Source organism: Labrus bergylta, chromosome 1, assembly GCF_963930695.1.
Source record: "Labrus bergylta chromosome 1, fLabBer1.1, whole genome shotgun sequence".
In the NCBI taxonomy this organism is placed as follows: Eukaryota; Metazoa; Chordata; class Actinopteri; order Labriformes; family Labridae; genus Labrus; species Labrus bergylta.
The window spans coordinates 11597549-11845048 of record NC_089195.1 but is presented as its reverse complement, the minus strand read 5'-3'; the positions used below and the strand labels follow the sequence as shown (position 1 = coordinate 11845048).

The 247500-nt window shown below is 45.5% G+C and overlaps 13 protein-coding genes across 21 annotated transcripts; 6 read left to right on the top strand and 7 right to left on the bottom strand.

Moving 5' to 3' along the window:
• Positions 1-65: 65 nt before the first annotated feature.
• Positions 66-15608, top strand: cxcl12b (chemokine (C-X-C motif) ligand 12b (stromal cell-derived factor 1)). Its single transcript, XM_020641381.3, has 4 exons — positions 66-224; positions 6215-6332; positions 8980-9063; positions 12101-15608. Exons 1-4 carry the CDS (start codon positions 158-160, stop codon positions 12138-12140), a joined length of 309 nt encoding a protein of 102 aa, XP_020497037.1. The 5' UTR covers positions 66-157; the 3' UTR covers positions 12141-15608.
• Positions 15609-54556: 38948 nt separating this feature from the next.
• On the top strand, positions 54557-56613 carry LOC136179222 (scavenger receptor cysteine-rich type 1 protein M130-like). The gene is made up of 6 exons (XM_065954999.1): positions 54557-54602; positions 54705-55001; positions 55083-55145; positions 56105-56152; positions 56330-56403; positions 56476-56613. Exons 1-6 carry the CDS (start codon positions 54557-54559, stop codon positions 56545-56547), a joined length of 600 nt encoding a protein of 199 aa, XP_065811071.1. The 3' UTR covers positions 56548-56613.
• Positions 56614-57116: 503 nt separating this feature from the next.
• On the bottom strand, positions 57117-58985 carry tmem186 (transmembrane protein 186). Its single transcript, XM_020641399.3, has 2 exons — positions 58852-58985; positions 57117-58033 (listed from the first exon to the last, which is right to left on the bottom strand). The coding sequence occupies exons 1-2, from the start codon at positions 58852-58854 to the stop codon at positions 57365-57367; spliced, it is 672 nt and encodes a 223-aa protein (XP_020497055.2). The 5' UTR covers positions 58855-58985; the 3' UTR covers positions 57117-57364.
• A 793-nt stretch (positions 58986-59778) lies between these two features.
• On the top strand, positions 59779-63257 carry gde1 (glycerophosphodiester phosphodiesterase 1). Of its 2 annotated transcripts, XR_002278196.3 has the most exons (7): positions 59779-60336; positions 60674-60849; positions 61089-61194; positions 61584-61676; positions 61843-62054; positions 62731-62936; positions 63116-63257. XR_002278196.3 is itself a non-coding variant. In XM_020641379.3 (6 exons), the coding sequence occupies exons 1-6, from the start codon at positions 60067-60069 to the stop codon at positions 62876-62878; spliced, it is 1005 nt and encodes a 334-aa protein (XP_020497035.2). In that variant the 5' UTR covers positions 59779-60066; the 3' UTR covers positions 62879-63257. The 2 variants fall into 2 exon arrangements, 1 of the variants encoding a protein (XP_020497035.2); XM_020641379.3 differs by having other exon boundaries at positions 62731-63257.
• Positions 63258-65943: 2686 nt separating this feature from the next.
• On the top strand, positions 65944-71056 carry mcrip2 (MAPK regulated corepressor interacting protein 2). Its single transcript, XM_020641380.3, has 5 exons — positions 65944-66552; positions 66717-66786; positions 68088-68221; positions 69758-69865; positions 70650-71056. The coding sequence occupies exons 1-5, from the start codon at positions 66498-66500 to the stop codon at positions 70718-70720; spliced, it is 438 nt and encodes a 145-aa protein (XP_020497036.1). The 5' UTR covers positions 65944-66497; the 3' UTR covers positions 70721-71056.
• A 1168-nt stretch (positions 71057-72224) lies between these two features.
• slx4 (SLX4 structure-specific endonuclease subunit homolog (S. cerevisiae)) lies at positions 72225-86538 on the bottom strand. Of its 4 annotated transcripts, none has more exons than XM_065954056.1 (14): positions 84931-86538; positions 84628-84780; positions 84242-84425; positions 83609-83824; positions 83004-83233; positions 82284-82579; positions 80603-80858; positions 79751-79911; positions 79509-79655; positions 78463-78632; positions 76106-78306; positions 75439-75541; positions 74522-74839; positions 72225-72756 (listed from the first exon to the last, which is right to left on the bottom strand). In XM_065954056.1, the coding sequence occupies exons 1-14, from the start codon at positions 85520-85522 to the stop codon at positions 72390-72392; spliced, it is 5394 nt and encodes a 1797-aa protein (XP_065810128.1). In that variant the 5' UTR covers positions 85523-86538; the 3' UTR covers positions 72225-72389. The 4 variants fall into 4 exon arrangements, with proteins under 4 accessions (XP_065810128.1, XP_065810130.1, XP_065810138.1 ...); XM_065954058.1 differs by having other exon boundaries at positions 79760-79911; XM_065954066.1 differs by having other exon boundaries at positions 84958-86538.
• Positions 86539-86689: 151 nt separating this feature from the next.
• crebbpa (CREB binding protein a) lies at positions 86690-128460 on the bottom strand. 4 transcript variants are annotated; one of them, XM_020641324.3, is made up of 31 exons: positions 127567-128460; positions 118183-118847; positions 114314-114478; positions 112387-112651; positions 108821-108934; positions 107644-107904; positions 107030-107129; positions 106778-106912; positions 105849-105966; positions 105576-105747; positions 104012-104074; positions 103657-103778; positions 102670-102882; positions 102060-102374; positions 101646-101798; positions 100916-101087; positions 100161-100279; positions 99748-99987; positions 98339-98427; positions 96699-96779; positions 96338-96394; positions 95646-95723; positions 95489-95556; positions 94774-94924; positions 94236-94382; positions 93504-93617; positions 93253-93418; positions 92273-92440; positions 91971-92132; positions 90919-91200; positions 86690-90277 (listed from the first exon to the last, which is right to left on the bottom strand). In XM_020641324.3, the coding sequence occupies exons 1-31, from the start codon at positions 127652-127654 to the stop codon at positions 87998-88000; spliced, it is 7323 nt and encodes a 2440-aa protein (XP_020496980.2). In that variant the 5' UTR covers positions 127655-128460; the 3' UTR covers positions 86690-87997. The 4 variants fall into 4 exon arrangements, with proteins under 4 accessions (XP_020496980.2, XP_065810117.1, XP_065810118.1 ...); XM_065954045.1 differs by having other exon boundaries at positions 102060-102371; XM_065954046.1 differs by having other exon boundaries at positions 112387-112648.
• A 1773-nt stretch (positions 128461-130233) lies between these two features.
• adcy9 (adenylate cyclase 9) lies at positions 130234-165269 on the bottom strand. The gene is made up of 11 exons (XM_020641370.3): positions 161228-165269; positions 143922-144109; positions 143639-143746; positions 142850-143124; positions 141779-141881; positions 141050-141267; positions 139995-140154; positions 138017-138159; positions 137337-137366; positions 136191-136476; positions 130234-135312 (listed from the first exon to the last, which is right to left on the bottom strand). The coding sequence occupies exons 1-11, from the start codon at positions 163125-163127 to the stop codon at positions 134362-134364; spliced, it is 4362 nt and encodes a 1453-aa protein (XP_020497026.1). The 5' UTR covers positions 163128-165269; the 3' UTR covers positions 130234-134361.
• Positions 165270-169097: 3828 nt separating this feature from the next.
• On the bottom strand, positions 169098-187077 carry LOC109989551 (sarcalumenin). The gene is made up of 8 exons (XM_020641341.3): positions 186967-187077; positions 178949-180118; positions 174777-174878; positions 174087-174182; positions 173163-173279; positions 172395-172628; positions 171504-171853; positions 169098-170738 (listed from the first exon to the last, which is right to left on the bottom strand). Exons 1-8 carry the CDS (start codon positions 187022-187024, stop codon positions 170238-170240), a joined length of 2628 nt encoding a protein of 875 aa, XP_020496997.2. The 5' UTR covers positions 187025-187077; the 3' UTR covers positions 169098-170237.
• Positions 187078-188513: 1436 nt separating this feature from the next.
• On the bottom strand, positions 188514-197220 carry LOC109989583 (transcription factor AP-4). The gene is made up of 7 exons (XM_065954037.1): positions 196857-197220; positions 194826-194991; positions 194642-194740; positions 193190-193360; positions 192171-192317; positions 191502-191666; positions 188514-191424 (listed from the first exon to the last, which is right to left on the bottom strand). The coding sequence occupies exons 1-7, from the start codon at positions 196943-196945 to the stop codon at positions 191269-191271; spliced, it is 993 nt and encodes a 330-aa protein (XP_065810109.1). The 5' UTR covers positions 196946-197220; the 3' UTR covers positions 188514-191268.
• A 3483-nt stretch (positions 197221-200703) lies between these two features.
• On the bottom strand, positions 200704-207927 carry mvb12a (multivesicular body subunit 12A). Of its 2 annotated transcripts, none has more exons than XM_065954032.1 (10): positions 207661-207927; positions 206493-206582; positions 204948-205031; positions 203993-204092; positions 203616-203745; positions 203125-203265; positions 202713-202822; positions 202578-202636; positions 202418-202483; positions 200704-202136 (listed from the first exon to the last, which is right to left on the bottom strand). In XM_065954032.1, the coding sequence occupies exons 1-10, from the start codon at positions 207910-207912 to the stop codon at positions 202056-202058; spliced, it is 1113 nt and encodes a 370-aa protein (XP_065810104.1). In that variant the 5' UTR covers positions 207913-207927; the 3' UTR covers positions 200704-202055. The 2 variants fall into 2 exon arrangements, with proteins under 2 accessions (XP_065810104.1, XP_020497042.2); XM_020641386.3 differs by having other exon boundaries at positions 207775-207918.
• Positions 207928-216117: 8190 nt separating this feature from the next.
• On the top strand, positions 216118-225453 carry LOC109989589 (pre-B-cell leukemia transcription factor 1). Its single transcript, XM_020641404.3, has 9 exons — positions 216118-216421; positions 216749-217086; positions 219877-219950; positions 222730-222974; positions 223057-223247; positions 223334-223469; positions 223560-223707; positions 224161-224239; positions 224477-225453. Exons 2-8 carry the CDS (start codon positions 216902-216904, stop codon positions 224202-224204), a joined length of 1023 nt encoding a protein of 340 aa, XP_020497060.1. The 5' UTR covers positions 216118-216421; positions 216749-216901; the 3' UTR covers positions 224205-224239; positions 224477-225453.
• Positions 225454-227136: 1683 nt separating this feature from the next.
• Positions 227137-232416, top strand: LOC109989580 (basement membrane-specific heparan sulfate proteoglycan core protein). Its single transcript, XM_020641395.3, has 8 exons — positions 227137-227271; positions 227788-227934; positions 228023-228157; positions 229609-229781; positions 229879-230065; positions 230141-230320; positions 230401-230667; positions 230755-232416. Exons 1-8 carry the CDS (start codon positions 227184-227186, stop codon positions 230757-230759), a joined length of 1182 nt encoding a protein of 393 aa, XP_020497051.2. The 5' UTR covers positions 227137-227183; the 3' UTR covers positions 230760-232416.
• Positions 232417-247500: the final 15084 nt, after the last annotated feature.

Sequence of the window (247500 nt, the reverse complement as noted above, 5' to 3'; positions counted from 1 at the left end):
CCTCCTCCTCCTTCCTCACTCTCCCTCGCTCACTCTCTCTCTCTCCTATCTGAAGATTTAACACAATGCTGAGCAGAGCTGGCGGTCTCACTTGTGCCCTGGATTGTAACGGAGACACACAGAGAGAGAGAGAGAGAGAGAGAGAGAGACCTCCACCATGGATGTCAAACTGCTGGCCCTGACTGCTCTGCTGGCCGTGGCCACACATGTACCAACTTCTGACGGTGAGTTCGAGATCAGGACGGGGACGGGGTGCAGAGTTTAGAGGAAAACTTGGATTTGGAAGAAGGGGTCTGAGGAGACAAGGGGTTTGAGTGGTCTGAGGGGTTTGAGGGGTCTGAACGGTTTGCCGGGTCTGAGGGGTCTGAGGGGTCTGAGGGGTCTGAGGGGTCTGAGGGGTCTGAAACAGTCTGAGGGGTCTTAGGGGTTGGAGGGGTTTGTTGCACAAAGTCTGGATGTTGAGACTTTTAGATTTCTTCTGTTTTAAAACCTTTGTTCATATTTTGCAGACTTTTAGCTTTTTTTAAATTCTGGTTTTATTCTCTGCTCGTTTAAATTTCGATGAGATGAGTTCAGAACTTTTGTGACAGACTCTCGGTCCACTTTGAGAAGCTGGCAGGACTCTGCGTGTATATTTAAAGAGCTCCATTCAAACAGGAAGCTCCTCAGAGATTCATAAACTCATAAATCTGCTGAATGGTTTTAACATGATGAGACTCGGAGGAGAAGTGATTCTAAAAAGTCTTCAGATGTTGTCTGAAATGTTTGAATTCTGTCGTTGTTCTCTGAGTTCTGACCTTCTGTAAGACAAACAACGAAATGTTCAAACCAATCAGAAGAGGAGAGAGTTTCAGGGAACGAGGTCGGAAACAAAAATAATTTAAATGAATGAAAGACAGTATGAAATGATTCAGCAGGCTAGTGAAAGAGAAGATCTGGTTTGTTCTGGAACGTCGGCTCCTGGAAGTGAAAATACAGCCAGAGGGTTTTTTATTTATTATTTTGTTTATTTGTTTATATATTTGTTTATTTATTTGCTTATTTGAGGTGGCAGATGAACTGCAGACTCTTGTCTTTATTTGAGTTTCTTCAGACTTCTGTATTGACTCTTTTGAATTATTATAATTATTCATGTGAACATCGTTGTTTATTTTTATCTTGTTGTTTTCTTCACTGCTTTTGATCTGTTCATGCCAATAAAGAAAATAATAATTATTATTATTAATTAGAGCAGGAGTTTACTTCTTAAAACTTCTTTAAAAGACTTCTCTAAATGTTAGTCCTGTCTTCATCTCTGCGTGTTCTCTGTCCTCCTTAAGCTCTTTGTGTCCTCATGATTTTATTTAAAGAACACTTTTTAAAACCAGGAGACAAAGAGCTCGACAAGGACAGAGAACACGCAGACATTTAGAGACTCAAATCAGGAGTTTAATTTATTTTGAATTAAGAAGAGATTTAAAATTGATGACGGACTCTGTGTGTTATTTTGTCCTGCTAGTTTAAAACATCTTTTATTTCAACCCTGATCCGCACGCGGCTCATATCTGGGCCTTGATCAGCCGGCTCAGTGGACCTCCTCTCAGGAATTAAATGCACATTGGATCAGTGGTGTTAGCGTTAGCCTCCGGGCTTGTGCAGAAGTTCTTGTTGAGGTGAAATGTCCGAACCTGCTTTTCTTCTTGTTCTTTCTTTTCCTGCATCCTGACTCTGAGACGGTCCTGGAGCGGCTTTACGACCCGCTCACGTCGGTGAGATATCTAAATAAAAGCCTCTCATCATTTTAAGAAGGGGGGGGGGGGTTACTTCAATCATCAAAAGTGTTTCTGTTGCTTTAAGAGGGAACTCTGATGATTTTGGTGTCAAATGAAATGAGCTCATTGCTGCTTAAAATCAGGACCGACCACGTCTTCTTTGCTGACTCCCCCCCCCCATTTATGACTGGCCTTGATTGCACACAGATTTTTTCCCGTTATTTAACTGCACACTTCCTGTTTCTTCTGGGGTTATTATTGCACATTGTGTTTCGCTTCCACACAGATGAGGAATATAAAGAGTTGTCTTCTTTATTCTGCAGGTTTGAGTAAAGATGTAAAGACGTGAGTGAAATGTCTGCTTCAGTTAACAGCAGCAGGCTCAGTCTGTAAAGTGACCCGGCGTTCATTTAGGTTGGGCGCCAACATGAGACGGGACTTTATAAATATTTTCAAACCAAACTCGAGCGCACCGATGACAAGACAGAAACTCAGAAACAGAAAAAATAAAATGAAGTTTGTGTTCGAGAGGCTCGTCTTCACTTCTTTAAATTTAAATATTAATAACATTTATTTTATTTATCTAAACGTGCAGCGAGACGGCCCATGAAAGTGGGCGGGACTTAAAATATGATGAGCTTACTTTAGAAGTTTTACGGTTTATAACGAGCTCATACATCTCATTAAAGCGCCGTTCTCCAGCAGACATTTTGACTGATTTATATTTTGATATCTTGAAGGAAGAAGTTGATCTGGACCCGTGCAGGGAAAGCGTTTTATAAAAAGTGTAACAACATATTTCAGGCTGAATTTTAGACGCCACGATGTGAGCCACAGGAGAACGCGAGGTTCTCACGCTGACCCCACACGCTCACCTTTGAGGGAGACACGGCGGCGTGCAGAGGCGCCTGGCCTGCCTTATGCTGAGCGTGTTGTTTCGGCCCCTGGGAGACCCCCTGGGAGACCCCTGCTTGCATATTAAAGAGTGTGTATTTGTCCTCTCTGTGCTTTCCTTTAATGACTTTCTAATGAGGGATCAACAAAGCGCTGCTGATAGCGCTGCATGCTCACTTTGGCCCCGGCGTGGCGTGCTGCATAATGATCCCGTCATTTGCATGACAAAAAGGTGTTGGATGGCTGTGAGTCATTAGGCGGATATTACTGAAGGCCGAGCCTTTTGGTGCGGCGGCGTTATCAGCATGAATATCAAAAGGAGAATGTGGAGCAGAGGAAACAAAGCTGGTGATCTCTGGTTGGTTCAGTCGAGTTGATCAACAGGAAGATGCCGCTCCAGAGGAAAAGAGCGATCCTCCAAATGTCTCTAAAGATCCGCCTGCTCGCCGTCTGACGGTCAACAAGCCGTTGACAGCGCTATGAGAGGAGCATGTTGTGATGTCATCAAGTGTTAAACCGCTGCAGCTGAAAGTTATTGTCGTCTTAACATTTTTAACTTCTTACCTGCCGAGCAGGACGCGTTTTTTATTTGACTGTTTCTGTGTCTGAATCTCAATAATGAGACAAAACTCTTCTTTAGATTTAAGTTTCTGCAGCCTGAGTGACAAGTGTGTGTGTGTGTGTGTGTGTGTGTGTGTGTGTGTGTGTGTGTGTGTGTGTGTGTGTGTGTGTGTCTGTGTGTGTGCCGGTGTGTGTCTGTGTGTGTGTGTCTGCGTGTGTGTATGTGTGTCTGTGTATGTTTGTCTGCATGTGTGTGTGTGTGTGTGTGTGCGTGTGTGTGTGTGTGTGTGTGTATGTGTGTCTGCGTGTGTCTGTGTCTGCGTGTGTATCTGTGTATGTGTGTCTGCGTGTGTGTGTGCGTGTGTGTGTGTATGTGTGTCTGCATGTGTGTGTGTGTCTGTGTGTGTGTGTCTGTGTGTGTGTCTGCGTGTGTGTGTACTGGTGTGTACTGGGAGGTACTGGAGCCCCTCTGGGTGCTGTGGGCCCTGGGTGACGGCGGCGATTTGTAATCATTTGAAGAATGTCCTCGAGGTGATTTCCTCGGAGATGCAGAGAGCGCTCCGATAAAAGAGGCAAACATTGGAACGTGAATGTAGAGGACCCTTCTCCTTTAGGGCGGCTGAGTGTGTGTGTGTGTGTGTGTGTGTGTGTGTGTGTGTGTGTGTGTGTGTGTGTGTGTGTGTGTGTGTGTGTGTGTGTGTGGGTGTGTGGGTGTGTGTGTGAGGGAGAGAGAGAGATAATCTCTTTTTAATGAACATGTTGTTCGTAGTGAAAGCAGGTAAACTCGAACGTTCTCAGACTTTGTGAAAACTCGTTACAGTCGGTATAACGTGTTTTTATTCCGCTCACTGAGGGAAGTGAAGTGAAGACCTCCCGGTGTATCATGATGAAATGCTTTGAATGGTTAAAGGCACATTTTATGCACTCTGATGTTTTTTTACATATCATAACTTTTATAAAAGATATACTCTCCCCCTTCTCCAGCTTTTCAAACAGTCCCCTGTGGTCTAAATCAGTGGTTCTCAAACTATGGTACGCGGGCTCCGTAACTATGGTACATGGCAAAGAAATCTCCTTAAAAACATTCAGCATAAAACGCCAATTTTTTTTTTTGCCGTACTCTTATCTTATCGGTCTTGTATCTATTGGGTTGTATGAATATCAAATGTGTTTTCCCCTCTAAATTAATCTAATTTTTGCAATAAACAACTTTAATCTTCTCAATTTATGCTCGCGCGCACAGACATGAACACCATGGAGTACGCGTTTTGAAAAGTTCCACTCGATATTCCGTTACAGTTCAGTCCTGAAACAACAGCAAGCAGCTGTAGGCCTACATTAACAGATCTCTTTTGCTGTCTTAACTATGCGCAGGAGTCGAGAAGGATTTTTTTAAAAGGGAGTTTTGCTATGTTGAACGCAGAGCCTTATAATACAGAGGCTCTGGTTGCACGGAGCCTGCACTCTCTCACGCGCTGTCTCTTTCTCTCTCTCTCTCTCTCTTTCTCTCGCGCACGCAGCAATTTAATGAATAGATGAAAAATTAAATAAGGACAGGTCGGAAATATACTTGGGCCCAGGTATCATCTTTGGAGACACTGGAGACTAAATATTCTCAAACAGGTTGTTGGTATAAAGTTTTTCATTTTTATTGTGCTGCACTTTTTTTGATTTGGGCAAATGTCAGAGTTGTGTTAGTTTAAGTGCCAGTTCTAGCGCTAGCCCTTAGTAGTACTATAGTGTGGCTGCCAACAGTCAATAATAAATAATATTCTTTTTATGAATGTATTTTATATGTACTTGCGTAAAATGTGTGTAGAAAATAGCCCTACTGTGTATTTTAACGTCTACCATAATGGTGGTACTTGGAGAGCCAAATATTTTCGGAGGTGGTACGCAGTCTAAAACGTTTGAGAACCACTGGTAGAACAAGCTTTATCCACAAATTAGCCCCCTCTTACAATCGCCAAGTATTACATACTTGATAGTATGTAGCCAATGAGATCGAGGAGACTTAGAAACGTCACCAAGAGGAAGTTGTGTACTCTGATAATCCGTCTTCTCAGTCAGGATCTCATCCGTATTGTTTTTCTCTTTTTCTTTACCTCTCAACAGCTTGAGACTTTTAATTTCTTAGGAGTTAAAGAGGACATATTATCCCCCTTTTCCACCTTTTCAAACAGTCCCCTGTGGTCTTAATGAAACATCTGTGCTGTGCTTTGGTCAAAATAAAACATGAATCAAGCACCAGAGGAGGTTTGTGACCCTGTATAAACCAGCTCTCTCAGAACGCTCCGTTTTGGTGTGTGTGTCTCTTTAAATGCAATGAGCCCCCCTTGAGTTTTCCCCGTAGACATCACTCATCTGTAGCAAGAATAAAAATGGCCGACCAGCTCAAAAGTTTCTTTCTTGGCTGGGGGTGTAGTCCATGGGTGGAGATACCAGGGGAGGGGAGGGGATTTGTTTTACCAGAATCCCACTGTGACATCAAAAGGAGAGCGCATTTGAAACAGAGCATTTTTCTCTGTGTTGTAAGACTTATGCAGACTACAAACAAAGGACTGGATGGATTTATTTCACATTTTGTGGGTCAGTAGACACTCAGGTTGCCCAAATATATGTTCAAAAACACTGTAGAAGAGGATTTTTCACAACATTTAGTGTGTGTGTGTGTGTGTGTGTGTGTGTGTGTGTGTGTGTGTGTGTGTGTGTGTGTGTGTGTGTGTGTGTGTGTGTGTGTGTGATGCTGCGTTCAGGTACTCCTCTGACAGTCCCAGTTTCCGAGTTACAAAGTCTTCAGCTGTGATTGAATGTGATAAATGTTCTGTGTTTCAGTTTTTGAACGAGCAGCAGATTGAACACTTTTCTTTTCACAGCGTTGATGATTGTCAGCTGATCGTCAGCTGATCGTGTCTGTTGGAGCAGCATCTGCACCCCGGTTATCTACAGCTGTCTTCTTCACTGACGGTGATACTAATGAATCAAATGTCGTCTCTGTGTGTTTGCAGCGAAGCCCATCAGCCTGGTGGAACGCTGCTGGTGTCGCTCCACCCTCAACACGGTCCCTCAGCGCTCCATCAGAGAGCTCAAGTTCCTCCACACGCCCAACTGCCCCTTCCAAGTCATGTGAGTGTCCCACATACCGCACTCACTCACCTGAACACAAGCATTTCCTGTTGATGATACCTCAAACTTCAAAATAAAAGCACATCTCACTTTAAGTCTCGCTTACTAACCCGGTGTTTCCTGTTGATGATACCTCAAACTTCAAAATAAAAGCACATCTCATTTTAAGTCTCTACCTCCATGTTTAAATGTTGGAAAAGGAGAATATTTCAACATGTAGATATTCCTCCTGGTGTTCATTAACAGTTTTAAAGTCTGTCCCGTCTTTGCTGTGCACGAGTTCTGTGTGAAGGTAATCACAGACGTGTCTCGTATTCACGTCCCTCACTAAAGTCGATTGTGTCATAGACTGACGTTTATATGTTGGTATTTAGACGACTTCTTCCTGGCGTCGGTGTTCTGAAGTGAGAAAGAGTGTTGCAAAACGAGTTTACCTGCAGCTTGCCTCGGATCACCTGGTACATCATAGTCAGGGTCAAAGTAACACACGACAACTTAGCCCTCCGTTAGCAACTTTCAAATCTCCCTCTGGAAACCTGCGGCCCAACGCCGTCGCTCAGAGAGAGGGACATCGCGACAGCCGGAGCCCGAGGGGATGTTTCTGTTGAAGGGAAGCAGTGATTAAGGGTCAAAGTGATTACCTTTGTATTTCCTTTAACCACTCTTCCTTCTTTGTTTTTTTACTTCCCGCCTTAAACTGCCCGGCAACACGGCACATAATGTCGCCGGTCTGGAACATATTAACTAAGAAGCCTCATTCATTAGTTTGCAATAGAAAACAGGATCCTCGCAGCCAAGAGGCTCAATGACGGCTTCAGACAAATAAAGGAGGGGGTGGGGGGTGGGGGGGGTGTTGGAAGACGGGGTGAGTGAATGGCAAAAGGTCAGAGAGGACACACGGACACCAACTCCCTCTAACCTCCTTCCAGAAATCTGCCAGAGGAGTCAAGAAGTCATTCAGGCGAGCTGCTCCGATATCTCTATCAGGCGGATGAAAGGGAGACAGAAACCTCACACCCCCTACCCCCCTCCACCACCCCCCCTCCACCCCCACTATTAACAGGCTGTTGGTATTAACTCGCTGTGAAGTAATTACTACCTGCTGCTCGAGGAACTCCGGCCCTCCAAATTCCAGCCAAGTCAATTAGGATTTGAGGCTCTCGGTGGGTCATCCAGACAAGCAGACAGATAAACAGGATGAAGTGAGACACATGAAAACAACACACAGCGCCCGAGCCCATGAGCCGGCCACCCCCGATCAAATAAGGGAAGGAAGAAGGGGGACATCCCGGGAGGAAAAGCAAATACAGATCCAGTTACCGAGCTGTTAGCCTCCTGACTCACATGTTAGTTTGAAGGATTTAAGGATTGATGCTCCTAAACGCCTCTTCTGCGTGCGGGGGCCATTTGCTCGTGTGCATGTGTGTGCATGTAACAGGAGTGAGGAAAAGGGGAGGAGGAGTATTAAAAGGGTAAGAGGAGAGGAGAGGAGAGGGGAGAAGAGGAGAGGAGAGGAGAGGAGAGGAGAGGAGAGGAGAGGGGAGAGGAGAGGAGGAGAGGGGAGAGGAGAGGAGGAGAGGAGAGGAGAGGAGAGGAGAGGAGAGGAGAGGAGAAGAGAGGAGAGGAGAGGAGAGGAGAGGAGAGGATAGCATTTCATTTGTGAGAAAGAGGAGCAGCATGGCGAGACACCTCTGAGGTTGTTAAGTCTCATAGGCGACCTTTTGCCACCGAGGTGTGAGCTCCACATGTTGGGAGGGCGGAGAAACCCCTGTCAGACTCTCTCCCACCCCCAGCCTCCTTCAGCAGATGTGAGCAGCAGCAGTGTCTGATAACAGAACAAATCCTCTCCTAAATATTTGGATCAGCTCTCCATCAACAGGCCAGATAACGCTCACAGAAACACACGGAGCTGCTCGTCACCGATCCCTGCAGCTACTTCTTTAACTCTACACTGTAAAACATAACTTTAACTTTACACTATAAAACATAACTTTAACATTACACTGTAAAACATAAGGTGAATTAAACCAGCAGCTAACGTTTGAGTCCTCGACGGTCATCAGCACGGTGCGCTGCGCGTCTTCAGAGAAAAATGGAGACATGTTTACAAAGTCAGAGATTCTTTCTGTGGGAACTTTAAACGCTCTCTGCGACTGAATGCTTTAAACGTTAAAGGAGCGCTCACAGCCCTCAGCAGCGTTTAATCTGGATAATGGGGGGGGGGGCAGTGATTAAACCTAAACACACAAACCACTGGTCTGGCCTGTTAAACCTAAACATGCCATAAGGAAGGTTTATCACTCCCTGCAGGGCGATGAAGGCCTCCAGAACTTGCCTGAGAACGTACCTGAAGTTTAGTTTCTTTAAGAATCTTTAAAAGATCAAAAATCTTTGAGGCATTAAGAGGAGGAACGCTCAGATCACTAAAGAAACCCAGAGGCCAAAAGACTGTCCAAAACGTCCTTTGACATCGTCTTTGACGAATATGTGTCGCCCCTCTTTGTTTCTGCTGCCTCCTGCAGGTCAGAGGTCGTGAGAACACTTTTAAATTACTGCGTTAAAGACGAGTACCTTCATGTCTTCTGCATGTGAGAAAGTAGCTCGAATGATTCTGTCTTCTAACCTCTCTCTCTTTTTTCCTCCACAGCGCCAAACTGAAGAACAACCGAGAAGTCTGCATCAACCCGGAGACCAAGTGGCTGCAGCAGTACTTAAAGAACGCCATCAACAAGTAAGAGCAATGCAGCCTCTCACTGCTGACAAACACACCAACCAATCACAGCTCTTCTCTGGGCTGAGTTCAGAGGTCACAGAGAAGCAGACATGTCCTCTCTCAGCTCTCCGACGTGGTGGATGTAAGGAGCTGAGTTATCATCTGTGAAATAATTAGAGGAGGGATAAATCTCTCGCTGCTTCCTTCGTTCTCATAAACTGGAAACCTTCAGCTGCTCAACACTTTCCACCATCTCTCCCCTCGCAGTGGGATGTGTGTGTGTTTATTTGATTTCTAGCTTTACTCTAAGAAACATTTTGCATGTGCATGGCGGAGTAGTCGAGGTCAGGGATCAGCGTTGTGTTTTTAATGAGCGCTGCATTCCTCATAAAGAAACAGAAATGTTCCCAACACGCCTGCTGGTGATTATCGTGGTGGGCTGCTTCTTGAAACGCCGTAAACACTTAGAGAACGATGAGAAAACAAACAGTCCAATGATTGTCTGAGGATTTAGGAGCCGTTGTTTATTGTGCTGCATGACTTTAGACTCACCTGGCGTGCAGCAGCGTCAGCGTCCCAGCACGCAGAGACGCGTCGCTGGAAGAACCATTATCATCCTGTGGGTCAGTTCACCTGCCGGGCGCTCTTTTCTGCTTCTGCACGACACATCTTTAGCCGTTTTTGGATGTGCATGAAAGTTTGAGTCTCAGCGTTTGTCAGTGTAACTTTTGGCAGCCAATCAAATCAAGTCTGCTTTTTATGACATGTTCCCCTCCTCGCCTCGTAGCAAAGAAACTTTTGCTCGGATGTATTTATTCCAAATTATTTGAATTGGTCGCACACGCAGCCGGGCTCCCAGCTCTTCTTCCTCCAGAAGTTCCCAGGCGGGTTTGGAGTGGCCGGAGCTATGGTGACGCGTCTCTGTGTGACCAGGCCCTTACTGCTGATAGTTGCCGCTGCTGGCACATTGGTGACAGGCCGCGGCGTGCGATGTGCAAACAGGGGCAGAATGGGAGTGAACGGCGCTGTAGTGAATGGCGCTATAGTGAGCGGTGTGCAGAGTATGTGGAAATTTGCAGTATAGCATAAAGTGTGAGAGATGAGTTGGCAGCGCTATGACGCCTGGTTAATTTTCTGAGATGAATGTGAAGGACAAATTAGGAGGGATTGAAAGTTTCAACAGATTCAGCGTGGAAACAAAGATGAGAGTGCATGGGCGGTTCTAGGCAGGGGCCAACAGGGGCCAGTACCCCTGGTACACTGAGCTTGTTCCCCCCTGTGGCCATCCCTCCAAAAGGAAGCGCCCCCCACATACAGTATATGACCCAACAACCGGAATCACAATCTAGTATTAAATACTGCTAACAAATATAACTCATGGTATTTATGTTGTGGTATTCAATTATGTGTGCTATTATTTGGCATTTTATATATACATTTTTTAAAGCGATCATCTTTGTCTATTTTTCACCTGGGTTTAATGTTCCCCTCTGACAAAACAACTGGCCCCAGTTTGGCCCCCTCAGTAAAAGTGGTCTAGAACTGCCACTGAGAGTGTGATTTATTTTACAGCGGCTAAAGAGAGGAATCATGAATTCATCGTGTGAGAGTAACAGACTCCACCTGCTAGATATCAACAGAATCACAAGCAGCACGGACTGTATAGAAGCATGTGTGTGTGTGTGTTATATGTGTGTGTGTTATACGTGTGTGTGTGTGTGCGTGTTTGTTATATGTGCGTGTGTGTTATATGTGTGTATTATGTGTGTGTGTGTGTGTGTGTGTGTGTGTGTGTGTGTGTGTGTGTGTGTGTTATATATGTGTGTGTTATATGTGTGTATTATGTGTGTATGTGTGTGTGTGTGCGTGTGTGTTATATATGTGTGTGTTATATGTGTGTTTTATGTGTGTGTGTGTGCTTCCTGTCTTCACATTAAAAGAAAATCACAACTTGGGTTTTTCTCATTTGAACGTTTTTCCAGCACAGCTGCTCTCTGTCAGCATCACCGTCTCTCATGTTCCGCTACAGTTTAACATAAACTACACACATGTGCTACATGTTCACCTATCAGAGCCGTTCGCCCACACCTGAGGCCCTTCACATGTCACATGTCCACGCCTGCTCCAATAAGAACGGCGCTCGTCAACAGTGTGCTGCTGCATGTTTGTATCCAACGATTCCATGCATCTCATTTACGATTTAAAGGAATTATTTTTGATACTTGTATTTTATTTCCCTGCATGGTCTCTTACAGTAGACATTTTTTTTATAAACTACAAAGAAGTCAAAGGGCTGTGGGAGAATTTCTTTGATCCAGAAGGTTGGCCCTTTGAAATCTGATTGGCTGCTCGTGGTGCCGCCCTCAAAATCCTAATCTATGATTGGCTTATACCCTCGTCTGAAGCCGTGGCTGCTGGTGCATCATTTCTCAGTGATAGCCCAGGAATTACATCTTGGTTCGTTAGCTCTATGTTAACACATAATACAAGTACCATTAACAGGCTAACAAAATTAGCATTGTGATTGCTGTCAAATTTGAACTCGTACTTTCAGGCAAATGTTTCCTAAACTTCACTGAGGCAAACCTAAAAAACTGCTTAGTCATGCTACTCTGGTCCGCTGCTCTGATCCAGCGGCCATACACGGTAAATAATAATGGACGAAGCCTGAGTGATGCCACCGTCTGTTCCTGCAGGGGGCGCTGGAGGCTCATCGATGGGAGGCAACCCCTGCAGGATGAGACTTTTGTCTAAAAAAAAAACCCACTACCTACACATGTACAGAGAAATGTCACCGCTTTGGCCACAGTAATCGAGCTCCTGTTTTTCTTTTGCTTCTGAACTCAACGGTGACGTGAGGGTTCGTGTGGACGCCATGTCGCTCATGTATGATAAAAAAAAAAGTAGCAGTACGACCGTACAGTCGGGCTTTGTGAGGCCGATGTTTAGTTTGTAATAAACGACGAGCGTTGTGGAAACCCCAGACGTGTTTGTGCACTTTTGGTGAACTGTTGCTATGACGACCTGTAACAAATGTCTCTGCTTCTCTCCTCAGGGTGAAGAAATCCAGACGACGCAACAACAAGAAGAACTGAACGCGAGGAAAGACGTGTTAGTGGTCGGACCTGGAGACCCCCGGGTCGAGTCTGTATACCTCCCAGTCACTGCTATGGATGTTTGTAAACACGCTGTATGTACCTGTTCACCGCTCTGGAGCGCCTGCAGCACCAGCACTTCACCGTCCACAGCACCGCCAACACCAACGCCACCAACCCCTCTGGACCTCCAGGTCTCCATGTTAGCCTTCGGATGACAGAACACATGTTAACATCATTGAAACGTGTGTGGCTGTAGATGTTCTTTTCAGACTTCACCGGGCGTTACAGAGAATTCTGAGCTTGGTGGTCGACGCTGCCTTCAATGTCTGTCAAATTATCTTTAAATATGAGCTGTTGAGGACGTTAGTGCCAGATTCTTTAAATCTCCTTCATGTGGTTTTTGCAAACTAAAGAAGCGAGGCAGTAATGACCCGTTTAAATTATTTAACATGACACCAATTCGAGTATTTCCACTTAATCCGTTTTTTAAAGAGTGAATTCTTCTTCTTCTGTTGTTCCTAATCCTTTAAAACTACTTCAGAGATATTTCACATTAAATTATCCTCATGGTTATTTAGCATTCCTCCAGCACTGAGGCGACACTTCAAACTCACTAACTGGGTCACAAGCAGGGACCAATCAGGTCAGGCGATGCTGCAAACAAACACACACACACACACACACACACACACACACACACACGCACACACACACACACACACACACACACACGCACACACACACACACGGTGCTGTATATTTAAACAGAGGGTCAGAGACATGAACATAACTTTATTTCACTGTTTATTTGTTTTAAAGATTAAAGATGGCATTTTATGAGCTCGACATCTGAACTGAAACACTTTGAAGTTTTTATAAATCACAATATATTTAAAGCGCTGTATTAAAAGCTGATGTGATGCTCAGACAAGTGGGCGTTTTAAGATGGGGTGGGGAGATTCGATTGCTCGCTCCTGGTGCAACCCCAAAATCCTCAAAAATAATTAGCTAATTGCTTGTTGCCGTTTTGGACGCCCCTCGGTTTGCCAGATATGAGAGCAGTTATCAGGTCAAACCAACAGGTGTTGCAGTGATGGAAGCGGGCAAGAGAACTGGTTCAGATAGAAGTGATTGTACCCAACCTAAAAAGCCTCTGCATGTTTCTAATAAGCTCCACGAGCAGAAACGTGCTCAAACTAGGATCAATATTGGAGATGCTTTTGAAAAATGGAGAGAGGTTAGAACACAGGAAGGTTTACAGACAGATGCAGAGCTGGCTAAACAATGAAGCTTCAGTGTCCACCACATGGCAACCTGTGTGAGCATTGACTCTAGAGAGGAGGGGGCGGGGGGGAAACAGCTGTCTACAATGTTTAGAATTTAGACTGCAGTACCCATTTTAAACACTAGCGGTCAGAGCGAGATGGGATGGGCGGAACTAAATCAGCACTGTGTGTGTGCGTGTATGTGGAGCTCCTGCTTACACCGATACAGAAACAAAATTAACGTACAAAGACGTATAGAAAACGGAGCTTCATTAAAGAGTGGATTAGCAGACACCAACGTGCCCCCCTCCCTTCCCCCCCCCCCCCCCCCGCATGAGTCTGTGCATCTTTCCATCCCTCTTTCAGGAAAGTCTGGACACACCCCTATTCTCATGCCTCAGCGGTTCAAAAAGTAAAAAAACAGACAAAAAATGTATACCCTGAAACGTTGAACCTCAGAGAACATCAACTTTTCATTCACTGTTAGAAGAATGTAGACGAGCATCTGAAATCACTCTGCAGCGTTTTCATCCCGACAGCATCCTCGGTAAGAGCGAACAGCTAATAAACCGCCACGTGAAAACAGCAGAACGATAAAATGTTACAAAGGGAAAAGTTCACAAGCATCTTTTTTTATATATTTGAGCCACTTTATATTCAGATGTGTTTGTTTTATTTTTATATCGTGTATAATCTTACTAAAAGCTTTTTAATGCAGCCGACTGCAGAGGCGACTAAATGAAGGCTTTGCTGCCCGCTTCCACATCGTCCGTGCACGCCACGGTACATCAGCACCGTTCACTCCCACTCTAGTCAATGCTTCTGTTCCCACAGCGAGCGCCGCAGTCCGTCTCCGGAACGTGCCAGTAGCACCACTATGCTCTGCTCCATTTTAAATACACACTGAGTCTTTTTTTCAACAGAGCTCGCTGTAGACACGCGTCACCCTGGACAGAATAGATCGACCCAGACAGACGTAGTGGAGCAGGGCGCTTGCCGTCTGACGGAGCAAAAAACGCAGCGTGCACAGACGATGTGGAAACTGGCAGTTTTAGTCCGTAACATGCAAAAAACAGTCTTACATTTCTTTCCGAAGGTTTAATGAGCTGTGTATGTTAAACACATTTTGTATAATGTGGATAAAATGTTTTGTCTCCTAACAACCATTCTGTGATGTAACAAACGTGGCGTGAATAAAACCCAGCACGCAGAACAAACACTGCTGTGGTCGTGTTCCTCAGGTCGTCGCTTTAAACTCTTGATTCGGTTTTTGGACACTTTTCCTGCGGCTGATGAACGATGTGTCAGAAGGAGCTCTGAGCCAAAGCAGAAGAAAAAGCCTCAGAGCGGCCGACATGTGCTTTCAATCAGAGACAATCCCAGCCGCTCGCCAAGGGGCTCGCCAGTCACTTTCACTCCACCGCGGCCACTAGTCCTTTTGTTGTCTGTTTCCGTTGGATCGCTCTCGTGTAAACTTGGCCTATTGTCATAATTTTACTAAATTCATGAGAGCAAAAAAACATCCAGTGAGTCTTTAACTACGGAAGCCCAAAGTGGACAAACATCCTTACATCTCTGTTTCCTGTAATAACGAGTAGAATTTGATTTATTTATCTAATTTTTTAAAGGGTAACGACGCTGGTTTTCCCTGTGATGGCGACTTCGATTCAGACGTTTTCTTCAGCTCTTAATAAATTATTTTGTCATTAAGATAAAACCAGCATTTGTAATCTCGAGATAACGACGGAAACGAGTCAAAAACCTCGATAGATAAACTGAAATTACTCCACATCGCAGAAAACCTGGGTTTGTCGACTAAGGGCTTCCGTCTTTTAACTTCACATGAATAAAAAAAACAGTTTATTAAAAGTACTAAACCACCTGGCTAACCGCTCATGTTTAAGTGTTAGCTAAAGGGGATTTTGTCAGAGTCATGTGATAACGTTTAACCTGACTGAACTGAGTCAGATTCAAACTCTTACACCATCGTGTAAAGTTTCTCTTTGTGTGATTTGGACCAAATAGAAGAAAGGGGTCAGTGTGTTTTTTAACCCGGGAGAATGTGAACGATGTCCGGAGGCGGCTCCTGACGTGGGTCCTTCATGTCTTACTTTCTGTATCGTCTCTGATTGTAAACCAGATGGCAGTATTTTTTAAGGCTATGATAGATTTTTAAAATAAAGTCTTATAAACATAAAAACACGTCTCTGTGTCATCACTTAACACGTCCAGTTCACTTTAATATGTCGTTGTTACATACGAATGTTTCAGTTTATACAGACTATCAGCTGATCCAGTTGATATGAAGAACAAATGATGTTCCTGTAAAGGGGACATATTCTGAAAAATCCTCTTCTACAGTGTTTTTGAACATATATTTGGGTAACCTGAGTGTCTACTGACCCACAAAATGTGAAATAAATCCATCCAGTCCTTAGTTTGTGGTCTGCATAAGTCTTACAACACAGAGAAAAATTCTCCGTTTCAAATGTGCTCTCCTTGTGATGTCACAGTGGGATTCTGGTAAAAAAAAATCCCCTCCCCTCCCCTGGTATCTCCACCCATGGACTCCACCCCCAGCCTAGAGCAAAACTTTTGAGCAGGTCTGCCATTTTTATTCTCGCTACAGAGGAATGATGTCTACCAGGAAAATTCAGGGGGGGAGGCTCATTGCACTTAAAGAGACACACACACCAAAACGGAGCGTTCTGAGAGAGCTGGTTTATACAGGGTCACAAACCTCCTCTGGTGCTTGAGTCATGTTATATTTTGACCAAAGCACAGCACAGATGTTTCATTTAGACCACAGGGGACTGTTTGAAAAGATGGAAAAGGGGGATAATATGTCCTCTTTAACTCCTAAGAAATTAAAAGTCTCAAGCTGTTGAGAGGTAAAGAAAAAGAGAAAAACAATACGGATGAGATCCTGACTGAGAAGACGGATTATCAGAGTACACAACTTCCTCTTGGTGACGCTTCTAAGTCTCCTCGATCTCATTGGCTACATACTATCAAGTATGTAATACTTGGCGATTTTAAGAGGGGGCTAATTTGTGGATAAAGCTCGTTCTAAAACGAGGGTGAACGAGGTGGATGTGGAGTTGGTCTGCTTCCTGTTGGACAGGCAGGTGACAAACACCAGCGGTTAGCTTGTGCTAGCGTGCATTAGCTTGCAGTGTAGCTACAAGCAGTAAACAGACACACTACGTCCTGCAGGGGGCGGGGCTTCTAGTGTTGATGAGCCCAGGAGGAGGGTCCATGTTTGAATGTTTACAAACATTTCTACTGACTGCTCCTTTAAATATTAAAAATCAGGTAAATGGTGTAAAAATGTACAAAAGAAACACATCGACTCTTGATGGTTTACACGGCGTCAGCAGTTTCACAGGAAATCATTTGGTTTGCTAATATTTTAAATACTTTGAAAGCTAAGTGTTGAGAAAACGCTTTCAAAGACCTGTCACGAGGAGTTACTTCCTCCGTTTGATGGTAATATAAAGTGTCTGCATCATGGCTAACACAGGTGGGATAAGTCGGACCGCAGACCCCACAACCCGCCATTTCCACGTTGAGGAACGACTCACAGGAGAGCAGACTTCCTGCTGCAGGTTCCCTCAAATGATCCGCCACCACAGACGAGCAACGGCTTCACCGCTCCATGAATAATTCAGGAGGACTATCGCTTCACATTTTCCATCTTAACACAGAATCCTTGACAGTTAATGTTTCTCCAGCGCGGGAATAAAGCGCTAAGAAACACGTAAAGCACATTACCGTCGCGGCCGGATATTTTACCACCGCAGCGTTCAGAGGTATGTGTTTAAGCAGGATGAATACTCGTCCGCAGCACCAGGGCGCTCTCCTACTTCATGAAGCTGTCAGTTCTAATAAAGTGGAACCATGCAGCGTGGATTCATTTCATGCTACAGGTTTGACCTCTGACCTGCGTGTGGATACGTAAGAGGAACACGAGACGTGCTTTTGGACGTGGACCAGGAGGTTTGGAGGTCGAGAGTTGCATGTTCAGGCCTTTTGGGCACATTCAGAAACGATTATGGGATTTCAGTGCGTTGCTTACTCAGCTGAGGCCGCAGGTCGTGATGGAGGTGGCTGACACATGTACAGAAAGTTTCTTCACATGTATTTTCTCTGATCCAGGTCAGCGAGGGAGCTGTAGAGGTTCTAACAACAAGAGCGAGGCGGCGGCGGGGTCGGCGTGTGAAACATTCTTAATAAAACCAGATAAAACTACAAGTCTGCTGTGACTAATAAAAGGAGTCCAGAGGGCTCATTAGAGTCGAGTTAGGCGAACAGCGTCCAAGAACAATAAGAGCACAGATTGATAACGAGGCCGATCGACAGACGAGGCAGCAGAGTCGATGTCGATTCAACGGACCGCACATACAGTTCAGAACAACACACAAGGAGATTTGAAATGACTGTTTTAATATTAGAAACATGCTGATGTTCAGCTCTTTAATATGTGAACCATCTTAATATAACGTGCTAGCTAGGGATGTAAAGATGAATCCTGAGGCAGTTAAAAATTGATTCAAAGGTGTCAAGGTTCACAAAGATCAAGCCCTGAGTGTGGTAGATAAAGTAAAATATCTGGGACATATTATCAGGAATGACTTGAGTGATGATGATGACGTGCAGCGTCAGTGCTGCAAACTGTATGCTCAAGCTAATATGCGGGCGCGTAAATGTTCTCAGACAATGTTAAAACTGAGCTGTTCAGAGCTTACTGTACTCCGTTGTATACTGCCCACTTGTGGTGCAATTATAGTAATGCTAACATGAAAAAGCTGCAGGTGGCATATAATGATACATTCAGAATATGGACGAGTGCAAGCCAGATGTTTGTTTTTAATAATGTGACCACATTTCATGCTCTGCTGAGAAATGTTCTGTTCAAATTTATGTGTCAATTAAATAACAGAAAATGTCATTATAATGTCACTGACCCAGACCAGACTTAGTGACACAAGGTATTCCTCGTGTTTCTGGAAACACTGGTGTAAATGTCTCTTTGTATTTTAATCACATGTTGTGATGGTATCCCTTTGTTAATGTCCTGTATTTATATATCTGTGCTTTTTATAACGATATGTACCTATGGGTCTGAAATAAAGTATAAAGTAAAGTACATTGGTACTCTGGAAAATGAATCGCAGTGATATGTTGAGCGTCAGCAGCTGTAGAGGCAGTTGGTTGTAACAAGCAGGTGTTACCATGGCAGCTGCGGAGGCCAAACCATACTAACAAGCGGGTTAGCAGCCTCGCTCACCCAAACGAGTGCAAGAGCCAAAGAGATTACGAGGTACATTGGTGTTTTCATGAAACAATTAAAGGAATCTTTTCCATTCATCTCATATTTTGTCTTCAGTCTCATTCTGTAATTAAATCGTATCGTGAGTTGAGTGAATCGTTACAGCCCTAGTGCTAGCATGCTAATATTTGCTAGTTAGCGCTTGAAAGGGGTGTGTCCATACTTTTTAGACTGGGGCGGCCCAAACAGGATTCTGACTAAAGCAGGGGTGGCCTGGAGTGTGTGAACAAATAAAAATCAATGACTTACACTTTCTAACCTCACCCAGAGTCAGAATTTAATGCAAACTCCTGCACATTGTCGAACTTCATTGCAAGTAACCCAGAACGTCCAGATACGTGTGCATTGTGTCCGCTCCGTTACGGCTCCGTGCTCTCTCGTCTGTCAATGCCCACAGGCTCGCAGCATCGCCGCACAGCTGGAGTCGTGAGACTCGAGTTCCCACAGTGATTTCAGAATGACTCGCAACAGCATGAGATAACATGATGTATGTGGTATAAAACTTATAAACACATCAACAGAGTCTTTTATTCTGAAAATAAATCAGATGTTTTCATGTTGTTTTGGTGTCTTCCTGTCCCGCTCAATCTGCTCTGTGGTAAATAGAGAACAAAACATATGATGTATTTTTGTAGGCCAACCCGGAAGTAGCATCGCCATGGGGTCTAACGAGAATTCGCCTGTGGGATTTTTGTATTGGATTTTGGATCTTTGCAGAAAATAAGCTCTGTGGCAAACACACGTTTCTGAAGCCTCTGCATTTTGTTCAGCAGGATAATCTTCACAGATGAACACCATTTTTATGATGTTTGAAGCGTTAATGCGGCCGACTGAAGTAAAAAGCTAACGTTATGCTACAAGCTAACGACACCGCGGTCGGGGGATTTCCTGAGGTAAGATGTGACGTAAAAAAAACAACACGGAAGTAGCGGCCGAAGCAACAGAGTCCGCTACACAATGTTATAATGAGAATATTTGCCTTTATATCAATGCTATGTGTAATCCAGTGGAATGACAACATCCACAAAAGAGCGGAGAACAACATACTGACGAACAGAAAACATAATGCAGCCGTTTAATTACGTGCACAGAGATCGTAGTGGTTGTGGGCAGACACTTTATGCACCATGCAGCAGTCACTGTATATAAACGTCACTCAGGTCCCATTGGCTTGAGGTGAAATCTCCGGATAAAATACTAGGGGTCTGGCCGCCGAAACTCTGGGTAAAGTCTGCACGAAAAATGCGGCTGTTTGCGTTCACATATACCCTAAAGACCCTCCGGGTAGCCTAATCTCCAGAGTTTTTGAGGAGATTCCTGTTTGTGTGAAAAGGGTTTATGTTTGCAGGTATTTGCTCATAACTGAAAGGAGAAGATGATTTGAAGTTCTCACCTGATGATGGCGCTGAGTGGAAACAAAGTTTTTACTACTTTCATGTCTATCAGTCCCAAAAGTTTAACCCACACAAACAAATGTTCCCATGGCCCAAGAAGCTCAAAGTCCGAGGACGAGAATCCTCCTCAGACGTTTCCTTTCCATCTGTTTGTGAGTCAGACATGACGGTCAACGAAACGCCCAGAATGCAACAGCATATTTTCTGCTATGAAATCAAGAAGTAGTTGCATGAAGCGGACGCTGCTCCACCCAGCACACAGCAGCCTTCAACTCAAATCAGCCGAGACAGAGAACATAACCAGGCCGGACAACAAATCGGCCGGCTGATTGAGTCCTGGAGGTTGGCGGTAATCCGCGGTGATTTCAGGCGCTCGGCCCCGAAACATCTTTGAACGACTGAGTACTCGGGCAGCTCAATGAGAGGTAATGGGAAACATGCTGTCAAAGCACCCAGAGCCAGTGCGTGTGCTGTGTGTGTGTGTGCTGTGTGTGTGTGCTGTGTGTGTGTTTGTTTCCTGGGTCTGAAAGAATACATACAGCGCACACACACACACACACACACACACACACACACACACACACACACACACACACAGCACACACACACACACACACACACACACACACAAACACAGAGACATACACGCACACACACACAAACACAGAGACATATACACACACACACACACACACACACACACACACACGCACACACACAGACACACACACACACACACACACACACACAGACACACACAGCACACACACACACACACACACAAGCACAGAGACATACACACACACACACACACACACACACACACACACACACACACATACAGCATACACACACACACACACACACACAAACACCCACACTAACAAACACAGATAAAGACCTCCCGATTAAAAAAAATTCAGGAATGTGCTACCAGCTGATCGGTTTAGAAGCTGATTTTGAGCCGTAGTTTTACAAAATGCAGAAAGAGCTAAGATCAACAAAAATGATTGTGCCAATTTGCGGGCGCTAATCCTATCCACAAAGCAGGCACCAAGGGTGAAAAGGTAAACTGCCCTGCCAAGCAGACGGCGTCCTGCGTGCGCCTCACTCATTTGCATGCAACGATTTAAATTTGTAATTATTCAAACATTCTGTGCAAATCAGCCATATCATCCAAAAAGACCAGCGCTAAGTGGTGCTATTTAACCCCCTCGAGACCCGTGCATTAAATGGGTGCAGTTTGGCGTGCAGCAGCGTGGGGGAATGAGGAGGCGGGACAAACATGCTTCTGCACGGTACGAAGTAACAGGGCCGAGTGTGAGTTCTTAGACTGAGATAATATTATGAGACATTTTTAAATAACAGCAGCCTTTATGTACTTTACACTGAAACAAAGCAAATCCAAAACACACTAATGTTCAAAACATTCTGAAGTGTTCCAGCTGAGCTGCATGTGTCGACGCAAACAGACGATTTTTCACTCCAACTTTATCCAAAATATTTCCTTCTGGCCGCCCCTCTCCTGCATGATGTGAGACAAAGCAGGAAATATTAAGAAACAATTACAGCCTAAGAATTTTGTTGCTTCATCCACCATTTTTGCATCATTCATGCCCGACCTGTATTCCTCGTTCCAGCGGCTGTGGGTTCGAGTCCAACCTCAGCCTTTGCTAGATGTCACGAACCCCCCGTGCTCGGGTCTACCATCCCTCTGATTGGATGTTGACTCGACCACATGTATGATGGCCCTTAGTTACCCCCCACAAACGTTCAACCCCGGGGCCTTAAAACACACAATCAACATCAACAAACACACAAGACAGACGAGGGGAGCCTTCAGTGATCACTCTTTCTTTTTAAAGGACGAAGAACAAAGGGCGAGCTGTTTCAGAGGCGGAGAGAAGAGTTCACAGTCCTAACTGTGACAGAAACCACATATCCCACAAGACATTTCTTCTCTATCAAAGCGACAGGCGATAGCACAAACAGGGTTTTGGTATGTCGTCTGATCCATCATGGCTGAGCGCTCGCTGTTTCCCTAACCCTACAGCAGAGAGAGGGGTCATGGCTAATGATCACAGCTTCCACACAGACGCTCTCCTTGTGTTTGAACGAGAGAGAGAGAGGGATGAATATGATCGTCATTTACCAGCAATGAGGCCCGATTGTTCCCCGGCAGAGAGACGGCTGTGATACATCTTTGTTTGTTAGTTTGTAAGAGAGACGGGAGCAGGATTACGGTCCCGGTTTAATGAGTCGTTCCTCTGTGATGCAGCAGCGAGCGGCCTGCGTCTTTGTTGCTGGGTTATCAGACTGCTCTGCTGGCATTTCACAGACAAGCATCATTAACTTAGTTTGGAGACTTGACTTCTCAGCTATTTCCTTTTGTAGGACCAGCGTGCCCTGCAGGCAGCGCCTACTGAACCCTCTGATTCCACTGTAAAAGGTGCAGCCCACTTCCACTGCTCAGTCGCTCTTTGAACCAGTTGTAGTCCTGTATATGAAAATATCATTAAACACAGCTGTTGAACATGTTGGAAAGTGCTGCATATAAATAAAAAGATAATTTTGTACAGTCACACATTGTAGCCTCTACGCATTTTTGGACCAAACAGGTCTGGGAACTTTTTGAAGAGGAACATTCCACTCAGGAGTTCCCTGAGAACTTCACACCATAGGGACTTTTTTTTTTTTTTCAGATTTATTTTTGGGCTTTTTGTGCCTTTAACTGAGAGAGAGGGGAATGACATGCGGGAAAGGAGCCACAGGCAGGATTTGAACCTGGGCCGCCCGCTTGGAAGACTACAGCCTCCACACATAAGGCACTCACACCGCCATGCTGCGAGGAGAGTCACTCTGAAGCAGGAGCTGAAAAGGTTCCTCTGCACGGGGTTCTAGGAACTAAAAAAGTTAAAGGTTCCTGCGGAGCGAAATTAACAAAAAAAGGTGGGAGGGTTCCAACTGCGGTCCAAAAAGCGTTTAATGAGACGGATTGTTCTGGAACCATTTAAATGACAAATCATCAGAACCAACATCTTAAGCCTCTGCAGGAGTATCGTCCAATGTTTCACTTAGACCAACAAAGAAGGCAGCACGGTACTTCCCCTTAACCACTAAAATAATTGCTGATATCGTGCGATATGTTTTGTTCTGAAGCGAGACTGATGTGGACACCATTTCTTTAAAGGAAACGATTTGGGGAGGCGTAATGGGGGGTACGAAGTGACCCCCCCCCACTCTGTCCCGTCCTCAGAGGCGTTACAGAGGAGAGGCGCGATCAGCTGAGCCAGCAGGGGAGAACAGCGCTGTGTGTGTGTGTGTGTGTGTGTGTGTGTGTGTGTGTGTGTGTGTGTGTGTGTGTGTGTGTGTGTGTGTGTGTGTGTGTGTGTGTGTCTGACTGTGTGTGTATGTGGAGCTCCCCCTGTCACGTGCTTCTGCAAACTCAATGTGACCTCACAGACTGGGACGCCACTATCACGCCAAAAAGTCATCCTCATCTTTTACAGTGTATCTCCTTCCAATGCGACTTTTCTATGAAGTCTGACGAACCAGAGAGAGCACAGTTCGTCCCAATCTGCTAACATTTCTCTGAAGCACGTCGTAACTCGCTGCACACGTCTGAAACAACGAGTGACAGCAGCTGCTTCAATTTCAGCTTCCTCTCAGCGTGATCTAACACCCTGTATCTGTGGAGGCTTTTTCTTTTTTCACACTCTCTGCTGATGGAGGAGACGGCGTGGATTATCTCCATCACAGAGGCGCCATGCAAGATGAAGTGTTACGAAGTCCATCCTATCCAAGCATTTCATCTTTATTTTTTTCATTTTTATAGACAGGACCGACAGTGGATAGAGACAGAAATCAAGGAGAGAGAGAGAGAGAGGAATGGCGTGCAGGACAGGAGCCACAGGTCGGATTTAAACACAGGAAGTCACATACAGACCCATTCTAAAAAGTCTGTTTTTACAGCAGAGATTAACATGTTACAGCCTGGTTCAAAAAAACAAATAGGTGTGATTAGCTCATGTCTCGATCGACACACACTGTATGGGGGGGTGAATGTTTTGATGACTCATCAGTTTTGATTTGATGAAGGATAAGAGTTATTCACAATAAGGCGTGTAGCTGACCTGATTGACAGGTGTGTGCGGTGTAACAGTTTGTCAGGAGGTTTAAAACCCGCCTCAGCTCCAGCTCTCAGCCTGTTTCTAGAACAAGCACACGTAAGGTAGAGACAGAACCAAGGTTCAAGTCCCGGTGCAGACAAGTCTGGAAATTGGTCTGGAAGCTGGAGAGGTGCCAGGTCACTTCCTGAGCACTGCAGAGGTTCCCTTAAACAACGCACCGTATAGACACACACATGTCATTAAGTATATCTTATTTCCAATATGTCGACCACCATTGATGGGCTTCAAAAGTCTGCTTCAGAAACCACTGACACTACATCCATATTTCTACAGTCTATGGTTTGGATGCATGGCTTCCGTCTTCCATATTTCTTTTAAAGAGGGTAAATCCTTTAGCAGTTTGATCTCATGTCAGATTTGGTTCAATGCCAAGACAAATGAATGCATCTGTGACCAACATGTCATTTCCGATAAAATCAGCAATTTGAGCGAGCTAACGACAAGCTGTCCCTCCTGCACACCATCTTAGACCTAGAGTGGAACACAAACATGGTCCCAACATTTTCTGTCCAGTGTGGTTGTTGGAGTAAGACTTCAGATTTTATTGGAGCGGACTTTCCTGGCTGACCCTGCAGAGGTTACGTTTTTCTCATACCCAGCTCGGAGTCCACGCGGTGAACTTGTTTTACTTGGGAAAAGGGCAAAGTGAAAGCCTCACATGTGTTTCATAAGTTTGTGTCTCACATGGCCTCATTTTGGAGGTGTGATGTTAAATACAGTGTAAGGACACAAACAGTAAAGGAAGTGACCAAATGTAAACACATTGAACTTTAACTCCCACTGGAGAAACATTTCAGACAGCTGAGATACAACAGTTCTTTAATCACGTCCAATCAGTGGTCAGCACATGTCGCGCAGCGCAGAGAACAACGCTTAAGTCTGAGGTTACGCCAAGTCGCTCTCTCTCGCTTATGTTCAGACACTCACAGGAATCCTCACGGCGCACACAGGAGGCGGGGTCACTCCCAGTATTTGCCAGGAATCCAAACGTATCCATACCCCTTTATTCCTCTGTGATCTTATTATGCACTCAAACTGTTGGATGGATTCCTCTCCTTGTACGGGGTCAGCGTACGGCTCTGTTCTTTGTTAATCTAAACGCTGCAGCCGTATCATCGATGTAGAGACGCAGGCTGTTAGCTCTCAGGTCACAAGTATAATTTCCCAGACTGGATAAGAGAGACACTCGTCTAGTCCCTCATCAATAATAGTCTAAAGCCCAATCTGCCTCAGCAGAGCCGGTCAGTGGGGTGTGACGTAAAGAGCAGCCTCCAGGGCTTCAGGTTCAACAATCACTGAATGCATCAAACTGAAACTTCCCCTGGTGAGTTTACGTCTGTGTGAAGGCCGCCGAGCAGGAATTGTTAGTTTTATAGTTGGAAAAAATATTGACTGCATAGAATCATTTAAACGGTGAGTATTCAGTCTTTTTCAGCTACTGGCGTCAAAGGAAGAATGTTTGACTTTTTGATCCAGTAGATGTCGCCCTTCAGCACCAGCATGAAACCAAAACGAACTTCCTGTTTGGCCACACCTCCTCCATACTGAAGCCTCCGCTCTCCTCCAGAGATACATCTCCAACCCTCTGCCGCTCACATTCACATGAAGGAGGTCAATTAGAATGCACCATACTTAAGCACCAGCTGCAATCACCTGTGTCCTGCATTGTTTTGTTAGCATGCTAATGTTAGCGTTCTTTAGTTAGCTCGTAGTTTCACATTGCATGTAATTTGACTCAGAATGATCATGATCTAAAAACTCTTACTAACATCCAAATAATCAGTGAGTATGTTCTTCTCTCTAGTCCTTGACTAAAACAGCTTTTATACACAAGGGGATGAGCCGGCCGTCCCGTCTATGTAAACACGGTTCTGACAACAACACAGCCAGCGGGACTCGACTGTAGCCTAGTGGCCCAGGCGGACAGTCCATGTACGGATGCTAAAGTCCTCCAGGTGGGCAGTCCTGGTTTGATTCATTGATAAATGTGCTAGTTGTTTGACGGTCCTATTTTTAACTCTAATAAAACCTGTTCTGTCTCTCATTTTCGATTGTCTGTGCACTTTCTCATCAATCAAGAAGCTTTGAAATGAAAACAGCTGCTGAGATTTCTGACAGTAACACGAGTTAAACCTGGAGCAGAACAATGAGATACAGCTCAGACTTCACAACAATCCAGCCCTGAGTATAGATTCTACATCTTTATATCTCACAGAGGTTAACATGCAAGAGATTCAGTCACTCAGTCTTTGTGCAGTGCAAGTGGCTGATTCTTTGCACAAAGCATGCTGGGATATCAGACACTACACAGCATGCTACCACCTGCAGACCCATGTTGCAAACGTGTCACCTTTCAGCGAAATTCTCAGTTTTGGATCCCAAATAGGTCATTTGTGTGATTCATTTAGATCTGTAATAAAAACATTTGGGGGGGGGGGGGGGGGGGGGGGGGTACATCTAATTTACATACCGTTATTTTTCCTTGAAAACACTGTGGAAAGATCGAAGTCTGGCTAGCAAGCCAGCCTTTCTGTTAAACATCCTGTCTGATCTTATTTACTGTTTGTTAGCTATAGGTAAAGATGTTGAGAGGAATGTGTGCTAGCTAAAGGTAACTTCATACAGATTTCTGGTTCATTATTATCTCAGGCAACATTAAAGTGACAGCTGATCAACATGTGTAATAAGAGAGGGAATATAAACTTAATGAAAATCAGCAGGAGCAAAACATCAGGTTAATATATTGATAATGTTACATATTTAATGATAGAAGATATTTGACAATATTTTCATCCTTGATGACTGTATTATGTTCTGTCAGACTCTGACCTGAGAGCTACTTGCATAGTGACTGCCCTTCACATCACCTGTTAGTAGAACATGGTAAGCCCTGTTCTGCAAATTCATCCCATTTATAAAAAGGGACTGAAGGTTGGGAGAATGGGTTTTTCATGTTTCACTGAAGCTTTATTAAAAAGATAGAACAGAACATATATATAGACAAGCAATTGTGTTTTTCTTCTTGTTTGCACTGCTTCTTTAGTCGGTCTGATTGCTAAAATCGTCTGTAAATTAATATTTTAAAGCTGATATTTAAAAGAAATCTTCCCGGGGGAGCATGCCCCCAGACCACCCTAGGAGGTTTGGATCCATGTCACCTTTTTCATCCCTGATGAGTTTGCACCCCTGGACCCAGACGTGCAAACACAGAGGCGCTGCTCGTCAGCAGGCAGCTGCTTGGGGCCCCAGGCCAGTAGGGGGCCCCTTGAAGGCTGACAGATTGTGCAAAGTTTGCAATGACAGTAGGAAACCTTCCTCAGGGGGCCCCATCTGACAGCACTCACTCTCGTTGTGCTGCTAAGCGTTGTGCTAAGCATGAATTCTTCCTTTGTCGATGAAAGAATGAACAAGAGGAGGAGTGATCCCCGAGTGGAGCAGATACTGACGCTTGATTAGTTTCAGATTATTTGTAACATAATGATGAACGCTGGGTGGAGGGGCCCCTGTTAATTTTTTTCAGAGGGCCCCGACCGACTCGAGAATCGTTTCTGTGTACACAAAACAACAGCTATGAAGACAAAGAGACAACTGACTGGCTGGCCATGCACAACAACAAATACCAACAAATAAAGCAAAACAAATCAACAGATCTCAGCTTCATTTGAACAGTTCTTTTCTTTTTCTATCGATTAACCCGTCTCTCTCACTTCAGCATTAAGCCAAATGACGAGTGAAACTTTCTCCAAACAGACTCTGACAATAAAGTTGTTTTGGCTTCATCACAGCAATGCAGACGGACCTCCTTACATGGCACTCCACTAATTCTAGCTATAAATAAGACTTCCATTTTCCCCCTGCATCAATCATGAGAACATTTCTCATGGCCAACATGGAGGACAGTTTTATATTACAGAAATAAAACTGACAATAAGTCAAATACATCAAGCGTCGGCCATGTTGGCTTCACATGATTGATGGAACTAAAGACCGCTGTCATCAGAAACATTTGTTCACCACATGATTCAGAAATGCACTCAGACACGTAGAGGGTCCCAGAAAGAAGGATATTTAGGAGTTTATTAATTAGCATGTGGTGTACAAACAAGTCAAAGTGCTCTCTGTCTCTCCCTCTCTCTCCTTCTCTCCCTCTATTTCTCTCCCTCTCTCTCTCTTTCTCTCTCCCTCTCTCTCTCTCCCCCTCTCTCGCTCTCTCTCCCCCGCCCCCCCTCTCTCTCTCGCTCTTTGGGTGGGAAAGAACGATGAAACGCTCCAGTGAAAAAGAGGCGAGCCGTGACTCCCTCCTGTGGCGAGACAGGTCGAGTCACTTAACAGCCGGAGAGGGATGTCACACAGGTCAGAGGTTGTGGAGCGACCTTGGGTGGCATAGTTTAGATTTCCCCTCAGGGAGTCACGAGGAGACTCAGAATAGATGTGGACCTGGAAACACGCCCGCTGATCCCTCAGTACCCCCCTCTGCGAGTCCGCTCACCGCTCCCCTGAGAAACATCAGGGAGCAAGCTGGTGAGAGATGCTCATGATGAGCGCACAGATTTAGAGGAATACACGGACGGTGGCCCAGAGGGGTTTTTATACGAACATGTGTTCATGGGAGACTGTTAATGTCCATACTGATCAAACTCTCCAGACTCAAATCAGGTCAGAGTTCGGGTTCTGATCAGACGACGATCACTACCACCTGACCAGGATGGAAACATCAGAGTGGAAGAAAGAAGCATGCCTTTCTAAATCATCCATCAAATATGTTAGGGAGAATCACAACAGTAAAGTGTTCATAGTGGAGGACAGTTACTCAGAGTTCTGTACTTATGTAACATTTAAACTAAGCCCCTCCTCCTGGGCTCATCGCCCCCAGAAGCTCACGCCCACTGCAGGATGTAGTGTGTACATTTACTGTTTGTAACTACACTGCAAGCTAACGCACGCTAGAACAAACTAACCACCGGTGTTTGTCACCTGGCTGTCCAACAGGAAGCAGACCAACTCCACGTCCATGGGTAAAAGACAACACAAGGTTCACCCTCGTTTTAGAACGAGCTTTATGACCTGTTCTCTTTATTCCTGCGTGATCTTGTGGTTCTCCTGGGATGTCATAGTTCGCCTCTGATCTTGTAGTTATCTTGTGATCTTGTAGTTCTCATGCGATCTTGTAGTTCTCCTGTGATCTTGTAGTTCTCTCCTGTGATCTTGAAGTTCTCCTGTGATCTTGTAGTTCTCTCCTGTGATCTTGAAGTTCTCTTGTGATCTTGTAGTTCTCCCGTGATCTTGTAGTTCTCCTCTGATCTTGTAGTTCTCCTGTGATCTTGTAGTTCTCCTGTGATCTTAAAGTTCTCCTGTGATCTTGTAGTTCTCCTCTGATCTTGTAGTTCTCCTGTGATCTTGTAGTTCTCTCCTGTGATCTTAAAGTTCTCCTGTGATCTTGTAGTTCTCTCCTGTGATCTTGTAGTTCTCCTCTGATCTTGTAGTTCTCCTGTGATCTTGTAGTTCTCTCCTGTGATCTTGTAGTTCTCTCCTGTGATCTTGTAGTTCTCTTGTCATCTTGTAGTTCTCCTGTCATCTTGTAGTTCTCCTGTGATCTTGTAGTTCTCTTCTGATCTTGTAGTTCTCCTGTGATCTTGTAGTTCTCCTGTGATCTTGTAGTTCTCCCGTGATCTTGTAGTTCTCCTGTCATCTTGTGGTTCTCATGTGATCCTGTAGTTCTCTTGTGATCTAGTAGTTCTTGTGATGTTGTAGTTCTCCTGTGATGTCATAGTTCGCCTCTGATCTTGTAGTTCTCCTGTGATCTTAAAGTTCTCCTTTGATCTTGTAGTTCTCTCCTGTGATCTTGTAGTTCTCTTGTCATCTTGTAGTTCTCCTGTCATCTTGTAGTTCTCTTCTGATCTTGTAGTTCTCCTGAGATCTCGTAGTTCTCCTGTGATCTTGTAGTTCTCCCGTGATCTTGTAGTTCTCCTGTCATCTTGTAGTTCTCCTGTGATCTTGTAGTTCTCTTCTGATCTTGTAGTTCTCCTGTGATCTCGTAGTTCTCCTCTGATCTTGTAGTTTTCCTGTGATCTCGTAGTTCTCCTCTGATCTTGTAGTTCTCCTGTGATCTCGTAGTTCTCCTCTGATCTTGTAGTTTTCCTGTGATCTTGTAGTTCTCCTGAGATCTTGTGAACCTGTGAGTCCGGCTGCTCATGGTTCAGGGTGATCTTTTTGGTTATGGCTGTCCGTCTTTCTTTCTGTTTATTCATTCACCTAATCACAGCCAATCCAAATCATCTATTTTGCATTGTACATTTATTTACTCTAATGTGCATTACCAACAAAATCAACTGCTCATATTAAGCTACAAATCGAAATCTGCATGTGTATTCATCTCATAGTCGTTTCAGTGTGTACATCTTTTTTGTGAACGTGTACATGCATGTGTGTAGATGTGAGGTCTTTCAACAACGCTGGTTTACAACAAAGTCCTTTTGGAGATGTAAACAGAACAACTCTGAGACAATCAGATGATTGCAGGCGGGGTGAGGTGGTTCTAAAGGGGATTTCAGGAGGCCACAGGGGGGCAATAAAGTCAAATAAAGACTGCTGGTACTTTCCCCAACCTTTCAGTCCTTGTTGGACCTGGTCTGGATGCTCTGATAGCCACAGAGTAGATCAGAACAGAGACGGCATAAACACGGACCAGGTTAGGTCTGAGGGTGTAAATCTGGGACTAGGCTGCAGTGTAGGGGTTAGTCAGCATTCCTTGGTGGAGATGTTCCAACTGTTCAAACTGCAGTTCCTCGAGGTTCCGCTTGAGGCTGGCTGCAGAAGCGCTGGAAGTGCCATAAGCCCACAGCCAAAAAAGCCTGTTTTTACCACAGGAATTAACATGTTTACAGCCTGGTTCAAAAAATGAAATACCTCTGATAAGTTGATGGTCTCATGTGCTCCCACCGTGGGGGGGGGGGGCATCTGTCTGTCAGTTCAGGAGCAGGTCAGGAGGCTAACAGCTTGGTCCGTCTGATTTCTCGCCTTCTTTACTTCGTTTGGAGAGTTTGTTTAACACATATCTGACAACATGGCTTGCAGTGCGGTTAACAGACCATCCAAGAAGTTGATGCTTCAGTTTTTTACGGTAAGTGATATAGTAGTTATATTTACTGCATACTCGTGTGGGTATTTTTATTTACGGATCTAGCTTGTTTAGCCTTAGCTTGTAAACCAGTCGGCTAACTGTACTCAGTGTAGCCCATTATTTACGGACAATGGTTTAGCCGATCAAGACTCCCATTCATGCCAAAGAAGCTAATGGCAACTTAGCTAGCCAGGACTATTTAACTGGGGGAAAATTTTATTCTGAAGTTAGTTCTTCATCGTTACAGATGCTCTTACACAGAATATAGCAGTAGAAATATAAAATATATAAATAACATATGGAATGGAAATAAGATATAAAGCAATAAGTACAAAAAATAGTTTTAGGAATACAGCCAGGTACCGAGCTCATGTTTAAAGAAAAATTAGCTACTGTATGTTGGGTACTGAAGCACAGAGAGTTGGAACCTGTTAAGGGATAGGGTTAGGGTTAGATGAAGTACTATCCACAATAAACTGCTCAATTTTTCCTCCAAAATCTGAGACAATTTGATGTGGAATATCATTGTGCAAGTGATTGAGAGAGCTTTAAATAGCATGATTACAATAAGGTTTATCTTCTTAACTTTGAATAGATGTTGATTACCTGAATACTGTACCTTTGTTGTCTGGGTAGTACACTGCTGAATTTATAAATGCACTCTTACACACAGATGAATACAGAAAATGCACAAAAAGTGATTTAATGGATAACTGCTATTTTCTCTCTTTCTTTGCCACCCTGAAGACCCCGCACTAAAAGTCCATGTTCTCCTGGATCCATGTCATATGCTCGAGCTTCTTCAGAATGACTTTTCAACAGTAGAAGTTCTGGTGAGAGAAGATGGCCAGCAGATAAGACGGCAGTACATGAAGGAGCTCCATAAGTTTCAGGAGGAGGAGGAGGGTTTGCACCTTGGAAGAATGTATTCATGCTTCAGCTGTTCAAATAAAAATAGATCTCCTCCTTTGTCCAGTTTAGATGGGAGAAGTTGATATTATTTGATATAGATCAGGGAACACTACATTTTTAAATCATTTTTAAGTTATTGATCTTATTTACTCTCAATGTATCTTGATTTAAGAATGGGGCTGTGTTTAAGGGCATATTTTTGCAATGAATCTGTTCCATCCCACTTTCAGAAATGAACTACATTAGTATTTGGTAAAAAAAAAAAAAATGTCAATAGAATAAAAAGTTGTGTAAAAGTAGACTTCCTTCCCTAAGCTATTGAGTTGAGCATTAATGCAAATTTTAGTCTTGTCATTTCAAATCTAAAATGTCTACTCATAAGTAGACATAAAGGAGTGCATTTATAAAGAAATATTTATTATCTGTAAAAACACATTCCAAAAGCCTGTTTTTACAGCAGAGATGAACATGTTTACAGACTGGTACAAAAAAACAAATAGGTCTGATTAGCTCATGTCTCTATCAACACACACTGTACGGGGGGTGAATGTTTTGATGACTCATCAGTTTTGATTTGATGAAGGATAAGAGTTATTCACAATAAGGCGTGTCGCTGACCTGATCGACAGGTGGGCGCGGTGTAACGGTTTGTCAGGAGGCTTCAAACCCGCCTCAGCTCCAGCTCTCAGCCTGTCATTAGGCTGACTGAAAGTAAGGGTGAGACAGCATTTCAAACATGGAGACCGCCATGGATGCAGGAACATGTGGGTGTCATCACTCAGGCCATCTGGGGTTGACCTCTCTCGCAGCGAGTTATTGAAGAAGGGAAGCAACTGAAGTCAACCCCAGAAGAACCAACAAATGAAGATGTTATTGAGGCTCAGGTTTCTTCCTCTGTCTCTGCAGCTCTCTGGGCACCTCGACGGACAAGTCACCAATAATCCACACTGTGTCTATAGGAGAAATACAAAGGTGTTCAATTAATGCCTCAGACAAGACAAAATGTACAGTTAACTACATGTGACAGGGTGTTTTTTTGTTATTAGCCACATCTGCAGGAATAATATTGAACAAGGTAGCTGCAACTCATAATAATAGATGCCAGTCTTAAACACTATTTTTTCTAATACTTACAGTTTTTGGTGTGAAGCTGACACTGTCCACAGACTCCATGACTTCACAGGATTCTATAGAAAACAAATATCTTATGACAAATACAAAATATTTATTTATCAATTTTCATGTTCACCCACATCGCTGTTGACATCAGTAAATATAAGACACAGACATTCCTCTTTTTGTCAGAACAGTAACACCATGAACTGTATGCTTTGTAATGTTGATTTCTTCTGGATGTCTCACAGATTTATTTACAGTCTCTGGTCTAACAGTAGTTTTATCAACAACAACGAAAAGAAAAAAGCTCCAAAGCTCACGTCTTTTATTGTTTTAAAACAGACACATAATGTTATGATAAAACTTTGCTAATGTATTGCTCTGCTAACCCGGACAAAGTCTAGTAACTGTTCTGACAAATAACTAATAATCATAGATGTATATTTTAAAAAGTGTAGTTTTAAGACTTTAATTAAATATTTGGGTTGAATATAATTTGTTTTAACTGTGTTGTAGAAAAGTTAAATGTTAACTTACTGTTTTATAGAGATAACTCCGGGCGAGCAGGAAAGCCGTAGGGGATGATAGCAGCCTAGCCGTTGGCTTTGATGTGAAATGGAACGTCGAGCTGAATGGGCGGAGTTAAGTCCCGCCTTAATGTTGTTGCTAGGTTGATCCAAAGTTAGGTTGAGACCCCACTGAGACTGCAATTCCAATATGGATGCGCCCGTTGATTAGACTCATTTGATGCCTCCGTAACAGACGGGTGACGTCACTCAGGGTTCGTCCAGTAATATTTACAGTCTATGGTTTTTACGTTAGCAGGAAACATTGTGTATGTTGAGCAAACACAGAGATGTGCAGCATGTGTGTGTTCCAAGAGCAGACTGGTCCAGGCCCTCTGATACTCTTCATGATTAATCGATTGCTAACACGGAAATATTCATGATTTACTGCTCTGCACATTCTTTGTAGATGACTGAAGGAGTCTGTTGCCATCAAAGTGAACAATCAGTTTGAATCTGGAGAACGTCAGCTCTCTCCAGTGTTTTGAGTTTAGACTGTAGTGCCCATGTTAACCACTAGGTGTCAGAGTTGCATACTGCTCCTTTAATGTTTACATAAAATCCGCTCCAAAGAAGTTTTCCCTTACAGGATTAATAAAGCTGTTAAATAAAATAAGCTGCTCTGACCTGACGTGCTGTAGTTCCGCCTTCTCTCGTCAGAGTTTTTCAGCTGTGTGAAGTTTAGTCCTGTGAAGCTTCTCAGCCTGATGACATGGTGATTCATGTCTCCTGGAGTCTTTAGACGGGGGGGTCAGTGAAGTTTCGTCTGTATTCCTGTATCTTCTTCTATTAGGACATCAGTGTAGCCAAACAGGGCCTTTTCCGGCTGTCTGCTGAGGCTTTAGCATTTCCGTCGACAGCTCTGTTGACAAAGCACGACCGTTCACACCGCATTTTATCTGCAGACCTCTGTGTTTGTCGTGAGTTTAATCATCCTAACCTCTGATTGGCTAATGACGGGACATGTGATGAGCAACAAGGAAGTGTTGTTGTTGTGTAGCAGAACAATGTGGATGACAGTAAAGTGCTGCTGAGAAAGTTATCCGTCTCCATCCTTCTGTTTCTCTTCACGAGAGTGATCCATCCACCACACATTGGACCCTCATGTTACACAATCATCTAAATGAAATGTGTGTAAAAGCTGTTCATCCACATGTGTGAATAACTTGGGGATGTTTACGGACTTAAAGTGAGTCTAAAATATCCAAGCCTGCCTCAAAGTTTCCTCCCAGTGACCTGAAAACATTCAGTCTGCCTTCACTCCGTCCTCGGGGAGCGCTGCACACAGAGGCTCAGACCCAGAGACCGCTTCACGTTCAGGTCTCAGGACTGAACAGGGTCCGGCTGTAACAAATTAAATTACAACACAATTTCCTCCGACTTTAAGAGGAAGTGGGGCTGATGGCGTGACCGCTGATGTATATTTGTCTTCATCCGTAATGAGCGGACACAGAAGTGATCCATCATCTTACAGTCCTGTCAGTGTGTTTGTGATTCCTCCTGATTAAATGGAGAATATAAGACGTGTAAGAAGTCCTGTTCACTGTCCAAAGAGAGAGAGAGACCATGGGCGGTTCTAGGCAGGGGCCAACAGGCGCCAGTGCCCCTGTAACACTGAGCTTGGTCCCCCCTATGGTCAACCGTCCAAAATGAAGCGCCCCCCTAATAACACATACACAGTATTTGACTCAACAACTGGACTCACATTCTAGTATTAAATACTGTTACTGAAACAAATATAAATCATGGTATTTATGTTGTGGTATTTAACTATGTGCTCTATTATTTGGCATAATTTTTTTTTTTTTAAAGCGATCATCTTTGTCTATTTTTCACCTGGGTTTAATGTTCCCCTCTGACAAAACAACTGGCCCCAGTTTGGCCCCCTCAGTAAAAGTGGTCTAGAACTGCCACTGAGAGAGACAGCAGAGTAAAACATGGACGACACACGGCCTCAGCTGCTCCCCAACAACGCAGACAGTTTGGTTTAAGGAGCGGTGAAGTCAGTTTGTTGGTGATTTGAGCAGAGAATAGTTCTGTACTGAACAACCATCTGATGGGTCGGCTCAAAGTCTAGTCCAGACTTTAATGGTTCCCCTTGAGGAGACCTCATCAGCCCCACAGCCAGTAAAACATCAAAGTAATGTGAATGCTGAACTGTTCTTTATGCGTTACATTAACGTCCACTGGACTTTAAAAATGTATCTTCCTTACATGCACTCTGTGAGTAGTTAAACACACTAGGATTTTTTTTTCTCATAGTCCACTGCACAGCTCCTACATTGCACTGTGTACATTTTGTGTTTTTTATGTATATTTTTTTTATTTTACATTTTTAAATTCTATTTGATATATTTTAATAGCTTATTATACTGTATTATTTAAGTTGTTGCTAGCTCTGCTTTATTTCCTTGTTAATTGTTTAGCACCAATACACCAAGTCAAATTCCTTGTATGTGTAAATGATGATTCTGATTCTGATTCTGATTCTGATTCTGATTCTGATTCTGACCTGGTGAGAAGAGCGAGCTGCAGCGGCTGAACGAATGAAACCGCTGCTTGATCTTAATTTCAGACACTGCTTCATTTTGTCCGTCAGCTTGTTGTTCTCGGCTCTTTGGTTAATAATTAATCAAAGAGGAGAGAGAGAGAGTGGGGAACGACAAGCGTGAAAAGAGCCACAGGGGGGACTCGAACCGGGGCCGCCCACTTGGAAGACCACAGCCTCCATACATGTCCTCCATCTTTATCCTTTACATCTTCTCCAATGCAAACAGAACGTATGAATGTCCTTTATCTTCCTCCACTCTCCGCCCGGGTTCCTCCTGCGGCGTTGTTTTCTCAGCTGGCGGCAGGAACCTGCAGCCTGAGCTCCGTAGACCTTCATGAGTCCCCGCTGGCTTCAGATCTAATCCTGATAGACATCTGAACAGCTCTTTTCAAGCTCTACCTGTGTGCCTTTCATGTTTTCTTTTCTCACATTAGGCACATTTCCCGCTCTCTAATAGGGATATTTGGATTCAGCGTGTCCAGATAAACAGTCGGGTCAGATGTCTTCAGGGGAAACCGTCCTCAATGTGGTGAATAAGACTACAATAATCACTGTAGGGCATGTCTTTCCTGTTTTTAATAAACTACCATTACTCAGGGTTTTAAAGGCATCTGTGTTACGTTGTCATTGGCTGCAGGTTGCTTAGCAACACTCGGCCTCTGCTTTGACTGTTAAGCCCCATTTTCCATCTGAGATTGGATTCTTCACTAATGGCTGATAGCATCTGGTCCTGATGAGGAGAGGAAACACTCGGTGGGCTTTAAGTAGAGGTGTGTTATTCCACCATTCAGGGGGGCACGACTTTGTCCAAACAGAGGCCGAGTGTTGGTGATGGATCCCAGGGACGATAAGGACGTTTGTTTTCACTCCGACATCAGCGCTCTCATGTTGATCCCTGAGCAGCGATATGTCATCTTTATGAAGGTCGCCAGGTTACAGAGGACGAGATGAACGTAGAACTCTTCATCAAATACACATCAAGACTTTAAATCCTCGTTGGTGAAATATCAACAGCTTTTTTTTGAGGAATGGCGAAACAGTCCGATGGTGGTGGCGGTCGTCAGGGACGTCGGGTGTTAGTAAGGTCACATCGCTGAAGGTTGGGGGAGCTCAGTCTACTCAAGAGCCCGGCTTCTACTGCTGAGACTAGACCTCCTTCTGATACCCAGACGGTAACATCAAAAATAATGGAGGGGGGGGGGGGGGGGGGGGGTCAGTGCTCCAGGTGGGAAAAAAAATCAATATGCAGTAAAGAGATGAATGTTCTCCCATAACCAGTCTTATTTAGTACAATAAATCAGCTGTTCACTCACACCTTCTGCCTCTTGGCCCCGCCCACACCCGTCCATTGCGGCTGCAGAGATGTGACAGCCGGAGTTCAGTCTGAGATTGAATTGAGGTGATGACCACACATATAAAATCCACCGTGTGCGGTAGAACACTTTGACCGCAGCTCTGATGTGCTGACAGCATGATAAAGAGCAGAGATTCTTTCTGCATTAATGATCGTAATAACGGGTCCTCAACACTGAATTAGCACTTAGCGTATGGATTTCTTTCACAACAATACCTCTTGACCCATCACACTACCGCCCTCCATTTATTTTTGGAGCAGTTGATAGAATCGGGCGCACGATGCCAGAACAAACTACATTTTAATTTGACGTTTAAATTGCACCAATTACGTCTCTCTGTGAGGTGAGGAGACTGAGCAAACAATCGGAGGCATGCAGAGCAGCCAAGCCTCAGCAGCTCAGTGAAATCTGTATTTACTGAAAAGAGCTGGAATGTCACCAAAAACAATCCATCACATAAATACATGATGATGAAACCAGAGAGTATTCCTGAGCAGCATCTATGCACACGAGAAAGAAATGTGCATGTAGAGCCATCGAGCACCAGGCGTTACCATGACAACCAAGAACCAACAAGAAAACTTATGATTGAATATGAAAAAAAAAAGATAATTTTTGCCTTTATTTCGTGGCTTGTGAAGATCAGACACGAGCATGTTGGCGAACAGAAAATATAATGGCCGCTTCCCAAAGCGCAGACTTTCCTACTATCCCAAACCAAACGAGGGACGTCAAATAAACTGCAGTGCATTGTGGGTTAAACTTGGCTGTCTGTAATCGATGACATGTAGGTTTGCCAACGTCAAAGGCAAACTGTGCTGAACTTTCCAGACGTTTCCAGGAGGCATGAAAGCGGTTTGAGTTTCTTTTTCTGAACAAAACTTGAAACAAGCCAATGAGTAAAAATCTCAGCTGTATGATCATAAAGAAAAACTTTTCTCAGTTTTTTGTTGAAGACTTCGGCAGGCCTGCACAGAGTTGCAATCTTTACAAGTTTGGCGTGAACTGGAACACAGGCGGGAGGCCAAACCTTCGCCTTCGCCTTCCTAACCTCTCTGTGGCTCAGCTTCAGCTTCAGGTTCGGCCAGCTGCTAAGATCTGATGGAAAACAATCCAGGAAACTTGCACCAACAGATTTCTTCCCAAAGTTTGAGAACACAGTGAGAAAGTTCTGAGTGGCTGAGCTGCTGCATGCTTATTTTCATGTCTGTAACATCATTTGTCATAAGAGGTGGATGATATCGAGAATAAAGATCGACTGAACTCAATAACTCGGCTATCTGAAGATGTTAACAAATACAAGAGACTCTATTTTAACACTAACAAACAGAATGATAAAGACAAGTGTTCCTACTGAGAGAGTGCCAGACTGTCTGTCTGTGTGTTCACCTGCACTGTGCAAACATGGAATCCCCCGCTCAGCAACAAAAGGTGGACGTGTGTGCGTGTGTGTGTGTGTGCGTGCGTGCGTGTGTGTGAGTGATATGTTTAGGTGTGTCCAGCCTGGAGCCTCCTGCTTCTCTCCCAGCTCCCCTCCCTGAGCCGGGCAGAGAGTTCTGGAGAGAGCGAGAAAGAAGGAGCGAGTGAGTGAGGGAGTAGCCCTGACCTCCGGCGCTCTATGCGGAAACAATGGCGACGTTCCTCAGGGTGACAGCGGGAGACAGGAACAGGCACAAACACAGGAACTGTCCGCTCTGCCACTGAGACAGACCTGCAGAGGCCTGAGAATCTGAAGGAGGACTTCTCTCTCTCTCTCTCTTGCTCCACCGCTTGCTCTGCCTTTTTCGATATGCCCTAATATGACAAAAAGGTGATACCAGTGTTGATTGTTTGCTGTTATTAGTCACGGGTCCCACAGGGAGAGGTTCAGAGCGCCACTGAGTCTTAGGGAATGAGACAGAGGTATTTTAGGATACAATGATGGTCTCTCTTTAGCTCACAAGAATTCAGAAGCTCCGTTCCAAAATAAATCCAAGAAAATCAGCACTGAGACAAACTGATGTTCAAGGTTTTGTCTGCTGGCAAGATATCTCAAAGTGATGTGGAGGTTCTTTATGCAGCAGACCGTTACAGAAACAGATCGTTCTCTCAGAGCTGTGTGTGTTACCTTCATGTGTGTGTGTTACCTTCATGTGTGTGTGTTACCTTCATGTGTGTGTGTTAGCTTTGTGTGTGTGTTACCTTCATGTGTGTGTGTTAGCTTTGTGTGTGTGTTACCTTCATGTGTGTGTGTGCCATCCGTACCGTGCCCAAGCACGCTTCAACGCTAAAGTCCAGTTCGTTTGACCAGTGTGACCGCTCCATATCGTGCTCAGGCACGGTACACTTCCTTGGCTTTGGCACACTTCGGAGAGGTGTGCTTCAGCACGGTACACTTCATGCACAAGCATGCGGGTACACAACACTGACAGCCTTCATTCTGGAGAAATCCAGAGTTTCATGTCTGTATCTGACTAAAATGACTCAATATAAGCCACAAAGTAGCTGTCATGCTCTCTGTTGTTCTCCGATGTGCGGGCGTCCGCGCGGACTCACGCACGGACTCGCGCGCAGACTCGGCCACACGTCTATTTTATTTTTTTATTTATTTATTGCTGTGTCTGATTAAAATGGCTTAAAATAAGCTGTAAAGTCAGTAAAGTAGCTGTCATGTTCTGTGTTTTTCTCTGATGTGCAGACGCAGACTCGACTGCACGTCTCTCTTTTTCTCTCTCTCTCTCTCGTCCACCTGTTTGCAAACTGAGCACGCTTCATAATAACATAAAGCGTACATGTGTTGTATTAAGACGTTATGTACAAGAGGTAATCGTGCTTAGGCACGGATAGTCCTGTGTAGTGTGACCGCGGGCCGGCCAGCGTGGGAATGGCGCAGCGTGGGGGCAATCGTGCTTGGGTACAGCACGGTACAGACGACCAGTGTGACCACGTCCTTAGCTTCATGTGTGTGTGTAAACTTCATGTGTGTGTGTAAGCTTCATGTGTGTGTGTTAGCTTCATGTGCGTGTGTAAACTTCATGTGTGTGTGTGTTAGCTTCATGTGTGTGTGTAAACTTCATGTGTGTGTGTTAGCTTCATGTGTGTGTGTTAGCTTCATGTGCGTGTAAACTTCATGTGTGTGTTAACTTCATGTGTGTGTGTGTGTGTGTGTTAGGTATATGTGTGTGTTAACTTAATGTGTGTTAGCTTCATGTGTGTGTGTTAGCTTCATGTGTGTTGGAGTGGATGGAGAAACCAGCCTCACCCTGCAGTCAGTTCACAGCAGAAGTAATGAGCAACAGGCTCCAGCTGATTGTTTAAGAGGGTGGAGTCTGAGCTGCACTAATGGACCTTGAGTTTGGACTGAAATACAACGATTGTATCTGATTCCTTGAAAGCACGTCAGTTTGTGGAAACTGGCTTTGTTTTTTGGTTTCATGGAAAAAAGGAAATGTACAAACACAGTGAACAGTGCTTTGCTTTGCTTTTAGTGTTAATAATATAAATGATTGAATGTGTTTTAAAACCTGCATTAAAAATTTGTTCTTAAGCAGATAAAGCGTCTGTGTAGTCACTTTTGTGGGGTCATCCCTTTGTTCCTCCTCTCGTCTATGAAATGAGGGAATGTTCCCTCAAGGATTTTTCCCCAAATTAGGCCCCATGTTCCCTCAGCATCACAGCTGGTCCTTCTATAATGCAAATAACATATTGTTGCATGCTGGGCTGAGGGAACATGTGGCTGAGGAAACACTGTGCTGAGGGAACATGGGGCTGAGGAAACACTGTGCTGAGGGAACATAGGGCTGAGGAAACACTGTGCTGAGGGTACATTGGGCTGAGGGAACATAGGGCTGAGGGAACACTGTGCTGAGGGTACACAGGGCTGAGGGAACATAGGGCTGATGATACATAGGGCTGAGGGAACATAGGGCTGAAGAAACACTGTGCTGAGGGTACATAGGACTGAGGGAACATAGGGCTGAGGGAACATAGGGCTGAAGAAACACTGTGCTGAGGGTACACAGGGCTGAGGGTACACAGGGCTGAGGATACACAGGGCTGAGGGAACATAGGGTTGAGGGTACATAGGGCTGAGGGAACATAGGGCTGAGGATACATAGGGCTGAGGGAACATAGGGTTGAGGGTACATAGGGCTGAGGGTACATAGGGCTGAGGGAACACAGGGCTGAGGGAACACTGTGCTGAGGGTACACAGGGCTGAGGGAACATAGGGTTGAGGGTACACAGGGCTGAGGGAACATAGGGCTGAGGGAACATAGGGCTGAGGGAACATAGGGCTGAAGAAACACTGTGCTGAGGGTACACAGGGCTGAGGGTACACAGGGCTGAGGATACACAGGGCTGAGGGAACATAGGGCTGAGGGAACATAGGGCTGAGGGAACATAGGGCTGATGATACATAGGGCTGAGGGAACATAGGGCTGAAGAAACACTGTGCTGAGGGTACATAGGACTGAGGGAACATAGGGCTGAGGGAACATAGGGCTGAAGAAACATTGTGCTGAGGGTACACAGGGCTGAGGGAACATAGGGCTGAGGGAACATAGGGCTGAAGAAACATTGTGCTGAGGGTACATAGGGCTGAGGGTACACAGGGCTCAGGTAGTTGCATGTTTGGGTACTTTCCGGATTATTCTCTCGTTTAAAAACATCTGAAATTATTTAAACAAGCTGCAGACGATGTTTGTTTGATTGATCACGGCTTTATTAAGATAAATTACAGACAAACAATACTCACCACTGTGTAGTGTCTCTGTTACCTTCATATTCTTTATGCTAATTAAGGGGAGATTATGTTGAAAAATTAACGTACACTCGACTCGTTTGTCAACAGCTTTCTCTCAGTTTAACATTCTGTGCTTTATATAAAACAAAGAGGTATTCATTTACACAAGAAGCATTCCATTTTTCAGCCTCGCTGCCTCATTAGCGAGGAGTTCTGGGAAAGCCGACATGCTCTTTGAGGACTTACTTCCTGTCAGAGATGAATATTCCCCCTCTGAAGACGCCAGATCTCTAATAGTAAGCAGAGTGCAAAATAAGTGAACTCAGGATAACCGAAGGAGGGCTTCACAGATGTTGCAGTAAAATGCTTCGATAATCGAGGGCTGTCGGCTTTAACTAGTTAATCACATTAATATCGTGTTATTTTGTCCCTTCCGGCTCATCGTAGATAGTAGTCTCAGTGATGTAAAAGAAGGACACTGCTGCATCTTTGAATGTCTCATTTCACTTTAACAAACTCTCAGACAGCTCAGCTGACGAGTCCAAAGTCATATCCACCTTATGACATCACACATTGACCTTATGACATCACACATTGACCTTTCTTACCGTTCCTTTGAGCTGTTTGACCTCAGTTTGGGATCCCTAACCACTTCCTGTTTCTGTGCGTAACTTTATGTCCTGACCTTCACTCTACCAGAAGGGCCTTACTTTATTTCAAAATAAAATCACACAGGAAGTAAAGTACTCTCAGTTTAAAGACAGGGAAAACATTTCAAAATAAAAGCACAACTAGTTTTGTTTTTAAATGTGAAATAATAGAAATTAAACGTGCAATTAACTATTGAATTTAAAAATACCCTTGCTAAGAGCGTAAAAATAAAACAGATTTGAACAGATTTCCACATGAAAAGATGCACCTGAACCCTCAGAAACGGCTCAAGGATGTGAAGCATTTATGCAAAAACTATTATCACAGGTGTTCTTGCAAACACTGCAGGTATTAGAAGCTTTCATAGGATTATATTTTATTGATTCCGAGTGGGGGAAATTGAGGAAATGTCACACACAGCAACATTTTGTCGCCTGCATACTGTAAGTATGCTAAATGTAAAGTTGTGCTGATAATTGAATTAGCTCATGCACTGCATGAATGTTACATGTTCACTTGGAGTGCCTGCAGCCTCGTGCTGACCGTGTCTGCTGCCATGGTTCTGCGTGCGTTTTTTGTGTTCTGGCTGTAATTGATTGACGTTACGGTCTATTCTCACTGAGTTATACTCTACACATTCTGTATACTGCAGCTCATAACCTGTACACAATGGAGCTGCTGCTAGCGGAACGATTGAGCCATAAACCTGCCAGCCGCTGATATACAGCAGAACGCCGACTTCCTGTCTCGCTGCATTTAAGGTAAGTACTTGCAGCCTCGAGGGGCAGCTCTACAATAATGTATCAGATTCCATCAGGCAGCACCCAGAGGGCACACCTCTCCCCGCCTTCACAGCCTCCTGCTACCTCACTCCCTTATCAGTAATGTGGCATTGTTCAGTATTGATGAGATTGACCTTGAGGAAATCCCCCCACTGTGGAGACTGATGAGAGCCGCCAAGGTAAACACGGTTAATCAGCCAATCGGTCTCCTCGGTGTTTGACACCTGTCTGATGAGGAAGCAGGCTGTTCTCACCTCAATCAGGAACGTAAAAGTGAGGACATAATGCTGAGAGAAAATAACTCTTCCTCCCTCCATCCTTAAGAGTCTCTGAAGCCGCTCTCCTCTTTTCAGCAGGAACCCCCCGCTGGGTGAGACATCGCTTTCAAAGGATTCAAATGTGCAGCGCGGCCCACAAGGCTCCTCTCTGTAGGTCGGCTGTGAGAACGGGACCTGCATGCTGGCTGCAGCGTGGGTGTTTTTAACGAGTGAAACTTGTGCTGCTCAGATCAGGAACACAACGGACTGAAGTGCCAAATGGGTGCAAACGTTGAACATATTAACCCCTGAACTCTGCTGGGCTCCCTGTGACGGTGTTAATGTGATGTGTTCAGAGCAGGCTGGGTTCATGTACCCTGTAAGGACAGAAGGAGTGTAAATGGAAAGCTCAGTCATTTGGGAAGTTTCAAATCAAAGACTGGAAGACTCAGTTTGTTGTGCACCGTTTTCCCCAGAAGAATCTATTTCTTAAAGTTCCCCGTGGTGCTGTTTTAAACCCAGATATAAAAATACAACTTTCTTCTTTTTTCCCTGGTGAAAGAATTCTGTGCTGTTGAGGAAAAAAAAAGGAATTTGGGTCGGGTTGAAAGGAGGGAATATTTGGGCTCCACGAAACCAAACTAGGAGACATTACAGCCAAGAACACAATGGATGTTGTGATGCAGATTATCCATTGTCCATTGTCCCATTCCCTCAGCTTCACCCCAAGTTACCCCACAACACATCCCCTGCACTATTACTGGAAGAAACACCGGGTGAACCAGTGGATCCCGAACTCTATTTGTTTTCTAAAACATCCCTAAAGATCTTTGTGTGGCGTCGGCCTGCGTTGCCGTGACGATGGGACTCGCCTCTTCATAATAAGGAGTGCTGAAACAGCGTGTCCATGAAGAGGGCGGCAGAAACTTTTTCATCTCCTTTTGAACATAAACATCTCAAAGTTCTCTGCAGACTGTTTGGTTTATTTTTATTTTTATTTCAAAGCTGTAAAAATTACATTTATTTAACACGACCTGGTGCAATGCTCGTGCTCGTGATAAAGCTGACACGGGGGGGTAACTCATGGTTATTGTTTATCTTTAATATTTATTTACATGCATTCACATTCACCAAACAGATGGAAATATGCAACATAAAGATTAGCCAAAGGCCACAAAATAGATCAGTATCAGAACAAGTTATGAGAGCAAAATCTGTTTAGAACAACATACAGCCATAAATTCATTGAAGCCAACAAACATCATCAGTTCAATATATGAAGTCCTTAATGGGGCACTGCATCAAGGTTTACTGGTTCTGAACGAGTAAAGATACTTCAGGATGTGTGAGGATTTGGAGAGAGTTGTGTAGAGTCAGTTATCTTTATGTTATAGGGATATCATTTTTCACAGATATAGGCAAAATTTATCTCGTTTTCCCCCCATGGATCTTCAATATCAGAATCCGGGTTCCAGCCGTAGAGTTGGGAATCACCCATCGGCCCCGGCGACTAGCGGCCACAGCAGTCAAAACACAAGACTGGCCTGTCGGCAGCAGCCGTCTCACCGCTATATTTATATTTTTTCGCCATCATCAGCTTTCTCCATAGAGCCTGTTAGCATAGCTTCCAAGCAATATGGCAGACGTTAAGTTTCGATTCTGGGAGTGAGTTCCCACCCACTGATCTGTGATAGGTCTGTAGCTTCAGTGGAAAGACTTGATTTATGATATATTTAAGTGTGTAAAATCACATATTCTTCCTTTAAGGTTTGACTGAGAACAAATGAAGGAAGCTTATCTTGCTCTTTCTGTTCTGCACCCTGAAGTGTTGGTCCAAATCCAAATATGTTTTATATCCAAATAACTTTAAGATGTGTTACCTGTAGTCATACTTCTTCAGGTTGAACTTCTGAACGCAGGGCATTCATATATTTTCACTCAATGAGGGTATAATAGTACCACTGATGTTTTCAAAGGCATATTAAAGAAATGTTGATAGAGCAGCTTGTTTAAAATCCAAGTTACAGCTCATAAATGTATTATCAGCTTTGAGGGTGTTTGGTCAAAAATAATAATAATAATAAAAAAACTCTAAACCAACATTTCTTTTGAGTTCTTCTCTGATTTGTTGCTGAAAAAACTCCAGGCCAAGCGTTGCTGAGTAAACACTAAGTGCTTTACGTAAAAAAAAAAAAAAAAACATGAATGTGCACTCCTCAGCATGAAGAAGTTTTAGACTGAGCTGCAGCACAGACACACGCTGAGATGAAGTGAAACAAAAGAGCAGAAAATGAGTTTTCAATTTGACAGAAGCGGTTGTCATGTTGTTGAGCGGCAGACCTCCAAGCAGTTTTCTGCTGCATCAGGTCACACCAGCATCTGTATCGTGCTTCAGATACAGATGGCCAGTGTGACCGTGCCCTCAGACACATTTCTAGAAGGTAAGTTTCCATTTACATTTAGTTTGCATGTTTTATTTGTATTTCCTTTTATTTAGTATTTACCTGTTTAGTAGCGTTCTTGTTCATCTTTGTCTCTCAATTCGACCATCAAGAGAACAATTGTTTTATAAAGTCCTAAGAGCGCGCTCACACGAGGCCCAGTCGCCTTGCCGCCGTGCCCCTCCTCCCCCCGCTGGCCTGCACTCACAGACCAAACCGGGCCGGTTCCTCTGTACGCAGGTCATCATACGTGTAGTTCTGCTGCAGCGCTCCGGGACTTTTTCTTCCAAGTGATGACATAAAATATTTGCAGTTTATCCTTTATGAAGAACATTTACAAACGAGCAGACAGGACGAGATCCAGGTGAAGTCTGGAGTGAAAAACAAGCAGCTCAGCCTGAACATTTTCAGGTCTTTTTTTGTACGTTTGAAAACACCATTAGTGTCTTTAAGAGCATGACAAAGTATACCTCCAGATCAGGTGTTCTATCTTTAAGCAGCAGCTTCATGTGTGTAAGTCAAGCTGTAGATTTGTGTCTGTGTCTCGTCAGACTTCAATGATCTTTAATGTGAACATACTGTAACATTTGTCCGTTGTTTCCTCTGTCTCATTACGATGTCTCGTAGGTTCTCTGCCTCCTGCCCTCCTATGATCCACCTGCACATTCTAACGAGGTGATGGCAGCGCTCAAATCCCCGACAGTGATCACATCGCATGCCTGCCCCATGTGTACACTTTCCTCTCTTTGTTAGCCCACGGCCTCGCACTCACATGGAGGCCCGGGCTGTTTCCTGCAGCGGAGCGAGCGGGGAGTCGTGTTTCTAATTATAAAAGCTGAGGCAGGGGTTAAGCACTCTCTCTGCAGGCCACCACAACCACAAGGATTTATGGTACCTAGGTCCACGCTCCGGCCCCACAAACCCACCAGAGACGCAAATCTGTTCACTTTCTGCAGCTGTAAATCAGAGAAGTGTTGCCGGTAGCTGCCAGCCTGCGGCTAACCAAAGCGTTGTTTCCTGCAGGAGGTCAGAAAACAAATGTTCTTCATGCGCTCTCGGGAGATAAATTTGTCTCTTTATTGCCTTTATGACTTCTGGCTTTTCGAGTATTGGACTTTATTTTAGTGATCCATCTCACATAATGTTACTTTCAGATGTTCCTGTCCATGAAACGACAAAGTCAAGTGCAGACCGAGAGAGAAAAAAGAGCCCCTCCATCAGCAGGTGCACAGAGAGTCCAACGATCTCCCTCTGGATCTTCATGAGAAGTGCGATACGTCCGTTAAATAAGAAGATAGAGCTAGGAGGGTTAGCTTAGCTTAGCATGAAGCTAGAAGCCTCAGAAAACACCTAAAATAGTCTAAAATACAGATATATGTGAACTTCCTATTTGTGAAATATCAGTCAATATTTTCTTGCATGTTACTTTGATGTACATACAGTACTGTCCACATGTGTTGAAATAATCGACATGGTTTGACAATAACCGCCCTTTAAGTGTAAGAAATCAAAGATGGTTTTAGAACCTTTTTAGGGGCTTCAGCACCTCTACATTCAATCACAGGGGCATGAACACACCAGAACTTTTAAAGGAAACATTTTGAAAATACCGTAAAACTTCTATTAATAGCTCAGGCTTTTAATCACTTCAGTATATAAAATGACCCGGCCTTTACTCCGGGTCACAGGCGTCGATACGAGACGAGACTTGAATTATTTTCAAGCTAAACTCGTGCACAGCAGAGACGGGAAAGGCTCCAGAATGAATATTTTACTGAGCACAAAGTTAGCATTTGGATAAACAACTTAAAGAAAAAAAGACTGATTTGATCTACCAACCAGCATCCTCTCTAAACCCTGAATGCACAGACGCCTCTGACTGACAGCTGCACTGATTGGTTCAAATGTGCAGCATCACCAGACTAGTTCAGTCGAACTGGAGCCTTACAGCCTACCTGAGAACTGATCAGGAACTCTACATGTCACCTTTTCTCCAGGGGCTGAGCTCCATAAACGTCTGATCCTAAAGTCGCCCCCTGTAAGAGATGATATACTTTTACAATATGTGAAGGTCAAACAGCAGAAAAGGTCACCGTCTCCTCTGTTTGCTATAAGAAATGGTCAAACACGGACACACACGTGGGTCCAGAATGAATGCAGGCGTGCAGATTTGTTTTAGCCTGCTCCTTTTGATTATTGAAAACAAGAGGAAATCCTTCACAGACAGGAAGGTTTCCCTTTTGTGTAATAAAGTTCTGAAATATGGTGCCAAAAACAATCAGGAATGTTGTAAACAATGTGAGGGAACAAAGTACCCGCATGACCAATGTGTGATCACAACGACCTGGCATGGCTGGACACTGGATCACAGCACTGTCATGCAAACCCAGGGGACGCCGCGGCCTCCGTTCAGCCCTGGCTGGGGGGGCTGCAGTGTGATCAATCCCTCTGGGGGAAACAGAAGCGGCCAGGCATACTTCAGAGTATTACACATGTGTTTTTTAAAGATCACCTTCCTATATATTGTTAATGAGTCATGATTCACGATAAACACAGGAAGTGGCGTTGAATATAAACGCAGGATCACTCCGGCGGCGATGGAGTCGAGGTCAATGCAATATTGTTGATGATAGGAAGCTCGTCTCAGTTATTAACAATGACCAAAAGAAACAGAGGTGTGTCCGCGTAGCTGGACGCTCTGTAGCAGGACGCTCTGTAGCAGGACAGCAACAAGTACAAGCGGGGTTTCCCTACAGCCGAGCAGGGGCTCTCCAGGGCCCTTCAGTACATGAAAGAAACCCTCTGAGCTGCCAGGATCTCTTTCAATACACGGAGGTTTTCAGAGGGAAAATATCCAATCTGGGACCTTTGTTCCTTTGTTCCTGTTCTCAAGTGTTCTTTCTTTTGGGGGGTGAAGAAGGTGAACTGTTCTTAACGGAGGGTGTGACCTTACACAATCCAGAATAATCCTGATTCGCTCCTCGTTTCAGCTCCGAACAGATACGCAGAGAAACGACAGAGGAGGACATCGCCGTGTGAGCGCCACACTTCCTGTGTATGGTCATATCATGCAGCAGCAGCAGGATGCATGCTTGTGTATTAGCTTGTGTGGTGTCACATCGTTGCTCACTCTTCGTGACCTCGACCGTCTTAACTGTCCAGTTCTCTCGCCAGAATTCGGCCCGTTGTTCCCACAGCTCAGACGGCGATCACGATGATCGTTATAGTAACGCTCTTTTGACCCGACTCAGCAAAAACATCCCTAACATGTTTCCAATCTCGCACAACCTGCTGCAGCCAGACGGTTAAATGCCGGCCACTGCCTGACCAGAGCGAAAATCATTATGTAGGACGGCTCACAGCCCGGACTCACCGGCTCCACCTGTTGACCTCTGGCGGGTGCTACAGGTCAATCACACACACCGTGCATCATCCCTCCTCTCAGACTTCTTCTTCTGCAATAATCAACAGAGCAGTTTAAATCCCCACTGTGTCATATTTATATTTACCTGTTTTAATTTAACACTTTCTACCTCAGCAAACATCTAATTTTCTCTTTAAACCTGTTTAATATTTACATTTCTAACTGGACAACATATATTTAATAATCATGATCATATTAACTTGTAGAGCACTTTGTAAGACGGTTGCTCAAAGTGCTTCACAGAATCAATTACAAAAAGACGAGGACAATTACAGAAACAGAAACAGCACAAAATTCAGTTCAAACTACAAATGAAAGTAAAAACATGAAAACAGGAGAGCTCGCTCTGCACGCCGGCGCTCTCATCAGATGAGCCGTCAGCTAAGTCAGAGTCAGCTGACCGGATAGAAAGTGTTGCAGGGCCGAAGTGTCATAACTGAAAAAGCCTGATCGCCCTTTGACCTCGACCTTGACTCAGGCATGGTGAGCAGGCCTAAGGCAGCCCGTCTCAGAGGTCTGCCTGGGCAGTAAGGGGTTAAAAACCCATTTAAATAATCGGGTGAAAGAGCATGCAGGGCGTTATGAGTATGTCAAATTTTAGAATCTATTCTGAGAGATTGGTGACCAGTGAAGCTAACACAGGCCCTGACACACCATCTCATCAATAAGGTCCTTTGTATTGACTTGAATCTGTGGAGTCTAGTGACACCTTGTGGTCTAAACAGTGAATTACACCACAGAGTGGAGATAACTGGAAGAATGAAGCACCGTGCTGTTTTTAGTGAATTCAATAAAAACTCTGTCTGCAGTAAAGTTAGACTTTAAGAGACGCAACATGTCAGGTGATATTTAGGAGAGGATTAAACTATAACAGGGGTGAAGGGCAGATTGTTTTAAAGGTCCAATCAGTGAGATGTGTAGTGAGTGAAATGATAAAGTGACCTTACTATATGATCAGGCATTAAGGAAACATGCTATGTTGAAGTGCTGGCTTCTCTGGCAACAATGCAGCAGCCAGTATGTCCTCCTTCTAACTTTACATTCTGGTCCTGAATGCTCTGGATTTGTTTGGACCAGAGAAGGTAGGCGGTTTTAAGGCACCCCCACACGGCCGTTTTGGACACCCCTCGGTATGTCAGATATGAGAGCAGTTATCAGGTCAAACCAACAGGTGTTGCAGGGACGTACAGCAGGATTTTACACTTCAGCATCAGCTTCATTTTCCAACACCGCAGCTTGTTTCAAACACGCCCAACAGGTGGATTATTACTGTGTTCTCGTAGACCAATCACATGGCTGGTTTCAAATGAGTTACTCTGCACTAACTGCCAATCAGAAACATTTTGAAAAGGGATGAAGTAACGAAACTGACTCTCTATGTAGCCTGCTGGTGGTTTTGGTGTATCCACTTATCTCGAGTCGATCTTCTGCATGACCTTTAAAGCTGTGTAAGATAACAGTGAGTCATAAAACATATGAAATTCAGTAGAACTGTTTCTCAGCCAATCACCGCTCTGCTGCAGGATTTCATCAAACCAGTAACGGTTTAGAAACCAAGGACTCTAAACTGGCTTTTAAAAGTGGTTCATCTTCATATTTTTAAAGCAGAAGAGTTTATTAGTCATGTTGGTCGTAAATGAGCCGCCTCTTTAAAGGTCACATATTCTCTAAAATCCACTTCTCCATGTTCCTCTAACACTAATATGTGTCTCTAGTCTGTCTACAAACCCCCCAATGATGAGAAAAGTCCATCTTCTGCCTGCTCCACTTTTCAGAAAATGTGTGCTCAAACAGGCTGTTTAGAGATTTCCCCTTCATGACATCACAAAGAGCAGTAACTCCTCCCCCAGGTGGGTGACACTCCCACAGCTAGGTGTTTGTTCTCCCCTCTGAGTCTGCCTTCTCACAGTAAACAATAGGTCATGGAGCAAGAAAGACAGAGTACACCCAAGCCCTTCCAGAGAGGGGGCGTGGTCAGACACAGCTCATTTACATTAAAAGGTACAGACACAGAAACAGCCTGTTCTGAGCAGGGCTGAAATAGAGGGGTTTATAGGCATGATCAAATACAGGATCAGAGTGGATTTAGAACAAGAAACTTCATACACATTGGGGCGCGCTGTTGGTGCAATGGTTAGGGCGCGCGTCCCATGTACTGAGACTCTCGTATCAAGCGGCAGGCCCGGGTTCGCTTCGACGTGGCCTCTTTCCGCGTGTCATTCCCCGCTCTCTCTCCCTGGTTTCCAACTCTATCCACTGTCCTCCCTCTGCATTAAAGGCACAAAAAGCCCAAAATAAATCTTTAAAAAAAAAAAAGAAACTTCACACACATGTTTTGAGGAGCTCTGAGACTTATTTACACTGAAGAAGAGGAGGAGGATATGTGACCTTTAGAGGTCACAAGAGTCGGCTTTGATTACCGACCTTTTCAAATGATCCAGATCACTAAAAGGACCTGGAATTCCCACCACTAAGCTAAGATGGGGTGCAGATTGCCGAGCGGTTAGGTCACGCCTAATGTACAGAGGCTATAGTCCTCCAAGCGGGCAACCCGAGTTCAAGTCCAAACTGTGGCTACTTTCCTGCACATCATCCCCCGCTCTCTCTCCAACTCTATCCACTTTCCTGTCTCTAAATGATGAAAATAAGCCCAAATAATAAATATTTGGAAAAAACAGAAACGTTAAAGGAGGAGTCAGTAGAAATGTTTGTAAACATTCAAACTGGGCTCCTCCTCCTCCCAGAAGCCCCGCCCCCTGCAGGACATAGTGTGTATGTTTACTGCTTGTAGCTACACTGCAAGCTAACGCACACTAGCACAAGCTAACCGCTGGTGTTTTATCACCTGCCTGTCCAACAGGAAGCAGACCAACTCCACGTCCACGGGTAAAAACCAACACAAGGTTCACCCTTGTTTTAGAACGAGCTTTATCCGCTTGGTGTTTCTCCTCACTGATTATATTTTCTCTTCTTTGATGCTACGTCCACGTCCGTCATATTCACCAGTTTGAATGGCGTCCAATCACTGAGTTGTATCCTCTCCTAAACGCACCTGCTGCGCTGTCATTGGCTGGAGGAAACACACCAGCTCCGCCCAGAAACGTCCCGAGTCAACCAGAACAAAGCAGAACAGTAAAAACCAGTCAGAGGACAGAGTCTAAGCAGCAGAGGACTCAAACATTCAGATGCACGGAGGGGCGGCAGAGAGGACAAGACGACAAACTCCCAGAACATGATGAACATCCTGACAGTAGTGGTCGTGTTGGCGTGGAGCTCTGGTAGGACCGCCTTAACAAGTAGACTTCAGAGTTACAGGGCCAGAGTCAGACTACTAGAAGAAGGAGTTCAGTTATCTGAGTGTGTTTGTGTGTGTGTCTGTGTCAGTGTGTGTGTGAGAGTGTGAGAGTTTGTGTGTGTGTCAGTGTGTGTGTGTGAGTGTGTCTGTGTCAGTGTGTGTGTGTGTGTGTGTGTGTGTGTGTGTGTGTGTGTGTGTGCGTGTGTCTGTCAGCTTGTGTGTGAGTGTGCGTGTGTCTGTGTGTGTGTGTGTGTGCGTGTCTGTCAGCTTGTGTGTGAGTGTGCGTGTGTCTGTGTGTGTGTGTGTGTGCGTGTGTCTGTCAGCTTGTGTGTGTGTGTGTGTGTGAGTGTGTCTGTGTGTGTGTCTGTGTGTGAGTGTGTCTGTGTCTTTCTGTGTGTCTGTGTGTGTGTGTGTGTGTGTGTGTGTGTGTGTGTGTGTGTGTGTGTGTGTGTGCGTGTGCGTGTGCGTGTGCGTGTGTCTGTCAGCTTGAGTGTGTGTGAGTGTGCGTGTGTCTGTGTGTGTGTGTGAGTGTGTGAGTGAGTGAGTGAGTGTGTGTGTGTGTGTGTGAGTGTGTCTGTGTCAGCTTGTCTGAGTGTGTGTGTGTGTGTGTGAGTGAGTTTGAAAGGACCAATCAGTAAGCACTGTAGTGTAACACTATCAAACATGGAGTGTTATTGAAGTGAAGTTTCTTTTCCTCAGGAGAACTCCAAGCTGAAGAGAATCGCTCGACAGGTAACACAGGCGGACTAAGATAAACCCTGTCTCTGATTTGATGTTCTGTGTAGTAAAGTTGACATGTTTCCCCTCAGATTCTTGTAATATCCGGCTGATGGGAGGAGCCAGTCCTCCTGTGCTGGAGGACTGGAAATAAAACTCATCAATGATTGGACACCAGTGGGCGACCATCATTTTGACTGGAACTTGAGAACAGCGGTGGCGGTGTGCCAAAACCTGGACTGTGGATCTGCTTTGTCAACAAGAATTCAACACAGTCCCTCAGCAAGACCTGTGTGGAAGATAACGCCTCCCAGTGGACCAATGAGGGTCCAGAATTCCACGTCCAGCTTGGAGATCATCTGCTCAGGTACTATCACTGACGAAACCCTGATACAGTAAAATAAGAACCGCACAATGGTTAATAGGACAGAATGGACTTGACACAGCTAGCTCTCTTCTCCATCTGCAGAGTCTGTCAGGCTGGTGAGCGGGAGCTCGATGTGCTCAGGCAGACTGGAGGTGAGATCCAATCAGTCCTGGTCCTCAGTCTGTAAAGGTGGTTTTGACTGGCAGGATGCAGAGGTGGTCTGCAGAGAGATCAGCTGTGGGGATCTGCTGAAATTCCTGTGGGAGCCCTATGAAAGTAAAAACCCTCCAAAAGGAAGAAAAGAGTTCAAGTGCAGAGGAAACGAGACGACTCTGCTGGACTGTGACACTGATGAGTCAAAGGGGGAAACCTGCTCATTTGTCAAACTTGACTGCTCAAGTAAAAAAAAACTAGAGATGTAGCTTAGATTGGCTCTGTGGTCATGACAGTAACTACACACTTTGTCTCATCTCTTTTCAGTGCCTGTTAATGTCAGTTTAACGATGAAACGCGGCCACTCCAGCCTGAAGATCACCTGCTCAGGTAAGAGTAGACACAGTAAGACACAGCAACAGCCAATCACAGGAAAGCACACCCTGTTTTATCCTCACAAAATAATAAACATCAAACTAGAGCCCTTTGTTACCAATTTTTAAATTGAAATAACACATTAAAAAGAAGCAGCAGTGTCCTTCTTTTACATCACTGAGACTACAGGGAGACACTGAAGACGACCACCTACGGTAAGCCTGAAGGTACAAAACAGCATGGGATTAATCAGTGTAAATAAGTCTCAGAGCTCCTCAAAACATGTGTGAAGTTTCTTGTTCTAAATCCACTGTGATCCTGTATTTGATCATGCCTATAAACCCCTCTATTTCAGCCCTGATCAGAACAGGCTGTTTCTGTACCTTTAAATATGTAAATGAGCTGTGTCTGACCACTCCCCCTCTCTGGAAGGACTTGGGTGTCTCGGGCTTTCTCGCTCCATGTCCTGTTGTTTACGGTGAGAAGGCAGACTCAGAGGGCAGAACAAACACCTAGCTGTGGGAGTGTCACCCACCTGGGGGAGGGGCTACTGCCCTTTGTGATGTCATAAAGGGAACATCTCCAAACGGCCTGGTTGAGCACACATTTTCTGAAAAGTGGAGCAGGCAAAAGATGGAGAGGATGGACTTTTCTCATCATTGGGGGGTTTGTAGACGGACTAGAGACACATGTTAGAGTTAGAGGAACATGGAGAAGTGGATTTTATAGAATGTGGGACCTTTAATGCATTCATTTCAGACCTTAATGGAGATTACCTCGTTGATGCTGACAGATATAATGTCTGTTTTTTCTACACTAAATGTCACAATACGGAACTAAATTACCCATCAGCACCAAGGAGGCTCTTACCAGCTCACTACACGATTTAATTCAGAAAACAGTTGACCACATTGCACACTTTCTGTTTGGTGTTTATCCAATAACCTATGTTCTCCCTTGTTAAAATTCCTCAGAGAATGACGATGTTTCTGTCCCTGATGACATGGCGCTGTATCAGACAGGTGTGTGTAGCATTAACTTTACTAACATGAAAGTTTTATATTAAAGAGATTTTTTTTTTTTTTTAAAACATGAGATTATCTGTTTCCTGGACATCACTGATTCTTTCATCTTTCATAAAGCTTCTTAAATCTTTTATTCTCTGACTTCATGTGATGAATCTGTTTCATCTCCAAAAGTCTTCCTGGTGAGGCTCGTTGGCGTGCTGCTGACTGTAGCATCGCTTCTGACGGCTATCTGTTACAGCAGAAAGGTCAGTGCACGTGTTGGAGAGGATCTGTACTCGATGTAGCACTGTGACTTGAATGATGTCATGTCTCTCCAGGCCACCAGGGGGCAGCAGCCAGCCGTCCAGGAGAACATCGAGCTTGACTATTACAACCTGGCTGCCTCCTAAGCTGCAGGTGGACATGCAGAGGCCGGTTCTCAGGGAGCAGATCTCTAAAGAGCTCCAGGAGAATCCTTTTACGACGCTCTGGACTCGTACCAAAGTATTTATCTGATCTCCTCACTCCTTTCATGCCCAGCCATAACCCAAGTCCCTCAGCCAGAAGCTCCGCTCCCCATTCCTCAACCGAGGCTGAGGACCGAAAGTGACCAGGTCCTTCTCTATTAGGACCCCCCCCCCCCCCCCGACCTCCCTGAGGAGATCAGACCGGCCAGCTCTTTATGCTCTTTTAGTACAAGTCTACAAATTTGACTTTAAAGTTTCAGATTTTCCAGTTTTTGTCAGAGAAAGTAGTTTGTCAGTTTCAATTATTCAAAATTATAATTATAATAATTATTCAAATCTTCTTTTGTATCAAACATCTCGTCGTCACCTCTTGAAGGATCAGAGAGTGAAGGTCGGCACCGAACAGTGTGACGACCTTTCTCTCTTTTCATTTTTTGTCCTGCAGCTGTTTGCATTCTGCTCGGATGTGCACTCTAGTTTTCTCAGTTTGAAATAAATAAAGAGTATATATGTCCGATTCATTCACACAGCGTCACTTGTACCAAGTTCACTTTGTTCACTTTTATTTTCTTCTTCACACATAACGTCTCAGAGTGTCTGAACAGAAGAAATGAGAGTCCTCTTTAGATATTTGATATTTCCTTCTGAAAGCGTCCTTTAGAGAGAAAATAATAATGAGTCATCATTTGTGGTGAAACACGACGGGCAGTGGACTGTACGTCATAAACAACACTCTAAATACTCAGTTTTTCACTAAAGATTATTTTAAAGTCCCAAACACCTTCTCAAATCCCTGTTTGTCCACCACACGTCCATAATGAGTGGAGAAATAGAACGTCTGTGGATCGCTGTATCTCTTCAGCTTCAATATGACCTCGTTGCGTGAGTCCCCTGTATCGGCGATGGTCATAACATCCGACACAGGCACGATGATGTCACTGCGCCTGCCCCAGAAAGTGAGGTGGCTGACTTTTAGAGTGGTCTGGGACGGGTCCAGGTACATCATCCCAACAACCCTCCTGAAAAGGTGACTGGCGGTGTAGAGCATGACACCTGCGAACAGTGCTATCCCGGTGGTGTAGCTTAAAAGAAAGAGGGGGGCGTCTCCGTGGAGGTAGAGGGCGAACACGGGGGGCAAAATGAGCGCGGTGAACGCCGTTTGAAGCAGTTTGAGTCTGGACACGGCTCGGAGGAGTTTGATGTGTGGCAGGGTGTAAATCATAGTGTACTTCTGTGTGGATAAGTCCGAATACCTTTGCAGGCCTAGGGTTTGAGGTGTGGTAGGGGGTCCATGAAGGACCTGCAGGACGGGAGTGTGACTCGGTGAATGGGGGTGCACCCCGGAAGATATCCGACCTGGGACCAGACATGATCCTCCGGTACAGCACAGGATGTGGGAGGTTAGCCTGCGCAGCGCTGCTGATCTGATCTGTAGTAAAACATGAATTAGACGTCAGCACACTCACAGTCCGGTAACGTCTTCTGGGTCGAGCAGCAGCCAGGCTTTCCTATTCTGGGGACCAGAATGGGGTCGCAAGACGTTTTCCAGTTTAGTATGGACTACTGTGGGCCGTAGCTTATGCTAATAACTAACAGCCTGGCTGTATGACAGTCTGTCTCTGATCCAGGTCTCATGGTCCAGCACTAACTTCCACCCGTGGTCATACATCGTACACAGAGAAAAACTAAATCCTCCCTTTGGGCACAGATCTCACCCCGGCCTTTCTGCCCCAGCCACAATAATATACCTGAAACAGCCTACACAAGATAAATGTTTACTATCACATGACTGGACTTTTAATATTTTTAACAGTAAGCTGTTTGTGTTTTGGATGTCTGGGGTCCCCAGAGTAAAAAGTCAAACTGGGGTCACAAGCCAAAACCGGTTGGGGACCGCTGTGTGCCATAGACTATAATTAATAATATCATAAACAGTCTATTTGACAGATCAACAACAAACATGTTCCAGGGTTTTCATACAGGAAGTAAAATGTATTTTAATAAAAAAGTAATTTTTTTACACACAAAAAAGGCTGCTCAGTTAAAAAGCAAAAACAGACCCCGCTTTATTAGGAAGCGAGGCATTAATTAATATAATTATATCTATATTTCTGGTGGTCTAAAGGTTTTAATTTAAATATAGCAGCTGTCATTCATCAGGACAGCCAGCGGTCAGACTGTCGGTAAATAAACTTTAATCATTATTTTGATCTCTTGTAGGACAGTTAGAGCATGAAACACACTCACCATGTCAAGAGACGAAGTTCATATAAAGCAAACAAAGAGGAACTGCTTCCCAAAGATAGGTAGGTGAGGGCTAACCGGTGCTAACTGCTAGCATAATCTTCTTCTTCTGTAGTTTAATGGCAGTTATCAACCAACGTGTAAAGGTACACAACGCCACCTACTGTAACGGAGAGTGCAACTGCAGGGCTTCATGTATTTCCGGTTACATTCTAGAAAGAAATTAATTGATTATTAATAATAATAATAATAATTATAATAAACCCAATCCCACTCCAAAGAAATTATTTAAATAAATTACAATTAAATTAAATACAATTAAATTAAATTAAATCAAATTAAATTAAATAAAAATAAAAATAAAAATAAAAATAAAAATAAAAATAAAAATAAAAATATGAATACCAAAAAAAAGAAATCATAAAACAATATAGAAATATCATAACATACAAGTTTATTACAATCTAAACCTGACTGGTAGATGATTCCAAAGGAGATGGGCCTGATAACTGAAGGCTCTACCTCCCATAGTACATTTAAAGACTGTACCACGAGCAGGCCTGATAACTGAAGGCTCTACCTCCCATAGTACATTTAAAGACTGTACAACGAGCAGGCCTGATAACTGAAGGCTGAGGAGTGGGCTGGCTCTGACAGGAAAACACCCTGATGGAAAATGTGTGTGCGGCAGCGTTTAAACTGTACAACAGAAGAATGACGCTCTCCAAAGAAGGAAACTGCTCTGGGATGAGCAGGAGAAACCGTCTTAACTGTGCACACTTTGTTTAATCTGGAATAAGATGAAGAAACTGTTGGAACATCTGCACAGCACAGGACTGTATCAGAACATTTAAAAATCTGACAAAAATTTGAACAGTGGACAGCAGAGGGCAGCAACACACCAGTGATGCGTTTAGTCTGCTTCACCAAAGAAGAAGAAGAAAGAGACCTGAAAGCAGACGTCACGTGATTCTCCTGAGCAGACCTGAAGCAGGTTGTCCTGGGCCTGTGGGTTTACTTATCTAATGTTCTCACATTAGGTGGAGTATGATCATATCCGGGATATGATATCCCGCAGACCTTCAGGGTGTTTCAGGGTAGTTCACGTAGCCGGAGGGGGAGCTAACGGGAGCTAACTGAGGAAGAGTCTCATTTGTCTCCAGGTGTTCTGGACTGGTTCTCTGACACACCTCACCTGAGGTACACCGGGGGACCACGATGCTGCAGCTCGGGGATGAAGTCACCCTGTACTCGGTGGTCTTCGTCCTGGTCCTGCTGGGGACCCGGAGCCCGCTGTGGACGACCGCACTCACCGCCTCCCTCTACCTCTTTGTGGCCATGTTCCGGTTCCCGCAGGTACCGCAAAGCCGAGCCCGGCAGGTTCTGCACCCCGCAAGTGGCTCGACGGGCTCCGGCCAGGTGTCGGTGGTCGCTCACCGGGGCGGTGGGCACGACGCTCCGGAGAACACGATAGCATCTATCCGGGAGGTAAGAGGGGCGAGGGGGTGGAGGGTATCCCTCATTTTCATCCCTGATAAAACTGAAGAGTGTTGTTACATCTGAAAGATGACAGAGAGTTAATTTAATTTATAATAAAGTTGAATCTACAACCTTTGTCCACTGGTACGGTGGCCCTGAAGGTCAAATCTTCATTTCACTATATGCTAAAACATTTAAAAGTTCTGGTGTTTCCTTTTACCCATCGGTTTTTAAAGACAGTCCAGGTGGAGGTCCCTAACGAAGTCCAAAGAAGGGTTCAAACGTTTGAATTAACGAGATCCTCCTGAGACACAAACAACCTCCTGCTTCGTCTGTCGTTCTGTAGGCCAGTAAGAACGGGGCCACAGGCGTGGAGCTGGACCTGGAGTTCTCAGCTGATGGCGTCCCGATACTGATGCACGATGACACCGTCGACCGGACCACCAACGGGTCAGGACCACTCAGCCAGATGATGCTGTCCGAGTTGGGAAAACTGGACGCCGCTGCTAAACACCGACTGAGGTAAGAGAGAGAGAGAAGGTGCAGAAACAAACTGATGGAGCACATTGCACGCACGTCCAAACCAGACGTGATGCAGGGATTGAAAAATGTATTTATAATGCACATTTTAAAAAAAAAGGTGCTGCACGGTCAATGAAACACAGAGCGCTGTGAAAGCAGCGTTCCCCACACACAGAGCTCACACGTCTGAAGGACACGCTGAAACACGGACAGAGCTCTAACATTTCCTTCTTCACCAGAGAAACGTTTGCTGGAGAGAAGATCCCGACTCTGGACGAGGCTGTGCAGGAATGCATCAGGTTGCAGCTCACCGTCTACTTTGATGTCAAAGGTCATCCAGACGAGGTAACGACCAGAACAACAACACCTGTTTCTGTGCCACACACACACATTCTCCTGCTGCTATCACTCTGGGGACGCTGCCACACACACACACACTTTGTTTGCTCGGTGGTAATAAGTTGCATCATCACTGCTAAATGTTTGAGGCAGAGACGACAGTATGTGTAGCATACACGTCTTTTTAGTTGAACATTTTTAAGTTATGAGTGTTCTTCAAACTGCTGGATGAGTGGATCCTGACTCAGCACATTGTTCCAGCAGAGCTGCAGCCGGGGTTGTTTTTTCAGGCAGGAACACACACACACACACACAGAGACACACACACAGAGACACACACACTCTGAACACTTGACTGTCCCACAGTAATGATGTGTGTTATGCTCCTCCCGCAGGCGGCCGCAGCCCTCAAAGCGTTGTATAAAAAACATCCAGTCCTCTACAACAGCAGCATCGTGTGCTCCTTTGAGCCCAAAGTCATCTACAGGGTGAGCGAGTGTTTCAGCGTGTTTGTCCAGTTTTTTTGACACACGTGCACTTCTGAACATTTCTAGAAAATGTCTTAGAGCAGTCTGCACCCCAAAATCTAGTTTATAGATGCACCTCACAGTGGGGGGTGGGACTGTAACCATGCCCGTCTCTGCTCCACTCCAGATGAGACAGAGCGACCCTGAAGTGGTCACGGCGCTGACCCACCGGCCCTGGAGCCTGAGCCGGTTGGGAGATGGTGCTCCGCGTTTCTCGTCGCCGTGGAAACACCACTGGATGACCCTGATGGACATGGCGTTGGACTGGGCGCACCATCACATCCTGTGGAAGCTGTGTGGCATCTCTGCCTTCCTCGTACAGAAGAACTTTGTGTCACTGTGAGTCACTAGCTCCTTGTTTCAGCCTCTTCAGCCCCGTTTCCACCAGGCGGTCCCGCTGGTCTGGTCTGGTCCGGTCCGGTCCGGTTCACTTCAGTATGGTACACATTTATTAGTGTTTCCACAGTCAAAAGTTGAAATGGTAACAAAATGACCGATCTGTACCGTCCCACTTTTTTGGCGCACTTCTGTCGGACCAATCGACCCACTGCAGTCCGTCGATTGGTCAAAAGAATCTTCACTTCCTGTAGTAAAGGACAAACACAAAATGCACGATGTTTAAATATCCTGTGGACTTGGAGAGAATAAGTTCAAGGCTGTTTTTCTTTTCTTTTCAGCCCGTAGCACCACTCCATGGACGACCTCCGTGATGAAACATTGATCTTAGTTCACTGTGTCGCGTTCTTCTTCTTTGTTGAATTTACTGGCGGTCTACACTACGTTGTGATTTAGTGATGTTTTAGGGTGCGGTTGGCTGTGGGAATGTAAGCCAGATCAGGGTTTACTGTACCGTACCGTACTGTACTGAACCAAACCTGATTGGTTGGTTGAAACGGGGTTTGAATGCCTCCGACAGCCTTCACGTTACCTGCAGCCACACTGAGTGACGCTCACTTCCTGAAGCAGAGCTGCTTTAGCAGAGAATAAGTGTGACGGTGTGCTTTGTGCTCTGCAGGGACTACATCCAGTACTGGTCCCAGAGGGGGGTGGAGGTGGTGGCCTGGACGGTCAACACTCAGGTGGAGAAGGAGTATTACCAGGAGCTGCTGAAAGTAAACTACATCACAGACAGCCTGCTGGAAGACTGTGAACCTCATTACTGAGACGCGCTGTGTCTTTAAGAAGATAAATATATGAACATTTCAGAACATCACTCATGATGTAAGAGGTGATATCTGTATGTGCACATTCTCTGTTTAACACTGACGTCTGATTCTGAGGATTTATCTGGGGGGGGGGGGGGGGGGGGGCTGTGATATTTACGCCCCTGTAACGTTTCTCTGAATGTCCTTGAGGCGTAATGGAGGGGATGAAGTGACCCCCCTCTGTCCTGTCTTCAGAAGTCTTATCCGAGGTGAGACGGGGTCAGCTGAGTCAGCGCGGGAGAACAGCGCTGAGCGTAAATATTCTGTTCTGCTTGTTTTAAATGTGATTGTAACCTGGACGTCCTTTGGAGAATGAATAAAGGTTGGATTGATTGATTGACATGTCTTAGCGTCACATCCATGAACCGCCTCCAAGTGGTCCTAAATGCTGCTGACTCATCATCCAGACGCTGTGATGTCACAGCCATCCTGCCCTCTTCACATCGACTCCCCCTCACTTTGAGAGAACAGTTTATCATTCATGTTACTGTGTTGAGAACAAGCAGCAACCTCCGATGTTGAAAAATGAAACGGATGTGTGAAGTGTGAAATCCTGCAGTTCCTCGAGTGTCCACTAGAGGCTGGCTGCAGAAGCACAGGAAGTCACATACACACCCATTCTAAAAAGCCTGTTTTCACAGCAGAGTAACATGTTTACAGCCTGGTTCAAAAAAACAAATAGGTCTGATTAGCTCATGTCTCGATCGACACACACTGTACGGAGGCTGAATGTTTTGATGACTCTCGTTAAGACGTCTCTCTGAGGACACAAAGTCTGTGTGCTGACTTGTTTTTCTTTCAAACCAAACTACGAGGTTACTGAGTGAGAAGTCAAGGAGTGAACATGTTGAGTGTTTTCTATCAGCTGATCATAAAAACTGACTTCAAACACACGAGGCGGCAGCAGCAGAGGCTCCCAGACAATGGCGAGGTGTGACCCCCAACACGTCACATGCGGTAGAGATGGTTCACACTGCAGACGTGTAGCTGCAGGAAGAGCTCAGGTGAAGGAGAAGGTGTGAAAACAGCTGATGTGTCTTTGAAGTGAAGCACCAGGTTCTTCACTTCAAAGACACATCAGCTGTTTTCACACCTCCTGGCCTGTTTTCACACCTCCTCCTTCGAAGCATCATTAAGCTGAAAAACCTCAACATGTGGTCGACTGTGAGAGAAGGTGGATGAGCATAACGCACAGGAAGCTACTCTGATTCTGTAAAAAAGATTCACTGTAATAAGCTTTTTAGAATGGGTGTGTATGTGACTTCCTGTGCTTCTGCGGCCAGCCTCTAGTGGACACTCGAGGAACTGCAGGATTTTACACTTCATGTTTCAACATTTGTAAAGTTAAGATTGATAAACAGCACACTAACCTCATTCTGCATAATATAAATATGATTTGTACCGATATCCTCGTGGTTAGTGTGCGTGCCCCTTGTACAGAGGCTGCACCTTGGGCCCCTTACTGTCCTGGGGCCCCCGAGCAGCGCCTCTGTTTATTTATTCAAAGATAAGACTCGTTACTAATGTTTACAACATGTGAATAACTACTGCTCAGTTTGTAAATCATGAAAGAAGACAATAAATAGTTGTTAAAAGGTTTGAAAAGTTGGTCCATGATCTTTTAAATGAAAGAGGGAAGTGTTGTAATGAAACCATAGACTGTAAATATTAATGAATGAAACCCTAAAGGATGCAATGCATGCTGGGAGATACTACGGAGCCCCTGAAGTCCCAAAAATTAAACAACAAAAAATCTGCGCACAACATAATAACTATGTTTTAGTGTGTGGAACTGAAGTCTGTGAAGTCGGTGATGATTGGTCTCTTCAGGTGATCAATCAGGTGAAGGTTCAGAAAGGGGGGGGGGGGGGTGTAGGGTGGGATATCAGCGCGGGTAAGCCTGTCTGATCTGCGTCTTGTCCCGGCTGATCCCCGGTGACCGAACACCTGCTGTCGGTTCCCGGTGCAGAGACGGTCAGGTGATCTGCACCTGTGACGTGTCTGCATGGTGTTGAATAAGCTGCAGGTCTTTACACTTATTGATTATTTGTTTATTTATATGCTACACATCAGATCTGTGAGCAGCTCTACGTCATCAGTACTGCTTCATTACTGTAAACACCGCGCGTGCTTTAATAGGTGAAAGGTGATCGCTCCTCCCCCTCCTCCTCAGTCCCGTCTGAGGGGCGTGTTGTGACGTCACGGAGGGGGGTTGCCCCGCTCCGTAAAGCAGTCCGAGCAGAGGTAAACACAAACAACGAGACCGGAAATCAGGAAGCCCTTACTTCAAAGTAAAAGTTAAAGAAAGTAGAGCAACATGAACAATCAGAATCCTGGCGTCTGAAATTATTTATTGAGTCACACGTAAGAAAAACATGATTGTGAGGTTTTGACCTTTGACCTAATCACACATGCAGCGAGCCGTTATACTTTAGAAAATGGAAATCTAAAAACTTTCTCTGACTGTTCAGAGTTCATCAGGGTGACAGCCAGGGGGAAGAACCTGCTCTTCAGTCGGGTTGTTTCGGCGTGCAGTGGTCTGTAATGCCTACATTAAGGGAGAGGGTTTAAACAGTTTGTATCCAGGTGTGAGGGGTCTGCCCTGGACCAGTATAAGTCCTGGATGGAGGGCAGGTCAGCACCAATTATTTTTTTTTACGCTCCTGAATTAAAGAGAACCAAACAGTTGGGGTTTCAGCGACTTAATTAAGGACCCCTCAGAAGTACTCAGGAAGTGAACTGGCACCTCTCCAGCTTCCAGACCACTTAGGACTTGACCCAGCAACCCTCTGGTTCTCAACCCAAGTCCTTACAGGCTGAGCTACTGCCGCCTAAGAGGAAATCATAATAAGCTGGAGTGATCAGGTTAAGGAAACAGATGGAGTGGACTAATCACATGTTGATAACATCATTTAATTTAGAGAGTTCTGAAGGAACCCCCCATTGCAATAAAGTAGACAAACGAAAAGGGGTTCTTTTATTTTGAAGGTGATGACCGGAAGTTCTCGTCTTCATTCTGTGTACCTTGACACATGCCCAGCAGGGTAGCTTTCCGTCCTGATGAAAATATCAAAGTGTGCAGTGTCCTTGTGGAGGTGTTGCATTCGGTCCCAGAGCATCAGCGGAACACAGAGGACACAGTGTCCGGCCTGGAGTGTCATTGTCCCCGGACGTCAGGTACCGCAGTGCCCCCCCTCTGACTGACCGATCCCCGGCATGTGGAGCCGCTGTCTCCTTGGATGACCTACACGCAACCACTCACAGGAGCAGCGGACGTCGCTTCATTAGACCTGAACACCTGGCAGGTCAAGAGGAGCAGCGGAGCACGTCGTTAACAAACACCGGGCAACAAGTCGACGAGTCACAGCGAGTCTCCTGCAGGAGTCAGGCCGACTCTGGAGCACCTGACCCGGGCAAGAAAAACACGACGCTGCTGCTGCTGGTTTAGTTTCTCCAACGTGGCTGCGTCAGGAGGAGCGGACAGAGGAGTGGAAGTGGCAGAGAGCACAGTCTCTACACCTGCTCATTAATTAGACACACAGACTCCAGATCAGTTCTTGAGGTTGCTGTTGTTCACATGATGTACACAATCACCAGAGGTCCCAGCAAACTCGTTACACAGCGGAGGACAGGTCAGTGAACGCGTCTCATGTGTCTGAAGCATGATGCAATGTAACATCACGCTGAGCATGTCTCTGTGACAGGAGACACGCTTTGTTTGTATCACAGTGTAAACACGCACACCTGATTAAAGGTGAGCGTATGGAACTATTTAACCCCGATTCTTGTCTTAAAGGTCCCACACAACAAGTCGAGAGCAAATTTAGCGACCTGAAGCTCAAGCCGACGTCTTGGCTCTCTGCAAAGTGAGTACAATGCTTTAAACGTGATGTTTTTGATGTAAAATAATGTTCCCTATCTGTTTGAGCAGCGTGGGTTTAAAGTACTCTGCACGTGCGCCGTGGGTGCTCTCATATATCGTCGGTGTGACTTGGGGTGACGGTTCCATTATCGGACGCATTTTTTCCTCGTCCATGTGACCTTGTGATAACCTGGAGCTCCTCTCCTGACGGGGCTGTTGTTTTCTGTTAACGGTTAGTGGAGACACTGTGACCCCACCTGCCCTGCGGGGAAACTGTTAGCCCGTGCTGCCTTCAGGAGCTGCTCGGAAATACCACTGTTAAAGAAAAGTGCTTAGTTGGCATTATTTTCCAAGATGAACCAGAACAGTTAAACAGATCTGAGTCTTTTTAAAGTCAGTGTTCATATTTATAAAGAGGAACAAACAACATGAAAGATCGAAGACGGAGATAAGAACACAAAGTGTGTTTGTGTGTTTAAGACGTCGATGTCTGATAGAGTCCAAGAAGAAAGCGTCCTCGCCCTGTGCAAGTCGCTCCTCCCACTTCTAATTAAAATTTCACCTTAAAGACGCAATATGTCGAATAATTAAACTCCAGTATCTCATTTAATTAAAAGTAGCAGAGAGAATCACTCCTTTAAGTCCTTGGTTCTTAACTGGTGGGTGGGGACCCAAACGGGGTCGTGAAGTGGTTTTTAGTGGGTGGTTGACTTGTGCCAAGGGAAAAAAAAAATTGTAGCAAAAAGTCTTCGCTTTTATTTGAAGGAACATGTGGTAGAGTTTATTCATACTCAGTAGGTGCCAGTAGGTGGCGACATTGCACCATAACGCTGGTTATCTGCCGTTAAACAACAAGAAAAGAAGTATAAAGTTTGTTTTTATGATGCCAGTTAGCGAGGAGAAACATGACAGTGAAACTTGGGTTGTCCTTCATTGAGGAGAAAAAAAACGTCAGCGTGTTGTGGTCAGTGAAGATCTGAACATGAAGGTGTGATGTCATCAATCTGTTGACGACCTTTAGAGACGACCGTTATGACGGTGTGATGGTTTGTTTCTCGCCAAACTGAAGAATCTTCTTTAAAGCAGAAATATGAACAGGAGGATGTAAGGTGGCATGATGGCTCTTGGTGGACAGCGTCTCAGAGATGATGTAATGTGGGTCGAGCGTTAAAAGTGGCGGGGAGCGAGAGTAGCGAGGAGTGATGTGAGTGAACGTCCTCATCACTGAGAGACTTAACTGATTGGTGCTGGCGGTCTCATTACCTGAGCTGACCCTCTTCATGAACTCTGTCTGATCCCTCGCAGCTCGCCGCCTCCAAAGATCGTCTTCAACCGTCTGAATGGAAAGCGTTACCACGGTGCAGCCACACAGAAGCCTGCGGACGCCGCAGAGGGCTTCACTCCTGCACACGAAGAGAACGTCAGATTTGTGTTTGAAGGTGAGACTGCATGCTCGGTACACCAACGCAAAACTTTTTTACATTTCATCTGTTTAATCCTTTAATGACCCGCTGAGGTTGTTTTTCTTAGAGTGTTTGTATTTTTTCCTGCTCAGTTTCTGCTGTTAAAATGTCACAAAAATAAATAATTCAAACATTAAACCTTCTGATGTGGACCGAAATATAAAACTGAACACAATCCCAGAGAGAATATTTCAACACAAAGACACAAAGCAGCAACCTCCAGTGAAGAAGTGTAAAGTCCTGCAGTTCCTCGAGTGTCCACTAGAGGCTGGCTGCAAAAGCACAGGAAGTCACATACACACCCATTCTAAAAAGCCTGTTTTTACAGCAGAGATTAACATGTTTACAGCCTGGTTCAAAAAACCAAACAGGTCTAATTAGCTCATGTCTCGATCGACACACACTGTACGGGGGGGTGAATGTTTTAATGACTCATCAGTTTTGATTTGATGAAGGATAAGAGTTATTCACAATAAGGTGTGTAGCTGACCTGATTGACAAGTGGGTGTGATGTAACGGTTTGTCAGGAGGCTTCAAACCCACCTCAGCTCCAGCTCTCAGCCTGTCGTTAGGTTGACTGAAAGTTAGGCTGAGACAGCATTTCCAGCATGGAGACCGCCATCGATGGGACTCCAGCGCCCCCTGCAGGAACAGGGGGCGCTGGGCATCACTCAGGCTTCGTATATAAACACAGATTCTACTCTGGGTCAGTTTGAACTACATGAAGAGTGTTAAGTCCAATCTCTCGACCTGAAAGAGTCGGACAAGCTGGTTCCCTGCATCCTCATTGGTCCATAACAAAATGTTCTAAACCTTCTAGTACTTATTATCTACTCTCTGATCTCTGTTACTTTATTGAGCTAATCATTCATTTCAAGTTATCCTCTAAGCTTTCCACAAACTCTGAGAGCCGAGATGAGCTGCACATTTTTATAGGAGGACCGCTCGCTCCAGGTGAATTCTCCTGATTATTTCCTGCTGCGTTCTCACATCAGCTCGCTCTGACTTTCTGCAAAATAAATACGAGGAGGCTGGAGGAGAAACTCCGGGTGGAGAGAGAAACATTCAGCTGTTTGTGTTCACACACGCCGCTCAGACTGAACACTTCAGGAGTGTTTGTGTCCCCTGTTCCGACTGAGGATCGATAACATATTTCTGATTCTGACTGAAACAGGTTTGATTTAGTCGGTCTTTCTTCTGGTGTCATGACGACGTTAACCCCACGTGTTGTTCTTATTGGGCGTCCAAACACTGAAGTCCCACTACAGGCTCTGTCAGTGTGTGGCTGAAAGTCTGCGTTCAAGGCGAGCCGAAACCTTGAGGCTTATCACGGAAGCTGTAAAACTTTCACCCCCAGCAGATAAACAGCCGCAGCAGTCAGGCCCCTCCCTACCCCCCCCTTGTCAGGACGCCGCCATGTGTGAAAATGATTTATCACGCGTTAAAGAAGCGATGAGCATGTTGGCACTGAAGCTCATGCAGCGTGCATGATGTGTGTTTGTTTTGTTGCAGCGTGGCAGGAGGTGGAGCAGCAGCTGGGGGACGGAGACGGTGTGGGGTCAACTGAGAGCCAGGGGCCGGTTCAGTACTCTGAGAAGACTCCCAGTGCTGCGATGAAGAGTAAGTATACCTACACATGTAACTCTGACACCTAGTGGTTAAAATGGGTACTGCAGTTAAAATTCAAAACATCGGAGAGAGCTGTGTAGTGAGTGAAATGATAAAGTGACCTTACCATATGATCAGACATTAAGGAAACATGCTATGTTGAAGTGCTTAGATTAGTGATTAGAATTTAGACTGCAGTACCCACTTTAAACACTAGGTGTCAGAGCTACAGACTGCTCCTTTAATGTATAATGATATTGTAAGGTCTCACTGATTGGTCCTTTAAAGTTAAACTTCTTATCTCAGGCTTTTTATGGCATCAGATAAACCTCTTTGATCCTTTGATCAATCAAAGGTCACAGCACCTTGTTTTTATTATTCAACATTACTTAGAGTACAAGAGGAAAGCTGAATGTCTGCTCTCTGTGGGAATCACAAACCTGCTGTTGTAATAGTTAGCTTTTAACTCTTCTGGAGTCGACGTGAACCGGTCTGTTCCAGATCAACCGGCCCGGACTGATCCCTGCAACGCGCACACGCATCTGCAGAGTTTTCAGAATCAGACGATAAAGATTCTCCGGTGATTTAAATGTCTTTGTTTCAGTTATTTCACTTTTTGAATCATTAGATTTATGTCCACACGGCGTTTTGTTCAATACGGGAGTTATAACAACGTTATTAAACGCCATCTTTGAGTCTCCTCCTACATGGTTTTGGTTGTCCAGATGTTTTTGACCTGATGTTCATGTTTCTAATCTATGATTTATTAGCAGAATTCTTCTTTGTTTCCTCGCAGACTTTGTGCCCATCGACCTGGAGGAGTGGTGGGCTCAGCGCTTCCTCGCTAACATCGCCAACCTGTCATGACTGTGTGAGGCTCTGAGCGGGGACAGGAAGTCCCTCGTCGATGCTCGGTCAGTGAAAGCATCACGAGGCGAGTGCATCTTCACGGACTGTGGAGCCAAATGTTGAATGTCCTGAGCGTCACGCCGCTGTAGAGAAACAGAAGACGGCGCCCTGACTGTGAACTGTGACAGCGCTGACGTGAAGGAGCCGTCGCTCTACGTGAACGGTCCAATCAGATTGAAGCTGTGAGATTTTTTTCCGCCTCCTTTCTGAAGTGTGCTGCAGCTGAATGTTCGTCACAGCTGATCTTTTATTATAAATCTGAAAAGCAACAAAAAGTAAAAATGTTTTTCAAAACGCTCGAGTCATCAATCTCTGAACACACAAACACATACATGATGTCAGTTAGTAAGACTTTAAACATGGAGCCAGCAGCTGTCTCCTTCAAAATAAAATAGAGCAGCTGTCTCCTTCAACATAAAATACAGACTTCTCCTAAAGTGAAGCTGCTCCATCGTCCGTTCTGGGCCACCATACATGTGTGGTGGTGACTGTGGCCCTTTCCGAATAGCCACAGTTCAGTTGGCAGTACGTACTATTCAGTAGGTAGTTTCAGTATACTGAACTTTCGTGGTCATTCAGTATGCATTTTTTGGGTCCACCTCAGTATACTGAACATTTCAGTATGGATACTAACTTCCGGGTTTCATGCAGTATGGATCAGATGCGTGCTTTCAGGAAATGAATTGTATTTTACCACCCACAATGCTGTGCGAAATTAAACGTAAATCGTCACTTCACTTTATTTTACCTGACTGTATGCGCATTACTCCTCTTGAATAAAGCTAAACAAAAAAAAAAAACGGGTGGATGCGGCCGGTTCGGGTAACGTAAATGACGCCACTTCCATACTGAACGAATCAGATGAAGTAGGAACAAATATCTGCCTTCTGTGCGCGCCTATTGAATAGTAGGTACTAACAGTATGCAGCACGGACAGATTGAGTAGGTACTTGGTAATTCGGATACAGCCTCTGTCCTCTGATTGGATTTTACTGTTCTGCTTTGTTCTGGTTGACTCGGGATGTTTCTGGGCGGAGCTGGTGTGTTTGCTCCAGCCAATGACAGCGCAGCAGGTGAGTTTAGGAGAGGATACAATTCAGCGATTGGACGAGATTCAAACCAGTGAATATGACGGACGTGGACGTATATATTCAGAGAAAATATAATCAGTGAGGAGAAACACCAAGCGGATAAAGCTCGTTCTAAAACGAGGGTGAACCTTGTGTTGTCTTTTACCTGTGGAGGTGGAGTTGGTCTGCTTCCTGTTGGACAGGCAGGTGACAAACACCAGCGGTTAGCTTGTGCTAGCGTGCATTAGCTTGCAGTGTAGCTACAAGCAGTAAACATACACACTACGTCCTGCAGGGGGCGGGGCTTCAGGGGGAGATGAGCCCAGGAGGAGGGGCCACATTTGAATGTTTACAAACATTTCTACTGACTCCACCTTTATAAAACGTAACTCTTAAAACATTAACCATTTTTTATTTTCACAGCGTCTTCATTTAAAAATACTAAATAACTTAAATTTTTTTAAGAAACACGTTGACGTCATTTTTAATTCTGGCACCCAAAGTCTTTAAAGTCATGATGATGTCACTACACTCCTACATGGAGTTCTCCTGCAGATTTAAAGTGCAGCTGTCACCACTTTCTTCCTGCCTGCTCCACCACCACGCGCCGCCTTCTTGCCCCTCCTGCGGTTCGGGGCCGAGTGGCCAGGCTTGGCGGTGGTAAAGGTGATGCACTGAGAGTCCAGGTAGTCCACCAGCTTAGCGGCACCCAGGCGGATCCCGGCTGCCTTGAGCCGCTCCTGGAGCTGAGACAGGACCACGGGTTGGTACTGGAGGATCTGAGTGTACAGTGCAGAGTCAGACAGGATGAAGGAGCGCACCGCCTGGAGGCGATCCTGAAGGCGGGACGCCACCTGGGAGGCAGAGATGCCGCCGTCGCTGTCTGAGTCGCCCTCTGAGGAGACGCACAGCTCTGGGTTTGACCTGAGAGAGAGAGAGGAAGGGGTTAAAGCAACAAGTCCTGATCTTTAGACGACATTACACTTTAGAACATAAATTCAGTGGAGAAAACAAACAGATTAAAGAGGCAGGGTTACACCCTGGACTGTTCACCAGCCAATCACAGAGCTGACAACCAGCCACACTCACATTCACACCGACGGGTAATTTAGAGTCAGCAGTTAGTTAAGTGGGAGGAAGCCGGAGTACCCGGAGAGAACCCACACATGCACGGGGAGAACATGCAGACTCCTGACAGACAGGGATTCAAACCAGGAACCTCCTCGCTGTGAGGAGACAGAGCTAACCACTGGACCACCATGTCGCCCTGTTTAATCATGAAGTGATAAATATATTTATGTGGGTAGAGTCGAGATCAGGAGTGGATAAATGTCATGCAGGAAAGGAGCCACAGGTCGGATTTGAACCCATGCTGCCTGCTTGGAGGACTACAGGCACTGTACAAAGGAAGTGCAAACAAAACCACTCGACACTGCCGCCCCAAAGGGGATACATTTTTTTCGCACGCACGCACGCACGCACGCACGCACGCACGCACCTTTAAGGTTTAAGGTTTAAAGGATTCAATCTGTAACCTGAGCTCTTCTAGTCTGTAAGTTCTCGAGTACAGTCCAAACTAAACTGTCCACTGACACTGGTTATTCTGTAACTCCAGTTATGTCACTGTTTGGTTACCATGGAGACGTAAGGTACATCTTAACCAGTAGAGCGTAACGTCCAAACTCACCAAACTATATAGTCAGAAATGAGGTTTGATCTGAATGTGACCAATCAGAGAGCAGTGTTTCCTCTCCCTGTAGTGTTTCCTCTCGGGTCAGATCCTCTCTGAATGTGACCAATCAGCAGTGTTAATCTTCACACCATTTTCTGATTTAGTCATAGTCTCCTGACGAAAATCTCCTTTTATATTTAGTCAGATATTAGTCATTTGTTATTGATTTAATTTAGTCAATTAGTCACTGACTAAAATCATTTTAGTTGACGAAAATAGAAGATATTTTAGTCAACAAAATCAGACGCAAGCTTTTATTTTGATTATCAGAAGCTCACTGCTGCATTCAGGTGCTGCTTGGATGGTCCATGATTCCGAGTTGGGAAGTAGTTTTTCCGACTTCAGTGTGTTCACATGATTTAAGTTCAGAAAGTTGGAATGTCGTAACAACAGCACAACTGATTCTGACATCAAGTTGGGAAGTCGGGCATCTTACTCTTTTCAGAGTTTCCGAGTTGTTGGTCTGACATGAGCAGGTGTTCATGTGCATTTTACAACTCAAAAGTTTCCGACACCACATGAATGCAGCAGAAGCTCCAGGGGGCGGGGCTTCACAGACCTGCAGGCTCCAGGCTGCACATTGTTGCACTCATCACACACGCACATCTTTGATGAAGTGTGCTATGGTTTACAATGATTTTAGAACAGCTGAGGCGGTTTAACACTTATTTATCAAGGACGTGATAATCCTCACTTGTAATGTAGTTTTCGTTTCATCACATTTTCGTCAATTAGATGATGAAGTAAAATTATTTATCAAAACGTCACACAGCGGCCCGTCATAGTTGACTAATTTAAAAAGACCTTTGTAAACGAATATTTTCATCATTTATTTTGTTGATGAGATTAACACTGCCAATCAGAGAGCAACGTTTCCTCTGGGGTCTGATCTGACTCCTCCAGCTTTCATCTTCAGCTGGTGACTATAAATTATAAGTTAAATGTAACACACGGTACCTCTCGGACTCTTCTGCAGTCGATGATGTGTTGGAGCCCTGCGAGGCAGACAGAAGCTCCGCCTCCCCTCCGCCGTGTTTCAGAGGGGAGGTGTCGGCGAACGCTCTGGGCTCTTTAAACCTGACCGTCTGCGCGCAGGACGCCGGTCTGCTGCTGCCAGCGGCGGACGAGCGGCTGGGCGGGGGCTTCACCTGAGCAACCCCGCCCACAGAGGGGGCCTCGCCATCAGAGTCGGAGTGGACCAGCTGGTGGGTGTACTGGTGGATCTCCTTCAGTTTGAGGATCATCTGGCGCTTCGGTAAAGGTCGAACGCCAAACCTGCATGGAGGAAAAGGAGAAAAACTAAAAGATGGAAGAGAGGAAAAGAACAAGAGACGGCCCGGTGTCCACATGGTGTTTTATTGGAGGCAGAAAAAGCGCTAGCTGCGCCCGGGAGCAGAATAAAAGTGCTGCACGCGGTGTCTCTTATTAACACCTGCTGTATGACCCACACTGCTCGCTCAGTTTTTACTGTATGTAACATTAAAGTCCTCGTACTTTGTGTGGACATGAAGCGAGGACGATGTTGGTACAGGACACAATTCGTACGACGCAAAAATATGGGGAATATCATATTAATGAAAAGAGCGCCGGTGACGTCAACGAGCACCTTTCTGAAAGGATGAAGGACCGCGGCCTGCGGCGCTCGGGAAAAAGACGCTTAGAACTGAACTTGCTTTCTAGATGGCGGCCGCCTGCTGCTCCAAACGCATTCAACTCATTGGTAACAATAAAAAGACGCCGGCTCTCCGAAAAAAGAACGCCATGTAGACACGGGAGAGAGTAGATCGAGTTGGCTCTGAAAACAGGACGGGTCATTGGATGGGCTTCTCCGGCCTTTCTCTCTTCTCAGGGTGGTCGACGGAGGACCCGCTCACCTGTTGAGTTTGGTCTTCAGGTCCGGAGTGTCCATGTCAGAGTAGTGCGGCATCGGGGTGATGGGGACCAAGGTGCGGCGCCTTTTATTGTGCGATGCTGCGGCTGAGACACAAACAGAGAGACGCTGTTTAAAACCAGGAAAGAATGAAACAGCAGCAGTGACATCATGTGTTCAGGGTTACAAACTTTAAATGTTAACTGTTTAGAATTTAAAATGATTTTTAACCTATTTTAAACACTAGGTGTCAGAGTTACATATTACTCCTTTAACCCTCAGGCATCAGTTTAATTTATTACCCTCTTAAGTCACTAAAGACAAAAATGTCCACTTACAAAAAACTGCTATAAAAATAGAACAGATTCATATTTTTTTCTACTTTTTTCTGCATACATCTCTTAAACAACTCCAGCCTTGCTCAAAAATATCCAATATTTATCAGGATTTTAACCCTAAATGCCAGAATCATGTAATCAAACTGGCATTTAAAGGGTTAAATTCCTTTCTCACAAAAATGTGTGCCATATCCACTAACACAGACAAAATGATGACCAGATGAAGAGGAAACATTGGACCAAATGGACAAAAATGTCCATAATGATGCATGAGGGTTAAAGAACAAATGTAAATATTTCTAACTCTCTTGGTAAGAGGCCGGTTTGAGGTACCTGGTGTTTTGAGCTGAGCAGAGGGGAGGAGCCTCTGAGAGAGAGGAAGAGCCTCCTCTTGGTCCTCCTGCCAGCTGTCCCATATCTTAGAGTCCAGGAGGCTGTTGGTCTCTGGTGTGGGCTGGTCACATGGTTGTGCGCTGTGAGCTTTGGATGAAGGAAAGTTACTCACGCTGCCACGACTCTGTGGCGAGCGGGCACCGAGAGCAGCCGGTGAAGGTTGACAGTCAGTAGATGAAGATGACCCGGGTGTTTTTCCTGGTCCTGTGCTCTGGTCCTGCAGGCTGGATCCTCCGCTGTCTTCCAGCCTCAGACTGAAGCACCCCGGGGGGTTTGCCTCCGCGCAGGCGTCGAGGCCCCACGAGTCGTTGAAAGCGATGGGAGGCTCGTCCATGACCATGAAATCGGCCTCGTTAGCATCCATTTTAGCTTCTTCCTGCTCTCGATCATCACTCTCTCTCTCCACTTCTTCTTCCTCATGTCTTCTTCCTGGACTCGTCAGCTCAGGCTCTGAGGCGCTGTGTGACCTCTGGTGACTTCTACAGGAAGGTGAGTCTGACGGCTCAGACAGATGAAAGCTCCCTAGCTCTGTCTTCTCGGGGCTCTCTATTGGCTCCGCCTGCCTTTCTTCACTTGTTGACCTGTGTTTGTTCTCGCTGCTGTGGAGCGGAGACTCGGCTGGATAAGCAGGGGGGAGGTTGAGCTGTGTGTGCAGAGGAGTGCTGCTGCTGTAGGGCTGCAGGTGAGGGTGAACAGGTGTGTCCTGCTTTGAGGAAGTAGAGACTGAAAGGTGTGATGTTTTAGTGTGTCTGTTGGGGAATGTAAAAACATCTCTACCTGTATTCAGATCACAACCACTGGTTCTTTCTGAATTCAGTTTGAGGTCAGAACCAGAGCTGCAGGACTCCGCCTCCTGTTTTACGCGGGGAACGCCGCCCTCTGCTGGGCCAACAAGGGCAGACACTCTGGTTAGACTTTTCTTAAAGGGTAAGGCAGGAGAAGAGAAAACAGATGATGATGATGAAGAGTCTTGTTTAGGGAACAGCTGAGTCCTGCACATGCTGCTTCTGGTCTGAGTGGAGCTGCTCGTGGTGCTCCGCTGGAGCGGTGTGGACGGGATCAGCCACGAGACTTCAGGAGAACCTGAATAACTTTGACCTGGAGCTGCAGACGCTTGATCAGGACTAAAGTCTGAACTCATGGAGCTTTTCTTCTCCAGGCTGGGTTCATCATTTTGAAGAACCTGCTGAGGTTTAAACTGGGTGTGGGAGCTCTGCAGGTCGTACTCTGCACCAGGAGACCGCTGCGATGGACTACGGGAACAAAAAACTTCTTCATCCATTTCCTCGCTCGAGTCGGACAAAACTATGAGCTCAGGCTCCTCCTTCTTCTGATGCACAAGAGGAAGGGAAAGAGGGGCACAGATACTTTGAGGACCTTGGCTTTCTCCCTTCAAGGGAACAGATTCTGCTGGACTCGGTCTTCCTAAGTCAAACAGTAAACCAGGGGACTGACCCGGGACAGGCAGGTTGGAGGAACTGGATATAGGGCTGAGAGAATTCTCTTCGACTACACTCCCTGAAGACTGGAGCAGAGTTCTGCCAAACAGGTCGGATGTGGGTTTAAGAGGGGACTGGTGGTGTTGGGATTGAGGGACGTGTGTCCTGGCAGAACTGGAGGGCACAGCGGAGGACTCGTAGACGCCCCAGGAGTCTGAGAAGAGGCGGCTGTAGCTGCGGTCCAGGCTCAGGTCTGGTTTAAGCTGAGAGTTCTGCTTCAGGTTTTTCACACTTCTTCTTGGTTCTGTCAGTTTTGTGAACACTTCCTCTTCCTCCTCATCAGCCCTCTCCTCTTCCTCCTCCACGCCTTCTTGCTCGCCCTCTCTCTTCCTCTGCGTGGCGGCAAACTCATAGATCTCCTCTAGCTCCTCCTCGTTCACTTTCTCCTCATGGATCTCTGCGTCAGCTGCAGCAAGGTCGTCACTTTGATGATCCTCTTCCAACGCTTCCTTTCCCTCCCCTTCTCTGTCCGTGTCTGTACCCTCTTCTTCTTCTTCTGCATCCTCCTCGTTCCACATGGAGCGGAGCAGCTCCACCAGAGCCTGCTCTGTTTGGTTGTTGATGTCCTCCTCATCGTCTCCTTCAGCTGCTGCATCCTCTCTGTGGAGCTCACAAAGCTGCTGCAGCTCCTGAAGGTCAAACCTGCTCACACACAAAAAACAGAAGAGGGGTGAGTGTCCTCTAAAAGACATAAAGATGCTTCACATCAGAAGCTCCACCACCTTTGAAAAGAGGATAGAGCCTCCTGAAGTCCTCACACTGCTGATCTTAAGCTTGATAAACTCTCAGGGGACTCACCTGGATGCCAGCTCTCGGACATGAGGCCTCAGAGGAGCTGGGACGCAGCAGTGGGCTGAGTAGACGTAGCGTAGCAAAGCTAACACAGCCTGTCCCGGGACGTCACTGATCAGCACCCTCTGAGCTGCAGGCACGCCTTCCTCCTGCACCCCAAACCCGCTTTCATGTACCTGTGAAAGGAGCAGAGGGAAAATGATGACCAGGAGAGAGCACCGTTAGAACGCTTCATTCTGTCTTTACTTTTGTAGCGCTGATTAAAAACAATATCTGCAGACACAAAAAGAGCAGAGCATCATTCCTTTAAGACATTTAATAGCTTTACATTGAAAAGTGTGGCTCTACATCCTGTTCTCACATCAGGTGGTCACATTTCACAACAGTCCTCCTAAACTCCGACAGCAGGACAGTGTCGGCAGCACGCAGCTGCAGTAAATTTTGAAACAACGGAATAATACGTTTCAGTTTTAACGAGAGACGATGAACCTCAGTCACTGCGTCTATGGGACAAAACAGAAATCTTGAGTTTGTTTTTATACAGAAATATTTAGTTATCTTTTTTGTCCCTAAGAGCTTTCACACTGTTGAACACGTCACACACACGCCGTTCATTTATAGGGTGTGTGTGTCTGCAGTAGGCAGGACCTACCTACTATGGGCACACACAGTAGGCAGATATGTGTTCCTACTTCGTCTGATTCATTCGGTAAGGAAGTGGCGTCATTTGGAAGTGTTTTATGAATGCATGAATGAATACATTTGTTATATTTTCTGTTGTTAATTAAAAGTAGTGATTTCAGTCAGGACTTTAACTGTAAATTAAAAATGTATTCAATTAATCCACGCTCGTTTGTTTTGAGGCGCACGTGAAGTGACGATTCACATTTAATTTCGCACAGCATTGTGGGTGGTAAAATACAATTCATTTCCTGAAAGCACGCATCCGATCCATACTGCATGAAACCCGGAAGTTAGTATCCATACTGAAATACACACACACACACACACACACACACACACACACACACACACACACACACACACATTACCATTTGTGCCAGCAGGGGGCAGCGAGCGTACACCATGAAGGAATGCGCAAAGAAGACGTCTCCACTGTCCACCTGAAGCTGCACATCGCTGAGCTGAGGATTGTTCACCATGCTGCTCAGGTCTGACGCCAATTTGGAGAACTGAACCTGCAGGAGGAACGGACTCGGGTTCAGCACTCAGGACGCCATGAGGACAAACAGCTGACTCAGCAGAGAAGACAAACTGACATGTAGAGACTAACAGTTCTCACTGATCGCTCTTTATCTGATCCTGGCTCATCGCTCTTCCTCCTCCAGCGCTGGCCTGTGTGTGTTCCCGCTGTAAGGAGGTCGCCGTGCTCCTCCGACTCGTCCAGGACGAAGCCGCTCAGACGGAGGTTTGTGATCCGAGCGGCACTTTTACCTGGTGGAGAGAAGACGATCAGGAGCAGAGGACTCAAATCAAATCCATTTTATTCAAAGTGCTGCACAATAAGATAACGCACGGTTTCTTTATCTGAGCCACAGTGGATAAAGAAACGTAAACATCCGACCGCTACGACCACAGGAAGATAAGGGGAGGAGTCTTAGGGACATGGGAGAAAAGTGAGTCTTCAGTCTGGTCTTAAAAAAAGCCTAAAAAGGGGGACAAGTCAAACTAAGAGGAACCAGATCAGATCGGATGTCTGAAGACGACACACGTTGTTTAAGGAGGTCGTCATGGCGACCACTGGAGTGAGCATTGTTTACGGTTTCATATTCACTCTGACGTGCATCGAGGAGGAGAATGGATGCAGAGCGAGGAGCGAGACTGACTGGGTCTGGTGTATTCTGACCCGGATGTTCAGACTGATCTGGGTCTGTTTCCTGTGGTGTCTTTATTCCTCACTTTTCGTTAAAAATTCAGATAATTGAAGAAACAACAAATAAATCTGGATCTTCTCATTTAAAACTGATTGTACTTCCTGTTTTAGTCTCCCTGAGTGTTTAAATTTGTTCAGTGCAGATTAAATATTCAGACCCGTGATCTACCAGTTTGAAATATTTGTACTGTTTTACTACTGTTTTTACTACTACTTTCACCACTTTGTGCACTTTGAGTGTTTGTTTCTGACCGTCAGAGCCTGAAGCCGTGTAGCCACACTGGGTCAGGGTCATGCCGTCCTCAGCCAGCTCCATTAGGTCCCGGAGCGCCTGGCTGCCCACCGGGAGCGCTCCTGTCCCCGGGGTGGAGGGAGTCAGGGAGTCGGACGCCGTCTGGGAGGAGGACGGCAGGACGGAGGCCCGGGTTCCTGTGAGAGGAGTTCCTTCAGCCGCAGCTCGCACCGAGGACTCGGGCTTAGTGATGGTGCTGCAGGAGGCGGAGTCAGTCTGCAGGTGGAGGAGAAGAGAATCACCTTTACTCCACTGTGATTGGATGTTCAAATGCTTGGTAGTTTATTTGATGCATGTACAGTGTGTTTATATACTGTAAGAGCGAGAGAGACAGGGGGAGAGAGAGAGAGAGAGAGAGAGGTAAAGATACCTTTAGTTTAGATACATTTAATCATTAATATCCAAAAGAGAGCCATGACATCACAGCCATCACAAAGCCCTTCAGTGCCAAGAGTTGAACCCAGATAAGATCAGCTGTCCCCTCTGCCAGCTGATCCTGAAGCTCCGCCCTCAAATACCAGCGCTATAGGACTCACCCCCAACAATCTGGCCCAACCAAATTATCTCAAAACAAAAAGACAATTATATCAAATATTGGAAGGAAAGCACCAAATCACAAAGTAAATAAGAATTCTATTTGAGCCTAAACAGAGAGTACAAGCTGGCAGAGTACCTGAGCACAGTGAGGGATGTGAAACTACGGAAAACCATGGAGATGTACAGACTGAGTGGACACAGTCTGACCATAGAAACAGGCCGTCACAGACAGAACTGGTTACCCAGAGAGGCCAGGCTGTGTTCACTCTGCCATCAAGGACAAGTAGAGACAGAATCACTTCCTCCTACACTGTGACATGTACAAAGATTTAAGAGACACTCTCTTTAATTACATTTATAATAAATATCCTGACTTTCTCCATCTCCCTGATCCTCAGAAGCTGCTCTATGTGGAGAGAAAAGTCTGTGTGCAGTGCGAGCTGCTAAATTTGTTCATGATTGTCACAAACTGAGACAAAATACACAAAATACACACAATGTTTCATAGAAATACACCCTAAAAATGATTCATGTTATTGTTAATGTTTTTTTATTTATATTTGTTTGATGTATATATTGTAATCATTTGTTGTTCAAAATGTTTTCTGTACTGCTTTGGCAACATAGATTGTTGATCTGTCATGCCAATAAAGCTCATTTGAATTGAATTGAATTGAGAGAGAGAGAGAGAGGGAGAGAGGAACGACCTGCAGGAACGGAGCCACATGTCGGACTTGAACAGACTATAGCCTCCATTATGGGGCACCAGCTAACAGCTAGGCCATCAGCGCCCCTTTAATAACAATTTCATTCATTCTTGCTGCTCTTCTCGAGCAATATTTTGTAAAGCTGACTCACATATTCCGATGTACCTGTCGTGTTCTGTACCTGAGCAAAGAGCAGCTAACTCTGTTCAATTCGACTTCTCTCCTGCAGGAGGTAAATGCTAAATGTCTGAACATAGCAGGAGGAGATTAAAAAGGTTGAATCAAACATGTCTGAATCATTTTCTATAACTGTGCCTTTACCATGCATGAACATTTAAAGATTATCTATAAATTCATGTTTTTAATTAGGGGAAAGATCTGCTCTCTGCTCTCTCACCGCTGCTGATTCCGTAGGCGTGATGAACTCTCTGAGCTCTGGCGTGTAGAAATCAGACAGACAAGTGGAGCCTCCATCCTGCAGCGTGCTCTTCTGCCAGAGGGGGGCAGCACCGCTCCAGCCGGGCAGACTACTGGGGCAGTGGGTCGGGGTGGGTGGAGAGGGGGACCGACCCTGCAGCAGGAGAGCAGAAACACGGTCCTGCAGCCTTGTCAGAGCAGTGTTTGCATCCTGAACGAGGAGGAGCAGAGGAGGGCGGGGGGCTGCGCCCTTTTTCCTCTTTCCACGCCCCTTACCTACAAAGAGGAGAGACGAGGGAGGGTAGGAGAGGAGAGGAGAGGAGAGGAGAGGAGAGGAGAGGAGAGGAGAGGAGGGGAGGGGAGGGGAGGAGGAGAGGAGAGGAGAGGAGAGAGGAGGAGAGGAGGGGAGGAGGAAAGGAGAGGAGAGGAGGGGGAGAGGAGAGGGGAGAGGAGGGGGAGGGGAGAGGAGAGGAGGGGGAGGGGAGAGGAGAGGAGGGGAGAGGGGAGAGGAGGGGGAGGGGAGAGGAGAGGAGGGGAGGGGAGGGGAGAGGAGGAGGAGAGGAGAGGAGAGGAGAGGTCTGTTAACAGATCACAAAGAAACAAGACAAACTTCTCCTACAGTGAGACAGCGTACTGCAGCACAGTGCTATACTGAGATATAAGGCAGAGACTCAGGACTCATGAGGGGATGTTCCAGTACCTGTGTCTGACCTCCACTTCAGCCCTGAAGTCACAGAGGTGCGCTCGGGAGCGGCCTCTGCTCTCTCTCTCTCTCCTCGATGCTCCCTCTCCAGCTCCAGCAGGGAGGACGACAGAGCCAAGGCCACCATGGTGTCCTCGTCCTGGGGATCAGTCTTCTTCCTGGGCTTCTTCCTCGCTGGGAGACCCGGCTTGGACGAACCTTTTCTTTTGGTTCCTCCAGTTTGTGTGCTGAGGTGAAAAACGAAGCAGACGTCATAATGGTCTTCATGACAGCTTGGTCGTTGTGTGGATGTTAACAGTCATCATCAACAGCCAAATATAGGAGTCTGAATCACTGACACAGGTATGCAAAGATGCTCGCAAAGGTGCTTAATGTGGCTCCTACTTTAACTTTAAATCAATTAATGAATCAAGTTATGTTGATGTTATATCGCCCCGCCCTACTGTGATCTCAGACTCTTTGTTCGCCATCTTTTAAACATCAAGGGAAAGGCTTCCTCTTTCAGGTGCATATGTGAACAGACAACTCAGGAAGATTTCAGGGGCAGACTGTCCTGAAGTTTTCTGGAGTGTACGTATGAAAAAGGCTTGAGGCGGACTCACAGTGTGTGTGCAGTCGGGACGTTCTGGTTCTCCTCAGCTTGTCTCTGCACAGCCTGCAGCAGCACAGCTGGAGGGACGCCTAAATCTGCAGAGCAGCGCTTCAGGTGGGCTGAGCGACTCTTCTGGGACTTGAACTTCTTGCCACAGATCGGACATTCAGGGACACCAGGAGGAGGAGCAAGTGCCTGGGCGCCTTGTTCATTCTCATCCAAACACCTGCAAAGACGCATCATGTTCAAATTCACAAGATTTAAGATTTACTTTTATTGATCCCTGCAAGGAGAAATTCTGTTTTTACACTCTGTAAGTCATTGAACACACACATAGACTGAAATATACACACATGCACAAACAGGATTCTATGGACAGATGGCAGAGTGAGGGAGCAGCCCAACGCAGGCGCTCCTGGGCTGATGGTGGGGGAGGGGGGGTTCAGTGCCTTGCTCAAGGGCACCTCGGCAGTGCTCAGGAAGTGATCTGGCACCTCTCCAGCTACCAAACCAACTTCCAGATTTGGTCCGCACCCTCCGGTTCCCAACCCAAGTCCCTACAGACTGAGTTACTGCCGCCTCCTGCCACAAACAGCTAGTTATAACAGTAAAATGCCAACAATACAAAGTTTAAGACCCAGACCTGTTGAGGTGCTGCATGCGCCCCTCTGGGGTCATGTGAGACAGGTCTCTGTGGCAGATCTGACAGAAGAAGAGTCCTCCCTCCTCCAGGTCCACAGTCCGAGACTCTGCTGCCTCCCTGTCCAGCTCCTGCTGCAGGCGCAGGGCCAGAGCTTCGTCACTGTCCAGGGGCTCAGAGGAGAGGCCTGAAGTGAAGGAAAATACATGAAGCTGGTTATCACATACTTGAGGCCACTGAGCCACTCTTTGGGAAGTTAAATTGATACATGGCCCATCCCTCATGGCATGAGTTGCATTTAGGATTAATCACACATAAAGTTTCTAATCAGATAAAAAAGGAGAAGAGATAAAGCCAACATCTCTGACAGGAGAATCAGCTGATCTCACCTCCTCTTGGAGGATCACAGTCGCTCTCACGCTTCCCTGTTTGACTCTTATGCACCATCCTTTGAGGATCTGCTCTCTTGAACTGTTGCATCCTGAGGAGGACTTTGTCTTTTGCCAACAATCCTCTCTCGTCTCTTCGGTCTGCTGCTGCACCTTTAGACACAGGCTGATCTCCTCCTTCATCTTTAGACACAGGCTGATCTCCTCCTTCATCTTTAGACACAGGCTGATCTCCTCCTTCATCTTTAGACACAGTCTGATCTCCTCCTTCATCTTTAGACACAGGCTGATCTCCTCCTGCACCTTTAGACACAGCCTGATCTCCTGCACCTTTAGACACAGGCTGATCTCCTGCACCTTTAGACACAGTCTGATCTCCTCCTTCCTCTTTAGACACAGTCTGATCTCCTCCTTCATCTTTAGACACAGGCTGATCTCCTCCTGCACCTTTAGACACAGTCTGATCTCCTCCTGCACCTTTAGACACAGTCTGATCTCCTCCTGCACCCTTAGACACAGGCTGATCTCCTCCTGCACCTTTAGACACAGGCTGATCTCCTCCTGCACCCTTAGACACAGGCTGATCTCCTCCTTCATCTTTAGACACAGTCTGATCTCCTCCTGCACCCTTAGACACAGGCTGATCTCCTCCTGCACCCTTAGACACAGGCTGATCTCCTCCTTCATCTTTAGACACAGGCTGCGTTTCTGCACTCCTGGACCCGGTTTCTCCGTGTCTCCTGTTATTCCTCCTGGTCTTGTCCCCACTCACTGCCTGACTGGAGGGCTGCAGCTGCTCTTCTCTCCGCGCCTGTCTTGACTCACCTGGTCTCTTGCGGACTCTTTTCAGCAGCTTTGAGCAGAGATCTGCAAAGTCCTGGTCCGAGTCATCCATGATGGCGTCCTTCTTCTGTTTCACACATTAAAAGTCCTTGGATGCATGTCTCCCTGCTCGGACTGTCTGCCTGCTAACAGAGCTGGTTCATGATGAACTGATGTTGTTTTCGGGAAACTAAAAAAGACCCACGGTGACGGAGGAACACTTTAATTTATTCCTAACACATTTAAAGGAAACCAGCCATGTCATCTCTCAAAGTCTACACATCATTTCCCAGTGAAAATATCAGTTAGCTAGCCAGCTAGTGATGCTAACACTTGCTCTTCCCTGTTCTGATAAATAAACTCTGTTTCCCGCTTCTTCGTGTTTTTATTCACCGACATGTCGCTTTATCTTCTCCATAAACTGTGAGCTGTAAATCAAGTTATATGAGCCGCCAAAAGAAGAAAAGAAGCTGGCTAAAAAAGGTTTGTTTTCATTTTCAAAGTGCCCACACTCCACCGCTTCTATTAGAACTTCCGCTCAAGTGACGACAAACGAACGGAAGTGCAAAGAGTTTCAAATTAAAACGACAAATTCAGCCTAAAAACTAAAAATATGTTAAAAATGCAGATCCAAATTTTGTTCTTAATATAAACTAAACTTATCTTAGTCTTGTTGGGTTGTTTTCGTCGTCTCTGATTTTCTTTTAAATGTATTTTAAAGATGTGTTTATCATCAAAACGTAAAACATTTTCTATTTATTTTTTGATTGAAAATATTTTATTAATAACTGACGGTGAATTCTAGTTTTACTCCATTACTTTGAAACACAAGAGGCTTCTCACAGTCCTGAAACACCAACACATAAACAGGATCCTGTGCACTTTCACTTCCGCAGAGATGTCAGAGTGAGGGCGGGGGGGATGCACATGAAGGAGGACCCGAGCTGGTGGGGGTTGTGTCTTGCTCAAGGGCACATCTGCACTACTCAGGAAGTGACTTGACACCTCTCCAGCAAACAGACCATGTCGCTTCATTAGAAACACGTTAGATTTGTGACAGCCCCCCCGCCAAAAAGGCCTACTATTATGTTTGTGTCCCCACAGGTTGCTTGTGGGCGGAGTTCCTCCACACCTGGGCGCACACACACACACACGTTTCCCTTGTTTTTGCTCAGGCCTTAAGAGTTTTATTAACTTCCTGATAAAAAGCTGAAACACAAACAAGCGGCATGATGCAGAGTCATCATTTAGACAACAGAGTTCTGCTCTTCTGTTGCACACAGTTTATTTAACAATATGGTATACAAGTAAGAAATGAGTCTGTTATCAGTTTATACAGTGATTTCATTCTCTCTGCCGTATATTTAGATTCTGCTTCATTACTTGATGTACAATAGGAGAAAAAGTTGAAACCCCCAAATTCAAGTTTTGTGAGAGAGGAACGAGGGTGGATAACGTTTAAGTTTTCCTCAGACGTGCCCCTCATCCCATGATCGCACACAGTTTAGTGTAAAACTTCCAGGATTGGCGGGGGCGGGGATTACGTGGCGATCATTCCACCTCAGTTTAGGGGGCTGCGCTCTTTCTCACACTCTCTTTACACTTTACAACATTTGTATGACAAAAAAAGTATGACAAATTCTTTTTTTTTTTTTTAGATGTCAAAGCAACAGTTTTCTACACCAGCGAGACGGATGTTTGATTGGTTGTTGGATTTAAGGTCACGGAGACGTAGCTGCAGTCCTCGGTGTGTGTGTGTGTGTGTGTGTGTGTGTGTGTGTGTGTGTGTGTGTGTGTGTTCGTGTGTGCGTGTGTGTGTGTGTGTGTGTGTTCATGTGCGCCTGCATACATGCCCGCAGTCCATTTCCTATTTTAATACAACTGAGTGCTCTTCATACACAAAGAGGAAAGGGGTTGTCCCTGAACGCCACGTCTCGGAGTAATGGTACAACACTAGATTACATCAGCCAGCAATGACAGCGTGAGAACCGGGCGCACTTCTTCCCAGACAAATTATTTTACAGTTTCAACACAAATATGTTTTTTGAAGTTTCTTTTCCAAAAGGTACAAAATAAAAAGATATGAATAATATAATGCAATTGTACATTTTCTTTAAAAAAAAAAGAAGAAAAGAAACGAGAAGAGGCGTGACACCATACCAAAAAACAAACCAAAAATAATCTGAGTATCGAACACATTTGGTCTCAAACAAAAAATATATTCTTTGTGATTTTAATTTCATTGAAGAAGAAACTTTTCAATCCCTCAAACATCTTCAGGAAGAAAACACCCATCAGTTGGGTTCAGGTTACCATGACGACAATCCCCCGAAAAGCATTTTTCTGTTTCTGAAACCAAATTTTCTTTTTTCTTTTTACAACAGTTGAAACTTTTTACACGTCGGTACAAAAGAACGTTTTCAACCTTAGAAAGAACAAACAAAGCCCTCTGACGGGGGGGGTTGGGGGGGGTCTTGAGTCTGAGGGGGGGCGCAGAGGACTGGGACCCTGGGAGCAAGACTGTGATCTTCAGTTCCCAGCAAAAATGCTACAATCCCTCCACAAACTTCTCCAAAGTGTCCCCTGTAGCATCTCCCACCATCACCAAATCACTGTTCAGTCCCCCTCTGTTGGGCGTGTTAAGCTGCGGTAGCATGGCGCTCTGTTCTGGTGTCCCCAAGTGTCCCTGCTCCATAGACGCCGAGAGTGGACCCCCAAGTCCTGGATGCGGAGAAGCCGAGTGTGGCGGATGAGGGTGTTGTGGTGAGGGCTGCGGCTGGTTCTGGACCTGCGGTGAGGGGCTGGAATGTGGCCGCTGCTGAGGCTGGGAGGGCGGACAGGGGGACTGGACCGGTGCAGGGGAGCGGACTTGGTTGTTGAGGGCGTTGGCTAGCGTGGGTTGGCCTGGAAGGTGGGCTCCACCCTGGGGCTGGCCAGCCAGCAGGTGGGTCTGGGGACTCATGGGGCCGGGCTGGGCAGGAGAGCCCATCTGCTGCTTGAGGACGGCCTGCTGCTGTGGGGGAAGCTGCTGCTGCTGCTGGAGCAGCCGCTGATGCAGCAAGTTCTGGGTGGAGTCCATCCCCATCCCAGGCTGCGCCATCTGAGCCATGGGTGGTAGATGCCCCATTGGACCCCCAGATGCTCCTGTGCCCGCCTGCATGGCAATCTGCTGCTGCTGCATGCGGAGCTGGGAGTATGTAGCTGCTGTGCCCTGAGCCTGGGCGGGGAATTGGCCCGGATGGCCCTGAGGCATCACTCCCTGCTGCTGCTGCTGCTGCTGCTGCTGCTGCTGCTGCTGCTGCTGCTGCCGTAACAGCTGCCGGCGGTACAGCTCCTGGATCTGAGGGTTGGTGTTGTGTGCTGGGTTCATCAGCTGCCCTTGGGCCCCTAATGCAGCCATGCCCTGTGCAGGAGGCTGTTGGGGTTGCTGAGGGGGCATGCCCGGCCTCTGCACCGCCCCTCCTGGCATGGCCATGGCCTGCATCGGCATACCGGGCTGCTGTTGCTGAGCAGCTTGCTGCTGCTGCTGGGGCTGGTTGGCGTGGTACTTTGCTGTTCGCTGTTTGATGAAAGCAGCCATTAGCTGAGGGTTGGACTTGAGGATGTTGAGGACTTGCTGCTGCTGCTGTGGTGAGCTGGGGGACTTGAGGGTGCGGAGCAGATCCTGCAGGGCATTTGGGGCAATGGCGCCCGGTCTCTGAGGCGTCTGAGGCCGAGCACCTGGCTGCTGTGGAATCATCATCCTTACACCTGTCTGAGGCTGCGGTCCGGGAGCCATCATGGCTCGCTGCATGGGCATGGGCTGTTGGGGGGTCTGACCTGGGACAAGGCCAGGTTGTTGGTTCTGGGCTGCCTGCATGGGCCCTGCAGAGACAGGCCACTGCCCTGGAGCCATGCCTGGTTGCATGACCTGTGGTCCTCTGGGACCCGGCACCATCTGCATGGGTGGCTGCATCGGTCCAGTCATGCGCGGCTGTGGCTGCTGCGGGTTCATGGGCAAGCCGTTCATGTTGACCCGGTAGTTCTGCTGGTTTTGCTGGGCCTGTGCCATCATCTCGATGTGCCGCGCCATCTTGACCGCAGCAGGGGGGGGCTGCTGCTGAAGATGCTGGGGGGGCTGGGGCTGCTGGGGGAGGGGGGACTGCTGCTGGTGCAGAGGGGAGGCCTGGGGCCCAGCCTTGCCCTGAGACACCGGAGCTTGGGGTTGGCCGTTGCGGGGGGCGCTGGGGAAAGACGGGGACATTACACCGGCTGAGTTGGGGGTCTGTGGCTGGTTGGAGAGGGGCTGCTGGGGAGTCTGGGGAGTGTTGGGCTGAGGGTGGGATGTGGGAGTGTTGGGGGCAGCTGAGGCTGGCGGGGACGGGAGCGGCATAGTTCTGCCTTGCATGGTGGCCATTCTTCTCCTCATCAGCTGGGCCTGCTGGAGGCGGTGCTGAAGCTGCTGCTGGCGGAGCTTGTGCTTTATGTTCAGGCAGAACGGGACGGGACACTTGTTCTCCTGACAGTGCTTTGCGTGGTAACAGCACAGAGCGATGAGCTGCTTGCACACAGGGCAGCCGCCGTTGGTTTTGCGCTTGCAGCTCTTGGTGTGCTGCACCACTCGCTTCATCTTCTGGCAGGACGGCAGAGAGCAGTTTGCGTTGCGGCACTGACAAGCGTGCACCAGCGACTGGATGCAGCGCTGAATACTCAAGCGCCTGCTCTCCTGCGGGCTCTTGGAGGCCTCTCCACTCTGACTGTTGTTGTCGTCGTCCAGGCCAAGGCCCCACTTGACCATCTGGTGCTCGTGCCCCTTGGTGTTGTAACAACCAATGCACAGGTCAAAGTCCTGCAGTAAAGGGAAGACGGGGAAAAGTAATGAACACGAGTCCAAGCAGGTATTATTCCTGAATAAATCCTGTCTCCTGTCATGACCTGCTTCATTATTATCATCATTACTAACAGTATATTATTATTTATCATCAATATATATACTGTATATTCTTATTATATATATTTTATTATATTAGTCTATATTATATTACATTTCATTATATTACACTTTATTGTTTATATTGCACTATATTATTTTATACTACATTATAACTGCACTCTGCATTACTGTGGTACAACACTGCCTCTCTTCTCTGATTTACATTACTTGCTGGTATTGATCATACCACTTTAATCATCACTTGTCACTTTATCCTGCCATTCCCTGCACATACCGTCTCAAATCCCTGCAGTTGACCTCATCATTCATTCATTTTGTACTTGTATATACCCCCTATTTTTATTTATCTTATCTAATCTATTCTTTTTAATGTGTATTTTGTATGACCCTACTTGTCTGTGCTGCTGCAACGCCCAGATTTTCCCTCTGGGGACCAATAAAGTATTATCCTATTCTGTCTCTCCGGACAGAAAACCCACTAAAGTCATTTATTCATACTGACACAGAGCTGCATATTAATATCTGCTTCATCTCACCTCGCACACCGTGCAGTGCCAGCGTGTCTCCACATGGTGCTTGCACTCGTTACAGGTGTAGACGAAGCGGTCCTGTCCCTGGTTGTGCAGCTCCACCAGCATGCACATGGAGCTCCACTTGCACCTCCTGAGGGAGCTGAACTCCCAGTGCTTGTCCCTGGCCAGCGTCAGGAAGGCGTCACGGCCGTCCATCAGGTCACAGGAGAGCAAGGGGTCCGGGTCAACAATGGGCGGCAGGGTGTTGGCCATGGGAGCAGAGTGAAGGTGGATCACAAAGAACACCTTCAGCAGAGAGGACACAGCGGAATGAGAAACGGAGAAGCTGATAGAGTTTCTTCAAGGGATACTTCACACATTTGCATTAAGCTTTGTATCATCAGAAACCTGGTAGTATTTTTGAATGGTCGTGCATCCCGCCCTCATGTTCCCGAGATGGGAAATCTTTGTATTTTGAAGTCTGAAAAGGAGCGTCCAGTGACGCAAAATGACTATTTTTTTACAACGCTAGTTCCTCATATTTTCGACCACTGAAGCTACAGACCAATCACAGATCAGTGGGTGGAAACTCACTCCCAGAATCTAAACTTAACGTCTGCCATATTGCTTGGAAGCTTTGCTAACAGGCTCTATGGAGAAAGCTGATAATGGCGAAAAAATATAAACATAGTGGCGAGACAGTTGCTGCCGACAGGCCGGTCTTGTGTTTTGGTGGCTGCGGCCAACGGGCGCTAGCCGCCACTGGCTTCAAAAACCGTCGTGTCCTCGCAGCGCAGCCCGTTTCCACCCCTGAGCTGCATGCTGGATGAGGAAGTAGGAAGAGGGTCGTTGCTGGTGTCTCAGAAACAACATAAACAGTTAGCAGGATGGACCCAGTCTGCGAGTGGTTGCCATGGTTACTTCATTCTGCCAATGCGCACACTGCCCCCTACAGAATGATGTTACTAATGAACGCAGACCAGCCGGGGAGGAATCGTACTCTGTCACGTTACCGAACAATCGTGCTTAATGTGAAAACGCCATAATTGACGGGACAAAAACCAAACGGGTCGGACCTCTTTGTGCTTCTCCAACGTGGCGTAGAGTTTCTGGGACAGATCGTTGGCTACATTCGGCATCCCAGGCTTCTTCTTATTGGCTCGGCTCACGCTGCTCTTGTTTTTGTTGGTCTTCTTGTTGTTCTTCTTCTTGGCGTTCTTGCTGTCACTTGGCGTGCCCTGTGAGGGGAAAAACAAAGACGTGTTATTAACGTCTCGCCACTGCAAGGTTGTCTTCAACGGCGCTTCAGATCTTCAGTCACACTTTGTTCTAACGTCTGACTGGAATCAAAAGATATTTATTTGAACAAAGAGCAGACCTCAGGAGTTTCAGAGGCCGCCGTGTTCTCCTCCTTCTTCCTCTCCTCCTCCTCCTGCTCCAGCTCTTTGATGCTCTCCTCTAGAACGTTGGGCCAGAAGTCTCCTTCAAAGTACGGCATCTCGTTAGCGCTGGTGATACGGTCTTCTGTCGCCTGTTTGAAAATGTCCTAAACACAACAAGAGAGAGAGAGAGAGAGATGGATCAGATGAGCTTTTAAAGAATCTCGTCTTTGATAAATCTAAACGTACACTTCAACAAACGACCTCCAGTGTTAAACAATGAAAACAATGAGGAAGTGGAAAAAATGCCCTTTTGATCATATTGAGGGGCGAGGAGCTCGGCATGACTTTGACTGACAGGTGTAACCCGCTGTATGAAAGTACACTGCGTCTTATACACCGCTGCCACAAATATACCTGGATAAAATGCTGACACATGTCATCATAACTGCGAGTTCAGCGAAACAATCACCCAATGCACGCCCCCTCATAAAATTTACCTGCATTCATTGTGTATTGCACGCTGTGCTGGGAAACACAGCGACGCTGACCAGGCTGGTTGTGTGACTTTTTCCACCTTTTCTATGTCGTGAGGTCGTAATGATGCTTCAGTAAATGAAGCATTTTGCTTGCTCTTTGGATTGACGGACTCCTCAGTTAAGGACAACCAGCACAGGTGTGCAGCGTACTGTAGCTAGCAGGAGCGCAAACGCCCTTTGATGAACCGAAATCGTCACATAGCAGACACTTTTGGGTTGGGTGGGTGGACATAGTTGGGTAGATATAGCCTTATACGGGGTCAGCCATCGTTTGGCTTTAAAACGCCTTTTCAGACACCAATGGTTGATGTCTCAGAGACTATCTGAGACTACGTCCATGTTTCATTCAGTCTAATATTTCACGTTACCAGTTAATAACCCCTACAGTAGCATGAGTACAACTCTGTTCTCAGATCTGAAAAGAGAGTCCTCCTCTTCACCTTGTAGTCGTGCAGGATCCTCTCTGCGTAGGCCTTGTCCAGCATCTTCTTGTACCACTCCTGCAGCCTCTTGGGCTTGGGGATCTTCTGGTCAAGGGGGTGGCAGTGGAAGATGTAGTCATCTCCTTCACTGGGAGGGCACGCCCAGATGTGACCTTGGGAATACCTGGGAAATAAAGAGGCTGATACGTTAACAAATCTCCAGAGACTCTCACTCCCATGATGCGTCTTCAAAGCAGTGTGAGGCTTACCCGAGCTTCTTGACGTATTCCAGATAGCCGATCAGGATCTCGTGGTACACGGCTGTTCTCAGAAGCCGCGGTCTGAAGAAGTGAATACTGTCCAGGTACGATATGTAGACCCGTCTGTAGAGGCAGAGAGAGGGAGCATGGTTACTAACCAGCACCTGATGCTTTCAGCACCGCCTACATTAACCTCCTGTCAGTGTTGATCTCGTCAACAAAATAAATGACGAAAATATTTGGTATTTTTAAATTAGTCAACTATGACAATGACGAGACGAAACTCGGCTATTTGACGATTTGATAAATAATATTACTTCATCTAATTGACGAAAATTTGATGAAACGAAAACTACATTACAAGTGACTTATTTATCATGTCCTTGATAAATAAGTGTTAAACCACCTCAGCTGTTCTAAAATCATTGTAAACCATAGCAGACTTCATCAAAGATGTGTGTGTGTGGCGAGTGCAACAATGTGCAGCCTGGAGCCTGCAGGTCTGTGAAGCCCCGCCCCCTGGAGCTTCTGATAACAAAATAAGACGCACGCTTTTATTTTGAGTGACTAAAATATCTTCGTCAACTAAAATTATGTGCAATTTTAGTCAGTGACTAATTGACTAAATTAAATCAATAACAAATGACTAATATCTGACTAAATATAAAAGGAGATTTTCATCAGGAGACTATGACTAAATTAGAAAATGGTGTGAAGATTAACACTGTCTTTTGTACATACCTGGTGTTGGGGAATGCACACTCAGAGCCGTACTCCTGCACGTGCATGCCGAAGAAGCACACATCCACGCCGTCAATCTCCTCAAAGGCGAAAAGTGCTTTGGTTCTGTATGGAAAGGTTTCGGGCATTTCACCTGTGTCCACAAACCTGACATGAGACAGAAAAATTAATGTAAGAAAAGCTGTTTCACCACGCAAGCTTCACTACACGTTTCAGCTGCTCCTCTCAGGCAGTCGTTTTAGAGTACCACTCAGGAAAAAGAAAACTTACAGAAACTCCTTTATTCCCACTGCAATATGCATTTTAAACAAGGCTAAATAAGCAATGTTTTTTAAATGCTGTGCATATGTGTTTTGACCTATTTAGGGTACTTTTAACTATTTATGACCTAATGTGAGTGTGAATGTTTGTATGTTTTCATGTTGAGCCTCAACAAAAGGTAATTTATAGACAATAAAGTTTTTTGAATCTTGAATCTTGAATCTTTGAATCTGTTTGCACATATGACCCTCTGCCGTCCCGCCTGTGATGCTCTCACCTCGTTTTCATTCCTTGTTTGACTTCCACCGTTTTGTCCGAACTCGCCACCACTCGCACAAACACCTCTCCGGCCTCCGGGTGGTTCTGTCTCTTCAAGTACTTATTCACACGGTCCTCTATGTACATTCCCAATCGGGTGGACTGCAGTCCTGCACAGAACACATACGAGAAACCTTTCAACTTTAGGGTCAAAAGACAAGCTCAGGCCTGAGAGAGATCAGGACAGAAAGCTCAGGACTGAGAACACGAGATGCTATGAAGGCCACATGTTATAGAAGGGTACAAAGCAGGAAGAGAATACCAGTGAGACCACAAGGCCAACATAAAAAATAAGGGAGCCAATGAGAGCGAGGCATGTGCAGCCCGTGTGCAGGTGGACGTGGTCGACGTCGTAAAACCGAACAGTAATCATGACGAGAGGGGGAGAGAAAGATTGAGAGAGAGAAACAGAGACAGAGAGAGAGAGAGAGAGAGCGAGAGAGAGAGAGAGAGGGAGACAAAGAGAGAGACAGAGAGACAGAGAGAGAGAGAGAGAGAGAGAGAGAGGGAGAGAGAGAGAGGGAGACAAAGAGAGAGACAGAGAGAGAGACAGAGAGAGAGACAGAGAGAGACAGAGAGAGAGACAGAGAGAGAGAGAGAGAGACAGAGAGGGAGAGAGACAGAGAGAGAGAGAGAGGGAGATAGAGGGAGAGAGTGTGAGAATCTGAACTCACGTTTTGCAGAGAACTTGTTGTCCTTGCGTGTTTTCCCGCTCTTCTTTAGACAGTTGTCACAGATGAATCTGAAGAGAGAGAGAGACGAGAGTTAAGGCATTGTGACAATAAACCAACGCCGTGTGCAGAAATCGTTACGTAGAGACTGAAAACCTACCCAGACGGCCAAATGACATCGTAGTGTAGGACACATATCTGGTGCATCTTCCGTCCACAATCTTTACATTCAACAAACCTGAAGGGAAGCAAGAGGAAACGTATTCACAGCAGCTTTCAAAGATCAGTTAGCCGCTACAACAAGGCGATCCGTACGGCGCCTGAGCACCGTTTGGAAGAGGAGCAAAAGCACAGGATCCACAAGCGAGAGAGAGAAAGAGCGATGGAGAGAGAGAAAGAGAACAAGCGAGAGAGGCAGAGAGAGAGAGCGAGCGAGCGAGAGGGAGAGCGAGTCCAGTTTGTTCGACTGAGCGCCCCTTACTGTTCCTCGACCCCAGACGTTTGGAAGAGGAGCAAAAGCACAGGATCCACAAGGTGGAGAGAGAGAGAGCAAGTGAGAGAGCGAAAGAGAGGGAGAGAGCGATGGAGAGGGAGAGCGAGCAAGCAAGAGAGAGAGAGAGCGAGGCAGAGAGAGAGAGAGAGAGAGAGAGCGAGCGAGTGAGAGAGAGAGAGACTCCCGGCCTGAACACAAACAAAGCCAGATGTGGGGGTAGAAAACAAGCGAGCAGGAAACGCAGCCAATGATGATTAAACACACATGAGACAAACTTCAGAGAAGAAGAAGAAGACACTTAAACGCCGACAGAGTCAGCCTCGCACACTGACGGAGGGGAAAGGTCGCCTTCTACTTACGGTTCAGGGTCAAGGACGTCGTTCTTCTTCCGCTCAAACTGGTCTTTAGAGATCATCCTGGGGAGAATAAAACAAAGAGGAGATCAAGTCAAAATACTCTTTAGTCCGACCACGCTGCCGAGGATCGTTTCAAAAAGTCGACAAACGCTGAGACGTCATTAAAGAAAGAATCCGACCACATGTCTGAAGATAAAGAAGCTAAAGATGACGTCTAAGCCCGGCGGTTTGGATCCACTAACGACAGCTGGGAAACGTCTCACTTTAACTGTTTCCATTTTATTTGTCTTCAAAATAAAACATGAACGTCATCAACGAGCTCGTTTCTAAAAGCATGGTGTTGGGTTTCATCTGGTTCACTTACGTCTGCGGCTGTGCGGGATCGTCTCCTAACGTCACCTTCTCGCCCTGGATCTCGTTAAAACACTTCTCGCAGAAATGATACCTGAAAAAAAAAAAGAAGAAAACATTTATCAATCAGCACATTCAACTCTCCAGATGTAGCGTGACCTCCGGTAGCGGTGAAGCGTTCACGTGGAGCAGTGTGAGTGCAGGCCGACAGGGGAATGGGGGAAATCGTGATTCAGCACGGTACGGTACAGCGGGGCCGCCATTACCACGAGTGCAAGCCGCCACCATCAAACACAGTACGCCACCTGATGCAATTAAAAATTAACTCCAACTTATCGTGGATTGTAAACAGAGCTGGGACGAGATAGCGAGGCTGGAAGCGTGACTTCACGATATTTTCTCCGTCGTGAGGTCAGGCGGTGGTTTACTGCTCAGTAAATAAAGCGTGTGGCGTGCTGTTTTCTTTTGTGATCAACTTTTTATTGAAATTTTTGAAGATGCTTCTACACATGAGCTTCAATGACAGAAACCTAAGACAGCATCATCAAACATACAAACTATTTACAGATCGCCGTTGCCTTGATGAGGAAAAATATACATAAAATTTGAAACAAAGACAAAATTACTGAATGAAATTATGATATGCATGTACAGTGGCGTGCTGTTGTGATTGAAAGACTCCTCAGTTTAAGTCAACGAGTGACCAGCAGAGGCAAGCAGAACGACTCGCAGGCTGTCAAACGCCACAAAGTAAAAAACAGACGGGACTTAAAGAGCGACACAGAAACTGAACGCTGCAGACTTTGAAGAATAAAAATCATCAGGTGGTCAGATAGATGACCTGCTGCTCTTTATGTAACTGAAGTATTTTACGCCATGTGGCAGCTTCATCATGCACAAAGTGAAACTTGTCTTTTGTGTTTGATAACAGAGAGAGTGGATTCCCTGCGCTACTATCCAGAGTGTAAATGGTCGGCGCTGCAGGAGCCTCACGCTGCACTCTCTAACTGCCTGGTTTAAGGGCTGCAGTTACACAGTTTGTGCAGCAGGAGGTGCAAGGTGACATGGTGTAAGCAGCCATCAGCTGGTTTTCAACTGAGAGGAAAAGGCTGTTTGTGGCCTTAACCAGAGTGTTAAAATATCATCAAGTGTGTGTGTGTGTGTGTGTGTGTGTGTGTGTGTGTGTGTGTGTGTGTGGGGGGGGGGGGAGATTCACACTTTCCCTCCAGTGATGCTGAGCTGGGTTTCTCCCACTGTCTGATGCTCTAGAAAGTTGTGTGGACATTAGGAGAACCAATCAGTAAGATGTGTAGTGAGTGAAATGATAAAGTGAGCTTACTATATGATCAGACATTAAGGAAACATGCTATGTTGAAGTGTTGGCTTCTCTGACAACAATGCAGCAGCCAGTATGTCCTCCTTCTAACTTTAGATTCTGGTCCTGAATGCTCTGGATTTGTTTGGACCAGAGAAGGTAGGCGGTTTTAAGACACCCCCCACACGGCCGTTTTAGACGCCCCTCGGTTTGCCAGATATGAGAGCAGTTATCAGGTCAAACCAACAGGTGTTGCAGTGATGGAAGCGGGCAAGAGAACTGGTTCAGATAGAAGTGATTGTACCCAACCTAAAAAGTCCACACACACACACAGTTACCTGTTCTGGTAGCTGTAGTAGGTCCCTCCAGTGGGTATGGTGCAGAGCTGCTTGCCATAGCAACAGAGGGTTTGTGGGGAGAACTCGTACTGCAGACATGAATGACATGACACAGATGGTCAGAAAAAACCTGAGTCGTCCTCTCCATCAGCATCTTTGAAGAGTAGCTCTTAGTCTGAACTTTAGTATTTCATTAGGACCCTCTTTAACGTCCCCACCGCCCACCCTCAGGGATTAAAGCAGAAAAAAACATTTTGACTGTTTTCTATCTAAGGAATAAAACTGACACATTTTTCCTTTTTGAAGCTCAAGATCTAGGCAGACAGATATGAGCTTGCTTCTTTTTAACAAATTTGACCTACAGCCAGGATGTTTTGATGCTAAATAAGAAGCCTACTCTGTCCTTAACCTTATGCAGCCTAAAGTAGCAACAACACAGACATACCCTCAAACACTGAAGAGTAAAAAACGTATCAGACTTTAGTCTAGAGTAACAAATGAATAATAGTTACTTTGCAAAAATTTACCTTCTACAGAATATTATTTATATATTTTTTTCATGCATTAATGTGTTCCTCATTTTGTTGTCATTGCTACAGTTGGAGCTAATCCTACTTCGATACCTGTAGCTGGATACCTTGTGAATTCCCAGGGCATATAATAAAGATGTTTTCAACAAATAGTATATTCATCCTTTTTTGCATTATAAATCTGAATCTGAGAAGTAACTAGCAAACAAACTTAAGATTTTCTATAAATTCAGTGGAGTAAGAAGTATATTTTATTTTAAGGCTTTTTTTTTTTACATTGGACAGAACTTATGCAGTATTGTATTTTATAACTTTCACCCACTCAGTCGTTAAAAGTAAACTAGTGCTAGCTTGTTAAGCTAATATGACATGTAAGAATTGTGTTGTATCACCTGTTGACTTGACACACGTTTCTAACAGAGTGTGTCCGGTAGCGGAGCACTCGGCGACTGTCTGCTCTGCCTGCACGTAATAAAACTTTAACGGTAAACTCTGTCATGTTACGGATTGTTATTTCCCTGGTATTTCTTTGGTCTGGTAAATAAATTGCACATCGGAGACTTAAAAAAAAGTCTAGACATGACGGGCAGTGCACGCTGATGTTCGCTACCACAATAAAAGGCTCCTACACAGAGCGGACTTCACGTAGCAGATTAAAGTACATTGAAATGCCACCCAGACGCAAAACTACACTTGTGTTACAGGATTCAGATAAATGCCTGACATTAGAAACAGCAGTTTGCAAGTTTGTCATTAACCCAAATTCTGCTCGACTTTTTTTGTCTTATTGATACTGACAAAATGTATTACCATTTTGAAATTGACGGAAATCCGTCGTAGCAACGGAGAACTTTAATCCCTGCGCCCTCCTGATCTCACCTTCCTGCCACAGCAGTACCCCAGACCCTGCATGACGGGGTCGATCTCGGACTCGAACACCTCGGCCAGTTTGGAGCAGAACTTGTAGACACGCGACGTCTTGCGGTTGTAGAGCCAGGCGTTGTTGAACATCATCCAGACGTCGTCCACGTACTGCCACGGTTCCTGGTACTGACCTGTGTCCAGCTTACGCTTTATTGTGGACAGGTCTATTGGATTCTTAACGATGTCGAAGTAGTCCTGGAGACGGAACCAAACATTTCAGTGTCCTCACAGTTCCAGATTTTTAAACTTCAACAACATCGAGACATGTTTAGAAAAACACCAAATATCTTTTAATTCATAAAAAATGCAAACAGGACTTTGAAAGTGCAGCTAAACTGAAACTCATCATAAGAAAATGTTAAACTTACCGGGATACCCAGAAGAATGGGGTCTACCGGCTGTCTGAAGGGTAAGGACTCGGGGTCCTGCCTGTACAGAGACTCCAGAGTCGGCATCAGAGCCTGGCGTAACTCCTCCGGCTTAAAGACTAAAAAGAAAGATCCAGAGATAAGAAGAATGTTTAACAGACTTTAATCCCATGTGGGAAACCGGTGACGACATCTTTCAGACTAGCTTTACAAAAAGACTCCTCAGTACCCTGATGATGAGGAAAGACCCGACTGCACTTTTCAAAACAAAGCTTATTGACGCTGCTATCTGGTCTCAAAGTCGAGTAACGTCTTTTAAATCCGATCATGCTGCACAAACTTACATCAGGCGTCTAATCACGTTTTTGAACATTGAATCGGCATCAAACAAATAAATTAAACCGATGTGCAGGTCCGACTGTCTTTGGGTCATTAAACTTCCTGAACTCCAGCCTGTCGAGACTTTAAGAGCGAAATCAGACAGTAGTCTGGACTTTGAATGAAACTCTGAATAAATCACGGGGCGCTGGTGGCGCAGTGGTTAGTTTGTGTGCCCATGCATGGAGGCTACAGTCTTCTAAGCAGGTGGCCCGGGTTCGAATCCAGCATGCGGCATGTCATTCCCCTCTCTCTCTACCTCCCTCTCTGCCTCACTGTTGGCTCAGAGTGGGTGCATAAACATGGCATTGCAGAAAACCCTTGACGCTTGCAGAGACCGTACAAAGGTTTCATTCCACGCTTGACGTTGGACTCACTTTTCCTCCGTGACTGAGAGGGCGAGGAGGAGGTGGTGCTGTTGGCGCTGCCCTCTTCTTCTTCTTTGGGTTCAGTCTTTATTTCCGGCTTTTTCTCCTCCACCTCCATTGGCTCCGGCTTCTCCTCTGGCTCCTCCTTCTTCACCGTCGTTGAGGAAGTGTCGTCCTCAGTCTGGAGACAAGAAAGATAAATTATGAATCTGTCTCTACTCTGCGGTGCACACGGCGCTGCAGGAGCGGCGTTTATCAACAGAGCTGTCAATCATGACGTAACATACAATCACTATCAGATAAATGATCTGCATCTGCGTCGTCTGCATTGCTGAAGGAGCATCAGTGAGTATCATCAGACGACAACACAATCCGCTTGCATTATTCATTATTTATTGTTAATTATCTATTTATAAACACAAAAGACAAATACAAAACAACACAACTGCTGCTCCTTTTTTTTATTGCTGCTGCTATTTCATTATAAATCTGTACCGGTATATTTTATTTAGACATGTCTATTGCTGCTACTGTATACAGTATATTATTTGTATATACACTTGTGTTTTTATCTGTGTGCTGTTCTATCCTTTGGTGTTACCTGCTGCTGGAATCTGAATTTCCTGAGGGAACCTTCCCAAGGGATTAATAAAGTTTCTATCTATCTATCTATCTATCTATCTATCAGCGCAGCTTCCTTATCTACTAGAGGAAAGTGAACCACAAAGCTTCAGCTCACCTCCATCTTGGGCTCAGTTTTGCCGCCAGCGGCCTCAAACTCTTGTTGGTCGTGGTGCGTCTCTGTTTTGACCTCCTGGGTGGGCAGGTCGGCACTGGCGGCTGAGGCCGGCGTGGGCACCCGGTTATCGAGACTGGCTCCTTGTTGAGAAAGCTGCAACACAGAGGAGGGAGAGTAGAGACAGACATGAGCTTCTGATTCAAGTTTCTCTGTTCTGTTTGCATGCAGGGCTGAAGCCGCGACACAGACCAACACGTCTGCTATCGATCTCTTGAAAGATGGAGCATTCCCAGTGAAGGATGCTGAAAGGTGGATGTGAATGGGGGCGGAATGGTACATGGCAGTCAAAAGGATGGGAGCTTGCAGGGGAAGGGGGGTTCAGAGTGGAGGGCATGCGAAGGTTCTCTGTCTCACCGGTGTGGTAGGGGGCTGAGGCGGGGGCTGCGTCTGTGCTGCTGCGGGGAGCTCCATCTGGGGTTGGGGCTGGGTGGGGCGGGGTGGGGTGGCACCTGGGGCTGGGGCAGGGCCAGGGAGGGTGGGGGTGGAGCTGCGACTGGAGGGCTGGGGGTGCGGCAGGTTAGTGGCCCCCCCAGCCGTGGAGGCCGAGGAGGCGGCGGCAGGTGGAGGCGTGGAGTGCAAGGGGGTTTGGGAGGAGGCTAGCTGAGGGCCCAGCGAGGGGCCAAGTGCATTCATGGGGAGGTTAGCGCTCGGCTGCTGCTGCTGCTGCTGCTGGAGAGAAGGACACACACAAACACACACACACACACACACACACACACACACAGAAAGGAAAGGCAGGCAAACACACAGAAAAAGCAGACAAACACAAAGTCAAACACAACACCGCACACAATTAGAAGTTTAGAGAACACAGAGTGATCGCTATGAGAACACTTTAAGATTAATTAGAGCCTCTCATGATCGCTGAAAAGTTTGAGTTCCCCTGCAGCAAGTTGGAACACAACTTTGCAGCCGCTCTGTTTACAAACCGCTCCTCACCCCTTAGTCGCTGTTTGTGTCTCACCTGGGTGACGGCAGCCTGTGCTTGCGGCTGTCCCATTCCTGGCCCCACGGTGACATTCATGGTGCCTGTCGCAGCGACCGCAGCAGATCCTGGAGGAAACTGCGTCTGAGCCAGAAACTGCCCCTGGCTGGCCGTCTGGCCCACCATGTTAGCACCACCGTGTCCGGCCATCATGCCCTGAGCCTGGGGCATCCTGGAGGGAGACATCCCCATCTACAAGGCAGGAAGATATGAGTAGAGTCAGGGGTGATTCACAATAACAACCTGAAATAATCACCACAGATTGACTGGTGCAGGGCAGCAGAGCTTCTAGTCGTCCAGACTTAGATTTGATAAATAATATTACTTCATCTAATCCACAAAAATGTGACAAAACGAAAACTACATTACAAGTGAGGATTATCACGTACCCCCTCAGCTGTTCTAAAATCATTGTAAACCATAGCAGACTTCATCAAAAGGTGTGCACATGAACACCTGCTCAAGTCAGACCAACAACTCGGAAAAGAATAAGGTGCCTGACTTCACGACTTGATGTCAGAATCGTCATCAAATGGGGGGCAAAATATTTTTTTGTTAATGTTAACATACTTTTTATTAATTCACGTATTGCACATCAACTTTTTTATCAAATATAACTTTTGACAGTTACATTTCACTGATCTTCTTTGTAGCATCAACGCTTGTTTGTGCTGTTGTTACAACATTCCGACTTTCTGAACTTAAATCATGTGAACACACTGAAGTCGGAAGAACGACTTCCAAACTCGGAAACATGGACCATCCGAGTAGCACCTGACTTTGTATCCTAATGACCCCTTCCTTGTATTTACTGTGGTCTTGTTCTCTGACACACAAGTTTAATTTGCACTAAGGGTTCAAAAGGCTGTATCCCCTCCTGAGTCCGGGAAACAGACTCAGACTCCCACTAACCCTAGCTTCCTTTACGTGTGTGTGTGTGTGTATGTGTGTGTCCTTCCTCCTCACCGCTGGGACTGTGCTCATGTTCATCTGCTGCGGGTGGTTCATGGGGGAGGCAGCTCGGACTCCCATCGGTGCCTGGGATATCTGTGCGTTTGGCAGAGCCATGTGGTTGAACTGGTTGATTCCTGAACAGAAAGTGGAAAACGATTCTCAGTCAACAGGAAGTGCAGGAGCAGCACACGATGCCACCATCACTATGTGGCATAGATCATTTTGTTACTTTACGCCTAAAAATAAGTTTTCAGTTAAAGTTAAACACATGTCGATTTACAAGCAGCTTAAGTTTCTGAGATCGAACGAGCAGTTCCACGTCAGTGCTGTATGAGGCGATATGCAACATTTGATATGGTAGTTGTACCTTGTGAAACCTGCATGCGATTCATGATCTGGTTTGGTATGTTGGGCAGAGGAACGGGTCCGTCTGTGAAGAAAGAGAGAACAAACATCGTCTCAAAACCTGTGAGCACGCACACATTCACCGCCTGATCACACCGAGCAGGACGGACTACAACGTACAACGAGAACATCTGCAGTGTTCACCCATCACAACAAGCTAAGCTAGCGTAGCTGCCTGCATGGCTAAGGGTTCAAATACGTAAACAACCACCAGCAGCCTCAGGGTCGACGTCATTAGATTTCACTTCTAGACATCGATCCTCCTCACTCGAGAGGAGGGGGCTAGCCTTTAAAAGACCGATCTCGTCAATCTACAGACTATGTCGGGAAGCAGAGCCTGTTGAAGGCGGCGATTAGACGACGTCTTTCTTCACCTTCAAATTAACCAGCATGCAGAATATGAAGAATATGGAAAGCTTTGGGAGCGAGCAGACGACCTGCTCGCTCAACCTTCTGCAGTCGTTCAGCGAGAAGAGAAACAGACGGCAACAAATAACAAATGCTGTCAACGATTACATCACAGAGGAGGTGTTGCTGATTCAAGCGGTCGAGAGAGATGTTTTCAAACTACCGTAAAATCCGGTGTATAAGAAGCACTTTTAATACCTATTTTTTCATCTTGGCTGTGTCTTATACAGCGGTGCGACCAATATACCAGTATAAAATACTGAAACACGCGCCGTCATTACAGCGGGTGCAGCAGCCCCTATCACTGCGACCTGACGTGATTAAAAACCCATCCCCATTCATTGTGTATTGAAAGCTGAGTACACGCTGTGCTGGGAAAGACGGCGACACAGACCAGGCTGGCTACGTGACTTTTTCCAGATCTTTTCTTCCTCACGAGGTCATTATCATGCATTTACAGAAAACAGTGGTATACTGTTCCGTAAATAAACCTTGTGGAGTGCTCTTTTGATTGAAAGAGTCCTATATTAAAGTTAAAGAGTGACCAGTGGAGTCGGGCAGTGAGACTCGCAAGCTAGGAGTCTGTGCTTCACAACTTTCCCTGCAGGCTGAGAGCTCGACTACCGTACTGTAGCTAGTAGGAGAGAAAACTCCACAAAGTGAAAGCAAACAGAACTAAAAGAGCGACACAGCTGTACAGAAACTGCACATTGTAGACATCGCTGAACACAATATAAAATGTCACGCAGTAAGACAGTTTAAACTTTTTTTTCTCTATATAAGAAATATTCAAAACAGACATCTTATATACCGGATTTTACAGTACTCGTCACTACTCTGGGCCCGAGATACACCCCACCACACCTCGTTTGAAACTGCTTTTGTTGGTCTGTGTGACCAAACATAACCTGAATCTCTACAGACTGACAGATCCTCATATCGTAATGTAATCAGCATCAGTGATCTCCTGAGGGTCGACGTGTCAGCAAAGCAGAGTCCTCTTTCCTAACCTCCATGAACACATGTAAACTTGGCACTTAGATTTCTCCACGAGTATGCAGATTAGTCCGAGTTTTACAGAAACTAATCATCAGAGATGGTATCCGCGCTGTACTCACTCTGAGGCCTCGGGCTGAAGGCGTTGGTCTGGGGTAGCCCAGGCTGCTGGGTCCCCTGGGCCGCCAGAGGTGCCTGGTTGATGATTTGTTTTTGTAGCCTCGAGCGTCTCTTCTCCTCCAGCTCCTTTTGGATTTTATAGATCTTCTCAGCCAGGAAGTGATAGTACTCATCCTGGGGGGGGGGGAGATTCAGAAGAAGATGGAACATAAGAATTATACTAATTAATGCTTTCCGGTAAGCTTGATGTTCGGCCGTGATGAGTTAAGACCTACCCGGCTGTTAGCCGACTCGTACATGTCCCCCTCCACCTTCCTGGCGTATGCCACCAGGTTCTCCATCCTTCTGTCCTTCAACGCTGCAGGGTCAGGGGTCGGGAATATGGCTTGTACTCTGCCACAGAAGAACAGGATTCGAACATTTATAACACACACACATATATATATGTATGGCAACTTCTACGTCTAAACTTTAAGAACTCCTGAGAGTTTAGTCAACAGAGAGCTGAAGCTGTTTTCACACAAACACTCCAATCTGTCTTTATATCATTGCTTTGTGTAGTTCAACAGAATCGGCTAAAGTATCCTCTCTGGGGGACGCTATTGAGCAAAAATCATATTTTTCACCAGGCCTGATGCACATGCTGAACTGGAAGAGTTTTAAAGCATCTACAAGTCCCCAAAAATGCAATTTGTTGCAGAGTGGAGAAGAACATACTGGAGAACAGGAAAACTAATGCAGCAGGTTCATTAGAGCACAGAGATGGTAGAGGTGGCGTGCAGACAGTCTATAGTCGTGCAGCGATCGCAGGAAATAAACGTCACCACCCCCTCCCACTCGCTCCAGGTGAATTCTCCTGATTATATCCTGCTGCGTTCTCACATCAGCTCACTCTGACTTTCTGCAGAACAAATACGAGGAGGCTGGAGGAGAAACTCCGGATAAAGAGAGAAACATTCAGCTCTCAGATTTGTGCAGGTGTGAAAGCAGCTCTAAGATGACTGTGATCATCTAGAATAGTCTGTGATCGCCTGTGATCGTCTATCATAGTCTGTGGTCGTCTATAATAGTCTCTGATCGTCTGTAATCGTCTATAATAGTCCGTGATTGTCTATAATAGTCTGTGATCATCTGTGATCGTCTATAATAGTCTGTGATCATGCACTCTAAAACAAACACGTCTCCAGCAGCAGAATGAGCTTACAGTTTGTGCACGAGGTGATTTCGCAGGTCCTGAGTGACATGCTCATGCCACGCTTTCCGGGTGCCCGTGGCAGAGATGGGTGCTGCTGTCGGGAGGTTTCCCATCGAGCCCACAGAACCGTCTGACAGCAGCTGACTGCAGGTGGAAGAAGCATAAGGTCAAAGGTTAGATGAGCATTAAGTCGAGTAAACCTGTACAGGTAGTCGTCATGTTATTCAGCGTATAAAGATGCACAGTTGTTCAAGGACTCACTTGTTAGTGTTGAGTGTGTTGGAAAGCGAGTCTGTGTGCAGGTTCGTCTGATCTGAAGCGGCCACACCCATCGCCGCTCCTCCGAGAGCCATCTGGTTACCTGTAAATACAAAACGCTGTGAGCAAACAGCCTTGAAGTGATGATTATCACCAGGCTCAGTCATAGAGAGGTTTTAAAAAAGGCCGCCACGACTCCACCTGGAGAGCAGTCGACACAACAAACACACTCTAAGGGCGCACTCACACTAGCCAATCAGTTTTGACCGTATAGGTCATAAACCCCGCCTCCTCCATGTTAGCAGGAGGGACATGAGGCAAACTTTTTTAAAGCGTGGTTGTTATCACCCCGCTGATTTGTTCAAGTCCTCTTATTTGATAGTTTTAAATCAGTTTTTTTGATGCTCTAAAGAGGTTTAAATGATGTCCATGATTGACAGCTTTGTTGACCAATGAGACTCCTGTGTTGCTGTGTGCACCAGTAGCAAAGTAGAGGAGGAAGTGGGGACACGTCCTCCATCTGTTTATACAGTTAAAGGTTCATGTGTGAAAAAAATCTTCTTTAAAGTTTCTTTAACTGCTCATAAAATACAGGAGAACAATCGTCCTGGACTTACCAAGTGCATTGATGGGTCTGAGCTGCTGTTGCTGGGCCTGTGCATTCTGGGCGCCTGCGGTCTGTCCTGGGCCTGCAGCCTGCTGAGCTTGGGTCTGCCCCGCGGCCTGGCTGCTGTAGGGCAGCCCAAGTGCTGCGTAGGCTCTCTGCATGGAGCTGGGGTCTATGGGGGTTGAGGTATTGATGGTGGGAGCACTGGGCTGGCCCACACCAACTGAGGCCATGGGGTTCTGGAGGCCTGTGTTGGGGGAGCTCAGCATGGCTGTGGAGAGAGACGGAGCAGTCAGCTAGCACCAGCTACAGTACCTAAACACATACACATGTTTCTACTGTGTGCCAAAACCTGGAGTAGAGCAGGTTGAATCAAATACACATGCGTTCACAATTTGACCTGGGGCAGGATGAAGTCATAAGACAGCAGCATACGGTGAGTATGCTAAAAGGCTGAACGCTTCAAACAGCAGCGGACTGAATATATGTATGAACGCCTGCAGGGGAAACAGCATCAGCATATTTATCCAGGTTCAGACTTTGATTGTGGTTAAAAGATTGTAGTTTGTAGAAAGACACATATCAGACGAGTCAGAACAAAGAAGGAAGGCATCCAGTATCTTTAACTGGATGCCTTCTTTAACATGTGAGCCACATAGGGACGGCCCAACACTGCAGCGCTGTTAGTGATAGAAACTTTAGAGCGCAGAGGAGTCAAGGGTGAGCAAAGTTATACAGAGAAGGATGAACAGGAAGGTAGGGCAGAGAAGAGCCGTGAGCCTGTGACGATGTTTGCATGGACGGAGCGAGAGAAACCGTTTTAATGCCTGGGCGTCAAACTCCGCCCAGTTGTAACTGGGAGTAACAGCCGGCAGCTCAGCACTCTCATCCCTCTTTTAAGCCCTCCTGTGTGTCAGATCACAAACCCAGCAGGACTCTTACTCACACAGTGCTTTTTACACATCGCTCAGGAGCACAAAGCTAGAAAATAAATTGGCTGACCATCCTGAGCGTCAAAACATAACACACACACTCTACACACAAACTCCCCCGGCTGAGGAGAGATTCAAGCACATCTGACCACGATAAAGACGAAGGACTTTGTGAGACAAACCAGAAGCTTGACATGTCTGGATGCAATTCTGATTCAGCTGAGACGATGTTCAGAGGCGGCTGCTTGTACTCACGCTGCTGGGTGCGCTTGTCGCTGGCGTTCTTGAGCGGCAGGCAGACGGGACAGTCGTGCCGCGTGCAGTTTTTCCAGTGGGAGATGATCTGTCTGGACGATGCACAGTGAGCCACTGCAGGGGGAAAGGAGACAAAAAAAGGGTTCATAAAGCAGAATCAATATCAGATTTATTGTCCAGGTATGCTTACACACACAAGGAATTTAACTTCGGTGAACTGTGCTCTCTTATGTACAGGTACAACATTAAATATCAACAATAAACATAATAAGAAAAGACTAATATTTACATGACTAAACATGAAACAGTGCAGTGGTGAATAGTGCAAAAGATGCTGAAGTAACATGATAATAAGAAAAATGCAGTTACGTCACAGATGGGTCAATTAAGATGTAAATTACAGTGTTTACATAAATATAAGTGCGTATATTGATCATTTAAATTAAATAATATATATATACACGTGTATATTCACAGTGACGGTTGGTTCATGATGCTGACATCCAACACAAAGGGGCATGCAAATTCACAAGCTCATGGCGTGCGGTTTATGTGCAGCGGTCTTCTCTTTCTGAACGTTTTGATGGACAGACCTACGTCTCTCGTGTTGTCCTGCCACCTCCACTGGTCACTCGTTGTCTTTCAATCGGTCCAGCACAACACGGTTTATTTACTGACCAGTATACCCCCGTTTGATTCAAATTAACCACGATAGGGGCGCATATATGGAGGCTGTGGTCCTCCAGGCGGGCGGATCGGGTTCGAATCCCACCTGTGTCTCCTTTCCCGCATGTCATTCCCCACTCTCTCTCCCTGATTTCCAACTCTATCCACTTGCCCATCTCTCCATTAAAGGAACAAAAAGCCCCAAAAATAAATCTTTAAAAAAAAAAAAAAAAAAAAAAGGATGTTAAAAAATGGTGCTTCCAGCCTTGTCTGCGTTTCTTTGTTTCCCAGTACATCTTCAAAACACAATGAACTGGAGGGGATGTTCAATTGCGTCATGTGGCGTGCAGTGTGTGGTGGCGAGGGCTGCACTCACGGTAACGACGGCGCGTGCCTCAGTATTTTATACCGGTATAAAGGATGCAGCCGACTTCATAGATTAATAGATGGGTATCAGAAGTGCGTCCTGTACAGCAGATTCTAAAGTATATAAAATAGATGAAACATCGATCTTCATTCAAACTTGCTGAGTGAACACGATGACAGCGTGGGACTAGAGGTCTGGTGAGAACCAGGAACAGTCTAGGAAAGGATATCGGTTCTGAACAGGAAGTGAGACATATGGTCGGCCAGCTAAAGAGAGAAACTAAAGAACTGAAACCTCACAGATCCCAGGTTCAGCTAACGGCACACATTTACACCTTCTGAGGGGCCTTTGATCGGCTCGGTGTGACAGGACGCCACACCTTATTCCCATGTGCGTTCCTGCAGGAAGTGAGGCGCTGCAGTTCATGCTACGCTAATGTGCTAAATTAAGCCTCTCTCGCTCTTTAAATAATTACTACTTGGCTTCGAGGGCTTTGCACAAGTAAACACAATTTAACTTTATTATCTCTGTGAGAACGCCAACGCTGCTGGCGAGCAGTCAGAGATAGCAGGGCGTTGATGACGGTGGCTGTCTGTAGATTCAGTCTGTGGTGAAGAACAAAGAGAAGGCCTCAGAGCGAGGAGCGAAGCCAATCCAAGCACCAGTCACACCGCTAACTGCAGGGTGCCTTGGGTGAAAATCAACCGAGCCAACAGACATCAGATAAATCTGAAACCGCAACGATAACTCGAGTTCAGGAACAAAATCTCTCTGCACGGTTGTTTCAGTGGCAGCATGAAGCCGAGAGGAAATGAGCTGGCAGGCGGGGGAGCAGAACCATGGACTCCTTCACACTGAACACACCTCGGCCTCTGAAACGTAACTTAAGCATTCCAGTTCCAAGGCCAGAGAGCAGACATGGAGCAACATTTCAATGAGGGAAGCTCGAGGGGAATTTTTCATCACAGAAACGCTGGACAGGAAGGAGAGGAGCAGGGACTCCTTGGGTTCAAGAGGAGGAGAACCAGCGGAGGGAGGGAGGGAGGGAGAGCGGACTGAGACGGTCAAGTAGACACACGTGGTCACAAGGCCTGGGAGTCTTTGGGTGTCTCACGATTTGATTCAGATTCGATTTTCGATTCAAAACGATTGATCAATGGATTCAAAGTCTATTTTTTTAATTAGTTCATACTTCAGGATCTTCTCCAGTCATCTGTGAGACTGGCTGAATTTCTTGTAGCTCTATTTTTGATCCTACAGAGTTAAAGAGCTAGCATTAGCACTTAGCAGGGAGTGATCGATTAGTCAAAAAAAGAGTTATGAATTGATTTAAAATCTTAGAAGAGAAGAATCTAAATTTTTACATAAATCGATTTTTTTCCCCAACCTCTAATGGTCACATATTCTGTAAATGTTTCTCCATGTTCCTCTAACTCTAATGTTTCTCTAGTCTGTCTACAAACCCCCCAATGATGAGAAAAGTCCATCCTCTTCCCTGCTCCACTTCACAGAAAATGTGTGCTCAAACAGGCGGTTTGGACATTTTCCCTTCATGACATCACAAAGGGCAGTAACCCCTCCCCCAGGTGGGTGTTTGGACCCCAGTCTGAGGTCTAAAAGTAGGTGGATGCACGGGCGTGTTGCCGTCATTGAGATCAGATAAAGATTTTAAACTGGATCCAGAAACATAAGTTTTTTTTAAACTTTGCGCAATATAAGACAAAAAACTGCTAAAAACAGAGTCTTCACTTCGCGTAAAACCCGCTGTAGAGGACGCACTTTCCATTTATAAAGTCAGCTGTGACCAGTATACCAGTATAAAATACTGACAAATGCACACACTGCACGCCACCTGATGTGATTGAAAATTCCTCCCCGTTCATTGTCTATTGCAAGCTGTGCTGGGAAACATAGCGACGCAGACTAGTCAGGCAGCGCCACTTTTTACCATCTTCTCTCCGTCATGAGGTCATCATGCAGCATTTAAATCAATCGGTGGTTTACTGGTCAGTAAATAAAGCTTGTGGAGAGCTGGACTGACTGATAGATTCAGCGGAGGTGGGTAGCATGACTTTCGAGCTGTCGGTACTTCAGAACTTTCCCTGCAGGCTGAGAGCTTGATTATCGTTCTGTAGCTAGTAGGAGAGCAAACTTCACAAAGTGAGCAACACAGCTGCACATAAACAGACCGTAGTAGACTTCACTGAGCGCAGGAAGACAGTTTGAACCTTTATTTTCAGATTTTTTTTTTTTTTTGGGGGGGGGGGGGGCACAGGACAGTGGATGGAGTTGGAAATCAGGGAGAGGGAGAATGACATGTGGGAAAGGAGCCACTGGCTGGATTTGAACCTGGGCCACCCGCTTGGAGGAATAGCCTCCATACATGGGGCGCACACACTAACCACTAGGCCACCAGCGCCCCAAACCTTTATTTTTACGAGATCTCCAAACATCAGTGAGAAGTGTATATATATATATATATATATATATATATATATATATATATATAAAAACATGTATAGTTGTGACTCACCCTGGCAGGACTTGCCGGCCTGGCAGTGGGTCATGTGGTTGAGGACGTTCTTCATGGTGCGGCAGTGAGGCAGGGCACAGGCCCTCACCTCGCCGTTGGCCTGCTCTCGTCGCTGGCACTTGTGCGCATGAAGCAACAGGACCAGCTGCTGCTGGATCAGCTTGCGCTTCTCGGGGTCTGCAGTAGGACCAGCAGAAGGCACGGCCACGCCTCCGCCTGCAGCCAGGGGGAGCATCGCCTGCTGCTGTGGCTGCTGCTGGAGCTGCTGCACGGGGAAACAAAGCAAATGTTGTTATGAGTTAAACACACCATTGTGGGATTTTAGTGGTTAAAATAACTCCAACTAGTTCATAAAGCATTACGTTATCATAGATTGAAGATCTGTTTCTGTGGACAGGTGTTGAGAACTTGCTAAAACACTTAAACAATGCATCTGGTTCGTCCAATGTACCTGTGATGTCCATGCCAAATAAAGTCTACTATTAATATAAAATGTCAGAGCTTTTTCTTTTCTCCATTTTTAAATAATAATTGCACCCGGTAGAATTTTCCTTTGGTCTTTTTTAAAGTTGAAGTCCCAGTGCAGACCAAAGTATGGTCTCATGGCGGGAGAGATGCCAGGACTGCTCGGGCACTCAGAAGCAGCATCACTACAACTCCATCTTTACAGGCTGATCTTTGGAGCTTTTTAGGCCTTTAGTCAGAAATCAGGGAGAGAGAAGGGGGGGGGGGGGGGGGGATGAAGCCAGAGGTCATACTTGAACCCAGAACGCCACTTTGAGGACTCACTAACCACAAGGATACCAGCGCCTCCACTCTGACATCTCTCCTTTAATTCATGTCTACAGGTCCTGACTTGTTGCCAAGCAACCCAAACATCCTCCTGCACTCTCTCTACTTTTGTCTCCATGGCGACCGCAGACCAGCTCCTTGGTCTGATGAACATTTATTTTCAAGATTTAATTTATCATGCAGCCAGTTTAATAAAAGGGTCTGTAGGTCGAGATTAATCCAAACACTCAGAATCATCTGGCATGATGCACACATGAGGCACTCCTGGAATGCCTCTCGTCCAATCAGACTCCTGCGTCAGGACCAACTGTTGTATTATGTTTTCAAAGTTAACTATTCCAACAGCAGCGTGTTGAGCTCATGTTTGATTGACAGCTCTGGCAGCCTGAGCTGCAGCAGAAAGACGACAAAGTAAACAAACCTGTAGCCTGCATGAAGAGACACGTGTTCATGTTTGTAAGTTACCTGAAAGGTGGAGTCAGCAGCAGTTCTTAAAAACAACATTCAAACTGGGCCCCTACTCCTGGGCTCATCCCCCCCCAGAAGCCCTGCCCCCTGCAGGACGTAGTGTGTACGTTTACTAACGCATGCTAACGCACGCTAGCACAAGCTAACCGCCAGTGTTTGACAGGGTCTCTGCAGACACAGTCACCACCACACATGTATGGAGGCCCAGAAGGGACGATGGAGCAGCTTCACTTTCGGAGAAGTCTGAGTTTTATTTTGAAGGAGGAAGCTGCTCTATTTTATTTTGAAGGAGGAAGCTGCTCTATTTCATTTTGAAGGAGGAAGCTGCTGACTCCATCAGTAAATAATAAAAACTGACATCTGTAGAATAGTTTATACACGTTGTTAAAAGTCTGTGATCGTTGTGTTTTGTATCAGGCTGGTGTCCGCCTCTGATAGGTTGCTATGGTTACTGCGTGACACTTGAATTGGTGAAGAAATAAAATATTTCTCAAATCTTCTCCTGAGCCCAAAAATTAGGGTCAGTCTGCAACAGTGGGTCAGCGTTATCGTTAACAGCACCTGATGACTAATAAGCCTCACGAGTGGTTCTGACCTGCTGAGAGAAGTTTTACCTCTTCAGCGTGCATCACATCTAACATCTTCATAAAGAGTAACAGGCACTCACCATGTTTGGCACGCTGGTCACAGCGGCCCCTTTGAGCTCATTGGGGAATGGCGGCAGGCTGTTGGCGAGGGCAGCCTTGTTCTGGAGCTGCTGCTGGCCGGGTCCTGTGGCACCCTGACCGTAGGGCTGGGCCCCAAACGGACCACCGTTACTGCCCAGGCCCATCTGAGAGAGCGAAAGAGAGACGGATGATGGAAAAGTTAAAGAGATACTTCACCTGTTGAAACATGAATCTGTATTGACATTGGGTCATATATGTAGTAGAAATGTGAAATACATTTTGAAGTTGGTGCCTTCTTGGCCGAGAAAAGGCAGAAAGTGTCTTTTTGGCTCATGTGGATGAAAGACACCAAATCCCAGAATGCACAGCACCGCAGGCCACTCCCACTAAGGTCAGGTTTACTTCAACACCAGTGGCGGCGACCTGAGCACGCTGGTCTAAGGTCTGTCCTGGTCTTAGTTAGTGTGGTCTTGACTAAAACACTACCAGGAGGTCTGTGTGTGTCTGGCTCTTCTTTTTAACGGTATTCAGATTACTGTAAAAACCCATCTCTACTACACATACAGTAATTCAGGGGTGCAAACTCATCAGGGATGACAAAAGTGACATGGATCCAAACCTCCTAGGGGGGTCTGGGGGCATGCTCCCCCAGGAAGATTTTTTAAAAATATCAGCTTTAAAATGTGAATTTATAGACGATTTTAGAATTCAGACTAAAGAAGCAAACAATAAGAAAAACACAATTGCTTGTCTATATTTATGTTCTGTTTTAACTTTTTGATAAAGCTTCAGTGAAACATGAAAAACCTGTGCTCCCAACCTTGAGTGAGGATTGAGAGTGAATTTGCAAAACAGGGCTTACCATGTTCCACTAAGGGGTGATGTGAAGGATGTCACTATGCAGGTAGCTCTCAGAGCAGAGTCTGAGAGAGCATCATAATACAGTCATCAAGTATGGCAATATTGTATCTTCTATCATTAAATATGTAACATTATCAATATATTAACCTGATGTTTTGCTCCTGCTGATTTTCGTTAAGTTTATATTCCCTCTCTTATTACACATGTTGATCAGCTGTCACTTTAATGTTGCCTAAGATAATAATGAACCAGAAAACTGTATGAAGTTACCTTCAGCTAGCACACATTCCTCTCATCATCTTTACCTATAGCTAACAAACAGTAAATAAGATCAGACAGGATGTTTAACAGAAATCTTTCCACAGTGTTTTCACGGAGAAGTAACGTTGTGTAAATTAGCCATGTGCTGCACATTGAGACTCATTGAATCAGGTTTCATGCTTCTGGCCGGCGCGACGATATTGCGCAATTGCGAGAGGAGGGTCTGCGGACCCAGCTGTGTACCTCCAAGATTTTGTAACAACGCGGACGGGTTCGTGCCGACAGCGTTGTAATGATTGCAATGGCGTGTTGAGTGCTCGCGCTCTGACTGCAGTCACAGTAACACCCCCCACCCCCTTCCTCCAAATGTTTTTATTGCAGATCTAAATGAATCACACAAATGACCTATTTGGGATCCAAAACGGCGAATTTCGCCGAAAGGTGACAAGTTTGCACCCCTGGTAACTACTAGCTCCAGAGCCCAACATGGTTACAGACAAACACCAAACTCTAGGCTTCAAACATTCAGTCGAGGAATCTTTAAGTGACATCACGGTGTGTCCAAGTCCATTTTCTTTAAAGAGTCTATGTGTAGCGTTAAGATTAACGTTCTCTATAAACAACACGGTCAGCATTTTTCCCCAACAACAGACACGTTTCATTTGATCTGTACGGGTCTGACATTATGATGATTTATTTTAGGGTCATTATTCACCTTTAATTATAAAAACAGCCCTAATGTGCCAACAGCAGCTCCACCGACACGTTACCATCAATTTGTCACTACAAGACCCCCTCTGCCAAAGCGGGCCCTCACGGTGCCAGGATGACTGTGCTGAGTGTACTCCAAACCCAAAACCAATGCTTTGGCACCGTGTCAGCTCAGCACGGGACCAGCTATTGGCAGGATGGATTTGTCATCGTACCCTCTTCTTGAAGGATGTGCGTCTGCGTCTGACGATCCTAAGACCCAATCAAACGGAGACACTTCGCTCCAGGCACAGCAGCTCCAAAAACGCGTCCTTGAGTCTCTCATGAGGGGGCGTATTTTTACATACAAAATTAATCCATTAAAGGAGGATGTTGCAGCGCACGTCACTTCCTCTCTCTGATCACCTGCAGAGACAGAACATCCGACGCTGCTCCAAACATGGAAGAGAAGGAAAGACTGAAGGAAATCGTCTTTTAGTTTAGCGATCTCAGATGGAGATCTCATTCGGATTTATTTATTTTATTTTTATTTATTTTTTTAAATGGAAGAATGGTCGACAAATATAGTTGGGCATGCCCCCCCAGGTGAAGTCTATGTGTGGTAAACAAATGGTTAACTTAAGTCTGTGCATGGGGACTGTTCAGATAAATCCAGAAGATTTGGCAATCATCATGTTAGCACCCATACAAAGTGAAAAACAAACAAATAACAAAAAATCGATCCCACCTATCCCACCAGTGTTATTTTACAATTTTGTTACTATACTGTCCCCATGTTTTTCTTTGTCCTGTTTGCTCATTTACTTACTTTGTCCCTCTAATTCATTCATTTTATTTACTGACCCTTTTCCTTTTGTTTTGTTTGTTTTTGTCTAAATCTGCTGGCAAAACTGTATCGTACCACAGTTCCCCTCTTGTTTGTATGTCTTTTTTTTATTTTATTTTTTATTGTGCGAGTGTGTGTATGCACGTTTTGGTGAATAAAAGTAAAAAAAAAAAAAAAAAAACAAATCCAGAAGAATCACATCATTTCTGCTCCATAAAAAAATGCCCACATGAAATTAAACTATGAGATTAACGATGTTTCCCCGATTGTCCAGACTCAACAGGAACCATGACAGCATTCATTGAGATGTAAGGCACCCGGGGGAATCTAACCCTCTTTAGGGCCATGTGTTACACACTGATCATCCACTGAGCTGCTGCTGGGAGACCAGACTCTGCCAGGCCAGGCCGTGTCCCCTCAGGCTGCTGACACCGCTCCAACAGACCAGATAAAAAAGACCCAGCTGAGACGACCAGACTATGGCAGCCTTTCAACACAGCTGAGCAGACACACACACAAACACACACAGGCACACCCCCTCCTCTTCAGTCCACCGCTCTCTGACACACTCCACACATTGGCAGGCGGGACGGTTGCCAACTATCATCTCAGCGCTCTGCAGCTAGGCCAGACTATTCAGCTGAGCTGCCCTTCCCTCCTTCACCCTCGCCGCGCCCGCCCTCCGTCATGCTAACTGATTAAGTGGTTTACAATACCTGTCCTCCTCTGCGTGACTGACGGGGAGAGCAGCCAGAGAAACGCAATGACAATCACAAAAGAGCAGAGGGCCGGGAGGAGGGACCCTCTAACCCTCTTAACACACACATCACCAGAGAAAGATTTACGACCAGCGACGCGCGCGCGCGGTATCTGGCAATAGTAAACTGGAAAGTTGAGGGAAAATAAGTGTTTTGAATTGTTCCATTAGATAAGTTTGTTATTCTGGTTTTTCTGGTTATTCTGGTACTGAAGACAGGAAGAAAACATCGTAATCATCAAGTCTGTTACTCGTCCTTAAAGATCAAATTCATGAGTGATCATTGTTTGAAAGCTTTCCCTCCACACTTTGAATTAATTACATTTATTTCTTACTCTGCTCAAAATAATAAACATTAGAGCCACCGGCCAGTTAAATGTCTGCCTCAACAACGTCAGGCCTTTGATACTGCATGCAGTATAATATTTGTGCAGTGGGGTTGTGTGACTCACCTTGTTCATGTTGCCTGCCTGCTGGGCCGCACTAAGGGAGGCGTGAGCCCCCATCTGCTGCCCTCCCTGGGTGAGTGTCTCTGCCAACGCACTCCCTGCTCCTCCAGGTCCTGGTGCAGTTCCTGGCATTGTCTGCCCCTGGTACTGCATGCCTGCCACCCCTGCTCCTCGTCCTCTTCCAGTCTCGGGTCCAAGACCCCCATTCATCACCTGGCCAGGTTGAGGCTGCCCCCCCTGAGTCAGCAGCGCAGCATGGCCCTGGTTATAGCCTGTTTGGTTCAGGCCCATTGTTGCAGTGTTATTGTTGTTGTTCTGTCCTGCTACTCCGGTCGGGGTTCCTGCTTTTTGGGCATTGGGGGACGGGTGGTTGTTGGGGGAGCCCTGGCCAAGGGGGCTCTTACCCAGCTGAGGACCCATCCCACCTTGCTGGGGACTCGCCGAGTTCATCCCGGTGATGCTGGAGGTGCTACCTGCTCGAAGAAGCTCTGAGAGCTGCTTGTGCTTGGCGGCCGCATCGGGGACTACAGGGCCGCCTGGACCGCCAGCTCCAGGTGCTGCTCCACCATTAGAAGGCATCCCTCCCATCAGGCCGAGATCTCCACCGTTAGGGATCAACTCATCTGGAAGGTCGTTCTCCAAATCGGCCCAGGATAGCGAGCCCAGATCTACAGAAAGAAGGAGAAAGAAGAAATGGCTCAGTACTTACAAACACTCTCCAAAGACACATTGCCTCAAATATAAACTTGCTACACAAAGCTTTATACTCTTACTCTTTGCCTGAACCTCTTCCTTGGTCCAAATGTTCACAATTATTCTAAATTATTGCATTTTAATGAGCCAACAAACTAACTGGTGCAGCGCAGTGGCGTCTTCCCTGCAGCATTACACAGACAACAAGATGCAGCACGATAATAAGAGCATCGCTACTGGCTGACAAACGCAGTGTGACAAGAGAGAGAGAATCCAGCAGCACTTTCAGATCCTGCTGGGCGGCCGAGGGAATATTTATGCTCACACCTCTGGATGGTGTGACAACGCTGAGAGCCGAGCGAGGCCGTGATTTGTTTGAGACGAAGCGACTCAAGACAGCCAGAGAAGACGGGAGGGGTGTGAGAGAGAGAGAGAGAGAGAGAAAGTGTGTGTGTGTGTGTGTGACTGTGTCACAGGGGGTGTTAGAGAGACAGAGAGAAAGAAAGACAGAGAGAGAGAGAGTGTGTGTGTATGTATGTCTGTGTGTGTGTGACTGTGTGCAGGGTTTTTCCTGCATAGAGAATTCTTTGGCGCCCCCCAAAGAGGTTTTAACCAGCGGCAAAGGAAAGTCACGAGCGCCAAAATAAAAAAAAGACGATTCAAATTGCAAATCAAATCCTGAATGTATGTTAAAAATATCAATACATCAAACGAAGCAGAACATAAACTTAAATACGACTTCTCTGACTTCTCCCCTCTCATTCATTTACACATGTGGCTCGCGCTGGATAGCCAGCTGATTGACTGTTCTTTTCTTTTGACTGGTTCCGGACACTCCGCTAACACCCACTAAATGCCGGGTGATTTTCCGTTTGGCGAGTTAATTTCAAAGAGCAATCAACTATACTAAACCGCGAATGATGTAGGCTAGCTGCGGCTAACTTGTCCCTGCTCCTCTGCTGTCTGCTTTTATCAACAGTCAATAACTTAACGACCGTAACGTCAGCCAGCTGTATGTGAACTTCTCCACACTGACTGTCAAACAGCGCTGCGTTATAGCCAGCAAATATATTTTAATAATTCCTCAATTTCCTGATCTGATCAAATGATCCAAATGATCTGTGACTTAAATCTTTGATTATTTGACATATGTACCTTAACTCAAATAAATGTACTTAAACAAATGTGTATGTAAAACAAAAACACAATTTAAAAGGAAAAGAACAGCCATCATAGGAAGAGGGTGCAATGCACTGGCAGGATGTGACCTCCCCTCTCCCAATCTCATTACACCCCTCTCCCTCAAAATCCTTCTCCTCCCTTGATTCACTGTTGCAATAAAAAACATTAACCAGATTTAATTGGGGTTTCAGTAACTTAAGCATAATGATAATATTATTTATAAAAATGGTCAGAAATAAAAGGAAATGCACAGATTTCTGTCAAATAAGGTAATACAGACTCACAGACTATACTGTAATATGCGGGTTGAGCGTTTACTACAGCGCGTATAGTCACCCCCCAAAGGCCCATTCTGAGCCAGGAAAAACCACGTGTGTGTGTGTGTGTGCTTGTGTGTCTTTAGAGCTGCTACTTTTCGATTAAAACCCAATACTTTTTTTTATTTTCCATCCCTTTGTTCAAGCGACAGGTTGTTACTTGAGCGCCAAACAGCACAAAAGGAGCACACTCAAACAGAAATGAAACTCCAGATGCACACAAAACACTACACTACAAGAAAACAGAAATGTCCGCACACTCAGCTTCAGCGCAAAGCCTTCATCGGCGCTGAAACATAACTCACTGCTTGTTAAGACTCGTTGTTGCCTCTCTGTTTCTCGTACAACACACTCGCTCCTCCTGCTCGCGCCTGCAGCACACATACATCTCTCCCCTCACCTGCGGGGAGACACATCATGGATTTTTTATGTCCGACAGCTCGCCCCCAGCGTTTTAATTCCGTCTCCGGTGTCTCGCCTCATCACCAAAAGGAGGGAGGGTCATACAGACAGTGGACCTCTCTCTCGATCTCGCTCCGTCTCCCATGAATACAGGTCAGAAATAAACTTGGGCGGCCATAAATGAACCTGGGCAGTATCATCTATTTGTGGGAAACGCTGGAATGGGAGTTAAACGTTTTTCATCTGGAAGGGAAAAAAAAGCAGCAGGCCTGCTGACACTGGTCACTATCGGGGCCGATTAACCGGCTGTTTGATCTGACCAAGTTTTAAAAATGTCCAAATTAATCACTGAAATGATCCAACAGTTTGAGAGAAGACGGATCATGGCCACCTCCCTCTCCCATCTGCTGCCCCTGGATGTCTTCATTGAGATTCAGTCAGAATCCCGTCTTTAATGAGGGCACTTGGCCTGCGCTCGTCCCTAAGTAAACACAGCCTCCACGATGAGCCGCGCCGGCCCGCTGTCTGTCCCTGGCATGCAGCGAGCAGGTGCTCTGTGTGGAGAGAGCATCCGTCTTCCCCTCACTCGCTCCACCTCTCAAAACCGCAGACACATGGACAAAAATGCAAAGCAATGTTTTGGTTAGGTAGTGCCACATGCAGCCAAGGGAGTCCCAGCTCCGGAAAGGAGAGGGGAGACTCAGACTTGTTTCCTTCTTCTGCACTTTCACCAAATTATTCTCCTCCTTTGACTGAAAGCCTTGCTGCCCTCTCTGTTTTTTAAATGCATCTCCCCATGACTACAGCCTCGGAGTTGGTGGTCGTTTTGGGGATGTTTGTCATGTTGACTAAAAGGGTTAGGGGTCTGAACTGACGGTTGGTTCAATTTGATCTTGGAAGTCGGGAATTATGAGTTGCCAGTCTGATTCAGAGATGGAGAGAGAGAGAGAGAGAGAGAGAGAGAGAGAGAGAGAGAGAGAGAGAGAGAGAGAATAAAAGTAACATAGTAACATAACAGCGGGATTTGTGAAAACAAACAAGGTAAATTGAATCCCTCGATGTACTGAAACGGTTAGGCTTGGTGTAACGTTAGCGAGTGCAGCTCAGATTAGCATTAGCCGTTGGGGGGGCGGGCCGCCCCCCTAATATAATGGTAGGGGAAACACTGGAAGCTCTTTCCTCAATGACAGTCATAAAACATATTTTGTCTTTCTCAAACGTTGAGTAAACTTGTGGCGTTCCCGTTTTATTCAGAGTTTTTGCACAAACACAGAAGATGATGAATTTTCTGGATTCTCTACAAACATGAATAATCAGTCTGTGGAGAGTATGTTTCATCAGAAGGTTAAATCCAGACAAAGACTGTAAATTAACCCGTGCAGCAGAACACGCCCGCCATGTGAAAAAAGAGATGATGCTGTCATTAGCACTCTAAATGGAAAAGGTCGATGGAGGGTGAAACACCGCCGTCCAGCTCCCCTTGTCCGCTCTGCTGGACGTTAACGTAACAAACATTCTGTTTTTAAATTGAAGACTTTAAAACATCAGACGCCATCCACAAAGCATGGATCACTGAGTTCAGATCCAATGAACTGTGGATATCAGTTCCAGGTTAGTGAGTGAGCGCTGCAGCGGTAACCACTGCTTAATATTACCCCGCTAGTATTAGCTGCGGTTAGCTTTCATGTCTTTTTTTGCAGAGCTGTTCCCAACAAAGAGATAGAAATCTGCAGCGTACAGATACCTGTGTGCAGAGCGTTCATGGAGTTTGTTTAGCGTTTATATTTGGACGCTCTGGTGGGCATTAACGCTGAAATATCTCAGCCCGTTCTGTACAGCACGCTGCTGATGGCTATGCTCAAGGCGACCAATCATACAATAGATGAGGTCTGACTCCTCGTTGCCAAGGTAACAAAGTAAACAGACACTGTCAGGTGATCACAGAAGAAGTGGATTTGTGGAACAGATGGTCTGGAAGTTGTAGCTGACTGAGTGATAGTAAGACAAGCAGATGATCAAAGACTGACGGACGTGTGAGGTCATCATTTTGGTAATATTACTCGTGATATTCTTCTTTCTCTCCTGTTGTTTGATTTGTCTTTGATTTTTCGAATCACAGAATAAACAAATAAATAACATTTATGTTGCATCGCAAAACAAATCCTATCAGCACAGCGTATTGTTCAGCCAAAATTTACATAATTTGTAAATGAGACAAAGGACAACGTAAAAAGAACAGCGAGGAAGTGATGGACGAAGCAACAGAGTAGTCTATACTATGGGGTTCTCAACTGGGGGGTCGAGACCCAAAGGTGGGTCGGGGAGCCATTTTCAGTGGGTCGCGAACATGTGACTGGAAACAAAAGTGTAAAAGGTCTACGAAGCGCTTTTCAAACATGTTGGTTTTGAGGTCCAAACTGCACTATTTTTCATTCAGTAAATAGGATTGGTTGAAAAAATCTCAGACATTTGGGTCACAATTTTCATGAAGGAGTTAGTGGTGAGTCCTTAGACTAGACCAGAACCACGGGTCTATACGACGCTATAATGAGAATATTTGTCTTTGTATCAATGCTACGAGTAGTTGAACAGAATCTCAATGTGAGTGGAGAAGAACATACTGGAGAACAGGAAACAAAATGCAGCAGGTTCATTAGAGCACGGAGATGGTAGAGGTGGCGTGCAGACAGTCTATAGTCGTGCAGTGATCACAGGGAATAAACGTCACCACCCACTCGCTCCAGGTGAATTCTCCTGATTATATCCTGCTGCGTTCTCACATCAGCTCACTCTGACTTTCTGCAGAATAAATACGAGGAGGCTGGAGGAGAAACTCCGGGTGAAGAGAGAAACATTCAGATGTTTGAGTTCACACTTGACGCTCAGCATGAACACTTCAGGAGTAAATTAAAACGTGTACCATGGCGACAGATGTTTTGGAGGACAGAGGGGCAAGAAGGGGCCAGGGACCCTGCAGGGTGACACATGGTCCAACTAGAAAGACAGGGCGTGTGTTTGCTCTGTGTCCCCTCCCAGAAAACACACAAAACCTGATATCATGAAAACAACGCTGCAGGCGTCCGTGCTTTACACAAAACCCTCCCCGTGGGTTACATTACACGCAGAAATGGGACGCTCATTTCAAAGGCCAAATGTCAGCACGGAGACGTGCAGCTCACAAAGCTTCAGGCATGACAGTCATCGAAGAGGGAGACGCTGGCTCTTTATGTGCAGTAATTTACAGCTGATGGACAAGTCGCCCAGAGACGTCTCACAGGGTCCGTTAGGTGTAAACTCTTAAGAGGAGGCGTGTTAGGTTTGATGATTGATGGCTGCAGACATGTGGGGCCTCTGCCATGTGTGATGTGATTCATTGATGTTGTGACAGCTGCTTTGTTGAAGGGTTGTCCAGCCTGGCTTTTTTTTATTCAGACTATCAAATGGCACGTGTTCGTCATCAAGTTTTATTTTACCGAGACAGCATGCTCAAGAAAAAAAACCTTCGGCTGAGTAACTACCTTTAAAGGCGTTATATGCGATTTTTTGATCCAGCAGATGTTGCCCTTGAGCATTAGCATGAAACCAAAACAACTTGCGGTGCATTGTTGTGTTAGCATGCTAATGCTAGCGATCTTTATTATGCTCATATCTTCACACTAGGGGTGCAGAAATGCAAAATGTTCTCTCATCGATTACTCTTCCCATTGTTAAAGCAAGTACTCAAGTAATCGTTATTTTTTTTGCTGTGATTCTTTTTCCCCACGGGAGGCCCCGCCCCTAAGTATGACGCGATGCCGACTGTATCTATTCATTAATTTGAATCTTTGGGATTTTAATAATTGTTAGTAATAGGCCTTTGTATTAACGTTCAAATTAGGACATTTCTTACTTCAACAGACAGCAAACCTCAAATAAATTCACACAGACGTATCTTATGACCGTTTTAACACTTTATTATAATTAGAGTAGTGAGTGTGGCGAACGGACGTGCAGACATCAATGCGCACTCATCACACGAAGCTGTTTTGACAGCAACATTCTGTTAATAAAGACTACAGTCTGCAGTGTAGAGCACACTTTACTCTGGTAAATTAAGTTACAATAGAACAGGTGAACGATTTAAGTGTCTGTTTCATCTTTCTCCTCTGTGCGTAATGACACACTCACCCAATCTCGCTTGTCCGTCTGCTATGAGCTATTTCTCCCTATAGGGTTGTTCCTTTTTGTAGTTATTAAGAGATTTTAAAATAATCATCTAAAATTCTGAATTCGGGTCCTAGAGTACTCATTTGCACCCCCATTTCACACTGCATGTAAATTTACCCAAAATGACCGTGATCTAGAAACGCAGTTAAGCAGTGTACAGTATGTTATTCTTCTTTTCTCTAGTCCCTTAATTAAACAACTTTTATACAAGAGGGGACGAGCCGGCCAACCGGGCGATGTAAACAAACTGAAGATAGGACTCCGAAAACTCGGAAAGCATCAGCATCAGCACAGTGGGACTCGGATGTTCCCCCCCTTGTAGACAGTCATGACTCACAGAGTTATTTTCAGAGGATATACTTGATTTCTATTACATTTAAGTGTGAAAAATCACAAAGCCTTTAAAATCCCTACAAATTATCAGATAAATCCCAAACATTCTGCACTGACCAAATATTAGTGTACTTTAGTGGGGGGGTGCAGATCATAGCTTAAGGTGTTTAGCACGGACCAGGTAGCATGACGTGCCTCAGGTCACATGACTGCATTGTGTCTCAGCTCTGTTACGGTCCGTGATCCCTCATCTGTCAACACCCACAGGCTGCGTTCTCAGAATAAGCGGCAGAGGGCTCTAGACTGAACATGAGTCTGGTTCTGTTTCAGGTTTCTGCCTGTCCAACATGAGTCTGGTTCTGCTCCAGGTTTCTGTCTGTTCATCGTGAGTCTGGTTCTGATACAGGTTTCTGTCTGTTCATCGTGAGTCTTGTTCTGAGCCAGGTTTCTGCCTGTTCAACATGAGTTTGGTTCTGCTCCAGGTTTCTGCCTGTTCAACATGAGTCTGGTTCTGTTCCAGGTTTCTGTCTGTTCAACATGAGTGTGGTTCTGCTCCAGGTTTCTGCCTGTTCAACGTGAGTGTGGTTGTACTCCAGGTTTCTGCCTGTTCAACGTGAGTCTGGTTCTGATCCAGGTTTCTGCCTGTCCAACATGAGTTTGGTTCTGCTCCAGGTTTCTGCCTGTTCAACATGAGTGTGGTTGTGCTCCAGGTTTCTGCCTGTTCAACATGAGTCTGGTTCTGTTCCAGGTTTCTGCCTGTTCAACATGAGTCTGGTTGTGATCCAGGTTTCTGCCTGTTCATGAGTCTGGTTCTGCTCCAGGTTTCTGCCTGTTCAACATGAGTCTGGTTCTGTTCCAGGTTTCTGCCTGTTCAACATGAGTCTGGTACTGTTCCAGGTTTCTGCCTGTTCATCATGATTCCGGTTCTGATCCAGGTTTCTGCCTGTTCAACATGAGTCTGGTTGTGATCCAGGTTTCTGCCTGTTCATGAGTCTGGTTCTGCTCCAGGTTTCTGCCTGTTCAACATGAGTCTGGTTCTGTTCCAGGTTTCTGCCTGTTCAACATGATTCTGGTTCTGCTCCAGGTTTCTGTCTGTTCAACATGAGTGTGGTTGTGCTCCAGGTTTCTGCCTGTTCAACATGAGTCTGGTTCTGTTCCAGGTTTCTGCCTGTTCAACATGAGTCTGGTTGTGATCCAGGTTTCTGCCTGTTCATGAGTCTGGTTCTGCTCCAGGTTTCTGCCTGTTCAACATGAGTCTGGTTCTGTTCCAGGTTTCTGCCTGTTCAACATGAGTCTGGTACTGTTCCAGGTTTCTGCCTGTTCATCATGAGTCCGGTTCTGATCCAGGTTTCTGCCTGTGCAACATGAGTCTGGTTCTGCTCCAAGTTTCGGCCTGTCCAACATGAGTCTGGTTCTGCTCCAGGTGTCTGCCTGTGCAACATGAGGCTGGTTCTGTTCCAGGTTTCTGTATGTTCAACATGAGTCTGGTTGTTCTCCAGGTTTCTGTCTGTTCATCATGAGTCTCGTTCTGCTCCAGGTTTCTTCCTGTTGATCATGAGTCTGGTTCTGCTCCAGGTTTCTTCCTGTTCTATATGAGGCCCCTGATAGTTATCTGGAGCTTCATTAGACTGTATCAACGTGATGTGAAGGATGGTCGTTACACCTGGACCTCCATCAAACAGGTAAAACGTGCACAGAGTGAGAAATAATCCTACCTCTATATGTCACTTTTTAAGTTCATTGCGATAAATTTGCAATGTGGTCATTGTGAAAGCTCATCCTGGGATAACGATGCAATAATTTATAGTGTTGCCTTCATGGTGAGAGATGCGTTAACCTCCTCATGCAGTCTTTTGGGGAAATTGTGCATCATGTAGCAGTTTCAGAGACATATTATTTAATATACTTTCTGGCTTGTGCTCTGTTTGTTGCAAAACCTCATACTTGGATGTATGTGCAGCCCTGAGAGGTAAGACTTAATGCTGGACTTCATATTGCACACAGAAAGGAGAGGGTTCCTAATAAATTGGTCGTCGCAAATTACATGCTCACCACAACACTGCAGAGAAACCACAGTCACAGTTTCCTGCTACACACATACACACAGCTCTGCACACCTGGATTCACCTGCTAACTTTAACCTGTGCTGCATGCGCGGCTGATTCATTTTAAGGAACATCATTGCACCGTTGTGTTTACGTAAAGTCTGAATGAATGTGGTGTTCACATATGCAGACAGTGTTAAGGCCTTTACCTGGTCCGTCGGACGCTGACAGGGCAGGTGAGTTCAGCTTCGGCCGCTTGGAGATGGGAGGTCCGACGTCCAGCAGGTGTTCCGCCATGGTTGCTATCGTGTCCAGTCGGTTGTTCACGTTGATAACAACGGTTACCTTAAAGGGGGGGGGGGGTTTCTCTATCAACCCGAACCTCCCCGGTTAGCACATTAGCAAGCTTGCAGCCTGCTAACGTATGCTAACTGGCTAATAGCGAGCTAATTGGTTAGCTCCTCCGTGCTGTGAAAGTCTTTCAAAAGAGATGCAACAGCGCCCCGCTTCGCCACCGCCATTCACCCCATGATAATCCAACACCCAACACCCACATTATTATCGTTAAATCACCCCCAAATTAAATATCCCCCATGTAAAAAAATAATCCAACTTCTTGGTGCGGATCCCGTTAGAGGCTGTGCTGCATTCCGGGGGACAGGTCCAAACATCTACATGTTCCGAGAACCCATTTTGCGTGACGTAAAATTTCTTCATGCAAAAATCGCGCGAAGCTCCACAAAAAAAATGCACAATTGCATAAAAATGCCGTATTATTGCAAATCACTTCGAAAGTCCCGACCTGGTCTCGGCTTGCTCCCGGTAAAGACTGGTCCGGGAGCGGCTGAAGGGGGCTGGATCTCCGCACTCTGAAGGGGGAAATCAGAAATACGGAGCGTTTTCGCCCGACGACCACCGATCCAATTCCCGTTTTTTCGCACAAAATGTCTCCGAGGCGATGTTAAGAGGTCGTTTTCGGAGGAAGGGGGCTGTCATACCGCGGAAAGGAGGCTCGATTTCTACGTTTAAGCCACTGTTGGACCGAAATCCTAATTCCGAGCCACGACAAGATGGCGGCTGTTGATTCCTTCGATACAAAAAAGTTTTTTTTTTCTTTTCCAGCTCGGCTGTGGAGGGGGAGGGGCCGCGCAATCACGCCCTACGTCAAAACACTGGTCCCTGTGACCGCTGGGGGCGCCAAAGCACCGCGAGAGACACATCAGGAACAGCTTTATATGTAAATTATACACAAAATATTACACAAGCAGATCAATATTTAACTAACAGATTAAAAATAACATCATTCAAACATTATTTTTAAGCGTATTTTCCATTTTAATGAGTTAAAGTATTTACCTTGTTATGAATTGTGACATCATTTAGAATTAAATTAAATAGTTTTGAAATAAGTGGTGGCTAAAAAAGAAAGATTAAGTGAAATTTAAGTTGATAATTAAAAATATGAGACTAAATATCCGTCAGTCTGAGGTTAATATGTCACAGGACTGTTCAATATTATTAAATTATATAATAATTTAGATTAGACAACATTTAATGGCTGTTCTTTAGATTTAGGGTTAGTATCTATGTGTTATGTGAATCACTTGTGTTTTTTTATTTGTAGGGTTTTTGCTCTGGTGTCAGTACAGGTGTAAACAAAGATGTTGCACACACACAGGTAGCCTACTCATTAACCTCATATTCACATTTTCTGCTTTTGTTTTGTTGTTAATGTACATCAATTATTAAATATTATTTTCTGTAAGTTGATTATGTGTTTTTTAATTTGGTGATATTTTAACTTGTTTTAGAGGAATCTTCAAACTCTCATGAGTTTTCTGCCTCTTCCTGTTCTGTATTTTGGTTATTTGTGTCAAAGTTTTTTTTATTGTGCAAATTACATTAAATTAAAGGAAGAATGTGCGACTTTTTGATCCAGTAGATGTCGTCCTTGAGCTCCAGCATGAAACCAAAACAAACTTCTGTTTAGCCACGCCTCCTCCACACTGAAGCCTCCGCTCTCCTCCAGAGACACACCTCCAACCCCTCTGCACTCGAGTTTACACATGGGGCAGTCGAGAGCAAGCAGCGGACAAAATCGTCCTCTACTCGAGCTGCAATCACCTGTGTCCTGAATTGTTGTATTAGCATGCTAATGTTAGCGCTCTTTAGTTAGCTCGTAGCTTCACATTGCATGTAAACTTACACAGAATGAGCGTGATCTAAAAACTCTTACTAACATCCAAATAATCAGTGAGTGTGTTCTTAAGTGTCAAACATCGCACTTTCTTCCTTTAAAAACAAAGTTAACGTTTGTACGTGTCTGTCTTCCAGTAAATTACAATCGTCCGACCTTTGGCGGCCTTAAAGGTGGCTGTTTTCCTTTCAGTTCTTTTCATGTTGCCAACTCAAGGCGCAATATTTATGCCCCTCTTTCAATATGGATGCCATGGAGGCGTCATGGTGGCACAGAGCGCTTACATGAAAGGATGGACTACAAAGTTCTGCCCCCCTTAACGCTTCTGTTTTAACCCTGATGGTGGAATAGAAGGTGGGCTGACTTGGTCGCACCATAACGCCTCCGTGCCGGCCATGTTGGAAGTGTGATGTTACAGGGCCAATATGGCCGCCATGGAGGCACAGAGGTGGGACGACCTGGTCCCACCATCAGAGTTAGAACAGAAGCGTTACAGGAGGCTCTATTAGAGTTTAAAAAAAAACGTTATCGCACAAGAAACTGACCAGGAATAAGCGTATGGCGAGGTAGAAGACGCTGCTCACACCTCAGCGTTTGAGATCGTCAGACATGAACTCGTGCTTACTGTTTAGTAAAGGTCAGGCTCAGGGGTACGTATACAGGTAACAGGGCACTCAGCTGTTTTGGGATGGAGATTTATTTCTCTCACACGGTGTAATAAAATCATAAACACTCACACGTCCTCAAACAGACACTCATTGAATCGTCCAATAAGAACCCGTGTCTCTTCGTCGTCTGGCAAACATCGGACACATGCACTTGTATAAAAAAAAATCATATGTGACATGAAGTAACTGCATATGTACAAACAGCGAGTGCTTTGTGCAAAGTGTACAGATTAGGATCATGTGTTGATAAATGAAACATGTGCACAAAAAGAAACATCAAACATCTCGTTCATGAACATCAAACCAAAACATGTTTGAATTAGAAGGTGTCGGCCTCATGTTTGTCCCCGACTGATTGGAAACACAGACGGCTTTATACTGACTGTAGCACTGAATGTAAGCGTGCTGCTGCTGCTGCCGCCGCCACCACCGCTGCTGCAGCTGCTACGACAGGATTGTTCCTTGTTCCATCATTTTGATGTGAGTGCTGTACTTGTTGGAAAACTCATCAATTAAATGAACACAACATGAAGGGAGAGAGGGAGGGAGAGAAAGAGAGGGAGAGAGGGGGGGAAAGAGAGAGAGAGAGAAAGAGAGAGAGGGAGAGAGAGCGAAAGAGAGGGAGAGAGAAAGACAGACAGACACACAGACAGAGAAAGAGAGAGAGAGAGAGAGAGGGAGGGAAAGAGAGAGAGACAGACAGACAGAGAGAGAGAGAAGCCCCTTTTCGACCGAAGGTCTCCAGAATTAAAAGTTACAGGCAATTCTTCTCAAGGAACTACAAGGTTCCTGTGGCCCAAAGGGTCTTTTTTAGGAGTAGATCTTTTACCCCAGAACTATATTTAGAGCGTGGTTCCTCAAAAGGTTCCTCGTTCTGGGGGAAAGCGGGCTTTAGAGAGAGAGAGCGTTCCCTTAAATCAGCAGTGCTGCAGAATCCTGAGTGTGAGTGAAACATGAGGTGAAGACAAACGTCTTCAATCTAATAAGAATGATGATGATATTTAATCTCTTCTAATGAAGCTTTGTGATCATCAAACACGACCACACACGTCTCGCTGAAGCTCACAGAGCCAGCGGTGTTCCTCACGGGAGCGTTGAGTGTCCTGCAGCTCAGTCTGAGTCTTGAGATGCTTTTGGGGGGATTTCAGAATAGTTTTGCTGAAAGTGCAGAGTGATGATGTCATTATGATGATCGAAGCTCGCCACGTCCAGATTTAAAGTGTTTATAGTTCACAAAGGCACGAGGTGTGAGGGTCAGGAGTGCATCACCACAGAAAACAATCCTCCTCAGCACGCTGTATGTGAGGGGGTTAAAGGATGTCACGATACCATACGAGTAGAAATCAACGATATAAACGCCTGATTGTTACCACGGCAACAGATAGAGACCTAGGCAACCAGTGTTTGGTCATAACTCGACTCCTGCACGTGGTCTCAATCTAACATTCAGACTGTTTTTTTTTTTTAGTTCTGTACTTTAAATACTGTTAGACATCAAAATAGGAGAGTTTGTGTTGTTTAAGAAACGAGGACAAAAAGTGTCGGAGATTTGCACGACCTTTATGGACGTCAAGGTTGAATCTTCAGCCAAAGTCTATTCTTCAAAGTCTTAGGATTAATTTTACAGATTTCATATCAATTTTAAAGTCTGCTGATTTCCTCTACAGACACATAAAGCATCATCACCATCATCACCACCATCATCATCTTCATCACCAGCAGCAGCGGCAGCGTCATGTGGGATGGAGAGCTGGCCATGTAGACGATCAGGATCTGATCATGTTAAAGGGATCTGGTCCGTGTTTCTGGAGTCTAAGGGGGACCGAGCTGCAGGGTTTGAGGACGGAGACATCGTCGCCTGCTTAACGACGCGATGACGACAGAATTCAAATGAAGTGAAATCGATGGAATCTGTTCAAATCAATCACAGAAAAAAATAAAAACCTTCACAACGAGCACGATTTTGTGAAACAGTCGTTGTGAAAAACAGCACAATAAAAAAAAAACACTCTGAAATCTAACAGAGTAAAAACACAGTCATACTTCGAGGCACCACAAGAACAATCAGCTGAGGACCCCCGTCTGTTTGAAGGCTGCGACAGGCCCCTCCCCCTTCAGCTAAACGCAGACGATACTTTAGTGTTACATGGAACCACAACATCAGCGTGATGGACTTTGATCAGAGGAGTGAAACACGCTACATTCTAGAGATCTGTGCTTTGATGTGGTGCTTCCTGTCGCTTACAAAGAGCACAATGATCGTCCCTCAGTCCCACTTCAAGTGATACGACAACAGAACGCCATGGAGCTCAGTGTGTGATTCAAAACTCAGAAGCGACAGTTACTAACAGGTACGGAAGCCCTTAGAGGACATTATTCAAAAACTCAAATCTGAACTTGTTGTCTGGTGATAGCGGCACGCTGGTCACTGTGAGACCGCCACACGCCATGCTAACCTGCTCCCCGTGTTGTCGACATGTGTCTGTCGTCTTCTAAGATAACAAAAGATGCTAAATGTTCCCGAGGGAACAGAAGAAATAAAAATTGATCTGGAGTGGGATCAGACCTGCAGCTTCAGTCTGAGGCTGCCAGGGAGGAGGAGTGTTTCAGACTCTACAGACTAACCTCAGGTGTAGCTCCTGTGATGATCTGAGTTTTTATCCCCCCCGCGTGATCGCATGTTGTGCTTTTGATTGTCCTCATGGGGACAGACAGGAGCTCTGTTTCCTCTAGAGCTAATTCATCGTAAGAACGACCGAACTCACAACCGGTCGGCCAAACACTGTGCAAGAGCTGTGCTTCAAATGTGCATTTATCTGCAGCACAAACTGAACTCGATGCTCTGTTCCCTGCAAAAACTCAAATCAGAGCAGGTCTGTTTGTCGAATGAGCCACAATTAGCTGACCCGTCCAGATGCACGCCTGGAAGAAATCTGCCAATGCAGCGAGCGAAGTGAACTTGTTATGTTGGTCTCATTTCAAGACACTCAAAAGGTCAATGTTGCTCAATGGGCGGATATTTTTACTTATCACAGGCGATGCAGGCCTTCTTCGTTTGCTATTTAAATCTTCAACTAGCAGGTTTCTCTTTGGTTTCCAGGAGACGCTGGATCATCTTAAAGGTCACATACTCTCCAAAATCCACTTCACCATGTGTCTCTAGTCTGTCTACAAACCCTCCAATGATGAGAAAAGTCCATCCTCTCCGTCTTTCCCCTGCTCCACTTTTCAGAAAATGTGTGCTCAAACAGGCCGTTTGGAGATTTTCCCTTCATGACATCACAAAGGGCAGTAGCCCCTCCCCCTGACACAGCTCATTTTCATATTAAAGGTACAGACACAGAAACAGCCTGTTCTGAGCAGGGCTGAAATAGAGGGGTTTATAGGCAAGATCAAATACAGGATCAGAGTGGATTTAGAACAAGAAACTTCACACACATGTTTTGAGGAGCTCTGAGACTTATTTACACTGGTTGAAGAGGAGGAGGACATGTAACCTTTAAGTGACCTTTAAGTGTTTTGAAGACAAACACAGCGACTTCGATCAGAGTTTTTGCAGTGAGCTCTTCCCTTTTCTCTGAGCCTGCAGCCCAGATGAATACTTTATTAAGCCCTTATGTTAAAGCAGAATACTCATTAACACTGCTTCATGTGATTCCCTCATTCTTCCCATAGTTCCCTGCTCAGCTCATCTTTCTGCACTGGCACTTAGAATAGAATTCAAAATAATTTCCCTTAAGTAAAGTCAAACATTTGATCAACAACAAACAATACGCCACAAAAATAATGATTCTTTCAAAAGAAATACTTGCATTGAAATCAAAGCATGGAGTAAGAAACCACAGCGTGTTGTGTAGTCAAGGATTTGATCAAACTTTGTTAACTTTTTGTTCGTTCACTTTTCTCGTCTTGAAGGCACTTAATAAAAAAAAGCACATGGAGGACAGAAACAACAACACTTCTGTCAGACATTTCCTCCACACAGGCCCCGCCCTCCTCAGCACCTCACCATGGTTTTTCTGTCAAAGACTTTTAAAGCCACACTTGGTTGTTACGGAGTGATAAAACTCCCTCTTCTTCCTGCCCACACCTGCAGCCAATCGTGTGGGGCAGAAAACCAGACGAGAGGAAAGGAGGGATCAGAGACGAGCATAAAACTCCTCATTGAATTTGGTCAGCTCGTCGGCCTCCTCTTCATCATCCCCCTCCTGAAGTGCGAGAGGAGCCGGCTGCACCTGGGAGGGCAGGTGTGCAGCTCGGGGCTCTGGGCCGAGTTCAGAGTGGGGAGCGTCCCTGTACCCTTCCTCCCTTATCTCTGTGGCCTGAGGTCCAGGTCCTGCCCCTGAAGGCCTCACAGCACTTTGAGGATGAGGAGGAGGAGGAGCCTGTGCAACAGACCCTGAAGTCTTATTGGTTGTTGAAGCCACGGGTGAGGATCCAACGCTGATGCCCTGGACCGCTCCGTCTGGACTTAATCTCCCCCCACATTTGGGGTAAAGAAAAGTCCTCATCTGACCTTTGCCCTTTACATTCACTGTCCCTCTATAGTCGAACTCTAAGCCCATGCTGCTCAGCACAGCGTGGCTCTCCTCGCTCACCTGCACCCGACACTCCACGCCGGTGGAGTCCATGCGGCTGGCAATATTCACCGTGTCTCCCCAGATGTCGTAGAGCAGCTTTGTGGTGCCAATCACCCCTGCTGTCAGCGGCCCGTGGTTATATCCGATACGAAGTTTGAACCCAAATCCCAGCATGTTCTTGTTGAAGTCATCCAGCACGCCCATCATCTCCAGGGCGAAGTTGAACAGCGCCCTCAGGTGGCCATGCGGAGAGTCGTCCTCGTTCTCAGCCATCTGTCGGACGTTCAGCCCGGACGCCGCCATGTATGTGGCGCCGATTGTCTTGATTTTTTCCACACTTTTGAACTCAGGTTTGCGCAGGAGCTCGTCAAAGTCTCCGATCAGCTCATTGAGGACGCGGTAGCACTCCTTCCCCCCCTCGTAGCTCTCCTCGTAGAACTCACTGAAGTTGACGATGCTAGCAAAGATCACGCCCACGCTGTCATGGTTCTTGGAGTAGCTCTGCGTCACCTTAGGAAGCGAACAGACAAAAAAGATGGTCGTATTACAAGAGGCCGTTACAAAGAGAGGAATGAGAAACTGACACAGCTAAGTATCCTGATGTTTGTTTTCAAGATCGTATCGGGACCCATGTATTATGAGACACACCACATACACACCACATTATGACCTATGAGATACACACCACATACACATCACATACACACCACATACACACCACATATACACCACACTATGACCTATGAGATACACACCACATACACATCACATACACACCACATATACACCACATTATGACCTATGAGATACACACCACATACACACCACATATACACCACATTATGACCTATGAGATACACATCACATACACACCACATACACACCACATTATGACCTATGAGATACACACCACATACACATCACATACACACCACATACACACCACATATACACCACACTATGACCTATGAGATACACACCACATACACATCACATACACACCACATATACACCACATTATGACCTATGAGATACACATCACATACACACCACATACACACCACATTATGACCTATGAGATACACACCACATATACACCACATTATGACCTATGAGATACACACCACATACACATCACATACACACCACATTATGACCTATGAGATACACACCACATATACACCACATTATGACCTATGAGATACACACCACATATACACCACATTATGACCTATGAGATACACACCACATTATGACCCATGGGTCGTGGGGGTCTTACTAATACCAAGGTCTATTGATTAATTCTAAACATTATCTCCTTCATTCAAGATTTCTTTTGTAACCTCAAATATTTCGATTGGATAGTTTTCTTTAAAAACTACAAAAACCTTGAGCTGGTCAGCGACGTGGATGGGGATGATGTTGCCTAGTAACCACTCAGCCTGGTCTCTCATAGTCTGGATCTTGGACCGGTGTTTGTCAGCCTCCACGTTGCCATGGTAATGGAGACGGTAGCTGACCTCGAACTCCCGGTTGAGGAACCAGACCAGGAGAAGGAGCAGGAAGAAGGCCAGGACGGCCTCTGGGACCAGAAGGTCGAGAGGTCGCGGCAGAGGGTTATGTTCAGGAACCAGCGACGTCAAACCTCCATCGCCCAGTGTGGAGGTGTTCAGTCTGAGCGGGAAAACAGAACGGGAGAAAGGGGAGAGTGGTTGGAGCTCAAACGGAAAGCAGACAACGGCGCAGCAGAGAAGAAGAAGAAGAGGGTGAAGATAGATAGATACTTTATTGATCCCGAGGGAAATTCAAAGCATCCAGTAGCAGGTTACAAAGACGTACATGACATGAAACATTTGTTACAAATTAACCACAAAACCGACGCCCCCCCTCCCATACATATATATTAACCTGAAAAAAAGATTTAAAGAATACCCCTAGATGAATCAAACTTAAACTGTGCAATTAAAAATAGACTTATACAAGAAAAGTAAATAACCCATGCAGGGTTAAAAATATATGTGAAATTTAAACAAGAACCTATAAGGAGATTCATAAGGAGGATGAACAGGGTTAAGAAGAGAGAAAAACCTCTGAGACATTTTTAAAGCATTGTGTTTAAGCTTCCAGCTCACTAATAAAACTGTTTCCTTCTTTAAATGTATCAGACGTCAATCAGCGACTGTCTCTGAGATTTATGTCATCAGCTGGTGTTTAGTTTTGTTTGTTAAAATGCTCAAAAGAACGTCTGCTTTCTGAACACTGGCTCTTAATGTCTTCACAGCGCCCTCTCGTCCTCAGGAGTGAGCGCTGTGAAGCAGAATTCAAAGCAGCAGGAGCTGCATGACTCATTTCCCCCACTCGTGACATTTAGCAGCCATGACCACCGCTGCTCAGAAGAAACTGAGCACAGGATAAATAGCACAAAACTGCGAGAACGAGTAAAAGCAACAGAGAGCTGTAGTTATTAAAAAACAAGCAGAGCCCCCAAATGTCACTCCTCCATCAAACCCAGCCGTAACCATGGAGATACTCACCCGTGAAGTGGCGAGCTGTTGGTGCTGGAGCTGAAAAAGGTGAGAAAGGTTTCAGTGGCGAGTAAGGAAGGGTCACACATGATGCACACCGGCGTAAACATATAAAACAGGTCAGATTAACCGTCTTCACAGACTGAAGAACGCGTCGATGACTGTACTTAAAGATTTGCACACAGGGGAGGAGCTTCTCCTTTGTGCACTTTAATTTGAGACACTGCAGGATGATCAGGGCGTGAATACCTCACCTGCATGAACAACACGTCGTATTAAGTTGTGGGCGGAGCCAAGAAGTTGTGAATATTCATATACCTGCAATCTTTGTCATAGAGGACGCCCTTTGAAGGCGGTTGATGATGGTCGCCATGTTGGAAATGCTATTTCCACATAATCATTCAGCAACCTCTCAACAGGTAAAGAGGAGGATTTAAGGTATGCTTCCTGGCAAGCAGCTACTGCGGCACCACCTGCCAGTCAACATACACCGCCCCTCATTATGCAAATGCATGCTTTACTCTCATCCGTCTGTCTGAAGCATCAGTCTAGACACAATTCCTTTTTTTTGTAGCAGACCGTAAACATGTTCATCCTGCTGTGATATGGCACCTCATGGGGATTAGCCTCAAGTGGACACTCAAGGAACTGCACCTTTTGCAGTGTGTGAGAACAGGTGCTTCCTGTACCTGTGCAGCGGGCGGTACAGCAGCAGCAGCAGGGCGACCCCTGTAGCCGTGGCCAGGACTGAACGCATCCAGAAGCTGAGCTGGCAGAAGTTGCAGTACTGGATGATGGCCAGGATGGTGGCACAGCACAGGAACATGGTCACCTGGAAATAAAGGACAGGCTTTAAAGAGGAGCGTCTTCACTACAGCCTACAGAAGTTTCCCCTCTGTTGGAAAGGGAAGGGGGGTCTGCGTCAGGAGGCGGGATATGCTGGAGTCTGACGCTCTGATTATATCAAAGCTACATGTGATCGAATGTATCAACAGTTTTAACAAATGAGTGCTAAAAACCTTCTGGTGAGGAGACGAGAGTACGAGGCGGCTTCACGTGCACAAAGACTTTAACGTGACCTGCCAGACGTCTTTTCTCGTTTACTGAAGGTCCTAACAGACGCCCTGACGGTGCCCTGACACACCAATCAGACGGCAAAGAACTGGTGGCGACGAAGGCCGCCTGTGGCATCAGCCAAAAAGTTTCACTTTCAAAGTTTCACCGCAAAGACTACAGCCGACGGCCAACCACCACGTACGCTCTGAGCATGCGCGAGAGGCAATACCTCACCGTGCCAGCAGAGGGTGGTAGTCTGTAATCGTCATTCCAAAAAGGGGAAACCGGAAGAGGACGAGGAACAACGCGGATAAATAAACCGTTGTTGTGATACGAGAAGACCATTTTCACACCGCTGTCGCTCAACACTCGTAATATAGGAACTTCTAATGGAGAATAATGTCTGATAGAGAGTTGAAAATGGCGCTGGCGTTGTCAGCTCTTTTATTAAACAGGAAGAGAAGAGGCGCTTCCGTATTTCTTCTCATGCACTGGCTCTCCTGTTTCGCTGAGCTGAACAGCCAATAAGAGAGATTCCTACCCCCAACCGCACGGGGAACGGCCCGATTCCACATGTGGCCAAAAAAAAAGCCAACTGGGGCTGACGGGTATCGACGGCGCTGGACACACCACAAAGACTAGGGCGACGACCGATGGTCCAGACACACTGACCGTGTTTAAAGGCCTTAAGATATGTAGGCCGTTTTGGACGCCCCTCGGTTTGCCAGATATGAGAGCAGTTATCAGGTCAAACCAACAGGTGTTGCAGCGATGGAAGCGGGCAAGAGAACTGGTTCAGATAGAAGTGATTGTACCCGACCTAAAAATATTGGAGATGCTTTTGAAAAATGGAGAGAGGTTAGAACGCATAAAGGTTTACAGTCCAATGCAGAGCTGGCTAAACACTGAAGCTACAGCGTCCACCACATGGCAACCTGCATGAGCATGAACCTTTTAAAAAAATACTACAGGTAAAACTGATCTGCGTATCTTGTACTGAAACAGGCATGTATGTTTTGGAGTAAACCCAGGGAGGGACTTCCAGGACATTCACAGGTTGTTAGTGATTATATTGAGAGGATAACATGTTCCCTCTCATCCCTACACGTTTGCCCCCCCTCCCCCCAGCACTGTTATTAGGTTTTATATCTTCAAAGGCATTAAAGTCCAGAAAACCGCATGTCTAATTAACAACCCTGCCTGAGACTAGCTTTGATCTGCAAGCCCTGAAGAGATCGAGCGAGTGGAGGGAAGGAGCAGGATGGAGGGGAGACGGGATGGAGGGGAGAGGGGATGGAGGGGAGAGGGGATGGAGGGGAGACGGGATGGAGGGGAGAGGGGATGGAGGGGAGACGGAATGGAGGGGAGACGGGGATGGAGGGGAGACGGGGATGGAGGGGAGACGAGGATGGAGGGGAGACGGGATGGAGGGGAGACGGAATGGAGGGGAGACGGGGATGGAGGGGAGACGGAATGGAGGGGAGACGGGGATGGAGGGGAGACAGAATGGAGGGGAGACGGGGATGGAGGAGAGACGGGATGGAGGGGAGACGGGGATTCTTTGGGTGTTCACATACAGCACATTATTATGAACCATTATGACATGTTTACCTGGAGGGGCAGGTGGACGCTGCACATGAGGTGGGACAACACAGAGATGGCAGGGAGGGAGACTAACACAGCCCCAATCACATGACGTGGGACCCATCCAGAGACCACCAGGAGCAGCGAGCGGGTACAGTTCATCACCTCCTCCAGGTAGAAGGCCATACTGCAGGAGAGGAGAGGAGAGGAGAGGAGAAGAGAGGAGGAGAGGAGGAGAGGAGATGATACGAGAGGACAGGAGACAAGATGAGTGGAGAGGAGAGAAGAGAAGAGAAGAGAAGAGAAGAGAAGAGAAGAGAAGAGAAGAGGAGAGGAGAGGAGAGGAGAGGAGAGGAGAGGAGAGGAGAGGAGAGGAGAGGAGAGGAGAGGAGATGAGACGAGACGAGACGAGACGAGACTAGACGAGAGGAGACGAGACGAGAGGAGGAGAGGAGAAGTCTAACATTGAAGATCACTGACTTTTCTTAAAAAGAGCAAAAACAGGATCAACAAGTAAACCAAACCATCACAGAATCTCAGTCAGTTCAGGAGCAGTAGAATGCTGACGAGTAACACATGTTCAGTAATGATGAACAAAGAGAGACCACGCTGGTTACTTCCTGATGTTAGGTCGGTTGTTCGGTCCACACTAAAGGTTTGATTGACAGCTTTCACTCAAGTACAAACCAACCACACTAACCTGGAAAACAGACTAGAGTTCATTTAAACTGAACCAGTTTAATAAAAGTTTATTCTGTCTCCACTCAGAGAATTCTCATCTCACTGACACAAAGTTTAAGACTCGTTAACACGACTGACCTCTTAGAGGCGGAGCTTGAAGATTTATCGCCCGCCTCCTCATTGCAATAAGAGGAAATTAATTTGTGTTCCTCTGAGATGTTCTGACAGCCATAAAAACACATTTAGATATACAAACTCTTCTCCTGCTAACAGGTCCATGCTTCAGTCTCTGCTGGATCTCAAACTGAACCTGGAATCTGAGCGCTCTCGGGGTTCATTGGTCCTCTATGTGGACCCTGACTAAACCTGCACATAAACACCATCAGCCTGAGCCTCCTCACCGTATGGACAGCACCAGGGACGCCAGCTCAAACAGACCCGCCAGCGGAGCCAGGACGACAGCAGCGAGGGCGGTGGGACCCGCGGTAGCCGGGCTCACCAGAGGTGGGAGGAAGCAGGCCAGCGTCAGGGCGAGGAAGACGAAGCAGCTGAGGAGGACGTCCAGGAAGGAGCTGAAGGTGGAGCTGGCAAACGTCTGCACCTGAACCTCGTTCTTCACCTGGAGCGGGAGACGGAGGTGATAGTGAGGAGGAGCGATGGCATTGATTTAACATACAGTATGTACCATAAAACCTCTAATAGAAGCTCATTCTGTCTCTTTTAAGGCCCAGTCTCTTTTACAGGCCAGATGTTTCTACACATTCAGCTCTCAGTCAGAGGCCATGATGCTTTCAGTGATCTTTAGTTTGTGGATTCAAAATCAGGAAAAAAGTAGAAAAACACAAAAACATAAAGAACATGTGTCCAAGAAACACAGAATAATGTTGGTACGTGTGCAGGCTGAGACGCAGGTTCTTTATTAACACATTTAAAGTCTTATTACCCTTCCTGTCTTTACTGAACACCAGTTCTGTTTCAGTTACACTGACATACCAGCAGGGGGCGACAGGTCTGTGAGGTCAATGCAGGTGTGTGTCTGTGTGTGTCTGTGTGTGTGTGTGTGTCTGTGTGTCTGTGTGTCTGTGTGTCTGTGTGTGTGTGTGTGTGTGTGTGTGTGTGTGTGTGTGTACCTCCTCCTTGTAGCTGCTGCGGTACGCCTTCTCCAGCGGTCTCTCCAGGAAGTTGAGGCTGATCTTGTTGATTGGCGGCTTGAAGAAGTAGTCCTTCATCAGACTGTCAAAGAAAACATAACATGTTTTTTTTTCCTTTTAAATCGATTTTCACTGAACATTTTTCTTTCTCGTCATTCTCAGGACGCTATGAAATCTCTGGAATGGGCGGTGGGGGGGAGGGGTGGCGCCGCGCTGAGGGACAGATGAGGTACGACTGAAGCTGACTACACGATTTTCAAATCTTAACCAATGTTTAAAAGGAGGAGAGTCTGCACACACACAGAATCTCACATGATTTCAGAATAAAAACAAACATGGAGGACGATGAGCGTGGTCAGCTGACTGTCCTGCTGTGTGTTCTGTTCAAGATGAATGAGATCCTGGACAAGAAGACGGATTATGTGGGGCTCTACACTCTCTGCAGCTCGACGGAGGGTGAGATGTCAGAGGAAGCAACATCTGGTTGGTGACGCTTCCTGTACTGCTCGCTCTGATTGGCTGCTTCGGTTTCTACGTAAGAAGGCAGGACGACCTTGAATCATAAATATCAAACACTCCAGATGGGGGGGATTCCGACTCGACAGGAGCAGCAAAATAATCGTAGTGACACACACTGGAGGATTATTTGGACAAATCAAGCCACGCCCGCGACCGTTAAAGGGCGCACATCAGGCCACGCCCCCGACCGTTAAAGGGTGCATATCAGGCCACGCCCCCCAATAGTCAAAGGTTGCACATCAGGCCTAACATTGTGTGTGCAGCATGAAGAAAGGTTTCATTCTGGTCGGAGAGACTGGTGCTTAATGTGCGACTCATTAAAGCTTAAAGCAGGGAGATGAACGATCTCTCTGGGTTTATGTGACGCTCTTTGTTTTGGTCATTCTTCTGCATCAGAAAAAACTGAAGAGGGAGAGTAAGCTCTTAAGGCCCAATCTCACCGAGACGTGCTGATAGAACATTCAGTTAAAAGATTCAATTCCTTCTCCAGCATCATCGGTCTGTAAACTCTACCTCTAACCCTCTCCTCACCTGTCCTCTCTGATGACCTCCACAAAGTGGACGTCGCTCTTTTCTTTGAAGTTCTTGGCACGCAGTTGGATCAGGGCGGAGTGATCCATTCCTGTGCCTGCTGCCCCGGTACCTCCAGCCATGCCGAGGCTGGTGCCGGTCCCTGTACTGGTGCTGGTTTTCTTCTCTTTCTCCTGCAGCATGTCGCACAGAGAGCTCTGGCTGGCCCGCACGGGGTCATCCAGCGGGGGGCTCAGGAGACCGTTGGCTGCTCTGGGGCTGTGACCTGGGAGGAACTGGACGAGGGGAAAGAATATGAAAAACAGAATGAACGAAAGAGGGACGAAAATCTGACAATATTACAGGTCCAGTCAGTGAGATGTGTTGAGAGTGAAATGATAAAGTGAGCTTACTATATGATCAGACATTAAGGAAACATGCTATGTTGAAGTGCTGGCTTCTCTGACAACAATGCAGCAGCCAGTATGTCCTCCTTCTAACTTTAGATTCTCATTCAGACATTCAGAAACGTGCTCAAACTAGGATCAATATTGGAGATGCTTTTGAAAAATGGAGAGAGGTTAGAACGCAGAAAGGTTTACAGACTGATGCAGAGCTGGCTAAACACTGAAGCTTCAGTGTCCACCACATGGCAACCTGCGTGAGCATCCACTCTAGAGAGGAGGGGGAGGGGGAGAGACAGCTCTCCTCAATGTTTAGAATTTAGACTGCAGTACCCATTTTAAACACTAGGTCTCTCTCTCTGCAGGAAGTCAAATTCAAGTGTGTGTGTCATAGTGTGTGTCATACCTTCGCACTGCTGGACTTGTGCTCCTCTTGGCAGCCATTCAGCACGGCCACATCCTCCCCGTGCTCTGTCCTCGGAGATAAGACCAACGAGCGGGCCACACAGGGAGGCTGGAGAGAAGACAAGGAGCAGTTTGAGATGTGACACCCTCAGTAGATAACATGTTTGCTGCCTGCACCTCCTCACAGAGACACTCTGACAGTCATTATAAACCTTTACTAAAGGACCCAAACACTTGGCACCATGACGAGACTAAACATTCTCTGTTACTCCTCCAGGACTTACCCCAGTCCGGTCTGGCTGCTGGCGGGGCAGCAGAGCTTCAGCAGCGCCCGCTCCACCAGGGATGAGGTCTGGCGTGCAAGGCTTGGGGCAGGACGACAGGACGACCCCGGCTGATAGTCCCACCTGAGAGCAGCCGCACTGCACATCATGTTCCAACTTCCTGCCTGAGATCAGGAAGGTCTTCAGCCCTGAGGAGAGGAACAGAGATGCTGTTTACCATCTCATAGTTTGACTGTTAGCTTCACCTGCAGGATACAGTGAGGGTGATTTTGGCGCCCCCTGTCGCCCAGGCAGGATGATTTAACTCTTGCTAATCTCGTCCTGTAAACGGGTAAACAGTGTTCCCTCCCTTGTTATGTTTGACATGTACATATGAACATGAGGCTGTTTCTGCAGCTTTCTGTTAATCGTTTGACACACCGTCGTTTAAATTATCTATAGAACGGATCAGGCCTCCTTTTGATTGGCTGGTTTTGCTGGTCAGTTCGAGGCAGCAGAATTTGATTCATTAGCAGTTTGTAAAATCCTCCCAGGAGATCTATTCTGCTGGATGTCCGTATTAAAACCTCGGCAAAGGCAAAGTCCCTGGACGTGGTTTCCTGCTGCTCTAAACGAGATTTTACGAGAATTTGGAAGAGCCTAGCCAGAAGCTGACGTCACGTTCTGCCGACGAATCAGAGTAAAGCATGGAGCAGAGTGGTAGGACACGCCCACCCCAACAGCTCTTTCAAGGACACGCCCACCAAAAAACACACTCATATTTCCCTGCGACTGCAAACAGAGCTGGCCAATCAGAGAAGAGTGGGCACATGGGGAGGCGGGCCTTAAAGAGACAGTAGCTCAAATGAAGTGTTTCAGGCAGAGGTGGAAATTTGTGATTTTACTGACGCCAGTATCAGATACATAAGAAGGTTTTGAGCTGCACATCTCATAACACTACTCATCAGATGATATAATGAATGGTGACAGTGAGGATAATAGATCTGCTTTAAGTGAAAATTCACATTAAATACGTAGTGATCTGTAAACGTCTGGGCTGACGGGGGTTGTGAGAAGACCCCTCTTCGTCCAGTCTGTGACGATGCACTCACGCTGACGAGTGGTAATGTGATCCTGGCTGTTTCACCAGCCATGTTTGCACATCAGCCCTGAGCTGTGGCTGTGTTCATGCTGGTGTTGAGCCAAAAAGAAAATATACAAACAGTGGATTAGAGCGGCGGCTCAGAGCCAGCTGCTATCAGGCTGTCCAAACACAGTCACCTGGCTGCTGGGCCTCTTTGTTCAAACAGCTAAAAGTGCTAACCACGTTAGCATGCTGATGCCTGGCGGGGCCTGGCCTACAGAAGTCTCTCTGATGTAGACTCACTGCTGATGTCATATTTTATTGATATGTGTGAGAGCATTCAGCATCCTCCTCCATGAGGTGCACACAAAGGGTTAACAACACACAACAATCTTCGACTCATCTTCTGTGTTTTTGTGGAAACTCTGCGGTTCATTCCAGCGTCAGTCAGACGTTAAAGTGTTTAAAGAGGTCATATTCTGCCCTTTTTGGGGTTCGTATATTTAATCTATGTACCTACTAAAGTATGTTCACAATAGCTAAAGTTCGAAAAAAGTGTCTGTTTTCTTGTACTGCCGCTCCATGCACCGGCTCGCTTCTGACTCTCTAGGCTCTGAAGTGCCCACGTTCAGAGTCCCCACGTGTGCCAAGTCTGATCTGATTGGTCGGCCTGTTGACTCTGTCGTAATTGGTCAGTCGCTCAGCACGGTTCTCAGAAATGTCACGCTCCTTTTACCATATTGGGAATGCAGCCACTTTGGCTCTGAGGAGAGCAAAAACATTAGCATCTTAGCACTACTGTGCTCAAGTGTCCACTAGAGGCTGGCTGCAGAAGCACAGGAAGTCACATACACACCCATTCTAAAAAGCCTGTTTTTACAGCAGATTAACATGTTTACAGCCTGGTACAAAAAAACAAATAGGAAGCACACACACTGACTAAAGTAAAAACCTGTCAGCTCTGCTAAAGTGATAGAGCGGAGACGGACCGAACACATATCTGATGGAATTTAGGCGTTATGTCACTGTGCTCCCAGCGCTCTCAGGTGACAGAAGTTTGTTGATGTCACTCGTTCCTCAGACCGACATGAGCGGGACAGCGTGTTCCTCCCTCGCTGACTAATCAAAATCAAGAAATGGCAGGACTCCAGTATCAACCTCGTCAGAAACATCGGTGGAGGAGAAACTAAAGCCAGGTGCATCCAGACTCATCTTTCCAAGGGCACAATGTCCAGATCTAGAGCTGCTGCTGATGAAGGACTCGACTTCTCCCCATCGTTTTTTATTTACATTGTTTAAAATCAAACATTTAGCATGCAGAGTCCGCAGAAGAGCTATGAGAGAACTTCTGTAACCATAGTAACAGTAAGCGCCGGTGAGAAGGCGTCAGAGGTAAAGTGGTAGGCGCTGCCAGGATCCAAAGGTCCTTAAAGTCTGGTTCTATGACTCGGTGTAGGACGAAGGGTTAAAGTGCAGATATAAGAAGAGACCTCAGAGGTTCAGTTGGCCACCCTAGAAGCTCCGGGTATGACGGGCTTCTCCCACAGCGTTCAGTCCTGCTCTCCTGTCTGCATTATTCTAATTAGTTATGGATGTGTAACAGACAATGAATTTATCAGAGGAGTCCAGAGGCACTGCATGTCTTGTTCTGGTCCTGGGACACTGTAGACCTGGCACAGGTCCTCGACCTCCAATCACAGACCCAACTTAGAGGTTTGAGTCATTAGCCAAACAGGCGACAAAGGCCGTTTATGAGACCTCAACACACACGCGCGCACACACGCAGACGCGCACACGCGCAGATACGCGCGCACGCGCACGCACGCACGCACGCACGCACGCACGCACGCACGCACGCACGCACGCCATGTGGTGGACACTGAAGCTTCAGTGTTTAGCCAGCTCTGCATCGGTCTGTAAACCTTTCTGTGTTCTAACCTCTCTCCATTTTTCAAAAGCATCTCCAAAATTGATCCTAGTTTGAGCACGTTTCTGCTCGTGGAGCTTATTAGAAACATGCAGAGGCTTTTTAGGTCGGGTACAATCACTTCTATCTGAACCAGTTCTCTTGCTGCTTCCATCACTGCAACACCTGTTGGTTTGACCTGATAACTGCTCTCATATCTGGCAAACCAAGGGGCGTCCAAAACGGCCGTGGGGGGTCACCTTAAAACCGCCTACCTTCTCTGGTCCAAACAAATCCAGAGCATTCAGGACCAGAATCTAAAGTTAGAAGGAGGACATACTGGCTGCTGCATTGTTGTCAGAGAAGCCAGCACTTCAACATAGCATGTTTCCTTAATGTCTGATCATATAGTAAGCTCACTTTATCATTTCAGTCACTACACTTCTCATTGACTGGATGTTTCCTGGTGTTTCCTTGCAGCTCCAGCATCATGAGACTAAATGTGGTCAAGTCAGGGAGAAAGTTTAAGTTAATAAAGGCAGATTGGCAAACCGCGAAGAGATGGCGAGGGGGAGGAAGAAGAGACGCAGAGTGCTTTGAAGGTCACCGAGTTGAGCATGCCTCACATAACCCGCATTCCTCTTCGACTTCCATTTCAGCTTCCTCACTTTATCCACAGCCTGCTCTAAACTCTTCAGCAGGCCTTGAAATGGGGGGACTTTCATTGGCTGCACATTATAGACGGCGACGTCCGACCGTGAAGTGCACAGTAGGCTGATATGTGTGTGTGTGTGTGTCAGATACTTTTAGAATAACTGTAAAGTGCCACATGCACTGTATCATCCATGTTTATCAGAGCTCTAAGTCATAACAAAGCTGATCCTTTACTAACTCTGTGCAGCCAGAGTCAATGAAATGTGTGTGTGTGTGTGTGTGTGTGTGTGTGTGTGTGTGTGTGGATGTTCTCCAGGCTCTGTAAATGCAGCACTCAGGAAAAGAAAGTGACACCAGCACTCTAAAGTCTCGATGCAGCTCGATGGTTTTTATTGATTTATTCCGACCAGTTGGCTGCAGCACAGAGGGTTCAGCTGAGGACAGATACGACCATGACCACGACCATGACACACACACACACAAACACGCACATGCAAACAAACACACACGCATGCCTTAACTGCTGAGAAATGCTTACACATAAAGATGAACCCAGTGAATGTTCTTTGACTGATTGTTTGTAGTTTTATACACCTTCTACCTGAGCATGCACCAACATTTCTCTCTTCTTACCTGTGCATTGTACTTTTATATAGTTTGACTTGTGGCGGGCTACTTTTTACTGTGTGATATACATCATCTGCTGTAGACATTGATACACATTGTCTGTCCATTCATTAGCTATACCGCTATTCCCGTTCAGGGTCGCGGGGTGCTGAAGCTGATCCCTGCTGTCATTGGGCGAGACACTTAAACTCTTAATTACTCCCACTGCTTTGTCACAGCGTATGAATGGATTAGTTACTAGGTCACTACAAAGAAAACTCTACCATCAGTGTGCCAATGTGAAGGTGTGACCTACAGTGAAAAAGCGCTTTGAGTAGTCAGAAGACTAGAAAAGCAATGAACCTAACGAGCATGTCTTTGGACTGTGGGAGGAAGCCGGAGTACCTGGAGAGAACCCACACATGCATGGGGAGAACATGCAGACTCCTCACAGAGAGGCTCCTGACAGACGGAGATTCAAACCAGGAACCTCCACACAGAGAGGCTCCTGTCAGACGGGGATTCAAACCAGGAACCTCCACACTGTGAGGCTCCTGTCAGACGGGGATTCAAACCAGGAACCTCCTCACTGTGAGGGGACAGAGCTAACCACTGAACCAGCGTGCAGCCCTATACATTGTCTGTCTGCTCTAAATTGAATGCAAGTTGTTCGATGGATGTTTGTCAGTATTGGGACTGTCGCGTTGCTAAGTAACGTCAGCACAGGAGCATCCTAGGAGAAAGAACAGCAACAATGTCGGAGTCTGCTGCTCTTCACACATAAACATGAACACCCTGAACATGGAGGTTCATTGTATTCTGCCTCGAGCCAGCTGTGCACTACGATATCTGCCAGGGACAGTGGGGGGGGGTCCCCAGATCCTGGCATCCTTATTTTGGAAACCCTGATCTCGTAAGTTGATTTCACTTCTGACTGTGCAAAGCAGTATGTCTGTATGTAACACAGTCAGAAAATCTAACTTAGATAAATGTTTATTTACATCGAGGATAATGTTCTGGTTCCGGTCCGTTGTTCCGGGTTTTGTGAAGGTCTGCAGAGCGACCACACAAACCAAACCCAAGAGAGGTCACGACCCCTTACACAGCAGACACCCTTTCCAGGAAATACGCTGTCTCTGCCTGCCTGAGACTTACTGGAGAGGTGATAACTCTGAACACACACACACACACACACACACACACACACACACACACACACACACACACACACACACACACACACACACACACACACACACACACACACACACACACACACACACACACACACACACACACACACACACACACACACACACACACACACACACACACACACACACACACACACACACACACACACACACACACACACACACACACACACACGATCGCAAGCCCAAAAAGTAGTCATTTCCTGTTGGTGTGACTCATCCATGGTGAGCTCTGTAGAGGATCGTTTTGACTCTCCTTGGGTGTCAAAAAAACAACTTAAGTGCAAAGGTTTAAAAGTACGCACTGTTAGTTGTGTCACATGACCTGATGCAGCGGGGGGAAACAGACGAATGAACGGAGAGGAAATGAAGCCGAGTCGTAACATTCCACATGTACACCTGAAGCACACACACACAAAAAAAACTGTCTGACATTCAAAGTCGTTTCAAAGACATGAAGGACTTTAAGTATCTCAGGTCTCATTCACAGCGAGGGTAAGATATACGGTGAGATTGACAGACGGACTGGCTCGGCGTCGACCGAAATGTGAGCATTGAACCAAACTGTCATGGTGAAGAGTGAGCTGAGCCTGAAGGCAAAGCTCTCAATTCACCGCTCGATCGCTTTGGGTAGTGACCGAAAGAATAAGATCAGGAATACAAGTGGCTGAAATGAGTTTCCTCTGGAGGCTGTCTAGGCTCAGCCTGAGAGAGAGGGGGAGGAGCTTAGACATTCAGGAGGAGCCTGGAGTAGAGCCGCTACTCCTCTGCATCAAACATAGTCAGTTGAGATGTTTGGGACATCTGATCAGGATCCTCCTGGACGCCTCCCTTTGGCTTTTCTGGGCACGCCCAACTGGAAGGAGACCCCAGGGTAGACCCAAAGTTCACTGGAGGGATTATATATCCCGCCAGTCCTGAGAATGCCTCAGAATCCCCCAGGAGGATCTGGAAAACGTTGCTCGGGAGAGGAAAGTCTGGGTTGACTTCCTGCGCTTGCTGCCACCGCGACCCGACCTCGGATAAGCAAGAGAAAATGGATGATGGATGGTTGAGAGCAAAGATGAAAATTACACTGGCAAAAGCAAATCATCCACCACAAAGGGCTAACAGCGTAAAGATATTATGTTAGCCCGTTAACGGAAATCTGTCAGCACCAGCCCTGTAACCAAACACACACGCTAACAAACACACACGCTAACAAACACACACGCTAACAAACACACACGCTAACAAACACACACGCTAACAAACGCACACGCTAACTTACATGCTAACAAACACACGCTAACAAACACACATGCTAACCCACAAGCTAACAAACACACGCTAACAAACGCACATGTTAACTCACATGCTAACAAACACACGCTAACAAAAACACATGCTGACAAACAAACACGCTCACACACATATTCCAACAAACGCACATGCTAACTCACATGCTAACAAATAAAGGCTAACTGATACATGTTAACAAACGCACACGCTAACACAAATGCTAACAAATGTATACGCTAACTCACATGCTAACAAACACACACGTGGTAACAAACACGCATACTAACAAACACATGCTAACAAACACACTCCAATAAACACACGCTAACAAACACTCCAAACTAGACACGGTCCTCTAAAAGGCCCATATGTGTTACACACACACACACACACACACACCCCCAGGTCATCCTCCTTTGAGTGTCCCGATGAAGGTTTAGGACTAAAGATGATTGTTCAGATGATCCCACCTGTGGACTTGCCAAATCTGGACTCTGCACTTCCTGAAGGACAACCTTTGACCCAACGGTGGCTTTTGACCACATGATCAAAACAATCCCCAGTGTCCCAAAGATCACCGGCTCCCCTCTGGTCCCACACACGGGGAAGTGGAGGGGTCTGTGTGTGAATGTTAAAGATAGAAGGACTCAAATAATCCTGTCAGTTAAGCACCAGAGGAGCTCAATGAAGCAAAATGAAGAGTTTCCTTTTCTGTCTCTCGTTCTTCATGTTTGTCTCTCAGACTGAAAAAAAACACCTCCAGCTCTAAAAATAGATTTTAACTTGTTTCCTTTATCACGAACTTCACCTTCAAACTGTCCACATTGTACTCACATATCTCTCTAACCTCCTCCTTCACCCGCTCCTCTTTAGTTTGAGCCAAATCTCACAGCACATCCAGAAGAGTTACGTTCTTGTGTTGTTGAAATGTCAGTGATTGAGAGATGATTAAACTCTGGATGATCAAAACCCTGATAATTAGTTTTTATAAGATGGGTGTCACATGAAGTGTCTGTAAGTGTTACTGCAGCATACTTAAAGGAGCAGTATGTAACTCTGCCACCTAGTGGTTAAAATGTGTACTGCAGTCTAAATTCTAAACATTGTAGAGAGCTGTCTCTCCCCCTCCCCCTCCTCTCTAGAGTCAATGCTCATGCAGGTTGCCATGTGGTGGACACTGAAGCTTCAGTGTTTATCCAGCTCTGCATCGGTCTGTAAACCTTTCTGCGTTCTAACCTCTCTCCATTTTTCAAAAGCATCTCCAATATTGATCCTAGTTTGAGCACGTTTCTGCTCGTGGAGCTTATTAGAAACATGCAGAGGCTTTTTAGGTCGGGTACAATCACTTCTATCTGAACCTGTTCTCTTGCCCGCTTCCATCACTGCAACACCTGTTGGTTTGACCTGATAACTGCTCTCATATCTGGCAAACCAAGGGGCGTCCAAAACGGCCGTGTGGGGGGTGTCTTAAAACCGCCTACCTTCTCTGGTCCAAACAAATCCAGAGCATTCAGGACCAGAATGTAAAAACGCTCTCTCTCTCTCTCTCTCTCACAACAAACACACAATACCTATAGAGATCCATTAACTCTGCCAGGGTTCATTTGAGTTTTGTCTCTAACTTTCTCTCACCGTTTGTTCTCCCTGTCTTCATCGCCCCCCCCCTCCCCTCCCCTCCTCCTTCCCTACGCTCCGAGCCTCTCTCTGGTCAGTGGCGGGTCTTGTGAACAGCAGATGCCTCCATATTTGGACACGCTGATGATACCAAGGGATGAGGCTCTCCTAGGATCCTCCTTCAAACACCCACCCCTCCATCCATCTGTACTCCCCCCCTCCATCCATCCATACCTCCCCTCTCCATCCATCCGTACCTTCCCCCCTCCATCCATCCATACCTCCTTCCCTCCCTTTTCAGTACAGGGACTCCCTCTCTTTACTCTACCACTGAGCCACAGCCGTCTTTATGGATGGCAATAAGACACAGAACACTGCTTACAGACACCTGACCACCTGACAGAGGTCAAGTCTTAGAGGTTTGTGTTTCATACATGTTTCTGCCTCTTGATCACATGACGTAAATTAAAAAATGATGATTCAAGACAAACCAGAGGAATGGGATGCATTGGGATCAGAATGGTTCATACTTGATGTGAGAGAATCCTGCAATGTGCCAAAAACAAGGTTAGATCAGGCGCCTGAGTTTACCTCCAGGTCCAGCTCATGTACAGTGTGTTTATATGTCTATGAGGGCGTTTGTGTGTGTGTGTGTTTCATGTAGTCCAGCAGCTTGACAGGAACAGTGACGCACCACTGACTGTCACTGCGTCACTCTGATAAACACACACACACACACACACACACACACACACACACACACACACACACACACACACACACACACACACACACACACACACACACACACACACACACACACACACACACACACACACACACACACACACACACACACACACACACACACACACACACACACACACACAGCTCTGAGCTCCTCTCAGATGGTCCTTGAGTTAAACGTGACTAACCTTGGATCAGCTGCAGCGGGGACACCGATGACGAGCAACGCGTCACTTTGTTTCATGCTTACGCACAACATGCTGTTCACATGAGAACTACAACATCACAGGAGAAATACAAGATCCCAGGAGAACTACAAGATCACAGGAGAACTACAAGATCACAAGACAACTACAAGATCAGAAGACAACTACAACATCACAATAGAACTACAAGATCACAATAGAACTACAAGATCACAGGAGAACTACAAGATGACAGGAGAACTACAAGATCACAGGAGAACTACAAGATGACAGGAGAACTACAAGATCACAGGAGAACGACAAGATCACAGGAGAACTACAAGATCACAGGAGAACTACAAGATCACAGGAGAACTACAAGATGACAGGAGAACTACAAGATCACAAGACAACTACAAGATCACAAGACAACTACAACATCACAATAGAACTACAAGATCACAAGACAACTACAAGATCACAATAGAACTACAAGATCACAAGACAACTACAAGATCACAATAGAACTACAAGATCACAGGAGAACTACAAGATGACAGGAGAACGACAAGATCACAGGAGAACTACAAGATCACAGGAGAACTACAAGATCACAGGAGAACTACACGATCACAGGAGAACTACAAGATCACATGGGAACTACAAGATCACAGGAGAACTACACGATCACAGGAGAACTACAAGATCACAGGAGAACTACAGGATCACATGGGAACTACAAGATCACGATATACGATCAGGAGTCTGTTGTGTTTAATGTCGATCTAATCTGTCCTACTTAATGCGTGCCTACAGCGAGCTCCATCGAAAATACACTCGCAGCGGATTTGAAATGGAGCAGAGCATAGTGGCGCTGATGGCACACTTCAAAGAAGAACCATGGCGTGTGATGTGGAAACAGGAGCGTTGACTAGAGTGGCAACGAAAGGAGCCTTAGCCGGCGTTGACGGACCACACCGTGCACGGAGTATTTAAAAATCGTCAGCAAGTCAGATGTTTTCCACTCAATGACAGCTTTCATCTCAGCAGCTTTACAAAATGTTTGTTCCAACAAAATGTTGTAATAATAATATTTATGTTTTTTATTTGATCTTCAGTTCATAACTAACTCGTTTAAAGTAGAAGACGTCAGCTGGAATGATATTTAAATAAATGTTCCTGACACTTGTTTGTTTCCTGGTTTCGATATGTTGCTGGACAAAAAACCACCATGCAGCAGATTCTATCATATAACATCGTTCACTACGAACCCTTCACACACACACACAGTTGAACACGCCCCCCCTCCCCCCCAGCATAACTGTGGGAAATCCTCTGGAAAGGGTCACGACATGAAAACATGCTTGTTCTTCCCTCGCTCGCTCTGATGTCTCACAGACCACCAGGGAACAGATCTTCTCTGAAGTCTGGAGAACACGTTCACATGCAGAGGCGGAGATTATGTGACCAGCTCTGTCCAACGATTCAAATCTTTAATCACGTTTAATCACTATGTTACAGTGGTCACAAGTCAAGACTCAGTCCTGAAGGAAAGCTGCTGCACTACACTTTCTGCTGACTCATCATAGACTGGATCCCCTCTAAGAACATTGACTTCTTCTGAAAAGGAGTTTGGAACTCATCGACGATAAATCATGGAGGCAGCCTCGATGAGGGTTTCTGAAGCCTAAAGATGGCCTAGTAAGGCGGGACTTAAGCCTCTTGGGAAAACAGCTACAACACATCCACCTGTCAGTCAACTCAGCCAGGCCCCGCTCCCTTCTAATGCTCTCAGGCTCCCTATAATTACATCCCTTACAGTTTTTACCAAGAAAAAAAATAGATATTAAGTTCTATCCAAAGAAAAACAAATAAAAAAAACATGATGTTGTATTTCTCACTCATTTTGGCGTCCGTTACTGTGCTGAGCTGAGCTCTGGGGTAAAACGTCATGAGGGGAAGTGGACACTCAAGGAACTGCAGTTGTTTTGCACTTCCACATTGGCTTCATTTGTCAGCACAGGTGGTCCTCACTTTGTGTAATGAGCTAACTGAATAATTCCCCAAAGTAATCGACCTAGTGTCAAGCCTCAAGCCCCGCCCTCCTTAGTTACTGTTTCTAGGTTAGACAACTTGTCATCAGGCTCCTTCCCGTTTGAGACAGTTTAAAAAAAAAGAAAAGAAGATCTGACGACTTTGATTTGTATTTCATTGATCACATTCTTTTCTAAATTTGTCCGCAGTGACAGAGATACAGTAAGGTGTATGAGGAGAACTCTAAATCTTTAAAATCATTTAAAATATTATCCACGCTTGATGCTAGTGATGTTGGCTAACGTTAGCTGTCCTCCCGTGGCTGCTCGCTATCTCACCTCTGATGACTGACTTCTGGACTCCATCAGTGACTATCTCTGGAGCGAGAGGTCTGAAACATCCTCTAAAAGTCTCCAACAGGTTCTTCAATACGCAGAGGAGAGTTATGAGCACAATCTGACAATCACAGCGACATCACAGAGAGCTAAACGGTGTAGATCCACGCGGGAAACCCTCCTGGATCAGGATGTCGACCACGAGCACCTTTTAATCACGTTAGTAACTACATTAGTGTTATGATAATGCGTTAGGTGGTCACTTCAGTGTCTTTAGCGGTAGGCGTGGTTGGTAGGAGGAGAAGCAGGGTCAGTACTGATGACACACCTGAGGGGGGTGTGGTGGCTCTGTCTCTGTAACCTTAATTAGCAGCACCTGTGGAGGAGCCGGCGGAAACTGGTTTTGAGTCGAAGAGACGCCACGAGGAAGACGCCAGGACGCAAGACACTGAATCTGAAGTAACGTTTGTTTTTGTTCGAACACTTCACGGGTTCTTTTTGCTCATGAACTAAACTGATATGAAGGAGAGGGCTGGCGGAGGAGGTCGTACCCAAGTGACTCTGTGGATCGGGCTGTTCGAGTGAGCTGGTCGCAGCACGTACGAGGATCTTTGAGGTGAGTCACCCACACGCACCCCTCAAACAGACAGGACAGTTGCACACACATTCAGGTAAGGCAGGACACCTTCACGTTTACGCAACACGTAAGGAGAGGCATTAAGTTACGGGCTCACTGGCCCTAGAGTCAGGCGCAAGGATAGCATTTAGCTGTGGGTTTGTGTAGCGGCGTAATAATTTGGATCACTGAGACACACGCACTGAAGAGACTCAGACCAGGAGAAAGTGTGTCTAACCGGAAGTTGCCCAGCAAAAGGAGCTCTCTGATTGGTGGTCAGCGGACCAATCAGAGAGCCAAAAAAGGGTTAATTCATCGATATTTGCATGTACAGAACTTTCTTTCCTTGCTTTCCCGTACTGAGTTTGTGATTATCTCCTCCTCCTGACTGAAACAGATTGTAAACTGAGTTCCTGTCTCCTATAGACATTTCAGCTGTAAACACTGCACAGGAAGCTCATGGATTTTTTAACAGGCTTGAGGCCGCGCTCCATATCTATTATTCACAACCGCCGTTTACCACAAAGCATTCTGTACTGACACACACACACATGCACGCACTAGATCCTTGACCCATGACACTCTGACACTCATACATTGAGTATGAGCTGGTCAATCAGTAACAGTAGGACTGGCTTGTTGTCAAGGTCTTGGTGCACCAGGAAGTGAATCATCAGGACTATCTTACAGCCTGCATGACATTGCAAAGTTCAAACCGCCACAGCGACTTCAAAGGACTCAGGTGTTCCTGAAAGCCGGTCTTATCAGTATGTACTCCGACCATGTCTGGACATTTGAGCCTCCACATTACGCTGACTGAGTGAAACCTTTGTCTGCGTGATGTAAATAAAATAAAAAGCAAGTCACTTATGCTGCAGCCTGGGCTGTGACAGAGCTCTGATTGGTCATCCTTCGACACACTGCAGAGTGTGTTCAGCAGAGGTTAACAAACATACATGTACCAACACTGTGAAGTGACGCTTCACTGAATGACTGACACCTCAAACATAAAGATGTGCGATGGACTTGGTCACTTCCACACCTTACAGACCTGAAGAACCTGTCGACCACATCAACACGAGCTGCACGCTGACTCATCACATCGCTATTCTTTTAATGAGAGAAATTAACTCAAAGCTGTGACAGAAACAGAGACAGGAACGGATAAAGGTTAGGTGTGTGTGTGTGTGTGTGTGTGTGTGTGTGTGTGTGTGCACTACTCAGCAATCAGGCAAGAACAGGGTTGGTTGCACTTATCCACTCCTGAACACACACACTAAACACACTCACTCACTGCTCACTCGAGCAACAACAATGACAAACTTCTCCTGAAGTATGTGTAGGGGGGGGACAAAATAAAGTCCTATTGGACGGCAGGGTGGGAGAGAGAATAAGTGAGAGACATGAAGCGTCCATTAAGAGAGAGAGAAGAAGAATGTGACAGACTGTTTGTGAGGTTTATCAGGGGAGAGAGAGAGAGAGAGAGAGAGAGAGCAGGAGGAGAAGATAAGGAGAGAGAGAGAGAAAGAGAAAGAGCAGGAGGAGAAGATAAGGAGAGAGAGAGAGAAGATAAGGAGAGAGAGAGAGGGGAAAGAGCAGAAGGAGATGATAAAGAGAGAGAGGAGAAGATAAGGAGAGAGAGAGAGAGAGAGAGAGAGAGAGAGAGAGAGAGAGATCCTGTTATCTGTGCTCTGTTCTTAAACTCTGCTGCTTCATTGGCTGCTTACTGTCTGTGTAACATTAAGATTTGCTGCCAGCATTAATGATAATGGAATAAGGATGTACCTAATATATATATATCCAACTCCCCTTTCTAAGTCTGCAGCAAGATGTCTATCTCCTCTCTACAGCTGGAGTCCAAAACACAGCCGCCATGGTTTGAAATGGGCTGCATGGTGCTGCAGTTGTTAGCTCTGTTCCCTCACAGCGAGGAGGTTCCTGGTTAGAATCCCCGTCTGACAGGAGCCTCTCTGTGTGGAGGTTCCTGGTTTGAATCCCTGTCTGACAGGAGCCTCTCTGTGAGGAGTCTGCATGTTCTCCCTGTGCATCTTGCACGCACGCACACACATCTGCATGAGGGAGACTCGTCTCGCTGCAGACAGCAGCCCACTGATTGGTGGAAACACTCTCCAAGCAACTCTCCAAGCTGATTCGCAAATATTTGTGTGTACCAGGAAATTCTGTTCACTCTGAACGGGTGTTGTCGGCAGAGTCGGCAGGCTCGGGTGGTTTTGAATTACCTTGTCAAGTGACGAGGAAACATTTCCAGAGGCTGAAGCTGCACTCGTTACTGATTCAAATGTTTAACCTGCAGTACAACGATCTCCACAGTGCAAAGGACATGACGTTATCTTGTGGTTATCATTATTCTGCTGGTGTCTGTGGACAATAGACAATCTAAGCTGACAAAGCTTCATCATAAAGACCATTTATTGATTTCTATTTAAAGAGAGCATATTCTCCCCCTCCTCCACCTTTTCAAACAGTCCCCTGTGGTCTAAATGAAACATCTGTGCTGTGCTTTGGTCAAAATATAACATGAATCAAGCACCAGAGGAGGTTTGTGACCCTGTATAAACCAGCTCTCTCAGAATGCTCTGTTTTGGTGTGTGTGTCTCTTCAAATGCAATGAGCCCCCCCTGAGTTATCATCACTCCTCTGTAGCAAGAATAAAAATGGTCGACCTGCTCAAAAGTTCTGTTCTAGGCTGGGGGTGGAGTCCATTGGTGGAGATACCAGGGGAGGGGAGGGGATTTGTTTTACCAGAATCCCACTGTGACATCAAAAGGAGAGCACATTTGAAACAGAGCATTTTTCTCTGTGTTGTAAGACTTATGCAGACCACAAACAAAGGACTGGATGGGTTTATGTCACATTTTGTGGGTCAGTAGACACTCAGGTTACCCAAATATATGTTCAAAAACACTGTAGGAGAGGACTTCGCATAATATGCCCCCTTTAACTGACTGTAAGAAAAGCCTTCAGTCACTCTGCCTCCGACATTCACACCATGTTATCCCGACTGTTCATTGTGCTCAACAAGTGCGACGTCCATTTCTGTACAAAGAAAGCTGTTGAAGCCTCCTGACTGCCAGAGAAGCCGTTTCTTCCTCCAACAACAAAAGCTGCAAGTCAATATCTAACTCTGCTCCAGACGGGCAAACAGTCGCAGAGAGTGATGGCACCATTCAGAGCCCAGTGTGAATACACTCTGACAACAGAACAGACACGCTGTGTTTGCAAGAGAGCTAAGATTAGATGGCCCAAGAGGAATCCCCTGCTGGGGAGATTAGCTCCATTCATGCTTCTTTCCTCAGAGAACTGAGAAAAGCTAAAGGAGCGTTTCAACTTCTTTGACCCTCTCTCTGGAGTCTGTCTATTGTTTTTAAGTCCTGACACCTACTCCCATGCTACAAGTGGTGTTAAAGCAGATCTATGATCCTCACTGTCAGCATTACAGAGCAGCAGGAAACCACAGATTACGCCAACAACTGTATCTTTGCAGAGGTTTGGTACGGACATCTAACGCCATGACGTAATATGTATTTATTTCAAGATGCATCAGTAGAATAGATCTCCTTTAACGATGACAAACATGATCGAATATAAAAACATGACATGTGCTTTGGAGACGCTGTGCAGTTGTTCAGCTATGTGCATGAATTACAGTGCAAATGTCTTAGAGAAAAGTTTACAGAGAATGCGCATTAGAGAGAAATATGCACGTTAGTGTGAGCGCCGGCAGAGATGCGCAAGCAAGCAGGCACATTTCCCTCTCCTCCGGCGCCTCACAGCCTTTGCAAGAGTTAGCGCACCTTTGACCATGATGTCTACCTCCTACATGTACTGTTAGCTGTAGCCACACGTTAGCCGTCTCCAGTCTATCTCCAACATGTGCTGTTAGCTGTAGCAACATGTTAGCCGTCTCCAGTCTCTTCCCCCAATTCTCTTTGCAGAAGTATCTAATCACAGCGTTGCTATGAAAGTTGCCAACATGAGTCTGTTGCAGGGATTTCAGATTTATGCTTTGTTTTTTGGGTAGATTAGAGGCTCTAATCTGAGTGACACGGGCCTATGACATTCAAATGTTCAGCTCCACTACATCTGTGCTGCTCCACAACAACAACATTTATAATCAATGAAAACACTGTTGGCAGCACCTGGAAGTCAAAACAGGGGGCGATAATGGGATCCTGCAGAGCGACAGATGGGCTTCATGAACTGAAGACAGACAGTTTCAAAGACTTTAAAGGCTCTGATTGGGTGACAGCTTTCTGCTTGTGGAGATGATAGTATCATTAAATAAGTCTGTTTTATCCTGTTAATATAAACACATGTGTCTCTTCCTGCTGCTCTAATCTCTTAATCTTGTAGCCTGATCTGCTGCTCCTGGGGCTCGAGCGTTCACGCCGGGCTAGCTGGTCAGATTACATATTTCTCTGCTGTCTGGGCACGCAGTGACCCCACGTGACCCTGATGACCCCTAACTTGGGTGCACACGTTCAGACAATGTACTCTTTAAACCTCGAAAACCTGCACGTATATGACTGAACACCTCTGCACTCCTCTGTTTGTAAGTGTGTCTTAAAAGTGTTTGCAGCAGTTTGAATGTTTTACGACCATCTGTCTAAACTTTAAAGGCGCGCTGACGTCGAGCTGAACTGGTTATCTCAATGTGAGCGTCCTCAGTAAACACATCCAAAGAGTATGAACTCATCACAGTAAGAAGATGCAGATAAAGCTTGAGCTGCTATCAGACGATCTCAGATTAATTTAACGTCAAATAAAAACATCTTTCTGGATTTATTGAGCTTCAGGGGAGACATGTTGCAGACAGGTATCACCATGGTGTCCAGAGATAATGTACACTTCTCTTTATTTCATTCTGAAGATATTAAACACAAACTGTACTTCAGTTTTTCTTTTCTGGTATGATTTTGTTGTATGTTCTGTATTTTTGAAATCACATTCTACATCGCCAGAAAGACGATAAATGACACTTGGTGTTTCTCATCTCTGCAGAAACGTCATACTTGCAAACAATCACTTACCTTTCAGTTTCTCCACCACGCTCTGCCCGGCTCTCTCTGCCACTTGCCCGTCCTCCCTCTGGTAGTGGTCGTCCAAGAATTGGGCGGTGGCTTCCGACAGGTGGACTTTGCCTGCCACGCCGAGCTGCTCCATCAAGTTAGCTAGATTGACATCATTTGACCACACGTCGAATTTGAAGCGCTTCATTCCCAGGATCCCGCACAGGACCGTGCCGGTGTGGACGCCCACTCGCATGTTGACAGTTTCACACGTCTCCTGGCAGAACTGCTCGATGGCCTGGATCATTCCCAAGCCCATGTCCACGCAGCAGTTGGCGTGGTCCGGTCGGGGCTCGGGGCAGCCGGCTACACAGTAGTAGCAATCTCCCAGAGTGCTGATCTTCTCGCAGCCGGTTAGTTCACAGAGCCGGTCAAAACGTCCAAACAGGTCGTTGAGAAGGCCCACCAAGGCCGGGGCCGACTTATTGGCAGACATTTTGGTAAATCCCACGATGTCTGCAAACAGAATGCTGACGGGCTCCATGCGCTTCATGTTAAAGGGACGGAAGATGATCTGTCCGCGGGGGATGGAGGTCTTCTTGCGTTTGTGATAGTTATGCCGATGATTGTTGGGGTTTGAGGCACTTTGGGCTTGGGAAGATCCGCCCCCTCCTCCACCGCCCACTGACACAGCCGAAGCGGAGCAGGCACCGGAGGAATAACGCTTGCCAGAATTCTCACCTCCACCCTCATCGTCACCTTGCTTCATCAGCTCATCTGCAACCCGCCTGGGCATGACCGAGTGGATCATGCGCTCCTTCAACGCCTTCTCCACCTCTAAGTCTTTACCGTGCATGATGGCCTGGCCCACTTTGAGGAAGGTGCTGCGAGACCGCACCTCTGACATGATGAACAGGTGGATGCCAATGACATGGGCGCACAGGTGGAGCAGAGCTTTAGCCGGGCCGAGCCAGCAGAGGGTGTCTCCTTCCCAATTAGAACCTGAACCCACTAGCCCCGCCCCCCATCCAGCCGTGTCATAACTTTTTTGAAGCAGCGGGAGCCACTCTAAAGCCTGAAACAAAACAGAATACAGGAGACCCAGCATCACTGAGGCGTACAGGCGAACATGGAGGACGCTGTAGAGCAACAGCAGAACCTCCATGCACAGGGAAAAGGTGCCCACGGGGGAGATGCAAGGAGTGGGAGGCGATGCCCCTGTGTCTGGTGAGAGGTACGAGGCGTTCCCGCCACCAGCCCACTCCAGCTCAGTGAAACCAGCAGTTTGTATCTGTGGAGCTAAAGTGATGGCGAAGGTGACGGCGATCAGGAGCAAGGAGGTTTGATTGTACAGCCACGTGTAGGGCTGGGTTAGGGTGAACAGAAAGAGGAGCACAAGGAGGACTAGAAAGGAGGCTGTGGGGATTAAGAAGGTCACAGGGTCACAGCGGCCACTATTGACCCCGAAGTAAACCCCCCAGAGTACAGCTGACACTGCCAGGTAGAACAGAACATAACGGAAGCGCCGCTGCGTCTGAGGAAAGCACCTCTCCTGGCACGCCTCCTCTAGGATGGCAGAGTCAAACTTGGGGTCCCAGCACTGGGCAGCAGAGCGTTCAAAAAGGGGAGGGGCTTCCCTGTGCACCCTGGAGGTGGAGGTCAACACGGGTCTGGAGTCTGCTGAGCTGCAGCTGGAGGAGATGCTGTATTTGTGCAGGTTAGGGTTCATTTTACTCACAGCGCTGTAGCCTCCTGCTCCCCCAGCTCCTCCGCCTGCCCCGCTGCCCCTCAGTGGCTCATGTTGATGCACGTGTGTCGGGCTGTTGGTAATCCGCACGGTCACGGCGCCATCCCCGCTGGAGTCGCAGCTCACTTCCGTGCCGTGCATGAGAAGCTGCCGGTGATGTTGCAGAGTGGCCATATTGACTTGGGTGAAGAGAAACGATGGGGTTTAAAATATTAATACAATCTTCTCATGGCGCTCAGGCAATCAGACAGAGTGCGTGGGCGCCGCTTGTACACATGTGGCGCGAGGGGGGGGCAGAAAGAGAGCAAAGGTGTTTGCTGGAATAATCACACTGCTGCATGTATGGTGACGGCACAGACGTCTTTTCTACGCACACGTCAGTCTGCACACTCACTCACACAAGACGCGCCGTTCCAGTTTGTTGAGCAGTTCATTCTCCGAGCCCGGGTTTGCGTCAGTACTCACATTACATGGATCCTTCTCCAAAAAGGCTCTGGGTCTGAGCCCGGCGTCCTCCCCAGCTGCGGTAAAAACACGCTCATCTTTCTTTCTGCCTCCTGAAGTGAACATCCTCCTCGGGAAGGACAACGTTGTGATGCAACGGTTTCTTTTTTTCACTATGTCGATCCTGACGTTACATGACTGGAAATTACCTCATCTGGATGTGCGCAATATCTACACTGCTGACATTACAAAGTGTAAGGCAGGATTGGAAAGATGCCCGGATCTGTCTTTTTTTACGAATAAAAAAAGGATGTGTGCATGTTCAGGTCCAGGGATTCATCGCATGAGCAGATCCAGAGTCAGGCTGTCAACAGTTGTACACATGAGGCTGCAAAAGTTACACTGACCTTTTCTTCTGCACAACATGGGGGACTAATGGCCCTCCCAGACTGACTCAGGCTCTTATGAACACAACAAACACTGTCCTTAAAGTGATATCATAATAATAATAATATTAATATGTGTTGAATCCCTTATCATGAAGCATGAACACTGCATTTATTAAACGCTCCTCTTCATACATTAGTTTGCATTACATGCTCTGACTGTGTGTGTGCACAGGTCTGTTCATTCAAATAATAAAGTGGATGATTTGTGATTTAAGCAGCTTTAACTTCCTCTACACCCCCCTCTCATGCATGGCTCACTGGGCTAAGGATTTAAGTTCTTCCCCCCCATACATTCTTCTTCCATCATAATCCCTGCAGATCCGAGAAACTATTCCACACTGAGTTTTATTTAGGAGGTCCAGTCCAAGACCCAGATCACAGGAGGCCTGACAGGCAGGCCTATTCCCACGGATCCAGCCCCGTTCTTTCCTGAACTCCCTCTCCGGATCTCCACTGTTTATTCCCCCCCTGCCTGCCTGCCAAAGAGGAGGTGGTCGGGGAGGGGATTGTGCTATTCAAAGACGTGTAATCCAAAAAGAGAAGAGCAGAACATACCCTCCGCTGGCCCGAATCAGTGCAGCTTTGCCTCTGCTGGGAGTGTCTGCAACTTGTTGCGCGCAGTTGGCAAAAATGTACAGCTATGAGGAACAGCGTCGGTCGGAGCAGGCTGGGCTATAAATAGTGATGATCAAAAGTCTGGTAAAAACAACACCCACGGAGTGTATCATTGGACTGCTGTTCACAAACTTCATGTAGGGTAGCTTTAGCTCTCATTAAAAAGCTCTCCTTTTAAAACGTCAGCGGTATAGGCCCCCCTCTTGTTTCCAAAAGCTCCCAAACTTTGTTTTCCCAGGCCGTATTTCCTGAGTTTGGAGAGGAGACCCAGTTAGGAGTCTCTGGTTATTTGGAGCTGAGGCTGGATTTCCTCCCCTCGCATTCCCCCCGGAGCACAGAAGCAGAAAATCCCCAGAGCGATAAAGGAGACCCTCTTTGGAAGCGTCTTCGGTGGGATGATCAAAAACCGGCCCACATACGGCACTGACTCGTTATCCCGAGCAGCTCCTGAGGTCTGGATGGCTCTAGTTTTCGCTGGCATGCATGTGTCCAACAAACACAACACTATGCGCTCTGGCTGTGGTGCGTCCTCTTCCGTCCGCCGCTGGTTGCCTCCCTTTCCCCCCCGACACAGCTCTCTCTCTCTCTCTCTCTTTCTCTCTCTCTCTCTCTCTGTCTCTCTCTCGCTCTCTCTCTCCTGGAGCTGGGGGCTAAATAAAAACAGACCTACAGCGGGAGTTTTGGCTGCTGCTCCGTCCTATCCGGAACGACGTAACAGCTCCAGTCCTGTGCCACCATCTTCGCTGAGAGCTGCTCGGAAATCCTCCCCCAGCTGTTGTGTCGGTGCGGGTCGGTGGGACGAGCCTGTCAAGTACAACAGAGTTTCAAAAAACACCGTTTCCGGTCTTGCCTTTCAAGGAGGGAATGAGGCAGTGAACTTTTCCACGCATGATTTATGAAGGAAGATCACGTTTTCTTTGCCATTACGTGATTTAAAAAAAGAAAAGTTAAAGGAAACGTTTGTAGTTTTATAAAGAAGTGATATTAACAGAGGTGGGTCTAGAGTCTGGAGGGGTCCTGGGCACACATTCACAGGGGGCCCCCCAACTGGCCATTACCGCCTTCATGTTAAAATGATCTGACACGAACAGTGACAGAGACATTTGAACCTTTTTTTTAATCTCCAGTTCACCTTAGTATTATTTTAAAATCTAAACATAAAGAACATTTAAAACTTTGTTATTTCAAAATAAAAACATGAGCAATAAAAATCAGAACCATAAAAAGTAAATGATTAGGAAGTTTTCAGTCAAATGTCCATTTGTTAGGCTTTTATTTTGAAATAAAGTAAGGCCCTTCCTGAAAAGTGAAGGTTATGACATGAAGTTAAGCCCAGAAACAGGAAGTGGTTAGGGATCCCAAACTGAGGTCAAACAGCTCAAAGGAACAGTAACAAAGCTCAATGTGTGATGTCATAAGGTCAATGTTTGATGTCATAGGTCAATGTGTGATGTCATAAGGTCATTGTGTGATGTCATAAGGTCAATGTGTGATGTCATAGGTCAATGTGTGATGTCATAAGGTCAATGTGTGATGTCATAAGGTCAATGTGTGATGTCATAGGTCAATGTGTGATGTCATAAGGTCAATGTGTGATGTCATAAGGTGGATATTACTTTGGACTCGTCAGCTGAACTGTCTGAGAGTTTGTTAAAGTGAAATGAGACATTCAAAGATGCAGCAGTGTCCTTCACTGGGACACTGATTTATGCAGGGGTGCCATAAAGTTTGCGTGCACACGCACGGTAAATAATTTGATTTATTCATGAACTAAACAGAACAGCAACATGAAAATCTTCTTCGCTGAAGTATTTAAAGGTCACATATCCTCCTCCTCTTCATCAGTGTAAATAAGTCTCAGAGCTCCTCAAAACGTGTGTGAAGTTTCTTGTTCTAAATCCACTCTGATCCTGTATTTGATCATGTCTATAAACCCCTCTATTTCAGCCCTGATCAGAACAAGCTGTTTCTGTGTCTTTACCTTTAAATATGTAAATGAGCTGTGTCTGACCACGCCCGCTCTCTGGAAGGGCTTGGGTGTCTCGGGCTTTCTCGCTCCATGTCCTATTGTTTACGGTGAGAAGGCAGACTCAGAGGGCAGAACAAACCCCTAGCTGTTGGAGTGTCACCCACCTGGGGGAGGGGCTACTGCCCTTTGTGATGTCATGAAGGGAAAATCTCCAAACGGCCTGTTTGAGCACACATTTTCTGAAAAGTGGAGCAGGCAAAAGACGGAGAGGATGGACTTTTCTCGTCATTGGGGGGTTTGTAGACAGACTAGAGACACATATTAGAGTTAGAGGAACATGGTGGCGTGCAGTGGTTAGCGCTGTCCCCTCACAGCGAGGAGGTTCCTGGTTTGAATCCCCATCTGACAGGAGCCTCTCTGTGAGGAGTTTGCATGTTCTCCCTGTGCATGTGTGGGTTCTCTCCGGGTACTCCGGCTTCCTCCCACAGTCCAAAGACATGCTCGTTAGGTTAACTGATGACTCTAAATTGTCCGTAGGTGTGAATGTGTGGTGTGGCTGGTTGTCTGTCTCTATATGTCAGCCCTGTGATTGGCTGGTGAACAGTCCAGGGTGTAACCCCGCCTCTCGCACAATGACAGCTGGGATCATCTTTAGTGTTCAGTGACCTTTCAGCCAATCACAAGTCTTTAAATAGTGCAAAGGAAGCACAGACATCTTGTTAAGAGCTTGTTGGTCATAAAACACTCAAAGCTGAATGAGTTGAATTTATTTACACACTTAAAGCTGAAGACAGTGAAGTGATGAGAGTGTGGACAGCAGGAAGCTAGATGAACAAGGTAACAGAGTTATAGTGTGTGTGCGTGTGTATGTGTCTCTGTGGGTTGCGGTGTGTGTGTGCGTGTGTGTCTCTGTGTGTGTACATGTCTTGTGGTTGGCGTGTGTGTAGGTGTGTTTGTGCTCACAGAGCTAACAGGAGAGGTTTGTTTGTAGAGTTGATAAAGCTGCACTGATAAGTCTGCGCTAACATTCAGCGCTGCCTGCCAGCTCAGTAACCACAGATGACTCACTCAATATACTGTTTTTTTACACGTGTCGCATTATTACACATTTACAGGTTCATGGCGTGCGGAGCGTGAGACTGAAGTCATCCGTGATGTTTTATTGACTCTGAGAGGGATATTAACTTCTCAGGGTCGACAGATGTTCTTCAAAGCAGAAGTGATGAGACGAGATGACCAAAAATGCATTTAATCATCAAGTTCAAAACCAAACTTTTTTATATTAATACGATACGTTAATATGATACCATCCAACATGTGGCTCAGTTGGTAGAGTCTGCTATCTCTCAACCGGATGTTGGGGGTTCCATCCGCAGCTCCTGCAGATGTGTTAGGGTTACCAGGGTCACCCATCAGTGAGTGAATGTGTATGAATGGATGAGTTAATGATGATGGACTCTTTACACAGCAGCCTCTACCATCAGGGTGTGAATGTGTATGTGTGACCTGCGGTGTAAAAGCGCTTTGAAGACTAGAAAAGAAATATACAAGCATTTACCATTGCGTCCATAAGAGCCGCTCTCAGAGAGTCTAATCTTGTGTTATCGTGCACCATCATGACTTGTTTGCTGCTGAAGGTCGTCGGCCTGCAGACACGTGAAAATGTGACACTCACACTAACATAAAAGAGGACATATTATCCCCCTTCTTCACCTTTTCAAACAGTCCTCTGTGGTCCAAATGAAACATCTGTGCTGTGCTTTGGTCAAAATATAACATGAATCAAGCACCAGAGGTTTGTGACCCTGTTTAAACCAGCTCTCTCAGAATGCTCTGTTTTGGTGTGTGTGTCTCTTTAAATGCAATGAGCCCCCCCCCTGAGTTTTCCCCGTAGACATCACTCAACTGTAGTGAGAATAAAAATGGCGGACATGCTCAAAAGTTTTGTTCCAGGGGGATTTTGTTTTACCAGAATCCCACTGTGACATCAAAAGGAGAGCACATATGAAACAGAACATTTTTCTCTGTGTTGTAAGACTTATGCAGACCACAAACAAAGGACTGGATGGGTTTATTTCACATTTTGTGGGTCAGTAGACACTCAGGTTACCCAAATATATGTTCAAAAACACTGTAGAAGAGGTTTTTTCAGAATATGTCCCCTTTAAAGAAAGTAAAATGATCAGGAGTGTTGAGGTAATCAGATATTTAAAGTTTAGATATTTTATATCCAGTTTTCTAACTAGTTGGATTGGATTAGAATGAAGCATTTATATCTGAGATGAAGTTGTTCCAGCCTGCCGTGTTCACACTGCAGGTTCAGTCAGGTTACACGCTGAGCTGAGGCGCCTCCTGGTGGCTGATTTTACTCACTGCCAAATGAAACAAACAAACAGGTTTTTTTAGATTGTTATTGCGTTTTCCTTCTTTCTTTTATATTCTCACACCTCTTGAATCATGTTTGTAATTCATGCTGTGATGTAGGATCACATCAGTCTGTGATATTTCATCATGAGGGGGGACGTCGAGAGGAGCAGAGCGCTGCTGTCCTCCCCAAACACTCCTCACCATGAATTTTGCAGCTTGACTACGAAGTGATGTTAATTATAAATAGTTTCTGGGAGGGAGATCTCATTAGTCTTTCAAAGGACACAAAGGAGGGCTGCAGACGTTTCTCTGTTTTTAATCAAAATGAATCACGCAAATACAAACAGACTTTAAGAAAGAAGGATGAGATTTGATTGGTTTAGGGAATACCCGTGTGGTGTTCAGCCGGGTGGAGGTCAAACCAACAGCATCCAGAGAGCTGAGAGGCCGCGGTGACATCACAACCAGCTCACGTTCAACAGGAAGCTGCTCATCAATGAGTGTGGAGGACGTTAGAGTCAAACTAAATGTTTTAGAGTGACGCAGTGAAGTAAAGAGAAACAATAATACAGCACAGTGACCAACATGGCTCCTGCTGACGACGAGGCGGGGACAGAGAGAACACATGATTCTGTTCTAAACGTCCCGCCATGAAAATAATCACAATGTAAAGACACAGCACACGACACAAACGACTGAAGAGCGGCAGGCGGTGTTCAACGTCAAACCGCTCACGTCACTCAAAGAGGAATAAATAATTACAGAGGGGGAAAAAAGGCGGGAAAAGAAATCATCAGATGTGTTCATGAGTGATGGTGTTAGTAAACATAGATGTCTATGTTTAAATGAAGTCATAAACATTCAGTGTTTGGCTCCTCCAGAGACCCAGAAACATGTCCATCATCTCTGTAAGGACGAGTGAAGGTGAAGAGGGGTCTTCAGGCGCCTGGGGACGAGTGGTTGGTTTGAGCGCCCCATGTAAGGAGGCTGTAGTCCTTGTAGTGGTCCGGGTCTACAGCTGACCTGTGGCTCCTTTCCTGCATGTCGTCCCTTTCTCTCTCTCTTTTTCTCTCTCTCTCTCTCTCTGATTGTCCTGTCTTTGTAATGAAGGCCCAAAAAAAGCCCAAAAATACAAATCTTGTCCCAGTGAAGATATCTTCATGAACACGTTGTGTTGATGTTTTTTATGGGATATCGTTTGTCATGCACATCAGGACACTTCATCTAAACATAAACCTCAAAGGTCCAATCAGTAAGATGTGTAGTGACTGAAATGATAAAGGTACCTTACTATATGATCAGACATTTAGGAAACATGCTATGTTGAAGTGCTGGCTTCTCTGACAACAATGCAGCAGCCAGTATGTCCTCCTGCTCCCCTGGCTCCTCCCTCTCACTGCCTCTTCTGATCCCGCCTCCTGCTCCCCTCTCTCCTCCCTGTCACTGCCTCCTCCAGCGGTTCTTTGGTGTCTCCTCACACCCGGGTCCCTCACAGGTTCCGGGGAGTGGAGGGGGAGGTGGGGGTGCAGCCTTGGTGGGTGCAGGCGTGTCTGAGGCCTTGCTGACACCGCTGAGCAGAGCCGGGAGTGTGTGTGTGATGGCCCTCTCGATGTTCTCCAGCAGACATCCGGCGCTCCAGCTGCAGTGGTACGACAGCTGCTTGAAGCCTGACACGGGATTCACGCCGAAGAAGTCCTGGTAGGCCTCTTTGTCCGGGAGGTCAAACTTGCTGACGTTGGTTTTGGCCAGGATGGATTTGAAGATGTAATACTTGTCCGGGTCGTTGACGATGTCCTGGAAGACCTCGTAGGGGTCGCTGAACCAGCCCAGCTTGTCGTAGTAGGTCTGCAGGTAGCGGTCCACCAGGAGAGCGTGGATGCGAACACGGATGGCGTGTTGGCGGATGAAGGCGATCTTGTTCTCTATTTGATTCTCAATCACCTAAAGGAGAGGAGAGAGAGGAGTGAGAGGAGGCTGAAGGCTGTTGTTAAAACCACAACATTTTGTTTTTCCTTTATTGTAAGTGACAAGAGGAGAGGAGCAGATGAACGCAGGAGAAAATATTCAGGAAAAATCACAGCGAGCGAGAGGTGGGACTTAAACGTTTTATGAAACACGACCAGTAACACCATGAATATTCTGAAGCTGCTTCATAAGAATGCTCTGGTTTTTACTGTAAATACTTCCAATCACACGGAGCGCTGTAATAAGAGACTCTGTTCAGTCGTCCGTCTTTGGAGCGTCATTTGATCTAAGAACAGTATTCAGTATTCTTTGCGTTCTCAGGACCTCTTTATGCTCAGGACCTCTTTATGCTCTGAGCTGGTGTCCTTAAATGTTTTTAAATCTAAAATGAAAGACATGGAAGCACATTCTATATTTATCTAAATTGTACTGTGTCTCTCTTTGTATATCCGTCTGTAACTTTGTGTTTTTGCTGCTGCCTGTCTTGGCCAGGTCTCCCTTGAAAAATACGTTTTTAATCTCAATGGGACCAACCTGGTTGAATAAAGGTTAAATCAATGAATAAAAAAAATAATGTGACGAGTTTATCAAACTTTCATTTTAGTTAAAGAACAGGAGGAGCGAAGAAAGACTCTGAAAGTGAGGGGTGACTTCACGCCCCCACATGTCACTGAGAATGTGTTCATGCAGCTGGTGTTCAGTGAAACACTCAGTCTGAGTTTGTGTTTGTAGACTGTGAACCTGGTTCAGGTCCTCCAGCAGAGACGTCTCCTCCTTTATGAAGAGTCCTCGGCTGGTGTCTGCAGTGTAATCCTGAGGCCAGAAGGAGCTGACGTAAACCCGCGGAGGCTCTGTGGCGTTGATGAGCGGCGCCATGCTCCAGAACAGGGCTCCGTAGACCCTCATCAGGTCCTGCGTGGTCAGGCTGTCGGCCTTGTTGAGGATCAGGCGAATCTGAGACTCGCGGCCCTTCATCTGCTTGAAGAGCATCTCCAGCTCGCCGCCCACGTCCAGCTTGGTGGGGTCGAAGACGAGGAAGATGAGATCTGCTCGATCGATGAACCACTGGCACACCTCGTTGTAGGGGTAACCTGAGGGGGTGGGGGTGGGGGGGCAGAAACTGGTCACACTCATGTCGTTTATAATATTCATGGTTCAGGAAATGACGCAAAGTGCGTCTTGAAATGGGGAAAAGGAGTTTCAGGTTTGCTGCGCCGGCGGCCTGGAATCTCCTGCAGGATGATCTGTGTCTGGGGGTGCTTGTCTCTTTAAATCATTTAAAAGTAGATTGAAGGTGTGTGAGGAAGATGCTTCAGTTTGTAGATGCTTTAATGACTTTGTGCTCTGTGACTCAAGAAATGTTAAACTGTGTTTGTAATTACTCTGTGTTTTATGTCTGTAACCTTTTGTCGTGCTGCTGCCCATCTTGGCCAGGACACTCTTGCAAATGAGATTCTTAATCTCAATGAGGTTCTCCTGGTTCAATAAACTTAAATAATCAAGAAAAAAATACTAAAATGCAGAAGGTGAAAAAACATTTGGTCACATTCGTCAAACGCTTCAGCATCTTCTTCATTTATAAACAGTTGCTGTAGTGAACAAACAGACAGTGAACTCTGCAGCGTTGGTCACCTCTCTCCTGCTGCTTGCGGTTCTCGATGATGCCGGGTGTGTCGACAAAGGTTACCCTCTCCAGCAGCTTGTGGGGCATCTCGATGCCCACCAGACGCTCCAGGAAACCTTGGCCAAATTTCTCCAGAGGCGAGAATGAGCGTGAGCTGTCTGCTGCCATGACGATGCCCTCAATGGTCTTAAACTTGTCCCCGTGCATTATGACCGTGTACTCTGAGGTGGTGGGCTCAGCACCTGGTGGACACATGAAGAAGTGAGGAGTCTGCAGAATCGTGAACCATCAAAGAACCCCACACCATTAGAGTTCTCATGCCTCATCGTTACTCAGTTTATAAAGTGTAAAGGAGGAGGTTCGGTGGCCCTGAAGGACAAATATTCCTTGAAACAAAAAACCTACGAGACGACTTTTAAATCTTAACGATGTTAAAAAGATGGACATCATGAAAACTTGAGAAGTCTCAAGTGAATTATTCTACACGTCACTACGAGTCACCTGTTCAGTGTGTGTTCAGTGTGTATTCAGTGTGTATTTAGTGTTTGTTTAGCGTGTGTTCAGTGTGTATTCAGTGTATTCAGTGTGTTTTCAGTGTTTGTTTAGTGTGTGTTCAGTGTGTGTTCATTGTTTGTTCATTGTGTATTCAGTGTGTATTCAGTGTATTCAATTTTTGTTCAGTGTGTGTTCAGTGTGTATTCAGTGTGTATTCAGTGTGTGTTCAGTGTGTGTTCAGTGTGTATTCAGTGTGTAATCAGTGTATATTCAGTGTGAACCTGTGTAGAGCTGCTGTGAGGTTCCATGAAGACCCAGCAGGTAGTTGATCATGGAGGATTTGCCTACACTCCAGGGTCCCAGGAACAGAACCATGGGCTTAGAGGTCACCTCACCGTCTGCAGAGATACACACACACACACACACACACACACACACACACACACACACACACACACACACACACACACACACACACACACACACACACACACACACACACACACACACACACACACACACACACACACACACACACACAGACACACACACACACACACACACACACACACAGACAGACACACACACGCAGACACACAGTAAGTAACCAAAGTGCATTTCAAAGTAAAAGTGCTGATCACACTAAACTAATAAATATTCATCACTGAGTTAAATACAGGTATTTCCACTCTTCACCAAAAGGGGCAGCAGAGTAATGTTCCCCAGCCTGCAGTCTTAGGTCTGCAGCTCCTCAGCATCACTAATCCTCCCTGGCTCGAGTGTGATGGAAGTTTCAGTGAGTCCCCTTTTCAGCACACAGAGCCCTAATGGTATGTGTCTTCGTTCGTCGGGGTTCGGCTCTCTCTGGGATTCATTATGACTTTGTTCTTACTTTAATGTTTCTCTGCAGCTCCAGGTTATTGTCAAACCTTTAACTGAAGGAACTAAATGTTTTGGTAAGAATAAAGAGTGTGCCAATCGAGACCTGATCTAATCAGACCTATTTAAACAACCCTAACCCCACCTGTTAGACATGTTCATCTCTGCTGTAAAAATAGGCTTTTAAGAATGGGTGTGTATGTGACTTCCTGTGCTTCTGCAGCCAGCCTCTAGTGGACACTCGAGGAACTGCAGGATTTTTCAAACCTTAATTTTTCATCCCTGGAGGTTGCTGCTTCTTTATCACCAATAGGAGGCAGACTTACCTGTGACTTCGTGCTGCCTGAGCTCGTTGTACTTGAAGGCCTGCTCCATCGGCTTGATGGCGTTGTGGTATGTGCTCAGCAGCGTCTTCATCGCAGCTTCAAACAGAGAAGAGGTGGGATGTTATAATTGGGATGTAATGGCGTTACAGATTACAACACATGCTTCAGCAGCACATGATGAATGACTCTTATAAAGGGACTCAGCTGAGGTGATTCACAGAGACGGGCTCTGCTGCAGCATGCTGGCTGATCTGAAATAAACCAATCTGCTTTGAGAGCACAGAGAGGCTTTCATGCCCAGGACAGAGTTTCACTACTGCACTGATTAATCACCTGCCTCTGGACGTGCACGCTCGCACACATACACACAGATACATACTGAAAGCACACTGTTGGATGCCAGCCCAGGAACTGGACATCATGAAGCAATCTTCAAAATAGTTATGGCATAAAAGCTTCAAACGTTGTGTAAAGCTTCCTTTCATTCACATGCAAACATCTGTTTTTCTTTTCCACTGTCAGAGTCTCTGTAAACAATGGGCTGACTTCTGTGTTTCAGTGCAACACTTCAGCCGTTTCTGCAGAGAAGGTCTGAGAGACGTTTGAAACGCTGGGCAGCACAGAACATGTGAACACATCTGCAGGACCCTAACCCTCCCGTCATCACGTTTCAATGTGTTTGCTTCTTACCTGAGAACTCTGCGGAGGGTTCAGCTGCCGCCAATCGCAGCGTGTTCTCAATGTGGGACCTGTCCCTCGGCTTTGGGCCCGCAGCTGCACCTTCCTTTTGCTCTGATTGGAGGAGCAGATAGTCAGTCATGTGGTATAGTAAACCTTATTCTTCTAGGACTTTATGCAGTTTACAGGGTGACAGTCAATTACAATACAAACACATCATACATATCATACACATCATACACATCATACACAACAAGACATCACACACATCATACACAACATACACATCATACACAACATACATATACACATCATACACATCACACATATACACATCATACACAACATACACAACAACACAACAACACATCATACACATCATACACATCATACACAACAACACATCATACACAACATACACATCATACACATCATACACATCATACACAACATACACATCATACACATCATACACATCATACACAACATACACATCATACACATCATACACATCATACACATCATACACAACAACACAACATACACATCATACACATCATACACATCATACACATCATACACATCATACACAACAACACAACAACACATCATACACAACATACACATCATACACATCATACACATCATACACAACATACACAACAATACAACAACACATCATACACATCATACACATCATACACATCATACACAACAACACAACATACACATCATAAACATCATACACATCATACACAACATACACAACAACACAACAACACAACAACACATCATACACATCATACACAACATTTACATCATACACATCATACACAACAACACATCGTACACATCGTACACATCGTACACATCGTACACATCGTATACAACATACACATCAAACACATCATACACAACATACACATCATACACAACAACACATCGTACACATCGTACACATCGTACACATCGTACACAACATACGCAACATACACAGCATACACATCATACACAACATACACAACATACACAGCATACACAGCATACACATCATACACAACATACACAGCATACACATCATACACAACATACACAACATACACAGCATACACATCATACACATCATACATATACACAGCATACACATCATACACATCATACACATCATACACAACATACACAACATACACAACAAACACATCATACACAACATACACAACATACACATCATACACATCATACACAACATACATATACACAACAAACACATCATACACAACATACACAACAAACACATCATACACAACATACACAGCATACACATCATACACAACATACACAGCATACACAGCATACACATCATACACATCATACACATCATACACAACATACACATCATACACAACATAGACATCATACACATCATACACAACATACACAGCATACACAGCATACACATCATACACATCATACATATACACAGCATACACATCATACACAACATACACAACAACACATCATACACAACATACACATCATACACATCATACACAACATACACAACATACACAGCATACACATCATACACAACATACACAGCATACACAGCATACACAACATACACATCATACACATCATACATATACACAGCATACACATCATACACATCATACACAACATACACATCATACACATCATACATATACACAGCATACACATCATACACATCATACACAACATACACATCATACACATCATACACAACATACACAACATACACAACAACACATCATACACAACATACACAGAATACACAGCATACACATCATACACAACGTACATATACACAGCATACACATCATACACATCATACACAACATACACAGAATACACAGCATACACATCATACACATCATACATATACACAGCATACACATCATACACAACATACACATCATACACATCATACACAACATACACATCATACACAACATACACATCATACACAACATACACATCATACACATCATACACATCATACACAACATACACATCATACACATCATACACATCATACACAACAACACAACAACACAACAACACATCATACACATCATACACAACATTTACATCATACACATCATACACAACAACACATCGTACACATCGTACACATCGTACACAACATACACAACATACACATCAAACACATCATACACAACATACGCATCATACGCAACATACGCAACATACACAGCATACACATCATACACAACATACACAGCATACACAGCATACACATCATACACAACATACACAACATACACAACATACACAGCATACACATCATACACAACATACACAACATACACAACATACACAACATACACATCATACACAACAACACAACATACACAACATACACATCATACACATCATACACAACATACACAACATACACATCATACACAACATACACAACATACACAACATACACAGCATACACATCATACACATCATACATATACACAGCATACACATCATACACATCATACACATCATACACAACATACACAACAAACACATCATACACAACATACACAACATACACATCATACACAACATACACAGCATACACATCATACACAACATACACAGCATACACAGCATACACATCATACACATCATACATATACACAACAAACACATCATACACAACATACACAACATACACATCATACATATACACAGCATACACATCATACACATCATACACATCATACACAACATACACAACATACACAACAAACACAACATACACATCATACACAACATACACAGCATACACATCATACACAACATACACATCATACACAACATACACAGCATACACATCATATACAACATACACAGCATACACAGCATACACATCATACACATCATAAACATCATACATATACACAGCATACACATCATACACATCATACACAACATACACATCATACACATCATACACAACATACACAACATACACAACAACACATCATACACAACATACACATCATACACAACATACACAACATACACAGAATACACAGCATACACATCATACACAACATACACATCATACACAACATACACAGAATACACAGCATACACATCATACACATCATACACATCATACACAACATACACAACATACACAGAATACACAGCATACACATCATACATATACACAGCATACACATCATACACATCATACACAACATACACATCATACACATCATACATATACACAGCATACACATCATACACATCATACACAACATACACATCATACACATCATACATATACACAGCATACACATCATACACATCATACATATACACAGCATACACAGCATACACATCATACACATCATACACATCATACACAACATACACACCCATTCTAAAAAGCTTGTGTATGATGTGTATGATTTGTATGATGTGTATGATGTGTATGATGTGTATGTGACTTCCTGTGCTTCTACAGCCAGCCTCTATTGGAAACTCGAGGATTTTACCCCTTTGCACCTTCTGGGCCACCGTACAAACATGATTAAAACAATGTTGCTCTAATCAAATGAATGCCGTCATATTATCCAGTTAAGCTGTCAATGATAAGGACTAAGACCTCAGCAGACATGCTCACAGAATAAATCCGCTCCCTCAGGTAAATGGCTTCCTGTGTCGTGAGTGAGCACACCATCTGTGTGAGTATACACTCCACTGTTATCGTCACGCTGTTGTCCACCCGTCTCTGTTCCTCTTCTCGGCTATTTTTGTTTGTTTATTTCTGGAGCAAAGGCTGCTGCTAATTCCCCCTTCAGCTATACACAGGGTCAGATTGTGGAGGTTCGGCATGTCCCGGAGAGAGACAGAAAGAGAGAGAGAGGATGAGAGAGAGACAGAAAGAGAGAGAGAGGATGAGAGAGAGACAGAAAGAGAGAGAGAGGACGAGAGAGACACAGAAAGAGAGAGAGAGGATGAGAGAGAGACAGACAGAGAGAGAGAGGACGAGAGAGAGACAGAAAGAGAGAGAGGACGAGAGAGAGCGTGAGAGAGAAAGAAAGAGAGACAGTATGTATTTTGCACAATATATAACAAAGACTTATTGGCTGGATGCTTTCATCTGATTGTACCTTCAGTTTGAGACTGTGCAGGCTCCTCCTCCGTCGCCTCCTCCTCCTCCGTCACCCCCTCCACAGTCACCTCCTCCATAGCAACAGGTTCCTCCTCCACCACAGGGACCTCCTCTGTGGTTTCCACTGGTTCCTCCTCCAAAACCTCAACAGGTTCTGGTGCTATCTCCTCCAAAACAGCCTCTGGTTCTGGTTCAGGTTCTGCGACCGCTTCAATCTCCGGTTCTGTGACCGCTTCAATCTCTGGTTCTGCGACCGCTTCAATCTCTGGTTCTGCAGTCACTTCTGGTTCTGGCTCCTGAATCACCTCCTGCTCTGAAATGACTTCAGGCTCAGGCTCTGCTGTAATCTCGAGTTCTCCTTCAGGCTCTGCAGACACTTCAGGTTCTGGTTCAGGCTCTGAAACCTCTGGCTCTGAAACGTCTTGGGGTTCTGGCTCTACGGTCTCCTCTGATTGAGGTTCAGGCTCTGAAACAACTTCTAACTCTGGTTCTTCAAGGACTTCTGGCTCTGATTCCTCGGGTTCAGAGTCTGTTTGGGGTTCTGGTTCAGGTTCGGATGCTGCAGCCCCTTCCTCAGCAGCCGTATCTTCGTCCTCTGCTGCCTCGTGTATCAACGTTTCCACGGTCTCCTCCTCTGCTGCTTCCTCCTGTGTGTCCTCCTGTGTGTCCTTGACTGCTTCTTCAGCTTCAGGTTCTTCTTCTGCAACTTCTTCCTGAGCTTCATTCACTTCCTCTTCCTCTGCTTCCTCCTCATCTTCCTTAATCTCAGCCACCTTTTCCTTCTCTTCAGACGCTGCTGCCTCCTCAGCTTCTCCCTCCTCCACCTCCTCAGACATCGCCTCCTCTTCCCGGGAAGCTGCCTCCTCCAGGTCCTCTTCTTCTCCATGGCTTGTTACCTCCTCAGTAGAAGCATCCTCCTCTGCAGGAGCTGCTCCCTCCTCTTGCTCCTCCTCATGCTCTGAGGAGGAAGCCGGCTTTTCTTCAGTATCTAAAGTGGATGGGGGTTTGGAGCAGGGCTGGCACATGGCCCTCTCGGGGGCCGGTGTATCATTGGAGGAGCTCTGGGTGGCGGGCTCCTCTGTTGTGTCACATCCACAGGAGAAGAGGTCTCCCTCGGGCTGCTGGAGCTGCAAACGCACCAAAGGCTCCTCATCGTGGATGGAGGACCCTACAAAGAGACAAAAGACAGGGAAACATGTGATTCTGCTTTCGAAAGAAATACCTCAAAATGTTTATTTCCTCCCTTCACTTCTAACCAATCAGACCGCACGGTGGGAACAAGCCGGGCCTCTGCAGACCCCTAACCTTTGTTATGTCAGAGATTGATCAGTTTTCAGTCACTGAGAGGATCAGATGGTCAGTGCCCCCCCTGATATCAGACTCAGGTTTCAGCTCCTTGAATGGGGGGTGTTGAGGCCCGACTATTTGAGGCTGGTGTGCAGTGGACGGTCGTGTGGAGGATCTGATTACTTTAAATGAAAGTAACTTTAACTCTGTTACTTTAAATGAAAGAATGCTGCGTCTGTTGTTGTCACGTTTTAAAGTCATAATGCAGCAATGATGAAAGAAATCATTCTTTTTAAACGTGCATAAAAAACATAAAAAAGATTTGCACATGTCTTTTGGGGTGAGTTGCTTGTGGCTGTACACACGCTGTCCCCTCACAGCGAGGAGGTTCCTGTTTTGAATCCCTGTCTGACAGGAGCCTCTCCGTGTGGAGGTTCCTGGTTTGAATCCCCGTCTGTCAGGAGTCTCTCTGTGTGGAGGTTCCTGGTTTGAATCCCCGTCTGTCAGGAGTCTCTCTGTGTGGAGGTTCCTGGTTTGAATCCCCGTCTGTCAGGAGTCTCTCTGTGTGGAGGTTCCTGGTTTGAATCCCCGTCTGTCAGGAGCCTCTCTGTGTGGAGTCGGCATGTTCTCCCCGTGCATGTGTGGGTTCTCTCCGGGTACTCCTGCTTCCTCCCACAGTCCAAACACATGCTCGTTAGGTTAACTGATGACTCGAAATTGTCCGTAGGTGTGAATGTGAGTTTGGCTGGTTGTCTGTCTCTATATGTCAGCTCTGTGATCGGCTCCACCCCCTCGCGCCCCTGAACAGGAGAAGCGGGGGGGGGGGGGGGGGGGGGGGCTAGTTAATGGATGAAATGAGCTGCTTGTGTTAGCGTTAACAGACAGTTAGGTCTAATGCATTCATTATTTGAAATGAAATGTTGTTTCTTTCTGTCTCTCAGAAAAAAAGCCAAGCAGCCAGTCAGCCAAAGGAGAGGGCTCCTTCTTTATAACACCACATGCTGAAGTGTACATCTGATCATATAGTAAGGTCACGTTATCATTTCACTCACTACACATCTCACTGATTGGACCTTGAAGTGTGGCTGTAGAAAGTCTTGATGCTGAGTCGATCAGCTGCTTCTGAGTAAAGAAACATTTAGAAGTAAAGCTGGATGAAGGGCTTCACTCTCATCCTCTCCGTCTTGATCCCCGGCTCTCCTTAATGATGCTTTCAGGACTACATGTCCTCTAGTTTTCCTGAGACCAGCCTCCATGACGGCCTCTTTGCCCTATTTTAAGGCCCTGAATCACACGTTAAACTATGTTGTGCTCATGATGTCGCTCGTCAGCCCTCGTTTCAAGAAGCTTTATGAGCTTATCACCTCCTGAGGGGATTGTCAGCATTGATGATCAGAGAACATCACCTTTCTATCCATATAGCCTCCACACCGTGTGCAAACTGTGAGTACAAAGAATGTGCTCTTCTTCAAGTCTGAGGCAGAGCATGCATGTTACATAGTGCTGAAAACAGGCCAGCTCTGTGGACATGAGAGACACCGTTCTCCCTGTTGGAAGTTAATATTCTATTAGATCGACTTTGAGATGACTGATTGAAGGAGGAAACGTTACAAACTGCTGCTTTAAGAGGCAACAAAATAAGTTGTCGAGATTCTCACAAACTTGAGCTTCTCTTCCTGAGCGTGAGTCAGAGGGTGGCTGATCTGCTTGACAGTTTTAGTAGTTAGTGGCACTGTGAGGATCTTAGAGATCAGAGTCCTCCCTCCCTGTCGCTTGCAGACATCCAGGCTCAGAGACATGGCGGCATCATGAGGATAGCGATCTTCTGATTGAGCCGTTATCAAGGTTTGGATGCTGTCCAAAGACAAAGTGCTCCAACATGGTCTGCAGTGTAACATGAACATGAGCAGCAGCCAACATGGGCAGGGTGAAGATGTGTGCCACAGTTCAGAGGCGTGATGAGGGCGGTCCCTTTGGAACGTGTTCTGTTTGTTTACGTTAGATCCAAAGCTCCTGGGACGAGTTTTACTGAAGACCATATGGATGTCTCTTTATCACAGAGGCAAAAAAGACCATCAGCAGAAAGACAGATTATTTCTATGTAGTTATTTTAAATGCTTGAGACTGCTGCTGCAGGGTCGGGGTCAAACGAGAGAGTTAGCTGCACACCTGAAGACTGCAGGATAATCTATAATCTCATCATGCTCATACTACAAGATATGACAACACATCACAGACTGCAGGATGTTAAGATTGAGGAGACCAAGGGGGACAGGAAGAGAAAGGGGGGGCAGGGGAGACAGAAGACAGCATTGGGGACACAGGGGGGATAGAGGGAGACATAGGAGAGACAGAGGGGGGACAGGTGCCTGGTTGCTGAACTGTACCGCTTTGAGACAGAAATAGTCAAACAATGAGTCAGAGGGTGAAAAGGAGTTATGATTCCCCTCCCCCTCTGACTGTCAGGAGGTCGGCCTGCAGCTCAGCTGCACTGTCGCTCACATTCCCTGAACCAGCATGCAGCTGTTTGTGTGACTCAGAGCGTCTTTAACATGGAGATCTATAAATGAATCCGCACCAGTCCTGATGACATGTGTCAGGCTTACTGTGTAACTTCAACATGTTGGCCTTTATCACTTCCTCTGAGGCAAGTTTACTAAAAAGCCTGCAGCTATCTCACCCTGCAGCTCTCTCGCCCTGCAGCTCTCTCGCCCTGCAGCTCTCTCACCTTGCAGCTCTCTCACCCTGCAGCTCTGAAGCTCTCTCACCCTGAAGCCCTCTCACCCTTCAGCCCTCTCACCCTGCAGCTCTCTCACCCTGCAGCTCTCTCACCCTGAAGCTCTCTCACCCTTCAGCCCTCTCACCCTTCAGCCCTCTCACCCTGCAGCTCCTTCACCCTGAAGCTCTCTCACCCTGCAGCTCTCTCACCCTGAAGCCCTCTCACCCTTCAGCCCTCTCACCCTGCAGCTCTCTCACCCTGCAGCTCCTTCACCCTGAAGCTCTCTCACCCTGCAGCTCCTTCACCCTGAAGCTCTCTCACCCTGAAGCTCTCTCACCCTGAAGCTCTATCACCCTGAAGCTCTATCACCCTGCCGCTCTTTCACCCTGAAGCTCTCTCACCCTGAAGCTCTCTCACCCTGAAGCTCTCTCACCCTGAAGCTCTCTCACCCTGCAGCTCTCTCACCCTGAAGCTCTATCACCCTGAAGCTCTATCACCCTGAAGCCCTCTCACCCTTCAGCCCTCTCACCCTGCAGCTCTCTCACCCTGCAGCTCCTTCACCCTGAAGCTCTCTCACCCTGCAGCTCCTTCACCCTGAAGCTCTCTCACCCTGAAGCTCTCTCACCCTGAAGCTCTATCACCCTGAAGCTCTATCACCCTGCCGCTCTTTCACCCTGAAGCTCTCTCACCCTGAAGCTCTCTCACCCTGCAGCTCTCTCACCCTGAAGCTCTCTCACCCTGAAGCTCTCTCACCCTGCAGCTCTCTCACCCTGCCGCTCTCTCACCCTGAAGCTCTCTCACCCTGCAGCTCTCTCACCCTGCCGCTCTCTCACCCTGCCGCTCTCTCACCCTGCCGCTCTCACCCTGCCGCTCTCTCACCCTGAAGCTCTCTCACCCTGCCGCTCTCTCACCCTGCCGCTCTCACCCTGCCGCTCTCTCACCCTGCCGCTCTCTCACCCTGCCGCTCTCTCACCCTGCCGCTCTCTCACCCTGAAGCTCTCTCATCCTAAAGCTCTCTCAGCCCTGTTGAACTGTTCTAGGAATGAATGAAGCTTCATAAATGATCTGTCTCGTCTTGACAGGGAGCTGTCCAGAGCTGTGCCATCAGTAATGCATAAGTTAAAGTGCATGAGTGTAGACTTATTATTAGCAGAAACTATTCAATATAACGGCGAGTAGACAGACAAATGAAGTGAACTTGAGTGCAGGGACAATTTGTAAATATAACATGTGCAGAACAGATTACAGTAAGGAGAGACAGACATTATCATGATGACAGTTCTCTGCTCGTATGAGGTGAGCTGTTGTACAGCGTTATGGCCTTCGTTAAGAATGATTTCCTGTATCTGTCCTTGTGACAGTGGAGTTGGATCAGTCTGTTGGAGAAGCTGCTCCGCTGTTTGTCCAGTAGGGTGTGCAGAGGGTGCTCAGGATTATCCATAATGGATAACAGTTTGTTAAGAGTCCTCCTCTCTGTCACCACTACAAAAGACTCCAGCTTGCAGCCTGTCACAGAGCAGGCCTTCTTAATGAGTTTGTCCAGTCTCTTAGTCTCACCAGCTCCAATGCTGCTCCCCCAGCAGACCACAGCAGAGAACAGTGCACTGGCCACAACAGACTGATTAGAAGATCTCCAACATCTTGCTGCACACGTTGAAGGATCTCAGCTTCCTCAGAAAGTAGAGTCGGCTCATCCCCTTCTTGTCAGCCTGAGTGTTGGCCTTCCAGTTCAGTTTGTTGTCTATGTTGACACCCAGGAACTTGTACTCCTCCACCACAGACACATCCTCTCCCAGGATGCACAGCGGTGGTGGCTCTGTCCTCTTCCTTCTAAAGTCAATCACCATCTCACTGGTCTTATCCAAGTTCAGAATCAGGTGATTTTTTCCTGTCCACTCCACAAAGTTATCCAGCAGCTCTCTGTACTCCTCCTCTTGCCCATCACTTACACCCAACCACCACATAGTCATCAAAAACTTCTGCAAGTGGCATGACCTGGAGTTGTACTTAAAGTCAGAAGTGTACAAGGTGAAAAGGAAAGGAGACAGCACAGTCCCCTGTGGAGCTCCTGTACTGCTCTACACCATTCCAGATTGAACACTGGCAAGTCGGACAAACTGTGGTCTTTCTGTCAGGTAGTCAGTAATCCAGGAGATGATGGATGAGTCCACACCCATCAACTGCAGCTTCTCTTCCAGCAGTTGTGGCTGGATGGTGTTGAATGCACTGGAGAAATCAAAAAAGGAAGGAGCAACAGTGGATGTGCAGCAGGGAAACGATTTGCAGACCTGGCAGCTAAAGACTCAGTGTCTTCATTAATGAAGGTCATCATAATGTGACGGCCCTGTGGCCTTTCAGGTTGTGCCTTCTCTCTTCTGGTGTTGCAGGAGCCCGATGCTCACACCTCAGTCAGCGCCTTGTTTGGTTACTTTGTCCATCCAGCACATTAGCACACTACATTTTTCACACACCCGCTCACTCACACTACACCCAGACTTCATCTCTTTTGCAGTTTAATTCATATTTTTTTAAATAAACCAGTTTAGGTGATATTTCGGTGTCTCTCCCTTTATCTGCCTTTGAGCCGGTCATGACGATAATCTTCTAATGTAATCAAAGCAGCCTGCTGCGTCATGAGGTGAAGATCTGTCACCACTTCTTTTAATATCATGTGATTATCTGTAACTTTAAACAGTCCAGCTGTGTGGATCCTGATCTCTACTCATCTTCAGCTGTGCTCTCTAATGCTGCTTTTAGCCGGGACATCCCGTCCACATGAACCCTGCTGACTGGAACCACAGATTAGCAGCTCTTCAGACGCAGCAGAGCAGAGACTCGGCCTGTCGACATACGCTGCATGTGTTCTACATGTTTCTTCTATATTCCAGAGTTTCCGCTGCGGTTGTGTGAGCACAGTCTTAACAGAGATGTGTATCACAGACTTAAAGAGCAGAGTATCTGGTGACTCTGTGTGACTGACGCCTGACACCTGACTCCAGCAACATGTGCAGGCCAAAATGTACGCAACAGTGCAAGGACAGACAAGGGTACTCTGACCAAACATGACCAATCAGCTCGCAGCCTTTCACACGAGCAGAGCGACACCTGGGATGTGTTCACCTCTTCACTCGTCTAGTGTCAGAGCTTTATGCTTTCAAGATGAACGTGTTGAACGCTTCCTTCCTCATAGGAGTGCTGACCTGCACGCCACCGCTTTAAATAAAAACCCAGAGGAGGAAAGTGATCATCAGTGTCTTTATCTGCAGTGTGTGTGTGTGTGTGTGTGTGTGTGAAGTCGGAGAGCGAAGATGAAACCCAGAGGACAGTTTCTCTCAGCTGGTGTCGAACCTTCAAACACTCACACAGCAACATACGACACACGCTCCTTCTCCAATAAACCGAGGTCATGACCTGCAGGTCGTAGGGATGTCTGTTAAAAAGCCTCAGAACGTTACAGGACGGAAGCATCAGAGTGACCACTTAAGAAAATAGCTTCACTCTAAAAACAGCTGATTCATATTCCACTCTCTCATTCTTGTAATGACTCTGCAGAAAGATGGCAGCTCATGTTTCCAACATGAATTATCTTTAAAGGTCGTTAAAACTGACGATTCTGTCAGAATCAAAGACTTCTTCAGATCTGAAGTCTTTGACCGAAGAGAGAGAGAGAGAAGTGTCTGAGTGTTTGGAATGATTGGCAGCGTTTCAGTACGACTTTGTCTCTTTTAGAAAGTGTGCAGGAGAGCTAACTGATCACTGGACGCCCAGGACGAAACATTTCTGTTGAATCCAAACAGGTGAAAGAAAAGTTTCCAAGATTCAAATTTATCTTCAAACTCTCTCACCTAAAAAAACACTTTCCATGCAGCTGCTACAAAAGTTCAGAGCTCTAATAAGTAAAAGTCACTTTACAACAAAACATTTCTATTTCTCACACACACACACACAGTCTCCTAAAATGCCTCCAAACAGAATAAATCACCCCCAGAGTGTGGTGCCCTCCTCCCTACCTGCAGCAGTCAGAGCCAGCAGAGCCAGCACGCAGCACACACACAGCACAGACTTCATTTTGGCTGCCAGGGGCCTTTCCCTTGCTCTCCCCACTATATATACCACTCCGGCTGAAGGTCAAAGGGCACGCCAGAGGAGGGGGGAACTCAGCAACTGCACCCATGTCAGCCATTTTGTGTCCGAACAGCTGCCTGGACCAATAAGGAATGCAGAGAGGAGCAAAGAGCAGAAGAGAAAAGCAGAGAGGAGAAGAAAGGAGGAGAGAGGAGCAGCACGTTTGTGTCATTGCAGCGTGTTTCTGCCGTTACATTTGTTACCGGGAGTTTGCATTTGCTTTTGAATGTGTAGCGCATGATACCTATAGTCTCTAAATGTACTATATGAGGTAGAGCCTGCAGGTATCAGGCCTGTTCGTGGTACCTACGGTCTTTAAATGTACTATGGGAGGCAGAGCCTTCAGTTATCAGGCCTGCTCATGGTACCTACAGTCTCTAAATGTACTATGGAAGGTAGAGTCTTCAGTTATCAGGCCCTTCTCCTGTGGAACCATCTACCTGCCGGGGTCCAGGAGGCAGACACACTGTATTTTTAAGAATACATTTAAAACATTCCTTTTTGATAAAGTTTATAGTTAGGACTGGCACAGGTGTAGACCAGCTCCTGGTTATGCTGCTATTACTGCATGTCGCTATCTGTAAATCTTAGTGACTAACTCTTTTCTTGGGAGCTCCTGAGCTCTCAGATCTTGTAGGTTCCTCGGATCATTGGTGAGGAAGTCCTGCTGATATGGACCCGCTCCAACCTCCACCTCAGCGGAGAGGAAGTGTGGACAACAGGAACGAGAGGAATACAAAGGAGAAATCCTTCCTGCATATTATCCCATGTACTCTTTTGTAAAGCGTCTCAAGGTAACACTTGAACATGAATTGGCGCTATACAAATAATGATTGGCTGATTTATGGAAGAGGAGCAGAGAGAGAGACTAATCATGTTTGGTCAAAGGAATTTTCTCATCCTGATTATTAATCTGAGTGTTTTCTTTTTCCAAAAGCTCGTCATTGGTTTGCACAGAGGATAAGAACACATAGAGTTGGCTTATTTAGAGTTGAGCTTGTACTGTGGTCATCTTCTGTAAACCCCATTCCTGGCATCTCCTGCCTATCCTAATAAACCCCGCCCCCACCCATCCCAGTTAACCCCATTCCTACCCACCCAGTCAGGAATCCTATTCCCACTCCAAAGGTGGTCCGTTTTCAAAGTAGTCTACCCAGGAGTCTCATTCACACTCATGCATACTAGGACAAGGAGCAAGAAGAGAAATCTGAGTGTTTTAAAAATGTAAATAAAATCTTGTTTCCTATCAAACTTTCAGTCGGAGGTCGTTATGATTATTAGTGATGTAGTAAATAACATAGAGGATGCAAGTAAAGGTCTGAGAGTTCATCAGAAGCAATCAGCTCCAAGCTTACTGCTGCTCTCTGTCGCCACCTGGTGGAAGAACGGACTCACAGCGAGCAGATGTGAAGCACAGCAGGAGGCGAAGGGGTGTAATAAAAAAAGTACAAATTTATTTTTGTTATCTTTACAAAGGCCTGTTTACCCACGTTTTTATAAACAAAATATAACAGCTTCTCATCGACCTGGACTGATGGCAAATAAAAACAACATCACAGAAATATAAACAATAAACAAAATCATCATCACAGAAATATAAAAACAATGCTCGTCACTGAAAACAGGAAAACGAAGACAGATGTGGAAGAGAGAGAAGAAAATAAACAGCTGTTAAAAACATAAACAGAAGTTCCTCACCGTTGATTCAGAACAAGTGCTTCATTTCAGATACCTCAAAACCCCCACCGACAGACAGAAGCACCGTAACGCCGTCAGACATGACCACGAAACATGAAAGGGGCGTGTTTCACTGATCGATGACCAACCTCAGCCATGAATCAGGCGTTGACCTTTGACCTCAGTGAGTCACAAACCTTTAACAGAGTTGACTTATAAACATGAACACGCCCCTCATCACTGATCTGTGATGTCACAGGAGGTTACAGGAAGTTGGGGTGGAAATGAAAAACAAACTCCATGTTTAACAAGACAAGCGCCATTTGGACGAGCGGTTAGTAACACGCATTCGATTGGCCACAGAACATTAAAAAAAAAGACAAGGAATGTTTACAGCATCACGTCAGCCAATCACAGCGAGGCGGAGCGACGTCCCAGCTTGATTTCCAGTCGCATTCCCCAGATAAAAAAAAACAACAAAAAAAAACACGACACGAGGATGAGAGCGACCGAGACAAGTCAGTGCTTCTTAGAGTTTCCTTCTTCACTCTGATTTGATGGAGGGAAGGCGTACGGCGAGCCGCAGTTACATTTGCCACATTTCCATCTAAGTGGAGTTTCAGATCTTTGAGACGCCACTCCTTAGTTTTATGAAGGTCATTACTATCGTATGAGACACAGAGGGCGCCGCCAGGAGTCACTTCCTGCTTCCTCTGCTCTAACTATAACCCGGGCCTGACCTGGTTAAGAGTTGGTCACCATGGTGATCGAGCCAGGTTGAGAGAGAGAGCTACACTCTGACTTCAGGTTGATTCAGAGTTATTCACAGCGGCTATGCCAGCAAGTGCCTCAGACAGGTGGGACAGAGGGATTCGTGACGTCTGTTCTTTGGGCCTTCAGATGTCAGTCAGAAAGAAAGAAATGTATTCTGCAGCTTCAGTCTCCATTGCCAGCGCCCCTCTGTGGTGGTAAACCCCTCAGGTGTACGGTGGAAGATGTTTAGGTTAGCAGAGACGATATTCTCTGTATCACATAAAGTGTAGGCGTAATGTTTACACCTTTCAGCGGTGCATAGATAACCTCACCTCGGGGAAAAATCAAACAGACTCAACGGACTGAAGATTAATTTGCATAAAAACCAACAAACTCGAGTGCATAGTGACTGAAATCAAAACGAACAGAGCGAGACGGCGGACCGCAGGAGAACCGGACTTAAGATGTTATCCTCATTCAGATTTAAGGACTCAAACTCAGACTGTCCAAACATTTAACATCACGATTAATCGTAAAGTTTCTACAGTTAATCGAATGTTTGAAATCCATTATTTCATATTTAGGCTTTTATTTTGAAGGTTTGTACTGTCTTAATCTGAGAGTACTTTACTTGCTGTTTGAATTCAACAGTGCTTTTATTTTGAAATTAAGTAGTAGAAAAGCAGCAGTGTCCTTTTCCGTCAACGTGACTACGGGGAGCCGTGAGGGACAAACATTAGATTAATCGTGATTAAGAACAATTCATGCCAGACCTTAATTAATCGTGACTAATCTGATTAGAAAAGATAAAATTTACACCAGACATTTAAATGTTGTTGTTCTCACAATGAACTGATGTTACTGGTACCAAACAAACGCAGGAGGATGTTTCTGATTGGCTGAAATGTCTCTCTGGGCTTCTGGCTCCCGTGAACACCTGACAAATGTCCAATTTAAATCGTTAATCTCAAAATAACAAAAACAAAGTTCACCTTCAACATTCAGTAACCCTGACAGGAAATCAAATGTAAAAATAAAAACATGAAAAATAACGATTAATTAAAATTGTTCAACAGCTTATTTTCTTTAAGGGCTTAGATATGAAAACAACTTTTCAAGTAAATCAGACGTCTCATTCAAACATCTTCCAATTAGCTTTGAAGTTTCCCAACAATTTACAAATGCCTTCTGTTGGAGTTTCCAGTCTGGGGAGTTTTTGTAGCCGCTGGCGCCAAAATATCAGCGAACCAATCAGGATGCAGATATAAACTAATTAAGACTGGGCAAGGAACAAGTGACGGTCACATCCCGTCGAAGAAGAGCTGCTTGATTATCGTGTTTCTACATTCAACTCTCCGTCAACGTGTAGCACGGAGAAAATGTCAGCGTGTCGGGGTCAGCGTGCCGGCGTCACACTGCGGCCGTATGAAGCAAACATGAAAAACACGTGTTGGACGGACTGATGTGGAGAGCTTCTGACTCGAGGAGTCCCTCAAGGTTTCTGCTCGCCACAGACCGGCTCGGACCCCACGGGGTCTCGCTGGCACGCTGATCACCCTCGCCCCCGAGTCCTCAGAGATCTGACCATACGAGGCGGACGCAGAGCTTCACCGCTGGATGGGAAAGTTTGGATAATGCCGAAGAAGATTTGTGTTTGTGGTAAGTAGTCGAGCTCCTGGAGGGAATCTTACAGTGAGGAGGGGTCTGGAGTTTTTTAAGTGTTTGCGTGTGTGAGTGTGTGCGCTCTTGGGGGCCGATCAGTTCATCGAGCAGTCCTCCCCCTCTGTGTCGGTGTCTGTGTCCGAGCAGGCCGTGTCCATGGCCACGTGGGCGGGGCTGACGATGACCGCTCGCCTCTGCTCATCCTCGGCGCTCGCTCTCCTCTCCTGAGTGCGCTCGATGTGCTGGATGGCCTGAAAGCGACATTAAAAACACGTCAGGCGGCTGCAGCAGACGACGGCCAAGACGGCGTGCTCAAAGAGGCTCCTACCTGCACGATGGTGTCCAGGTTCTGTCTGGACGTGGACACAGTGCTGGTGTGGGCAGACGGGCTCATGGTTACCACGGTGACGTGATGGTGGGGGTGCTGTGTAGGGGCTGGGACGATCACTGTGGGGTGGTGGGTTGGTGCAGGAGGAGTGGGTGGGGCCAACACCTGGAGAAAAGATACAGAAGGTGTGATTTTAGAACCATTTCATCTCAGACGGCTTCAATCCTAAAACCTGGTTCCATAACGACCTGGGTCCACATAATCCAGAACCTGAGTCACATGGGTCTTGAAATGTAACGTTATGACTTCAGTTCAGTCACATCTTTAAGATCTAACCACGGTGCAGTAAAGTCAATAACCACGATCAATACGGTCTCTACTAATACAAAGACAAATATTCATTATAATGTCATAGACGACTCTGTTGTCGTTGTCTTTACATCACGTGTTCCCTCTGCTGCTGCAAAGTGTAAACTCAGAATTCAGCTCAACTTTTCAAATGTAAACAGAAACCCAGACCAGGTTTAAATGACCTTCAGAACCCAAAAACGAACACAGAGGCCTACTGATGTGTGTGTGTGTGTGTGTGTGTGTGTGTGTGTGTGTGTGTGTGTGTGTGTGTGTGTGTGTGTGTGTGTGTGTGTGTGTGTGTGTGTGTATTGTTTTGACCTTCGGACTGTGTGGTTGTCTGTCAGCGGCGTGGATCTGCTGCAGCCGTAACAGCGTCTGGCTCTGCAGGAGAGCCTGCTCCTCCTCCACCTGCTGGGTGATCACCTTCAGACGCTCGGGGTGCAGCTGGGTGTCCAGAGAACGAACCTGAGAGACACAGAACACACAGCTCAGATCAATAACCAGGAATACATGATATTTACAACAATGCAGCAGCCAGTATGTCCTCCTTCTAACTTTAGATTCTGGTCCTGAATGCTCTGGATTTGTTTGGACCAGCGAAGGTAGGCGCTTTTAAGGCCCCCCCACACGGTCGTTTTGGACGCCCCTCGGTTTGCCAGATATGAGAGCAGTTATCAGGTCAAACCAACAGGTGTTGCAGTGATGGAAGCAGCAAGAGAACTAGTTCAGATAGAAGTGATTGTACTCGACCTAAAAAGCCTCTGCATGTTTCTAATAAGCTCCACGAGCAGAAACGTGCTCAAACTAGGATCAATATTGGAGATGCTTTTGAAAAATGGAGAGAGGTTAGAACGCAAAAAGGTTTACAGACCGATGCAGAGCTGGACAAACACTGAAGCTTCAGTGTCCACCACATGGCAACCTGCATGAGCATCGACTCTAGAAAGGAGGGGGGGGGGGGAGAGAGACAGCTCTCTACAATGTTTAGAATTTAGACTGCAGTAATCATTTTAAACAGTAGGGGTCAGAGTTACAGACTGCTTTCTGTATGACTGCAGAATTACAAGGTTTTTATTTTTGATAAAAACTGTGCGCACCAGTAGACTTTATCTCCCCTCTTCATCGCCCGTGCTCTTAATTTATTGTCCTTGTTCACTTCCTGTTTCACATCGTATTCATCTGAACCTGCTGATCAGGTAGATCCAGGATGGCACAAGATAAATCTGCCAGCGCGGTGACAGATTATTGTTTACACCTCCCACATAATGATAACAAGTCAAACGGTTGGTTAAGCTGAACCTTGACCTCTTGATGTGGAGATGCTCCTCCCGCCTCACCTGTTCCTCCAGCTGCATACGTGCCGAGCGCTCCTTATCCAGCTGCTGCCTCAGCTCCAACATCTCCCTCCTCAGCTCCTCCACCTTCTCCTCCTCCAGCGTGTCTGGAGACCCGATGCCTTCGTCCTTGTCTTCCGCTCGCCTCCTCTTTGGGGAGGAGCCGCTAAACTCCTGCAACGACACGGAGGTCATGTGATAACCATGTTACGGGTCAAAGGAGCGACGGGCCTGTGTAATCCTGAGAACACAGACCGCTTACTAACATCTCCGCAAACACAACTGAACCAAACTGTGGTGACTGATCTCTACTCAAACAGACGTGAGTCTGTTTAATGCTGCATTCAGGTGCTGTCGGAAACATAGGGAAAAAGAGACTCTGAGTTGTAAAATGCACATGAACACCTGCTCAGGTTGGAACAACACGTCAGAATCGTGATAATGGCGTCCCAGTCTCTAAAGGTCACATAGGGTTTCAGCTTTGTGGTTTTGAACCATCTTAAAGGTGAGACAGTGTGTGGGAGTGTACCTGCACACTTTGCTCTCCTGTCTTTTCTTTAAAGGCTTTATATGCGTTTTGATCCAGCAGATGTCGCCCTTGAGCACAGCATGAAACCAAAACAACTTGCGGTGGATTGTTGTGTTAGCATGCTAATGCTAGCGATCTTTATAACGCTCGTATCTTCACACTGCATGTAAATTTACACGAAATGACCGTGATCTAGAAACATAGTTAAGCAGTAAGTACAGTATGTTATTCTTCTTTTCTCTAGTCCCTCAATTAAACAACTTTTATATGCAAGGGGAGGAGTCAGCCGGCCATCCCGGTGATGTAAACAAACTGAAGATAGGACTCGGAAAACATCACAGACAGTGGGACTCGGGTGTTACACTCATTGTAGACAGTCATGACTCAGAGTTATTTTCAGAGGATATACTTGATTTATATTACATTTAAGTGTGAAAAATCACATAGAGCCTTTAACTATCAAAAAGAAAAGTAAAGTCGTGCTCGCTGTCTGACAGATACTTTGGACACGTTTGTGTTCAGAAACATTCAGACAGCCTCTCATGCTCTCTATCCGTAACGTGGCCGAGCACGTTTTGAGCCTCAAAGTTCCTTTGACCCGTGTGAGCACTCTGAAGCTGTGGGACGGTACACTTCAGGACGTATAATCGATTCTCGTCAGGCACATCCAGGTAAACCAGGCTGTTCCTAAAGACAACGACTTAAAACAGTCATTACAAAACGTGTCGCTAACTGATAACGGAGCGTTTTGTTTTTATCGTGGAGTTTGAGTGCGAGCTCAGAGACATTAGGTTGTGTAGGGTCAGATATCGTTTGATTTTTACTGGTCAGAAATTTAACCCTCTGACATCATGGCGCCCCCGAGGACTAACGTGACGTGTCATCGTTCAGCTGGGACGTGGTGAACATGGCGTGTTTGGAGTTACCTGGATGAAGCGTTTGAGCTGGTTGTTCTGAGCCAGGAGCTGCGTCTTCTCCTGCTCCAAGGCGAAGATGTAGTCTGACGTCTGCTGCAGGATGGCGGCCTGTGGAGACCAATAAGAAGTTAACGTCACGTTTTAGTGCTGCTGAGGAAAAGAACATGGCGAGCGTTTGAGGCTCGTTGGGCACCTTGCTGAGCTTCTCTCCGTCTGTGTGGGGCAGGAGTGTTTTCAGGGACTGGAAGCCCGCGTTGATGCTCTGCATGCGCCGGCGCTCGTTGCTGTTGGCAATCTCACGGCGGATTCTCCTCTCCTGGTCCTGAGCCGTCTCCGGACTGAGGGGGATGTTAGCCAGACTGAGAAAGAAGAAGGACTATTATTATACTGATACACACACAGACACACACACAGCTCCATAAACCTGCAGGATCTTTATGAGTGGCGAGCTCTTTACATTCCTCTGTCACGCCGTCTGAAGGTCTTTGGGTTGGGCTGAACTCAGCGCCCCCTCACACATCTTCCAGAGTCCCTGTAAGGTTTGGATGTTGTGGTTGTGAAACCTCCGACGTCATATTTACTCAAGGGGAGAAGAGCAGGTGAACCCTGAAGCCTTGAGATGACCATGAGGCTGAGCGTAAAACAAGCCTAGAGATTGACTTCTGAGGCGTTTACAAAGAGGAGGGCGGTCTCGTGGCGGACAAACTCCAGCTCACATGACTTCATCTTTTCTTCAACCCCCATGTGTGTTGGCGAGCAGTCGTACTCTGATTGGTAAGAGCTACATTAAAAACAGTGCATGGAAGCTGGAGGAGAAACTCCGGGTGAAGAGAGAAACATTCAGCTGTTTGTGTTCCCACATGACGCTCAGCACGAACACTTCAGGAGTTTTCTGCAGGTGTGACAGAACGATGCATGCTGCTCTGAGTGATGGTTACATCAGGCTCTGTGTCCTTCACCAACACTTTATTATCGACGTTACAACTTTTTTACTCCAAGTCCATAATAAACAACATCTACCTCCTTTCACTATTTATTTCTCATGTTTGTCCCCATCTGTAGTCATCACTTTGAAACTCCTCTCTAATTTTTCTGTCATTACAAACATAAATATAGTATTTAATTGCTGTCTGTGTGTTGTGAGTGTGACTGTGTAACTTTTGCTGCCTCTTGGCCAGGACTCCCTTGAAAAAGAGGTTTTTAATCTCAATGGGACTTTCCTGGATAAATAAAGGTTAAATCAAAAATAAAATAAAAAAAAGTACATGTAGCATTCCTTTAATAGAAGATTTGAGACCAGTGACGGGAAATAAAAACCACCTCATGATTCCCACACAGGCGACATTAGTGTTTTTCACCTGAAGCTCAGGTGTAATCACCTGCAGACCTCCAACATGGCCGCGGGAGGGCGCGTGAGGCGGTGTGACGTCAGCAGTGTAATCTGACACCTCCTCTTCCAGCAGCAGGCCCCCTCTGGCATCATGGAGAACAATGCGTCCTCCAGTTAGCACTGAGCTAGCGTAAATCACGGCTCTGCAGCTCACGGAGGCGGACCTGTGTCCCCCGTTACACCTTCAGACGACGTGTTTCCGTTAAATGAGTCTAAAGTTATGAATAAATGAGTCAAAAAAAGACAGGTACGCGCAGAGAAAACGAGCGCGCGGTGGGTGCTCAGTAGTTAGCCATGCTAAGCTAATTTGAGCACGCGACACAGTCATGGCTGCTCTTTAACTGCGCACATATCAAAGCCGTCACCTCCATTAACGCCCCGGGGTTTGAAAGCATCCACATACAACCATAATAAACGCCTCCTTGTGATCACAGTGAGGCCTGTTAATAAAATGTGTCGATTTTAACCCGAGGTTTGGCGGCTGGCAGCACGTTCACTACCACGTGGTTGATGTTCAACTGGATCGATTTCATGTCGCTAATTTACATATGTCTGATCTGCTTGACCGTAAACACGCCAAGTGTGTCCTAACATGTAAATCGGGTTGCAGGTGTCGTAAGAAAACGTGATTTATTCCCAGCTTTCACTCCTCCTACATCAGCAGCTGCTAATTTCTACAACCACGCGTCTGTTGGCAACACATCGCAGCGAAGCAGCCGCTAGCATGCTAACTGAAGCCAGCCTGCATCACACACACATACACACACTGCAGCCACACGAGGGGCGACAGAGCAACCAGTTTGTTGTCAACAAAAGAAATGGCTTTAAACACACCTGCAGAGCCCGCCGATCACATCCTTCTCCGTCTTCTTGAACTGATGTAAGGACGGGATCTTCTCTGTCGGCATCATGAAGTATTCCATGCTTTCCTTATGTAGTCCGTGTTTTCAGTCTGTTCCTCCTCCTCCACCTTCCTCTGCTCTACTTACAATATAACGATGTTGGTCTCTCACACACACGCAGCTCAGTTAATCAGTCCCTTATAATGCACATTTACAGAAACAGCTTCAGGAAATATTAAGAAACGAGAGAAAAATAAAAGTAACTTCAAGCTGTGTTGCTTCCCACAGCTGATGGGGTTCCCTCCAATGTGTGTGTGTGGCTTCTTGCCTCCGCCTACTACGTGTGTGTGTGTGTATGTCTGCAGCTCCCGCCTACTATGTGTGTGTGTGTGCGCAGCTGATCTGTGTGAGGCGGGAAACAGCTGGTTGGAATCAGAGCTCCGTTTCCGGAGAGCAGAACAAACAGACCTGCTGTGTGAGGCTGCAGATCAGGTCTACACACGCACACACTCACATGCACACACTCACATGCACGCACACACTTTGTCGTTTACGTAGACAATTTTTGGCATAATATAAGTATTATTATTATTGAATAAAAACACCAATTTATTAATGTATTAATTAAAATAGTCACGGTGCACCTTAATTAACATAGACATGTAAATATGACCAAACAGCGAGTAACGACCAAATGAGTAACAACTGAACAAGAAACGACCAAACTAGTAACGACCGAACGAGAACAAGTAACGACCAAACAAGTAACGACCAAATGAGTAATGACCAAACAAGTAACAACCAAACGAGTAACGACCAAACAAGTAACGACCAAACAAGTAACAACCAAACAAGTAACCAAAGGAGTAACGACCAAACGAGTATCGACCAAACAAGTAACGACAAAACGAGTAATGACCCAACAAGAAACGACCCAACAAGAAACAACTGAACAAGTAACCGAAAAAGTAACGGCCAAACAGCGAGTAACGACCAAACAAGTTACAACCAAACAGCGAGTAATGACCAAACGAGTAACGACGAAACAAGTAACGACCAAATTAGTTATGACCAAACAAGTAAAGACCAACAAGTAATGACAAAACAGCAAGTAATGACCAAACGAGTAATGACCAAACAAGCAACGACAAAACAAGTAACGACCAAACGAGTAACCAAACGAGTAGCGACCAAACAAGTAACAACCAAACAAGTAACAACTAAACAAGCAAAAACCAAACAGCGAGTAACGACCAAACGAGTAACGACCAAACGAGTAATGACCAAACAAGTAACGACCAAACAAGTAATGACCAAACAGCGAGCAACGACCAAACGAGTAACGACCAAACAAGTAACGACCAAACATGTAACGACCAAACGAGTAACGACCAAACAAGTAACCAAACGAGTAACGACCAAACGAGTAACGACCAAACAAGTAACGACCAAACAAGTAACGACCAAACAGCGAGTAATGACCAAATTAGTAACGACCAAACAAGTAACAACCAAACAAGTAATGACCAAACGAGTAACGACCAAACGAGTAACGACCAAACGAGTAATGACCAAATAAGTAACGACAAAACGAGTAACAACATAACAAGAAACGACCCAACAAGTAACGTCCCAACAAGAAACAACTGAACAAGTAATGACTGAAAAACAAGTAACGACTGAAAAACAAGTAACGACCGAACAAGTAACGACCGAACAAGTAACAACCAAACAAGTAACGACCAAACAATTAACGACCAAACGAGTAACGACCAAACAAGTAACGACCAAACAAGTAACCAAACGAGTAACGACCAAACGAGTAACGACATAACAAGTAACGACCCAACAAGAAACAACTGAACAAGTAATGACTGAAAAACAAGTAACGACCGAAAAAGTAATGACCAAACAAGTAACGACCAAACAGCGAGTAACGACCAAATTAGTAACGACCAAACAAGTAACGACCAAACAAGTAACGACCAAACAAGTAACGACCAAACAGCGAGTAACGACCAAATTAGTAACGACCAAACAAGTAACAACCAAACAAGTAATGACCAAACGAGTAACGACCAAACGAGTAATGACCAAATAAGTAACGACAAAACGAGTAACAACATAACAAGAAACGACCCAACAAGTAACGTCCCAACAAGAAACAACTGAACAAGTAATGACTGAAAAACAAGTAACGACTGAAAAACAAGTAACGACCGAACAAGTAACGACCGAACAAGTAACAACCGAAAAAGTAACGACCAAACAGCGAGTAACGACCGAACAAGTTACGACCAAACAGCGAGTAACGACCAAACGAGTAATGACCAAACAAGTAAAGACCAACAAGTAACGACCAAACAGCGAGGAACGACCAAACAAGTAAAGACCAAACGAGTATCGACCAAACGAGTAACCAAGCGCGGGCGAAGGCAGCGCGGGCGAAGGCTCTCCATGGAGGTCAGACGAGCGGGTCGGGGGGTGCAGTGAGTTAAATGGAAGAAGACCTGAGAGTATGTTAAAGAGGAGAGACTTTAGGGTCAGACAGCTCTCCTAGAGGACATGAAGAGTTCCTGATCAGTAGGCTGAATGTACGAAAGTATAGCGAAGGATGTTTTCATCAATCATGAACAACCACATGACTGATCAGTGTTTGTATGATGTTAATGATAGCCTGACAATAACATTCAATTCATCAGTTAATCATTTACATTCTTTGACGCAAACGCTAAAATTTGAAAGTAAGATATTTAAAGAGTCATATTTCAAGATGTCGGTGTGGTTCATGTCCTTGTTATAAAGGTGCCAAGATTAACTTCAGAGGAGTTGAAGCCCCTAAAGTGTCTAAAACCATCTGTAGGACTCACAGTATTCCTGAATAATCATTTAAGGGACCACAATGTCTAAAAAACGTCATCATAAATCATCATGCAAAAACCGCGATAATATCCAAACCAGCCGGTTTAAGGATTCACAGAGATCTGGTTCCTCGGACTCCCTGAAGTCCTCCAAAGGGACCAAGACCATTATAGTTTACTTTGTGGGACTTCAGAGTTTCTTCTTATTAGTGAAATAATAATAATGATTGCATACATCCTAAAAACTCTGAACACTAATTTACCCATTAGTCTCACTTCGTAGTCCAGCTCTCTGATCTGAATGTCTGCACTGCACGTTTCCTGGTCTGATGTTGAAACACTGGACCAGGCTTTAAAATGACACCCTGCTGCGAAATCTCCAGTTTGCTCCGCCGCTGAAGTGTTCTATTTGTTTTCTAATGACGAGAAAGATAACGCAAGGTCACTGCAGCTGCACCAAGGTTGAGTTTTTTGTAAAGAAGGTTTAGAGGAAAATGTTGCTTAGGATCCAGGATGTATGTAATCAGAAGCTTCCAGCTGTGATTCAACAAGTTTAATGTGACATTATAAACATGAAGAGCTGAAGTTGTTCTCCTGCTGAGATCTATCATAGTAATATAATAACATGCCTTTAAAATCAAACTTACCTTCACCAAATGGAGATAAGATAGAGATCTGATCCAGAATCACGTATTAAACCAAATATTTATTATTATTTTGAAGAATAAGGAAGTAAAAAAAGTAATATTAGATTTACTTTGAGGTTTTGTGGATGATCTCTGTCGCCTCCTGCAGAAACGTGACTCAACAAATAATAATAAGTTCGCCTCCCCCTGTGGGTTGCTAACGTTAGTATCCCCCTGTGGGGCGTAGGCTGTTGTGAGGATCTGTTCTCTCTCTGCAGGCAGAAAGGTGTGGAAGTGATGGGCAGAGTCTCGATGTTGATGTTAGTTTAAAGTAGGACTTAGACTAAACACCTGTGTTTCGTACGTTTTTATTTCTCCATGCATTAAAAGTTTGGTATAAAAACAAGAAACTTTATAAAGTGTACAATAATGCAGATAAATATTTGGCCTGACAATTAAAAAACAACATAATAACATTTTCCTGTTTCCAACATGTCAGATTAAATATGAGAAGAAACACCCACCCCCCTTCCCCCCCTCAGAAAGATAAATAGGTTTAAGTACAAAGCTGTAACGAAGGCTTCTCTTCATACAGGAAATCACCTCCATCATACATTTAGATATGTTAGTGTAACGAGGTCTGTTTATCATCTGCAGCAACGCTCATTCACTGCGACTCAGCTCATCCACCGCGACTCAGCTGTCACTAAAACAGCTGTTCTAATAACAGCTGATTTAAGAACAGCTGATTTAAGAACAGCTGTTCTCAAGTCAGCTGGTTAAATGTTTGTAGAACTCAATGGGTTCAAACATCTTCAGTGGTAGGATCATCTTCATGACATGATACATTTAGTTTTTAAGCTCCTGTGAGGAATTTTTAGGATATATATATATATATATATATATATATATATATATATATATATATAAGCTCCACGAGCAGAAACGTGCTCAAACTAGGATCAATATTGGAGATGCTTTTGAAAAATGGAGAGAGGTCAGAATGCAGAAAGGTTTACAGACCGATGCAGAGCTGGCTAAACACTGAAGCTTCAGTGTCCACCACATGGCAACCTGTGTGAGTAGGAGTCTAGAGAGGAAGGGGGGGGAGAGACAGCTCTCTACAATGTTTAGAATTTAGACTGCAGTACCCATTTTAAACACTAGAGGTCAGAGTTACATACTGCTCCTATAATGCATGCAACTCAAAAATTCTGTAGTGCCTAAATATGTTTTTCAAGAAGAATGTTTCTGCAACGTGCAGTTCATCTTAGCGTGTAACACCATGTCCTAACAGTAGGGGGCGACAGACATGGATGATAACGTGATGGTGTCTTTATCTGAGGCTTCAATCTGTTTTATGAGCAGCAGCTTTAATGAGTCGTTAGAGGTCGATGATGCAGATCAGAAACAGAACATTTAGAATCATTAAATCACACATGTTTCCTTTAGAGCAGGAATGCTTGAAGACTTCATGATATAACAGCAGGAATGGAGAGGAAAACGTGAGAAATAGACACATTCTAAATGCTGATTGTCTGAGTGGAAACAGACGTGCCTTTCTGTGACCTTTAAATTGGCGTTCTGATTCACCATTTGAATCCATGTGAAGTCTAATCTTACAGGCCAACATGTGGGCAGCATCATCCTTCATCATCACCGTGATGTGAGGTGGAGTAACAAAGCTTTGTCAGGGTTCAAAGGTCACTGCTCTGACAGGGTTTCTCCTATTGACGGTCTGGTCCTCTTGGCAGCGTTTTCCTCCACAACAAAGGCGTAGTGATACTGACGACACAAAGAGAACCGGATGAGTGTATTCACAATAAAAATCACTGCAGGTTTGATCCAAAGGCACCTGGACCTCTCGCCTCTCCTCCTCTGGAAGGCTTCATCAGTTCTACACTAACTGGTGGGCGGAGCTAGATCATGAGCATGATAATGATCCACAGAGCTAGCTCCGCCCACCAGTTAGTTTGGATCTGAAGAAGCCTTCCAGAGGAGGAGGAGAGGGGAAACCTTTGGATGAGGACTGGGTTGGTGTGGAGTCGACTCAGACGGGACCCTACCTCGTTTTCGATGTCTTGCAGAGACTTGATCCGAATGTTATTCAGTTGAGAGTTCACCTGAAGAGCCTGAGAAGAAGTTCATGTTGACATTAGAGCTTACGCTGAGAGTGTTTTAACAGATCAATCATGACTTCAGTAAAGGCTTCATTATCAAACATACAGAGCTGTTTGTCTGGACGTCAAACTTTGGATGGAGGCTGAAGGGAACTCCGTCTAGAGCTGCAGAGAAGGTCAAAGGTCAGCGGCTTGTGAAGTGAAGGATTCATAATGTATGATAAACGTGTTGCAGACGTACCTGTGATTCCCTGGACGTTGCTGTCTGCAGGTTTGTCCTGGGTGTCTTTGGTGTGGAGGCTGCGACGTCTTTGACTTATCTTGTTCTGTGGCAGCGGAGGAGGAGGGTTGCTATGGAGACAAGCACACATCGATGCTCGCATTCAATCACATCCTGCACTCAAGGGTTATTTACTCAGAGCTGGACCAGCGTGACCCTAACTCTGTCTTTAAAAACAAAGCCCTACCGGGTACTAGCCCGAGGTCAGGCCTCATAGGGCTCGGGTCTATGGCGGGCGTCATGTTTTGTTTTCACATCGAGCTGGTGTCCGAGTGGGCACTCGTCTTCACTGACCCACGCTGTGCCCTCATTCTGTCCCTTCTGTAAATATGCTGCTTAAGTCAGAGTTAGGAAGATCAAATGAGTTCTGTACCTGGGTCTGAGGGGCAGGGGGGCAGGGGGCTGGTCCAGGGAGAGTCCGCGGAGGTCCAGGCTGACGCTGCGGGGCTTCGCTTTGGGCAGGGGGCTTGAAAAATAACCCTTCCTGCACCACAGCACATAGCCATGGACGTCTCTGTAGAGAAGGTGTTTCTATTTACACTTTCAAAATCTGTTTCATTATTATCGACAAGTTTAAAGAAGGGGGTCTGTAAACATCATGTGTGTGTTTAGGGGGTCTGTAAACATCATGTGTGTGTTTAAGGGGTCTGTAAACATTTGTGTTTAGGGAGGTCTGTAAACATCATGTGTGTGTTTAGGGGGGTCTGTAAACATCATGTGTGTGTTTAGGGGGGTCTGTAAACATCATGTGTGTGTTTAGGGGGTCTGTAAACATCATGTGTGTGTTTAGGGGGTCTGTAAACATGTGTGTGTTTATGGAGTGGGGTATACCACATGAAGATATAACATGTTTGAGGTACCGACCCCACGTATGTGTAGTGCTGCAGCATCATTTTGCTTTTGGCCGTCAGTTTGATGTCCAGCACAGCTGTGTCCACGCTGCCCACGGGGACCACACGTACACACACACGCTTCTTCTTGGTAACCGACGCCTCTGGACACACAAACACATAAACAAATAATGACCATCTGACAGCAGAGGAGGAAACACGGGAGGACATTTTCGCTATTCGGGTAAGTTTTGAAAAACTTGTTTTCTGCCCCAAAGAAAGGCCACAGTGTGGACACATAGCGTGGGGTTGTGATGTTTCAGACTATGTTCAGGGTTAACTGGATGTATTATGTAAAGGAAGCATCGTCACCAGTACACAGACGGTAAAGGGTTAACTGGATGTACTCACTGGGCTCGAGGTGCTCGGCGATGTAGCAGTAACCATGAGGGATGGAGTCCTTGTCTGAAATGAGCTGAATATCTGACACCACCATCCCACCTGCCAGGTCCTGAAGAGAGAGAGAGAGCCATGCAGTGAGTTACAGACAGAGAGAGAGCCATGCAGCGAGTTACAGACAGAGAGAGAGAGCCATGCAGTGAGTTACAGACAGAGAGAGCCATGCAGCGAGTTACAGACAGAGAGAGAGAGCCATGCAGTGAGTTACAGACAGAGAGAGCCATGCAGCGAGTTACAGACAGAAAGAGACAGCCATGCAGCGAGTTACAGACAGAGAGAGAGCAATGCAGCGAGTTACAGCCAAGCAGCGAGTTACAGCCATGCAGCGAGTTACATACAGAGAGAGAGCAATGCAGCGAGTTACAGCCAAGCAGCGAGTTACAGACAGAAAGAGACAGCCATGCAGCGAGTTACAGACAGAGAGAGAGCAATGCAGCGAGTTACAGCCAAGCAGCGAGTTACAGCCATGCAGCGAGTTACATACAGAGAGAGAGCCATGCAGCGAGTTACAGACAGAGAGAGAGAGAGCCATGCAGCGAGTTACAAACAGAGAGAGAGCCATGCAGCGAGTTACAGACAGAGAGAGAGCGAGAGAGCCATGCAACGAGTTACAGACAGAGAGAGAGAGAGAGCCATACAGCGAGTTACAAACAGAGAGAGCCATACAGCGAGTTACAAACAGAGAGAGCCATGCAGCGAGTTACAGACAGACAGAGAGAGAGAGCCATGCAGCGAGTTACAGACATACAGAGAGAGAGTCATGCAGCGAGATTCAAACAGAGAGAGAGAGAGCCATGCAGCGAGTTACAAACACAGAGAGAGAGCCATGCAGCGAGTTACAGCGAGTTACAGCGAGCCATGCAGCGAGTTACAGACAGGAGGGAACAGGAAACAGACATTCTCTTACCTTGCAGTAACACAGGTAATATCCAGACTTCATCCCAAAACTGCGAGTAAAGTTCGCTGCCGCTCCGTCTTCTGTGATGCTGATCTGCAGAGATGAGATTTACGTCATTAATAACGTGATACGAGGGGCGCCAGGGGCCTAGTGGTGAATTCATGCACCCCATGTACAGAAGCTACAGTCCTCTAAGCGGACAGGTCGGATTCAAACCCGGGCTCTTCCCTAGGACTATACAGCCTCTGCACATGGAGTGCACAAACCAACCACTAGGCCACCAGCGCCCTAATTTCTTCTAAGTTTTTATTTACCAAGTTTAGCAATCAGACTCCGTCACAACGTGAGGTGATTTCAGAACAAACAGTTCTGAAGACTGTTTGAAGAGGAACTATCCACTCCCTGGGAGTTCCCACAGACTCACCATGGGGACTTGTCTGCATTTGCATCTCCATGGTGACGGGAGAGAGTACCTACTCTGAAGCAGGAGCTCCAAAGGTTTCTCTTTTTTTAAAGGTTAATTTTGTTGGCTTTTTGTGCCTTCATTGGAGAGATAGGACTATCTAGAGAGAGAGGGGAATGACATGCGTGAAAGGAGCCACAGGTGGGATTCAAACCTGGGCCGCCCACTTGGAGGACCACAGCCTCTATACATGAGGCGCGCGCACTAACCACTGCGCCATCAGCGCCCCCAAAGGTTCCTCTTAACCTGGTTCTAGGAACTAAATGTATCCTCACTATGTGGACAGCTGCAGCTCTGATGCAGACTGCTGGAGGGTTTAACGCTCCACTCTCACTCCCCCCTCGGAGGTTTTGGACGGCGCTCCGTGTGGCAGACCCTCCACGCAAGCGTGCAAACAGAGTGGAAATGTGTTGGGAGAATTGATTTGATTGAATTAATAAGATCAATGCAATTTAACATGAAACTGAAGATGCTGCACAGAGAGTTTCCAACTCTTTGGGGAATCAAACTCCCTCTGTGTAGGCATTGGGTGGGGATTTAGAAAAACCCCTGAAGCAAATAATCCAGTGGCTAAACAAGTTTTCCTTTTTCTGTGTCAAGGAGAAAAATCACCAGAGAGTTGACGTCACTTTAAAAACTCTATAGGTCAGCCACAACACTCAAACTTTCCTACTTTACTTTTCCAACAACATGTTTAAAAATCTGGAGCTGGAGGTTTGACCGGGTCTTAGTTTGAGGCCGTCCTAAATCTGGAGGTTTGACCGGGTCTTAATTTGAGACCGTCCTAAATCTGGAGGTCTGACCAGGTCTTAGCTTGAGACCGTTCTAAATCTGGAGGTCTGACCAGGTCTTAGCTTGAGACCGTTCTAAATCTGGAGGTCTGACCGGGTCTTAGTTTGAGACCATCCTAAACGGGTTTTTAAACCATCTCGTTGCAGCCTGAGCCTGACTTTCTGTTCTTTGTTTGTTGTCTCACTTGAATGAAACCTTGAAATAAATGTTTCTTAGTGATTGGTCAGATTTCTGAAAGGTCAGACAGTGAAGATGATTTCATACGACTTGAAGACGTCTTCGTTAACCTGCCGTCCTACCAGAGTGAAGTCTTTGGGGCAGGTGCCGGTGTTAGAGGTCCACGCCACTGCCGTGATGGGCCGGACGCCCCCTCGTTCCATCAGAGACATCTGAAGACCAGAAATACAAACTGACATTAAAGAAACTGTGCAGTGAAGCAGTCAGTAAAACAATCAGCTGGCCACCATCAGGAGGCAGAAACCCTCGCCATCTGTGTGGCGTGCGTTTTTAAGGACCTGCCGGACTGAGAACAAACCGTCTGTGTAACAAAGTGAAGATAGACAAACGGGAACAGGATCCCATTCAGTCTAAGAATCCAGATTATCCAAATCAATCTGAGAGAGAACGCTCCTATTCAGGCCAAAGGTCACGTTACTCTAAATGTTCAACGACAGAAAGGACTCATTCAGAATCATCCGCACGACCGCCATGACAGGCACTTCATCGAGTTCAAATTTAATAAGATACCACATATACCTATATGTCAGCTTTAACACATTAAATATAGGATATGACGCAGACTGACCCCACAGCCTCCTATGAGCCGGACAAACAGGATTTATTAAAAAAAACATGAACTTAAGAAAATGTGTTTTTAAAACCATTAAAGAAACATCCAGTAAGAGATGAAGCTCTCTACACAGACACGCAGAGCTAAGAGACGGTTATTCCAAACACAAAGATGGAGAGGACTACAAACGATTCATCTTCAATAAACTCAAGTTCCGGTTTTGAAAAAAAAAAATCACATCAAACGTCGTGAAGGTCTTATATAAGAGACGTAGATGTTCACTTACTTACGTAACACTCAGGTACACACACAGGTACACACACAGGTACACACACAGGAACACACACAGGTACACACACAGGAACACACACAGGTACACACACAGGAACACACACAGGTACACACACAGGAACACACACAGGTACACACACAGGAACACACACAGGAACACACACAGGTACACACACAGGAACACACACAGGAACACACACAGGTACAGGTATATCACTGCCTTTGACAGTTTTATTGCTTCAATAAAAACACGTTACCACCCCCGTTGTTCATCTTAACTAACTCATGTGTGACAGAAGAAAACTCTTTTAATAAAATTCGAGTTTAGTAAAAGTTGAAAAAGCCTTGTTGAGACTATTTTCCATTTAGTGACAAGCCGAGCTCACCTTAACCAGCAGCGACTGTTTCATTGACAAAACTTTGCCGATTCTTGTCAAAAATCCTCTGTAGTTCTTCTGTTTCGTGGCTGTGATAATGAGAGAACATAAATACACACTTACTCTGGCTGTGTGTTCACTTCTTTCTCGTCGTGGTGACACTTTTTGGCAGACGAACAACTTTTTGGTCCAAAGCCGAATTTTCTTACTCTTCCTTCTCAAAGCAGGAAGTACAAAATCAATTCTAACTACAACTCCCATGAACCCCCGCGGTGATTCGTCAGAACTAAATGCTAGCGCGAGCTTGAACGCAAGATGGCGGCAAATACAGCTGTTTTTTTATACTCCTACAGCTTCCGTTAAACTGAACATTTCGCTGGAAATCGTCGATATTAACAGTTTTATTTGATATTCTGAATTGGCCTCGAGTTTTTTTTCATTGTTTTTTGACTCAAATAAAACATTAAACAATCATATAGTCTATTTAAGCTCGTTTAAAAACACACAGCTTCCACAGAGAGGTTGAAACGGCCCTGGTCGTATTGTGTTTGTTTTCTGTGTGTGAGCGTGAGACCTCTGTGTGTGTGTGTGTGAGAGAGGATCTTTGGTGCTGACAGAGAGGGATCGATGCTCATTTACATGAAAATGAGGGGGAGCATGGCCGGCTGAGGGTGAGGACGAGGGGGATAATGGAAAATGGAGGAGGTCGGGGAGGGAGGGAGGTGGGGGAGAAGAAGGGGAGTTAAAGGAGAGAGCAGGAGGAGAACACAGATAAAGGAGGAGCAGGGTTTTTAAAGGGCAAGGAGGAGACACGAGGCAAGACTGCCAATGAAAACCACACACACACATTATGGAGAAGGCCTCGACAAAAACACATTTAGGCCTACTAAAATAAAACATATATATATATATATATATATATATATATATATATATATATAATCTTACAGATTCAATGTGAATCTAAGGCCTTTCACAGCTTATTCTGTGACATGTTAATTGAACACAGCTTTAAGCCACATCATTTGTAGGCGTATACATTTTCCTTTGTGACCTTTATCATCCAGTCGAGAAAGCACAGACAGAGAACTAAGGACTCAAAGGAGGGCTGTCAGTATTAACTATTTAATCGTGAATAAAAGGTGTGAAATTAATGCATTATTTATCTCATTTCAAGTTATTTTGTCCCCTCAGGCTCTCCGTAGATAGTGGTCCTCAGTGTCTCCCTGTAGTCTCAGTGATGTAAAAGATGGACACTGATGCATCTTTGAATGTCTCATTTCACTTTAACAAACTCTCAGACAGTTCAGCTGATGAGTCCAAAGTAATATCCATCTTATGACATCACACATTGACCTTTGTTACTGGTTCCTTTGAGCTGTTTGACCTCAGTTTGGGATCCCTAACCACTTCCTGTTTCTGGGTTTAACTTCATGTCATATAGACCCGATGTCACAGGTAAATGTTTTTGTAAAATAAGGACAATCGAAATGAAGCACTTGTCAGCTTATTTCACTACACTGTAGCCGTTGTTTACTTCCGCATTCCAGGACCGGAAACCAGTTTAACCGGGGCCAAGCATACTGCAAAATAACCGACGACTGGCAGTCATACTACATACTACTGTTGAACGCAGTATGCAGTATATACTGCATACTATGCAGTATATACTGCATACTGATTTAGATAGTAGTATGTAGTACGCGGTTTCGAAAACAGCCATAACCTTCATCTACAATTAGGGCCTTACTTTATTTCAAAATAAAAGCACACAGCAAGTAAAGTACTCTCAGTTTAAGACAGCATGAACCTTCAAAATAAAAGCACACAGCAAGGCAAGTATATTTATAATTTCAACATCAAGGCAATTCAAAGTGCTTCACACAAGACATGAAAAGCATGACAGAGGAAAAAAAATAGCCTATGTTAAAATAAAATAAAAAAACATTTAAATTAAATTAAAAAATTAAAAAGAAGCTAAAATATAATGAGTTATACCAAAAATTGAAATAATAATAAGCGTAAAAGTTACAGAGTTTAGGTTTAAAATCCTATTAAAATTGTTTAATTAAAGGCAGCTGTAAACAGGTGTGTCTTCAACCTCCATTTAAAAGAGCTGAGAGTTTCAGCAGACCTGCAGATTTCTGGGAGTTTGTTCCAGATATAGGGAGCATAGAAAATGAACAATGCTTCTCCAAGTTTGGTTCTGACTCTGGGGACAGAGAGCAGACCTGTCCCAGACGACCTGAGCGGTCTGGATGGTTCATAATTAATCAGGAGGTCACTAATGTATTTTGGCCCTAAACTTCTAACTCTTGATATGTTCTTCAGGTGATAGTTGGCTGAATTTTTAATTGTCTTAATGTGGCTTTTAAAATTGAGGTCTGAGTCCATCACTACGCCCAGATTTCTTGCCTGGTCTGTGGTTTTAAGTCTTACTGGCTGAAGCTGATTACTGACTCTTAGTCGCTCCTCCTTTGCTCCAAAAACAACAACCTCAGTTTTGTCTTTGTTTTACTGAAGGGAATTTTTGCACATCCACTCATTGATTTGTTCTATGCATTTACATAGTGCTTTTATGGGACCATGGTTGCTTGGCGACATTGTAATATATATATTTGTGTGTCGTCTGCATCGTTATGATCATTTATTTTATTGTTTTTTATAATCTGAGCTAGTGGGAGCATGTAGATGTTAAACAGAAGAGGCCCCAGGATGGAACCTTGGGGAACTCCACAAGGAATTTTGTTTGCTCAGGTTTGAAGTTACCTACATGAAGAAGTCCCTATCCTTTAAGTAGGATTCAAACCAGTTTAGTGCTGTGCCAGAAACTACCACCAAGTTTTCCAGTCGGTCGGGTAATATATTGTGGTCAACTGTGTGGAACGCAGCACTGAGATCAAGTAAAACTAAGACTGAGGTTCTGCCACTGTCTGTGTTTAAATGGATGTCATTAAACACCTTAACCAGAGCTGTCTCTGTGCTGACTGGAAGACTTCAAACATGAAATAATGGAATTTAAACAAGTGATTAAAAATGTGATTTATCAAGATGAACTATTTGAATCATTTGTCAGCCCTCCTAAAAACATGATTTGTTTTATATTTAGATGACATTAAATAGAGAATTGAACCTATTCCCTCATGGTGCTGTTTTCAGATAAACATTTGGAGAAGTCAAACAGGTTCTCTTTTAATGTGGCCTCCTGTTTCTTTGGTGTTTCCATCATCTTAGTATTCAATGAACATAACATGTGTGATAAACCCCCCAAAAAGAGTCTCTCTTGATCTTTCTTTTGAATAAAATGCTGCTCACATACAGGGACTCCATCTTTAAACATAATAAGTCATTAGTTTAACGTCTTTTTGATAGCTGAAGAGAACGCACCCTCAGCACAGGCACAGAAACGGCTCTTAATAAGCTGTAATGTTGTGTGTGCATGTGTGAAATTGGTAGAAAGACACCAGATTGAAGCATCCAGAGGTGCTCTGGTCCCTGTTGGCATGGCAACATGCAGAGCAGACCACATGGGGGTGGGTTGCAGGGGGGGAGGCTGGAGCTGGCGGACTGTTCCATCTCTGTGAAAACAGGAATCAGGGATTATTCACAGCATTTATCTTAACTGGCTGATTGGCTAATTAATGAGAATGAACCAGCTGCAGTCTGCGGAGACTCAGACAGAAGAGAGAGGACGAAACATGCCCGTGTGTTTGTGCATGCCTGTGGATGCCTGTACATCTGCGTGTGTGCGTGTTGGGGGAGCATGCAGCTGTCAGTGTGTCAGTGTGTGTGAGCGCTGTAGTAAATGTGAGAGCGATAGACTGAGTGAGAGAGCTTGTTCAGACGCTCGAGTACTCTCTACTATGCTGAGGGATTCATTCATCTTTTCTATGAAGTCAGCCTCCTGTCTGCAGGAGAGACACACAAATGAAGACACACACACACAAATAATCTCAGTATACAAGTATACTTGATTACACAGCAGGAGGTCAATGTAATAACAGAATACTGAAGGACGGCAAGATCTTTATAATAATGACAAGAATACCTGATCCTGTTATTTTTCATTAATCAGAGACACAATATATGCAGACATTGTTACATCTAATCAAAGTGAAAACAATGAAACCTATATATATGTATATGTATTTAGGACCTAAAGCCAAGGCTGATCTGCAGTCCAGCCAGTGTTAAAGTGTTTCACATCTTGTCATTTGTTTAGTTCTTCATGTGGTCTGCAGAACGTCACACAGTCACAGCGACTGGAGGCTTCAGAGTACTCTCCTGTGGAAGAGAGTCTAGAGGGTTTTCTGGACTCTTCTGAGCGATAACTTAGTACAATGACGTAACGGAGGTGACACCAAACCATTTCACATTTTATACAAAGACACTCGAGGAGACGATGCTTCCTAAATGCAACAATGATCACATGTCATTACAGATCTTATCTCCAGAACTTTGTAGGTTGTTGTATCCAGAGACTCCAGAGGTCTAGTGACCGTTTCTCCAGCTCGCCCCCAACATGTGACACAATCTGACATGTGGGAGAGTATCATGGCGTGCATGAAGAACGTCTGAGCAGCTTCCTGTGAAACGCTGTCTCTAATATGAAGCAAATGAGTCGAGCATTACACCAAGATATTTCAACTCAATCTTCTTATCAGCCTTAATGGAAATATCAGCATCATTGATATGCAAGGCTAATTTACAATGCACACACACACACACACACACACACACACACACACACACACACACACACACACACACACACACACACACACACACACACACACATACACACACACACTAAGCCTGGTAATAGTATCGGTATTTGTATCATCAACAACAACACTGTTTCCATGGTGAAAAGAAAGATGGCCTCTTCGTGGTTTCAAGTCAAACTGCAGCATTCCCCGGAGCCCACACACACACTCTCTCACACACACACACACACACACACACACACACACACACACACACACACACACGCACACACACTCTGATGGAGAGCCGCGTCAGAGCAGCCAGAGAGAGAAAGCATGAGACCGGAACTGAAAATCTGCACCTTTCACAATAAATGTAGTCCACTGAATGTTTATAAAAACCTGCTCTGTGGTCATTTTAAAAACATCTTCAGCTCTGCACACCAAGCCATTTGCTACTTACAATGTTTAGGATCATAAAAATACAAGAATATTAGAAAACATTTTCACATCACATCTTTTATAAACAGACTGAGCTGTCTTTTGTAAAAATGTTGCGTTGTCTTTTGTAAACATGTTGTGCTGTCTTTTGTAAACATGTTGAGCTGTCTTTTGTAAACATGTTGAGCTGTCTTTTGTAAACATATTGCTCTGTCTTTTGTAAACATGTTGAGCTGTCTTTTGTAAACATGTTGCACTGTCTTTTGTAAACATGTTGAGCTGTCTTTTGTAAATATGTTGTGCTGTCTTTTGTAAACATGTTGCGCTGTCTTTTGTAAACATGTTGAGCTGTCTTTTGTAAACATGTTGAGCTGTCTTTTGTAAACATGTTGTGCTGTCTTTTGTAAACATGTTGAGCTGTCTTTTGTAAACATGTTGCGCTGTCTTTTGTAAACATGGTGCCTTGTCTATTGTAAACATGTTGAGCTGTCTTTTGTAAACATGTTGTAAACATGTTGCTCTGTCTTTTGTAAACATGTTGCGTTGTCTTTTGTAAACATGTTGCATTGTCTTTTGTAAACATGTTGTGTTATCTATTGTAATCATGTTGCACTGTCTTTTGTAAACATGTTGCGTTGTCTTTTGTAAACATGTTGCATTGTCTTTTGTAAACATGTTGTGTTATCTATTGTAATCATGTTGCACTGTCTTTTGTAAACATGTTGAGCTGTCTTTTGTAAACATGTTGTAAACATGTTGAGCTGTCTTTTGTAAACATGTTGCATTGTCTTTTGTAAACATGTTGCGTTGTCTTTTGTAAACATGTTGCACTGTCTTTTCTAAACATGTTGAGCTGTCTTTTGTAAACATTGAGTTGTCGTTTGTAAATGTGTTGTAAACATGTTGCGCTGTCTTTTGTAAACATGTTGCACTGTCTTTGGTAAACATGTTGCACTGTCTTTTGTAAACATGTTGAGCTGTCTTTTGTAAACATGTTGTAAACATGTTGAGCTGTCTTTTGTAAACATGTTGCATTGTCTTTTGTAAACATGTTGCGTTGTCTTTTGTAAACATGTTGCACTGTCTTTTCTAAACATGTTGAGCTGTCTTTTGTAAACATTGAGTTGTCGTTTGTAAATGTGTTGTAAACATGTTGCGCTGTCTTTTGTAAACATGTTGCACTGTCTTTGGTAAACATGTTGCACTGTCTTTTGTAAACATGTTGAGCTGTCTTTTGTAAAGATGTTGTAAACATTTTGTGTTGTCTTTTGTAAACATATTGCTCTCTTTTGTAAACATGTGCTGTCTTGTGTAAACATGATGCGTTGTCTTTTGTAAACATGATGTGTTGTCTTTTGTAAACATGTTGTGCTGTCTTTTGTAAACATGTTAAGCTGTTTTTTGTAAATGTGTTGCACTGTCTTTTGTAAACATGTTGAGCTGTCTTTTCTAAACATATTGCTCTGTCTTTTGTAAACATGTTGAGCTGTCTTTTGTAAACATGTTGCGATGTCTTTTGTAAACATGTTGAGCTGTCTTTTGTAAACATGTTGTTCTGTCTTTTGTAAACATGTTGAGCTGTCTTTTGTAAACATGTTGTTCTGTCTTTTGTAAACATGTTGAGCTGTCTTTTGTAAACATATTGCTCTGTCTTTTGTAAACATGTTGAGCTGTCTTTTGTAAACATGTTGCGTTGTCTTTTGTAAACATGTTGAGCTGTCTTTTGTAAACATGTTGAGCTGTCTTTTGTAAACATGTTGTAAACATGTTGTAAACATGTTGCACTGTCTTTTGTAAACATGTTGAGCTGTCTTTTGTAAACATATTGCTCTGTCTTTTGTAAACATGTTGAGCTGTCTTTTGTAAACATGTTGCGATGTCTTTTGTAAACATGTTGAGCTGTCTTTTGTAAACATGTTGCGATGTCTTTTGTAAACATGTTGAGCTGTCTTTTGTAAACATGTTAAGCTGTCTTTTGTAAACGTGTTGCGCTGTCTTTTGTAAACATGTTGAGCTGTCTTTTGTAAACATGTTGCGCTGTCTTTTGTAAACATGTTGCATTGTCTTTTGTAAACATGTTGAGCTGTCTTTTGTAAACATGTTGAGCTGTCTTTTGTAAATGTGTTGCGCTGTCTTTTGTAAACATGTTGCTCTGTCTTTTGTAAACATGTTGAGCTGTCTTTTGTAAACATGTTGCGATGTCTTTTGTAAACATGTTGAGCTGTCTTTTGTAAACATGTTGTTCTGTCTTTTGTAAATGTGTTGCACTGTTTTTTGTAAACATGTTGTGCTGTCTTTTGTAAACATGTTGCGTTGTCTTTTGTAAACATGTTGCTCTGTCTTTTGTCAACATGCACACCACATAAAGACTGGAGTTGATGAGTTTAATTGGGCTCAGAGGAGTCGTTATGGTTGCTCAGCCTGGCTGCATGTGAGGACTCTGAATCTCCTGCTGGGAGGTAAAGGTTGAACCTCCTGGTGTAAAATGTGAGCTATGTCAGTCTGATAATAACAGACTGCTCATTAAACTTCTGAGTGTGCACTACAACAGAGAAGTCACCTTGATGTTGTGTTCTAGCCTAGCTTAGACCTTAAATATTAAGGCTTAAACACGGGGGGGGGGGGGGGGGGCTGTAACTGTGACAATAGTTCATAGATAAATGTGATAAATGAAGACTTTAAGTCATTGTCATCTTTACTTTCAATTTCTGCCATCGGGCTGCTGGAGAAAAAAAAATTCTCACAGCGCAAATCCTACCTTAACCCTATAAAAAATAAATTCAGATATAAGTACAAAGAGTGTGTGCATTCAGAACAATAACAACAGATGCGCATGGACTTCAAATAAATAAAAAGGCACACAAGTGTTTTTAATTGTTTTATTTTATTTAATCTGAAGTTATATTCATTTATTCTCTATAGCCTAAATGTGGAATCACTCTTTTTCATGTTAAGTCTTTATAATGATGACATCTGGTCCAGCTCACATTTATTCATATGTTGTTAGTGTGCTCTGTGGGGTTTCATTTTTTTTGTAAATGCACTTTTCCCATATTAATGAAGCTCTTTGGAGTAAATACAAATATTATAATTATTTAAAGTGATATCGCCTGCAGAAAGACACATAGATATGCAGTGAAGTCATCACACCGCCTAATTCTCTTCTTCTTCTTCTTCGTCTTCTTCTTCTGCGTGTCCACTGACTGTGAGAAGAAGAAATAAGGTTTATATTCTTTATAAGTGGTGTTCTTTAATTGTTATAAGCGGTGTTTGTGTTCCTGGTTCTTTGTGTGTCGTCGGGACTCTCCAAAGCGGAAGTGGCCTCCTCTTCTGCGGGGTAACTTGACGCGGAGCCTCGGCGGTGTTTTTCTGGGAGGAGCGGGGCAGCAGGCGAAGAGCTGAGTGGGCAAAGAAAACAGCAATAAGCAACAACTAATGGTCCAAAGCGGGCATTGTGAGACCTGGACGTTACCACATCGATGAAGTTAAGCGGGACTATCACGTCCTGCACCGTGTTTCAGAGGACCCGTCGGGTCCAGACTTTCAGAGACCGAGCAGGCGGACCGGACTCGTGAAGAAAGGGGGAGCAGGCGGCGGACACGGCGACATCAAAGGACTCCCAGGTCATTTTACTTAAATTTAACGGTATTCCCGTCATTATTTTCCAGGGGAGAGTCGAGCTGTTTCCCCGTAAACACATTAATCAGCCGTGTAACACGACAGCTCTCCTCCGTGTCGGTGTGTTTCTCTTTGTGTGAGACTTTTCAGAGGAATAGAAAAGACGAACATGGCTCCATTAAAACAGCAGCTTCATAGCAGAAAGGAGTGTTTGTAGAAAGGGCGCCTGGTCCTGCCTCTAAATGAGTCCAGTTGTGTCGAGCTGAGCGGACTTTTCTCTGAGTGAATAATAAAGCTGCTGCTGCTGTGTTTCTGTCTCCTTTGTTATTCAGCTCAAGACGAGAGGGGGAAGCTGCTCTGTTCTCAGACCTCAGACCTGCTGTATGCTTTCATTCTGGGAAACTTTTCAACCTCTCACTAAGTTGGACAAAGAGCCCCGTCTGTAGTCTCCCCCCCCCCCCTCCTCTGGATCATTGGGAGTATACATGGAGAACCAGGCCCGCATGATGCTGGGTCATATCGGACTAAGTGGACTGTCTGAGGAGGATGTGGGGGATCCTGACAACATCAGGAAACATCACAGCCTAGGTCAGCCGCAGCAGGACATCGGTGACATACTCCAGCAGATCATGACCATCACAGACGAGAGTCTGGACGAGGCCCAGGCCAGGTAAGACCAACACAGCTGGGTTAGGGTCTACACACAGGGTCCTACACACACGTTACACACATGGTCCTACACACACGTTACACACATGGTCCTACACACACGTTACACACATGGTCCTACACACACGTTACACACATGGTCCTACACACATGGTCCTGCACACATGGTCCTACACACATGGTCCTACACACACGTTACACACATGGTCCTGCACACATGGTCCTACACACATGGTCCTACACACACGTTACACACATGGTCCTGCACACATGGTCCTACACACATGGTCCTACACACACGTTACACACACGTTACACACATGATCCTGCACACAGGGTCCTGCACACATGGTCCTATACACACAGGGTCCTACACACAGGGTCCTACACACAGGGTCCTACACACAGGGTCCTACACACATGGTCCTATACACACATTACACACATGGTCCTACACACACATTACACACATGGTCCTACACACATGGTCCTACACACATGGTCCTATACACACATTACACACATGGTCCTACACACATGGTCCTATACACACATTACACACATGGTCCTACACACACATTACACACATGGTCCTACACACATGGTCCTACACACATGGTCTTACACACATGGTCCTACACACACATTACACACATGGTCCTACACACATGGTCCTACACACATGGTCCTATACACACATTACACACATGGTCCTACACACACGTTACACACATGGTCCTACACACACGTTACACACATGGTCCTACACACAGGGTCCTGCACACAGGGTCCTACACACATGGTCCTGCACACATGGTCCTGCACACAGGGTCCTGCACACACGTTACACACAGGGTCCTACACACATGGTCCTACACACACGTTACACACATGGTCCTACACACATGGTCCTACACACATGGTCCTACACACACGTTACATACAGGATCCTACACACATGGTCCTACACACCTGTACACACAGGGTCCTACACACACATACATTACACACACACACATACGTTACACACAGGGTCCTACACACACACACACACACACACACACACACATACGTTACACACATGGTCCTACACACACGCTACAAACACATTACACACATGGTCCTACACACACACACACCGTCCTACACACACACACACACGTTACGCACACAGTCCTACACACATGGTCCTACACACACACATGGTCCTACACACACACACAGTCCTACACACATGTTAAACACATGGTCCTACACATACACACACATGGTCCTACACATACACACACATGGTCCTACACACACACACACGCTACACACATGTTAAACACATGGTCCTACACACCTTTAACCACACGCTGACTCACACGGCGTGATCAGAAGTATTACTCTATATGTGACTTTGTTGTTTGGGGGGAGGGGGGGGGGGGGGGGATCTGGGATGGGGGGGGGTCTCTGGGATGTCAGAGTTAGCTGTCCGGCCTTCCTGAGGTGATGTGGGACTAATGTGACGGCTTCCCCCTTAAGACCCCCGGTGAGGTCTCGGCTGTCCATCAGTCTACTCCAGGCTATCCCAACCTTGGGGTCACGACCTCTAAAGTCTCCTGATATTCAAATGGGGTCCCTCCCCTGAAATGTGTAATTATTGATCCAAATAAAATATATTGTATTAATCTACAGGTCGTTTAGCATGGGCTACATGCTAAAAGCTAACAGACGTGCAGGCCTCGTGTGTCCAGCGTTAACTTCCCTCCTCATTAACACACGCTCACCTGGCTGCTCACCTCGTCCACACAGACTGATACAATCTCATCCCAGCTTTATAACAAACCAGACACAGATGATAAACTGAAGGTTTCCAACACAAGAGAAAAAAACATCACATGATTGAACTTTGAACCGTTTTAAGAACAAGCTGTAGGCTAAGTGTTTGGATGTCCGGGGGGGTCCTACAGTGATCTGTGGCCAGCTGTTTTGGTATAAATGTTTGTTGCTATGCAACAGCAACGACACATCATCCCATGTGGGTAGTTGGGGAATTGATCCGTTAACTTTTCTTCTAAACTTTCTGCCATTGTTGTAGCGGCCCTCTCACCAAACAACGCTACACTGCTCCTAGTGATCATATGAGGACGCTTCAAACCAGCGCAGGATATGATAGGCTGATGTCATGTGATTATAAAAGTGATTCTCAGATCAGATCCCCTGATGAAAAGTTAAAGAACCAAACGTGTTAACTCAGTGATTCACCTCTCTCTCTCTGTCTCTCTCTCTCCCTCTCTCTGTCTCTCTCTCTCTCTCCCTCTCTCTCTCTCTCTCTCTCTCTCTCCCTCTCTGTCTGTCTCTCTCTCTCTCTCTGTCTCTCTCTCCCTCTCTCTCCTCTCTCTCTCTCTCCCTCTCTCTGTCTCTCTCTCTCTCTCCCTCTCTGTCTCTCTCTCTCTGTCTCTCTCTCTCGCTCCCTCTCTGTCTCTCTGTCTCTCACTCGTTCATGTTTGTGTGTTCATGCTCTTCCTGTTCTGCACTCAGGTGAATTAGTCAGAAATGTGCTCTGTCCTGATTCCACTCGCTCACGTGCTCAGAGTTTCTGCGGCGCTTTGTGTCCACGCCATGACCGTTTAAAACTCCAACAACACCGCTCTAAGTTCAAGTCAACATTTCTATTCCAAGACTACTTCACTGTTTCAGCTATTCATTTAGAGGGATGACCTGTGAACAGATCATGTTCCTACAGAGGGTGAGTTTGGTCTGACGTGACCACCTCTCTCTCTCTCTCTTTTAACCTCTGAAACAGGAAACACGCTTTAAACTGCCACAGAATGAAGCCGGCCCTCTTCAGCGTCCTGTGTGAGATGAAGGAGAAGATGGGTGAGTATTTAATGATGAAGTGACCTTACTCTATGATCAGACATTAAGGAGACACATACACACTGCAGGACAGTGTCACCACCTATCCTCCTGAACTTTTTTTTTTTTTTAAGATTTATTTTGGGCTTTTCGTGCCTTTAATGCAGAGAGAGGACAGTGGATAGAGTCGGAAACCAGGGAGAGAGAGTGGGGGGCCACGGGTGGAAGCGAACCCGGGCCTACCGCTCGAGACGAGAGTCTCAATACATGGGACGCGCGCCCTAACAATTGCGCCACCAGCGCGCCCTGCTCCTGAACCTTTTGACTACAAATTTAGAGCTGACTGAATTCATGATCAGGTAGCAGCCTCAGGTGAGGGATCAGCTAACTGCCCACATGGAGGGAGCAGCTTGAACCAGGTTTCTGGATTCATCCAGAGAGTTAGTAAGTGAACATAGAGACAGACTGAAGTTTATCATGCTGAGCATCAACGCAGCAGGATATAATCAGGAGAATTCACCTGGAGCGAGTGGGAGGGGGTGGTGACCTTTATTCCCTGTGATCCCCCCCCGTCTGACAGGGAGAGTCTCCTCACATAACGAAAAAACTCTGCAGCCCGTAAGACCCTGCAGCTAGTAAGACCCTGTAGCCCGTCAGACCCTGCAGCCAGTAAAACCCTGTAGCCTGTCAGACCCTGCAGCCCGTAAGACCCTGTAGCCCGTAAGACCTTGCAGCCCGTAAGACCCTGCAGCCAGACATTGCAGCCAGTAAGACCCTGCAGCCCGTAAGACCTTGCAGCCCGTAAGACCCTGCAGCCCGTAAGACCCTGCAGCCAGACATTGCAGCCAGTAAGACCCTGCAGCCCGTAAGACCTTGCAGCCCGTAAGACCCTGCAGCCAGACATTGCAGCCAGTAAGACCCTGCAGCCCGTAAGACCTTGCAGCCAGACCTTGCAGCCAGTAAGACCTTGCAGCCCGCCAGACCTTGCAGCGTGTAAGACCCTGCAGCCCGTCAGACCCTGCAGCCCGTAAGACCCTGCAGCCCGTAAGACCCTGCAGCCCGTCAGTGTTCGGTACGGTCAGAGTCTCAGCAGGGGACGGTTTGCCTCTCGTGACCTCAGACAGAATAATTCCCTCTGAGAGAGCGCGCTCTGTTCGGTGATGCAGAAGATCTCCATCATCCGAGTCTTTGACAGAGTCACTCTGAGGGCTCGATGGAATAATTATTAAACAGGAAACTAGCGTATAAACAGGAAGTCTGATGAACTGAACAGGAAATGTCCTCCTGGACGTTTATAAACATTTATTACACCTTCAGGTCGGGGTTAGACTACCAGGTTTACTGTACAAACTTTAACTGTCACAGCAGTCCATCATGTGACCCCAAACCCAGAGGTAATGCCTGAACCCTGACCCCAAACCTCAAGGTAAGACCTGAACCGTGACCCCAAACCTCAAAGTACGACCTGAACCGTTACCCCAAACCCCAAGGTACGACCTGAACCGTTACCCCAAACCTCAAGGTACAGCCTTAACCGTGACCCCAAACCTCACAGTATGACCTGAACCGTTACTCCAAACCTCAAGGTTTGACCTGAACCGTGACCCCAAACCTCGTGGTACGACCTGAAAGATGACAACCTTCTGCAGAGCCATTGAGCTTCAGTGGAGCACAGCGGTGAACCTTCTGCAGCTCATCGATTCCTCTCAGACACCGTGTGTGTGTGTGTGTGTGTGTGTGTGTGTGTGTGTGTGTGTGTGTGTGTGTGTGTGTGTGTGTGTGTGTGTGTGTGTGTGTGTGTGTGTGTGTGTGTGTGAGTGAGTCAGGTGCGGGGGTTGTCGTTGCCCTCGTTGCTGGATTATGAATGTGAGATGATCTCTGGAACAACACTGTAATTGGCGCCTAATTTGCATAACTGTGCAAATTAACGACCTCTCAAATGAGCGATCATTTTTCACCGGGTCTTTAGTCGCTCCTTAAGAGCTGCCATTAATTAACAGCTGTGTGGGCGTGTGTCTGCTTGTACTTCTGTGTGTGTGTGTGTGTGTGTGTGTGTGTGTGTGTGTGTGTGTGTGTGTGTGTGTGTGTGTGGCTGTTTTCTCTTTGGGCAGCAGGATGCCAAGAAGAGCTGGCACTGATTTTCTTCATGTAAACTGTCTCTGCTCCGCTGCTGCTTCCTGACTGCTTAGACTGAAGGTTTTTTAGAGTGTAGTTATGCAGCCTATAGAGACACATGCCCCCCACCCCCACCCCCGCCTGCTCCAGGTGAATTCTCATGAACATTTCCTGCTGCGTCCTCACATCGGCTCACCTAGTTCACTTCATGCAGAAGTTTGCTTTCAATTGTTTCAATAAAGTTGATCTTCTTACTACAAGTGTTGCTGGAGCATTTTGACCTCTTCTAAGCCTTTCACTCTTCATGCACCTTGTCAGTTGGTGAAGTTTGTGCCAGAAAATCATCTTTTTCGGGCGTTTGCTTTCACACATGCAGATGTGAAATGTCACATTTGTTGCAGTGTAGAGTTCCTTCCCTAATTTGTCTCAGGGTCGTTTGGGTAAATGTGACGAGCTGCTTCCTGTCATATCTCACATTCAGTGAAGAGCGTTCGGCGTCAGAGCCAAAAGAAAAGAGGCGTGTTCACTCCACATGCACTCCTGAAATCCTCCTCACCTCCTCACTTCCTCACCTCCTCACCTCCTCTCAGCAGGATCCTACTTTGCTTCAGCCATGTCTGTTAGATAGGGCCCCCTGCTGCTTAAAAACCAGTATTACACTTCACGTCTCTGCTGGTCTCCACAGCTCTGGGTATCCGAGGGATCCAGGAGGAGGACGGTCCTGACCCTCAGATATTGAGGCTCGACAACATGCTGTTAGCCGAGGGTGTCGCTGGCTTGGAGAAGGGTGGGGCGTCTGCAGCAGCGGCAGCGGTTGCCGTTGCAGCCGGAGCGTCGCCCAGCGATGGGAGCTTACAGCACAGCGAGTACAGAGAGAAGCTGGCTCAGATACGACAGATGTATCACGCCGAGCTGGAGAAATACGAACAGGTGGGACGTTCGTATTCGTAAGAGAATCAAACTGTCAAAGTCAAAACAAGATCATTAAACAGACACCTCCCCTTTTCTCCAGGCGTGCAATGAATTCACAGACCACGTGATGAACCTGCTGAGGGAGCAGTCCCGTACGCGGCCGGTCTCTCCCAAAGAGATCGAGCGGATGGTGGGAATCATCCACCGCAAGTTTAACACCATCCAGATGCAGCTGAAGCAGAGCACGTGTGAGGCCGTCATGATCCTGCGCTCACGCTTCCTGGACGCCAGGTGGGTGTGTTCTTGGGTAGAAGAAGGGGGGCCTCTGTCTTCTGATTGGTGTGACTGAGTGACGATGATTCTTCTTCCTCCGTCAGGCGGAAACGGAGAAACTTCAGCAAGCAGGCGGCAGAGATCCTCAATGAATACTTTTACTCCCATCTGGCGAACCCGTACCCGAGCGAGGAGGCCAAGGAGGAGCTTGCCAAGAAGTGTTCCATCACCGTGTCTCAGGTGAGAATGCCAGAGACCAGCGGGGGGGGGGGGGGGGGGGGGGTTGGTTTAAGAGTGGTGATTTAAACTGTGTGTGTGTTCACCTCTCAGGTTGCCAACTGGTTTGGAAATAAGCGGATTCGCTATAAGAAGAACGTTTCAAAGCTCCAGGAGGAAGCCAACATGTACGCCATGAAGACGGCGGCAAGCGCGTCCTCACAGGCCAGCCAAGGCAACTCTCCAGCCACGCCAAACTCAGGTACGAGCACACACACGTGACTTCACAGAGGGTCCATTAATAACTTCCACGGTCTCTCTGATGGAGTGAAAACAACAGAGCTGCAGTATCCCCACTGTCCACACGAGGCAGGCCGATGAATCCCCATCAGCAGAAGGAAATACACATTAACATAAACACACACACTTTGTTTATATGTTTATATGAACACAAACAATCAGAAGAAAAGTGCTTCATGTCAACACACACACACACAGACACACACAGACACATACTCTCTGCCTGTTGACGGCTCCGTTTATAGGGCAGTGTGTGTGTGTTAACAAAAGTTAAGGTATTTGTGTGTGTGTGTGTGTGTGTGTGTGTGTGTGTGTGTGTGTGTGTGTGTGTGTGTGTGTGTGTGTGTGTGTGTGTGTGTGTGTGTGTGTGTGTGTGTGTGTGTGTGTGTGTGTGTGTGTGTGTGTGTGTTTCCAGGAGGATACCCGGCTCCATGTTTCTCTCCTGAAGGGAGGTTGTGAGGATTAACCTGCAGGACGTCTCCTCAGAGTCACATGTGAGCAGCTCTGTTTCAAATGTCTAACTGGTGAACATTTCAGGGGGTGTGCTCGGAAATGTGTTGGTGTGCAGGGTTTCCTAACGTTACACTTTTTATCGGATTATGAATCAAAATCAGCATCAGAGAAAAACGGTCTGGACGTTCAAAGAGACGTTCAGGATGTTTTAATGAATATAAACATGTCGGCATGTTCAGAGTCTGAGAGCTGACTTCCTGTTCCCCCCTTGTCTGTAGGACCCTGAGGGACAGAGGGACAACAGCACCCACCCTCCCCCCCCAACACCGGCCAGCGAGCACTACTTCACCTCCAGCCGCCGCCACCGCCCCCCCTGCAGGATGACCTCCAGTCAACCCCCCCCCCCCCCCCCTTGCAGGCTGACCTCCACAGACTCTTCAGAACTCTCTCTTCCATATTTTTACTCTCCCTGCAGGCTGACCCCTCCCCCCCCCCCCCCCAGCAAACCCCACCCCCCTGCAGGCTGCCCCACCCCCCCCACCCCTTAGGTATCTTTAGATTTGTACTCTCTTTTATTTCTTAGAGTTAAAATAATAAAACACAAAAAGAAAGCATGTGATAGTGATTTTAAAAAGTGTTTATATCGTTTCTTTGCCTTTGTTTGACTCTGAGGTTGTGACGGGTACGTTCAGACGTCTCGCCGACAGGTGTGACCATAAGTCCAGCTGGTGGTCGCTGGTCAGCGTGTGTATCCTGTGGTGTTGCTTCTCTTAAAGTTGTAAATATATTTTTACTCTCACAGCTTTTTGTGTTTCTTTAAAGCTTTGTAAGCAACCGAACCAAAGAAGCTTTAACCAGGACGTCCGAGTTCAAAGTTCAGCTGCAGGCCGTGTTTCACCCCCCTGTGCCCCCTAGTGCTGAGCCAGGGTTCTGCATCTGACTGGCCTCTGGATTGTTTTTGTTGTCTCTTTTTTTTAGGGTTAAATGTTCGTACGAACGTCAGCTGATCAAAGTCATACTTTAATAGTTTCTGATATTTGAGAGAATCACACGATGTCTGTTAGTTTGAACTTTATAAACCATCTCTGCAGATATTATGAAACCATGAGAAGAGCTGATGTATGCAGAGAATCAGGATTGAAATAATGCTACTATGATTGAAGAGCAGCGGCATCCTGACATCATCACGTCTTCATGTTTCTATGACGTCTTTTTGTTACTCTGCAAACATTAAAGTCAATTACTACACATCCTCTCAACGTCTCCCTCTTTCTCTCATTCTTTCAATAATGTTTTATTCAGTTACTCCAAAAGAAATATTCAATCAAAGTTCATTTCAGTCCAACTGAAAAACTCTGAACAGAAGAGGAGTGAAGATTAACAACGAGCCAATCACAGGAACACAGAGGAGACCAATGAAGTGACAAGAAGACGAATTACACACACAGGTCATCAGACACAGGTGAGACTGAAGACACAGGTGAGACTAACAAAACACAGGTGAGACTAACAAGACAGGTGAGACTGAAGACACAGGTGAGACTAAAAAGACAGGTGAGACTAATGACAGGTGAGACTAAAGACAGGTGAGACTAATGACAGGTGAGACTAAAGAGACACAGGTGAGACTAAAAACACAGGTGAGACTAATGACAGGTGAGACTAAAGACAGTTGAGACTAACAAGACAGGTGAGAGTAAAGACACAGGTGACACTGACAAGACACAGGTGACACTGAAGACACAGGTGACACTGACAAGACACAGGTGAGACTAATAACACAGGTGAGACTAGTGACACAGGTGAGACTAAAGACACAGGTGAGACTAGTGACACAAGTGAAACTAAAGACACAGGTGAGACTAATAACACAGGTCAGACTAAAGACACAGGTGAGACTAATAACACAGGTGAGACTAGTGACACAAGTGAGACTAAAGACACAGGTGAGACTAAATACACAGGTGAGACTAAAGACACAGGTGAGACTAAAAACACAGGTCAGACTAAAGACACAGGTGAGACTAATAACACAGGTCAGACTAAAGACACACAGGTGAGACTAAAGACACAGATGAGACTAAAGACACAGGTGAGACTAGTGACAAGACTAACAAGACAGGTGAGACTAACAAGACACAGGTGAGACTAACAAGACACAGGTGAGACTAAAGACAGGTGAGACTAACAAGACAGATGAGACTAAAGGCACAGGTGAGACTAATGACACAGCTGAGACTAACAAGACAAAGGTGAGACTAACAAGACACAGGTGAGACTAAAGACAGGTGAGACTAACAAGACAGATGAGACTAAAGGCACAGGTGAGACTAATGACACAGCTGAGACTAACAAGACAAAGGTGAGACTCATGACACAGGTGAGACTAACAAGACACAGGTAAGACTAAAGACAGGTGAGAGTAAAGACACAGGTGAGATTAGTGACACAGGTGAGACTCATGACACAGGTGAGGCTAACAAGACACAGGTAAGACTAAAGACAGGTGAGAGTAAAGACACAGGTGAGACTAGTGACACAGGTGAGACTCATGACACAGGTGAGGACCATTAGGGCAATCATAATGGAGGGAAAACAGACAAAGGGAGGAAATCAAACATGACAGAAAACACAGGAACAAAGAACCACAAAATAAAATCGGAAACAGTAAATACAAGACGAGGGAAACTCAGGGAAGAGAGTGACAAGTGACAAAATAAAACAGGAAGCACTGAACTTCAGAAGATTAGAGTAAAGAAACACACAAGGAGGTGAAATGGCAAAATAAAAGAAGAAATAAAACTGACCAATGGCATTACGTTAAACTAATGATAGAAACACTGAGGGCATACTTACACTAGGCCGCTCGGTTTAAACCAATGAGATGTCGGGACACAGTCAGTCAGTGAATGCTTCAGACATGACGAGACTGAGGAGGGGCGGGGCTACGTGGTGAGTGAGGGGTCAAAGGTCTTCAGTGATTGTATGAAGAGGAGACACAGAAAGAGAGAGAGACTGTTCATCATGGACCTCTTACCTGAGCTTCTCATCCTGTCGTCGTTATTATGTTCAGGTAAAAGATTTCATTTAACTCAAACAGACTGAACGAGACAGATCATCACGTCTCTCTTCTTTGTCTTTCTATCTGGTAACTTTCTTCATTGAACGTTCATGAAGCTCGTGGTTCTAAATCGACAGTTAGGTTTGACCAGCAGGATTTGAATTCATGTCCTGATCTGTGATGGTCCTTCGAACAGTCTGAAACTGTTAAAGAAACTTTTGTCTTTGAATGAAGTCTGATAAAAACATGTGGTCGCTGTTTTTAGAGAGTAACGTGGATTTCTCAGTCTGCAGGCTCCACGTCTGTTTGTCTTTCAGAGGAGTGGAAATATGAACGTTATAATATATAAGACCTGAGACCAGAGAACTTTAGTCATATAAATAAAGATGATTTATTTCAACTCGCTGTTGATGAAGGACTGTGATCATGGTCTTCTGAGCCCCTCTGTTCAGTCTGTGTGTTTGCTCACTTTATTTGCTTTGAGGTCGCTGATCGTTTACTCGACTAAAGGTTCATGTGTGTCTGCAGTGTGTGCGCAGGCGCCTGTAGTCTCCGTGGAGCCCCGGACAGCGACTGTACGCCAAGGGGAGTCGGCCAGCTTCAGGTGCCAACTGGGGGGCGGTGCACAGCCGGTCCAGCTGGAGTGGAGACGAGCCAATAACCAAGCGTTACAAGGTCAGAGGGATCAACTTATTATACTAGTGTTAACACTAACGTGAAGGAGTGGTGAAACGTGTCACTGACTTCTTCATCTGTCTCGTAGAAAATGTGAAGGTGGGTCCTGGAGGCTCTGTGCTGACCGTCGCTAACTCTCGACCCGCAAACCAGGGACAGTTCCGCTGTGTGGCGAGCAACTCTGCAGGCCGAGGCACGGCGACCGCTGTCCTCAACGTCAAATGTGAGCTCATCTCCACGATTCAGTTCAAAGCCAGGCTTCTTGTTTGAATATCTCATCTTTACTTTATATCATGATAGCAGTTTCTTCAACAGCTGCTGGGCCCGACAGTCACAGGATCTTATCAGCTTGAAGCTCGGTGAACTCAGGCTCCACAGAGCTGCTAACAGACGACGATCAGCAGTTAGCTCGATGACGTTAGCCATTAGCCCGACGACGTCAGCAGTTAGCTCGACAACGTTAGCCGTTAGCTCGATGACATTAGCAGTTAGCTCAACAACGTTAGCAGTTAGCTCGATGACATTAGCAGTTAGCTCAACGATGTCAGCAGTTAGCTCGACGATGTTAGCCGTTAGCCCGACGATGTCAGCAGTTAGCGCGACGATGTTAGCCATTAGCTCGATGACATTAGCAGTTAGCTCAACGATGTTAGCAATTAACTCGACGACGTTAGCCTGACGACGTTAGCCCGACAACGTAAACCCGACGACGTTAGCCTGACGACGTCAGCAGTTAGCTCGACAACATTAGCTCGATGACATTAGCAGTTAGCTCAACAATGTTAGCAGTTAGCTCGACGACGTTAGCAGTTAACTTGACAATGTTAGCCGTTAGCCCGACGACGTCAGCAGTTAGCTCAACGACGTTAGCAGTTAACTCGATGATGTTAGCAGTAAGCTCAACGATGGTAACAGTTAGCTCGACGATGTTAGCAGTTAACTCGACGACGTCAGCAGTTAGCTCGACGATGTCAGCAGTTAGCTCAACGATGTCAGCAGTTAGCTTGACGATGTTAGCTGTTAGCTCGACGACGTTAGCAGTTAGCTCGACGACGTTAGCCATTAGCCCGACGACGTCAGCAGTTAGCTCAACGACGTTAGCAGTTAACTCGATGACGTTAGCAGTTAGCTTAACGACATTAGCAGTTAGCTTGATGATGTTAGCAGTAAGCTCAACGATGGTAACAGTTAGCTCGACGATGTTAGCAGTTAACTCGACGACGTCAGCAGTTAGCTCGACGATGTCAGCAGTTAGCTTGACGATGTTAGCCGTTAGCTCAACGACGTTAACAGTTAGCTCGATGATGTTAACAGTTAGCTCGATGATGTTAGCAGTTAGCTCGACGATGTTAACAGTTAGCTCGACGATGTTAACAGTTAGCTTGACCATGTTAGCAGTTAGCTCAACGATGTTAACAGTTAGCTCGACGATGTTAACAGTTAGCTCGTGAACATCGTGGAACATCTAGCAGCTAAAGAGCCACTGACGTCCCAGTAAGTGTTTCCTGTAAAAGACATTTAAAAGATGTTCAGTCACAAGATATAACACCCGTTCAAACCCGACAAAAACTTTTGATATGTCAGTGTTGTGTCCAACACTTGCCTCTGCTGCCCCCATGTGGCCATAAACTAACTAACTAACTGCAGGGTTAATGCTTCTCATGTCTCTGTCAGATGCTCCTAAGGTGCGGTTGACACCAGCAGGGCCCCTGAGGGTCAGGATGGGGGACGCCGTGTCGGTGGAGTGTCAGGCTTCAGGCAGGCCACGCCCAAAAATGAGCTGGAAACGCCAGGGCTCCACCCTGCAGCTGGTTACCAAGGAGACGAACGATGTCAACACAATACAGGTACAATAGGAGCAGAAACATATGAAACAGTTTTATCAGATTTATCAGATTTTTAAAGACGAGTGGTGAATGAGGTCGTTGGCGTCTGTTTGCTCAGTGGGCCGCGGTGCACCCGGAGGACTCGGGGGTTTATATCTGCCAGGCTTCAAACTCTGAGGGGGTGACCGAGGTCAAAGTTGATGTGATTGTTGAGGGGGGGCTGGGAGCCCCGGTGGCCTCAGTGAGCGCTTCAGAGATGACCGTGGTGGAGGGAAACATGGTGACGATGACGTGTGTCGCCAGTGGTGAGATGTTTGTTTGTTTGTTTGTTAGTTTGTTTGTTTATGTGTGTAAATCTCACGTTCTCTTCTGTCTTTCAGGTTCCCCTACACCTGTCATCACTTGGTCCAAGCTCAGAGCACCGTTGCCATGGAAACACACGATGGTGGATGGAGTTTTAACGCTGAGCAGAGTGGGGCGCCAGGATTCAGGACAATACATCTGTAATGCCACCAACCTCCACGGTTACAGTGAGGCGTACACACAGATGGAGGTGGAGAGTAAGTTAAATATAGTGAACACAGAAACATCTAGACGCTCCTCCTGTCCTCAGGTCAGACTCATTCTCCTCTCCTCGCAGGCCCTCCGTACGCCACATGTCTACCTGAGCAGGTGAGGCTCCGTCCAGGTGATGCTCTGAGCGTGCAGTGCCTTGCTCATGGCTCTCACCCCATTGGCTTTAAGTGGACCCGGGTGGGCCAGACCAGCCTGCCTGCAGGTGCAGAGAGCACCAGGGATGGAAAGCTGCTAATAGCTCGTGTTAAACTGAGCGATGGGGGCACGTTCAAATGTGTGGCATCTAACCACGTGGGCTCCAGCGAGGCGTTGGCTGAAGTCGTCATTAAACGTGAGTTTCTGTTTGAGTGAAGGTGATCGATGCTAAGCTAATTAACTGAAGTCTGTTCACTAACCTCTCTTTTGTTTGTTTGTACAGCTTGAGACGTTGTGGTCACTCTTCATCGTTTCATCTGCTCGCCTCGACTGTAGCCATGACGACAGCCAAAGAGTTCATACTGAGAAAATTACCTTTAATCATTTCATGTTTTAATCGTGTTGAAGGAAAGCTTGTCAACACTTTCTTATTTCTGTCCCCATAGGTTACTTTTGTTCTTTCATAGAAACTCTGATTTAATGTCTCCTTTCTGTCTTTGGAAACTTTTCTCTGGATCGCCGGACAACAGGCTGAAGGGCCTTTCTTTCTTTTTTCCATTTTGATTTTTATTGTTTCCTGAAACATCAAAGACAGACTTTGTCAAACAATTGTCAAACTGTCACTTATTTGTTCATAATCATGGAAAAAGGAGATAGTAGAAAAACAATAAATAATCAGAAACATAAACACAATGTGGGTAACAGAAAATACAAATTAAAAATTTTGAAGGACTTCTACATAGACGATTATGGACCGACATTATAATAAAGAAAGAAAGAAAGAAAATCCTAGAAAAGAGACGTGCATACATATACACACAAACACATACATACACATATACACACATACACACATACACATATATACATATATACACACATATATAAACATATATACACAAACACAAACATTTATACACATAAACACACAAATATATACACACATACACACACATACATACACATGTACATATTTACACAATCACACTGGTTCCCATGAGTATTTTGTTGTTTATGGTTATCCTTAATACCAATCCAGATCAGGTTAACCCCAAACCATTTAACTTCTGCACAGTGCAGCACATAAAACAAATAAAATGACTGGCTTTTAATCCCCTTAAAGGTATGAAGATACGCCTGTATGCAGATGACATCACTATACCAGATACACCTGTATGCAGATGACATCACTATACCAGATACACCAGTATGCAGATGACATCACTCTCTCAGATACGCCTGTATGCAGATGACATCACTCTACCAGGTACACCCGTATGCAGATGACATCACTCTACCAGGTACACCAGTATGCAGATGTCATCACTCTCTCAGATACGCCTGTATGCAGATGACATCACTCTATCAGGTAGACCTGTATGCAGATGACATCACTCTACCAGATACACCTGTATGCAGATGACATCACTCTACTAGGTAGACCTGTATGCAGATGACATCACTCTACCAGATACACCTGTATGCAGATGACATCACTCTATCAGATACACCTGTATGCAGATGACATCACTCTCTCAGATACACCTGTATGCAGATGACATCACTCTACCAGATACCAGACTCTACCCCCCCTGTGCCCCCTAGTGCTGAGCCAGGGTTCTGCATCTGACTGGCCTCTGGATTGTTTTTGTTGTCTCTTTTTTTTAGGATTAAATGTTCATACGAACGTCAGCTGATCAAAGTCATACTTTAATAGTTTCTGATATTTGAGAGAATCACACGATGTCTGTTAGTTTGAACTTTATAAACCATCTCTGCAGATATTATGAAACCATGAGAAGAGCTGATGTATGCAGAGAATCAGGATTGAAATAATGCTACTATGATTGAAGAGCAGCGGCATCCTGACATCATCACGTCTTCATGTTTCTATGACGTCTTTTTGTTACTCTGCAAACATTAAAGTCAATCACTACACATCCTCTCAACGTCTCCCTCTTTCTCTCATTCTTTCAATAATGTTTTATTCAGTTACTCCAAAAGAAATATTCAATCAAAGTTCATTTCAGTCCAACTGAAAAACTCTGAACAGAAGAGGAGTAAAGATTAACAACGAGCCAATCACAGGAACACAGAGGAGACCAATGAAGTGACAAGAAGACGAATTACACACACAGGTCATCAGACACAGGTGAGACTGAAGACACAGGTGAGACTAACAAGACACAGGTGAGACTAACAAGACAGGTGAGACTAACAAGACAGGTGAGACTAAAGACACAGGTGAGACTAACAAGACACAGGTGAGACTAATGTCACAGGTGAGACTAAAGACATAGGTGACACTGACAAAACACAGGTGAGACTGAAGACACAGGTGAGACTAAAGACACAGGTGAGACTAATAACACAGGTGAGACTAGTGACACAGGTGAGAATAAAGACACAGGTGAGACTAAAGACACAGGTGAGACTAACAAGATACAGGTGAGACTAACAACACAGGTGAGACTAATGACAGGTGAGACTAAAGACAGGTGAGACTAACAAGACAGGTGAGACTAAAGACAGGTGAGACTAACAAGACAGGTGAGACTAAAGACACAGGTGAGACTAAAGACACAGGTGAGACTAAAGACACAGGTGAGACTAGTGACACAGGTGAGAATAAAGACACAGGTGAGACTAACAAGACACAGTTGAGACTAAAGACACAGGTGAGACTAAAGACACAGGTGAGACTAATAACACAGGTGAGACTAAAGACACAGGTGAGACTAATAACACAGGTGAGACTGAAGACACAGGTGAGACTAAAGACATAGGTGACACTGACAAGACACAGGTGACACTGAAGACACAGGTGAGACTAAAGACACAGGTGAGACTAATAACACAGGTGAGACTAGTGACACAGGTGAGACTAAAGACACAGGTGAGACTAACAAGACACAGTTGAGACTAAAGACACAGGTGAGACTAATAACACAGGTGAGACTAATGACACAGGTGAGACTGAAGACACAGGTGAGACTAAAGACATAGGTGACACTGACAAGACACAGGTGACACTGACAAGACACGGGTGAGACTGAAGAAACAGGTGAGACTAAAGACACAGGTGAGATTAGTGACACAGGTGAGACTAAAGACACAGGTGAGACTAAGGACACAGGTGAGACGAACAAGACATAGGTGAGACTAAAGACACAGATGAGACTAATAACACAGGTGAGACTAAAGACACAGGTGAGGTTGACAAGACACAGGTGAGACTAAAAACACAGGTGAGACTAATAACACAGGTGAGACTAAAGACACAGGTGAGACTAAAGACACAGGTGAGACTAATGACAGGTGAGATTAGTGACACAGGTGAGACTAAAGACACGGGTGAGACTAACAAGGCACAGGTGCGACTAAAGACACGGGTGAGACTAATTACACACGTGAGACTAAAGACACTGGTGAGACTAATAACGCAGGTAAGACTAAAGACACAGGTGAGACTAAAGAGACAGGTGAGACTAAAAAGTCACAGGTGAGACTAATGACACAGGTGAGACTAATGACACAGGTGAAACTTCAGACACAGGTGAGACTAGTGACACAGTTGATATTAAAAACACAGGTGAGACTAAAGACACAGGTCAGACACAAGACACAGGTGAGACTCATGACACAGGTTAGAATAAAGACACAGGTGAGACTAACAAGACAGGTGAGAGTAAAGACACAGGTGAGACTAGTGACACAGGTTAGACTAAAGACACAGGTTAGACTAAAGACACAGGTGAGACTAAAAAGTCACAGGTGAGACTAATGACATAGGTGAGACGAGTGACACAGCTGAGACTAAAGACACAGGTGAGACTAATGACAGGTGAGACTAGTGACACAGGTGCGACTAAAGACACAGGTGAAACTAATAACACAGGTGAGACTAAAGAAACACAGGTGAGACTAAAGAAACACAGGTGAGACTAAAGACACAGGTGAGACTAACAAGGCACAGGTGCGACTAAAGACACAGCTGAGACTAATGACACACATGAGACTAAAGACACTGATGAGACTAATAACACAGGTAAGACTAAAGACACAGGTGAGACTAAAGAGACAGGTGAGACTAATAACACAGGTGAGACTAAAAAGTCACAGGTGAGACTAATGACACAGGTGAGACTAATGACACAGGTGAAACTTCAGACACAGGTGAGACTAGTGACACAGTTGATATTAAAAACACAGGTGAGACTAATAACACAGGTGAGACTAAAGACACAGGTCAGGCACACAGGTTAGACTAAAGACACAGGTGAGACTCATGACACAGGTTAGACTAAAGACACAGGTGAGACTAACAAGACAGGTGAGAGTAAAGACACAGGTGAGACTAGTGACACAGGTGAGACTCATGACACAGGTTAGACTAAAGACACAGGTGAGACTAAAGACACAGGTGAAACTAATAACACAGGTGAGACTAATAACACAGGTGAGACTAAAGACACAGGTCAGGCACACAGGTTAGACTAAAGACAGGTGAGACTAACAAGACAGGTGAGACTAAAGACAGGTGAGACTAACAAGACAGGTGAGACTAAAGACACAGGTGAGACTAATGACACAGGTGAGACTAATGACAGGTGAGACTAAAGACATAGGTGACACTGACAAAACACAGGTGAGACTGAAGACACAGGTGAGACTAAAGACACAGGTGAGACTAATAACACAGGTGAGACTAGTGACACAGGTGAGACTAAAGACACAGGTGAGAATAAAGACACAGGTGAGACTAACAAGACACAGTTGAGACTAAAGACACAGGTGAGACTAATAACACAGGTGAGACTAATGACACAGGTGAGACTGAAGACACAGGTGAGACTAAAGACATAGGTGAGATTAGTGACACAGGTGAGACTAAAGACACAGGTAAGACTAAGGACACAGGTGAGACTAACAAGACATAGGTGAGACTAAAGACACAGATGAGACTAATAACACAGGTGAGACTAATGACACAGGTGAGACTGAAGACACAGGTGAGACTAAAGACATAGGTGAGATTAGTGACACAGGTGAGACTAAAGACACAGGTAAGACTAAGGACACAGGTGAGACTAACAAGACATAGGTGAGACTAAAGACACAGATGAGACTAATAACACAGGTGAGACTAATGACACAGGTGAGACTGACAAGACACAGGTGCGACTAAAGACACGGGTGAGACTAATTACACACGTGAGACTAAAGACACTGGTGAGACTAATAACGCAGGTAAGACTAAAGACACAGGTGAGACTAAAGAGACAGGTGAGACTAAAAAGTCACAGGTGAGACTAATGACACAGGTGAGACTAATGACACAGGTGAAACTTCAGACACAGGTGAGACTAGTGACACAGTTGATATTAAAAACACAGGTGAGACTAATAACACAGGTGAGACTAAAGACACAGGTCAGGCACACAGGTTAGACTAAAGACACAGGTGAGACTCATGACACAGGTTAGACTAAAGACACAGGTGAGACTAACAAGACAGGTGAGAGTAAAGACACAGGTGAGACTAGTGACACAGGTGAGACTCATGACACAGGTTAGACTAAAGACACAGGTGAGACTAAAAACACAGGTGAGACTAATAACACAGGTGAGACTAAAGACACAGGTGAGACTAAAGACACAGGTGAGACTAATGACAGGTGAGATTAGTGACACAGGTGAGACTAAAGACACGGGTGAGACTAACAAGGCACAGGTGCGACTAAAGACACGGGTGAGACTAATTACACACGTGAGACTAAAGACACTGGTGAGACTAATAACGCAGGTAAGACTAAAGACACAGGTGAGACTAAAGAGACAGGTGAGACTAAAAAGTCACAGGTGAGACTAATGACACAGGTGAGACTAATGACACAGGTGAAACTTCAGACACAGGTGAGACTAGTGACACAGTTGATATTAAAAACACAGGTGAGACTAAAGACACAGGTCAGACACAAGACACAGGTGAGACTCATGACACAGGTTAGAATAAAGACACAGGTGAGACTAACAAGACAGGTGAGAGTAAAGACACAGGTGAGACTAGTGACACAGGTTAGACTAAAGACACAGGTTAGACTAAAGACACAGGTGAGACTAAAAAGTCACAGGTGAGACTAATGACATAGGTGAGACGAGTGACACAGCTGAGACTAAAGACACAGGTGAGACTAATGACAGGTGAGACTAGTGACACAGGTGCGACTAAAGACACAGGTGAAACTAATAACACAGGTGAGACTAAAGAAACACAGGTGAGACTAAAGAAACACAGGTGAGACTAAAGACACAGGTGAGACTAACAAGGCACAGGTGCGACTAAAGACACAGCTGAGACTAATGACACACATGAGACTAAAGACACTGATGAGACTAATAACACAGGTAAGACTAAAGACACAGGTGAGACTAAAGAGACAGGTGAGACTAATAACACAGGTGAGACTAAAAAGTCACAGGTGAGACTAATGACACAGGTGAGACTAATGACACAGGTGAAACTTCAGACACAGGTGAGACTAGTGACACAGTTGATATTAAAAACACAGGTGAGACTAATAACACAGGTGAGACTAAAGACACAGGTCAGGCACACAGGTTAGACTAAAGACACAGGTGAGACTCATGACACAGGTTAGACTAAAGACACAGGTGAGACTAACAAGACAGGTGAGAGTAAAGACACAGGTGAGACTAGTGACACAGGTGAGACTCATGACACAGGTTAGACTAAAGACACAGGTGAGACTAAAGACACAGGTGAAACTAATAACACAGGTGAGACTAATAACACAGGTGAGACTAAAGACACAGGTCAGGCACACAGGTTAGACTAAAGACAGGTGAGACTAACAAGACAGGTGAGACTAAAGACAGGTGAGACTAACAAGACAGGTGAGACTAATGACACAGGTGAGACTAATGACAGGTGAGACTAAAGACATAGGTGACACTGACAAAACACAGGTGAGACTGAAGACACAGGTGAGACTAAAGACACAGGTGAGACTAATAACACAGGTGAGACTAGTGACACAGGTGAGACTAAAGACACAGGTGAGAATAAAGACACAGGTGAGACTAACAAGACACAGTTGAGACTAAAGACACAGGTGAGACTAATAACACAGGTGAGACTAATGACACAGGTGAGACTGAAGACACAGGTGAGACTAAAGACATAGGTGAGATTAGTGACACAGGTGAGACTAAAGACACAGGTAAGACTAAGGACACAGGTGAGACTAACAAGACATAGGTGAGACTAAAGACACAGATGAGACTAATAACACAGGTGAGACTAATGACACAGGTGAGACTGACAAGACACAGGTGCGACTAAAGACACGGGTGAGACTAATTACACACGTGAGACTAAAGACACTGGTGAGACTAATAACGCAGGTAAGACTAAAGACACAGGTGAGACTAAAGAGACAGGTGAGACTAAAAAGTCACAGGTGAGACTAATGACACAGGTGAGACTAATGACACAGGTGAAACTTCAGACACAGGTGAGACTAGTGACACAGTTGATATTAAAAACACAGGTGAGACTAATAACACAGGTGAGACTAAAGACACAGGTCAGGCACACAGGTTAGACTAAAGACACAGGTGAGACTCATGACACAGGTTAGACTAAAGACACAGGTGAGACTAACAAGACAGGTGAGAGTAAAGACACAGGTGAGACTAGTGACACAGGTGAGACTCATGACACAGGTTAGACTAAAGACACAGGTGAGACTAAAGACACAGGTGAAACTAATAACACAGGTGAGAGTAGTGACACAGGTGAGACTAAAGTAACACAGGTGACACTAAAGACAGGTGACACTAAAGACACAGGTGAGACTAACAAGGCGCAGGTGAGACTAACAAGGCACAGGTGAGACTAAAGACATGGGTGAGACTAATGACACACGTGAGACTAAAGACACTGGTGAGACTAATAACACAGGTAAGACTAAAGACACAGGTGAGACTAAAGAGACAGGTGAGACTAATAACACAGGTCAGACACACAGGTGAGACTAAAGACACAGGTGAGACTTATGACACAGGTTAGACTCATGACACAGGTTAGACTAAAGACACAGGTGAGACTAGTGACACAGGTGAGACTAGTGACACAGGTGAGACTAGTGACACAGGTGAGACTCATGACACAGGTGAGGACCATTAGGGCAATCATAATGGAGGGAAAACAGACAAAGGGAGGAAATCAAACATGACAGAAAACACAGGAACAAAGAACCACAAAATAAAATCGGAAACAGTAAATACAAGACGAGGGAAACTCAGGGAAGAGAGTGACAAGTGACAAAATAAAACAGGAAGCACTGAACTTCAGAAGATTAGAGTAAAGAAACACACAAGGAGGTGAAATGGCAAAATAAAAGAAGAAATAAAACTGACCAATGGCATTACGTTAAACTAATGATAGAAACACTGAGGGCATACTTACACTAGGCCGCTCGGTTTAAACCAATGAGACGTCAGGACACAGTCAGTCAGTGAATGCTTCAGACATGACGAGACTGAGGAGGGGCGGGGCTACGTGGTGAGTGAGGGGTCAAAGGTCTTCAGTGATTGTATGAAGAGGAGACACAGAAAGAGAGAGAGACTGTTCATCATGGACCTCTTACCTGAGCTTCTCATCCTGTCGTCGTTATTATGTTCAGGTAAAAGATTTCATTTAACTCAAACAGACTGAACGAGACAGATCATCACGTCTCTCTTCTTTGTCTTTCTATCTGGTAACTTTCTTCATTGAACGTTCATGAAGCTCGTGGTTCTAAATCGACAGTTAGGTTTGACCAGCAGGATTTGAATTCATGTCCTGATCTGTGATGGTCCTTCGAACAGTCTGAAACTGTTAAAGAAACTTCTGTCTTTGAATGAAGTCTGATAAAAACATGTGGTCGCTGTTTTTAGAGAGTAATGTGGATTTCTCAGTCTGCAGGCTCCACGTCTGTTTGTCTTTCAGAGGAGTGGAAATATGAACGTTATAGAAAGCGAAATAAAGAAAGAAAGTGAAATCAAATTACTTCATCACCTCACTAACTAACAATGAAAACAACCCCTCACAATTTTGGAAAACAGTAAAATTGCTGAAATCCAACTCAGTTTCATCCCTTCCTAAGTATATTGTCACTAAAAATTGACTTGTTTCTGACCATCAAGCAATGGCTCTTAACTGGCACATTTCATTGATGTAGGACATTCTTTTGTGGATGCAAATATGGCTGGATGTCTCAATGAACAGCCTCAAGATGACTGCTTAAGGCAGAATGTTAGAGCCCTTTTTTCCTTTCTGGAATTTACAGAGGAAGAGGTACTAACCTCATTACTTACTATAAATACTAAGAAATCCATGGGGGAGGATCAACTTGAACCGCGTATCATTGGACTGGCCACCTCGTTTATTGTGAAACCATTAACATATATTTTTGACATTATTGCTGACAATGCAATATTATGTGCCATTGCTCCAATACTTAAGCCCTTTCATTGCTACAGACCGATTTTAACTCTTTCCAGCAAACTCCTGTATATCTTAAACTGAAACTGAACCCCGAAAAAACTAAATATATGATCTTCTCAAGACAGAATGTTGAACCCATTAATGCCACATTGTCAACAGTAGACAATGTAAACAATGAGTGTGTTCAACAGTTTAAATATTTAGGTATCTGGTTAGATCATAATTTGTCGTATAGGTCTCATATTTCTTGTTTATCTGGAAAAATAAGACCTCAACTTGGTTTTCTGTATAGGAACAAATCCTGCCTAACAGTGCATAATAGAAAAAAGATTGTGAAACCTGGAGACACACTCTACATACATGCATCTGCCTCTGTCTTGAAGCCTTTAGATGCCTTATACTACAGTGCTCTTCGCTTAATCACAAGCGACAGATTTCGAACTCATTGTGACCTTTATCGTTCTGTAGGCTGGTCCTCGTTGGGTCAACGAAGAAAGTAGCACAGTATTTTGTTTATTTACAAGGCACTTATAGGTAAACTCCCTTCTTACCTTACTACTCTCCTGTCCATAAACATATCAAGCCATTCAACAAGGTCTCAAAACTGGATAACTTTGAAAACACAGAGGTTTAGAACTGAATGGGGAAAGACTGCCTTTAGTGTTGCTGCACCCATTATATGGAATGACGTTCAGAGGATAGCTAAGTTGCCCTCTCTAGTTTCATACAGTGTTTTTAAAGACCTTGTGTCCAAACTACCTCAGGAAGGAAATTGCAACTGTTTCACAATGTGAATTAATTTGAATGGACATGGTTTACTTGTGTGAATATGTGTTTCAGTGTCTAGATGTTATTATTGTTAACTGTTAATATGTTTATATTTGTGCTGTTTCTATTTTTGTATTGCTGCAGGGCACCCCTGGAAAAGAGACCTCGGTCTCAGTGGGTCCTCCCTGCTAAAATAAAGGATAAATAAAAAATAAAAAATAATATATAAGACCTGAGAACAGAGAACTTTAGTCATATAAATAAAGATTTAGATTTTTAATGTTTCCTGAAACATCAAATGTGGGTAACAGAAAATACAAATTAAAAATTCTGAAGGACTTCTACATAGACGATTATGGGCTGACATTATAATAAATATACCGGTAATAAAGAAAGAAAGAAAATCCTAGAAAGGAGACGTGCATACATATACACACATAAACACATACATACACATATACACACACACACACACACACACACACACACACACACACATATATATATATATATACATAGACACATACTGTCATGAATATAATAAAACTAAACTCAGTTGGGACACTAGCCTGTTGCTTTCCACTGGATTCACTCAGGTGTGTCGGCCAGAACACCACTTCAGGCCTTATTCCAGAATATGAATAACAAGAGGGCAGATTTGGTTGAATGGCTGTTTACTTCTTCCTCATAGTGAAACAAAATACAGGCATCTCAGTGGCCATTCAATATGACAGAGTATTGGGTCTTGTTGTGGTTTTCTATAAGAAAAAGAATAGCAGAATATATACTTAAGGAACACATCTGAATGCTTCATCTTACCTCTATAATAACATACAAAACACTATACAGTAATGTAATAGGTTATAATACGTAAATAAATAAAGGTAAGCTACATGTCTCTTTAACCTAAAGCATTAAGCACAGAAAGGCTACCGTAGGCTTAACAGTCATACGATCATTTCCCTATAAAACTACTACGATGTTTTTATTGTGAAGCACGGACATCAAACTTTCCTCCTCGTGCAGAGAGCAACACAGTTAGCAAGCATGTCGGGCCGTGACGTCGACTAATTAGCATATCCAGAATACGCCGAACATCTAAGCTCTAAACTCTGGCTCCGCAGGAGTTAACAACTTTGCCTCAACATTAAAGAACACACAATGTCACATATAAGACTTCAGGTAAGTACTCACTCTTTCCATTCACGCACAACCAACTTATGAAGTGATTACTCTGCACACTGATGGCTCATCTGTCATCGACTGATGCACACTGCTCATTACTACATGATGTAATTCGCTAAAATGACCAGCAGGTGACACCTCTTCCCTATTGAGCACAATATCATCACATTAAACTGAACAGGAATCAAACACTATTGTAACATAAAGCAAAAACCTTAACATGTAACTTTGGGGCCTTTTCTACACATACACACATACACATATATACACACACACACACACATATATATATATATATATATATATATATATTTATATATACACACACACACACATACACGCATAAAAAAACATATATACACACAAACATACGTACACATATATACACATAAACACACATATATATATACACACATACATACACATATACATATATACACAATCACGCTGGTTCCCATGTGTATTTTGTTGTATATGGTTATCCTTAATACCAATCCAGATCAGGTTAACCTCAAACCATTTAACTTCTGCACAGTGCAGCGCATAAAACAGATGACATCACTATACCAGATACACCAGTATGCAGATGACATCACTCTCTCAGATAGTCCTGTATGCAGATGACGTCATTCTCTCAGATGCGGCTGTATGCAGATGACATCACCCTATCAGATACACCTGTATGCAGATGACATCACTCTACCAGATACTCCTGTATGCAGATGACATCACTCTCTCAAATACGCCTGTATGCAGATGACATCACTCTCTCAGATACACCTGTATGCAGATGACATCACTCTCTCAGATACACCTGTATGCAGATGACGTCATTCCATCCCTGGTTTTATATTTTATAAAAATCACACATGGCCCATCAAGACACCTTCTTCATTGTCAATAACTCAGACATTTATTAACTTTAGGACTATTATGTTTACAGAAACTATCAGCGCTACCGGCAGAAGAACACTTATGTGTATTTACCCTGATGTTTTTTTTTCTTAAAGTTAGATTAGTAAGTGGACAAATGTATCTGTCTGCACCGTGTAGCTGCCTAGCTTGTGAGTCCGTTTTTTCTCTGTAGAGGAGCCGAGCTGACCTTCTTCTGCCACCATGTTTGTTTTCTGGGCACAGAAGGCACCTGTGTTGAAGTAGGGGTTAGCGCTTCAGTTCATAAATGCCTTCACGAAAGCTTCACTGTCTGAACCTGTGACTAGAGACCAATCAGGAGAAGACATCATGATGATGTCACATCAGTCGCTGGTGGCAGAAGAACAGCTAAAACAAGAGGAGGGAGACACGGAAAAGCAGATCCTTGTTTAAGAGAAGGAATGTTTTATGTTGTGCTGCTGCAGGTTAGAATATAAACGCCAAAAAACATTACTTTTTATAGAATATCAAGAAGTTTGTGTGTGTTGATTTTTTCTTTAGTACAGACTCTCAGTTCCTCCACCATGTGTACCTAGATGTGTGGTGTTGCTGTCATCAGTAATATGAACGTTGAGACAGTTTAACAATGAACTCCAGCTGCAGCTTTACTTTAGCAGCCCCATAAATGAGTTCTGCAATAAGATCACTTCTTTCTTTAACCACATGGGGGTGATGTATAGCTGTAAAGCACATACATGATGCATGTTCAGGCCTATTGGAGCCCTCACACCCAAACAGCACGAGGGACAGAGTCACACTGGTGTTTACCTCAAGACTACATGTTTTTAAAAAAAGGAAACGTCTGGCTGATCTTTGCTGCTCGCCATGTCAACATGGACCGACTGGAGCAAAGGTCAGTTTGATCAGAGAAGCATGTTGCAGAGCGTCACTGTGACAGGTGAAAATGTAAAGCAGCTTTGTGATGTTTAGGCTCGGAAGAATTTATTTGCCGCTCACACACAATATACACATTTATATTAACATGATTTATTTAAAGACTATTCTTTGTTCTTTTGTTGTTGTTGAATAAATAAATACATCATATTGTCAGCACATTCCCAAACTCCAGGTCATCATCTGCCACATCACATAAAACACTCTGGAAACACCACGCAGTCCTGAAAGTGTTCGTCCCACACACACAGTGACAAGGGAAGTGGTTCCCCCCCCTCCAGCTTCCTCCTCCAGCTCACATACGCCGCCATCTTGGCCTGGCCCAACACAAAGTTTAAAAGCTGGCTCTTCTCCTTCTTCTGGCGAGTGTATTTAAAATCACAGATAAAAACCTAAATAGATAAACAAAAAAAAAAGCAGTAAGGAGATAGGATACCTGCACAGTTGTTCAGGTCCACAGTGAGCTGGATGTAGGGGAAGGGGTCCTGTGTGTCAGGTGTAGTCCGACCAGAGCAGAAAGAGTCCAACATCTCAAGCCCGCAACCACTTAGTGTCTCCTTCCAATGGTCCAGGAGCTTTTGGGCGACTCTGCTGGACCTCATTCCCAGTTTAACAGTCAGTCCTGCAGATTTCTGCAGCTGGGGTCCAGCCAGCTCCACCACTTGGCCCAGAGTCATGACCCCTGCAGTCTGGAACAGAGAAGACAGGTAGGGGCCCACCCAGCTGGAACAGTCCAGAATTGTCCCATGAAGGACCAGTTCCTGCAGTAGCCAGTGTAGGGAGTCTGCCTGGTCCTGTCTCTGTTTTTTTCAAAAGGTTCCAGACATTAAAAACACTTTTATAAAAACTAGGCAGAGATGACCTGTTAAAATGGGTGCTGTCCATTAAAAACAAATTAAAATCCATACCCAGGTTATTCAAATGGTTCAGGATGCAGCAGGCTAGAGGTCTCCACAGAGTGTCCTTTGGTCCAATTAAAAACCTTTAAATGAACTGCAGGCTAAAAGCAGCTCCCCTTCTGGCCAAATGGACCAGGCCCTGACTGCCCTCCTCTTTAGGGAGAAAAAGGACACTCTGTGGGATCCAGTGCATCCTGTCCCAAATAAAATCAACTAAAAGACGTTTTACCAGAGCTTTGGACAGGATTTTATAATCCGTGCACAGCAGAGACACCGGTCTCCAGTTCTTCATTTCCTGCAGGTCTCCCTTCTTAGGCAGCAGGGTGATGACAGCCCTCCTGCAGCTCAGAGGGAGCCTTCCCTTCTGAAGACTGTCTTGAACGACCTGTAACAGGTCTGGTCCAATGATGGACCGAAACGATTTTAAAAAGTCTACAGGAAGGCCGTCCATCCCCGGAGCTCTGCCACTCTGCAAACTCATCATCTCTGTGTGCAGTTCTTCCAGAGTTAACTCTGCCTCCAGCTCCGAGTTTGCTTCTGTACTGACCTGAGGGAGACCTGCTAGGAAGCTGCTGTGCACATCTGGATTATCTGACCATTCACTCTTAAAAAGGTCTCTATAGAAACCGGCAGCAAATTTCCTAATCTCAGACAAGTCTGAGATATCGGAGCCACTACCCGCACATAAGCAATGAATGATATTCCTTTGTCCATTTTTCTGCTCCAGCCCAAAGAAAAATTGAGATGGGGCATCCATCTGTAAAATGTTCATAAACCTCGACCTGACCAGAGCCCCCTGTGCTGACACGCCTAGCAGGTTGGCTAAGGCTGCCTTTTTGTGTTTGAGGGAGTCTAAATGCCCTCCATTTCCTGAGCACTCTGCTAAAGACTGCAGTTCTTCTGCCTCAAACTCCAGATTTCTCAAAGAAATTAAGTCTCAAGTGACATTGCGAGTAAACTGCTGGCATAATTTTTTTATTTGAGTCTTCCCAAAATCCCACCACTGCTGAATGCTGAGAAAGGCAGGCCTGCTCTCTCTGTGGCTCTCCCAAAAAAACTTAAAAGCAGTTCTAAAAACCTGGTTGTTTAAAAGAGCGGTGTTAAAATGCCAATAGGCGCTCTTTAAACGAATGTTTTTAATAAAAACAGAACAGGAAACTAAAGAGTGATCGCTAAAACCCACAGGCTGAATGTGACATCTTTTCAAAATATTTAAATGATGATTAAAACAATAGAGGTGGTCCAGTCTAGTTAATGATAATGACTGTTAAAAACCCTCCACACGTTTTTTGTGTGATCCTGCTAGAGGAAGCAGGGTGGGGCTCTAAATGATTCCTGTCTAAAAGAGGTGTTTCAGTACAGTTAAAATCACCTCCTAAAAACATAAAATCATTGTCATTACAGTCTTTAAGAGTATCATTTAAAATGTTTAAAAATGCCATCCTGTCCAACTCGTTGCACAAGCTTCACGTTTTCAAAAGTAGCTTTTACTTTCATTAAAACACCTGGGATGATCTCCTCTAAATCAAAAGAGACTGGTAAAAAACTCCTGGAAAATAAAATCCCCACCCCTCCACTAAGACTGGACTTGTGACTTAAAAGGACCTCCCCATTAAAAGCCTGCTTCCATTCACTATCATTATCTGCTGTGCTGTGGGTCTCCTGTAAAAACAAAACATCTATCCTCTTAATTTCCATCTTAAAAAGAGCAGCCCTTTTAAAATCAGCCCTGGCTCCGTTCAGGTTTAAACTGCTGAGATTAAAATCACACATGGATAAAAAAAAGAGAGTGTGCTAAAACAGGTCAAAATAAAAGTGAAGCAGATTTTAAAAACTTTGACAATATGTTTCCTCAGGCGGTAGATTTCTTGATCAGACAACACGTCTTCTGAGTTGTCTGTCTTTCTGGTGAAGGATTTAGCGGATTCCGCAGCCAAAACACTTTATAGTGTCTGATGAGACAAACACCATATAATTAAAACCGTCTACATGAAAAGAAAAAGACAGGTTCAGATCAAGGGTAGAGTCTTTTAAGACCATGTGAACCTGTCTACGGTGACACACAACATGTTTCAACTTTGGTGACTTACAGCCGAGTGACACCATTTTAATTTGCGAAACAATCTTCCCGTACTGGGATAACTCCTTCATCAGCATCTCATTTTTTAATAAAAGGGGGTGCATTTGAAATAACAATTTTAGTGGATGGGTTAACGAGGGGGAGAACAGAAGTACCACCTACCACCTCACTGACTTTTGCCGTGGTATCCAAAAACATTACAATGGCCCCGTTCATTCTTAAGGCCGATTTCACAGCCTCACAGCCCATCATTTTCCCCACAGCCAGCCCGGCTTCCTCCACACTGCACTGCACCGAGGGCACCAACTTGATGCCATGTCAGTGAGACAGCCTTTCAAAATCAGCTGTAGCCTCAGCTGCTGGCATGGTGCCAAGTTAACACACGTGCCCCCCACACACACACACACCACAAACCCTCTTACACGTAACCTACACACTTCTAACTTACGCTGTTCTTACAAACAACAACTGAACACAAAACATTAACAAACAAAATTAAGCTTAAGTAAAGTTTGCAAATAAACTCACTCATGCTTCCAAACAAAATGCTCTCAGCTCCACACTCACTCCGCCATCTCAGAGAGAGAGAGAGAGAGAGAGAGAGAGAGAGAGAGAGAGAGAGAGAGAGAGAGAGACAGAGAGAGAGAGAGAGAGACACAGAGCGAGAGAGAGTTTCCAGAGCTGCTGCCAGGAGTGAGCCTGAATGTGCTGCTGCTGAATGTGGCCTCCCTCAAGGGCTTCACCCTTTCCCTCCATC

What these genes read in the sequence shown, in the direction of transcription:
- adcy9 (XM_020641370.3), bottom strand. Translation starts at nt 163,127, where the DNA reads ATGGCCACTCTGCAACATCACCGGCAGCTTCTCATGCACGGCACGGAA. An exon ending in AGCAGCCAGACCGGACTGGG is followed by an intron (nt 143,747 to 143,921) that starts GTAAGTCCTGGA and finishes TCTTCTCTCCAG; the next exon opens with CCTCCCTGTGTGGCCCGCTC. An exon ending in ACGTCGCTGACCAGCTCAAG is followed by an intron (nt 135,313 to 136,190) that starts GTTTTTGTAGTT and finishes TCGCTTCCTAAG; the next exon opens with GTGACGCAGAGCTACTCCAA.
- LOC136179222 (XM_065954999.1), top strand. Translation starts at nt 54,557, where the DNA reads ATGAGGGTCCAGAATTCCACGTCCAGCTTGGAGATCATCTGCTCAG. An exon ending in TGTCAAACTTGACTGCTCAA is followed by an intron (nt 55,002 to 55,082) that starts GTAAAAAAAAAC and finishes ATCTCTTTTCAG; the next exon opens with TGCCTGTTAATGTCAGTTTA. An exon ending in CTATCTGTTACAGCAGAAAG is followed by an intron (nt 56,404 to 56,475) that starts GTCAGTGCACGT and finishes ATGTCTCTCCAG; the next exon opens with GCCACCAGGGGGCAGCAGCC.
- LOC109989583 (XM_065954037.1), bottom strand. Translation starts at nt 196,945, where the DNA reads ATGGAATACTTCATGATGCCGACAGAGAAGATCCCGTCCTTACATCAG. An exon ending in GTGATCGGCGGGCTCTGCAG is followed by an intron (nt 194,992 to 196,856) that starts GTGTGTTTAAAG and finishes CTTCTTTCTCAG; the next exon opens with TCTGGCTAACATCCCCCTCA. An exon ending in ACCTGGACACCATCGTGCAG is followed by an intron (nt 191,425 to 191,501) that starts GTAGGAGCCTCT and finishes TGTCGCTTTCAG; the next exon opens with GCCATCCAGCACATCGAGCG.
- mvb12a (XM_065954032.1), bottom strand. Translation starts at nt 207,912, where the DNA reads ATGGGAGTTGTAGTTAGAATTGATTTTGTACTTCCTGCTTTGAGAAGG. An exon ending in CAACGTCCAGGGAATCACAG is followed by an intron (nt 202,637 to 202,712) that starts GTACGTCTGCAA and finishes CCTTCTCTGCAG; the next exon opens with CTCTAGACGGAGTTCCCTTC. An exon ending in ACGTCCAGACAAACAGCTCT is followed by an intron (nt 202,484 to 202,577) that starts GTATGTTTGATA and finishes ACTTCTTCTCAG; the next exon opens with GCTCTTCAGGTGAACTCTCA.
- cxcl12b (XM_020641381.3), top strand. Translation starts at nt 158, where the DNA reads ATGGATGTCAAACTGCTGGCCCTGACTGCTCTGCTGGCCGTGGCCACA. An exon ending in AACTGCCCCTTCCAAGTCAT is followed by an intron (nt 6,333 to 8,979) that starts GTGAGTGTCCCA and finishes TTTCCTCCACAG; the next exon opens with CGCCAAACTGAAGAACAACC. An exon ending in TTAAAGAACGCCATCAACAA is followed by an intron (nt 9,064 to 12,100) that starts GTAAGAGCAATG and finishes TTCTCTCCTCAG; the next exon opens with GGTGAAGAAATCCAGACGAC.
- LOC109989589 (XM_020641404.3), top strand. Translation starts at nt 216,902, where the DNA reads ATGGAGAACCAGGCCCGCATGATGCTGGGTCATATCGGACTAAGTGGA. An exon ending in TGAGATGAAGGAGAAGATGG is followed by an intron (nt 219,951 to 222,729) that starts GTGAGTATTTAA and finishes TGGTCTCCACAG; the next exon opens with CTCTGGGTATCCGAGGGATC. An exon ending in GTTCCATCACCGTGTCTCAG is followed by an intron (nt 223,470 to 223,559) that starts GTGAGAATGCCA and finishes TTCACCTCTCAG; the next exon opens with GTTGCCAACTGGTTTGGAAA.
- LOC109989551 (XM_020641341.3), bottom strand. Translation starts at nt 187,024, where the DNA reads ATGAAGTCTGTGCTGTGTGTGTGCTGCGTGCTGGCTCTGCTGGCTCTG. An exon ending in TGCACAGTCTCAAACTGAAG is followed by an intron (nt 174,879 to 178,948) that starts GTACAATCAGAT and finishes TCCTCCAATCAG; the next exon opens with AGCAAAAGGAAGGTGCAGCT. An exon ending in CAGGCAGCACGAAGTCACAG is followed by an intron (nt 173,280 to 174,086) that starts GTAAGTCTGCCT and finishes GTATCTCTGCAG; the next exon opens with ACGGTGAGGTGACCTCTAAG.
- slx4 (XM_065954056.1), bottom strand. Translation starts at nt 85,522, where the DNA reads ATGGATGACTCGGACCAGGACTTTGCAGATCTCTGCTCAAAGCTGCTG. An exon ending in CGCATGCAGCACCTCAACAG is followed by an intron (nt 83,825 to 84,241) that starts GTCTGGGTCTTA and finishes GCGTCTTTGCAG; the next exon opens with GTGTTTGGATGAGAATGAAC. An exon ending in TGCTCAGCTCAAAACACCAG is followed by an intron (nt 75,542 to 76,105) that starts GTACCTCAAACC and finishes TTTGTGTCTCAG; the next exon opens with CCGCAGCATCGCACAATAAA.
- mcrip2 (XM_020641380.3), top strand. Translation starts at nt 66,498, where the DNA reads ATGATGTACACAATCACCAGAGGTCCCAGCAAACTCGTTACACAGCGG. An exon ending in CGTTACACAGCGGAGGACAG is followed by an intron (nt 66,553 to 66,716) that starts GTCAGTGAACGC and finishes CTTGTCTTAAAG; the next exon opens with GTCCCACACAACAAGTCGAG. An exon ending in TCCCAGTGCTGCGATGAAGA is followed by an intron (nt 69,866 to 70,649) that starts GTAAGTATACCT and finishes GTTTCCTCGCAG; the next exon opens with ACTTTGTGCCCATCGACCTG.
- crebbpa (XM_020641324.3), bottom strand. Translation starts at nt 127,654, where the DNA reads ATGGCGGAACACCTGCTGGACGTCGGACCTCCCATCTCCAAGCGGCCG. An exon ending in AAACAAGGAATGAAAACGAG is followed by an intron (nt 94,383 to 94,773) that starts GTGAGAGCATCA and finishes GTCTCATGTCAG; the next exon opens with GTTTGTGGACACAGGTGAAA. An exon ending in CGGCCTCTGAAACTCCTGAG is followed by an intron (nt 92,133 to 92,272) that starts GTCTGCTCTTTG and finishes TTCCCCTCACAG; the next exon opens with GGCACGCCAAGTGACAGCAA.
- LOC109989580 (XM_020641395.3), top strand. Translation starts at nt 227,184, where the DNA reads ATGAAGAGGAGACACAGAAAGAGAGAGAGACTGTTCATCATGGACCTC. An exon ending in GTCGTCGTTATTATGTTCAG is followed by an intron (nt 227,272 to 227,787) that starts GTAAAAGATTTC and finishes GTGTGTCTGCAG; the next exon opens with TGTGTGCGCAGGCGCCTGTA. An exon ending in CGCTGTCCTCAACGTCAAAT is followed by an intron (nt 228,158 to 229,608) that starts GTGAGCTCATCT and finishes TGTCTCTGTCAG; the next exon opens with ATGCTCCTAAGGTGCGGTTG.
- gde1 (XM_020641379.3), top strand. Translation starts at nt 60,067, where the DNA reads ATGCTGCAGCTCGGGGATGAAGTCACCCTGTACTCGGTGGTCTTCGTC. An exon ending in GCTGCTAAACACCGACTGAG is followed by an intron (nt 60,850 to 61,088) that starts GTAAGAGAGAGA and finishes CTTCTTCACCAG; the next exon opens with AGAAACGTTTGCTGGAGAGA. An exon ending in AGCCCAAAGTCATCTACAGG is followed by an intron (nt 61,677 to 61,842) that starts GTGAGCGAGTGT and finishes GCTCCACTCCAG; the next exon opens with ATGAGACAGAGCGACCCTGA.